Source organism: Camarhynchus parvulus, chromosome 28 (assembly GCF_901933205.1).
Source record: "Camarhynchus parvulus chromosome 28, STF_HiC, whole genome shotgun sequence".
NCBI lineage: Eukaryota > Metazoa > Chordata > Aves > Passeriformes > Thraupidae > Camarhynchus > Camarhynchus parvulus.
This window is the reverse complement of record NC_044598.1, coordinates 1,328,461-1,610,549: the sequence shown is the minus strand read 5'-3', so window position 1 is coordinate 1,610,549 and position 282,089 is coordinate 1,328,461. Positions and strand designations below refer to the sequence as shown.

The window sequence follows — 282,089 nt, the reverse complement described above, 5'->3', positions numbered from 1 at the left end:
GGGCAGAGCCCCACCGCCCTCACCACGTGTCCGGGTACCCCCAGGAGGGATGAGGATGAAGCTGCAGCCATCACCTTCGTGTCTCAGCACCATTTCAGCAGGCTGGCCTGTCTGCTGCCGTGAGCGGGGAGCACCAGTGGCGTTTCTGGCTCGTGGGCTGCAGTGCTGATGGTCCTGTGAGGGGTTCAGGTGAGGCTGCTGCATTCTGCGAAAAGACCACAGGCCTGCTGTGCTTTCAGCGCTGCTCCCAGGCAGCGGGATGACGGCTCCCATGCTCTTTGCAGCAAAGCAGCTGCCCCAGAGGTGCGGAGAGCAGGAGCTTCCCTTGGCTCTCCTCCCGGCGGGGGTGGCACCCATCCGGCAGCGCTGGGATGTGCTGCTCTAAAAATAACTGAAATAACTGTCAGGTTGCTTTGAGAGGAGGAAACGAGGGGAGGTGGGAGGAACTGAGGTGTTTCTGAGGAGTAAGAGAGAAAGGTGAATGAAATCCTTGGTGGCTCTCAGCTCCTCATCCCGGAGCACGCCAGGAGTGGGGGCTCACATGGGTGCCTTGGGCTTCTGGTGGGGCAGGGAGCTGGATTTGGGGCTGGCTGAGCAGTGATGAGGAAGGGGTGAAGAGCACACGTGCAGTTTTCATGCTGGAGGTGCATTTCCAGCTGGCAGGGTCTTCCTGTCCCTGTGGGGGGGTTGTCCCCATGTCCTAACCCTAATCCTAACCCTAACCCTGTCCCCTCCTGTCAGGGATGGGTGACGTGGCTCTGCTCCGTGTCCGGGGTGCTGGGGGCAGCCCTGGTGCAGCGGGGGGACAGGAGGTTCTGTGTGTGCTGGCTTGGGGTGCCCCCAGGCAGGGAGAGCTCCCGGGTGAGCTGGGCACGTAGCAGGGGCAGGGAAGGGAAAGGGGAGAAGCTCCTGCCTTTCCTGCCAGGCGAGGGCTGTCCCCGAGGGCTCTGTGCCCCAGAGCCACTGTCCCCAGCCAGGTCAGCTCATGGAGCACATGGGCTTGGATTTCTCCCTTCCAGCCCACAGAGGCAGGCTGTAATTAGCTGTGTTGTCTGTAACCCGATCTCCCATCCCAGTGCTTCGTTCTTGACTTACCCTTGGCGTTTCCCAGTGTCTCTGGGCGAGCTGTATCCCTTATCCATGGCCCATTCTGCCTCCTGCAGACAGACAGAGGCTCTCGAGGCAGGGCAGTGCCCTGGGCAGCGTGTTCCCTGAGAGCCTTGTTCTCCTCCAGGCCCTCTGAACCTTCTCATGAGGAGCATTTAGGGGCGCCTCAATTGCAAGTTTTTCTAGGAAGTATCAGAGGAGCTTGTGGTCCTCACATCAGGGCCCTGGAACACTCTGCAGAGAGCTTTAATCTCAAAATAAAATCAAAGCAAGGCTTTCAACTTGGATTTTCTTTGGAAGTCACTTTATTTTAAACCCTTTTTTTTTCCTGAGTAGTCCTTTAGGAGTGAAAAAGCCCCACATCATGAAATCTTGCCTATGTAAATAATTTTTGGGCTTGGGCTTTTTGAAGTCACAAGAAGGGTGTGCTGCTCAGTGCCCTCTGCCAAGCTGGCATCACTTGGAGTCCTGTCTGTCCATCCCCTTCCATCTGTATGTGCATCTCTGCTCATAGCCACAGCCTCAGGGTGTGGATGAGGGCAGTGCAGGGCAGAGGTGCCTCTGTCGGGGCTGGGATCTGGCACCATCCCGAGCTGAAAGGGATCTCAGAGCCTTTGGAATCACACAGGGGAGGGAGCCAGGAGAGCCCACGGGCTGGGGAAGGCCTGGGGAAGCTTTGGGCAGGTGGGCTGGGGAGGATGGAGCAGCAGACGTGCGTGGGACGGACACAGTGCCAGGAGGAGGTGGCAGCAGGGACAGGGACAGCCCGTGCTGCAGGGCACACGTGGCCCTGCTCAGCTCGGTGCCGGCTGCTCCAGGGCCAGCCCCTGCAGGGGGAGCTGCCCTCGAGCTGCCCGGCAGAGCCCAGGCTCCCTGGTGTCCCCAGGCAATGCCCCCGAGGACGCTGTGGCGGTGGCGCAGGCTGTGCGGCCATGCCGAGCCAGCCCTGGCCCCAGCTCTGCCCCCAGCTCCTGCTCGGCCTCACCCCCGGGCTGTAGCTCTGTGTCCCCAGCAGTGACTTCACCTGCCAGGGAGGACTCGGGTGCCTGAGGGCTGGAGGGGTGCCCAGGAGCCCCAGCCCGCCTCCCTGCCCCATCCTGGCCTCGCCTCCCACTCTGCCGCTGTGCCCCGCGTTTTCCCTGGGTGTTGTGGGGGATCCCTTTGGCTCTGTCAGTTCAAGCTCAGGGAAATGGGTGCTCCCAGCTGTGGTGGGGGGAGTTTGGGGTCAAGGAAAGCCCGAGAGGTTCGTTTGCACTCAGGAGTGGGTGATCGTGTCTGGCACTGGGCATCAGCATCCCCTGTCACAGACATCTTTTATGAAAAATCCTTTCCTTAGGATTTTTTTCCTCCTGAGAAGCTGAGAGGCCTCAGGAACAAAATGCAAACAATGATTATCTGCTGCTGTGGAATGCAACAGGTGCATCTGTGATTGGTCTCATGTGGATGTTTCTAATTAATGGCCAATCACAGCCCAGTTGGCTCGGACAGGGAGCCGAGACACAAGCCTTTGTTATCATTCCTTCTTTTTCTATTCTTAGCCAGCCTTCTGAGGAAATCCTTTCTTCTATTCTTTTAGTATAGTTTTAATATAATATATCTCATAAAATAATAAATCAGCCTTCTGAAACACGGAGTCGGGTCTCGTCTCTTCCCTCATCCTGAGACCCCTGTGAACACCACCACACACCCCCTGTGCTCTGCTGGGAGCCCTGGGCTGTGTGTGGGCTGGTGGCCCTGTCCCCAGCAATCACAGTGGCCCTGTCTGCCCTGTTCCCTTCAGACTGAGCAGAGGGGACTCTTGGAGAGCTTCTCCCGACCTTTCCAGCTCTGTGCCCTCAGCTGCCACCAAGTGACACGGTGACATTTCCAGTCTTGAACGTCTGAGCAATTCTATGAAAAATTAAAAAAAAACAGCAGAAATGAAATGCTTTGGCTTTTTGTCTGTGACAAATTGGATTTGTTAACCTGAAGCTTCATCTGTCAGCTGGCAGGGCCCCTCTGCAGCTGGCAGCCTTTGGGATGGTGGGAAGAGGAGTGGAAGTGTGCCTGGGACAGGAGGGAGAGGGAGGGGTGGTACCTGCAGTGGGATATTTGCTGCATTTTCAGCAGTGCATTTCTGGAGGCCCTTTTGGAAGAGATGGGGCAACGTCAGTCATGGAGCCACAGATGGGTCGGGTTGGGAGGGGCCTTGAAGTTCATCCAGTGCCACCCCTGTCATGGCAGGGACACCTTCCACTGCTCCAAGCCTGGCCCTGGGCGCTGCCTGGGATCCAGGGGCAGCCACAGCTGCTCTGGGCACCTGTGCCAGGGCTGCCCACTTCACAGGGAGGAATTCCTGCCCAACATCCCATCCCATCCCATCCCTGCCCAACATCCCATCCAGCCCTGCCCAACATCCCATCCATCCCTGCCTGACATCCCCTCTATCCCTTCCCAACATCCCATCCATCCCTGCCTGACATCCCATCCCATCCCTGCCCAACATCCCATCCAGCCCTGCCCGACATCCCATCCATCCCTGCCTGACATCCCCTTTATCCCTTCCCAACATCCCATCCATCCCTGCCTGACATCCCATCCATCCCTGCCTGACATCCCATCCCATCCCTGCCTGACATCCCATCCATCCCTTCCCAACATCCCATCCATCCCTGCCCAACATCCCATCCCATCCCTGCCCAACATCTCATCCCATTCCTGCCCTCTGGCAGTGGGAAACCATCCCCCTGGGTCCCTCCCCAGCTCTCCTGCAGCCCTGGTAGGTTCTGGAAGGTTCTCTCAGGTCTCCCTGCAGGCCCACAGCAGGCCGTGCTGGGGCAGGGCAGGGCTGGGAGCCTGCAGGGCACAGTCCCGGTGTCTGCACAGAGCGGGGGCAGGAGCAGCCTGTGCCCCTGCCCTGCAGGGCAGCCCAGGGCAGTGCCAGGTGAGTGTGTATGTACCTGGTGGTGGTTATGGTGTGTGCCTGGTGTCATGGGTGCAGAGGCAGCAGAAGATGCACCCCAGGTCCCCGCTGTGCCTGCAGAAGGATTCCTGCTGCTGCCAGGCTCTGCTGGAGAGCCCTGCTCAGAGCTGGGCCAGTTTAACTCTGCGCTGGAGGAGCCCTGGGTGCCTGGACCCTGGCTCCTGCTGGATGCCAGTGATGGATCCGATCCTCAGCCTTGTGCTGTGCATGTCTGCGTCTCAGGGTGTGAGGCTGGATTGTTCCAACAGAGCCTCTGGGCTGTGCTGGAGCCCCCAGTTGCCCCCATCCCACCAGGCAGGGCCCTCAGCACCAGCTCCTGATAACCTCGTGTGGCAGCCACTGCCAGCAGCCCAGCCCTTCTCTGGCACAGAAAGGACAAATTAAATAAACATGCTTGATTGCTTAAACATTTGTTTTTTAAATTAGCAGCAGCTTTTTTGTATTAAAGTCTGTGGATATGCTGCTGGGGAACTCTTCAGCAAGTTGTTTTTTTCTTCCTGGTGCTACTTTTCCAGAGTGGTTCGTGATTTAGAAACCAAATGCAAAATGCAGGCCAAGTTTGAGGTTTAATCCAGCAGAAGATGTGGATGGGAAGGAGCTGCACTGCTTGGAGCTGTGGGGCCCTGTTTGGATGCTTGATGGGACGGGCCTGGAAGGCAGCAGCATTTGTAAATTGTGCTGGGGAGAAGTGTCTGAATTATGGAATCCCAGAACGGTTTGGGTTGGTCGGAAGGAACCTTAAAGATTGTGTTTTTCCAACCCCCAACACCTTCCACTGGCCCAGGTTGCTCCAAGCCCCATCCAGCCTGGCCTTGGACACTCAGGAATGGCTCCAGGTGCTCCACGATTGTCCCCAGCTCCTTGCAGAACCTGTGTGCCCCTGGATGCTGCTCTGAGAGAGCCAGCACTGCTGATTGGTAGCTCTGGAAGGCAGAATGCAGCCAGTGAGCAGCTGATGCTGCAGCTGACCTTGCTTGGAGCATGTGGGGCTTGGCTGCTCCCACAGCCTTGCTCTCAGTGTCCTGGAACAGCATCTGTGCAGGGGGATAACCCAAAATCCAGGTGTGGATCCCCTGGGTACCTGCAGGAGCCCCATCCCTGCTGGGGCTGGGGGCAGTGCACAGAATAAATCGAGTTCCACACTCCCACTGCTTTTTGTGCCATCCCTCTGGGTTATTCTGAGCTCAGGGACCAGCCTGGCTTCGGGGAGCCCACGGGCTGGTGCTGCTCATTTTCCCTTTGCACAGACTCCAGGGCACATCCTTAATTTTTTAATTAGTGGCTGCATCCCCCATGAGCACAGCTCCAGCTCAGCTGAGTGTCCATGCATGGATGGAGGAGTGCCTCCATCCAAGCCCGGGGCGACAAGCAGGCTTTTATTGTTGTTTTGTTTTTTACCTATTAAAGGTTTAATAAATGGAATTAAATACTGTGAAACTTAAGGTAATTAAATGTGGAAGCTGAAGGAAAAGAATTGTGAAGCATCCTCTCCAGGAAACTAATAGGCTCCATGCCTCCTTATCTTAATGATTTTCATAATTTAGCTGAATGCAGAGATAATGGATCTGATGAACCTTTCTGGAGCTGATCTGAGATTTAATGGGCACCTTGCTGGGGAGGTGCAATCAGTGTGCCTGGGCAGGGAGATAAGAGCAGGAGGGGCTGGGACGGAGGCTTCCCACCCATCCACCCATCCACGCAGGCTGAGTGCTCCCCCCTTGCCACCTGGAATTACCTGGGGACATTCTCCAGCCCTGCGCTGCCTGTGCCAGCGGGCTCGGCCTCCCTGCAGCACCTCTGACCTCCGGGCCCAGGGAGCTGCAAAGCCGGGATCATCTCTGCTAATCTGGTCTCGCTGAGGCAGGATCAGTGAAACCACCTCGCAGATCCACTGTATTATGGAGCAGATTGAGGGACTTAGAGAGCAAATTTAATAAATATCATTTCGATATTACTTGGCGGGGAAAAAATAAAAAAAAAATCCTCTGAGCGGCTGAAGCTGGAGAGCCCTGGGAAGGAGCTTGGTGGGGATGTGGGCAGTGTGGAGCTGGGCAGAGGGGATGGGACATCCCTGGAGGTTGGCACGGTGTGCTGGGGATGGGAGGGCAGAGAGGATGTCCCTCGGGGCTGGTGACAGCAGCAGAGCAGAGGGGAGTGGGGCTGGTGTGCCTGGGGAGGGTGGCAGTGCTTGGGGAGGGTGGCAGTGGCTTGGGGAAGGGGACAGTGGCTGGGGAAGGTGGCAGGGGGAGGTTGGGGTCTCTCAGGTGCAGCTGTGAGTCTCCTCCTCCTGCCTGGCTCTGCTGGCAGTGGGCAGAGTGCTCCAGCAGCTGCAGGGTGTTGATGCTGCAGCTGAGCCTGGTCCCAAACAGCTTTGCTGGGGCACTCTGGGCAATGTGGGCACTCTGGGTCCCTGGGGGTCACTCTGGGTCACTGTGTGTCACCGTGGGCACTGTGTCAGTGCAGTGCAGGCGATGCAGACCCAGCCCAGGTGCTGTTTGCAGTTGGGTCTCCTGCCCATCCCTGAGGACAGCGGCAGAGCCAAGCAAAATCCTGCCAGGAGGAAAGGCCCTGCCCGCAGGGGAAGGCGGGAAAGGGATTACAATGGCAAATCCCACACTCTGCAATGGCAAATCCCACACTCTGCAGGGCTGGCTGTGGTGAGGGAGGTTTGGGCAGTGCCAGGTCGAGGGGTGGGCACTGCTGCCCGCTGCCTGTCTGTCTGTCTGTCTGTCTGTCTGTCCCTGGATGGAGCCCTGGGCAGAGCTCACAGCCAGCACAGCCCGAGGGGCTGCTCCTCTTTGTCCCCAGCAGGACCCCCTGCCTGCTGCAAAAACACTCGGGTTAGGAGAAATGTGTGACCTCGTGCTAACCCTCTTCCCTTTCCCCTCTCGCTCTGCAAGACGGTAAAAAGGAGGGGGGGAAAAAAGGGGGAAAAAAAAAAGAAAAAAAACCCCCACGCTGGGGCCAATCCAAGGAGGGTGAAAGCCGGGGACCATATCATTAAAATGCTAAAAATGAGCGTGCTGAAAACAGACACAATTGGGTATTTAAAGCTCTGAATGAAAAGAGTGTGTGTTAGCCGGCTTGGGGAGAGCTGGTCTCCCAGAGCCCCTGGAAAATATGTGGTCAAGCCCACACCATTAACTTTTTGTTTCTGGTTTGTAAAGTAGCTGTGAAATCTTGGGGGGACAGGGACCCCAGGTCCCTGCCAGGCCCGTGGGACACCCGTGCTCTGGTGGAGGGACAGCTGTGCCAGTGCCACGGGCTGTGCTGGGCAGGGCTTTGTGCACACCAAGCCTTTTGCAGTGATTTTTATCCCAAAATGGGGTAAAACCCCCCCTCATCGCACAGACTCGTGTGTCCATTGCATCCCCAGGGACTCCTCTGCTGGGATCTGCAGCACCAGTCCCTGTGCCACTGAGGAAGGGCGTGTGGCTGGAGTGGGGAGCGGGAGCTGTGACCCCGAGTGTGACCCACTCCTCCAGCCCTGCCTCAGGCCAGCCACAAACTGACTCCTGCATGAATCACTGCTAAGCCGCTCTGGGGCTGTTGTAGCGTTTGTGTGCAGCTTGGAACCGTGGAATTTTTGAGGTTGGAAAAGCCCTCTCAGATCAGCGAGTCCATCCCTTCCCCTGGCACTGCCAAGGCCACTGCTGCCCCATGTCCCCAAGTGCCACACAGGGCTTTTAAATCCTTCAGGGATGGGGGCTCCCCCCCTGCCCTGGGCAGCTGTGCCAGTGCCTGACCACCCTTAGATGGAACAACCTAAGCCTCCCCTGGTACAATTGGAGGCCATTTCCCCCTCCTGTCCCTGTTCCCTGGAGCACAGCCCGACCCCCCCGGCTGTCCCCTGGCTGTCCCCTCCTGGCAGGAGCTGTGCAGAGCCACCAGGGCCCCCTGAGCCTCCTTTGCTCCAGGCTGAGCCCCTTCCCAGCTCCTCAGGGATTCTGCAGCCCCTTTCCCAGCTCCTCAGGGATTCTGCAGCCCCTTCCCAGCTCCTTTCCTTTCTCTGAACACGCTCCAGCACCTTCATGTCCTTAGTCCTGGACTCTTTAAACCTGCACATGCTGCTGGCCGCCAGCTCAGGTGCCCAGGGCTGTGCCAAGAGTCCTCCAACATTTTATGGTGCCTTTTTACATGGAAGTGTGCCTCTCTGCAGCCCCACTCCAGCATGTTTCCCGCATCCCAGGTCACCCCTGGGTGGAGGTTGCGGCCTGTGTGCCCTGTGAGGTTATTTCTGTGCACAGACATGGGTTTCCCTTTTGAGCACACGCAGAGGGATCCGCAGCGGTGCAAAATGCCCCTAAAATGTCTCCCAGGGCAAGTATTAACTGCCAGGCTGGGCTGGGCTCCAGCAGGCAGGAACAGATGAATCAGACACTTCATGGTAAAATCGAGCCCCTCAAAGTACAAAAAACAACCCAGCTCCATCAGGCTCCTCTCTGCTGACCCCAGAGCCCCAGCCGAGCAGGAACGAGGAGGGATTTCAAACCAAACTGGGGTTTTTTGGGGCCCCCCCCCCCCCATATCTCTTGGCTGCCAGCCTCTCTGAAGGGAAGTTTCACCCCGCCTCCCGCGGTCTCGGATGTCAGGTTGGCAAGAAAAATCCCATCTGTTTTCAATCTGGATCCTCACTTCCATCCACCCAGCCTCGGCTCCCCCGCTCCCAGCCCCCAGAGCTGGCGTGTGCGCCAGGCAGGCCTCGCTGACGCTTTTTTTTTTTTTTTTTTCTTTTTTCCTCCTGGTTTTTATTTTTTCTTCTAAAAATGTATGTGGCCTCTTTTGCCCCCCCCTCAGCCTCCCCCTTCTCCCAGCACATGCTTCAGCACAGCCCTCTCCACGCTGGGGCCTGCCAAGAACCTCTCTGTGCTCAGCCCCGCTACGGCCGCTGGCTCCAAGAATTCCCAAGTGACCCAGGATTTTCAACCCAGAGCTTTAAAAAAAAAAAACCTCAGAAAAATATCTCTCTGTGTGGAAAAGGAAAAAAAAAATCAGGCAAAATTGAGAGGGGAGCAGAGGGAAGAAGGAATTTTGTTGTTGTTGTGATTTTTTGGGGTTTTTTTTCTGGTTGGTTCCAACTTTTTGGTGTGATTTGGAAAAGAGCAAGTACAGAGTGTTTTGTTCCTGCCTGGAGATAACAGAGCTGCTCTGAAATCCCATATAGAGTCAATGCAAAGGCGTATACGTTGCAATCATGATATCCTAATCTCCCTCTGAAGAAAGCCTTTGTTGCACACCCCCTCTCGCCGCTCCCTTCGCTGTCCTCTCACGCTGCGTTTATATCTTATTTAAACTCTAAAGTCCTTAGGCTAGGAATTACCTTCTCCCTTTACAGATGGCTGCAAGAGCTCAGCGTGGCTGTGCAGCTCCATGAAAAATAAATGAAGAAGGTTGTGGCTTTTGTTGATGGTTTTACTTCCTTTTTTTTTTCTATTTTTTTTTTGGTGTTTTTAGAGGTGAGAGTTTATCTCATCACAGACGAGTGGTGCCGGGCTTTGCACGGCCACGAATCGCAAGGCAAGGGTTCTCCCAGCCCCGTGCCTCAGTTTCCCCTTCGGGCTGCCCTGGTGAACGGGGTGCGGGGGGCGCAGCGAGGGGATCCCCCCGCGATTGCGGGGGGCAGCTTTGTGGAACGGGGGGGATGTCTGAGAGGGTCCCAAGGGTCCGGCACGGGGGGAGAGAGCAGCTTTGTGAAACAGGGGATGTCGGAAGGCGGCACGGGGTAGAGCAGTTGGGTGTTGGAACGGGGGGGCCAGGGGAAGAGCAGTTTGTGGAACGGGGGATGTCGAGAAGGCGACGGGGGAAGTTGTGGAACAGGGGATGTCGGAGAGGGTCCGGCACGGGGGGATAGAGCAGCTTTGTGGAACGGGGGGATGTCGGAGAGGGTCCGGCACGGGGGAGAGCAGCTTTGTGGAACAGGGGGATGTCGGAGAGGGTCCGGCACGGGGGACAGAGCCCCGCGGGCCCGGCGGAGCCCCAGGGCGGGCTCGGGGGCACGCTGAGTGAGCGGGCTGTGGCGGAGCCCCCGGCTTTGCTCTCGGGGTCCCCCCGGCCGGGCCCCTCCGCCCCCGGCCCGCCCCGGCCCCGCCCCGGCCCCGCCCAGCCCGGCCGGGCCGCCGTGGGCTCCGCCGAGGGTCGGGGGTCCCTCCCTGCGCCGAGGGCCGGGGGTCCCGGGCCGCCCTCGCCCCGGAGCCTCCGCACGCCGCCAGCGCCGGGACGAGTCGGAGACGGTCGGTTTGATTTAAAAATGTAACTATCGAAGGGATTTTTTTTTTTAACAAGGGAAAGCTGTTTGCCCCCAGGCGCGCACGCCCGGGGAGCGGGCGGGGGTCTCGGGAGGGCGGAGGGGCCTCGGGGTGGGCGATGGGCGGCGGGGATGGCAGCGGGAACGGCAGGGGGGCTGCGGGGCGGCGCTGGGGAGGGAATTCCGCTCCTTTTTCCTCTCCCCGTCCCTCTCCCCCTCCCCTGGCTCTGCCCATCCCTCTCCCACTTCCTCTCCCCTCTCCCCCTTTCCCCCAGCCGAGGGCTCGCAGGGGCGCTTTGCTGCGGAACGAGAAAATGTGCGAGCCGCATCCCGCGTGGCCGCACAAAGGAGCGGCTCTGCAGCTCGCCCTCTTGCCCAAATTACCCCTCTTACTACGCTTCCTTTCCGTGCTGGAAATGCCTTTTATTTTTAATGAGTTCGAGGCAGCCCGAGATGCTCTCGGGGCAGGACACGGGCCGCAGCTTTGAGTAACGGGCAGAGTTTATTCACTGTAAACATTGCACAACTCCTGTGCTCCGTTCCCAGGATTAAATACAACTCATTTTCTCGGCTTTACATGGCTTGTTTGCTAGTGCTATTAGGCTACTGCTCCAGCTCAAGATGCAGATTTGCCTAAAATGTGTAATTTTAGAAAAGTAATAGATGGGGAAAAAACCTCCATTTGGCTGCGGGAACTGTGTAGCTGGAGCTTTCATGAGAAATAACCACATGTCATCCCTTTATTATTCTTTTCTCACTTTGGCAAAAGCAACGAACTTTTCTGTTGCAGGTAACTCAGGTAACTTTTATGTCAAGGCTCTGACTTGAATTCACAGCAGTTGGTCTGACTGGAGGCAGTTATAGCAACAGTTGAAATTAAATTTGAATTTATATTGTTCATTGGTGAACTCTCCTGCAGCTAAGGAAAGAAGTGTAAAGATTAAGCTGATCATTGCTATATATGAAAAGTGGTTTCTAACATTAACATTATGGTTCTTCTCAAAAAAAAAAAAAAAAGAAAAGAAAAAAAGAGGCAAGAGAGAGAATTCTCTAGCCTGTACAGCTCTATCTTTCTATAGCTGCATCTTGTTATCCTTTAATTTCCCTTTTCCTGAAAACGTCACTTAGCGGAGGAAAAATCACAAATTCAAGCGCACTGGGATTGCCACACATGGTACAGGGGAACATCTGCTGGAAAGAGACTCTGAGAATAACAAACCACCTGCACTGAGACGCTTTTCTGCTCTGGAGCCAGCGCGGTGTTTGTTGGTGTGGGGCTCAGCCAGCCCTGCCATTTTCGGGGCTAACGCTGCTGCTTGGGGTTTATTGAGGGGTAAAAAGGAAGGGGTGAGAAATCTGCCTCGGAGTGAATCAGGGCTGTTTTAGCACTTCTCGGTGATTTGCGTAAGGAGCCTTCGGGAGGGTTGGTGCCTTCCGCCGCCCCCTCGCTGCGCTGGCTGGGGCTGGGGGCGGTGGGACGGGGCTGGAGGAGGGGGCTTCACTCCCCTGCATCCCCTGCATCCCCTGCATCCCCTCCATCCCCTGCATCCCCGCCATCCCCTCCATCCCCTGCATCCCCGCCATCCCCTCCTCCGTCCATCCCCGGATTGCAGCCGAGCTCCTTCCTTCGCGCTCCTGCTCCGAAAGCGGCTGGGAGAGGGGCGGGGAAGGGATCGCTGCCTTTTATCCCCGCGGGAGAGAGTCCTTGGTCCCTAGAAGCAAGAGGGACAGCATCTCCCGGAGAATAATTCCAAATCTTCCTGCCGGGTCCGAGTGAGGAGTGAGGCAGTGCCGGGGCTCCTGCTCTGCCGCCTCCTCCTGCAGCCAAAGCAGGGATTCATCAAAGGCATTGAAACCAGAGAAGGCCCAATTTTACTTTTGACTTGGGAGAGATGTGCATCGGTTTGGTTTTTTGGTTTTTTTGGGAGGTGGAGGTTCCAAAATAAACCGGCTGAAGATTCAGTGTGCAGAGAGAGAGTGAATTTAGTGTTAAGTACTAAATTCCTGCGAAGGTGACAGTTGCGGCAGATACATCAGGAAATCCCTCATTACCCTGAAGAGCTGGAAAAGCAGGATACGGTGTTTTATTATGTTTCTTAACCTTGATCACAGCAAGTTTCAAACACCTTCTTTACCCTGGCTGTTGAGTGCCCTGTGGGTACAGATTCTTGTAAGGCAAAGCTATTTCACTAGATTTAATCTCTAAGGAGCGTGCCAGAAAAACAGCCTTTGGGGGAATGGCAATCTGCTGGCTTCCTTGTCTGCAGAATGGGAATGGCAACGCGCAGCTCCTTGCTGGGAAGAGCTCTGGGGTCCGGCGGTGACAAGAGCTGAAGTGCCGCGGCTGAATCATCCGGCCCAAAGCGAGGAGAGGCGAGGCGCGGCTCGCCCCGCTCCCGGCGGGCGGCGATGCCAGGAATAGATGCAGGAGCTCCGGTTCCTGCTCCTGCTCCGTGTGGGCACCGGCCAGGAGCAGCAGCGGCGCCGCTGGCACCGGCTCCGTGCGCAGCCGAGGGCAGAGGTTGCAGCACCCCATCCCCCGTGCTTTTCTGGGGGCTGCCCCGCCGTGCCCGGTGCAGGAGCTGTCTGACACTCAGCCGAGAGCTGGAGTGGAGCCACTGCTCCTCATTTCGTGCGGCCCTCGTGTAGTAACAGCTTGGTGAGGCTGCTCACCTGGGCTGAGGTGTAAGGCTCACCTGGAGATGAAAGGCACTGCATCCCATTACCACTCCCCCCAGCCATCCTCTGCCCTCTGCTTGAAGAGATTTTGAACCCTGGCTGTATTTTGTTCCTTTGCTGTCGGAGTAGGCAGAGTTTGCAGCACGTCTCATGGCACCAGGGAAGTGCAATCTTGTTACATATGAATTTATTTCATGCTGCGTTTGCGGGTGCGAAGAATGGACTAGTAAAATTAGGGGCTGTGGAAGGTGTGAGACACCGAGTTTGTTCAAGTGCTGATGGTGGGAAAACATCTGTTGGAAGCTCTCTTTGAAGGAGTAGCTGCCCTTCCAGAACTCTTTTGTAGAACTAATAACTGTTGTGGTAGGTGAAACTTCCTGAATCAGGAGGCACCTGGGAGCCGTGAACGTGCACAGGCTGAGGCAGGGATGGAGACCTCAGGTCTGTGAAACTCACATCTCTGCAAGAACTCTACAAGACCTTGATTTTTCTCGTCTGTCTTATGCCACTTCTGAAGTGACTTCTACCTTAATTTTGCATGATCTCGTGTGCACTTGGGTGAGTTTGGATTCTTAAAGAAGCTGTTCTGCCCTTCCTTGCTATTTTCAGGTAACTTTTATGGGGTGGTAAGGGTGTGTTTCCATTTCTCCATGTACTGATTAGTGCTCTCATTAGCACTTAGTAAGTGCATTGCAAAAATTCTGTATTAAATCTGTGCGGAGGTAGATTTTATTTGTGTGATGAAGCCACAGAGTGCTCAGTTGCAGCACCAGCTCCCAAATCACAGGATGACTTACCTGCTAATTTTGACTCGCTATCTATTTCTGAGCAGGCAGGAAGCAGCAGAGGGAATTGAGGCAAGGCCCCTGGTTATGGTAATCCTTAAGTAGTTCATTTGGGTGTAATGCCTTTTTTTACAGTTGCTTCCCTATTACAAACAGATTTTCTGATAATGGCACCTGTGCCATTCAGATGGGATCATTATTATAATAGCAGCAAGTATTGTTGGGGAATCGGGACGTGGAATTTATGTAGGATCGTTACAACGGCAGAAGCAATACCATAAATAAAATGATGCTGTAGCAGCAGCACTAAGCCTGGGTGTAAGAGGCAAAATGACAGTTCAAATTTCCCCCGGATTTGTGGCAGAGGAGGAGGAGGAGGAGGAGGGAGCGTGGGTGGCGGGGGCCGTCCCTGCGGCCGGGGATGGATGCGTGGCAGGGAGGAGGGATGGCGGGGAGGAGGATGCTCACCCTGCAGGAGGGATGCTCACCCTGCACAGAAACCATCAGCTGGAATCCTTTCAGAAGCCAGCCAGGAAGATTGCTGCAATTAATTAGCTGTAGAAACCGGGTGTTGTTCCTCTCCTGGGTGTTGTTCCTGGCTCCTTTAACACAGATTTTTGGGGGTGGGTTTCAGGCAAGGCTTTGGCATGCCCAGCTTGTCCCTCCTGCATGGCTGGGACAGGCTGTGCCTGCCCACACGTCTCTTCTTCTCCGAGGGAAATGTGGAAAAGCTCAAAATTGCATTTGTGAAATGATGATGGAGGTTGGGAGAGTGAACAGCCCAGCAGGACTTGACAGAGGAGGCTGATGTAGTAACTGGAAGCAATAGTACTAAACTGAAGGGCAAGGAAGAAAAGGTAAAAAATTCTGCATTTGAAAGGTTACTGAGGGTGTGGAGTGGCAATTACCCTGCCCTGCACCTCTCCCTGTGAGCAGATCCCTGGAGATGGGTGTGCTGTCTCCAAGGCCGGGCTGGCAGTCAGGTTTAGCTAAACCAGATAATCCAGATGGCCAATCCGGAGCTTTGGTTTGGCCAGCAAAGCCCTGGCAGGGCGCAGAGGGTGCCGGGAGCAGAGCAGTGCTCTTCAAACAAAGTCCTTGCTAATGCAGCTTCAGCCTCGTGTGGACAGAGCACAGATGTCTTGCTCAGGGTTTGATTATTTTTTTTTTAATGAAATCCCTTTTGTTTTCTATCAGTGACCCCTGGTTTAAATCCCTGATGCCAGAGGGGAGCTGTAACCCTTCGGTGGGCTCAGAGGGGGTTGGAGTTTTGTCCCCGTGTCCCCGGAGAGGGCGGTGGTCCCTCCTGCGAGGGGTGGGAGTGGCGGAAAGATGCTGGGATGCTGCTCTGCTCCTTGGGCTTTGAACTCTGCTTTTTTTGCCCGGGGCCCCGTCGGGACAGGGGTGATGGGCAATTGCTTTTTGATGCTTGGCTCTGCCTTTGTCAGTGGACATCTGGTGCCAGGATTGCTGCTGCCGGGCTGGGGGTGGGCTGCAAGGCCGGGGAATTTGATGGATTAGTGTGGTTGGAGGGCTGGGGGAGGGGACGGGTTGGGTTTCAGCTCTCCCCGCAGGTAGAGAGAGAATTTGGGGATTAGGGGCAAGCTGCAGAGGGGGAGGATTCAGAGGGGCTGGACGGGTTGGGAAGCAAATATTCTTTCCAGTTTTCCCGAAGAGGTGACATTTGTTTGCTCTGGGAGGCAGCACAAGGGAAATGTGTGTGTGTGTGTCCTGAGCAGGGGATGAAAAAAATCCACAGCAAATCTGGTGCTGGTCTGTCCCCCCAGCTTTGTCACCCCTGGGAACCCTGCTTTGCTCGTGCCTGGCTTCAGGGTCACTCAGTTCATTCCCTGCTGCTTCCTATGGATTCAATAACCTTCTTCTCTCCCCAGAGATCAGCTTAAATTAAAACTTTATCCTTTACTTAAGGAAGCAAGCAGCAGCCTCTCCCCCTGCTCTGTGACAGGACCTGGGTACTTTGCATGGCCGGTCCGTCTCTGTCCCTGAGGTCACCAGATGGGCTGCCCTGGGGACTGGCAGCTCTGGAGGGGCACTTGGGGCATCTTCTGCTGCTGATCTCCTTGAGGGAAGGAGTAGGAAAGAAAAACTTGCTTTCTAAAAGCTGCCCTGAGGGCAAATAATTTGATATGCCCTGGCCTGGGAAGGGGAAGCGAGCTGGTGTTGCTGGTGTGGGAGCAGTGTCCTGCTGCTGTCACTGGGATGATCCTCCGCCAGGTCACTGTGCCAGCCCTGCCCATGGAAATGCCACCTGGCTGCCTGCAGGAGCAGCAGCGTTTCCAGAGCCATGAAGGCCACCAGGGGCTGGCCAGAACGGGGACCTCGAGGAACAGCCCCAGTGAAATCCAATCCTGGGCAGGAGCTGTGTTCCAGCATCAAACCCACGTGCAAATCTGCCCAGAAGGGTCGGTGCCTGTGGCTCTGCCTCCTGGAAATGCTGTAGGAGGGAGGGCCCCTCTCAGGGGCGCAGTCAGGCCTTGCATTTGTGCACTGGGGCTGGGTCTTGTGGGAGCTGGTTCTTCTGGGGGCTGGGTTTTTTTGGGAGCAGGGAGGAGCAGGAAATTCGTGTGCAATGGAGGGAACGTTGGGATGGGATGAGATGAGGATGGTATTGCAGAAGATGAAATGAGGAGTGTTGAGACTCTGGGGTCTTTGGTCCTTCCTTGTGTTGAACAATGCCAAGGTGCTGAACTGCCTTGTGAATTTTGGTTTCTTCTCTGTGCTGAACAAAGTGGTGGCCAAGGGCCATGACAGTGCAGCAAACCTGGTGTGTGCAAGGTTTTTGAGGACACAAAACTTTTAAATATTGGTCTGAAGAAGACAGGGGAATGAAAAATAAGGGATGAAGTTACAACTCCCATCCTGAAAATGTGTTTATTTAACTTTAGCAGCAAAGGGCAGAAAAATTTGGGGGAGAGGGGAAGGAGGGAAGAAGTGACTATAAAAATGCGTGCAGGGAAGTGAACAGCTGTGTCCTGTGAAATGGGAGCTGCTGGGATTCAGAGGATTATGTCACTGACCAAGACCTGGTGTTTGCTCTGGAGCTGAAGGCTGGAGCCCCAAGCATGCAGGCAGGAGGGAAAGTCAGAGTCACACAATGGCTGGGGCTGGAAAGGACCTGCAGAGGTCCAGGCTGCTCCAGGCTGCCCAGGTGGGTCCTGTCTTGCTGGAGAAGGGCTCCAGCAGCCAGGAAGGCTCTGGTTTTGCAGTGTCTGGTGGGTCCTGTTCTGGAGTGCTCTGGTGCCATCCACACCTTGTTCCTGGAGCACTGATTATGTGTGGAGGAGAGAAAATGGGTTATTTCTAGAATCTAGGAATTCTCCAGCATTTCTAGATTTGGTGTTTGAATGCCACAGCAAGCCGTGGGCACGTTCTCCTCTGTGCCAGCTCTGTGCCAGCTCTGTGCCAGCTCTGTGCTCCTCTGGGCTTCTCTGTGCTCCCCTGGGCCAGCTCTGTGCCAAGCAGTGCTGGCTTGGAACTAGGAAGAGCTCCACCCGGACAGGTAATTCCTCTGAAGCTCTGCTTTTGGGTGCTGCAGGACTAGATGAATCACCAGCGCCTGCAGCCTGACGTGTTTGATGGCAGCAGGGCTGTGCCTGCAGGGAAGGAATTGCAGTCCCGTTAGCACGAGTCCGTTTCTGTGCCGAGGGCGCAGCGCGGTTCCCGCTCGTGGGCCATGAAACACCTGTGACAGCAGCTCCAGAGCAATATCCCCCGTGAGTGATGGCCCCAAGCTTGCTTTATGCACTGCCCTGAGAGGTGGGGATGTGTAAATCCCATCCTCTGAGTGATTTAGCCCCAGGTGCTGTTGTGATTCAGAATGAATTTCTGTCCTCGCTTCTCCCCCCGTAACAATTCCTTGTAAACCACGAGGAAGTTGCAGCAGCCCCTGTGCCAGGAGGATGTGGCTGTCCCTCCGTGTCCCCAGCACAGGTGGGTTTGGTGTCAATCCCAGTCTGTCTGGGATGGAGAGATCCAAATCCATTCCCATCCCTGAGCAGGAGCCATGGCACACCTTCCATTGGGCTGAACAGGGAAGATGCTAAAAGTGGCTTTAGGTTTTATGCAGAGCCAGTGATGCTTTAGACAGGTGGGGGATTTTAGGGTTTTCAGCAAGTTTTGTTGGGCAGAGAATTCCTTTGGAAAGTGTCTCAGGTCCAGTGTGAAATTTTGGTGGATTCAAGGTGATGGGAGTGGGTGACTTGTGCTTCACACCTCGCTGCCACTCTGGGGAGTTGATTTCCTTCCCTCCTGCTTTGGGGAAGAAAATGTCAAAGTCAGGAGAAAGGCACATTTTCTTTGTGGCAAGGAATAACCATTAATATTAAAACTTCTGGGGATTTTTTTTTTTAAGATTAGTTTTGCTTCTTGGCTGTACTCTGGTTTAGATCTGGAATCGCTCTGGAAATGCAGGTTTAGGCAAACACAGAGCAAAGGTGAAGTGTGGACTCCACTGTGCTGTTTTCCTCATGATTTGCAGAACTCTTCTAGTGCTTCACCATTCTCCTTGCTCTGCTTGATGTCCAGGACTTGGCTGTTCCTGAAAATGTAAAAGGTCAGGGGTACTGAAAAGAGATGAACCCCAAAACCCTCAGTCCCTGTTTGAGGCTTTGGCTCTCCTAAGACAGACATGGTGTGGGTGCCTTCTTACAAATTCCTAAATCTACCTGTATTCGTTTCACTGTTTCAAAGTGAAGGAATTTTTTGAGAAAAATCTGCATTTGCTGTTCCTTGCCTGTAACCAAGCGTGGTTTGTGGATAACCAAATAAAATTCTCAGTTCAAAGTGTTTCAGCAATGTGTTAAAGTTTATGGAGCATTTAACAAACTTTTTTAGTGTGCAATAGTTTATAGTGCCAGCAAACAGCCAAGTGTCACATCAAAGTTGTAGTCTTCTCTCACTTAATGGCTCAATGTTTAGTGCTTTTTCAGTTTATCTTGGGTGGCTTTTCAGCCCACAGCTCACAATGGCTTTTTCTTTCCTTTTTTTTCTCCCCCAAAAACTCTAAAAGTCAGATTATGGATACTGATTTAGGGCCTACAATTCAAGCCAAGTGCTTGGATTTATTTTTATCTTTAAAGAAAGAAAACCACCAAAGGCAAATAATCCCAGTGACTTGAGTGGAGTTCTGCCTGGGCAGTTCCCTGCTGGGCTGGGAGAGCAGAGGAGCAAATGAAATCTGCTTCCATTGGAGGCAGGGATAGTTTTGCCATCACCTCTTGCAAATCCTGAATTATTTTCTCTTCCCCAGGAGCTGGGATGTGTTTGCAGCTGAGCCTGAGCCCACTGACACCAGTGGGGCTCCATGTTTGCTGCTTTTTGCCCAGATTTTGGGAATTGCTCCTGTTCTGGACTGGAGAGGATGGGCTCGAGGGAGCTCTGTAAGGGCTTTCCTCTGCCCAGGTCCTGCAGGAGAGGGATAAGGAGGGAATGTTCAGGAATCTGAGCCTCCAGAGCAGCTGCTGCCATTGGGAGTGTCCTGGAGCTGGGGGCTGTCACTTCTACGAAACTCAAACCAAATAGGTGTAAAAACTCAGCAACAGTTCCTAGATAATGCACCATAGACCATCTGATTTCCTTTATTGTGGATTTAATGATGATAATGCACACACACATAATCATGTCTGTGCACAAGAGGGTTTATATAATGTTATAAATAATGAAACCTGAGCTGTGGCAAGAGCTCCCTGTAGCATCCTTCATCGTGCCCTGCAAGTGGGAAGTCTCCTTTTCCACTCGAGTGACACAGGGCTGGGTTTTGCTGCGGTTCAGCCATTTCCAGGGGGCTGGGCTGTGCTGCCAGGGGTGTGATTTTCGTCACAGCCTGCGTTTCACTCTGAGCTTGCTTTGGAAATTTCCTGTGGAGTGGAGGACGGCGTAAAATGTCTGATTAATGCTGATGGGATCTGGCTTTGGCATACCCAGTGAATTGGGGTATGAGAGGCATGTAAACAAATTTGAAAACCAAAATAATCTGCGTGTGCATTATTAAAAAGCAAGCCAATGTGCAGCAATAGAATGTGAGGAAATGCCATTTTGGGTTTCACACGACAAAACTCCTGCACGTTCCTGCCGTGATTTATATAATTGCCAAATGGCTTTGATGGCTTGATGGAATTACAGCTCTGCATCACACGATGGATAATGAATCAAAATAAACGGTGTTTACCCCTCTGCTGCAGCGTGTGTGTGAAACAGACACATCTGAGTGGGAACTCTCCTTCAACGCTGGCATTGGTGCTCAGTTTCGGGTGTGATTTTGGGATCTGATATCTCTGCAAACCTGACCTCACCTTGTAGGCTTCAAACTCCTGCTGCCTTCAGCAGGGGCTGTAGCAACTTGCTTTTTCAATGGTGCATGTAGGAACACTTCTGCCTAAATATGCAGTGGGCTTGTTTGTTTAAATATCTCAGAAAATCAAACCACAGCGAGGAGGCAGAAGGTGCCAACACCTGAGCTCTCTGTCAGGGCTGGGTGAAGCTTGTGGGTGAAATTCTGCCTTTCTAGGCAGGCTGGGAGCTGGGCTTGGCTGATATTAAATGGGCTGTTCTCTGCCTCATTTGCTGCACAAGTTATTGGAGTTTTAGTGCCTGGCTTTAGAAGAATTTCTTACCCTATTTACCAGATGTGCTGTTGTGGAATGTGAAAACCATTTTCTGCAGGGTTTCTGGAGTAAAAATTAAACCCAGTCTTTGCAGGCAGCAGTGCTGGGATAGTGTATGGGTGGTTGATGTTTGTGTTTCAAGAGGTGGCTTTGCAGGAGATGCTGCTGTTTGTTACTGCAGAGCACAATCCTATCCCCCCAGTGGCTCTTTCCCTCTTGCCTACCCCTGTTTTCAGTCTGTTTCCCTGGCTCGGGGGTTTTGTGATCTCAGTGTGGCTTTGAGAGGTTTCCCCATCGCTGCAGAGCTGTGCAGGGCAGCCCTTGGCTCGGAGCCTGGCAGATGCTGAGGAGAGGAGATGGAATGGAGGGGCTGGCCTTGTTTGTTTAAATATCTTGTATCAATATCACAGCCCCCCAGCACTGCCCCTTCCTCCCTGCAGCCAGGGAGGGGATTTTTGGGTTTTTGGCCTCTCTCCATCGCTGTCCCCAGAGGATCCCCTCTCCTCTCCCTCCTCGCCTCGCTGTAAGGGGATCACAGCTGCTGAGTAAATGTTAAGATAATGGTGTTATTACGGAGTAATTATACTGCAAGTTATTGAATTAAAAGTGATGAGGCTGAGTGGGGAGAGGAGGGAGAGCTGGGTGGGAGAGCAGGGAAGGTGGAGAGGGAGAAAACCTAATAAATTTCCTCTTGTCGAGAGCCCCTCGCTGCCGGGACTGGGGCTGAGGATGAATGAAAGGGAAGCTCAAAGAGCTAATAAATAAACCATTTCCCTGAGAATAGAGGGTATAATTAGAAACCGTGGCCCTGTGGTTTTGTGTCTGCCCTGGGGTGGAATCTGCTCAGCGCTGTGCTGTGGTGATAAAACAGGGAGACAATGTGGAGATGATGTCGCACAGTTGTTAACTTTTGAGGATGGAGATGCTTTGTTCCTCTCTTTTTCTAGGAAAAAAAAAATAATAATAATAAATAATTTAGGCTTTATGTTGCAAAACTTCAATAACTGACTATACCCTGGGGCCTCTCCATCAGCAACTCTGGCTGATCCTGCATTTTTCTTTCTGTGTATTTTCTTGGAGGGGAGGGTGGTTTTCACTGCAGACCTTAGAAAACTTTACTTTGTTTCATTTTCTTTTTTTTTTTTTTTTTTTTCCTCTCAAGAGAGCCGGACCTGTTTGTTTGTTGGGTTTTTTCCTATCTCTAGCTGAGATTTATCTGCAGATTGAACAACCCCCACTCCTGTCCAGCCACAGCATTGGTGTGGCTCTGCTGCCGGAGCTCCACGAGTGTTTGGACACATCCCAGGGATGCCCAGGGTGGGATTGCTGGGGCTGAGCAGGGCCAGGGCTTGGACTGGGTGGTCTCTGTGGGTCCCTCCCAGCTCAGGGAATATTGCATGGTTCCATTTTGCATTTTTGGGATGGTGATAACGAGTGCTGTGGCCTCCCCAGGGGATGCAGCAGGAGCACCAGGGCCGAGAGGATGGCAGACAGTGGGAGCATCACCTGGCAGTGCCAGGGAGCAGGAGGAGGGCATGGGCCCCGTGCTCTCTGTGGGTCTGGACAGGCTTTAACACCCCCAGGCTTTCTGTGGTTTAGAAGATAAATAACTTGCTGTGTCCTTGCCCTGCCAGCAAGGTGTACCCTGTGTGCTGCTCCTGTTGTGGGCAGGAGAGGAGGCAAAAACTGAGGGAAGAACCAGCCTCCTGCTGCCCTGCAGCCTCCCATGATCCTGGGTGAAAAGGGGATTTGGCATGAAAAGGGGATGATGCTCAGGGCTGGTCCCCCCACACGGGTGTTTGTGAAGATTTAAGTGATTCTCTCTCAGAAGCTCTTTGGTAGGTGTTAGAGAAATGTGGAGTGTTTACCTTGCTTTACAGTTTAAAAAGCCCTAATAAAATACACAACAGGAGTATTAACAATGAAACTATTTTGAGGATTATTAAGCTATTATAAAAGAATGGAAGGAAATCTGCCTGGCATTATGTTCTATGCCACTAGATATTTAAATTAATGCCTTCCTATAGCAGCTCCTTCAGAAATCTTTAAGGCACTTAATCATCTTCAGTGAATTAGATACTTGGTGGTGTTAAAAAGCTCTTCAGCATCCTCTATTCCCTGAGCACGGGAGGAAACTGAGGCACAGTGATTTGGGCAGCTCATTCACCATGGGAAGGGCAGAGTGGGAATTTGATTCTCATGGGTTGGCACGGTGTGTGATGGAAATGCCCTTGTCCAGCAGTGCTTCCTGGCAGTGCAGGGTCCTGCTCCTTCCCCCTCGCCCTGCAGGTGGGGAGCAGAGCTGTGCTGCTGGCACCAGGAATTCCTCATGGATTTGCCCTTTGCCTGCTGCCTGCTGTGGCAGTGTTTCCAGCTCTGCCTGTGCCCATCTCAGGGAGGCCCATAAACCCTGATATAATGGCATTTCCTGGTAAAAGGCAATTTGTACAGAGCCGTCTGTGGCCTGCTGTCACCATATCCACGGGATTTATTTCCAGTTTATTTACGGTTTGTGCTCATGTATATGCAGCTCTTCTTTCCCATCATAATCCAAAACCTGATTGTCCCTTGGACTTGGCTGTCACTTGCAGGTCCCTGGGCTGCCTCTGTCGTGCAGGTTGGTTTTTCATTTGGTTTTCTGTTTAGAAGGATGGAGAGCGATGTCTGTAGGCATTGCATCAACCTCGGCCCTGGGGTGTGCCCGAGGGAGCTGCAGTGCCAGGCTGCTCTGAGCAGGGCACAGCCTCAGCCTGGGGCAGACCCCTGCCCCACAAAGGCTGTGAAATTCATGGCTGAGATTCAGGCTAATAAATGATTTCCCGACTTTGATAGTGCATAAATACTTCGGTTTAGGAGTGGCTGATTTGAGGGGTGATCTCTCCCTGGTCTCTGCAATGTTTGTGATGGGATCTGGGGACTCTTTTCTTTACCTCTTCTTACAAGTCCTGAGTGTAGGAGGTCAATACCTGGAAGTGCTCGTTTAAAAATAAGGTTATGGCATCCAGCAAAGGGCTGCAATGCTTTAAATCCCTTCAGCTGCCAAAATTTGGCAGCGTGTGCTCAAGGTTCCTGCTTGCTTTCGCTCCTAATGATCCCAGCTAAGAGGGGCTCAGCTCTCCTCCATGCTTGGGGGAAGTCAGGGCTCTGCCTTGGGGGGAGCAGCCACTGCAGGGCTGAGCTGGGGCTGGCTCCAGCCCTGCAGCATCGAGGTGCAGCCCCTGAGCCCTGAGCAAAGCTTGAAACACATCCCAGCAACCCCCAGTCCTGCGAGAGCTGCACAGCTGCTGCGCCAGGGCTGCTCTCTCCAAGGGGCAGCTCAGAAAAGGGACCTGGGCTGCTGGATTCCTTTGGTACCTGGAGGAGCACGCTGTAGATATTCTGAGAAAACCAAAATCAAATGGAGGAGCAGGTACTGGAGCTCTTTGAAAGTTGTTCAAAGAGACTCTGTCAATGTGAAACTCCTATTTATGGTTTTTTTTTTCCCTGCCTCCTCTTTTCTTTTGTTGATACAATCTTGGAAGTGGGAGGAGGATTTACAAAAATGCTTGTGTTTATAAGCTGCTGCTTCAGACACCTTTTTTCCCTTGTAAATATTGCGTAAGAAGCCAAAAAGAAAAACACAGAGACCAAACACAGGAAAGTCCTCATCTGAGCATTCCTCTAATCACTTCAGAACCTGAAAATCAGCTTTGTCCTGGGCTGTTCTGCACATGTGTCCCCACAGATGCACCAAGGACAGACCTGTAAAACCCAGCCCAGCCTTTACAGCACACCACTGACTGCTCTGAAGGTCTGCTGGGACAGAGCAGGCGCTCAGCACCACCAGGGCACCTCCAGACTCCCTTGGTCCTTCCTCAGGTGGATTCATCACTCTCTGGCTGGCAAGGATTGCACTGGGGTATTGAAGGGCACATAAAAGAGCCTGAGAGTCAAGGGAAGAGGAGCATCTAGCCTGAGCTGTGCTGGATCCCATCAGGACATCGCCAGGCCAGCAGGGGAAGGCAGCCAACACTTCAAGCAATAAAAGTGAGTTTTTAGGAAGTTTTCTGCTGCTGGTTTCAGCAGCAGCAGCAGCACTGGGGTGGCATGAATGTCCAGACCTGGCACAGGCAGCCAAGGGGAGCTGAGGAAGGTGTGGATTTACTGAAATAAGCATCAGGAGCTTTGTGGATGCTGCTTTTGTTTCCTCCTTCAGGTGCTCCCTGGTTACTTGGAGGCTCTGTATGGGCTGAGCAGCCTCAGGAGAAAGTTACATCAAAGCAGACTTAAATTTTCCTGTAAAGTAGCAAGGGAGGGCAGAACTTGTGGGGTCCCTTGGCTTTTCCTTCCCTGCCTGGCTCGTGGGAGCTCCATCTGTGCTTTGGCTGCTGGGCAATGCCCAAACAAGCTCAGGCTAAAGCTGTGCCAGCCCTGGGCTTGCGAGGAGCAGGGCTCTAAAATAATGTTTTTCTTGGGCATTTGCTTGGGTTTGGCTGAACCGTTTGCAAAGGTGCAAGGGAAAAGGGAAGAGGGAACGGGCCAGCTGTGCCCCGTGGATCTGTGCTGCCAGGGAAGGGTTTAATTACAGCGAAGGATGTGGAAACTGGTGTGCAGGGTTTGCCCCAGGATGAGGGGTGATGGAGCTGGGCTGGAGCTCACGGTTCAGCTGCAGCTCTGGTTCTTGTGCTGGATCACAGTGCCCAGGCTGCTGCTCCTGCTGGGGAGTGGATTTGGTGTCCATTGCCAGTACCTTCACCTTGGTTTTTCTGGCTGTCAGAAAATCTGTAAAGGCTGGGGGACCTGAGCTCAGCTGCTCTGGATGTGTCTCCCTGGAAGCTATGGAAAGCAGTGCTTGCAGTCCTGTTTGAACTTGCTAGTTGACAAGTTAAAAGGTTGTTTTGACCCTTCGGGATATATATTTAAAAAAAAAATATTTCTTTCACCTTCCTTCTTCCAGCTTTATGAGAGGGCCAAGGCAGGAGCTTTGTACCCAGCAGTAGGAGTGTAATTACAGCAAGTCTGGGCGAGTGGCTCTCCCCCAGGGCTGTTTCAGAGTTGGGTTTTGCTTCTCTTTTTTTCTCTCTCCCTGCTCCATGTTATTGTTCTTGCCCCTCCACCTCCTTTTCTGGGGAAAACTCTTTGGGTTCTGATATTCCCTTGTGCAAGTTTCCATTTCCCTGTGCCTTTCCATCTCATCTGGAAGCTGGGTTTGTCTGGAATGAACCGGGTGCAACTCCAGATTGGTTCTGCTGGGAGAGCAGAGCTCATCAAAGTCCCTTAATTCCCAATTAGTCTGTCTACCCAAGGCTTTAAAATTGGTTAGATAAAGCACATTAGAATTAAATCTGAATTAACCTTTCCTGGCCCAGGTGACCCCTGGGGAGCCCCAGGGGCAGCAGAGCTGGTTCCCAGGGGGGCAGCCCCTTCCTGGGCCATTTGGGGACATCTGGGGGCATTGCCCTGGTGGGACACCCAGCCCTGCAGGGCTCTGAGCTGGCCCTGGCACGGGGCTGCTGTGCTGGGGAATTTTTAGAGAAGATGAGAGTGGTGGCAGGAGAGAGGTCTCCATCCCGAGGCACTCGGACTCTTTAATTATGTTTTTGGTCTGGAAGATTATATGGTTCCTAAGCATAACTAGAGAGCCCAGGGGAGGTAATTGCACCTCTGGGTGCAGATGGGTGGTGGCAGGGGCTTTGTGGGGGCAGGATCAGTGGGAGGAGCTGCAGGAGAGGCAGAAATGGCTCCTTGGAGCTGCTGGAATTAACACTGCACCCCGGGTTCCTGACACCCCGTCCTCTCCACGGTGCTCCTGGGGGACCCTCAGCCCCAGAAAGGCAGGAACCATCCTGTGAGCCACCCCACTGCCGTGAATCCCTGCATTCTGGGGCAAACCAGCCCCTGGGCCCTCCCTGAGTCATCCACCAACATCGTGGTCATGGTCTGCCCCTGCCAGAATTACCCTTTACCCACTTGGAGCTGATTTCAGCACAATTGCTGACTTGGCTTTATTAATTTCTTCATTATCTTTGGAGTCCTGCCAGATGTCCTTGTGGCCTGTAAATTCTGCATTCTTTGCATCCATTATCAGTGGTACATCCTTCTTTCCAAGCTTTGTTAACCTCGCTCTAGCTCTGAGATCATGAGGAGCATGTCCAGCCCTAAACTTTAACAAGGCACTTCTACCAACAAGTAATTTGTTTTTCTAACACCTGGATATCACTTCGAGCTTGTTTGTTACTCTGTTTCATGGATTAAATCTCCCTTTTTTGCTGATTAGGCTTGAAAGCATACAAAGACCAAACATCAAAGAACATTCTTACTTAGGAAAATTTTACATATTCCACATTTTGCAACACCTGGGTGCAATAGCCAGCGCAGGTTTTCTGGAGGTGGTGGAGATGTGCCCCTGCCTTTGGCTGGGGTGTGCCCTGACCTGCGCTTGGCTCCAAGGGAGGAAAGACATTTAAAGAGTGTTTCCACGTTTGTACCTTCCACCCTGCTCGTGAGTGGAGAACCTGCAGGGACAGCCTCAGCTTTCTCTGCATTTCCTTTTCCTTCAGGGCAGCCTTGATTTCCAGCTGTAATCCTCATGCATGTCTTGCCTCTGTGTGCTGCCCAAAATGATGTTTTTGTTCTGCAGCAGAAAGGGGGAAGCGGGACCATTCTCTTTTCAGTGCCTTATTTTAATACAGACAAGCTCAAATATTTGGGATGTGCTTTTCTTTTAAAGTATTTAATTAAAACCCCCGAAGCCCTGCGTTGGCAGTTTTGTGCGTGTCCCCACATTTGCATGGCTCCTGTGATTGCACAAGGAGGCTCCTCCAGGTGGGACCTCATTTTCCAAGCACTTCCCGCCCCATCCCTGGAGCCCTGATGTTCTTGGGATCTGCAGCCTTGGACTTGGGGTGAGTCCAGCAAACTCTGTGCTTGGGAGGGAAACCAAAGGTCCTGGTGATGGGAGGGAGCCTGACAGCTGGAGCTGGGGGGTAGGAGAGGAACTCTGGAGAAAACAGCTGGGATTGGATGAGGAAATTTGGGCTTCAAACCCATCTCCAGCTGCAGCTTGTGGAGCAGTTTTGCAGAGCCTTCCCCCTCTGGTTTAACCCTTCACATGGCCCAGTGCTGGAGATGGGATCCTCCCCCTCCTCCTTCCTCCCTGTTCCCAGTGTGAACCCCCGGAGCAGAGCCGCCAGCTCTGTTTATTGAACACAAATAGGAGATAAAATAGTGGAAAACTCATTTTTTCATGCTCATTGGTGGGAAAGATTAAAATTATGCAAATCCTCGGCAGCGAGCTTGGTGCAGAGATAAGGGGATGTTCAAGTCAGCTGGCTGCCTGCTAATTCACTCATTGAAAACGAAATGAGCAGGAAAGCTGCGAGCTGGGGTTCCTGTGCTGGGAGGGAGCAAACAAAGAAAAACCCTTTTGTGGAGGCGTGCAGGATCCATGCTGAGATGCTCAGGCCAGAGTCACATGTGTGCCCAGTGCCTGGGGAGCTCTGGGATGCAGCACCTCCATCCTGGCCAGGTGTATCTCCAGCCAGTGTCTCATTCCCATCCCATCCCATCCCCATCCCCATCCCATCCCATCCCATCCCATCCCATCCCATCCCATCCCATCCCCATCCCCCCTCCCATCCCATCCCATCCCCATCCCCACCCCACCCATCCCACCCACCCCCCCCCATCCCCCACCCACCCCATCCCATCCCATCCCATCCCCATCCCCATCCCATCCCATCCCATCCCATCCCATCCCATCCCCATCCCCATCCCCAATCCCATCCCCATCCCCATCCCCAATCCCATCCCCATCCCCCATCCCATCCCATCCCATCCCATCCCATCCCCATCCCCATCCCCATCCCCAATCCCATCCCATCCCATCCCATCCCATCCCATCCCCATCCCATCCCCATCCCATCCCATCCCCATCCCATCCCATCCCCATCCCCATCCCCATCCCCAATCCCATCCCCATCCCATCCCATCCCATCCCATCCCATCCCATCCCATCCCCATCCCATCCCCATCCCCATCCCATCCCCATCCCATCCCCATCCCCATCCCATCCCATCCCATCCCATCCCATCCCATCCCATCCCATCCCATCCCATCCCATCCCATCCCCATCCCCATCCCCATCCCCAATCCCATCCCCATCCCCCATCCCATCCCATCCCCAATCCACCCATCCCCATCCCCATCCCCATCCCCATCCCCATCCCCATCCCCATCCCATCCCCATCCCCATCCCCATCCCATCCCATCCCATCCCATCCCATCCCCACTGAGACACTGGCTGCAGATACACCCTGGCCAGGATGGAGGTGCTGCATCCCAGAGCTCCCCAGGCACTGGGCACACATGTGACTCTGGCCTGAGCATCTCAGCATGGATCCTGCACGCCTCCACAAAAGGGTTTTTCTTTGTTTTCTCCCTCCCAGCACAGAAAGCCCAGCACCGTGAGGGGCCTCAGGTCTCAATGACCTGAGATCCCCTGATGTGGTGGTCCTGGGGGTGAACCAGGTGAAATCTGCCACCTTGGTCCCTCAGCTGGATTCCATAAGCAGAGCAAGGCTGGCAATTGAGTGGGAAACCCCCAAATATGAGCAGGGCTGCTCTTGGTGCTTCCTGCTGCACCTCTGTGCCTCTGGGGGGCTGCAGGAGGCAAAGTGGGTTCAGCAGGACGTTCACCAAGGTGCTCCAAGGGGTTCTGCAAGGCAGGGCAGGGGCAGCTCCCTGGGTCTGGGCCTCCCCCAGCGCCCCAGTGCTGCCATGGAGGAACCAGTGCCCATCTCTCCCACCCATCTCCCAGCCAGCCTGCTTTGTAGTGGGAGCCAGGAGCCGAAATTCCCTGCACGGGCACGTTCATTAACCCCTGCAGAGCAGCAGGGCTCTGGGGGTTTTCCAGGATGAAAGGGCCCTGTGCATGTCTGGGGAGGATCAGGGAGTGTGCAGATGTGTTTGTGGTCAGGAAGAAGCGAGGGAAGGAGCAAACCCTGGCCCTCTGACTCTGGCTCTGACTCAGCCCTGAGCTTTGGCTGAAGGGAGCCTAACTCAACTCCTTCTGCCTAACTCCTTTAGACCAAACTGAGCCTGTAGTGCTGGAGAGAATTAAGGGCCACCCCAAGAGAGGAACTGGGGTGAATATTGGGGATTTTTGCTCACTGTGCTGCTCGCTTTGCCCAGCACTGGCTCCCCAGGCTGTGCATTTATTTCTGGGCATCTCTCAAGGTGTTCCAGGCACAGGGGAGACCAAAAACCCCCACAACCCAAAACCTTGCAGGGCAGCTGAAGCTGCCAACCGTGCAAAGGCACCCAGGAAATGATGAGGACTGCTCATTGTGCTGGGAGAGGGACCCAGTGCCAGAGAGTGTTTTTGGAAGGGTTTGTCTCACTTCCTGTCAAATCAATATTTATTCACAAATCTATTTGTTTGCTTTTGTCATTGAAAACTCTTGTGGGCTTTTTTTTTGTGTGTGTGTGCGTTGTTTTGTTCCCCTTGTGTATTTTTGGCTGTGCAGTGCTGGCGACAGGGGCTGCCACAGCCTTTCCTGGCTCCTCTCCTTCCAGCTGCTTTTCCCAGCCCAAAAGAGGTTTTGAGCCTCTTTTGTAAGGTGGGACCTGCCTGGCAGCTCTCCCCTGCCTGGGCACAGCTTCCTCCCCATTCCCCCTCGTGCCCTTGGGCTGGAGGGATGAGGGATAGAAGGGGCTGACCTCAGTGAACACGAGCAGTGATTTTCCATTTCTGTGCTATGGATCACAGGGGAGCAGGGGTGTGGAACAGATCAACCACCCCCAAAATCATAGGATCACAGAGTGGTTTGGCTTGGCAGGACCTTAAAGCCCATCGCATTCCACCCCCTGCCATGGGCAGGGACCCTTTCCACTGCCCCAGGCTGCTCCAAGCCCATCCAGCCTGGCCTTGGGCACTGCCAGGGACCCAGGGCAGCCCCAGCTTTGGTCCTGCTTGAGTTTTACCATGCCCACCAACCTTCCCCTTCATTTCTGCTCCATTTTACTGTGAATGGGATGGGGATGGGGATGGGATGGGATGGCATGGCATGGGATGGCATGGCATGGGATGGCATGGGATGGCATGGCATGGGATGGCATGGGGATGGGATGGGGATGGGTTTTCATGCCTCCATCCCTCCCTCCCTGGCCCTTTGCACCTGCCCAGAGCTGCAGGATGGGGACGGTGCCTGACAGAGCTGCAGGTGGAACAAACCAGGGATTTTTGGAGCAAGCTGAGGACCTGCTATGCCCCAGGGTGTGGGGAGGGCTTTGCCTCCTCCTGGGTTTGTCTGCTGAGCCCCAAAGCTGGAATATTATTTATCTGCCCCCAGCCAAATCACGCAAAGCTAAATTGAGCTGTGGCAGGCGAAAGTGTGAAGCGTATTATTAGGAACAGGGAGCTCTTGTTCCACAGCTGCTGCTGCTGCTGCCGTTGGTAATTAATGTTTGAGGAATTGCAGATCTTCATTAGGAGAACAATTAGATTAACGAGAGAGCTCGAGCCGAGGCTGTAGTGGGAAAGGGCTGGGGGGAGGCTTTAAAAACAAACTCCAGTCCCTCCCTGGCAGCCTGCCTCGCTGCTCCAGAGCTGTGCTGGTGCCCCTGGAGGCCCTGGGAGGAGACTGGTCTGCGACAGGCACGCAGGGAGCGTGTGGGGGCTTCATTAGGGGCAGGAAAGAAGCAATCCTTGATTGCCATAAATATTTCAGGCAGCCCAGCACCCGTGGCTCGGCCCCAGCCCGGGGTTATTAGCAGAGAGAGCTCTGGGCAGAGGCTGCTCAGGGCTCTGCAAGGTCCTGGGCTTGCATCATTAAAAGCTTTAATTGGTGTCCTTGTTGCTGGAATCACTGACCCCTTCCAGGCAAGAGCACCCTGGCCACGAGGTATCACCTGCAGGGCCTGGGCTTAATTCAGGCCAGTGAACAGCCCTGAAGTTGAGGGATTTAAGATGCTTCTCATTAATATTCTTTCAGCAAGAGCTGTTTGGGGTCCTCCCCACCCCCTGCTTTCTTCCTTGTGCCCTGCCCTGTGCCGGGTCCATCCATGAACCTGCAGCAGCTTTGCCCTCACACAGGCGAGGTGCTCACAGCTGGCTGGTGAGCAGGATGCAGCAGGAATTCACTCAGGATAAATGAACCATTTAGAGAGGTTGTAAAACCACAGAAAGTAACGACAGAAGGGAGGTTGGAAGGTCAATTAGTCCCTCTGGCTGGCCCAAGTGTGTTTGGAAGTCATTGGAGGCAGATGCATGCCTGGTCTCCCTAAAACCCTGCAGTGCTGGTGCTCCCATGCCTGGGCTGTGCCCATCCCTGGCTGTGCCCATCCCTGGCTGTGGCCCCAGTGCTGGCTCAGCCCCACACAGCCTCCCCCATGGGGCACCAGCAGTTCTCTCCCACTGGAGATGCTCCCAGCACCCTCTGGATCAGCCACACCGTGCCCAGCCTCTGGTCAAAGGGGTGCCGTGGAGGTTTTTCATCTCTTCTGGTTTTAGGAAATTTAACCACGGGAATCCCTTGCTCTCCAGCAAGGTGGGAGCCCCAGAGTGCTGCCAACAGTCTGAGCTGGGGCGGTTCCACCTTCTGGTGGAGCCGTGGCAGGAGATGGGAGCAAGGGGATCTTTAGGGTCCCTTCCAAGCCAAACCACTCTGGGATTCTGAGGGGAGGCTGTGGGTCAGCTCCCAAAAGCAGAGAGGGTTGGGTACAGGGTGTTATAAATCCCAGAGGTGCTGGAGGGGGGCTCAGCTCCCAAGCCAGCCCCAGGAGAAAGCTGGAAGTTCTGCCTTTCAGGGGACAGCAGATTTCTCCCTTTGCTAATTGATGGGGACAAAAAAAGTTGCATTTCCTGGCGACTCCAGATGGTGCAGTGACAATGAAGCCATTTTCTGCAATATGGTGGCTTCTGCCTGTCCAAGGAGAGATTTGTTGTTGGAGCAGCTCCTGCTTGGCTCAGTGCCCCAAAGGTGGACGAGTCACTCCGAGCCCTGGCTGAGGGTCAGGGCCCTGGGCAGCTCCTGCAGCCCTGATGAGCAAGAGGGAAGGAGTCTGCTGTTGTGAGGCAGTGCCCTGCTGGAGATGGGGGACACACATCCCCGTGGCCTGGGGATGCTCCTCGCCTGCCCAGGAAATATTATTGCATGTTTAATTCATGGCCCTGCAGAAACATCACTCAGCCAGCCTCCTCCTGCTGATCCTTCTGGTGATTGACTGCCACAAAGACCCCGAGATGATCTCAGCAGCTTGTCAGAAGGAGCCCTTCTGTTGGTTTGAAGTGAAATCCAAACCGACGTGCCGAGCAGGTGGAGGCTTTCTGAACGCTGGGTAATGGCAGTGTTCTCCCAGGGTGCTCTCACAAGCTCCTTTCCTACAGCAGGGATGTTACCAACCTCCAAATGCTTATGAATGTTTTAAGGCACCTCTGATGCATGGCTGGGCTGTGCAGGGGCTGCTGGAGGCCAGGCAGTGGGAGCAGCCACGGCTGGGCTGGGCTGGGCTGGGCTCTACAGCTGCTGGGAGCAGAAGGGGAGGGACACACATTCAGCAGCAGCAAACCAGCCGGGTGAGATCAGGCTGTCAGGCAGGAGCTGGAGTACTCTGGGGATGGTGTTACTCCCAGTTGCTGCCTAGTTAGCAGCCTCTTAGTTTTGCATCTTGTACGGGAGATGGAATGGCAGCGGAGCCCTGCCTGGCTGAGCTGCTCGCCGTGGGAGCGCCCCTGGCTCGTGCCATCCGAGGTTGCTGCACGTTGGTGTGATTTGTGGGCCTGCCATCAATGCACGAGGGCGATTTCTGGAGGCACCTGCTGCAGCTGGGGCTCTCTGCAAGGATGTGACAAGAGCCAGAGGCTTCCCCAGACAGACAGCCCAGAATTAAATCAGAGGGAAGGCAAGCACAGAACGTGGCTTCCTGACCCTGCTGCTGACCTTGAGCAGTGCAGCCTAAGACTCTGTCCAGTCTCTTCTGGTGTCCAGTGGTCTGCAGGGCTCCACCAGCCCAAGCAGTGACCCAGCATCCTCCCAGCTTAGCTCTTAAATTCAGATGAGATCACAACAGCAAGTGATGGATGGGTTTTTTCTTTCTCTCCTCCTTTCTTAATCTCCCCTGGCTGGTGGGTCTGAGACACAGGATTCCTGCCAGAGCAAGGGAAGGGATTTGCTCATCTTCTGTCTTGCAAGCTCAGAACCAAATCCTCTTTATGGAATTTAGCCCCCTGTGTTGGCTGGCAGGGCTGGAGCGCCTGGCACATGGGGAGGGGATGAGTGCTGAAGGAGAGGGCAGGGTGAGCTCCAGAGGGGAGGCCCAGGAGAGACATCTCAGTGCCCAGGGGGCACTCTGAGTGGGGCTTGCTGGCAGCACTGTTGGTCCTGGCGTGGACAAAAGGCATTGCTGGGCCTGTGGCTGTGGAGCCGCCCTGCCCGAGCCCTCCGGAGCAAAACCCAGGGAAGGGAACACTTGCTAATCACCTTGATTAGCTTTCCTTGCTGGTCACTAATCAGCAAGATGGTGATGAAGGCAGCTCTGTGCCAGAACAAAGAAAGACAAGGCTCTTTATCCTCCTTGCTGCAGCTCAGCAGCCCCTCCTGGCCTGCAGGGGGATTTGCTGGGGGGTTTGTGGCTGCTCCTCTGTCCCCTCCTCGCTGGAGCACGGCTCTGCCTCTTCCACGGCGTGTGAGGAGGGCAAGCAGCTCTTCAGCTCTGCTGTTGCCACAAGGATTTTCATTTACCATCAAACAGCAATTAGGAGAAACTTGGCGTGTTTGCTGCGCTACTTTTATTTCCTGTCGTGTGTTTCTCACTGATGAGCAGAGTGCACTGCAGCAATCCCGTGGCATCCCCCAGCCTGCTGCCCAGGGATGTGCAGACAAGGGTGGCCATAAGGTCTGCAGGCCTTAAAAAGGAAATTTATTTCTTTTCTTTTGTGTTCACCAAGGCTCTTGGCTTGCCTGTATGTGGGCTAGGGATGTTCCTGGGCTGGAATTCATGAGAAAGGGAGCCCTAATGATAAGCAATTAACTTTTCCTCTGTCTTACTGTAAATCCAGACCAACATCCTCCATGGAAGCCTCTCTGGGTTCAGTGGGCTGGGAGGGAGAAGGTTCCTTGCCTGTGGCTGGTTAAATCTTCCAGGTTGTTGCATTTAGAGAGAGTTTTGTAATTTGCTTTTGGTGTCAGGTGTGTGCCTGCATGCAGTTTGGGTATTTTTGGGGTTATTTCACTCATAACTCATATTGCTGGGGACTGCTTCTACTTGGGGGCCAAAATGAGTCTGTTTGTGTGTAAAAGCTGTGCAAAATCTGGATGCAGCTGGGGCTGTTGGTGCTGCCCTCGCTGGGCGATGCCCTGCTGGGAGAGCAGGAGGGTGCCCCAGGTGGCTCTGCCCAGGTGGCCCTGCCCTGGTGGCCCTGCCCAGGTGGCCCTGCCCAGGTGGCCCTGCCCTGCTGCCCTGGTGTGCTCAGAGGAGCAGCAGGAGCTGATGGAGACGCCAGAAGGAGGCGATTGATCGGCGATCGATCGGCGATCCCGGTAATGAGGAGGTCGTTCTTGGCAGGGGCTGGTGACATCCTACACCCACCCAGCACTCACAGCCGGAGCTGATAAAGCACCCTTGTGTTCCTAATTAACTTTCTTGAATGGTTTTTTCCTTCGTTTCGATTTTTCATCTCTTTTTTCCTTCTGCTCGGGCTGGGACTGGTGGGAGATGCTCTGCTGGGCCGCCAGGAGGAGAGGAGCAGCTTGCCACCCTCTGCACACCACAGCAGGGATCTCTGTGGTCAGGGACTGGCCTCCCGTTCTCCTGGCCTGGCTGTGGGGCTGGGAACCCACTGCTTGTCCTCAGGGGACGGTTTGCACGAGACTTTTTGGTAAGAGCCACCTGTTTTGTGGGAAACCAGAGGGCTGCAGAAGAGTTGAGGAGCTGGAGGAAGGCCAGGCAGGTGTCTGTCAGCAGGTGAGCTCCCATCAGGGAGGGGCAGCAGTGCCAGCCCCAGGAATGGGCTTTGCCCCGCTCCTTTGGGGTGGAGGAGGGGGCTGTCATTCCCTGCTGCTGAGCACAAAGGGGGTCCCTGTGCAGACCTGGCAGAGCCCTTTGGAGGCTGGAGAAGGTCACAAGATGCAGCAGCATCCAGATTTCTGTGTGAAGGGAGCAGAAAGCCAAGGCTGGAGGGATTAGCCTGGTCAGAGGCACTGATGCCATCTGGATGGGCTCTTCCTGGTCCAGGTCATCGTCGTGCCATGCTGCAAGCCAGGAAAGCAGCAGCTCCTCATTGCTGAGTGGTTCTCTCATGTGTTCTTAGTTGGACTCGCGGAGATGTGAGGCCAGGCAGCCTTTCCTCTCCAGGAATGTGGAGCTGATTTGAGCCTGCACTTGATCTCAGAAAAAGGCTTTTCCTCAGCTTGGACTCCAGACATGAGCAAGGCTGTGTGCTTTTGCTGGTGTGGGCAGCAAAAGCAGCTCTTCGGGCTCTTGGTTGAGATTTTCTCTTTTGTCCTTCTGCTGTGTGCAGTAACCCAGTGTCACCCATCAGCCCAGGTGCCAGGCTTGGGGAGCAGGAGCTTTGGGAGGGGGTGTTGGTGGTTTAGCCGTGGTTGGTGGTTCAGCAGTGCTCGGTGTCACAGGGTGGTGTTGGTGGCCCTGGCAGGGGGATGCTGGTGGTTCAGCAGTGCTCGGTGTCACAGGGTGATGTTGGTGGCCCTGGCAGGGCAATGCTGGTGGTTCAGCAGTGCTCGGTGTCACAGGGTGGTGTTGGTGGCCCTGGCGGGCGTGTGTCAGCAGTGCTCGGTTACAGTATTGGTGCCCTGGCGTCTGTGTTCGCGTGCTCGGTTACGGGTGGTGTTGGTGGCCCTGGCAGGGCGATGCTGGTGGTTCAGCAGTGCTCGGTGTCACAGGGTGGTGTTGGTGGCCCTGGCAGAGCTGCAGGGTGGGCTGGGATGCGGTTCCTTCCCGGCACTGTTGGTGCCAGCACAGAGGCACGGGGATGCAGTCTGTGCCCTGAGGAGCTCCCAGTCTGTCAGGCAGCTGAGCTGGGCCTAATGATGAATGACTTCCTAAATAAATAAATAAAGCTCAGAGGCAGGGAAAAAGAAACGTGAAGCATTACCCTGAGCCACAAGGCAATTTAGCTGACGGTTTGTGCTGCCGAGGGACGCTCGGCAGAGATTGGGGTGGTTTGCTGGGAAATGCTGAAGGATGGGGAGAGTTTGTGTGGAAGGGGAGGGGAATGGGGCCCTGGGTCAGATCCTTCCCTTTGTGCATCCTGGAGGAGAGCCCAGCCCTGCAGAGAGCCACATCTCCTGCTCTGCGCCGGTCCAGGAGGATGCTCCTGCGATTTCTGGTGGTTCTGGGGTTGCCTCTGTCCGGGATCCTCCCTGGGCTGTGGCCACAGTGCCCAGGGCTCCCTCAGCAGGGTGCAGCCAGGCCAGGGGAGCTGTGCTTCCCCCCCCTCCTCCTCCTCCTCGGGCTGGCGCTGCCCCTGTGCCCTGTCCGTGCTGGGCTGCACCTGCTGAACGCTCCTGACGCATCCCTGCCTGTCACAGCTGTCACTGCAGGGGGAATTAATTCCTCCTGAGCAGCCCGGCCCAGCCCCGAGCTCTCCCTCTGCTTTGTCCTGCAGTGAGCACAGCTCAGCCCTTGCGGTGCCATCACACCCGGGCAGGGAGCAGCGAATCTTGGAGCGCCCACACAGCTGTGCCCCAAAATGCCCCTTGTGCCCCTTGCCTGGGGACACTGCTGGGCACTTCACACACATGGGAGGAGCAGAAATGCCACAGGGGAAAAAACGGAGGGAGAGAGAGGCTCTGTGTGTGCGTGTGTGTATGTGCAAACACAGCGAGCTGTCTTGGTGTGCAGTTTCCTCTGGTTTCCCACATTGTAAAAAGGGATAATGCTGTCATATTAAAGCACTTGGAGATCTGGGGATGAAAAGCAGCGAATAGGACCGAGACAGTCCTGATCAAAGCTCTTTTTTTTCCTCCATCTGTGTTTGTTTCCCCGTGGAAGATAATGCTCTGCCTCTTTCTTGTAAATATTTTTTTAAGATCTAAGTAACTCCGTGATAGATAAACAGCCATGCTTCACTCTGAAGGATCTCTGCTGCCTGCTCTAATTGTGTTTGCCAAACCCCTGGCCTGCCTTCAGGAGTGCCTTGGGGAGCTGCATTCAAGCCCAGAGGAGAAACTGTGTCCAGCAGTTTCGGGGTGCAAAGGTGAAATGCTCCATCACCTCCTTTTTTGTGGGCAGGATCAGGCCTGTTCTGAGATCTGCACAGCTGGTGGAGATGGCACCTGAAGTACCCAGAGTGTGGCTGCCCCATCCCTGGCAGTGCTGCAGGCCAGGCTGGGAGGGGCCCTGGGTACCCCAGGGATGCCCTGAGTGCCATCCCTGCCTTTGGGGGAACGAGGGCATCTCTGGGGCCCTGGGTACCCCTATCCCTGAGTGCCATCCCTGCCTTTGGGGGAATGAGGGCATCTCTGGGGCCCTGGGTACCCCAGGGATGCCCTGAGTGCCATCCCTGCCTTTGGGGGAACGAGGGCATCTCTGGGGCCCTGGGTACCCTGACCCCTGAGTGCCATCCCTGCCTTTGGGGGAACAGGGCATCTCTGGGGTCCTGGGTACCCCTATCCCTGAGTGCCATCCCTGCCTTTGGGGGAACAGGGCATCTCTGGGGCCTGGGTACCCCTACCCTGAGTGCCATCCCTGCCTTTGGGGGAATGAGGGCATCTCTGGGGCCCTGGGTACCCCAGGGATGCCCTGAGTGCCATCCCTGCCTTTGGGGGAACGAGGGCATCTCTGGGGCCCTGGGTACCCTGACCCCTGAGTGCCATCCCTGCCTTTGGGGGAACAGGGCATCTCTGGGGTCCTGGGTACCCTGACCCCTGAGTGCCATCCCTGCCTTTGGGGGAACGAGGGCATCTCTGGGGCCCTGGGTACCCCTGACCCCTGAGTGCCATCCCTGCCTTTGGGGGAACGAGGGCATCTCTGGGGCCCTGGGTACCCCTATCCCTGAGTGCCATCCCTGCCTTTGGGGGAACAAGGGCATCTCTGGGGTCCTGGGTACCCTGACCCCTGAGTGCCATCCCTGCCTTTGGGGGAACGAGGGCATCTCTGGGGTCCTGGGTACCCTGACCCCTGAGTGCCATCCCTGCCTTTGGGGGAACGAGGGCATCTCTGGGGTCCTGTCCAGCCCAGTCCATCCCGTACCTCCTGGGGTGGGCTGTGCAGGGCTCCAGAGCCAGCTCTGGCCCTTGGCACCTCCTCATTCCCCAGCAGAGCCCAGGGGGGCTCCTGGGCCAGGTCCCTGTCCCAGGCCTGGCCAGGCTGGGCTTGCCAAGGCCAGAGGAGCAAGCTGGAGCTGTGGGGCAGTGAATTCAAATTTCATCTCTGCCCTCCCCAGGGGAGGTGACAAATGAGCTGGTGGTTGTGCTAAAAGCTTTTCTTTCTCTCTTTAAAGAGGTTGCTGGGAGGAAATGAAGTGACCCACTGACCTCTGTTAATGTGCAGCACAAACGAAGCTGCTGCTGCTGCAAGGAGGAGCCCCCAGTGCAGCCCTCTGCCTGCAAGGTGTTTGCTTCCATTGATGTGTCTAATGGGAGCAATTCTCCCACAGCAGCTGCTGGAAATGAAGATATTTAATCATCTCCTAGATCCTAGTGGAACTTTTTGCAGAGAATTTCTTTAAAATCGCCCTTCTCCTTCTCACAGGCAGGTGAAACACAAATGAAGCCCAAGTGCTTTTTTTTTTTTTTTTGGTGATTTATTTCTCCAAGTTGTCATATTGTAATGAACCTGAAATGAATGCACGGTTCCTCCCTCTGTCATATTGTAATGAACCTGAAATGAATGCATGGTTCCTCCCTCCTGGATTTTTTTCAAACACAGAGCAAATGTTTCAATTACCAGCTCCGTGGGGGCTGAGAACAGGTAACATATGGCGAAATGTTGCCCAGAGAGGCTGTGGATGCCCCATCCCTGGGACTGTTCAAGGCCATCTCTGAGCAGCCTGGTCTAAGGAAGGTGTCCCTGTCTCCAGCATGATCTTTAATGTCCCTTGCAGCATTCTGTGTTCCTGTGGAAAGCCTTGCACAGTTCTGCCCCATCCCAGTGTCTGTCACTGTGCAGATATTGGCTTTTAGCAGCATTTCCCTCTCTGAGCAGTGAGGACCAAGGCACCCAAACCCCTCCTCCTGTATCCCCGCCATTCCCAAAGTAGCTTAAGGGAGTTAGGTGTCCAGCACCCTCTGAAACAGGACTTGCTGGGGGGAAAATCTTCAAAAGCATCTTAGCAGCTTAGGTTAAGTCCCTTTGACTCCCAGGGGAACTTAAGCTCTTAAGAAATGTGGGTGCTTCAGAGCATTTCACCCTCTGTGCCTCGCTCCCCTGGGTCCTGGCTCAGTCCCAGGAGCTGCCCTGGGAGCTGCTCCTCGCAAACACTCCTCAGTTTTATTATTTTTAATAATGCTCGGTGCTTACAGGCTGCACACATGGCCTTGCTTAGAGCTGGAGATTAGGCAGCACACAAGAATGGATGTCTTACAGGAGCTCTTTTACTGTAAGAATTAATCTTATTCCTGAAATGTGACCGTATCTAGCACAAATCTGACCCCACTGGGGGCCATGGCTTCACTTAATTGCATTCTTTAGCAAGGATTGAGGTCTATTAGGTGGTTTGCTTGTGTTGCAGGGGATCCTGTGCCAGGGAATTTAGTGAATTTTGCAGGTCTGTGGAGCAGCACAGGAAAAGTGCCATTATGTTGGCTTGGCTGGTGCCAGGAGCTTGGCTGGGGGCTCAGAGACAGGCAGGGGTGAGCAAACCTGCTCCAGAGAGAACAAGGTGAGCCCTGAGGAGGGGTGGCAGAGCCCTCGGGATTGGAGCTTTCATCAGGACAATTCCCGCTGGGTTTCAGCCTCCTTGGGCGGCAGCAGGGTGATCTGCACTGGGGGCAGGAATTGTGTCTGTTCCTATTGCCAGGGCCCTGCCAAGGAAGCGGAGCAAGCTCTGCCCCAGCCTGTGCTCCCCGTCCTCAGGGGAGCCAGGTGGGTGCACATCCTGCTGTCCTGACAATGCCTCATCCAGGGGGACAGCAGGGATGGAGCTGCTCTGAAGGATGAGCTGCTGCATTGAAGCTGACATGCCCTAATATCTCTGCCAGCACTTTCTGTCTCCGTCAGGGGCTGGGGAAGCACATTAGCACTGGAGTGGAAGTGTCACCCTCTGGCATCTCCTCCTCTCATCTTGGAGCTATTCTGGATCCCCTTTTCCAGACCTTCTCCTTCAGAGCCCATTACAGGGCAGGAAAAGCCGTGCTGGGTGTGGGAGGGTGGCGCTGCCAGGCTCCTCTCTCTGGGGGAGGCAGAACATTTCCCTGGCATTCAGCTCCATCCTGGGGGGACTCTGGGGATGTGCTGCTTCTCTTGGCTGCCCTCAGCTGTGGTTCTCATTGGTGCCGTGTTTGGGGAGCACACGAGGCTCAAGGAGGAGTTTGGTGGCATTTTTGGCACTGGTGGGGGTGGATATGCTGCTCTGATAAAGGAAAACAGGAGTTTCTGAAATGGTGGCTGAGCCAGCGTGGTTTGTTGGGTTTTATTTTAATACAGGCACCTAAAATAGTCGGGTGCATTCTTGCTCTCTGCAACGCCAGCCTCGCTGGTGGGAACGGGAGCTGCGTGACTGAAGGAGGGAGAAGGGAGAGCCAGGGAGCTGCAGCACAGCTCTGTGTGCTGTGCTGGCACCGCTGCCACATCCCCAGTTTAATTAACAGTTCCCATCACAGCCATTCACGCTGTTCCCACTCTCTGCTCACCCCTGACAGCCACAAAAGAAGCCCCAACGTGCTGTTCTGTGCCCTGGAACCCTGTGAACCCCGAGCCAGGGCTGGCTGGAGCCTCTCTGTGTTTCTCTGAGTGTGTCTAGAACAAACATTTGAAGAGATTCCCAGTGATAGGATTGGGGCTTTTTTCCCTTTTTTGTTCCAGTATTTGTGCTCGTTTGTCGCTGAAGCGCGGAGGATCTGGGCTAGCACAGAGCTCACAGCAGAGCTTTGTAATCCTCAAAGTCCAAAGCTTCTCTCTGAAAAGTTGTTCTTTAGGGCTGAGTACGTACGGGGACGTCTTGTTTATCCTGGCTTTTCTTTTAATTCTGCACAGTTCAGCCTTGGAGAGTTAATGGGACAGAAAAAGATGAAAATGCCCCTTCACACGGCCTGTCCCGACAGTCTCCCAGCCCGATGTGTGTCAGAAAGCTTCAACAGCCTCACTATCCCCTTAGTCCTCTCAAAGCCTTTGATCATTGTACAATATCTCCTACCTGGCTTTCCTCCAAAAGGTGATAAACCCCGGGTTTGATTTCTAATTGGAGCGACGATAGCGGGAAGGAGTCTGTCAGATCTGAGAGATCCTTGCCCAGCTCTGGCCATTATCCCGTGCTCAATGGAAACCTCTGAGCTGCCGACCCTGGGAGGAGGTTGTGGCTGCAGCTTCCACTCTATTTTCAGCCCTTCTGGGGCAGATCCCACCTGTGTGAGCGAGGGAAGCGTTTCGCAGTGTTGACACGCAGCGCTGGGGTGGTGGCTGAGAACACACAGCCGCCTTAATGCCACTCCAGCTTTGCACAGGGATCAGGATAAAGCTGTGGGCAGGGAGCTCCCTTTGGAGGCAGCAGTTGTCTCCATGGAAATGTGCCGGCAGGGTGAGGGGAGCAGGCTGCTGCTGAGCTGGATCTGCCCTGCCACAGCCCCGCTGATCTGCTGCTTCTGTCCTGCTGCCACATTCTGCCGCGTCCAGGGCAGAACTGCTCAGGAGAAAATCTCCCTCACCTCCTGTGGAGGCTGCATGGGCTTGATCCACCAGGATCAGCTGTGGCCCACCCTGCCCCAGGTATTCTCTCTTCCAGTTTTGTGTGGCTCAGTAACACGGTTCCTCTGTGTGCTGCAAGTGGGGAAACTGAGGCACTGAGTGGGTGGAGGCTTTCAGAAGTGCAGAGTGGCTGCTGCAACCCCAGCCTTGCTGGAGCCTTTCCAGTGTGTGTTTGCTGTGCAAGAGGGGCTCTGGGACACCCCCCTGACACCTGGCTTGGGGTCAGGGCTGCTGTGGTGGGGGAGCACAGCCTGCCTGGGCAGGAGCATCTCTCTTGGGGGGATTTGTTGCCTTCCTTGCTGGGTTTTTCATGTGTGAGGTTTCGGCTTTGCTTCCTCACCCTGTGCTTTTGTGGAAAAATTTCCCTTTCAGAGGGTCCTTGTGTCCTGTGCTGGGGAGGGAGAGAACCTGATGGGTTAAACTCCAAACGTGGGCTGGGATCTGCCCATGGGGCTGGGCTCATCTTGTGGAGCTGGGCTCACCCCATGGGGCTGGGCTCACCCCATAGAGCTGCGCTTAACCCATGGAACTGGGCTTAACCCATAGAACTGGGCTCATCCCATGGAGCTCAGCTTAACCCATAGAACTGGGCTCACCCCATGGAGCTCAGCTTAACCCATGGAGCTGGGCTCACCCCATGGAGCCGGGTGGGTGCCCAGTGCCACCCCTCAGTGCCACCCCTCAGTGCCCCCCTGGGGAAGGGAAGGTGCCCCGTGTCCCTGCAGGCACCGTGCGCTGCCGTGGCCGCTCGGGCTCTGCCCAGCCCCTGCCCAGCCCCTGCCCTCAGAGCTGTCCCTTTGTGCCCCACAGGTGCTGACCAGGCTGGGGAGACGCCACAGTTGCCGCTGAGCCGGAGCCTTCCCGGCTGGGGCCCAGGGCCTGTGCAGAGGATGAGGATCCTTCCCAGCCCTGGAATGTCTTCGCTGCTCTCCCTCGTGAACGTCCTCTCGGTGCTGCTGATGGACTGCCTTGCTGAAAGTGAGTGCCTCTGCTGGCCCCTGCTCCTTTCTTCACCCTCCTCCATAGCTGATGGAGTGTTTCATTTCCCAACATCCTTAACTCTCCACCAGTGCCTTCCCTTTGTTCCCAGCCCCACCTCGGAGGCACTCAGGGCAGCTGGGTCCTCACAGCCTGAGTTTCAGGTTGCCCCCAAGGCTGCCAAAGAGCTGGAGAGAAGGGGGGAAGCTGCCTGAGAGCCTTCCCCCACCTTCTCCCAGCCCCATCTTGCCCATATTGTCCCCTCCTGCTCCTGCCTTTCAGCATCTGTCAGACACTGGTGACCGTTGTCAGGTTCCTTTCTGGGGCTGGATTCCAAACAGCATTTCAAGAAAGAGCATTATGTTTCTCCTTCCCCTGAGTGAACCAGTTCCAGTTCAACACAGTTTTTATCTTTGCTGCCTTTCAATTCCTGCTTTAAAAAATGAAAAGGGGAAGGAAAAAAAAAAGAAGTGAAAATCTTCAGCGACTTGAGTGTAATGTTCCTTTGACAGGAAGGCTGATCACTTGGGATCAGTGGGGAATAGACTTTTCCAAGCTGATTGAATTATGAGTTTTTTTTCCTCCCCAGCAAAGCTGCTTGAAGCTGGTGAGAGGGCTGCTCTGGTCAGCGCAGCCCTTGACAGCTTTTCACGTAATCACTTGGTATCAGGGTTTATTAGGATGACGGGGATTGAATGGATCCGCGACCTTTTGTTGCTGGGAGATGTTTTTGGAAGGGTCCTTTCCATCCTCTCTGCAGCAGGCAAGTGGGGATGTGTTTGCCCTTGCCTCTCTCTGAGTTTTGCTGGGTTCATGCTTAATCCCTCTTTGCTGAGAGGAACACTCACATGCAGACAGATAATGTTGTATTTTATTCTTTTTTCATTTCATAAGCCTGGCAAGTGAGCTGGGCTCTGGGAGGTTCACGGTGGGGTGAAGTGTTGGCTGGGGGTCAGTCTGCACCTCAGATGGTGTCCAGAAAGAGACCCACAGCTCCAGCTGAGCTGTCTGGAGCGGCAGCAGCACTGCAGAGTGTGGCAGGGAAATGCCACGAGCCTTTTGCCCAAGGGTATTTATCCTACATTGGTGTTGGAGCTGATGCTATGCTCTTTATGAGCACCCAGAGTCAGCGGGTGCTGCTCTGTGGGCTCGGGGTGGCTTTGTTGGCTTTGTTGTGAAAGTGGGCACTGGGATTCTCCATTCCTGGCTCTTGGTGCAGTGGAGTCAGGAGTGGGGAATCAGTGGAAATCTGGAGTCAGGGCTCCAGGGTCTTGTTCCTACCGCTGGTTTCCTGTAACAACACCTGGCAAAATCAGTTTGGAAAGCAAACTGCAGCTCTGCAGGCGTGGATGGAGAGCTCAGGTGTGCTGCAGCTCTGCAGCCTCTCTGTGCAAGGAGAGCCCCAGCTGACACCTGAGTGCCTGTGAAATTGGGGTCCATTTGAATTTTGAGTGCACAGGAGTCCTGTGTGCTCAGTGCTGAGAGGGACACGGCAGAATCCAGGCTTCTCCAAACCATGGCTGAGTGACCTCAGTTCTCTCGTGGTTTTCATTTTCCTGGGAAGGAGCAAACATCTTGTCTGTCCCTCCTCTTTGGGGTGAGGTTTGCTCAGGGATTCCAGCAGAGTTGGGAGATCCCTCGTGCTGCCTGACTGCTACAAAGCCCTTTTTGGGGGAAATGTGCCCCGAGGAAGGGCTGGTGCTGGTCAGACACAGAATGCACCAGCGGTGTGGCCTGAGCCCTGCTGAAATCTGGCACTGCTCTGCAGACACCTTGCTGCTTGCAGCCAAGTTTCTCTCTCCTGTAGTTCTGCAGTGTCCTTGGATCCTGAACTGTGAGTGTTTGTGCTGTTTTCCCTCTGGCTGCTCACAGATGTCCGCGCAGGAGCTTTGCAGGTTGCTGGGACGGGGCTGCTCTTACCTGCTTGCTGTGCAGATGTTGGGCCAGATGTTGTGTCTCCTCTGGACCTGCTGCATGCCAGCACCTCCCTGCCCTGTGCCCTGGGGAAGCTGCCTGGTTCCAGCTGTCAGTCTCTCGGGACTGTTGCTCCCAGCCCGCTGAGGATGGGTGGGCAGTGAGCTGACGATGGTTCCTGCCTTTGGAGGGGCTCCTGGGCGATCCCGTTTCAGCCAGGCTGCTCTGTGCTGCTCCCCACTGAGCTGCAAACAGCAAACAGCTTTGTCTGTCACAGCTGCAGAGCCTGTGAGAGGAGCTGTCCCTGCTCTGACAATGTCCCCTCCCATCAGATGGCCCCGGGCTCTGTCACATTCCTGTAATCCCTTGGCCAGCTTCCATTTGGCCGTAGCACTGACCCCATTTCTGCCCTGATTCACCCCAGGCCCTGCAGCCCCTGGGCACACGGTGCTGGTGCCCCTCCTGTGCTGGGAAGAGAGATGGGAAACCCCTGGGATGGTGGATTTTGGAGGGCATCGCCTCCCAGCCTGGCAGGGAGCAGATCCCAGAGCAGAGCCTGGGCTGAGCTGGGGCTCTCCTCTCCCAGTGCAGCTCTGGAGGAGCTGTGGCCTCTGCAATCAAAGGACCATTAAAATACTTCCCTTCTTTCCGAGGCTAATTGATCTCAGTCAGTGATTTAAATCTTTCTGTGGCAGGAGCATTCTATTTAAAGGAAACTGCCATTTAAATTAAAAATCCAAAGCACCACACTACTTTCTGCCCGCTGTTCCTCCTTGGGAAGCGAAGAGAACAATAATTGAAAGATGTGACACAGGCATGTTCTTTCTCTTTTCTCTTTGGTTGAATATGGACATTTCTTTGTTTCTTCCATATGGTCAAAGGCAGCCATGGAACTGGAAATTACTAATTCCATGATTATTTTCAGAGGTGTCATTAAATGGAAGGTGTTATCCTTTTCTTGAGAGTTCTGCTGTTTGTGTGAGTACCATGAATTGGCATGGCTGCAGGAAGTTAGGGAGGCCTCCCCAGGAGCTGCACAGCCAAATGTGCCCCTTGGAGCTGTGAGAAACCAAGAGCCAGAGACAGATGAGGCCTGGAGATGAGTCTGGGGAGAGGAATTGCTCCCAAATTGCTGATGGACCCGGGCACAGCACCAAGCCTTGCTGTTTCCTGTTCACCCACCCAGAGCCATAAAGCCTCCATGGTGAGCATCCTAAACCCTTTTATTCTGTGTGTGCAGAATGAGTGAGCGCCTAAAACCTCATTCTGTGTGTGCAGAATGAGTGAGCACCCTAAAACATCGTTCTGTGTGTGCAGAATGAGTGAGCACCCTAAAACCTCTCATTCTGTGTGTGCAGAATAACTGAGAACCCTAAAACCTCTCACTCTGTGTGTCCCTGGTGTGGCTGGGCAGGAGCTGCTCCTGCCCAGATGTGCAGGGCACAGCTGCTTTTGGCCAAGGGCAGTGTGTGCCACCCGAAGGAACCACGTGCCCCCTCCAAGTGCTCCTCAGTTGCACATAAAAAGCCATTTAGTGCATGGAAATGTGGCCATTTCTCTGACTGGAATCAGCATGCTCGCTGTTTTCAAGTGGATTTTTCTCATTGATTAAACCTTTGTGTTTTACAATAGCACTTTGCTAATTGGCACTTTGCATACACAGAAGGCTGGTGCATGGCTCTCTCCACCCCAGCAAAGATTTAAGGGCAGGGAACATTACTTATTACTTACATTTCCTTCCTTTTATAAATCACCGTATAGAAGCCTTACTAGCACACTCTGAAGTATTACCATAAATAATTAAATCTAAATTGCAATTGACAAAATAAAAGAATAAAGCCCCTTTTATGATGCATTACCCTGGCTTTCTTCCCTTTTAATTGCCCTTGCTCCATCATTAATTTGCAGAACACAGTAATTCATGGGAGGTGCATGTGAGGGGGGCTCTGTGAGCATCCCTGGGGCCAGCAGAGGCAGCAGCCAGGTTTGCAGCACGTGGGGCTCACAGAGGTGGTGGAAAGGCTGTGATGGGATGGCACTGGGGCCCCTCCAGGTCCATATGGAAAAGCTGTGATGGGATGGCACTGGGGCCCCTCCAGGTCCACGTTCAGGCTGTGATGGGATGGCACTGGGGCCCCTCCAGGTCCCTGTGGAAAGGCTGTGATGGGATGGCACTGGGGCCCCTCCAGGTCCCTGTGGAAAGGCTGTGATGGGATGGCACTGGGGCCCCTCCAGGTCCACGTTCAGGCTGTGATGGGATGGCACTGGGGCCCCTCCAGGTCCACGTTCAGGCTGTGATGGGATGGCACTGGGGCCCCTCCAGGTCCCTGTGGAGAAGCTGTGATGGGATGGCACTGGGGCCCCTCCAGGTCCACGTTCAGGCTGTGATGGGATGGCACTGGGGCCCCTCAGGTCCCTGTGGAGAAGCTGTGATGGGATGGCACTGGAGCCCCTCCAGGTCCACGTTCAGGCTGTGTTTGGGAGCTGGTGCCTTGTTGAAGGTGTGTGGCGTGGAAGGGCTGTGCTCTGTGCCAGCAGGACCAGGAGCTGGTGGTTGGCAGCACAGCTTGGCTCGCTGGGATGCAGATCCCACCCCTTCCAGGTGTATCTGCCTCCTGCCCTGAGCAGCCCCTCCCAGCAGGATGAGCCCCTGCTGCACAGCTCGCAGCTTTCAGCTCTGGAGGCCCAGGCTTGGATCTGCTGCTGCCAGGTAGGATGGGAGCAGAAAGCCAGGAGGTTCCATCTCGGGACTTGATAGACAGGTTAAGCTAACGTCAGTGGGAAGGAAATCCCTGCATGGTGGGGAAGCTGCTCCAGTTGGAAGTGCTGGAGGTGGATCCAGGACAGCCCAGCAGAGCTGCCCCAAGGGAGGGCAGGTGTCACAGGTGCTGAGGCTGAGCTGTCCCACGGGCTGGGCACAGACCCTGATTGTTGTGGACCCCCAAAAGCACAGGGAACCTGCAGGGCTGAGGAGCCAGGGGATGCTGCAGAAAGGCTTTTCCCCCTTGCGGGTGGGCTGGAGAGGGAGCAGAATTTATGAATTTAAAGTGGGAGCACAGAGGAGGTTTTGTGGTCGGTTGGAGCGTGGTGGAGTTTTCCCTTGGAGTTGCACATTGTCCCTGCAGTGTGTGGGGTCTGAGAGAGGAGACAGCAGCTGAATCCTGGACAGGCAGAGATCACTGCTGCCCTGCCCAGATCCACCTGCTGCTCCTGCTCCTCATGCACCAGTTGCCTCTGCAGGCAGGGAACATCTCCCTGTCCTTGCGTGCACTGCCCTTCCCATTGCTGCCTTCTCCATGTGCCGGCTGTGATCTTGCTGAGGGCTCTGGACTGGTTGTTGTCTCACTCAAGGACACTGAATTAAGCTTCTGTGTCACCTTGTTTAAGTGCCTGATTAAATTAAACCTTCCCTGACTGGATCAAGTGATGAATCTCTTTTTTTTTTTTTTTTTTTAAGATAACTCAAATTGGAAAGTTTGTGTCTCCTGTAGGATCCAGAGAGGAAATAAATCATGTGTTGAAAGAGCTTCCTTGGGGGCAGAGGGGGCTGTCACTTGCCAGGTCTCAGCTGTGCCCCACGCTGGGAATGCTCACTAGATTAATCTCTGCTGAGGAGCACCTGGGGACAGCAGCAGCCACGGTGTTTGGGACCCAGCCATGGGTGTCTCCTGCTGAAGGATCTTTTCCCAGCCAGAGGCTCTTTCTGCTCAGCTTCATTAGATGGTTAAGTTAGGGGAAAAGAGCATCTGTTTGTTGTGTAAACAAGTGGCTTGTGCGAAAATGTCACCTGTAGAGGATTGGGATGGAGGAAATGTCTGTCTTCATACCTGGATGCCAAAACTGGGGCTCTTCCTCTGTGTCAGGCTTTGCCAAGAAGCCAAGACTTCTTTCTTTATGACTTCCCCTTGGTTGTCGTTTTCACACCAGCACTTCTTGCCCTTGCTGCCAGGAAGGACGAGACCTTTCCGGAGCCTCACGTTGGCTTTTCCCCTGTCTGGCAGGGTCTCGGTGCTTGTGCCTTCTCAAGACCAACTCAGTACAAATCTCCTGGGTCACTGAAGGGAATCTGTGAGGGATTCCTCCCTTTTGTGGCCTGGCAAGCCCAGTGTTATTCTTAGAAGGCAGGCAGAGTGTTTTTCAAGGACGCCCGACCAGAGGAATGTCATTCCTCCATGCGTGGGATGGAATCTGGGCTCGAGCTGGCCTGTGAGACACAATCTCCCAAGAACAGTTTTATTTACTCCCTGCCACTCTTCCCCTCCAGTCAAGGATGTTCTCTTGCGACATAATTGGTCCCAGTTCCCACCTTAGAAAGCTGTGATGTTCTGTGCGCTGCAGCTGCCTTTCATTTTTGGGGGATTGTTAAAGTTCATGAAAACAGTCACGTTTTACACCATCTGCTGTGTGCAAGGAGGTAACCAGGGTACAGGCTGCAGGCCAGGGAGTGGGGAGCATCCTCCCTCTGTGACTGCAGCTTCCCAATGCTCCTTTGCCTTGCCTCCATTGGCTTTTTTGAGCAAGGGCTTCCCTTGCTGTGTTGTCCAGTGTGATGAGCCCCAGGTTTGGGTCCAGCAGCCCCTGAGCAGCGTGGGGGTCTCTGATGAGCCCCAGGTTTGGGTCCAGCAGCCTGGGCTCTCCTCCTGCAGCCCCTGTGGGGTTTAGCAGCAGAGCCCAGGGACAGAGAGAGCTGTGGGATGTGGCTCGCCCAGACCCGAGGAGAGAGCAGCATAAATACATTTTGGATGTCTGCTGCTCTGGCTTTGAAAGGGGATATTGGGATGAATGATTTAAGGCACTGGCAGGAGGGACTCTGGGCTGACCTGTTTTCCCAGAATCGCGCACACAGAGCCCTGAGCATGTCCCACCCTGGTGGGTGCAGACATGAAACGTTCCACGAGCGTGGTGGAACCAGCGCCGCTCGTTTCATCTGCAGCGCATGGAGTCATTGCTGCTTCCTTTTGAGGCTGAGAGGAAAAGCAAAGCTTTAAAGAAGGGGAAAAAAATAGAAGGAGCTGCAACTGGTTTAGCATTCTACAAAGTTTCTCCGAGTCCTCCAAATCTTTAATTGACTCAGGAGCATAAAATTGAGAAGGGGAGAGAGTGAGAGAGCGTGCGAGTGGCGCGAGTGATTTGAATAATTTATTGTGCTTTGAAGTTGCAAGAGAAATTTCAGCTGCCTTGGGGAGTAATTTCTCCCCATTCTGAAAGGGTTTCTCCTTATTTTAAACTCATTCAGAGGATGATAGTTTTGCATTTTCTGCATAATTAATGAGCATAGTTCCCCCCACTCTCACGCAACCTCTGAAGAGTGGTGGGTGATGAAACTTGGTGGTTTTTTTAATTAATAAAGTCAAATTAATTTGACTGTGTCCTCATCCTCCCTCACTTCCATTGGAATCTATGGATTTATTTATAAATTAGCCTGAGCATGCTGCTAGGAGTGCCGACAGATCTTACAAATCTTTAGCCTGGACTTTGATTTGTTTGGATGAATTTCTGAAAAGATGGTGTAAGGGTTTTTTCAGTTGAGCTCTTAAAGATCACCTTGAGACTGGCTCCAGTGATGTCCCAGGGAGCCAGGAAGATCCTCCAGCTCTCATTTCCCTTTATCTGTCTGTCTGGGGAGGATCTGCTTGCTTTTGAGGGCGTTTGTGGGTTTTTTTCTCTATGACTACTATGATACACCCCTTTTCTTCTAGGATCTGCTAATTGTGATTAATTCCAGTAGCTGCCCCTTGAGGCAATGAAAGGGAGAGGGATCTTCTTCCTGGTGCCTGGAAGGGCTGCAGGACAAGCCATCCCTTGACAGGTGTCAAACATGAGCAGGAACTGTCCTCCCCCAGAAAAGCTCACCTTCCTCAATTGCTGTCTTTGATAGAAGAATTTAAGGCATCGCTGCTGCTTTTCCACATTTCCATTTCTCTCTCATTCACATCTTGCACTGTTTTCCTGGCTCACTGGGTCTCTAGTGTCCCAAAGCTGAATCCATCACATCCTCACTGCTGTCAGTTCTCAGCACTGTTGTTGAAATCTCCTTTTTTTTTTTTTTGGATTCTTTTGTGTTGATGCTCCCACTACAAACCTGAATGATGAGTAGTGTGGTTCAGAGGCAGAAATCGTAATGACTCGTGTGGTAAGAGCCCAAGTTCGCCACTGTTAGAGGTTGTGCTCATCCTTTAGTCATGGCTTTATTAGGTCTTGGTTTCTCATTTTTGAGATCTCCTATCCCAAGCTCCTCGACATCCCAGTTTCAACAAGCAGTGCAGGCTCACGGGACTGTTTAGACCCAGGTATTTCAAGCTTGTATATCCACAACCTCCTTTGTTCCATGAAAAATATGGGCTGCAGTCTGTCACCAGAGGTTGGACAGGAATGGTGTAATGATCTTTTGAAAACACCCCAAGTTCTTGCCTCTAGGAATTGCACCTCACCCCGTTCCTGCCGACTCCTTCTCTTGCCTGAAGGAAAGAAGCAGTATGTGGAAGTAATACAGCTTTTATTTACAGAGTGAGAGAGCACAGCTTTATCGGACATATTTTATTTGCCTGGTGTGCCTTTCATGCCCAGAAGATCCCCATGTGCCCCTGTGAGCTGCCCCATCCTGGCTGGGGTCACCCTTTTGTGCATGCAGAGCTGCAGGGCAGGATTTCCAAATCCCAGGATTTCCAAACCCAGGATTTCCAAACCCAGGATTTCCCTGGTGTTTGCAGGTGCAGGGCAGGATTTCCAAGCCCAGGATTTCCCTGGTGTTTGCAGGCGCAGAGCTCTGGGTGCTCTCACTGACCAGGGCTGATCTCCCCGACCTCATCCTCGGCAGGACCCCGAGCTGCAGGGGCTTGCAGCCGTTTGTTTTGCCCTTGCTGCTGACTCTGCTGTCACTTTGCAGTGCACAGGAGCACGGCTGGGCTGGATTGAGATGCCATTGCCCCCTGGGAGCTGGCTTGGGGCTCGTTAAGCTTTTGCTCCTCGCAGGCTTGTCCCGTAGGAAATGTTTTTCCATGTTCTGGTATCCCCCGTGGACTCTGGTTCTTTAGTGACTCAAACAGAGCAGTGGAGGTTGAGCAAAGAGCCAAATCCTTTTCAGCTGGGTCTTTCCTAGGTGGGTGGTGAATCAGGCTGCTGCAGGATGCCAGTATCAATGACATGGCTGGAGGAGAAGCTGTCTGAGCGATATGGCAAGGGCAGGCAGAGCTCCCTGCCTCGAGCTGCTGCTTGCTAACAACCCGGGATTGCTGTCATTGATGGACAAGGGGCCCTCATTAAGTTGCCAGGACAGCTCCTTGGGTCTCTGGCTCTGCTCTGGGTTGTTATGCCTTGTTATGGGACGTGTGGACAGATCTGGGATGAGATGCTGATGGAGAGCGCCCGGGTACCCCCAGGGTCCTGGCTGGCCACGCTCCTGTGCTTGCTGGAGCTTCCTCATCAAGGGAAATATAGGCTGGATATCAGGAAAAAGTTTTCTACAGAAAAAGTTATAAAGTTCTGGAATGTTCTGCCCGAGGAGGAGGTGCAGTGCCCATCCCTGGGTGTGTTTAACAAAGCCTGGATTGGCACTGGGTGCCAGGGCTCAGCTGAGCTGTTGGGGCTGGGTTGGATTTGATGACCTTTAGGGTCTCTTCCAACCTGGTCGTTCTGTGAATTCTGTGAATCCCAGGCTGCCATCCTCCATTGCAGCAGTGCTCATCTCCTTCAGCCCCTGCTGCTCACCAGCAGCAGCCTTCTCCTGGTAGTGCCAGCAGGTGAAGGAGGATCCTGGCCAGAGCTCCACCTGCATGCCCACCTGGTTACTCCTTGGCTGGTGGGTGCCAGGAGAGGGCGGGAGCACAGATCAGCAGCTGGGGCACCTGCTGTGCTGCCCATGATGGCTGAGGGAAGGGAAGCTGAGCCGTGGGAGGAGGATCTTTGTGGAATGGCCACACAACTCCCTGTCCTGTCCCACCCAGCAGTTTGCATCCCCTGTGTATCACCACACAGGCCCTGACCCTTGCAGAAATCCCAGCTGGAGGAATGTTCTCCTGGGCTGTATCAGGGTGCCAGTCACTGGAGCTGGGACTCATCCTGTTTGCCACGGAGAGAGGTGGATCCTTTCCATGCATGGGGATGTGCAGTGGCAGCCTGGAGGAGTCCTGGCGTCATCCCAGCTGCTGCTCCCAGGTGATAAGGAGCAGCCCCATCCCTGAAAACCAGCAGTTTAAACAGACCAGGAGCAAGGATTATGCTTCCCCTCCAGCAGGCAGGATAAGGTGGTTTTTCTCACCTTGGAAGTCAGAACTAGGAGCAGATTTTTGGTAGCCTCAGTCTCCTCCTGCCTCAGTGCTGCAGGCTCGTCCCTCCCTCCCTCCCAAAGGTCTGGATCCCAGGGCACTGCAGACAGGAGCTTGTGTGGATGTGCCAGATCCCCAAATCACCATCCTCATGTGAGAACAGCTTGGCACGTGCTGCCTCAGGCCAGCCAAGGGGAGAGGGGGGAGCTGGCACAGGGTTGGGGCTGTTGGACTTGTGCAGTGAAGGTGTACTAAACGAGTTCTTCATCTTCCTCACCATTTTCTGTGCGTGTTAACTCCTGTGCTGCTGCCATCCTTCACTGCTGTCCTTGCTCCTCTGGGCCTTGCAGGAAGGAGAGGGGCTCATCCTCCACGTGACATTCCCCCTGCCCACAGGGAACAGGCTGCATCCTGTGGTAACCCAGCTTTTCCGAGGCAGGTAAGGGCTTTGGTGGCTCAGCAGCAGGGGAATAGCCAGGTGGAAGCATTTCACTTCTAAAAAAACATCCTCAGTCTTTTTTTACCCTCCTCTGCCCAACCTTGCCAGTGCCATCTCCCTGAAGGGAGCCAAGAGCTGCTGACAGTGAGAGGAAGTCTCCATCTGAAGCCTATAATTATCCTGTCTGCCTTCCCAGAAAAGGCCAGTTGGGGAGCAGGCGTGCTCCTGTTCCCTGGGCCAGCCCTGCCCTCCCCTGCCTCCCCAATTACTGCCTAATGGACTTTTTATGATGATAAGACTGGGTTGGGGCGAAGTTATTGACGGGGAAATGGAATATAATTCACTCCCTGTTTGTTTGTTCTGTCAGAAAACCCTCATTTTAATTTTATTTGTGAGGCACTGAGAAACAGCCCTCAGAAAGAAAAAGTGCAAAATCTGTCAGTAAAACCCTGGATTTTGTGAGGTCCAGAGTGTCTGCAGGACCTGTCCAAGGGGTGTCCTCAATCCTGTGGAGTGCATCCACAGACACTCCTCCCCAGTCCTTCTCCCTCACCTGTCCTGAAGGAAAATGTGAATTCTGGAGCTTTCTCACTTGTCCTGAAGGAAAATGTGAATTCTGGAGCTTTCTCACTTGTCCTGAAGGAAAATGTGAATTCGGGATGGCTTTCTCACTTGTCCTGAAGGAAAATGTGAATTCTGGAGTTTTCTCACTTGTCCTGAAGGAAATGTGAATTCTGGAGCTTTCTCTTCACTTGTCCTGAAGGAAAATGTGAATTCTGGAGCTGTGTTCCTGTAGCCCTGTGTGCAGCTCCCCAGCGCTGCTGCTGTGGAGCACAGACCCATTCCAAACAGCCCATCCCTGCTCCCCACTCTCCATCTGTCTCAAATTTGGCTGCTCTCTCCTGTTTTCATCTGCTCTGTGGTTTGTCTCCTCCATCTAATCCTCACTTCCTTGCTCTGGCTCTGAGCACCTCCCTCCTCTCCAGCCTGCTCCACTTCTCCTCACTTGGAAGGGCCCACGAGGATCATCAAAGTCCAACTCCTGGCCCAGGAATCAGCCCCAGGAATCCCACTCTGTGCCATTTCCCTGCTGATGTCTCCTCATTCCCACTGGTTCTGCCATCCTTCCTGCCTTCTGCTCCCCATTCTATCTCCCTGTCCCCTGGGCTGACAGAGCTGCTCCTCTGGCTGTCCCCAGTTCAGGGCAGGGGTCCCCATGTACAGGCAGAGCGCAGCAGCAGCTCTGGGTAAAACTGATCCCTGGGAGCAGCAGGAGAGAAACCCTGGGAGAGGCAGAGAAACCCTCGGAGCATGGCTGGACCCCAACCTCACCTTCCTGGACAGGAATTCAAAGCACAGCTGCCCAGGGCTGGGCTTGTGGAGCACCTTGGGCTCGTTCTGCAGCTGGGAGCCCACCAGCAGCGGTGGAAAAGGGAGATGGAGTTCCACTAGAGCAGCAGGAAGCTCCAGCCCAGAAACCAAAGGGAAGAGGGAGGAGGAAGAGGAGGAGAAGGGGGGGTTTAATCCTCTGCACAGCAGTGGGAAGGACATCAAATTTGCTCCAGGTTGCTCTGGAAATTAGCAGGAGGTGAGAAATAACAGGGAGAGATGTCTCATTCCAGCTGACACGGCTTGGTTATTGGGAAATTCCGGAAGAATTTCAATTTTTATCTTCTTCCCCCAAGAAGCACCTCCTGGGGAAGGTCTCTGAGCTCTCTCTGGCGAGGTCTTTGTGGTTATTTTGTTTTTCTCTCTGCCTTCCAAGGCTGCAGCTGTGCTCGGTGCCGCCTGGGGTGCCGAGCGTGGAGCAGGTCTGTTCCCTGCTCCGAGCTGCGTGTGGTGTCTGGAGCAGGACAGACAGACAGGTGTGAGAGATGAGGGTTGTCACCTCCCTGCCTCGTGTGACAGCTGGGGGTGCAGCAAGGGCGAGCCCAAGGTCAGCTGGGCCTGCACCAGAGCCAGAATCCCAATTATGGGAACGCTCTGGAGCCCAGAACAGCTCGCTGGGTTGTGCAACTCAAAGCAAAATAACCTCAGCCATGAGTGGCTCCCTGGTCTCCTCTTTTACCTTTGCTCTCAGAGGTGGAGCTGCACGTCCGTGTCTGTGTGTGCGCACAAAGTGGTGAATTTCCTTCTGCTGGGTGCTTTTGGGCGAGGGTGGAAGCTGTCTGTGCCTCTCCTGCAGCAGGGACACGCTCCCAAGTGGGTTCTCCATGGGGATTTGGGGCTCAGAGCACGGGGCCGTTTGCTGGAGGTGGAACGGAAATGATGAGCACGAGGTGTGGGTCACCAGGACGGGTGTGTGGGCTTCCACAGAGCTGCCAGCAGGCCCCAAAATTGGGAACAAAACCCTCTAAAATGCGTGTTTTGTGGCTGCCTTTCCTTTGTCTCGGTGGATTGCTGCTGCTGTGGGCGAGGGCCCTTTCAGGCAGGCTCCTGCTGCTCTGTGCCGCGGCCAGCTGGAAACAAGAGGGTTGGCCTTTGTTGAGGGGCTCTCCTGGGGCTGGCAGGGGCTGGCAGGGGGTGTGCAGCGCACGGGGGAGGTTTGTCACCTGCAGCCAGCACCAGGCCCCCGCCGTGGGGCTGGAGGGGACAGGGCTGGAATGGGCTCAGGGGGATGCTGAGGCAGCTCTGCAGAGGGACAGTGTCACCCACCCTGGGGCCGGGGACATCCTCCAGCCTGTTGCTTGGCACCTTTGGGGCCGGGAGGAGACAGAGTGGAGGGGACACGTGCCCATCCCTGTGGGAGCAGCCCCAAAGCTGCTCAGGGGGAGCTCAGGAGGGAGCAGCAGCTCTGGGCTGCTGTGGGGAGAGCTGCTGCTGCGCTGTGGTGTGTCGGGGAGCCCCAGCTCCTGCCCAGGCTCTCTCCATATCCCCCCCATGGTGCTGCAGGAGCTCTGCCCAGGCGTGGGGAGGGCAGGGCAGGGACGTGGTGCCCGTCCATAACCGGCTCTTCCTCTTCTCCCCCTGCTGCCATCAGCTGTCAGCTCGGATATGTGAAGCTCATTTGTTCTCCTGCCTGCCTCCCACCCCTCAAAGCACCTCTGGGTTCCCCATGCCTCTCCCTGGCTGTGGATTTTGACGTTTCAGACAGGCATATGGCGGCCGGGCTGTCTCCCTCGCTGCTCGTCCATCACCGCCCATCCAGCGTGGCAGCCCCTCCTGAGGGGCTCTGGTGTGAAGGCTGAGCTGTCCCCTCCTTCTCCCCACTCCTACACGCCCCCAGCCTCCCTGCTGCAGAGCTCTCAGCCTGGTGTGTCATCCTCACACGGCGATGCTGGCTGCTTTTTACATGACTGTGTCCCAGTAACTTTTCCAGCCTTGGTGTCGCGTGGAAGGGGGAAGGAGGAGAGGGGAGAGGAGGCAGCAGCGTCTTTGTGCTTGCTGAGGAACTGCCCGGGTGTGCAGCCCTCCCCCGTGGGCTGGGGGAGGAGGAGGAGACCCCAACCCTTCTCACCTGAGCCCCAAAATCCTGTGGAGCTCAGGGCACAGGAACCAGGGGGGATCTCTCTGTTCCCCATGTGCCAGTGGAGCTCAGGGCATGGGAACCAGGGGGGATCTCTCTCTGTCCACAGGCACCAGGAGGGATCCCCCTCTCTCTGTCCCCACAGCCCGTGGCAGCTCTCCAGCGTGGTGCTCGTTGTTTTTCTGGAAGTGTGTGGGCAGGAGGGAGAGCTGGGCTGTGACTCGATGGCTTTGCACTGAGCTGTGGAGCAGGATCACAGGTACACAGCAGCCAGCCAGTCCTCCCAGCCTTCCCTCTGGAGACCCAGGCCCTGCAGGAAGCCTCTTGTAGTAGGAAAATTCTTTTAAGCTCCAGATTGTTCCGTTCCTATTTCGATACTGCACAGAGAGTGGGCTTTTCTACTTTGCAAGCAGAGAAAGGGGGAAAATTATCTCTGTGACTGCTGGACTGCTGGAACTCAGACTCAGCCTCTCCAAACCCGGCTTGTTCTCAGCTATCCGTGTGGGAAGGCTGGTGAAGTGATATAAAACCCCCTGGACTGTCAGTATGCTGTCTGGAAAATGTGTTTCTTTGGTTTTCAGTTATTTCTTCAAAGCCGTGGTCCTGCAGTCTTGGCAGACGAGGGCAAACGCCTCTGAGTGGGCTGATGGGGTTCAATGGCACCCTGTCCCTGCCTGGGGGGGCTCCCAGAGCCCTTTGCAGAGCTCCCACCTTGTGTTCCCCTTTGAGCTGGGCCTGGCCCGGCAGAGCTGAGGCTGCCCCACAGCACGGCGGGGCTGGCCCCAGCTTTGGATCTCCAACAGCACCTTGGGTCACCAGCGCCTTGGATCTCCAGCATCCTGGGTCACCAGCCCCTGGCTCCGGGGGTCCTTGGTGTTTTGGCCATCTCCAAGGGGCTGGGAAGTGCAACTCACTGTCTCTAAGTGTTGTTTTCAGCTCTACCAGCTTCTGGGGATGCTCATTAGATGGCTTTTGCAAGGGCAGTTTCCCCTGTACAAAACAATTTAAAAGTCCACTTTTCAGGAGTAAAAGAGGTTTTGCAACATTGAGATCTCTTTGTAGGATCAGGCATCCTAATCACAGCCCCTGGGTCGCCATCCCCTGGGTCACAGACACCTTGGATCACCAGCCCCATGCCTGGGGTGGCCCTGGCTCTCTCCTCCCCAGGGGCTGCTCAGTGCTCAGCGTGGGCTGCAGACAAACGCTGCAGTGACTGGGGCTGCAGGGCTGGAGAGCACGGGGAGGGAGGAATGAGATCTGCAGCTCAGAGGCTTGGGCAGTTTTCAAGCCAACAGTTTAGCTCTGGTTCTCACCCATTTTCCAAGTGAGCAGTAAAATCCAGTGGGTTGGGTGGGGGGGATTTCTGTTTGGCTCCTTGTGTGTAACGGCGAGTCCCCTGTAGGCAGCTGGGAGTTGCAGGAGCTCAGGAAAAGCCCCATGCACAGACAGCTCAGCCCACCCTGACCCCACAAAGGGGTGCTGAGCCATGGCTCCAAATTCAGTGGGTTTTGGAGCACCATCCCGTTCTCAGGACAGAAATAGAACCTTGTTTTTCCCCTCGTCTCAGCTCTCATCAGGCAGCCTGCACCCATTTAAATGTATACGTGACATTAAGGTTTATTAGGGGCTTTTATTTTAGGAAATGAACTTGCATCAATAAAGTGTTCTTAAAAGCCCTGGATGTTTTTAGCTGTACCTTCAGAATTGACTTCTGCCAACCCTTCAGCTATCGAGCGGAGGTGAGGGCAGGAAGGAAGTCAGGGGCAGAGTGAGCATTTATATCTTAGCCTGGAGCAAAGTTTGGGTTTTACCTTTCTCAGATGCAAGACAGATCCCCCAGTGCCAGTTCCTCCAGTGGGACCTGCCTGATAACCTTTAGCTGTAACATTGCAAAGAAGGCTCTGACCTCTAAATATAGATTTGGGTATTTATAAATGCACTGCTTTGTACACACGGCGTTCGGTGGGACGTAAACAGCTCCAGCAAATTGTATTTACCTCCAGCATGGAAACAAATGCTTGATTGCATCACATGAGCTTGCTCAGTGCCTTTTATTTATATACTGCTGGCCACGGCAGGCAGGGAAGGGGAGAAGGTTTCCTTTTGTCTTTTGACCCCTAAAGGACCCTGGAGATTTCTCCCCAGCTCCCCTTTGCCCCCACTGGGGAAAGCTGTTTGCATGTTATTTTATAGCCCCCCGAGTATGAACAGATACATACACACAGTTCAGAGTCACATGCTCTGCTTTTCTCAAGAAAACAGACGGCAACTTTATGATCTGAGTGATTTTATTTGAAGACAGCTGTTGGCCTTGTGATTTAAATATTTCAATAAATTCTAAACTAACTAGATGAGAGGAAAGCGTTCAAGGAAGACAGGTTAGAGCACGGAAGGAGGGTTCCCGGGGATGGGGGCAATGTGGGCTCTGCACAAACGCTGCTAGCCTTGGCTTCCTCTGGTGAGCACCTCAGAGAGCCCGTGCCAGGCTCTGCCATCCCTGCAGAGCTGCTCTGCGGGCAGGGGCGCGTTGATGGGAGCAGGGAGGGGCTGAGGGAGGGGTGCTCAGGGCTCAGGTGTTGTTCTTTGCCCTGCTGCTGGCTCAGGGGAGGTTGGAGGAGACCCTGGCTCTCTCCTGGAGCAGCAGGAATCCCATGGGAGCCTTTCCTGGGAGTCTCGTGCTGGGCAGGAGCAGGCTGGGCCCTGCTCCTGGCTCTGACAGCTGCCCTGGTGGTTCTGACCTGGTCACAGCTCTGTGTCCCATCAAATTGCCCCCTCTGAGGGGTCACTGTGTAAATGGACCTGGGAGGGCCACAGAAGGGCTTGCAGGTGAAAGCAGAGGTGCCACAACCAAAGGGATTTCACATCCTAAAGCCACTGGCAGCAGCCTCTTTGACACCATTGTCCTCAGGATCTCTGTGTGCCAAGCCCTGCCCCATCTATTTCAGGGTCCTTCTCCCACCTTCTCCCCTTCCCTGGCTGTGTTCCTGTAAATCTCCCCTGTTCTTGGTGTTTTGGCCATCTCCAAGGGGCTGGGAAGTGCAATTCACTGTTTCCAAGTGTTGTTTTCAGCTCTACCAGCTCCTGGGGATGCTCATTAGATGGCTTTTGCAAGGGCAATTTCCCCTGTACAAAACAATTTAAAAGTCCACTTTTCAGGAGTAAAAGAGGTTTTACAACAGTGAGATCTCTTTGTAGGATCAGGCCCTTAATCATTTTCTGCTGGAGCTACTTCCTATGTAGAGTGGAGGTAAAGGCTGCTCTGAAAAAGGCCAAGAGGTTTAATTTCAGCTGGGATCATTAAGAACAGCAGCAACAACACTATTATTAATTACAAACCGTGTTTGTTCGGGTTTGTCTTTGTGAGTGCCGCTGATGATGTTTCCTTTTTGTCCCCAAGGTCCCCCCGTGTTCATTAAAAAGCCTGTGGACCAAATTGGTGTGTCAGGAGGGGTGGCCTCCTTCGTGTGCCAAGCCACTGGAGACCCAAAGCCAAGGGTCACCTGGAACAAGAAAGGGAAGAAAGTGAACTCTCAGAGGTTTGAGGTAAGAGATGCCCTTGAAATCTGGTGTCTCTGGGAAGAGAGACTGACACAAAGCAGCCCCTGCTCCTCTTTGGCTACCCCGGACCTGATAATAAAGGGAAATTTGGAAGGGGAGGAGTTTTAACAGCAGGAGGAGAGAAATGCAAGCTCTTGGCCATGTCAACAGCTGGGTTTGTTCCAAAGCAAGAGAGAACTTGGCTCAATTATGTTATTGAAGATTTTTATTTTGTTTTGTTGGGTTTTTCCCCTTCCTGGGATATAATATAACTTCCTGCTTTCCTAAGAAACCCCAGCTAAGCTGGTGGTAAATGTACCTTTCATACCCATCTGTGGCTCAGCATTTTAATCCTGGGACAGTCTGGAGTAAACACTGCAGTTGCTGGCATCCAGACCCAAGCAATTGGCATTGTTTAGATAGAAATGAGAGCAGAGGAGCAAGGACTGGGAGGCCATCCTGTGGAATTTGCTGTGGGACTCAGCCCTGCCAGGCAGCTGTGTGCTCAGAGGAGCTTTGTGCTGGCAGATGGAGGAACGAGGCAGGGCTCCATTTTTATTTTGTTTTCCTTTGGTCTGTTTCATCCTCCTGCACCCCAGTTGTGCTGTGAACACCCCAGCCCATCACCAGGTTCTTTCAGAGCCTTTGAGATGCACCCTGGGGGTTTGGTAGGTCAGTGGTCCCTGGCAGGGTTTGCTGGGACACTGGTCCTGTGTGTGCCTGGTGTCTCTGGGAAGCAGCAGCCCAGGGCCCTGATGATGTGTGTGTGTCTCTGTCCCCAGACCATTGAGTTTGATGAGAGTGCAGGAGCTGTTCTGAGGATCCAGCCCCTGAGGACCCCCCGGGATGAGAACATTTACGAGTGTGTTGCTCAGAACCCCCACGGGGAGGTCACTGTCCACGCCAAGCTCACCGTGCTGCGAGGTAAGAACCTGCCCCAGCTGCCTGCGAGGGCTCTCAAAACCCATGGCTGAGGTACAAAATCCTCCTTGTTTGGAGGTTTGTTGGGTTGGGTTGCGTTTGTTGGGTTGGGTTTGTTGGGTTTGGTTTGGTTTGTTCTGACCCATCAGATCTGTTTGCTGTTCTTACCTCAGAGAGGCATAAAAGTGCTGTGTGGAAACAGAGCTAAGCCTCACTTCAGGGGGTTTGACTGATGATGTGCTGGGGTTCCTTCCACCCTGAATTATCCCATGACTCTTATGATCTCCCTCCCCTCCAAAAATGCCTTCCCCAGATTCAGGAGCAGCAGCAGGAGCTCCCCATTACACACACAGAAATGCAGCTCCAGGAAAACCCTCACTGAGGAATCCCTTAGTGGGCTGGGGTTAAGGTCATTATTATGGATCTGCATGGGCTTTCACACATTTGGTAGCAGTACAAACATTTTTCCTAGTGCAGGGTACCTATTGTGCCTTTCTGGGCTTCTCCCCTCTTCCCAGAGCTCCTTGGCTCTGTGCACTCTCCAAGGAAACAATTCCCTTCTCCATTTTGTTCTGGTTCTTTTTCCCACTTGTCCCCGTTGGAGAGGATGTTTACATGGATGCCTCCCTCGTGTCATCTGTTTGAAATATGCTCCCTGAACTGGATGTGGGGGAGGGAACAATATGCTGTTGCTCTGGATGCCTCTGGATGTTTGCTGTTATTGCCCTGGAGATCCCCAAAATCACTGTGGGAAGTGCTGGGCGAGGCTGGGGGCTAAAACTGACCCATCTGAGGGCTTGGAGCACCCACCAGAGATGTTCTCTGTTCCAAGCACAGGGCAGTGCAGGTGATCCTGGCAGGAATGGGGTGATGGATTGGAGCCTGAGAGCTCCCAAGGGGAATTTAGCTTGGCTGTGGATGAAGCCATGGGTGTTGGAGCAGCAGCAGCAGTAAAAGCCATTCTCTCTGCAGTGAACAAGACTAACAACAATCCCAGGAGCTGCAGGCAGGAGCCCTACAGGGCCAAGGGGTAGCTCTGCCTATGGGCCAGCCAGAAATTTCAGTGTTCCCTCCAGGAGCAGCTCAAATCCTTTTGGATATTTAAGTTTGAAGGCAGTGAGCACATCCTTCATAGTGCAGAGCAGAATTGGTGTGTGACTCCCCAAAGTGCAGCAGGGAATTCACACCAGACACGAGGGGCACAAGGCAAAGCCCCCAACCTCCCTTTTCAGCTGGGAACATCCCTGCCTGGGCTCTGTGCTGTCAGGATTTTGGCTGCCTGGGAGCGTGGGGGGCTGTGGTCCAGTCATGCCTGACAGATTTGTGTAGGTGCCTTAGATGTGTGTGCAGCTCCTGTGCCTGGCATGGCATTTAACCTTCTGTTGGAGGGAGGTGGTGGGATGGAGCTGTCAGGAGCTTGGAACGGTGCAGTGTGACAGGAGTGTGTCTAACTGTGGTTATCCCAGAGGGTGGGAGCCTTATTCTTCACACTTATTCCCATGGATTCCTTTGGAGCTGTGACAGCCTGGGAGAAGGGCCCCTGCAGTGACATTCAGAGCTTGTACCCCTTGAATTCAGCTACAAGCCTCCCTGGGCAGCCCCTGCCAAGGCCTGAGCACCCCTTCCATGGGGAAATTCCTGCTGGTGTCCAACCTGAGCCTGCCCTGAGCCATCTCTTGCTCCTGTCTCTGGCTGCCTGGGAGCAGAGCCCGATCCCACCTGGCCACAGCCTCCTGTCAGGGACTTGTGGAGGCTGAACCAGGGCTGAACTGAGCCCAGGGACCATCCTGAGGGGCCAGGGCTCTTTGTACGTGTCCTTGTGCAGCTCTTCCTTCTGGGATCAGCACCATCCACGTCAGGCAGAGACAGTGAGAGCTCAGGGCTGCCTCTGCCCACTGCTGACTAATGCCACCCTCTGCTGAGCCCACCAGAGCAGTCTGGCTGTGGCTGTGCTCCCACAGCTCCCTGCTCTGCTGGTCTGATGTCAGGGGCCTGGTTTGGGGTCTCCTGGAGCGCTGGGGGTGCCTGTTCATGGAACCTGAGGGAGCAGGGATCACCTGCAGGGTGGGCCAGTGCTGAAGAGCGTCAGAGAAGCAGGTTTGGTATTATATCCGCCCTTCTCTCTCAGCTGGAGTTGCTCCATCCTCCATCACTCCTCAGCTCTCACACAGCAGAGTTTGTCTCCTCTTTATCTGCGTTTTCAAGTGCTGGGGAAGTGAAAAGCACCGAGCCAAAGGCACTGATCTGCACAATGACAAAGTGAGCATGTTGGCATCTACTCCTCTCCTGTTCCTCCCCTCTCTGCACTCACCCACTCTCCTGTTTGTCTTTTCTCTCCCTGCTCAGCCTCCTCCTCTGTGTCTCAGCTCTCACTTGCAGAGCTGGTGCTGAGCAGGGAGAGGGGGCTGCTCCACAGCCTGGAGATGGATGGGAGCTGTCATTTGCAGAACCTGTTACCTTGGCACACTCTGGAGAGTGGAAACCTGAGCCCAGCTGCTGCAAACTGCTCGGGGGGCCCTGGGGCAGCTGTGCAGCCTGTGCTGCTGTGATCCCACACATACCTGGGGGTACCTGCCTGCATTTCCAGCACTGCAGCATTTCCTCACCACCAGTGCAGTCTCCTAACAGCAAATAACACAGAAAATATCTCCTCTTTACAGAAAAGAAAACAATACATCCTTCCCTACTGAAGGGATTGAGCACAAGCCCCTCTTGCTTGTGCCCATGATTACTCCTGGATCAGACCCTGGTAGAAACCCACATGCCTTCACTTGAGAACAGGAAACTGCAGGAGAGGAAGCCTTGGGGAGCCTCTGAGCAGCAGAGCTGTGATGGACACTGTTCAACTCACACACTCCCTTCCCACCAGCTCTGCTGGCTCGCTTGTCCTTCCTGCTCTGCTTCTCCAGGGATCCCAGTTTGGGAGGGCTCTGGAGACCGGCTGTGCTTCCCACAGCTGGCCAGACACAGTGCCTGCAAACCTGGCTCCTGCAGGGCTCAGAGAAAAGGAAAGAAAGTGGACTTGGGAAGCATTTTTCGGTTGTTTTTGACTCCAGCTGCTGTTGTTTTTTGTTGTAACTCAGGCAGGAAGGAGGGTTGTTGGCACAGGCACCCCAGCCCCCCAGCTGGTGGAGATTCTGTAAGCTGCCCACTGCCGAGAAGGATGTTTCTATTTCTATTTCTATTTCTATTTCTATTTCTATTTCTATTTCTATTTCTATTTCTATTTCTATTTCTATTTCTATTTCTACTTTATATTTATATTTTATATTTATATTTATATTTATATTTATATTTATATTTATATTTATATTTATATTTATATTTATATTTATATTTATATTTATATTTATATTTATATTTATACTTATATTTATCTGCATCTCTTGGGATAGATACAGACTGAGAGGCTGTGGACTCCCCATCCCTGGGGGTGTCCAGAGCCAGGCTGGACAGGGCCTGGAGCAGCTGGGACAGTGCAAGGTGTCTCTGCCATTGCAGGGTGGGATGAGATGGGCTCTAAGGTCCCCTCTGTCCCAAACCCCCCTGGGATTCCATCTGTGGCCACATTGATATCTCTCTCATCTCTGTCTGTGTTATGATGATTATTATTACTTCCTGTATGCAGATTGTCCTTCCCCTCGCTGTCTTTAGTAGCCTGAGGAGGCTGTGGAGGCTTTCCTGTGCTGTCAGAGCTCAGTGGGCTCAGGGGACAGGGACCCTGCTCGGCAGTGGAGGCACAGGCTGGGTTTCAAACAGGGACCAGGCTGGCTCAGCTCTTTGCTCTGTGGAAGCTGATGGAGTTGTGTGGGGGTTCCTCCTGTGAGCCATTGGCGAATGCAGCACAGAAAGCAGCGATGAGTCCAGATCAGTGTAAGGGAGCAGAGTTTGGTGCGCCCTGGGCCACCCCTCGCTGCATCCTGGGCAGTGCTGGCTGTTCCTGAGCTCCAGAGCGGGGGAGAAGGGGCTGTGGGGCACTCGGGGCTCTGGGACTCCCTCCTGGGCTCTCACTGGGGCTGCTATGGACAGACTTTCACAGCTTCTCCTGTTTCCCTCTTGGGTTCCTTTCCTGAAGTGTTCAGGCATTTCTTTAACAATTCCAGCCTGAAATCTCCCCACACATTCCCTCCTCCAAGAGCACATCTGGTGTGGGAATGTGTAAAGTTCTAGCAAGATCCCTGTGGTTTGTTGGACTTGGTTTTTTTAATTGTTGGCTTTAAATCACAAAAGGTAAACAAGAAGCAGCTCTGGATGCTCAGCAGAGAGTCCCATGGGAAAGGGAAGCTGCCCCCTCCAAAATGTTACCTTGCCATTTGGAAAATTCCTGGCAGTCTTTCTTCAAACTTGACTTGTTTTGCTTTTCTTGTAGTGACCTGAAAATTGGGTGACATTGACAGCAGATTAATTCTGTAGCTCCTGAATAACATCAAAGTAATTCTACCAGAGATGCCTGTAGAAGGAGGGTACCTGGGGACACGTTAGTGGAGGGAACACAGGCACTGCCTGCTCTGCTTTGGGGTGCAGCACACATATCTAAAGGTGCATTTATTGCCTGTGAGCCCACAAATTTTAATAACATTGTTAGGCTATTACTGCTTTCACAGTGGAACTTGCAGCTCCAAAGAAATGCAATCAACAGACAGAGCACATTACTGAGACTCCTCCCTGCATTAAAATTGTCTTTGGCTGGGCAGCAACAGAGAACTGCGACTCAGGCACAGACACATGGGTGGAAATAACTTGTTGATGTAATTTCACAAGGCACATAGTGCCAGGATACCTGGGGACAGGGCAGCTCTAGTGCTCATAAACATAATGAAAGGAACAGGGACAGGTTTGAGAGTGCTGGATCTGGATTTTGATCCTGATTGAAACTTGTGTCACTCGAGCTGCTCCATCCCTGTATTCCTGCTTCTTCCACCCTGAATGAGGACAGTTGACTGTAGAGACCAGCCAGCATCCATATCTCCAGAGGAGAGTGAAAAATTCCTCCTCCTCTCCCCTTCAGAGCATCTCATGGCTTTCTGCACCGACTGCATGGCACGTCTGCTCACGCTCACACCCTCCTCCTCTAAATTATTAAACAACTGTGTACACCCTGCGGGGAAAAGAGCACAGCAACACCCTCTTTATCTTCCTTAATCATCCTCATTTCCAGCACAGCTAATTAGCTACACCCAGAGTGACAGGGGGCCAGAGCAGCCCCGTCCCCTGGCTGGGGCTGGGGACCCTGGCTGTGTGTGCAGCCCGAGCTGGCTCCAGGCACAGAACGTGTCCCCAGGCGGGATTTATTGTAAATGACAGCTGAAGTGCTCCTCTCTCTTCCCCTGCCTCTCTGCATCCCTCCTCCCCTGTTCTTCCTCACCCTCCCTTGCTCAGTGAGGCATTGAGGTGTCTCACCAGCTCAGGGGGGCTGTGAGAGCTGGGTCTGAGTCAGGGATGAACAAAGGTGTGGGGCTGCTCCTCCCCATGGCATGACCAAGGTGTGGGGCTGCTCCTCCCCATGGCATGACCAAGGTGTGGGGCTGCTCCTCCCCATGGCATGACCAAGGTGTGGGGCTGCTCCTCCCCATGGCAGCTGCACCTCAGGAAAGCTCTGCCTGCAGGAGCCAGCACGGCTCCAGCAGCAGCAGCAGCAGCTGCCCAGATGTGCCCTTGAAGCATCTCCAGCTTGTGCCTGCTTCTTTTGTTCCTGCAGTTGCCTGAGCTGCTTTCAGGAGGGGATTTCACAACCAGAACCGTTCCTTGTTTATTCAGGGACAGCTCTGGGGGTGTTTGGGGATGGGTGGGGAGGGTGGCAGGGCACGTGTGTGCATGTCCTGGGGGATTGCAATGAGGCTGTAACTGCATTGTTACAGGGAACCCAGCTGGTAGGGATGGAGCAGTTCCACTTCCCTGGGAGGAAGGAAATGTGAGCCCTTGAATGGGAGCAGCCTGTGATGTTCAGAGATGCTTCCCCTGCTCATCTGATCCTCAAATCTGATCACGCCTCCAGTCGCAGTTGTTTTAATTAAACTCAGAGGAATTCTGCACATTGTGCTGCGAGATGAACGTTTTTGTTTAATTAGAAGCACTCGGTAATGATGGTTGTACGGGCCTCCCCCAGCGCACACACACACACACACACACACACACCCCACCAGGGCTGCTCCCCCTGTGCCCGAGCTGGCTCCTGGCACGAAGGGGCAGGGGCTGCAGGCAGGTGGAGCAGCATCACCGGGGAGCAGGAGGAGAGCAGGAGGAAAGCAGGAGGAAAGCAGGAGGAAAGCAGGGATCAATAGTGATGTCATCTGCAGCCAATGCGGCTCTGGCTCCTCACCCTCCCACGGCTGCCGGGGGAGAGCAGGGGAGGGAGGGCCATTAAAGCCTGCCTGAGAGCTGTGCACAGGCACAGCAACTCCCAGAGCCCCTCTGCCGGCCTGACAGCGCTCTGGGGGCTGGGGGCTGCAGGAACACTCGGTCTGGGGGGGTCCTGCAGGGCCCCAGCACAGCCCAGGAGCTCAGAGGGCTGGGTCAGTCCCTGGTTAGAGATGTGTGGGAACAGCCCCAGTTTATGATTCAAAATTCTGGTTTAGAGGTGCTTCAGATGCACCAAAACAGCTTTAAACTGGAAGAGTGATGGTTCAGATTAGATACAGGAAGGAATTCCTCCCTGGGACGGTGGGCAGGCCCTGGCACAGGGTGCCCACAGCAGCACCAGGATCCCTGGAATGTCCAAGGCCAGGCTGGACAGGGCTTGGAGCACCTGGCACAGGGGAAGGAGTCCCTGCCATGGCAGGGGTGGCACTGGGTGGGTTCTGAGGTCCCTTCCAGGCTAAACCACTCTGGGGTTCCATGAAAAGGCACCCACCGCTGGGTTTCTCCCTTGTCCTGCTGTCTCTGGGCTGTGCCATTTGTATTTGGCTCCATTCCTCCTGATCCATCATGTGCCAGCCCTAGGAAAGAAGCTCTGGGTGTGTTTGCAGTTGGCAGGATTGTTCCCAGCCAAGGCCAGCCCCATCTCAGTGCCACTGTGAGAGCTCCCATCGGTGTCACTGGGGGGCTGGTTGTGATGGATGTTCATTTTTTAGGAATCCCACCTTTTTTTAATTCCCTGCATTATTTCCCTTCAGTTCCCTCACCTGTTTTGGGATGGATTCCATGCCACAGACTCCCAGGGCTGTGATTCCCTGACACGGCTCATTGGAGATGACAGAGGATCCCTCCCAAACCTCACCCTGCTGCTGGCATCCTCCTGCCAAGCTGCCCTCCCCCAAACGTGTTCTGGGGGAAAAAATGCACTTTGGTGAGATGAAACACATCCCGGGAGTGAGGGGCTGGGTCGGGTATTGCTGGGGAAGCACTGGGGTTTCATAGGAGCTACCACAAATTAGTCAGCATTGCTGGGATTGCCCTCCTCACCCTCATTAGTGAAGGCAAGAGCAGCACTGAGAGGAGCAGGAAGCTCAGCTGAAGCTCAGTTGAGCCTCTCTGCTGGGCGCTGGTGCCACTGTTCTTGGAGGGCAGCAGCACTCAGAATTAATAATCCAAAAATCACACCCTGGCTGACAGCACTTGGCATGCTGCTGTTGTGTGTGTCCCCTCTGGTCGCTGCAGCTGAAGGAGGAGATTTTCCTCTCCTTTCTCTGCCAGTCCCACTGTCTTTGACAGCCTTTTCCACGTGGGTTCTTCCAGTATTTCTCTTGTGCTGGGGGGTTTGGAGGAGAAGGCTCCTGTTACCTGTGGCTGCTCCGAGCTGTGGGCAGTGCAGGGATCAGAGCTCAGGGGTTGTGGGCAGTGCAGGGATCAGAGCTCAGAGCTGTGGGCAGTGCAGGGATGCCCACACAGCCTCAGCTCTGCCCAGCCAGTGCCAGCCCTGCCCTGGCAGAGCTTCCTGGCAGCACCTGCAGAAACTCTGGCACGGTGACTCGAGCACAAATCCTGTGAGGAGCAGGAGAGGGAGCTGGGAGGGCTCAGCCTGGAGGAAAGGGACCCCAGGAAGGACCTTCTCACTCCCTGCAGCTCCCTCACAAGAGGTGTGGGGTTCTCTGTGTTCCCAGGTAACGAGTGATAGCACAAGGGGAAATGGCCTCAAGTTGCTCCAAATTGTTCAGGTTGGGTATCAGGAAACATTTATTCACTGAGAAAGGGAATAAACATAGAACATAGATATGAATAAACATAGAACAGGCTGCCTGGTGGAGTCACCATCCTTGGATGTGTTCAAAAAATGAGTTGACGTGGCACTTGAGGACATGGTAGACCTGGGGATCTGGGAGGCCTTTCCCAACCTTAATGGCTCTCTAATTCTATTCTGCTATTCCCCAAAGGGTTTTAAAAGGTTTCACTTAAATGTAGAATCCCGTGGGACACTGAAATAACCCCCCAAAATGCACAAGCTGGTAAATCTCACCGTGCCACGCGTTTGCCGTCCTGGAGCACTCGGTGTTTGAGCTTTCAGTGCACGGGGCAGTGCCGCTTTCCTTGGGCTGTTCCACTGCACCCTGGCCCCTGTTGAAGCCCTTCCCTTTGCTCTCCATCCCCCAGAGGACCAGCTGCCCCCTGGCTTCCCCAACATCGACATGGGGCCGCAGCTGAAGGTGGTGGAGCGCACGCGGACGGCCACGATGCTGTGTGCAGCCAGCGGCAACCCCGACCCCGAGATCACCTGGTTCAAGGACTTCCTGCCCGTGGACCCCAGCGCCAGCAACGGCAGGATAAAGCAGCTGAGATCAGGTAAGGGTCACCCTGCACGAGGTGAGAGCTGATACAGACCTGAGGGGACTTGTGGTGGTGTTCACGGGGGTCTTAGGATGAGGGAAGAGACAAGAATGTTGTTTTATTATTTGCTTGATTTATCATTTTATGATACATATTATGTTAAAACTATATTACAGAATAGAAGAGAGGATTTCATCAGAAGGCTAGCTAAGAATAGAAAAAGAATGATAACAAAGGCTTGTGGCTGACCGAGACAGTCCAGACAGCTGGACTGTGATTGGCCATTAATTAGCAACAACCACATGAGACCAATCACAGATGCACCTGTTGCATCCCACAGCAGCAGATGACCATTGTTTGCATTTTGTTCCTGAGGCCTCTCAGCTTCTCAGGAGAAAAAATCCTAAGGAAAGGATTTTTCAGAAAATATCATGGCTTCAGAGGGTCCTGAAGCAGAAGGGAGGGCTGAGAGATGCAGGCCCCACTGCTGTGGATTGGGCAGTTTGAGTTTTTTGGTTTTTACACCAAGAGGGGTTGGAGTTTCCACTTTGAGCCCTCCTGGTCTTCTCTGCTGCCCAGCTGGCGTGAGGGGAATGACAGCAGGGCTGCCCATCCACATGTGCTCCCTGGATCACAATACTCAGTGGAAGCTGGGGCCTGCCTGGGCGGGGGGTTTGCTCCTCAGAGCAAGAACTGCCAGAGGAGCACAGAACCACCCTGGCAGACACGGCTTTTTAGGCCACACACACCTGGTGTAGGGGCTCAGGCAGCCTCTGGCTGTCCAGCACGATGGTGTGAGCAGAGCCCCTCAGAGCTGGTGGTGAAGAACAGCTCCTGCAGGATGTCCCCAGCGTCGCCTGGAGAGCTCTTGGGAATGTTCTGGAGTGACCCCTCGGTGCCTCTGCCCGTGGAGTCCATCTCCAGCAACAGATGTACCCCAGCTCTGTGGCTCTTGTCAGTTTTCCATCTTTCCCCATCTGCTTGTCCATCTGTCTCTCTTGTTTGTTTTCTGTTTGCTGTTTTGTGTGTGTGGCAACGTGACATCTCTTAATATTCACGTTTCAGGAGCTGTTTTTGTACTTGTTAAATCTGCCAGTTCTCTGTGTGAGAGTGTGTGCAAGCAGGGCATAGGTGGACTTATTTTTGAGTACTACTGATAAAACTCTTCCATTGATCGCTGCAAAAATGAAACAAGTTTTGCAAGTTCTACCTTTTGACAAAAACTAACCCAAGAAATAATCCTTTTCACAAACTGCTGGGGCTGACTGCTTTGACCCAGCCTAGAGGAAAGGTGTCCCTGGTTCATTTTTAAGGATTCTTTGGCAAAAAAAAGGCATTGTTGTAGGCAGAGGGAAGGCTTTGGTGAGGCAGCTGGAGTTGGTTTGTTCATGTTAGACCTTTCACAGTTTCTTCAGTAAAGTGATAACCACCTGCTCCTGCCCAGGTCTCTGCTGGCCCTGGAGAAATCAGTTCTGATTCCTGCTGGATCTGCCCAGCAAGGCATGGAAACACCTGGCTTTTCTCTTGCCCTGTCTGGCAAAGATTCTACGCAAAGTTCTATGAGCCACTGGTTGAAAAGGTTCAGCATAGCTCCAGTTTAATGTAGCTTTTACACACCTGCATAAATGCCTCCTTGTTCAGTGAAGCAAAGTCACAAGCAGATCCTTAAACTGCTTTGTTGAATTAGAATGGCTTGTTGAATCCCACGAACGCAGATGAGATTGACCTCCCTGTTTTATCATAACAGCTGAGGCAAATGCAAATAAAAAAAATCACTCAGCATAAATAATGAGAGGTAAACTAGAATTATATTATGCTCTGTGACCATGATCTGAAGTGTGAGTAATGCACAGGCAGATTATTTTTAATACATTCATCATCTTGCTAGAATGCCTTTACTCTTTAGCTGGGTTTGATCTGGTGTTTTCCTTGAAGCCACCTGAGTGCTGCCTTTTTATTCCAGTGAATTTATTAACCTCAGAGTGAACCCTTGACCCCTCTGATAAATAGAAGATACCTGCTGAGATTTAATCTCATTTACAGCTGCTTTAAATTAGTAAACTGGTAAAGCCCTGAAGCATCCCTGTAGTCTCCAGGGCACAAACCTGTTGCCTGTATGTCAGGGAGTGCAGATCCTTGGGCAGCCAGGGCTTCCCAGCTCTCCAATTCCATCTGCTTTCATGGCCTTCCAAACCTTGTGTGTTCTGCAGAGAAAGGCCTGCAGAAGTGCAGAGTATCGACTTTAGGGCCGTTCATGTGCACTTTGTCAGCACTTGTGTCTGTGTGAGGGAGTCAGGGCAGATTTGAGGCTGGGATTAGAGGGAGGCGAGGCTGCTTGAGCTGCGAAGGTCAGATCTTCATTTTAATACATTCATCTTTCCAGAAAACAAACTCTGGCACCAGAAGGGAGGCACCAGCACACATCAGGGCACTGGGGGTGCTCCAGGACACTGCTGATGGCACCAGGGTCTGTCCCCCACCAGTGGGACTCTGGCCAAGGGCCTTGGGGTGGCACCCAGGGCAGGCTGTCTGGCAGAGCTCTGTGAGCAGGGAGCAGCAGCTCTGCAGATAAATCACAACTGCTAACACACCTCCTGCTAGCAGGTTTAGGAGGATCCAGGGAGAGGTTCTCCCTGTGAGGGCGGGCAGGCCCTGGCACAGGGTGCCCAGAGCAGCTGTGGATCTCTGGAATGTCCAAGGGCAGGTTGGACACTGGGGCTGGGAGCAGCCTGGGACACTGGGGGGTGTCCCTGCCATGGCAGGGGATGGAATTGGATGGGTTTAAGGTTCCTTCCAACCCAAACCAGGCTGGGACACTGGGGCTGGGAGCAGCCTGGGACACTGGGAGGTGTCCCTGCCATGGCAGGGCTGGCACTGGATGGGCTTTAATCCAATCCAACCCAAACCAGGCTGGGATTTAGTGACTGTTCCCTCTGAGGAATGAGCTGTGTGTGGCTGGGACAGGACAGACAGACACCCAGATTCCCCCTGGCCATGAAGCCACCAGGATAACAGCCGTGCTGCTGGAGGACAGGGGGTGTGAAGAGCTGGGTTTTTATCAATTATGAGTTAGTGGCAGATACACAAATGAGCTCATTAAAAGGAACAAGTGAAATGTCAGACAAGGAGATTGTGGGATGGGGTTTGGTTCTCATTGGTGTTAAATCTGAATGTTTGGCTGGCAATACAGACAGACCTCTGAGGCCATGGTCATTACAGTGCCGCCATCCCTGGAACCCCTGTGGGATGTGGATCTTCGCTCTAATCAGGGCAGGGGTGACACATCATTAACCACAGGGGCTTTTCTCTAGTGGATGTTTCTGCTTCCCCTTTCCATCGCCAGATAAAATTGCCAAGCAGTGGGAAATCTTTTCATGCCTGGGGGCTTGGGCTGAGCGCAAGGCTCAGTTGTCAGCCAGAGGAGAATGGGAAGAAGCTCTGGCTGGGCTCCTGCTTCTCTTAGACATCATGGACATCTCAGCCTTAGAGATCCAGCTTGGACAAGAGTCTAAGTGGCCTTGGAAAATGGATATTTCTGCTTATCTTGGGATGTTTAAAGCAGAAGGCAAAGGCAATGTCCTCTGCTCAGCTGCCATCTAGGGGGGACACGGGAGGCAGCCTTCAGCACCTTCCTCAGAACTCAAACACTAAAACCTTTTGTGTCTTGTGTGTGTCTTCTGTTTGCTAAATAACTGGCTATAACAAGCTTTTCTTTTCTTTTTTTTCACTTTTTATTTAACATTCAGAGACTTTTGGTAAGTTTGTTCAATTAAAAAAAATTTTAAATCAAACCAAAAACCCCAAACCTGCTAATGTGCAGATCTGTAACCCTTGCCCTTTAAACTAATTCCTTTGTAACAGCTTCTTGAGAGGCATGCTCTGCATTTCTTCTACTAACTCTTTCAGTAGGGATGTTCTGCCCTCTAAATTAATTTCTGCAGGGGTATTGCAGGCTACAAAAAAAAAAAAGAATAGCAATAATAATTCTAATTAATTTATCTGTATAAGGAGATAACAGCTAAATATGAGCCTCCTAACATTGGATAGATTTTTTTTTTGGTATCTTAGCAACAGTTGTCCTGGAATTCCCCAATTACACAATAGCTTGTACCCTGGAACTGTGATAATTGTGTTCACACCTGCAGGAGGTCCTGGAGTTTCACATCTAACGGGGTTATTGGCATTCTGAGGAGGGAGAATAGGGGGTGCAGTGTGACCGTGTTCACAGGGGTCCCAGGTTGAGGGAAGAGACGAGGATCTGACTCCGTGTTTCAGAAGGCTTGATTTATTATTTTATGATATATATTATATTAAAACTATACTAAAAGAATAGAAGAAAGTATTTCCTCAGAAGGCTGGCTAAGAATAGAATAAGAAGGAATGATAACAAAGGCTTGTGGCTCGGGCTCTCTGTCCGAGTCAGCTGGCCTGTGATCGGCCATTAATTAGAAACAACCACATGAGACCAATCACAGATGCACCTGTTGCATTCCACAGCAGCAGACAACCATTGGTTACATTTTGTTCCTGAGGCCTCTCAGCTTCTCAGGAGGAAAAATCCTAAGGAAAGGATTTTTCATAAGAGATGTCTGTGACGGTGCAGCATTTCCAAAGTGAAGCTGTAAATGACAGGCCAGAGGGGAAGGGTTGAGGAAGGGAAGAGCCCCCTGGGCAGCCCCAGCAGGCAGGACCTGCCCCAGCGCTCGTGTCCCTGCCAAGTCCCCTTTGCTCCCCTTGGTGCCCGGGATGTGGGGCTGCAGCTGCAGAGCTGCAGGGACCCTGCTTGTGTGGAGCAGAGCGATGCTGCAGCCCTGGGGAGAGCAGCCCAGCACACACATGTTCCCACACGTGGCTGACAGAAGGTGGGGATGTGTTTTTCTGCCATTGCCATGGCAATGGTGCCTGTCCTCCTCTCCTCTCCTGTTCCCCAGGCTCAGGGAAGCCGTGGGCAGCTCAGCATGTGGGAGAGCAGGGGAGGGGTGGTGGGAGAGCAGACCCCAGCCTCAGTGACAGAGGGGGACACCTGCACAGGGAGTTCTGCCTGGCACCATCTTGGGCCTTTGGAATCCAGAGCCTTTTGCCTCGGCTGCTAAACCCTGGGCTGGCCATCTGGGCTCATGCAGCCTCAAAATTTGCCCTAGATAGGCAGATCTGGAGATCCAGGGAGGCTGTGCAAGGCAGTGTGAAAAGCCTGCAGGGAGCATCTCAAAACCAGCTTTTCACTCCAAAAGTCAGCGTCCAGTGGGAGCTCTTCCCCTGTAGTTGTCCTGCAAAGCCCTCACTGTGCCCCAGAGCCTGGCAGCCTCGTGCAGGTGCTGCTGCCCTGTACAGGACACCAGGGAAGCCAGGTATGGACTGCCTCCCCTGCACCCCCACAGCAAACCCTCCAGGGCCCCTCAGAGTCCCTCAGAATAATTAATCCAGTGCACATCCTCTTCCAGCACCCTCCCGCTGCCCCTGTGTTGAACGTGGAGCTGGTTAGATGTGAAACTCCAGCAGTGAAAATCTCCCATCTGTGTCTGCACCCCGCCCAAAGTGCTGCTCGAGCCCATTTCACTCCAGTTCTGGTGTGGGGCTCATCCCAGAGCTGTCCTGCCCCTCCCCAAGTGCCAGGTTAGAGCTGGGGAGCCCTGCCTGCCCTCCCAGAGCCTGTCCCCAGGCCAGGCTGTCCCCAGAGCTCTGCCAGCCCCTTCCCAGGGGCTCAGGGAGTGACAGCCTGCGGTGACACAAGGGGAAATGCTGATCTTGTGCCTGGGCTTGCACAGCTCTAACTCCCAGCATGTTTCTGCTGTCAATTAGAGTGAATTTTTGCAGGAAACTGCCAGGCTTAGCCAAGGCCAGAGAAGCTTTTGAGCCATGGGTGATGTTGGGATCTCTTCCCCTTCTCTACCCTCTCCCCATTAGCCTTGTTCCATACTGGTGCCACAGATGGCAGATTTTCACTCCAATTTCGAGACAGAAGGATGTATCAGAGGCTGTTTTTATTTCCACTGAATTGATCTATAACCTTTTTCTGCTTTCTCTCTCTCTCTTGCTTTTTGAACCTTCCTGCCACCTCCTGGGTGGGGGTCTGCCCAAGGCCATGCTCCCCCACCTCTTCCAAGCGCTGTCTCTCCAACCTTTGTCCTGAGAGCTAACAACCTGCTTCATTAACCTTAGCTAGTTCCTAACCCTAACTAGATGCTAACTTTTCTCTAGCTAATAACCTAACCTCATAACTAGAAGCTAACTAGAGTCTAATCCCTAACACTATAATGCCTCTGTTCCCTTAGCTCCTTTGAAAAATAAAGGTGAACTCTACTTAGTATCTGTATATTTTTACCTTCTATCCTGAGAATGGAGGATTGAACTGCAGCAGAAGGATGAGCAGGGCTGAAGGATAAGGAGGGAAGGGGTTTTTGGTGATTAAGGCAGAAGATTGGCACGGGGGAGGCTTTGACTCCTGTTCTTGCCTCTGCCAGTCTTCCCTCCGTGACCTTGGGCAAGTTGCTTCACCTCTACCTCAGTTTTCCCCGTGTGTAAATCAGGATCACAAGTCTGCTGTTCCTCCCCAGGGGAGAGGAGAGGTGAGAGGCTGGTGTTTGTCACTGAAGGGGCTCCACAGCCCTGGCTGGGAGTGCTGCAGGGCGGCAGCAGTGTCACCACTGCAGAGGAGCTCGTGCATCCCTCCCTGGCGAGAGGCAGAGCTTGGCCCTGCGGGATCTGCCCTGTTCTCAGGATGGGGGTAAAAACCCACCAACTAAACCCCCTTCTCTGATAAGTTCTGAATGCCGCTGTGAGCAAAAGGACCTGCCGTGTTTTCAAAGGAAGATGGTTTGGTTGCCAGCCCAGGAGGTCAGGGGGGGACAGGGGTTTTACCCTGACTGTCACTCCCTCCCACCTGGGAGCCCTGCCCGGGGCTGGGCACTGACAGACAGCAGGAGGGGCTGGAATGAAATAACCCGGGGAGAGGCAGCCAGCAGGCAAGTGCAGCAGGGCTCTTCTCTGCACACAGCCCCTCCTCACTGGCAGCAGGATGGCTCCAGAGCCACTGCAGGAGGTTCCAGGTAGCCCTGTGACCTCTGGAGTGCCCAGAGCTGCCTCAGTCGCTGGGCAGAGCCCTCAGGGATGGCCAGAGGCCCTGAGAGGACATGCACTGAGCTCACACATCTGGGCCAAGAGCCAAAGTTTGGAGCTAGCCAAGGTGGGACCAAACCTGCGGCGTAATGTGGTGCAAGGCGCCCACGTGTCCCTGTCCCTGCCGCAGCCCTGGTGTCCCCAGGGGTGGGGAAGGTAAATGTCTTCAGTGAGTAGCAGACAGGGATGTTAGCTGAGCCTGAGGGGTTTCTTTACATTCCTACACCAAAATGGAGCCAGTCTCAAGCCTTTTGAAGCCAAGAGCCACGGGAGGCTCTGCAAACAGCCAGCTGGATTGGGCTGCTGGAAAGGACGCCCCACTAAAGTATCCCAAGCCCTCTTCAGTGTCCTGTAATTTGAGTCAGACCAAGAAGTTTCCTACTGGGAACTGTCTTCCTTGCCTCAGGTCCTTTTCCCACGGGCAGTGCAGGTGTTTGGGGTTTTGCAGTCATTTCACTCATTTTCTTTGTTTTCTTTGCAGAAGGTACACCGATCCGAGGTAAGACACCCCCAGCTCACTCACTCACCCACTCTCCAAACACTTCTCTCCACACAGATCCCGTTTCATTGCCCTCTGCTCAATACAGATCCGTGTTGTTGTTACGTTTCCTTGTCCTGCTTCACCTCTGGATATTTCTTTTTTATACCTGTCTTTATTTTATCTATGGTTATAATGTCCTTTTTTGTTTGCTGGGTGCACAGTAATACTGATACTGTTATTCTAATAACGTCTCCGGCTGCGCTGCCTCCGATTTATGGCAGAGTTTTAAGAGCTAATCTCTCCAGGACTATGAAGGACTGAAGTTTATCTCGAGCATTAAATGCTCTCAGAGCTTGGTAAATACTTAGGACTTTCTCTTGGTTGGTGCAAAGTGCTCCTGAGCTGCTGATGGTGATGGGAGTTTTCCAGTCCTTTGCTCAGGCAGATCTTCAGCACTTACCATCTCAGCCTACTCATTTGTTTGGCTCCAGAGCCTCTTTCCACTTCCTCCCCACTCTCTTACCCTTAGGTTTCTCTGGGAAAGATCCATGGTAAGTAGCTTCTGCACTGTCTCTTTAATGGAGTCAAAAATTGACCCCCAGCTGAAAGGCAGGAGGAATTGGGTGTGCACCCCTTGGAAGACCCTGCTTTGGTTTTATCTCCACTGGCGCATTTAGAATTCCGTAATTCTCTGCTGGTAAAAGCAAGAGGAGGTGCTGTAGGTGAGATTTACGTTTTCACACATCATGTCTGTTGGCTCCTGACAAGTGCTGAACACTCCTCACTCTCTCTGCAGCCTCATTTCTGCCATTGCCTTGACCAGCAGGGGTGAGGAGTGGGCAGGGAGGGCGGGGTGAGTCCCTGTTCCCCAGGGAAAGCTGCTCACTGCAGTCCTTGGTTCCCTTCCTGCTCTGGAGTGAGGCTTCATCTCCCCTGGGTACTCTCAGACCAGTGATGCTCATGAGCAGCACAGAAAATGGATCTGGATCCAATGGAAACAACCCACAGATTTGTCCAAATTAACAGAAATTTCTGGGAAAACTCACCAGCAGCTTTCCACCCAAGTGGAGCTCTCCAACAGCAGAGCTGGAGCTGTAATTCCATATGAAGAATGCTCAGCTGTGTGCTCAGTGGGAAGCTCCAGCCAGTCTGGGTTTTAACTCCTGTTGTGCTGAAATACCCGCAGATTCTTTTGGAATGGATTTTGTTTGGTTTGCTGGTCTGGGTGGGGTTTTGGGGGGTTTAATTCCCTCTGTTCTGCCTTTGGGGGCTCCCAGGCACAGGGGATGCTGTGGGGAATTGCACTCACGCCCCAGCCCTGTCCCAAATCCTCTCCCAGCCCCACGTCCCCCCACCAGCATCGTTCCCACCCACGCACACGCAGAGGAACGTGAGCTCGGTGTCCTCCTCTGTGAACACACTGCTTTTTCCTTCCTGAAAAGGCTCTATCTGCAACCAACAATGATCTCATTTGCACTCCTCTCACTTAAGATTTTATCAATACTATTACACTGAGCTGGAATTGTTTGGTTTTCATATTTAGGTGGGTTTTTTTTCCAGTGATGGGAGTTAAGAGTCTTACCACATGTGAGCTCTGTCCATATCTGTAGTATAATCATGTACTCCTAATACATAAAACATTTGAGAGCCTGTTGAATTATTTATGTGGTATGTATTTTAACTGGAGTTTTGCAGGGATGAAGCCTTCTGAGGTAAATGAGGCAATTTTCTTCCATGTAGCTCCATGCTGCATCTCTCTGCATATTTGCTGACAGGAATCTTTAGTTTGGGCTCTGGGTATATTCTTGTAGCCTGCAATAATATACAAGTTTAAGAAAAGCCTTAATCCTTTTGGCCCAGATGATGTAAACCATGCAGGCAATTTTGAAGTTCCAATGCAGTATTTACAGGGTTTTCCCTGGGGAATATTTACTATCAGTAAGGTGCTTTTCACAGGGGCTCTTATCTCCCGTAGGCTTCCTGAGGAGCAGGTATTGGGCACAAAACAAAGGCAGCAGCGATAGAAATTCCCCAGGCAGTGGGTGACAAAGCCTTTCTCTTTTATGGTCACTGCTTCAAATTGAGCAAGGGAAAGTCAACTGCCTGCTGATGGATTTCTGGGGATCACAGTAATATGGATTATTGAGGCTGATTTCGGGAGTTCTGGTGCAGAACGCCTGCATTGCAGAAGCCACAAAAACTTGGTGCCTTTGCTGATGAGCTCAGGACAAAGAGCAACACTCACTACAGAGGGGGAATTACATTTTCTCACCGTGTCGGGTCCGCGGGGGCTCCGTGCTCCTGCCCCGGTGTGCGTGAGCCCGGGGGGAGGAAAGAGCCCGAGCAGAGGCTGATGATGTGTCTGTGCTGCCGTGTCTTGTCCCCTCACAGGTGGGCTGCAGATCGAGAGCAGCGAGGAGACGGACCAGGGCAAGTACGAGTGCGTGGCCAGCAACAGCGCCGGGGTGCGCTACTCGTCCCCCGCTAACCTTTACGTGAGAGGTAGGGAGCACAGCGGCTCACCGGCACTCAGCCTCCTCCTCCTCCTCCTCCTCCCGGCCCATCCCACCCCTCCCCAGCTCGGGGGGTCCCCGCTGCCCCCGCATCCCTGCAGGGCTGGCTCACCCACGGCCGAGTCAAAAGCGCGCCCCAAAATGTGCCAGGTCAGCCCGCAGAGAATCCCTCCGGCCCCAGAGAATTGCCCTTCCTGCCAAAGGATCCCTGCTCTCAGTCCTGCTGCTGTGGCTGTGAGAGGAGGGCAGGACCCCTCTGTGTCCCTGGATGCCCCCAGAGTGCAGCAGGAGGGTGCATTGGCACTGCTGCCCTCAGTCCCAGCTGCTTTTCACTCTGCCAGCAGTAATTTGTGCCTGGTTCCTTGGGCACAGAGCTGGGGACACCAGCAGCCGTCCCTGAGCCCCCTTCACCCCGCAGCAGGGGAACAGATGACAGGGGATTGGCTTCTGCTCCATGTCCCCTCGATGTTCTCCCACCCCCTGGGCCAACAGCCTCTCCACTTTCTCTTATTTTAATCTCTCTGACCTGTAATATCTTGTGTGTACCTTCGGTTTAACATCTTTCCACAGCGAAAGCCCTTTTGGTAATGAGAGAGCAGGGCTGGTCCTTCTCAATTTAAAAAAATAAAAATAAAAAAAAAAAGAAAAATGCCGTTGGGAGGAAAAAAGAAAAGTTACATCCCAGCAAACTGTTCCCATTTCCATCCCATCGACAGAGGAGGCGCCTCCCACCTACACTCACGTTAATCTGCAGTCCAATGCAGAGCCATGCTCCTGTGTGCACTCCTTTCTCTCTCTCTTTCTCTCTCTCTCGTGTCTCACGCTCACTAAATCACATGCACATGGAGAGAAGGCTTTTAATAATTTAATGTTTCCAAGCTAAATTTTTAAATAGCCTTTTGTGGCCAGCTGGAAAATTGCGTTTGAAATTTGCCCTGTCGCCTGGGCCCCGAAACTCTGCTTTTGGGAGTGTCAGTCTGGTTCCAATACTAATTCAGGGCTGAATCCATTGCAGACAGCTTAGCTGGAATGGTTTGGGTTCTTTTCTTAAAAAAAAAAAAAAGAACAAACTAAAAAGAAAAGAAACAGGAAAAATGTGGGGATTTTTCATGATTGTTTTGTTTATAAATTTCCTCTACTTTTCTGGCCACTCGGAAACTACCCAGGAGACAAAGGTTGTAACACGGTGTTGTCTCCACACCTGGATGAGAGGGCTCCAGGTGATAGCCCTGTTCCTACCCCAGTTAGGCCGTGTGTACCTGGGCCAGCCTGCAAACCAGCACTAACCTGCCGAGAGAGTGCAGAACACAGCGTGTGCCAGCTCGGCCTGTGGTTTGGGTGTTTTTCATGCTGTTTAATTCCTTGTTTCTTGTGTGTTAATATCGTGGAAAGGTAACAAATTTCTGAAATGGATTTGCTTTGGTGGGAGGGAGAGTTCATGCACATTTTTCTTCCCGTTTTTTTTGTTTTAAAAGAGTCTCGAGCACTCTTGTGTTTCCAATTGACTTGTTTCTCCCATAACATGCTTGTCTCTATAGACCACCTGGGATAGGAGTTGTAAGTTTGAACATTGCAAGGAAATGGTTTGGTTTGGTTTTTTGCTTTTCTTTTTCCTTCTTCTAATTATTTCTGTTTTCCTTATTCAGTCCCATGGTGGAGGCAGAGTGAGCAGGGCTGGGTGTGGGGCCGGGGGGCTGCTCTGCTCTCCGAGGAGCAGAGGGGCTGCAGGGAGGGAGAATCCTGCCTGGGCTCAGCACCCCTGTGGGGCTGACTCTGAGCTAGGATTGCTCCCAGCCCGGCCTCCCTGCGGAGCTTGGTTGGGCTTAAAGGGATGGGAGGGGGAGCGTTAGGAAGGCAGGAAAGAGGGTCGTTACTATCTTCATTTTTTTTCCTTTCTTTTTATTTTGGTTAAGAGAAAAAAAAAAATCAATCAATTTGCAGCTGACAGCCTTGAGAAGGCCTTTTTTTACTCTCTCTGTGTTTCCCCTATTTTTCTCTTCTCCTCATGTCATTGTGTTCCGCATCAAACCCCCTTAACATCCCTCAGAGCTACGAGAAGGTTGGTGTGGTTTTTTTCTTTTTTACTTTCTTTACCCACATTTTTACATTCGTAAGAGAAAAAAAAAAATGAAAAAAAAAATTTAAAAAATGAAAAGAGAAAAAGCAAGAAATCTTTAAGATGAGCGAGACCCGCGCATTCCCGGGTCTCACGGAGATGAGTTGAGTTGCATTGTGGGCCTCTCTATGCATCCTTTGGTAATGTTGCTGAGTTCTTGCACTTTTTTGTCGTCATGGTTACCTTGCCGTTTGGACATTGGGCCTGATGCATGATAGGAGAATGTAACAATCTTCTTTGCATGCCACTTTTTAAATTAATTATGAATTATTTTTTCGATATAGAAATATGTATCGTTTCTTTTCGTTATACAATTCTGGTTTCTTTGAAGTGGATTTACTCTTACTTTCCAAATTTTTGGTTCTGTTGGGTTTTTTGCTTTCTCTTGATTTCCTGTTTCTGTTTTGATTGGTTATGCTGTGCTGTAGTTTATTCCAAACGCATTGTGAGAAGCCAGTGTTCCTGCCCACCCGGTGGTAACTGAACTCCTCAATCCCTGCAGGAAGAAAGGAGTCACACAGCTCTAACGCCTGTCCATGGAAGCCCTGCTATTTGGGACAAGCCTTTGTTTTGGGGGAGGGAGGGATCTGGGAAGTGGAAAAGATGGTGAGAACCCAGGGGGTCATTCCAAGAGTTAGAGCACACCCTGGGTCACGTTATTGCTTATTTATTTCTTGAGGTGTGGCTCTTGTTCCACCTCCTGCACACAAAGAAAAGCCCTGACCCCGCTCCTGGGGCTCCCCCAGCCGTGGGAGCTTGCTCACTGGTCACTGCCCAGTTCCCTCCAGTAACACCAGGAGCAGCCAGCCCAGTGTGGCACTGACAGAGAGCTCCTGCTGATCCCAGATCGCTCTCTGTTCTCTCCTGGAGCACCCTCGAGTGCCAGGCAGAGCCCCAGCCCCAGGCAGAATCCCGTGGAGGAGGTGACACCTCGTCCTGGGAGGGCTGGGAGGGAAGGGCAGCTGCCTCCTGGCTCTGCCTCTCCCCATGTCCTGCTCCCTTCTGGGATTTACCCACTGCTGCCTGCTGCAGGCACCTCAAAACCCAGCCAGGCACAGCGAAGGCAGAGCCTCCTTCCTAAAGGAGCATGGGAGGAGAAGTGCAGCTGTGCAGGCACTGCAACAGTGCTGGGGCACATCTGGCAGCTGCAGCTATTGCAAACAGCAACCAGCAATCTGGCCAGTGACATTGGAGCTGAAAATGCCTCTTTTCCCTCTTCTCATCTCCCTGTTTATCCCCAAGAAGCTCCTGTTGTCTCCCATGTGTGCATCCCGAGCGGGTGAGGCACATGGAGAGTGAACAGGGGGTTTGCAGTGTGTCAGTGGTACCAGTGGTGCTTGGTGCTTCCCCTGTGCAGAATGCCAGCCCTTTCCCTGGCTATGCCTTTCCCTCTCCTGCCAGTCCCCACCTCTCAATCAGCTACCAAAGGAGTGGCTTTCCTAGGGCACAGGTATTAAAGCTGTGTGATTTTTGAGAAATCCAGTGCAGTATTGACACAGTATCTGTCTCTCTCTTTCTCTCTCTCTCTCTTTCTCTCTGTCTGTCCTTCTCTTTTTTCTTAAAATGCTGAGATTTCAGTGCTCGGACCCTCAGTGCTGGTATTCTCCCCTCCCCTTCCGAGTCTCCTCCCTCCCCGTAGGTACCAGGGTACCACTCCCAAATGCTGCTCTCTTGAGAATGCTCTGGGAAGAGGCTCTTCTGACTTGGATGCCAACAATAGCCAAAAAACATCCCTCAGTCCCAAGTCTCTTTCTAAAAAAAAAAAAAAAAAAAAAAAAAAAAAGGAAAAAAATGCTTGTTCTATTAAAAAAAAAGAAAAAGAAATAGCATTTGAAATAAGGTTTTCCCACCCCACCTCCCTCCTGCGTAGGACTAAAAGGTGATAATCACTCCTAAGTACAGGATTTTCCTTCATGACTAGGAGTTTGAGTTTCAGGATTTAGGGTGCAATTAAAAAGGGATTTATACACCATTATTTTTTATTTGTTTATTTTCTCTTTTATAAAGTATTTCTAACATGGCCAAACTGCACTGCTGCTGCTAAGAATCTCTTGTGATCTGAGAAGGCTTGAAGATTAAATTCTTCCTTAAGAGCCAATAAAAATAAAAGTAATGATAATAACAACAATAAACTAAAGCTAAATGGGATGTAATCATGATGGGCTGGAATGACACCGGGTGAGGAAATAGAGACTTGATACCTGGCTAGAAGAGTTGTGTGGTTTGCTGAAGTTATGGTCTCTGAGCAGCCTGGTCTAGTGGAAGGTGTCCTGGGAGAACAGGATGGGCTTTAAGGTCCTTCCAACCCAAACCATGGGCAGGGTCTGCCTCGTGTGTTACTGCAGCTCAGATCATGCCGTGGTCCAAAGTAACAGAGTGCTGGCAGGGGATGCCTGAGGGCAGAGGCAGAAGCATTTTATGGAGACCACAAAAGCAGGTCAGAAGCAGGTGAGGTGATCTCTGCCAGCAGCCCAGGCGTGTGGCAGTTCAGGCTGAGCCACCTGCGCAGGGTTCACCTGTGGCTGGTGAAAAGATGGGCGCAGTTCTAGGGGCAAGCCAGCACCTCGGTGGGAATCCTGCTTTTTATGGGCTCACCTGGCTTTCAAAAGTCTCCTTGGATGCTTCTCTGTATCCCCAGGGACACGAGTGCCATCAGACTTGTGGCCCATAGTGATTGCAGGAAAGGATGGATTCAAAATCCTTCAAGTGAAGAGCTGTCTGCCCATGGTGGTGTTTGAGAGGCTGCCCCTGGGTCCCTGGCAGTGCCCAGGGCCAGGCTGGATGGGGCTTGGAGCAGCCTGGGACAGTGGGAGGTGTCCCTGCCATGGCAGGGGTGGCACTGGGTGGGCTCTGAGGTCCCTTTGAGCCCAAAGCACTCTGTGGTGTTTTTGTTTGTATTTAGGGACCACATGGGGGGCTCAGCCATTACCCCAGTGCGGGCACGTGTCCCCTCAGCCTGGACCTGTGGCCAGAGCTGCTTTGCCCCTTGGAAATGGAGCATTTTGGAGCTGTCCTCTTAATTTGGGAAGCTGCAGGTGGCCACCTCGATGGCTCTGGTTTGATGCCAGAATCCAGCTGCTGGCTGGGATGGAGCCCTGTGTGTGAGGACCTCGTGTCGCTGTGCTCCTCCATGTCCCAGAGGAAGGAGGGATGAGCTGTGGGGGCTGAATTTCAGATCCCCAGAGTGTGCAGAGCTGTTGCTGCTGGTACAGGATGTTGTTTTGGTTGAATTTAGCAGAATGAAGAATTTTCCCCCTTTTCACGCAGTGGGCCCCTGTCAGGAGGTACAAAAGGCAGCAGTTGGGATGCTGCAGGGATAATCCTTCCTGCTCTGTGCTCCAGCTTCTTGTGGCTCTGCTGTTTTCCAGCCCAGGGAGCTGTGAATGGCTCAGCAGGCATTTAAAGCAGCCCAGTGCCCGCTCAGGCCCTGCCTTTGCTGCTTGTCACCATCAGCACGAGCTTTGTCACCCCGAGCCAGGTTCTGCAGCCCAGGCCCTGCTGAGAACATTCCCAAGGCTCTCTGGAAAACCTCAGCTCATTGAGAGACCAAAGATGAAACCAGGCCAGGGCAAAACATGTAAGAGCTGAACTAGTGGAAATCAATTAAAATAAAACCCACAGAAAGGGCAGGGATAGTGTGCCGAGCACCTCAGGAAATAAAGCTTCAAAATAGATTAAAATGTGACTAATTTAAGCAATAATTTAGCCTGTAGCCTGGCTTAAGTTTGGCACATGAGTAATTTGACCATCAGACCAGAGCTGCTGGTTGGTTCCAGGTGGAACCATTGCTGAGCTTTTCCCTTTCAGTCCCATTTAGAGGTTGAAGGAAATAATTCCACGTGCACTAGAGATTTAACAAATAGCCACAAGGTCAAAACAGTCATTGGTATTTTAAACTGTAGGAATTTTAATACCTTTTTAGAGTAGATTAATAAATTCTTTAATGGAGAAGGAGGGAGGCAGAACCACCACTGGGTTGTACAGCTGCCTCTGCAATGCCCAGTTTCCAGGTGCTGAAATTGAGGGATGGAGAGTTCTGGGATGATTTTAAAGGATTATTTTAGCATTTCTGTGGGTGGGGGAGCGCCCTGTCCGTGTTTGGGGTGTCCTCAGCTCTGAAATTCTAGTTCCAAACCAAACAAAGCAAACAAAAACTTCACTGTGTTTCTGCAGAAGGATTTCTCAAGGGTATCAGGAAATGGAAATGGATACAAAAAGCCACCCCCCAAAAAAAACCAATCAAAAAAAATCCAAACTGTATATATATCTATGTATATACATGACTATCTCTCTATAGAGGGCACTTTGCAGGAACACTGTGCTGTACTGATCTCGAAATCTCTGCCTGCCTGTGTCTCTTACACCTTTTGCATCGCTGTTCTCTTTGTTTTAGGGGAAAAAATTAGATTACACCTTGTCAAATTAAAATAACAAAAACTAAACCAGTCAAGTCTGTGTTTAAAATTACAGAGCTGCGTGAAAAACAATTGGATTCTGATTATTTTCTGTTCAATCCTGTAAAAAAACAACAGGAAAAAAAAAAAGAATTGCAAAAGACCAGAGATGTTCAGCCAGCCTGTCGCTCAGCTAATGTGGTTTTTTAAGTGAAAAGTAACAATTATTGGGAAGGTAATGGATTTCCTCCAGACCAAATCCAAGCCTTGGTCTCATTCTTTATTTATCTACCTATTTGCGTATTTATTTTCTTTGCTGTGAAGGAAATGAGGAAGGAGATGGGCAGGAGGAGGGAAGCTTCTCGTCCTGTGGAGGGGCAGAGGTCGGAAATCCATAGCCCAAAAGGTCTCACCCCAGGAGAATGAGCCTGGATTCGGGACAGGGAGAGGCAGAGGCGGCTGCACGGACACGCAGGGGCAGGGCCAGACCACATTTGGGAGGGGAGGACAGGTGTAATCTAAGCTTCACTAATAATGTAGAGGCTGCACATTATTTTGGCACCCTTTCCCCTACCCCTCCTCATTTTGGAGCAAGACGGAATGACTCCTGTCTCCCCAAAATGGCCAATAATGTCCGCCTTCTCACCTCATTTGGAGCAGCAGCTTGCTGAGTGTCAAAATGTTTAATACCATTTGGTTTTGTTTGGTGCTTTCAACCAGTCACTTCACTTTCTTTTGTTTCCTTTTTCGATTGATTTCTTCTTTAAGGTATAAGATGCATTTCTCTTTGAGTTGGTTTAATGTGAATCGGGGTTTGAAGTGACAGGTTCTTGTCCAGGACATTCTCCTTTCCCCACCTCGCTCCTCCTCCAACATTTTTTCTCTCTGAGGGAATCTGGAAGGGGCTTTAAAAGAGCAGCTGGTGGGGTTCCTCAGCACAAACTGGTTGGTCCTCAGGTTTCTCTCATTAGCAGCATCATGGGAACACATTTTAAGGATGGCTTCTGGTGTTGCAAAAGTCAACCCTGGACCTCCCAGTGTCTCTTCCAATCAGGTCTGTAAATCTTGCAAAAACACCTCTCACCTTGTGGACCCTGAGTGGTGGTGGGGAACCTGAGCCGTGCTGATTGGGACCAAAAAAGCCAAAAATGCCACTCACAGAACACAAACTGGGTCAACCTCTGCCTCCGTGAGCAGCAACAAAACCAATTGGCTTCCCAAGGGTGTGAAAAGTTATGGATCTGTTCTGTTCCTAAAGAAGAGCATAATTTGGGGTGCAGTTTGCAGTGTGAAATGCTTATCCAACAATTAAACACTCATAACTAACTGCACTTGAGAAATTTTCCTGTGCCTCTGAAATGGCTTGTCTGCATTGAAATAATTTAATTGCATCCCAAACATCCAGCTCCAGTCCTGGAATCTGGTCCTATGCATAACAAGCTGTATCCTTGTTTGAAAAAAAGCTCCTGAGAGTTTTTTGGCCATGGACAATGTCTGTTTGTGTGTGCCTGCCTGTGTGTGTCTGTCGGGAGCTGTTGCACATGGAGCATGCACATCCGTGTACGCATGCGGGGTCTGCCAAAGCTGGCCTGGAAACCAAACGCCCCTGGAACTCAGGGAAGGTCCTTCTTGCACCAGAAACTGGGAAAAGTGTTATTAGGCAAGTGTTTATAAAGCAGAGCCCTGACTGCCCCATCCCAATGTTTCCTTTCCAGAGAGGGCAGTTCTGTTCTTCCCGATCCTTTGACACTGCTGCATAGCAAAATGGAAGGGATCTCTTCACCTGACTTTTTCTTGTGAAATTCCCCTCCTTCAGCTGGTGTGGAGCTGGACCCAGAGCTGAAATTGGTCTTGATTCCATTTCCAGCTTCCTTTCCACCATGGCTCTCCTCCTCCTGAGCCTTGACCTAAAGGCTGACCCAGAGATTCTCAGCTTGACAAATTCCCTGTCTCCAGCCAAATGCAAATGTTACAGCAATTAAAATAAGCAGCAGCCTGATGGCTCTGGGTAGCCAGAGATGAACCCGGTGCCTTATTGTGGTTGTCACAGCCCTGAGCCATTGCAGGGCTGTATCCAGGGGACTCTCTGAGGTCCCCAACATTTAACTGGAGTTCTTTTCCCATCCTAGATCAGTGTGTGGATGCTGGTATATCTGTGCACACAGGAGAGTTTAGTTTTTTTTAAACTAGGATGCACCAAGGAAGTGCTGCTGCCTGTTTTGGGCTCGTATCAGCCCTAATCCAAATTCTCTCTCCTTGTGGAAGGGGTGGTGCTGAGGGCTGGCATCCAGAGGTGCTGGGTGCTTCCCTTGGAGGGTGACAAACGCCACTAAACCAACCCAAAGTAAGGATCCCTGAGACCCCAGGGCTGACCTGCACCCTGGGAGCTGTCAGGAGGAGGGCAGAGCTGCTCTGCAGCTTTTTGGGAACGTGCTCTGTGTGCAGCCCCTGAGCTTGTGTTTTGTGAGTGGATTTCTCCTTCCCTGCCCAAAACCACAGGCAGGAACAGTGGGTTCCCTTCAGACTCCGATTCTCAGCACTCCGCCCTACATCAGATGATGCTTTTCAGTTATTAAATTCTGGTTTGTTCTTTCTTTTCCTTTTCTTGGTTTTTTGGTTTTGTTGTTTTTTTTTTTTTAATTATTATTTTTTCCCTTTCTTTTTCAGTTGGGTTTCATTTCGTTGCGATTAGCTTCGGTTTGGATTAATTGTCTTGTTCTGTTCCCATGACAACTCAGTGTTTGCATCCCACCTGCCGTTGTTTGTTGCTGTTGATGCTGTTTGCTGCCCGGATCCTGTCCGGACGTGTCTCCCCATTCCTCCTCACCTTTCCCACCTTGCCTCCCCTCTCCAGAAGGTCACCTACCAGCCCCCCCTCAGAAAAGTCATCCCCACCCCAGATCTGTCTGCATGTTGACCCCACTTGTTTCTTTCCGAGTTCTCTCCATCTTGTCTCAGACTGTGACAGGCGTGGTTTCCACCTGGCTCCATTTTCTGAAGTGTGGAACTTCTGGGAGCAGTGGGAAGCAGGATGGAGTGGGAAACAGGGATGCACCCTCGAGGCTAGGGCTGAGTGTTCTCCCTCGTGGCAGGAGGGAGCAAGGAGCAGCTTGCCTGATCCTTTGAGCCAGAGCTGGTGCCTGAGGTGGAACAAACACCATGGTACCCCCCTATACCTTTCTGCAGGTAGAAAATCATCTTCTAGTGTCAGTGGCCAGGTGAGCTTGCAGCCCCTCCCTCCACATCCCCATCCTTCTCCCAGGTGAGGGCATGCCCCCGTTCTCTCTGCAAATCCCTGCATGCAGGAATTCCCCTGTGCCCCCTCTGAGCTCCTAATGCCACCGCTCTGGAAGTCTTCTCTTGCTTGCCTCCCAGAGCTGGTTCCTGGCTACTGGTTCTCACAGAAGAGGGTCTGACAGCCCAATGGGGAGAGCAGACCTTGCTGTGACAATGTCCCTTGTCACCTTGCAGGGGCTGCAGGTGGCTTTTGTTTGCCAAAGCCCCACCAAACAGCAAACAGCCTCTCCTGGCAGTGCCCTTCCCCTTGGAAAAGATCCACAAAGCTGCAAGATAAACACTAGCAAGCCCCAAGACAGTTCCAGGGGACATCTGAAGGCACTGGGAGGGACAATGGCAGGCTCAGCCCTGCTGTCCTTTGCTTTGCTGTGGCATGAGGCAAAGCCAGCAAGCTTTGGAGAGGTTGTGCAGAGGTTACCAGGGAACAGACAGCAGGAACAGGGAGTTCTCAGCCCCCCAGACCCTCCTGCCCCTCGCCCACCCTGCCTGTGGCAGTTCCTGCATGGCTGTCCCTGCAGCTGGAGGAATCCTGCACCCCTGCTCCCCTCCAGCTGCTGCAGTTCCTGCATTTTCCCTGGGTCCTGTATCCTTTTGTCTTTCTTGTGGGAGGACACCCTGCCCTCCGCCCCCTCCCTAGGCCCTCTCTGATCCACACACGTTCTCCTTTGTCCATTCCCCTGCTTCCCCCCCAAGGAAGGGCACCCAGCATCCTTCCAGCCAGCCCAGGCAGCTCAGAAAATGGAGCCAAGGAAACCACAGCCTCCCCTTTGCGTCCATGTTCTTCCTGTGTAAGGTCTGGAAGCTGCATCCACCTCTCTGCTAAGGAGATGCACAGAACATGTCACTGTTTTCTCAACGTTAAAAGTTTCATTACCTTGTTTTTCTTATTAATTCTATTCTATTTATTATTCCGCCAGGGCTGAGATGTGACAATGTGAGCCACCACATTGAGTCACATCAGCTAGAAAAAGTATGCAGCATTAAAGTGGGTTTCCCCCTCCCCTCCCTCTCTCTCTCTCTTCTTTCTCCCTTCCCCTCTTGTTCTCCTTCTCCTGGTCTTCCTTCCTTTCTCTGTCGCTCACTTTCTATCCAGTATCCATGTGGGCATTTGCTACCGCCCAGAAATTATATTTCTCTGCATTTTCCTCTCTCTTTCTCTCTTTCTCTCTCTCTCTTTTTTACCTATTTTGCATGATGTTTGTGACTCTGAGAGCTGCATCTATCGATGGAACCGTGTCAGATCTTAAAGAGGCTTCGTTAGGGTTTCTATACCCGAAAACCACAAAAATTTCATTAGAGTTTCTCATCTTTTCCACACTCTCTCTCGCTCCAGGGGGGCTGTGTTCCCCTGGACGCTTCTCACACGCAGACACCAACCAAATTCTGTCCCGCTCCGGGGACTCCCTCTCCTCCCTCGTTTATCCTTTTGCCTTTCACTTCTCAAGTGGCGCGTCTGGAATCTGGGGATGTGATACTTCTCTCTTTGTTGAATTCTCTGGGTCCAACAAGGCAAAACGTTGAGAAGTTTCCATCTCCATCCCAACCTTCTCCTGGCCCCCCACCCCTCGTCTGCAGCAGCCCCGGGTGGGAGAGGGCCCCTCTCCGGAGGGGGCACCTGGACCACGCGGGTGCTGGTGGAGGGGCTGTTCCTCGGGAGAAGGGGGCCCAGGACTCCAACCCCACGGGGAGAGAGAGGGAGGAGCAGGCTCCCGGGGTGTGGAGCGGGGAGCTGGGGGCCCCAGAGGCCACGGAGGAGAAGTTTGGGCTCTCGCCATGCCAGCTCTTGCCAGTAAAGATGAGAAATTGCTAATAAATTTTTGTGTATTTATCTGTGCTGTGATGGGTCTAATCTTGATCAATGGAACCCTGTTGCTATGAAATATCGCTTTTATGTCTATATTCTATATATTGTTTGTGAAGTACGAATTTATTTGGAGTTTATTTTTTTGGTTTTCGGTTTTTGATTTTTTAATTTCTTTGGTTTTTTGTTTTGTTTTTAATGAAGGAAGAAAATAAACTGTGACAAACCCCATCTATATTTAAATTATCTTTTACTCTTTTTTCTTTTTCTCCTTTCTTTTCTTTCCTTTCCTTTCCTTTTTTTTTTTTTAATTTTTTTTCCTCTTCGTTTTCTGTTCGTTCGTTTGTTTTGGTTTTGCTTTTCCGTTTTGTTTTTTTGTTACCTCTGTGCGTCTCGTCCACAGTTCGCCGTGTGGCCCCTCGCTTCTCCATCCTCCCTGTCAGCCATGAAATCATGCCCGGGGGCAACGTCAACATCACCTGCGTGGCCGTGGGGTCGCCCATGCCCTACGTGAAGTGGATGCAGGGAGCAGAGGACCTGACGCCCGAGGATGACATGCCCGTGGGCAGGAACGTCCTGGAGCTCACGGACGTCAAGGACTCTGCCAACTACACCTGCGTGGCCATGTCCAGCCTGGGAGTCATAGAAGCCGTGGCCCAGATCACGGTGAAATGTAAGGGAGTGGGAGCAGGGTCCTGAGTGCACGTGTGGGAGTGGGCACGGCCGGAGCTGAGTGTCCGCGCATGAGCGCAGGGGATGCCTGGGCACGTGTCCTGCTCGCGCATGGCAGCCTTGGTGGGGCCTGTGGCAGAGTGGGAATGTGCCATGGCTTGTGCCTGTGTCATCATGTGCCTGCATGGGGAGAGCCTGTGACTGCCTGACGTGCACAGGGGACACGGTCCTGCATGGCCAGGTGTCCTGCACAAGTGGGATGTGTGTGCATGGACAGGGACAGTCCTGCATGAATGGGGTGTTTGCGTGCATGGACAGGGACAGTCCTGCATGTCCGGGTGCTCCTGCACAAGTGGGATGTGTGTGCATGGACAGGGACAGTCCTGCATGTCCGGGTGCTCCTGCACAAGTGGGATGTGTGTGCATGGACAGGGACAGTCCTGCATGTCCGGGTGCTCCTGCACAAGTGGGATGTGTGTCCATGGATAGGGACAGTTCTGCATGGCCACGTGTCCTGCATGAATGGGATATATGTGTCCATGGATAGGGACACAGTTCTGCATGGCCAGGTGTCCTGCATGAGTGGGGTATGTGTGTCCATGGCTAGGGACAGTCCTGCATGGCCAGGCGCTCCTGCACAAATGGGATGTGTGTGCATGAGCAGGGACACCATGGCTGTATCGTGGGCACCTGGCTGCAGGAGTGTCAGTCCCTGTCCTTACCTGTGTGTACACGTGGAGCTCTGTGAGCACGAGCAGCAGGACAGACCTGTGCGCCATGAGTGCCCCTTGCTGGCACCTGTGCATATCCTCGGGGATCCCCCACACAGGGAAACCCACAGTGGAGGGGAAGCTGGTGGCTGGAGACCTTCCCTGGCTTTAGGACACCTGAGCTGCTTGTTATGAAGAAAACTGGCTCAAATCCCTGCATGCTGTGTCTGTCCTGACAAATGAGGCTGGCTGGGCACTGTGCAAGGAGCCTTGGATGGCTTGGAGCCTGCATGCCATCCTGTTCCAAGGCCTGAGATTCAGCCAAGGCCCTGAGGATCTCTGGCATGTGCACCCTTGCAGTAGAGCTTAGTTCCAGCATCTTAGTGGCCGTTGTTGCCTCAGCAAGATGGGGAATAAGCCCAGCTTCCAGCTAGTGATTCCCAGGAGGAGCACGGGTGCCATCTTCAATGTATTCTGTCCTCAGCAGGGGAGTATTAAACCCAAGCAGGAACCCCTGAGGTTGGGTGAGTGTAGAGCTCTGTGTGAGCTGCTGTCTGCTCCAAGTACTGGTGTTGCCCATGAGGGATCTGGGAGAGGAGGGGTGGGAAAGGATCCAAGGGTGGGGGAGAGGAGAAACACTTGGGAGAAAGGGAGGGATAAGGAAAAACAATCCTGTTGTATCAGTGATCTGTCTGAGGAAGGTCTGTCAGGAGAAATGAGTAGGGGCTAGAGAATCTTGGCATGACACCCATTCTGAGCTGCTGCACAGGCAGTGGGGCTCTCGTGCCAGCAGAAGGATGCCTGGGGCTGGACTCAGGTGCTCTTTATTTTCCTGAGTATTTCCTTCCTTTCTTTTTTTCTCTGTCTTACCCCCTCAATCTAAAAAGCTGCTGCGTAGGGCAGATTGCTTCTGCTTCCAACTCTCCCATCTCCTCATGTGGGGAATCTCACCCTGCTGGTACCGTCTGTCTTTTGTAATTTTGTTTGGATCCTGTTCCCTGCACTGTTCTTGTGTGTGAGCTCTCTTGGGCAGAAGGTGAAAGAAGTTTGAGCTTTACTGTGACCAGGTCTAGAGAAGTTAAGCTCCAGGGCCAGGTTGGAAGGGGCTTGGAGCCACCTGGGCCAGTGGAAGGCGTCTCTGCCCATGGCAGGGGTTCCACTGGATGGGCTTGAAGGCCCCTTTCAACCCAAAACACTCTGGGATTCCATGATAAGAAGAAGTTGAAAAGGGTCTGAGGTGTGCAGTGAGGACTGCACATGAAGCTTGAGAACAGGTGAGGTGAGAACAGGTATCAGGTGCAATTAAAGTGCTGAGCAGTCCCCAGCAGGCTCAGGGGGGCTCCCTGGCTGAAGGAGAGGGGAGATGGGGATTAACACAGCTTGTGCCTTGAGAGGAAGCCCTCCCAGTGTTTCTGGAGAGCACAGCCTGCCCTGTGCCATTCCTTGCCCGTGGAGGCTCAGCAGAGAGATGTGAGCACGTGTTGGGAAGGAGCTGAGGAGCTGCTCTCCCTCCCTGCCCCGGGAGGGTGGATGTGCAGCTGAAGCCTGTGCTAATGATTCCAGATGTTGAGCTGAACACTTTGCCTTTGATGGAGCAGTTTAAGGAGGATAATAGAGTGGATAACTAGGTTCCTTATGTTCCAGCAGCACTTTCCTGAGCTGCTGGGATTGGTGCTGTGCCTCCGGCTCCTGCAGCCCTAACCAGACCAATTAGGTGCCATTTCAGCATCTGTGGTTTTTTTTAAATGCCTGTTCTTCCTGATTCTCAGCACTTCCCAAGGCTCCTGGGACGCCAGTGGTGACAGAGACAACAGCAACGAGTATCACCATCACCTGGGACTCTGGCAACCCAGACCCCGTGTCCTACTATGTCATTGAGTACAAGTCCAAGAGCCAGGATGGACCCTACCAGATCAAGGAGGACATCACCACCACGCGCTACAGCATCGGGGGGCTCAGCCCCAACTCCGAATACGAGATCTGGGTCTCTGCAGTGAACAGCATCGGGCAGGGCCCCCCCAGTGAGTCGGTGGTCACCCGCACGGGGGAGCAGGCCCCTGCCAGTGCCCCCCGCAACGTGCAGGGCCGCATGCTGAGCAGCACCACCATGATCATCCAGTGGGAGGAACCGGTGGAGCCCAACGGGCAGATCCGCGGCTACCGGGTCTATTACACCATGGAGCCCGAGCAGCCCGTCAGCAACTGGCAGAAGCACAACGTGGATGACAGCCTGCTGACCACCGTGGGCAGCCTCCTGGAGGATGAGACCTACACCGTGAGAGTGCTGGCCTTCACCTCCGTGGGGGACGGGCCCCTGTCCGACCCCATCCAGGTTAAGACACAGCAAGGAGGTGAGCACCTGTGTGGCTGAGCTGGGCTGTGGGAAGGAGAGCTGCAGTTGGATTTGGAGGTTTAGATGTGATGTTGGGAAGGAGTTATTTACTCGGAGGGTGGGAAGGACCTGGCACAGGTTGCCCAGAGAAGCTGTGGCTGCCCCATGATCCCTGGAAGTGTCCAAGGACAGGTTGGACAGGGCTTGCAGCAACCTGGGATAGTGGGAGGTGTCCCTGCCCAAGGAACTGGATGAGCGTTATGGTCTCTTCCAATCCAAACCATTCCATGATTCTAAATGTTTTTAACAGATGTAAAACTGCCCAGGTAGTGGTCACACTTTAACTCTCCCTAAAGTACCCAGGAACTACTTTGTCAGAGATGAGTGGGGAATGAGCCTTATGTGTTGAGCTGCAAACACAAGGTGTTTTATCATGGACTGTCACCCAGCACATTTTTGGCTTGGGTTATGGGAGGAAACTGTGTCCCCAATGGGCTGCTCATGGGCTTCCTACTTCCAGAATCTTGTAATACTGGGATTGGTGGGAAGGGTTGTATTCTGCACTGCTGAGAAAGAGGCATATGATCCACTGGGATTCTTCCATCTCCAGCAGCTCTGCTCACACTGGAGTCCTGCAGTGGGATGTAACTGCACAGCTTTAGAGGCAGGACCTGCCCACGCTGCAGTGTGGCATTTTGCTGCTGACGTGCTCTTCCCATACAGGCTTTGAAGAAAACAGGGCATGAGCCTCCTAATTAGCCAAGTTAATGTGGTTTCTCCTGTTTCTCACCTTGCCTCCTGTGCCCCGTCGGCTCCCTCTCTGTGCCAGTTCCTGGGCAGCCCATGAACTTCCGAGCAGAAGCCAAGACCGAGACGAGCATTGTGCTGTCGTGGAGCCCCCCACGCCAGGAGATCATAGTGAAGTACGAGCTCCTCTACAAGGAGGGAGACCACAGCAAGGAGGTGAGCCCAAAGTGCAGCAGGGTTGGGGCCAAGGAGCTCCCCGGCCCCGCCGTGGAGCGAGGGGAGCAGGGCAGTGTCTCTGGGCAGGCCTCACCTCTGCTGCCTGTTGTTTGGGTTTATTTTTCTCTTCCCCCCTCGCCCATTCCCAGGTGCTGAAGAACTTCGAGCCCACGACCTCGTTCACGGTGGAAGGCCTGAAGCCCAACACTGAGTATGTCTTCCGGCTGGCCGCCCGCTCGGCCCTGGGGCTGGGGGCCTTCACCCCGGAGGTCCGAGAGCGCACCTTGCAGTCTAGTAGGTGTCTCTCCTTTCCCACCCTTCTCTGAGGGGACCACGGTCAGGGAGCCAGAGATGGTGGGCACAGGGGGACAGGGCTGGGGGCTCCGTTTCACTCCAGGCAGGGGGGGCACCTTTGGGAGCTGCTCCCCTCTCCCCTCACCGCTCCAGCTAGCTGAGACGTGAGCCAGGAGCAGAGCTGGGCTCTGGGATGCCGGGGCTGGGCAGCACCGTCCTCTCGGGGGTGGCAGCAGTGAGGGTTCGTGGTGGCCATGCTGGCCGTGGTGCTGAGCATGCTCAGGGGATGGCAGGGATGGCAGCCACAGCCAGGCCGTCCCACACAGGCCCAGCTGCTGCCAGGAAGGGGAAGAGCGGGGGAGAGGAGCAGGGAAGGTGATTGTTCACAGGCCCAGCCTTCCCCAGCCTCTGGGGAAGCAGTCCCCATGCTCCTGTCCATGAGCACCTCCACAGCCAAGGGGAGGAAGGCCTGGAGCTCTGGAATGGCCCCGTTTGGGCTCCAGCAGAGCGGGAGAGAGGAGCCCTGTGGCGGCTGGGAGGGGGATGCTGATGACACCAGGATGGAGTGTATGCAACTCAAAACGTGCTGGTTTTAGTTTAATGGATTGTCTCCCTTCGCTGTTGCCCTGGGGACAATAACCCTGGATGGCAATATTTCAACCTGGGCTTTTCACAGATCTTTGCTTTTAAATGAGGTGTTTTTTCACTGCATGAGTGGCTGTGGCAGCTGTTCTTTGTGTTTTCTGTCTCCTCTCATCTCTACTAAATCACTCCGCTGCAGTTTGGAGTAGCCGGGAGCAGAACTAACTCAGAAGTGGCTCTGGTCACCAGTGTGAGGAGGGAGAGCCCTGCTCCCATCCCTCAGAGTCCCTAACAAGGGGGAGCAGCAGGCTCTCGGCTGGGCTTTTTAATTGTCACATCCTGCTGTCTCTCCCTTTCCCTGTCTCCTTCTCTTTCTGTCCCCTGAGGAGTGGGAAGAAAGGGGAGTCTGTTTCTGCATAGACAGAATTCCTTACTGGGGCTTTCTCAGGCCTCCACTCCATTCAAAGATTTTTTGGTTTTTCTTTCCTTCAAATGTTTTTCCCCTTTTTTCTTTCTTTTCTTTTTCTCCATACTCTCTCTACGTTTCATAGGAAAATCCTTTCCTGACTCTGCTGCACATCTGCTGGTTCTGATCCCAGTGTGGTACTGTCAGAGGGAGCATCTCTGTGGGGTGGGGGAAATGAACTGAAAGGACCTGAAAAATAAGTGTTAAACTTACACTCTGCTTCTGTTTTCCAAGGGGTTTCTCTCCTTGAGACCTGTGGGGATGGGAGGCAAAGATGGTCTGGGATCTGTGCTTTCTGGTTCAATAAAACAAGCTGGAAGAGGGGTGTGGGAGCTGGTGGCAGTAGGCCTCAGTGAAAATTTGTCCCTTAAGGGTGAGGAAAAGGGGATCTGGGAAAAGGGAAGGCTTTGGGGCTTTTTCTAACTTGGCATCTGCCCAGAACACGGACGGGTTTCTCTCTCTGTAGCTCAGCTGTCATAGGGAGAGTCTCATTAATTTAATGCTCTTAAGAACATCAGCTGGGAGCTGTCAGTGTCCTGTAACACGGTGAAACATTTTTTCCTGGCTGGCTGTTGGAGGAACGAGTCAATTCTCCCTGCTCCGGGTGACATCCTTCGGCTCACAGACCTTCTGGCTCAGGACAGGCTTTTGTGTCTTCCCTCCTCAGCTCCTTTTCCGTTCAGCTCCTCCTTGGCCTGCTCCATGCCTCTTCTTTCTTCTCTCTCTGCTCTCTGCTTGCCTGCCTGCATGCCCTGCACCCGATGAGCCAGCTCCCTGCTGTCCCTGACCCTGGCTGGGCCATGTCACACCACGATGGCATCTTGTCCCTGGAGTGACAGAGCCTCTCCCTGCTCTCCCCTCTGCTCCTGCTGTCCCCTCCCAGCACCCACCCGCATGTGGCAGCCCCTCCCTGCACCTCCCTGCCAGGGTGGCTCCTCCTGAGCATCATAACCCAAGTAAAATCCATTAAACTAAAGGTAAAGTATCTTTTTCTTCTTGAAGTAGCTGGGTTTTAACTCTTCAAGTACCAGAGACATAGCTTGTAAAACAAAACAGACTCTCATGGCTGGGAGAAGCTGGTTTGCCCTTTCTGGTTAGCCATGACCTTCCCAGGCTCCCTGGCAACTCCCACTGGGAAATTCCAGAGGGCAAAGCGTGCTCAGCAGGCAGGGGTGGCAGGGTGGGTGCTGTGAGGCTGCACGTGCAGGTGTAGAGGAACAATGGGGCTTTCTCACCCTCTGTTCCTGCCCAAGGAAGGATTTCCCCCCACGTAGCTCCGCTCTCCCTCCTGTCCCCCTCCTCACAGTACACGAAGTGAATGAAATACCCAAAGTCTATGGTACCTAAAGGGTTAAAAAACATGATATTGTGCAAGGTCAGTAAGGGTCATTCTTGTGGCTTGGACAGTCAACTTTAAAGCATGTAAAAGGTGCAGCTCAGGTGAGTACTGGCTGGTCTCAAGCAGATTCACAAATACAGTCCACCCTGTGGCTGCAGGCTCACCACTGGTGGCTCTGCAGACACTCCCGCACGTCCTGGAGCCCTGGGAGGGTGGGGAGGGGTCCCAAAAGGCTGGTGGAGCCAGCCAGCAGGCCAAGGCAGAGCTCTCCTGCCTGGGGGCTCCTGGCTGAGCCCAGGGAGGGGCTGTTGCAGAGCTGAGCTCGCAGCCCCGCTGGGGTTGGTGGCACTGGGCTCCTGGCGCTGTCCCCAGCGTCCCCAGGGTCACACAGGTTGGGCTGGATTGTGAAGGGAACAGGGCCATGAGCTCCCAGAGGCGTGTCCAGCGCGGCCAGCCAGCACCCCTGGCTGTTCTCCTCCGACGGGGAGGGGGCCGGGCAGCACCTGGGCCTTCTCCCCCATCACTCACCCCCAACCCTGCCTTTTTGAGCAGAGAAAGTGCAAAACCATCCCAAAAGGAGGCCTCACGCCAGGGCCTCTCAGTAGGTCCCTGTGTTGGAGCGTAGAGGGTGAGTGAGCGAGCGTGGCAGCGCAGACAGTGACCCCAGTGCCAGCTGGAGCTGAGCTCTGCTTCTGGGGCTTTCAGAATGAGGTGCAGGATGAAGGGTAGGTCAGGTCAGACCCTCTCTGCAGTGGGTTTCTCAGCTGTGGTGGCTTTGGCTGGAACTAAGCAGGAAAGGTGGATTTTAATATGCCCAGCCTCTGATGAGGGAAAAAGAAGGGAACGGCACCATGGCAGCAATGGGAGAGGGCTGAGTTTGTCCCTCCATGCCTTGAAACCGTCCTTGAGCTGGTTCTGGGACATGGGATAAGCGCTGCACCTCTGTCCTGGAGAGGTGCAGCAATCACAGCAGATGGAGAGAGCCAGAGGGAAAGAGATCTGTCACTGGGAACGTGCTGTCCTCTCTTTGTGCTGACAGTTTAGCAAAAGAGAACAGATTGGGGTCCAAAATTGCCATTTCTGCAATAGTAGCTGGGGTTCTGCTGGTGGGGGACGACTTGGGGGGATCATCATGAGCAGAGTGGCATTTTAAAAGCCAGTCATGTGCAGAAACCCACCAGGAGCTTGGTCTGGCCTCGTAGCTCAGTTCCTCTTGTTCTCTTGTAAGAAAGTCTTATAAGTTAGCAGTTGAAGCTTGGAAGGTAGGTAAACAGACTGGGAATGTTCTGGAAGGAGTCACTTTTTATATCAGTATTATTTCATTATTATGATTTCCTTTCTGGTGTTTCTTTTTTCTTTTTGTTTCAAATTATTGGCTTGATTTACATTTTATTTTCCAGTCTGTTCTTTTTGGTTTGGTTCATTTGACATCTTCTGTATTGTTTTGCGTGGCCAGCCATGGCCAGGGCTTGTCGGCCTCCTCACTGGGAGTGCTGGGGAGAAGGGGGCCATTCTGCCAGGTTGAAGACAGCAATAGTGCATAAAAATAGAAGGAAAACACCCAAAATGTCCCACTGGTCAGGGTGCTTAAACAGCAGTGGAGGGATTATCTCTCCGCTTTTTGGAAAGCCACTTCCCTCTGTCTCCTGGAGGCTCCTGGAAAGTGTGTGGCTCTCACTCCAGTGCCAGCTGGGCTAAGTGTGACTGGATTTGGCAGAGTCCTCGAGGCAAACTGGGCCTAAACATCTGGGTTTGACTCAAGGATGGGAGTAAGAGGCCTGAAAACAGTCATTCCTCATTAGAAGAGCTTTTTGTTGATTAAAAAGCATCAGGAGGAATGAGAAGCAGTGACCAGCACTGACCTACTGCTTCTTGCAGGTGATACTTGGGAGGCTTGTGAGTCCACCCCAGTTTCCTGCTCTGTCTGCAGAGACTTAAAAGCTCTTTATTGCAGTTGGGTGATATTGGATTTATTGATTTGCCCTGAGAATATATCACACTCTGCTTCCCTGGGCTTATCAGTTGTCCTCAGTGACAGGCAGAAGTGTGCTCTAGTTCCTGGAAGTGTTCAGGGCCAGGAAGGAGCCCCCTGGACGGTGGCAGCTGTTCCTGCCCAGGGCAGGGGATGGAAGAGAGGAGCTTTAAGGGAGAGCTGTGGGTTCCACCTTCCCCACCTCCTGGTCACCCTCCTGCTGCCACCCTGAGAAGGTGCCTGGGTAGGGACACAGTTCCCAAGGTTTTCTCCCAGAAACACCCTGGTGTAGTTCAGGCAGAGAGTGCAGTGGGAATTAGACCTGCTGCTGCTTTGGAAAATCCCCTGGATACCCAAATACCTCACCAAACCCACTGCCTCCCTCCTTCTGCAAGTGCTTTCTCAAAACCCTCCTCTCTAAACCATGGCTTGGCAGTGTCTTGGGCATTCCCACTGTGGGATTTGGCCTCCTCCAGTCTGGGGACAACTAATCACTTCCATCTGGAGGTACAGACTCTTAAATTTAAGCCTCCTGGCAAAAGATTTGCTTTTCTTACTTAATTTTCACAGATCCCTTCAAAGAAATTCAAGATCCCAGAGACTGAGGTTGGAAAGTGCTTTCCCAGCCAGAGCAGGATTTGCCAGGCTGCTGTAAAACAGGGAGCCAAAGGAAAGGGCTTTTATAGGGTGCAGCTGGGTGTGTAGCTGGTGCCAGCTTAGTGGAAGCAGCAGGACCCCTCTTGGCTGGCCCGCTTGCTGGTTTAGTCCTTTGCTTTACACCATTTCAGTTTTGATGCCCCATTTAATTTCTGTTGGCTTTTTTTTTTAAAAAAAAAACTCTTCATTTCGGAAAAAAAAAAAAGACAACAACAAAAAAGCTCTCTTCTCTTTTAATTTTATCTTCCTAAACCAAACTTTCGTACGTTTTATTTTAGATTTTTTTGTTATCATTTTCCTTTTTTTTTTCTTTTATCTTTCCCATCTTTTGTTTTTTTTCCTCCCCTTCTTTCCCTTTTTCCCTGCTCCTGAATTTTCCCCCCCTCGTAGAACCGTCTGCCCCCCCTCAAGATGTAAAATGTGTCAGCACCCGCTCCACCGCCATTCTGGTAAGTTGGCGGCCGCCGCCGGCCGAGAGCCAGAACGGCGTCCTGGCCGGCTACAGCGTCCACTATCGAGCGCTGGACTCGGAGGACACGGAGCTAAAGGAGGTGAATGATATCCCCCCAACCACCAGTCAGATCCTGCTGGAGTCCCTGGAGAAGTGGACCGAGTACCGCGTCACCGTGGTGGCTCACACGGAGGTGGGGCCGGGCCCGGAGAGCTCGCCGGTCATCGCTGCGCACGGATGAAGATGGTGAGTGAGAGGGTTTGGGTTCTGCTGGGGGGGCTCCTGTCCCTGCAGGGGGTTGCTCCCATCGGCAATCCCACAGCCAGGCCCTTCCCGTGGCTCTTGAGTGGTGCCAGGCACAGCTGGAGTGGGATCTGAGTTGTGTGGCATCTTCTGGTGCCATCACCCAACATCCTCAGGTGCCATCTGAGCACTGGGGTCTGTAGGGTTCTCCTCCCCTGGAGTTATGGGGTCTCTCTTAATATCTCTGAGTGACTGCACCACTCGCCCTGCACAGATGCTCTCACTGAGCCAGGAGCAGCCAAGGCACTAAAAACCTTTGCTCTGAGGAAAACCTTTGCTGCCAGAACTTGAATCATTGTATATCCTGAGTTGGATGGGACCCACAAGGATCAGCCAAGTCCAGCTCCTGGTCCTGCATGGGACAGCCCCAGGAATCCCACCCTGTGCCTGAGAGCACATGTTTTAAAGTATTAAAGAGTTCTTCCCACACATTCCTTGTTACTGCATTCCTTGTTACTACCTCCTCCTTAAGTCAGAGCGTTTGTCAGTCATAGAAAGGAGGAATCTGTTAAAGTTTCAAAAATCTTGAGTGACAACAGTTCAGATCAAGTCTCCACTCAGAGACTTGAAGTTTCCTGGTATTTCTACAGTAAAATAAAACCAGGGAAAAGCATGAATGGGTGCATGAAGGGAGAGGAGCACCCTCAGTGTGAGGGTAGGACCTCAAATAATATTGGGAGAATTTAGGGAGCTGGAGATAAACAATGATAGCTTATTATTAAAAACAACCCACAGGTGTTGTTTTCCTAATAACTGTTTTCTTGTTATTCTCATAAGATTGTTTAAAAATGGGCATCTTGTTAATTAGCCAGTCAGGTGAAATGTATTGATTAATGACCAGTCAGGTCTACCTGTATCAGAACAATGTATAAAAGGAGCAGTCTGAAGTAAAGACGTGTGCTTTATGCCACTCAGCCCTCTGATGGCTCTGTGTCATTTCTTACTGAACAGTGACCCCATCCCTGTGTCCAGGTTGTGCAGATCAGGTCCCACAGACCTTCACAATCCCCCAGAACTGGGAGGGCCATGCCAGGTGATGGGATACTCAGGTGCTCAGCTCTCCCCCCAGAGCTCAGACCCAGGGTATGCATGGCCCAGAGGAGCAGGGACGGGCTCCCAGCAGACACCCAATGACCAGAGCCCCTGGCTTGCCTCCCTCCCTGCAGTGCCCAGCGCTCCACCACGGAAGGTGGAGGTGGAGGTGCTCAACTCCTCGGCCATCCAGGTGTTCTGGCGCTCGCCGGTGCCCAGCCGGCAGCACGGCCAGATCCGCGGCTACCAGGTGCACTACGTGCGCATGGAGAACGGCGAGGCCAGGGGGCTGCCCCACATCAAGGACATCATGCTGGCTGATGCCCAGGTAAGGGCTCGCCTGGGCCAGCCCCGGGAGGCTGGGGTGGGGGATGTGGCTGCGCTGGGCAGTGTGACTCTGCAGAAGGGGATATGTGACAAGGTGTGGCTGTGTCTCTGCCACACCTCTGTCTCTCGTTTGTGCTCCCACACAATGTTGCTGTGGAAGAGTATGAGCTGCTGTCCCAGCACTGAGATAGATAAATATCCATCCATCCATTCATCCTTGCTGTGTCTGGGAAGTCTTTTAATTCAGGCCAAGGCCACAGTGGACTCTACTAATTTCTCCCACTCTACTTCTTCCCTCATGCTTGCCTGGTAACTTCTGACCTTGTGTGGCTGCTTGCTCAGGGACTCCTTCCTCATGCTGTGTCTCTGTCTTTCCCTTCTTTCCCCTCTTGTATTCTCACGTGCCAAACCTCTCTTGTTCTCTGCCCAGTGGGAAACAGATGACACTGCTGAATACGTAAGTAAAAACATCAAAATCGTCCCATGCTGGTTCTGCCTCTTCCCTTCTCCCACTTCCTGTTGTGGTGTAATATTTATATTTTCCTTTTCCTTTTTTTTTTTTTTTTTTTTGTTTTTTGCAGTGCAAGTGTGCCTGTTTTAGAGCCTGTTTTTGGTGTTCCCATGCATTGTCCCCTCCCTGTCACTGCTCTGTGCCCCTCTGTGATCGTGTCGTTTGTCAGCACGCAGCAATCCCACAGGGTTTTCCCTTTGGCTCTGAAGGAAAGATGGGTCTGCTGCTCCTCCACAGGGAAGCAGATGGCATATTGAATTTGGGACTGCTTTGAACAGATGAGAATCCTAAAATAGTTTGGATTGGAAGGGACCTCAAAGGCCATCTTGTTCCACTCCCAGCCAGGAGCAGGGACACCTTCCACCAGACCAGGGAGCTCAGATGGGCTCTGTGTCTGGAAAAAATAGCCTGGGAAGCACTGGGAGCACAGAATCCATGAGTCCTGAGCTACCACGGCATGAACAAATGCTTTGTACTCTCAAAGAGCCAAGATTCTTAGAAACTCATTGATGCAAAGCACTGAATCATTATTGGTGCTTTTCCTTTTGAAGTACCTTAAAACCAGCTTGCCTATTTGGCATTTGCTATTTCTGCTAAAATGATAAATGTTTTCCAAAATCCTACAGCTACCAAGAAGTAGGAGAAAGCATTTTCTTCTTGGAATGGCAGGGTTCTGAGATAACACACAACTAAACTGATGGGGTTTGTGTCTCCTGGGCATAGCCAAGTGCCCTGCATAAGTGAGGGGCCTCCCTCTGAGGGATGGAGAATGAGCCTCAGGGAGGCAAAGCCCCTTTCCTAAAATCTTCATAAAGCTCAGTGGCAGCTGCGAGAGTAGAACAATTTTCTTGACTTCCAAAGCCAGACCTGACCCTGCAGCTGGTGGCCTCCAAAGTCACTGATCAAAATCCCACTGTTCCAAAGTTCTGCTGTTCCACTCCCAGCTCACCATCAGGGGAAATAGTTATTTTCAGGACTAACAAATGCCTCCCAAGTGCTGCCCTGAGATTTAATATTGAATGCACAGAGGGGTGAGGAGAGGGGAAAGCCATAAAACATGCACAACGTTCCCATCTCCCTCCTTTCTGGGGCCTTGGGGAAAACCCTGCTGCATGTGCTGTCATCCTGTTTGATTTAGCACGGGTGTTCCTTTTCCAACACAGCCCTTTGAAAGGCTGCATCCCTCCTGGGGAAGGGCTGTTCTTGAGGCCAGTGTTCCAACAAAAGCTCCTGGGAGCCAGGTGTGGGGAGGCTGATAGAGGATGGGAAGGAGGGGGTGGGATTTAGCAGGGAGCTTTAGCGTGAGCAGAATGTGTCGTCTTGCACTTTGCATTCAAGCAATCCCTTTAATATTATGAAAACATTAAAAATATCTCTTGAGGAGAGAAGAGAGGGGTAATGGTGAAAAAAAATGTAATCTCCCTGAAACCTCTGAGCCTCCTCTGAGGCCGCACAGTCGAGAGGAAAGCTTTGAAGGGAGCGACAGCATTTGGATGCTGAAGTGGTTTGTGTGAAGACAGGGAATGTGTGAGAGGCAGATCTGGAGGAGGCTGCCTTGCACAGGGCCCTGCAGAGCCAGGCTGTGTTTGCAGAGCTGTGAGTGCCTCGCCAGGGGAACGGGGCTCTCCCCCTCTGCCACTTCCCACAGAAGCCCCAGAGTGTCTCGTGCCCTTGGATTTGGTGTTCCTGCATGCTGGAAAAGGAGAGAGCTGCTCTTGGGTGTGGGCCTGAATATTGACACGATTTCCCTTTGGCATCTGGCAAACAGGAAATGATCATTGCTGGGCTCCAGCCCGAGACTGCCTATTCCATCACCGTGGCCGCCTACACCATGAAGGGAGATGGTGCCCGCAGCAAACCCAAAGTGGTCACCACCAAGGGTGCAGGTGAGAGCCTTCTCCTCAGCCAGTGGGATTCCCCCCTCCCTAAAGCCAAGGGGCTTCTCCAGACTCACCTTCTTTCGTCCCATTCCCTTCTCAAAGGACAGACTTGCAGCAAGAGCCAGACTGCCCCAAAGGCACAATTAGATTTAGGGAGGCAGAAACCCCTTCATTCCTCACGTGCACCAAATGCCAGTTTTCTGTCCAGTGCTTCAGAAAGCCCGGGCACACCCAGAAACAAAACAGAGGATGAATTTGTCCCTTGTAATCTCTTGGGCTGTAAATTCCAGTGCATCAGAAGGAAAGTGACTGGAGAGACTGCAGCTTTGCAGGTGGCCCACGCAGGTACACTGGGGACAGCGCAGGTCTGCTCTCAGGGTGGTGACTTGCAAAGACCTGAGGAGCAGCAGGCAGACAGTGATGCTTGTCCTGCCCACTCTTCTCTTCTGGTACCATGTCTGGTGTACATCCCCTGTGTTCAGGGCTGCTGGAGGGAGAAACTCTGACAGTATTGACCTTTCCTGGCTCCCATTTCTGGGATCTGGGCTCTGCCTGCACATACCAGCCAAAGCCTTTTCCTTCACTCACCCTCTTCTCCTTCCCCTGCAGTTCTGCCCATGTTTCTCTTCACTAACCCCCTGCTTCTCAGCTTTCCTTCTTCCTGAGGCTCTCCACCCTTTCTGTTTTCCTCTCCTGGAGCCCTTCTCTCTGCCTGGCTCTCTTGTCACTCTGCCTTGTCACCCTCCCTCATCTCTTCCATTAGGATTTGCAGTGCAGGTGATCAGTCACAGAGGGATGTTTTCTCCAGCACAGCAGCTATTACCCAAAACTCAATTTCCCCTGACTTGAAATAGCTATTTTAAAAAAAATCTTTCAAATGGCTCTGTAACATTCTTACCTTCTTTGCAGTATTGAGTCAATACACCTTCTGAGAGGAGAGATTTCTTTCTTTATCATTCAGGGCTGGGGGCTGAATTTAAATACAGTAATACATCTAATTTTCTCCTTTACTGTCCAAACCAATTGCAAAATAAAACACTTCCCCCTCTCTGAACTTTCTTCTCACCTTTATTCCAAACAATATTTGTTGTGCAGATGTAATACTTTCAAGCTCAGCTGATTACAGTAACGTTTGTGATAAAAACTGAAACATAAAGGTAATGGCACTCTTTTTCTCTTTGATGTGTTCCTTAGGCATTCCCAGGGGAGGAGGCTGGCTCTCCCTGCCATTCTTTGGCAGTTTGGAAGGAATGCAGCATTTGTTTCAGAGACAGCCCCTGATCCCCACCGAGGTGTCAGTGGAGGCAGCAGGCAGAGGTCCCCAGTGTGACCCTTTCAGATCCTGCCCTGCTCCCTCAGCATTCCAGCCCTCACCCCTTGGTCAGGCTCCTGCTGTGGGACATCTCCCAGCTCCATCTTCTCTCCTCCTGTCCAACCAGGAGAAACACCAAGGCGGAGAGAAGGAAATTAGATCTCTAATAGTGGAGCTGAGTGTCAATGACGCGTGAGCTGCTGGAATTAATGCTCTGCTTTCTCTGGCTTCGGGGATCTCTGGGCCTGCACGTGTCATTTAACTGTGGCTGTGGGCTTGCTTAGCAGTCAGCCAGTGCCAGGGCTCATTAGGCAGAGACATGGCGCTGCTGAGCTCCCCAGAAGCCCCAGACGTGGGGGAGCTCACTGAAAATGCACCAGCACTGTGAGTTCCCTTCCTCCAGAGGAGAGGAGCAGCACAGAGTGAGCAGCAGCTCTCCCTGCCCTCTGCCTCACACACATTTTGGGCTCTGGCTCCTCTGCCTGTGCTTCCTTCTGTACCCAAGTGGGTGATGAGCTGCCTGCCAGCCGTGTGAGCTGGCCCTGTGCCTGCTGCTCAGGACCTGGGGCTGCCCAGACTTCCTTCCATCCTTCATTGCTTCACCCTCAGCTGCTCTGGACTCCCCAGCCTGGGCCAATCTGTTCCAGGCTCTTTCTGCATGAGTTGGGCTGTGTAATGGAGAGAAGGAGGGAGGTTGGGACTTTGGAGACTCCAGGTTTGTTTTTCCCTGCCCTGGGAAGCAGCTGGGACAGGAGGCTGGGAGTCTGACTCCTGAGTCTGTTCTTCCCAGTGGAGGGAGGGTGAGTGGTCCAGGGACAGAGGAGGAGCTGTGCACATCGTTCCATCCTGAACAAAGGGAAGGAAATAAATTTAGGAATGTGTCAGCAGCTCACGGCTGACATGTTGGCAGTGCTCTTCATTTCCCAAACTGCTTAGGGCCCATCCACCTGTGCAGGGTGGCAGGCGTTGGGGTTCCATGGAGCCCAGCTGGAACATTGCTGCAGCTGAGGAGTCCCTGCAGCTCCTGTGTCTCTCTTCTCTCCCAGTCCCAGGAAAGCCCATCCTGTCTGTGCACCAGACAGAGGACAACACTCTGCTGGTGAAGTGGGAGCCCCCCCTGGGCGCCGAGGGCCAGGTGCTGGGCTACCGGCTGCAGTTTGGCCGCAAGGACGTGGCCCCTCTGGCCACGCTGGAGTTCTCAGCTCTGGAGGATAAGTACATCGCCAGCAGCATCCACAAGGGCGCCACCTACGTCTTCAAGCTGGCCGTGAAAAGCCGGGCTGGCTTCGGGGAGGAAGCCGTGCAGGAACTCAGCACGCCCGAGGACATCCCCAAGGGGTACCCCCAGATCCTGGAGGCCAGCAATGTCACATCCATGTCGGTGCAGTTCGGCTGGCTGCCCCCCGTGCTGGCCGAGAGGAACGGCGCCATCATCAAATACACCGTGGCCTACCGGGAAGCCGGTTCTCCCGGGAACCTGCTGGAAAAAGAGCTACCCCCCTCCCCAGAGAACTCGTACACCCTCAACGGCCTCAAACCCAACACCGCCTATGACGTTAAAATCCGTGCTCACACCAGTAAAGGCCCCGGGCCCTACAGCCCGACCGTCCAGTATCGGACGTTCCAGCTGGACCAAGGTAGGACTCACCGGTTTCTCCTCCCTCTGTCCCCTTGTATCCGGGGCTGGTGCCGGGAGGCAAGAGAGCTGGAGAGGTCAGGCCGGGCTCAGCCAGGCTCGTGAGTAAATGCAGAGCACTCTGGTGTCACTCTCAGTCCCTCCGCTCCTCTCTGCCTTGGGCCAGGTAAGTCCCTTTTACCGCTTTCTTCTAAGTTAAGTCCGGACACCTCCTGTCACTGGCACCTGAAGGGGGGGGCCAGTCACTCTACAGGTGGGAAGAGCATTTTCTTCAGTTTTTGCAAACAGCCAAAAGAAAACAGCAAAAATTAAAAAAAAAAAAAGAAAAAACAAACCCTCAAGCCGTGACCTGGGATGGGTTTTTCTTCACCTGAGCATGCTCAGCCAGGCAGCACCTCGTTCCTGCAGCAGCCACCCAGGCCCAGAATGTGGGGGCAAAGCCACATGCCCTGCTGGGGTTAGGCATGGGGACAGGGAGCACTGGGAGATGGACCTTGGCAAAACTCAAGCACAGTGGAGGAGGGAGCAATCCCTTCAGTTCCTGCAGCCACAGCCAGACCCAGCCTGGCAGGCCCCTCTTCCAGCATTTGACATTCTTTTCCTTCTCTTTCCTGCTCTCCTTCCCTCTGCTGCCTTTTCTTCTCCTTTCTCCCCTTCCTCCTCACTTTTTTCTCTGCAGTTTTACCCAAAAACTTCAAGGTGAAGATGGTGACCAAGACATCTGTCCTTCTGAGCTGGGAGTTCCCTGAGAATTACAACTCTCCTACCCCATACAAGGCAAGTGGAGTGCAGGGGTTTCTCCCTCGTGTGTGGCCCAGCTCTGCAGGGCAGGGTGCTCCGTGTTCCCTGCACATGGAAGGGATGGGGAGGAAGGAGCTGGAGCAGCACCAGCCTTGCTCAGGGAAGAACCTCCTCCCCTCCCACAGATCCAGTACAACGGGCTGCACGTCGACGTGGACGGCCGGACCACCAAGAAACTCATCACGCACCTGAGGCCCCGCACCTTCTACAACTTCGTGCTGATGAACCAGGGCAACAGCATGGGGGGGCTGCAGCAGAACGTCGCAGCCTGGACTGCTGCTGACATGTTGTCCAAGAAGCCAGAGGTGACCCACAAGCCTGATGCTGATGGCAACGTGGTGGTGATTCTCCCTGATGTGAAGAGCTCTGTGCCTGTCCAGTAGGTTTCTGTTTAACTGCAGGCGTGGGGGGCTCACTTTGTGTTTTGGGGGTCAGCCCTGATGGCTGGAGACCACCACAAAGCCCCAGGGGCAATACCAGGAGGGTGATTCCTGCATTTCCAGCCTTCCTGACTGTTGCCTTTTGGAGGCACTTCCACAACTAGCAGGGAAAGCCAAAGAAGTGTGCAGGGAGTGCACAAGGAGCCATGGGGCTGCCACTGAATGCAGCTTTTTCCAGGAACAACAGCTGTACTGAGTGCAGAATAAGGGGCTTGAGCCAGTGGGGCAGTTTGGGCAAACTCACATCAGTGTGTGTTCTCCCTTCTTCCATGGCTGATTCCTTCTGCTTCTTCTTGTCATTCCCAACACTTAGAGCCTTCTACATTGTGGTGGTGCCTCTGAGGAAGTCCCGGGGAGGACAGTTCCTCAACCCCCTGGGCAGCCCTGAGGAGATGGACCTGGAGGAGGTGAGTGTGGCTGAAGCTGGACTCAGCTCAGGGGGAGACAGAACAGCGGGAATGGGATGGGGACCTGAGGGCTGGGAGGGTGTTTGGGGTACCTGTGCTCCTCATTCAGGGCAGCCAGGGAGCAGCCAGGCTGGGAGGGGGGTTTGGCTCTCCCTGCTGCCCTGTGCAGGCTCTCAGGTGCTCTGTGCCCCTGCAGCTGGTGCAGGACATCGCGCGGCTGCGGCGCCGGAGCCTGCGGCACTCGCGGCAGCTGGACTTCCCCCGGCCCTACATCGCCGCCCGGTTCCGCTCCCTGCCCTCCCACTTCATCCTGGGGGACATGAAACACTACGACAACTTTGAGAACAGAGCCCTGGAGCCAGGCCAGAAATACGTGCTCTTCATCCTGGCCGTGCTGCAGGAACCCGAGGCTGTAAGTGCTGCCTGCTTCCCCCGGCCCTTCTGCTCCCTGGGATGGAGCACGGAGCTGCCACAGCCCTGCCGCCCTCCTGGCATCCTGGAGGGGATTTTTCTTCCAGCTGTGGCTCTTGTGCCTGATGAGCTGCTTGTGCTTGTGCCTGCATTTGTCTCTTCCAAGCACCAAGGACAAGAGGAGCTGTGATTGTCCCAGTCTTTGTGGGCAGACCTTGTACACTTGTGGCTCCAGACTGGAGTCCAGAATGGGGAGGAACAGTGAGCTGTCCCCTCAGGACAGCACAAGAGTTCAGAGAGCCCTGGGTCAAACCCCTTTTTGAACAGTAATTTCCTTTAAAGGCTGTTCTTTAACTCCTCAGAGCAATGACCCCAGACATCCTGCTCCTAGAGCATGTCACACTCTGGGCATTGCTAAGTTCCTCTTCAAGCACAGAGGTTTCCATTTTTTTTATGGAAAAGTACAAGTTCTCTCTACCAATTCAGCATCTCTGCTGTTTTCACTGGGGCTGTACCTGGCTTTATGAAAACAACTATTTTAATATTTACCTGCCTCCTCCCTCACACACAATAGGAAACAGCCTAATACTTTGTTGTTTTTAAATCCCCCTATGGAATTGTAGCAGGGAGCTATTGGAAATTAAGGGTTTTCAGAGGTTTTTTTCCCCAATAAATATTTACTTGTGTATTTGATATTAAAGGATTAGGCTGACACGCTCCTGAATGGGTTTCTCAATCGGATTACTGCAGCTTGAGGTAATTTCTGCTTTAGAACAAGGTGCTGCAGACTCACTCCCAGTGGCCTGGATCCACAGCAGCTCCTGAGTGTGGAGCAGCATTCCAGCCTGCTCAGAGCTGATGGAGTTCAAGGACCCAGAGCCCTGTTCTTGTCCTGTCCCTGGCTGCTCTCCCAAAGCAGGCCATGCCAGTTCTCTGTGCTGTTCAGTTCCTGGGTGGGATGGGAATTCATCCTTTGTCAGGACTCTGAAGGGTTTGGATGTGCTCTGATCCTCCTCAAGAACCAGCTCAGCGCAGAGGCAGCAGAGGACACACACAGTGTTTTACTACTTTGTATTTATTTGTCAGGGCTGGTTTTTTTCAGTCACCAGACCAAGCGTTAATTCTTGTTTTAATCCCTTCCCTCTTGCTCTGTAATCCCCTCTGACTGTCAAAATCCAGATGGTTACGTGAGAGCTTGGGGAAAGTGTTTGTGTGTTTGTGGCAGGGGTGAGGGCTCAGGGCTGTGCTGGAACAGAAGCAGCAGGAATGACAGACACAGGGCAGGCTGCAGCCTCACAGGAGTGTGATCTTTCCATGCACTGTCTCACTGGAGCATTGGAAGATACCCCTGATGTGGATGCCCAGGAACAGGGCATTTTCTCTGGGCTGAAGAGGGCATTTTCCCTGTCAGCACTTGGGCTGTGCTGCAGAGAGCTCATACCCTCTCCAGCAGCTCCTCCTGTGCAATAGCCTGTGCTTGGCCCCTCTTCAGTCCCATCCCACCTCTGAGCTGTGTTCCACCCTGTTCCCTGTCTTGCAGACCTATGCTGCCAGTCCCTTCTCTGACCCCATCCAGCTGGACAACCCTGACCCCCAGCCCATCATTGATGGTGAGGAGGGGCTCATCTGGGTCATTGGGCCTGTCCTGGCCGTGGTCTTCATCATCTGCATCGTCATCGCCATCCTGCTCTACAAAAAGTAAGAGCTGCTCCCACCTCAGATGGTTCTGAGTGTCCCCAGGGCCCTAAAGGGGATTTCTGTCCTGCTCATGAGGGGAAATCCTTCCCTGGGCACTGGAGAGAGGAGCCCTGAGGCACAAACGCTGGGATGGGAGAGTCTGCCCAGCACAGGAGGGATTAGCAGGGATTTGCTGCTCCCATGGCCCTCCCAGGAAGGCTGTGCTTGTCCCACAGACACTGCCTTGGGCACTGAGTGTGTCAGGACTCAGCCTTGCTGCTCCCTGTGGGCACTGGGGGATGCAGGGGAGGCACCCCTGAGCTGGGGGGCAGCAGAGACCTCTGCTGCTCTCAGACTGGTTTTCTGCTGGAGCTGGGAGACAGGAGCAGGCTGTGAGTCTTCAGGAGAGAAGGGAAAACCCCTTTTTGTCTCCCTTTCCCTTGGCCTTCTGAGCAGCTCATGGGGTGTGGATGAGAGCTGGGGGTCCCTGAGCACACACAGGGCAAGGGAAGGGGCCAGGAGGGGCTGAGCAAAGTAAACAAAGGTGGCAATGGCCAGCAGAGGGGTCCTGAGCTGGACAGCTCGTTCCCAGGGTGGGGGGAGCTCTCCCAGCCCTGCTCCATCTCTGACCTGTGTGTTCCCTCATGCACAGGAGAGTGCCCTCTGCATCCCAGCAGGTGAGGCTGCTCTGGGCAGGGCTCAGGGCTCTGCCTGGTGTCCCTGTGGCTGGGTGATCCTTGCTGCTCCCAGGGTTAGAGCTGGGTAAATGCTTCCCCCTAGCTCTGCAAGTCCTTTCTAACCTGAGCATTTGTCTTGTCTTCTCTCCACTTACTGCTTTCCTGGACAGCAAACCAGACAGGTAAGAGCACCAGATTTGCCATTTATTCAGGTTCTTGCGTGCTGTGTGTTAAGCAGTGTTTGCTGTGTGGTGTTGGGGCTTTGTTGGTGCAGTTCCCACCTCTAGATCTGTCCTCACAAAAACCCCATGTCAGACTAGCTGGGACCATGTTTGAATTGGGGCAGAAAAAGCAAAGCAAGCCCAGCTTTCTCCTGTTTGTCCATTCCTAAATGAAACGGCCCTTCCTCAGGTTGGGCAGCAGTGACAGTAAATGGCTCATAAAGTGCTGGGTTAATGGAGCAGAGCAGCTCTCATTTGTGTGGCACTCAGAGGTGCAAGTGGGTTTCTGCATGTCTGGCTGCTCCACACGGGCTGTCCCTGAGCCACGGGCACAGTGCAAGCAGCATTCTCACAGCTGGGCTGGCCTGGTCCTGTGGCAGGAGCTGCTCCTGCCCCTCAGCCAAGGGCTTCTGACAGAGTCTGTTTATGACTGCAGAAATGAGACTTTTCCCCAGCCATTTCCAAGACTGGAAGAGCTTTCAATGGAAGTAACTGATGGGTTCAGTCCATGAACTGTTAACAGCAGCTTCAGAACTGCAGCAAAAATAAACCCAAACTGCAAAGTGGTGTCATTCCAAAATGCTGCCCCATGCAGGGCTGGCAGGGCTCAGACCTCTTCTGGCTATTAATGACATCAGGAGACAGCTAAAAATGTCCTGGATAACCTCCTGTCTGCCTAAGTGATTGCCATTGCTGCTGCAGGCAGATGATGGAGGCTTGAACAGGAGAGGTGAGGAGCTCCACAGCCCCTTGCTGCAAGGGCTGGGACCACCTTTCCCACCTTGGGGTCGGGGCCACATTTTCTGCTCTCTGCAGAGCTTCAGCTCCCAGCAGCTCATCACTGCTGCTCTGCAAGAAGTTATCACATCTTTAGGTCAGCACTGGGCTTTGCTTCTAAATTCTCTTCAAGGAGAATGAGCCAGGTCAGCAAAGACTTTTTCAGCTGCCTAAGCTAACCTAGCCCATTTGGAGGGAAATATATTAGGAAGCACTTCCATGTGCAGCTCAGCTGGCGGGTTGGAGCAGGCTCTGGTGCCTGGCAGGGAGAGGTGGATCTCAGCAGGCACAGCTGTGCTGGGAGAGGATGTGTCTACACTGTTTGTTGAACCCACATTTTTAGGGTTCTGCAGTTCAAAAAAGATTGAAAACTGCTGCTCTGACTTCTCTGTCTGCAGCAGGGCAGCTCTGAGAGCTCCTGAACAAGCCAACAGCAATATCAGAGCTCAAAACCCAAGGTCATGGCCAGGAGATTCTGTACTTTTCCAAACGATTCTGCTGGCTCTGGTGCTCTCAGGCTGGAAATGGCTTGGCCAGATTGGAACATTTTTTGCTCTGCAGAGTTCAGTGGAGGCTGCTCTGAGCAGGGAGGGTGAGGTATGAGTTCACAGCACCTCAGCTGCTCCTGCCTGCCAGTCTGTGCTGCTGCTGGGAGAAGGGGGGAGCTACCAGACTTACCTGAAAGCTGCTGAGGGGCTCCCAGGCCATTGTCAATCCCTAAAACGTAGCACTGGCAAGCCTTCCAAACCTCATCCCTTTTCTGATGTGTTTTATACACTTACACCCTTGGCTGCACCTTTGCTTTTCTGTGGGAGCTTTGCTCGTGCCTGAACATGAGTAGCTGAGAAGTAGCTGAGACCACAAGGCCCAGAAGCTAAGCTGCTTTTTCTTTCTGGTCTCTTTTGTTTCTTTTTTGGCTTTGTTGTGAAGCAAACGGAAAGATTCAGAGCCACGGACCAAGTGCCTCCTGAACAACGCTGAGATTGCCCCCCACCACCCCAAGGACCCCGTGGAGATGAGGAGAATCAACTTCCAGACTCCAGGTAACCTGCTGCTGACCAGCCTGTCCTGCTGGGGAGGCAGGAGGGGGCACCTGGCCCTTCCCTGAGCCCTCCCTGCCTGCCTGCAGCTGCTGAGGCACAGCCTGGAGAGCCAGAGCTGCCCTTGGGCACAGCCTGGAGAGCCAGAGCTGCCCTTGGGCACAGCCAGGGAGCCCCAGCCCTGTCTGTGCTCAGTGGGGATGCTGAGAGCCACCTTTGCTGGCATCCTCAAGGACCTTGCACAGGCTGTGCCCAGTGCTGGCATGGCAGAAGAAGGGTTCTTCTGGATTTCCAGAGAAATTGGTGCCTTCTGGGCTGAGCTGCAAGTGCTGTGGCTGTGCCAGACACGCCAGAGCACCAGTGCTGCCCTGTGCCCCAGCTGGGAGCTCCTGGGTGGGGAGATGCAGTGTGGCAGGCTGCCCCGTGCTCCAGCCACACCTGGAACTGGTGCTTTCTGGTGCCAAACCACTCCTGCTGGCAGCCAGGCCTGCCCCTGGGCTGTGCAAGGGGAAAGGAGCTGGTTGGTGCCGGTGAGGCAGAATCTCCTCACTTGGTGCAGATGCTGTGATGGAATCCCAGGCTGGTTTGGGTTGGGAGCACCTTAACGGCCGCTCAGTTCCACCCCAGGCTGCTCCAAGCTTTGTCCAGCCTGGCCCTGGGCACTGCCAGGGCTGGGCCAGCCTGTGTCACAGTGCTGAGCCCTGTGCACCTCCCTCCTGCACACACGTGTCCCCATGTCCATGCATGTCCCACTGCCTGCATGGCACCTCTGCAGCACCACTGACACGTCCTCACCCAGATGGACACGTGGCCATGCTGACCCAGTGCCTGTCCACACCTCTGCCTCCAAGTTCCTGGTGCTCGAGGCTTTGGAAGGGAATTTATTGTGCTTTTTGGGGGCTGGCTGTTGTTTTCAGTTTGTTTGTATTTTTTTTTTGCTGTTTGTGCTCGTTGGTAATGTTTCTGTAGCTCCTGTTTCCCCTTCCCATCCCAGTCCTGTGCTTAGCATTGTCCAGTTTCCTTAGGGTGGGGCTGGCAGGAGGGACAGAGAGCAGGGGAGGCACAAAGGCAGGGCTGAGCTGGGGGGCTCTTACCAAAATGAGATAGGAAGCACTGTTGGGATCAGCCCAGGCTCAGGAGCAATGCTGAGCTGAGGGATGGCAGCAGGTTCACTGCAGGGACAGCAGTCCAGCACAGGTAGGTCCCTAAATCAGCTCTTAGTGCTGCTCTTGCAGGAGAGTCTGGGGGTGTTGGAGATCTGAGTGCTCCCAGCTGCAGCTCAGCAGTTTGGCTGGGTTTCTGGGTTTGGCTGGGTTTTTTGCCCTTGTCTGGTGCTTCCTTTGGCAGCATTCTTTGGGTGCTCCAGGTGGAGGGAGGTGGGAGACCCAAGAGCAGGAGCTGCACTCCCTCAGATGAAAAGACTGTGCTGAGATAAAAATAAAAAGCTGTGGCCTTCCAGCTTGGTGCCAAGAAGCGGCTGGAAGTGCTGGTTCATGTGTTTCCCTGGGTGGGGGTTTCTCTGTGTGCCACAGGACAGCACAGTCGGCTGAGGGCGCTTCCAGCAGGTAATGGGATGGATGCAGGCAGTCTCGTGTTGACCCCACTGCTTTGGACATGCTGTACCTCTGAATTCTGGCTCTGGGAGGTTTATAAGGGGTACCTGAGACACCCAGACCTGCATGAAGGCTCTGCAGATCCCAAAAGACACTACCTGTGTCCAGTCTGCCTGTAGGAGATGCTTTCCTTACCAAGTCTGTCTGGCCACAGCTGACCTACCTGATGTTACTGTGCTCTGTCATTTGTTAGGCACTAAAAGGTTTTAAAGGATTTGGGAGAGTTGGTCACCTGCCTCCCACAGAATTTTGGAAACACTGGGTGAAAATGGGAATGGATGGGAAAATGAGCTTGGAGTGTGTTGGTGGTCGTGGTGCAGTTTGCAGGGGAAGAGTCCACGGGTGCTCTCTGAGTTAAAGGCATTTAAATTCAATATATTGTGGTTCAGAAGGGGCCTGTAGGCTCTTCTCCAGACAGGGGACCCCAGGTAGAATCTCCATCGTGTCCCCAGCAGTGGAACAGAGGACGGACATGGGAATGGGAGTGTGCAGCTCAGAGAGGGGAAAGCATAGCATACCTTAGAGATCCTGTCCTAATCAGCACAAAAGTACCTTTCTTTTCCTCTTTAGATTTATGTTGGTTTTTGATTTTTTTTATTAGCATGAAATTTTTACAAAAGTGTATCTTTTATTTATTTATTTTTTGCTGTTTTCTGCAGATTCTGGTCTGAGCAGCCCTCTCAGTGACCCTGAGTTTGACTTGGAAAGTTAGTTCCTGTGTGTTTTTGTTCCTGTTGGTTTCATTTTTCCCCCCATTATTATTTTCCTCTTCTCTCACTTTCCTTTCCAATTCTTGTTCTGTTCCAGTTACTATTTTTTGATTTTCTGCCGAATTCTCCGTGTTCCTGCGGTGTTTGCCCATCTCATCCCTTTCTGTGCCATCTGTGTGTCTGAACTGTGCTTTCAGTTTTACAGTTCCCCCTTAGAGCCCTTTGGAGGACACGGGGAGCAGCTGGGGTCCCGTCCAGCCCTCGCTGTCCCAGGAGGATCCAGGGCTGCCTTTCCCCCTGTGGCAGATGTTCCGTGGCTCCTGCTTGGCTCAGTGTCCTCAGTGTCCCCTGGTTTTGTGCCCTGGTGTCACCGGGGGGTTGTGCTTTGGTGTTTGCAATGCAGGGAGAGAGAAACTGGAGCTGCAGCTGCTGATGCCCCTCTGAAAGAGCCACGCAGGCACCTTTTCATTCAGGGGGGAAAGGGCATTTCCCAGCTGTGGCAGGTGCCTGCTCCTTGGCACTGAGCTGTTCCAGGAGCACGGGGAGCAGAGGCTGCCCCAGATCTCACAGGAGTGCCTCCAGCCACGGTGACTTTGCAGGATAAATGGGCTCTGGCCACAGAGCAGATGTTAGGGTGACGTTTCTGGAGACTTGGCTGGTGCACAGAGAATCAAGTCTTCTGTGATAAGATTAGAGAGATTCAAGTGATTGAAATGTTAGATGAGACTGGCTCGAAAAGATTTCATCCCATTAGGAGCCAAGATCCCAGCCTTGCTGGGTGGTGTGGGCTTGGATTGTTTTTAATTCTGGGCAGGGAAGGATGTGAGGTTTCAGCTGACAAACGTGAAGAATCACAGATGCTGCTTGTGCTGGGAGATGCAAGGGCTGGGAAATTTCCCTGAATAGTTACACCCAAATATTGGTTTCTTTGGTATGGAATGTGTCACAATTGTCCCCTCATTGTAACAGAGGAGTTGTGGGTATTTTCCTGGCTGAACTCAGCCCCTCACACCCCAGATGAGTTCCTGAATTAGAGGGGAGAAGAGCTGAGGCCACTCCTGCCTCGTTCCATGGCCAGCTCCTGGGTCCTACTGCAAACCCCATGCTCTTGGCACTTGGACCAGGGCAGTGTTTATTGCTGGAGAGGTTCTTTTATTCCAAAGAGCCCTAAAAAAGAATCCCATGAGGAGTTTCTGTCCTTAACAGCAGCAGAACGAGGCGAGTTCCCATGTGCTCCCAGCCAGGCTCTGTGCAGGCAGGGTTGGAGGGGAAGCAGGATGATCCCAGCAAAGGGCAGAGCTGCTGGGGTCACACTCTGGGCTTTTCCTGGAGTTTTATGAAGGAAAAATTCTGTGAAATTTCTTCCAAGGGAAGGTGAGTCCTCATTCCAGATTGGCACAGTGGGCTTTTCCCATGCAGCCCACAGCTCAGAGGTTCTTGCTCATGTTGCTCCATGCCTTCTAACCAAGGAGGATCTGGGGTTTTTCTTGCTTGTTATTACTGGGGTTTCAAGTTGTTTATTTTCTCCTTTCAACATACATGTCCACTGAGTGTTGGTGGTGTTAAACTGGTCTGGTCTGATCTGGAACATCCCAGCCAGGGTGACCTCCCCATCCCACACTGGGAGAGGACCAGCTCCTCCCACCACCCCAGCCTGCAGCTGGTGCTGGCGTGGATGGCAGCCCCCTCCATCCAGGTGGAGCAACAGCCCTCCTCCAGGTGTGGTGGGACGGGACAACAAGAGACTAAATGGGAGTTTTTCCTCCATGAGCCCAGAGAGGTTTGTGCCCTGATCCCAGCTGGCTGGAATGGAGCCAGCACAGCCCCCAGGATAGTTCAGGGTTATTTTTGTGAGCTTTTTTGGTATATTTCCCCTCTTCATCTATTTTCAGCCCTGTTTCCTTGTGCTGAAAATAGATGTGTGGTGAGCTTAGGAGAAACCTGTCCAGGTTTGGCAGACTCATCCCGTGCCCAGGCCTGGGGGAAGCAGCACCTCCCCAAGTCACTGTAAAACTGAGGATGTCATGCTTGCTTTGCCATCTCTGTGCTGAGTTTTCAGAGTATCTGACCATGCTGCTGCCACGCCGCTGCTTTGTCACCCACCAACACCCACGGGGCTCGAAATTCTCCCTGGCTTCCATCTCTTCTCCACCCCTGTCCTTCTCATCGGGGGCACTGCCCAGGGCTTCTCACAATGCTGCTCTCCAGGCCTCTGGGGAGGCTGGCAGACAGCATGGGAAGCCTTTGGAAAAACATAATCTCATGCAGATGAGCAAAGCACGGAGAGCTTTTCCTGCTGGGTTTGCAGCAAAGCCTTTGAGGGACTGTGGGCAGGGAAGGGTCTCTGCCCTTCCCAGAGCTCCAGCAGCCCCTTTCAGAGCAGAATGTGCAAATCCCAGGCTGAGAAGTGAGTCAGCCACAGCTGAGATGTGCCCCAGTTGGACCAGTCCGACCCAGTATGGCTCCAGTGAGTTCCCTGGCAGCTCTGGCTGCCTCAACACCAGCACACCAAAGTGCTGGGGGCATGGCAGGGGCAGCAGCTGAACCAGCTCAGGAGCCTCAGGCCCCAGAAGGTGCCTGGATGGGGCTGCACAGCCCAGCCCACAGCAGTGGGAGGGAGGGAGGGCTGTGCTGCACAAGGAGCATCCCCCACCAGCCAGGAGAGGGAACAGGAGCCTGCTGGGTGCTTCCAGGCCTGGCTGCACTCTGGGAATGGTGCAGGTCAGAGCTCAGTGCCATGAGCAGGCCAAGAACTTCCAGAGGCAGCACTGCAAAAAACAGCCCAGAGCATCCCTGAGGTCAGAAAAGACCTTAAAGATCACCAAGTGCAGTTCCTGGAAAGCCTCCCCTGCTTCCCCCCATCTGCATATTCCCATCTCCTGCCCACATCTCCATGGTTGGCTGGATCTGCCCCTGCCTCCCTTTCTGTTGGAGCTGGTTCCTGATCCTGGCGGGTGCTGTGCCATTTGCTGCGTGGGTTCCTCTGGCAGCGTTTGCTCATTCCAAGTCCACTTTGGAATCGCTAACACGCATCTGCTCTTCGGATTTTCCTTTTTGTTTTTGCTCTGATTTCCACATTGAAAATGGGGCCATCACGGGAACACTCTCATTTTACTGTTGTTTTTTTTTATTTCCTTGATTTTTATTTTTTTACTTCCAAGGACACAATTTCGAGCCCTGAATTCTTCTCTTCTAACCTCCCTACTTTCATTGCAGATCTTACATTGTAATTTATTTTCTTTTCTTGTTCCTTCTTTCTTATAAAATGCGTAACGGTTGTGAATTTTAGTCATTATTAAATGAGCTCCTTTTCCTGCTGTCTTGTCTTTTAGGTATGCTCAGCCACCCACCCATCCCCGTTTCCGAGCTGGCTGAACACACAGAGCATCTCAAAGCTAATGATAACCTGAAATTATCCCAAGAGTATGAGGTATGAGCAAGAGTGAGTGTTGTGCATGGGTTTGCAGAGCCAGGAATTAGGGAATTCAGACAGGCCTTCATCCAAATGAACAGCTTCGTTTTAAAGACCTGGTTAGCTGAAATTTAAAAGCTATTTATGTATTGAAAATTAAGTACTTGCTGAGAGCTTTGCTGGGTTCAATTCTAGCTCATAAAAAGAAAGAGGTTGGTCTGTGAGCCGCTCCTGTTGGGTCAGCAGAGGCTGAGCTCTCTCAGAGAAGGGATGCAGTCCTGGAAGGGCTGCTGGATGGGATGGAGCTGTCCTTGGGGTACCATGACTTGCTGCTGGACACAGGAGACCAAGTGAAGGACTGTGACACCCAGTTTTTACAGCTGAGCTTGGGTGAGATGAGCAGGGAGTGCTCCACAGCTGATGCCATCAGCAGCCACGGAGCTGAAGATGGGAAAACAGGATGATTTGTGCTTCTTGTCATGTCTGAGGGGTTTGTGCACATTTTCCCTATCCTGGTAGTGTTTGGTTGCCCAATCCCAGACTGGTCTGGGTTGGAAGCACTTTAAAGCCCATCCAGTGCCTCCCCTGCCATCATCAGGGACCTTCCCCTGCCCCAGGGTGCCCCAAGCCCTGTCCAGCCTGGCCTTGGGCACTGCCAGGGGTCCAGGGGCAGCCACAGCTGCTCTGGGCCTCCCCACCTCACAGGCAGAAATTTTTTCCTAATATCCGACCTAAAACCTGTCAGTTTAAAGCCCCTTGTCCTATCATTCCATGCCCGTGTAAAAAGCCTCTCTCTGCTCCTGGTTTTGCTGTTGAAAAACATCAAATGCCCTGGCATTTTTAGCCTAATGGTGAGTCTGGACTGCCTGTGTCTGTTTGCAGGCAGGGAGCGAGGGGATGTTTTCCAAAGCAAGGGATGCTTCTCCCTGCCCTGACTCCCTGATCCCCGGGCACCTGGAGCAGGGTCAGGCCTTGGAGAAGGCACTTTCTGCTCTGCCTGGGTCTCTCCTCCCACGCTGGGTCTCGGGGGCAGCAGCAGCTCGTTCTGTGATCCATCCAGATTCCAGAGGCTGATCTGCATAATGCCACATCCCGAGTGCCCTGGCTCTGAGCCAGCCCAGCCTCCTCCAGAGGGAGAGCCAGAGCTGAACAAACATCGCTAATGAAGTGAAGGCGAGCCATGATTAGAGGGATGGAGAGCAAACAGACACATTACAATAGTATAAATACCCATTAGTAGGAATTCTCCACAGCCAGAGCGAGCTCTGTGCTGGTTTTGTGGATGGTTTTGTACCAGCTGTGCCCGGCGGGGTGGGCACAGCCAGGGAGGGCAGCGGGCTGGCTCAGAGGGGTGGATCTGGCATCTGGGACCCCGTCCCCAGAGGGTGGCAGTCAGAGGGAGAGCAAGCAGCAGCAAACACAGCTCTGCACGTTCCTGCCAAGCCTCCAATTGAGGCAAACCCCAAGGGCTCTGCAAAATGATGAAGGAATTAAGCCCTTGTTTTATTTAATTCTCTGGCTGAGGATTTAGAGGTAAACGTAATTAACCTAATTTCCATATCTGGGACAGCTGGACTTTAGAGAGGGAAAAAAACCGACCACCAAACCTGGCATAAATCACTAGGACAGGCAGAGGGGATTTTTCTCTCCAGTGCATTTCATTGTTTATTCCTTCATCCCTTCTAGGAAAAATCCGTGTTGATGGAGTGTCCTAGGGCTGGGGTCCCTACCCCTGCTTTGTGCTGGGAGATGCACTCTTGTCCCTGCCAGGCTCCCATGGGGCTTCCTCCCCATTTGCACTGGAAACCTTTGGTGCTGAGTCCAGAGGGGGAGTGACCTCAGATATTCCACCTGGAGCCAAGGGAGATGGGACCAAGGGGCTGAGGTTTTCCCACAGCAAAGCTGGGTTCTTGCAAACAGTGATTGCAGCGCTCCTGCAGAGCCACGTGGAACAAGAGCTCAGAACTGCATTTGCTGCTTTTCTCCTCACTGACTCTCCCATTTCCTCTCCCAATCCCTCCAGTCCATCGACCCTGGCCAGCAGTTCACCTGGGAGCACTCCAACCTGGAGGTGAACAAGCCCAAGAACCGCTACGCCAACGTGATCGCCTACGACCACTCGCGGGTCATCCTGCTGCCCATCGAAGGTAGGGAGGGAGCAGGGCTGGATTCCTGCAGCCCAGGAACACACTGCACACGCTCTCCTCTCATCTCTATTTATATTCTTCTCTTTACGTCTCCCTGGGAGTTTGGCCAGCAGGAGATACCTCTGTAAACCAGGCATTTGTTAAATTCTGGTGACTGACATATTCCCCTGGAGCTGCAATCCCTCATTTCAAGGGCTGGTTTATCAAGAAACTGCCTTCCCTTTGCTTGGAGATGCCTGTTTGATACATCTCTGACTAACAGGAAGCATTCAGACCACATAGTGCTTTAGAGGGAGCAGAGCAGGGTGGTGGGAACGCAGAGTGGGGCTGCTCAGGGAGGAGTGGAAACAAGCCCAGGGCTGATTGTACAAACGTGAGAGGCAGCAGCAGAGATGTGGCCACTGAGTTGTACAGGCACAAAGATCACTTGACATGCAGCCCCTGCTGCAGCCCTGGCCCCTAAAAGGGGGATAAGAAGGGGTTAGAGCAAGCCTGGCGGGTCATAAATTGTTTCCTGAGCTGCTTATGTGAGCGATGGTGCAGTCAGAAAATTTACATTAAATTTCACAACTCGTGGCTCTTGACAGAGCTGCTCCAGTGCACGCCAGGATAAGAGGGGCTTGAGATGGAGTTGAACAGGGCACCTGCTTGGGTTGCTGCTGCCAAGATAATGCTGGAGTTTCATGGGCTCAGGATGTGGCTGTTCTAGGTGGATAAAGTCTTCAAGGCCAGTCTTGCGTTGCCAAGAGCTGATCATCAGAGCAGAGAGGATGTGGGATGTCCTGGTAACTGCCTGGTGAATGGATAGGTTAATTCCAAAGCCTTTGAGACCAGGGAATTGCTAAAATAATCTCCCTGTGCCACAGTAGCTCCGAGGGGCACGGGGAAGGGGGAGAGCTGAGGCAGCAGCAGAGCACATTGATTTGCCAAAAAACTGCACAAATCTGGATTGCTCTGGTCTGCTATTAGAGGGCTTTAAATGTTTCTCCTTGTGAAGCTGACTGTGTTCTGCCTTGGTTTAATTCTGAGATTAATATTGTATGAGCCAAGGAAAGCAGAGGCTTTAAAAAGTTGCTTTGTCATTCAAGGGAGGGCAGAAGAGCACGAGTGAGGGAGTGAAGGACACTTGGGCTGGTCTTGGATCTGGGGCTGGATGCAGGCAGCAGTTCCAGCTCTGCCCAGGGCTCTGTGAGGGACCAACAGTGCAAGGATGATGGGCCAAGGTTGAATTTTCAAGCATGTGAGAGGTTCTGACATGTCTTGGCTGCTGCGCTCCTTCCTACCGGGCTCTATTTTATGCTCAAGGCTGGAAGATGAAAGGAGCTGGAGGAATTAGTTTTGTTGCTTTTTCTTTGTTTGAAATCTGGATTTGTCGAGGATGCAGACTGCCACTGCCTGCTTGGTCAGGAAGAAGCAGTGGCTTTAATTCTGTGACTTCTCTGAAGCTGGGGCTGTCACAGTGAAACCTTGCAGGAGCTCATGCCACCATTTCAAATGACAGAATGGACCCCAGGGGGCTGGGGAGGAAATTCATTCTGGAAGTTCAGCCCTAAACACGCTCCTGCCATGGCAGCCACCTTCTCTCCCTCCTGAAATTTCAGACTGGGAGGGAGCAAGGGTAGGGAACCCTGCAGAAATTGAATCAGAAGCCATTTCTCAGCAGCTGAAGTTCCCGAGTGCCCTTGAGGACAGGGAGGCTGCTCTGGGCTCTCCCCTCACCAGCAGCAGCAGCAGCAGCAGCCCCATTGCTGCAGCCCAATCCCCCCGGTGCTGCTCCCCAGCCTTGGCTCCCCTGCAGACAGGAGTGAAGGGCTCTGCACCGAGTTAATCATGGGTTTGCAGATCCTGCCAGCCCTGCCAGGCACTCGCTGTGCTCGGGAGCAGCCAAACCAGCCCCGAGTGCTCCGTGCCAGGCGCCGGCTCTGGAGCTGAACCTGGGCAGCGCCGCCTGCCAGGGGCGGTTTAACTTCAGAGCAGCTTTCTCCTGCCATGTCCCAATCAACCTCTTCACTCTGGCAGTGCCTCCTGCTCATCCTAAACCCTCAAGCAGGGACCCAGGCAAGCAGCTGGAGCTCAATAGCCTGTAACTCATGTGAGTAGGAAAAAAAAACACTCTTAAAAATGACAGCGGGCAATTTACAGCAAGTCAAAGCCTGTAATTTCAAAGGCTTCATTGGCTAAATCAAGCCTGGCTTTATTCTTTACTCTGTCCAGCTGTAGCTCAATGCCTGGCATTAGACTATGGAGCACACAGTCATTGACCAGGTGCATTTGCTGCCTGAGCTTGGGGCAGGCTGGGACAAGGACTCGGGTTTGTCCTACAGACACTGATGCAGCAGGAGCCCTGCTCCAGGACTTTGCTCCTGTTAAGCACATGAGTAAAAACAGCACGGTTTCAAGGCCTGATATTTGGTCTCTTTAATACCTTTTGCAAGGAGTTACTGTCTCTCTGCAATGCAGGATCTTGAGCTGGGAAAACCTTGCCAGAAGCCTGGGTCATCCCGACCCACCAAGGCTCTGGTGTTTCTGCAGGGAGCTTCTCTCTACCAGCATCCCTGCAAAAATCTCCTCGTGCTTCCAGCTGTGTGAAGTCCTTGCAGATGCCTGATTTTTGCTGATTTGACACAGGAATTGTGGGCAGTGATTACATCAATGCCAACTACATCGACGGGTACCGGAAGCAGAACGCCTACATTGCCACCCAGGGGCCCCTGCCAGAGACCTTTGGGGACTTCTGGAGGATGGTGTGGGAGCAGCGCTCAGCCACCATTGTCATGATGACTAAGCTGGAGGAGAAATCACGGGTAAGATGCATGAGAGGGATGACTGGTTAGTCATAATCCAGGGGGATTGGAGGGGAGAGCTGGGGGAACAGCAAATCCCTTTGATGTGCAGCCAGGGGGGGATTTCGGCCTGCTCTGCCAGCACCCTGAAAGTTCAGTGATTCGTTGCTTTTAAAAAAACAAACCATTCACCCTGGAAAGCTGCAGCCTCCTTGGCAACTCCAGGAGAAGGGGCTGCTGGATCCCACTGCATGTCTGTCTTGGAGTTAATCATGTGGCAAGTTTCACATTCAGTTCTTTTGTTTAACAAGCCCCAGTACATTCCCTCTAATCTTCAGGATCATTCCAGCCTGTTGTCGGTGGGATTGATGTAGCATCAAAGTCTGTGCTTAGTCAGTAGGAGCTTTTTCTGGTGGGTTTGTCCCTGTCCTGCTGCTGTGCAGAGACACTTCTTGCACCTCCCCTTGCCTTTGCCACCGGCCCAGCTTCCCCTGTAACAGGGCAGTTTGGGAATGAGCGTCCCCCCAGTTTGGGTTTGCCCAGCACTGAGCCATCCCTCCTGCCTTGCAGATAAAGTGTGACCAGTACTGGCCAGGCCGAGGCACAGACACCTACGGAATGATCCAGGTGACCTTGCTGGACACCATTGAACTGGCCACCTTCTGCGTCAGGACCTTCTCCCTGCACAAGGTGAGCTGGCTCCTGCTCCTCTTTTCCCTGGAGAGGGGCTGGAACACTCCTGGTGAACTGCAGGAATACTCAAGGGTTTCTCTTAAGGGAAAAACTCAGAACAGTGGATGGAAAGGGGTCACATAACCTGAACTATTTACACCTGCAGGCTCCAGTTACAAAGGGGTCTCAGGCTGCAACATTCCAAAAGATCAATAACTATCTGATGTGACCACTTTGGCTCATGGCAGTTCCAAACCTTCATTCCCACCCCCAAGAGCTCTGAATTTCCCTCCTAACAGTCCCTCTGCATGGCAGGGGTGGCACTGGGTGAGCTTTAATGTCCCCTTCACCACAAACCATCCCGTGACTCAACTTTACTAAAATTAAAATAACGATAAGCATGACAGACATTATTAATAAGCAGGGTCCTTCTGAAGCAGCTCCTGCCCTTCCCTGTATGCAGTGGGGGAGCACAGATGGGGCTGTGGCCCAGGGCACACCCAGCCCAGGCTGTCCCTGACCTGTGCCGTGCTGTGCTGCTGTCCCTGACCTGTGCTGTGCTGCTGTCCCTGACCTGTGCCGTGCTGTGCTGTCCTGACCGTGCGGCTGCGTCCGACCGTGCCGTGCTGTGCGTGCTGCAGAACAGTTCCAGTTCAGCGCGGCAGTTCCAGTTCACGGCCTGGCCCGACCACGGCGTGCCCGAGTACCCCACCCCCTTCCTGGCCTTCCTCAGACGGGTCAAAACCTGCAACCCCCCGGACGCCGGGCCCATCGTGGTGCACTGCAGGTACTGCTCCCCTCCCCTGGCACGGGGCCTCTGTGAGGGAGGCATTCGGGAGGGGTGGGTTTACCTGGGGACAGAGCTCTGGGCCACAGGTGCATTCCCAGGCAGCATCTGAGAAGGGAACCTGGGGATTCCATTGAGCTCAGCGTGTCCTGAGATGATGAGGGATGTAATTTGGGCCAAATCACTTGGATTGAGTGCTCCAGGCCAGGCGGGACAGGGCTTGGGGTAACCTGCTCTAGTGGAAGGTGTCCCTGCCCATGGCAGGGGGTGGCACTGGATGAGCTTTAGGGTCCCTCTGGAACCAAACCATTCTGGGATTTGATGATCCGGTTAAGCAATGGGAAGTGCCTGGTGCTGTACCAGTGTCTGGTTCTGTGTGGTGGGGCTATCTCTGAGAAAGGAGGAGGAGGATCAGGTGTGACCTCAGAGGGTGTTGGAGGTGTTTGGGAGGCAGAGCTGCCTCAGCTGCCCAAGGCAGGGCTGACAGTGATTGACAGAGGGTTTTTGAGTGCTGCAGCCTTCCTGATAATGCCAGGCTGAAGGCAGGTAACATTCCCTAATTCAATTTAGAACCCAGTGAGGAATCCTTGAGGCCTCAATGCAGATAAATCCCTGTGATCCTCAGGAGGGTGTGGAGGAGCCTGCAGGTTCCCGGGCACTGGGGGAAGATCTGAATTGTGCAGGCTGCTGGGGAAGCTAATCCTGCCTCTGCTGGAGGATGCCATTTAAACAGTCTTTGTGAGTGGGCAACTTATCACTACCCTTGCAGATGGCAATTATTGTGTACCTCAGAAAATGAATAAAGAGCTGTCAGCTCACAACCAGCTCCCAGATCAGCTGCTAAATTCTTGCCAAAGCTCCAGTCACCTGCTTGGTTCAGGTGTTAGGCAGTCTAATTAACAGAGATCAAGGGGGCTCCAGGAAAAAAGGGACAGCACTAGAATGGTAAAAGGAAACCCTTTATTAGCAGTGGCACAAGAGAGCACAGAGCCCTGCTGAGGCACGAATGCTGTTACACACAGGTCTGATGTTACCTGATGCACAAAAACATTGAGGGAGAGAGGTGACGCATGTTACTCATTACAACATCAGAGCTTTTTCAGCTGCAGAGATCTGAGAGATTAAACAGGGGGTTTTAGATCCTGCCAGCCCCCTGTTGGAGCCTCAGGGGGGCTGCTACAGCTGTGCCTGGCCCAGAGTGTCACAGCGGAGGGGACATAGGACAGAGAGGTGTGCAGGGGAGACAGGGCAGCGTGCAGGGGACACAGAGCAGCATGGAGGGGACACAGAGCAGCATGGAGGGGACACAGAGCGGCGTGCAGGGGCAGCAGACACTGCCCAGTGAAGGCCACTCCATCACTCCCTGTGCCCTGTCCCCAGCGCGGGCGTGGGACGCACCGGCTGCTTCATCGTGATCGACGCCATGCTGGAGAGGATCAAGCACGAGAAGACCGTGGACATCTACGGGCACGTCACCCTCATGAGGTCCCAGCGCAACTACATGGTGCAGACAGAGGACCAGTACAGCTTCATCCACGATGCCTTGCTGGAGGCCGTGGCCTGCGGCAACACCGAGGTCCCGGCTCGGAACCTCTACAGCTACATCCAGAAACTGGCACAGATCGAGGCCAGGGAGCACGTCACGGGCATGGAGCTGGAGTTCAAGGTGAGGCTGGGCCTGCCCAGGGCTGGCTGGTCACAGGGAGCCTTCGTCAGGCTGGCGGCACCTTGCTGCTTCCATGTGGGAGGTGCTTACATTGCTGGGTATGCAGTTCCCTGGGAAAGCCTGCCTGGTACCACAGGCTGCTTCCCTGGTCATTCCAGATCCAGAATGAATTTGCTCCCTCTTAAATTGGAGGGGTTTTTAACATTTTGAGTAGTAGTACTATTTTCTGAAAGTTTTGCTTAGGGAAAGGCCTCACCCCCAAAAACAAACCCCGGGAGGGCGCCCAGAGGGGTAGGCCAGGTTAAGGGGCTGGCAGGGGGTCAGGAGCAGCCTCCAGCTGAGTGTCCCCTGCCCGCAGCGCCTGGCCAACTCCAAGGCCCACACCTCGCGCTTCATCAGCGCCAACCTGCCCTGCAACAAGTTCAAGAACCGCCTGGTGAACATCATGCCCTACGAGACCACGCGGGTGTGCCTGCAGCCCATCCGCGGCGTCGAGGGCTCCGACTACATCAACGCCAGCTTCATCGACGGCTACAGGTACGGCCCTGCCCCGCCCCGAGCCCGGGCTGCCTCGCCGGGCAGCCCCTGCTGGCCACCACCTGTGCTGGCCATCACCTGTGCTAGCCCCATCACCTGTGCTGGCCATCACCTGTGCTGGCCATCACCTGTGCTAGCCCCATCACCTGTGCTGGCCACCACCTGTGCTGGCCATCACCTGTGCTAGCCCCATCACCTGTGCTGGCCATCACCTGTGCTGGCCATCACCTGTGCTAGCCCCATCACCTGTGCTGGCCATCACCTGTGCTGGCCATCACCTGCCCCATCACCTGCACGGGCAGCCCCTGCTGGCCACCACCTGCCCCATCACAGCGGCCAGGGGTAAATCCCACCCCACACCCAAATCCAGCCTGCTGAGGAGATTTTCCCTTGTGGTGGTCTTAAATTGCCTCTCTAATAGCTAAATTATTAAATGATTAAATTATTATTAAATGATCCTCTAAAGCAGTGCAGCCCCTCCTCAGCTGCAGGTCCTGAGCACAGAGGGTCAGCCCAAGGTGGGTTTGGCTGTTGGGAGGTTTCTAAGTATGGATTGGGCTTTTTGTTACCTCTGTGATTTGGGGGCATTGCGATCCCCAAAGCTTCCCCCAGGAAACTCCAGCCCTGGGAGCTGCAGCCCTCCATGGGTGGGTTTGGAGGGAACAAAGCAACTCCATGTGCAGCTTTTGCTCCTGTCCAGGACCAGCAGCGCTGGCCACAGCTGTGGCACTGGGATTAGGGCAGCTTCATGCCTGGAGGTTGGATTTACACCTTGGAAATTATATTTAAGGAGAGCTTTTCACCATTGGCTCTTTTTTTTTGACCACTGTCACCAAAGACATCCCAACCCCTTTACACCCATGCAGTTCTAGTCCTTCCCCAGCATTTCCATGTGCTCTCCTCCAGCTTTTCCCTGCATTCCCCAAAGCTGCTGCCCATGCAGTGCTCCCCCCCACTGACCCCTCCTTGCTTTGGGCTCCCCAGGCAGCAGAGAGCCTACATAGCCACGCAGGGGCCGCTGGCAGAGACCACCGAGGACTTCTGGAGGATGCTCTGGGAAAACAACTCCACCATCGTGGTGATGCTGACCAAGCTGCGCGAGATGGGGCGGGTGAGTGGGGCTGGGAGGGGATCCTGGAGGGCAGGAGAGGGGCTGGGAAGGGATCCTGGAGGGCAGGGGCAGGGGCTGACAGGACCTGTTTGCCCTGGCAGGAGAAGTGCCATCAGTACTGGCCTGCAGAGCGCTCAGCACGGTACCAGTACTTCGTGGTGGACCCCATGGCTGAGTACAACATGCCCCAGTACATCCTGAGGGAGTTCAAGGTCACAGATGCCAGGGTAGGTGCTGGTGTGGGGCAGTTCAGACTGGGAGGAAAGGGGCTGGCAGAAGGGTTTGGTGGGCTTGGCTGAGGTGTCCACTCTTTCTCTGGGATTGTCAATGGAGTGTCCTGGTAGGAAGGGACCCACAAGGATCATCGAGTCCAACCCTGCACAAAATAAGGTGCTCTGCTCACAGGACAAGACAAAACAGCCTCAAGCTGTGCCAGGGGAGGTTCAGGTTGGACATCAGCAGGAATTTCTTCATGGAAAGTGTGGTCAGGTAGTGGAAGGGGCTGCCCAGGGAGGTTTGGAGTCCATGTGCCCAAGAGCTCAGTTGTGATGAGGAACAGCACACACACACACAGATTGGGCTGGAATATTTGTTCTTACAAATTGAAAGTAGTTTCGAACCTCTCTCACTGCCTTAAGTTGCTTTGTTAGAGAGGTGCCTGGCTTTGAGTTTAGCTGCAGCTTATTTGAGGCAAAAGCAGAAAGCATTTGCCCACAAAAGCTGATAAAAATCTTGCAAAGGTTTCTCTGCACCCTTCAGAAAATGAGCACTTCTACGGCTTGGAGAGGAGCCACTGTCAGTCATGTTCAAAGGGACAAATTCACTCCAATAATCTTCGATTCAATGTCAGGTTTCTCATCTGAAGGAACATTTCAATACCTTCTCAAATTTCTGTAGCAAACATAACCCTCCCTCTCACAGCACAGCTTTTGAGGTTGCCAAAGTATTCCAGAACCTGATAATTCAATTTGCAAGGTTGAGGAGGAGGATGCCTCATCAGTCCTCATAGAACAAGATTTATCTTCCTGTCAGCTGTAATTCTGACACTGTGGCAATTCTTTGTGAAGATTGATTAGAGGGGCCAACACCTCACCTTGAACGTTCCTTTGCTGAAGACTCCATCTGTGCTGTCTGCAGTGGTCAGAGCTTTCAGCACCTGCCAGGATATGGATCTGTGCTGACAGCCTGACTCCAGGAATGTCAGCTGCAACACAAGCAGCTTCATCACACTGGGGCTGGAGAATAAATACGTGTGCACTTGACTACAGCACAGAGCTGCCTCAACTTCTCATGCCCTTTAACAAACTAGCAGCAAAAAGAGGGGGGGTTTTGCCTTTTGTGTGTGTTGTCACAAACACAGGTGTTGAACTATTCCTGTTTTGTCCTGCAGGATGGTCAGTCACGAACTGTTCGTCAGTTCCAGTTCACTGACTGGCCAGAACAAGGTGTGCCAAAATCAGGAGAAGGTTTCATCGACTTCATTGGGCAAGTGCACAAGACCAAGGAGCAGTTTGGCCAGGATGGCCCCATCTCTGTCCACTGCAGGTAGGCACCTGGACACACCTCACCCAGATGGGATGTGGGAGAGCAGAGGGAATTGAAATCCAGATATCCCCCTTTCCACCCCATCCTTGCAGGGAGATTTCTTGGGGTGTTGGTGCCAAACATTTGCCTCTGCCAGCCAAACTCATCTCCCTTCAGCCCTGGCACTGCCCACAAGGCTTTTGACTCTTTATATTTAGAGAGATGAAATATCTCTGAAGGAGATGGGAGCCACAGTGTGACGTACAGCATATCTATAGAATAGCTATAACATTTGACCTGCAGAATTAGAAGTATTTTTTACCAGTCTCAGCCCAATTTACAGCTCCAGCACTGCTGGGCTGTTTGCTGCTAGCAAGAATTGTACCTCCTTACCCACAGGCAGGAGAGGATGATCCATTCTTATTAAAATTATTCATTTTCAAAAGCCCAATATTACATATTATGAATAATTTTCCCACTGAATGCTGTTTACCACTACCCAAAGCTTTTAAACTCTTAAATTTCCCTTCCTCAAGCATTTTTTGGGCCACGCTGTGGCACTTGGGTTATTTCTGGGTGTCTGTACTGGAGGACTGACCCAGGCTCTCCACTTCCAGCACGTTCACAGGGCACAGCTCAGCCCCACCCCAAGCAGCATTTATAGGAACATTTGGACATTGTAGCACACAATTCCCTGATGATTTCCTCCCCTTCCTGCAGTGCTGGCGTGGGCAGGACCGGAGTGTTCATCACCCTGAGCATCGTCCTGGAGCGGATGCGCTACGAGGGGGTTGTAGATATTTTCCAGACAGTGAAGATGCTGCGAACACAACGACCTGCAATGGTGCAAACAGAGGTGAGGGGGGCCCCTCCTGTCCCAGGGATCATGAAATGGGGTGGGTTGGTTTGGGAGAGACCTCCAGCCCCTCTCGTTTCACTCCCTTCACTGGCCCAGGCTGCTCCAAGCCCTCTCCCTTTCTGACCATTACCAAACCCTCACCTGAGCTCACTCAGCAAGCCCAGGCTGCACTGCTGACTTCACCTAAGACATACAAAATTAATTTTAAACCAAATATTCCTATTGTTAGAAAGTCCCTTAAAGATTCCATCCCAGTCTGGAGGCTCTATTCTTAGCCAAGCACACGAATCTGGCTGTGGGGCCGACAGGAGAGGTGGAGTGTTCAGTACCTGAGAGGCACAGGCATAAAGGGAGAGCTGGAACTTCCCTCTCCCAGGAGTTCTCGGCTCTTTGAGAATCACAGAGGTTCCTGCTCAGCTTTGTGCTGTGTGGAAAGCAGGACAGGGATCCTGAGGAGCCATTCCCACCCCTGAGGCTGCTTCTCTTTGCTGTTGGCAGGATGAGTACCAGTTCTGTTACCAGGCAGCTCTGGAGTATCTGGGAAGTTTTGATCACTATGCAACATAAAAAGCCATCGTTGTGCAGACTCTACCAACCACTTCAGTCCTGGAAGGCCTCTTCTGACCCAGGAGGAGCGCTTGAACTTACAAAACTGACTCAGAAGAAGAACCTTTTCATCTGGACAGTGCATCGGGAGCAGGGGGGAGGATTGGAAGGAACACCCCTCGGGCATCTCCACCTTGTGACCTGGCCCTCGCAGGGGCAGCCCAGGAGGGCTGCTCAGACCTGCTCTGGAACCTCAGGAGGTGTTCCCTGGGGAGGATGGATGGATGGATGGATGGATGGATGGATGGATGGACATGGGGAAACTGATCCAAAAGCTACAACACACCTTGGGAACCGTTTCTGCTGGAGAAGGGAAGGAAAAACCAACTTTGGTTACATCATTAGAGTTCAGTTTATTTACTAATGTAGTTGGCAGTCTTTAAAGGAAGTCACTTGCAGAATTGAAGGTGTTCTGTGAAAGAAAAGGAGCTAAATCTCAACACTTAGGCAGACTTAGGGTCAGGAGTTCTTCTAGCTGGAGTCTTAATAACCTCAGTATCAGCATTGGGATGATTCTGGGCTTGCAGGCACCTTGCAAACATTCACGGGATGCCCCTGCCATGCCAGAGGTTTTACAGCTCACATTTTGAATACTTAGAACATTCCTCATTTCTTCTAATTCCAAAATTTATTTTTTAGGATATTTAAAAGGATAAAAGAGCGAGTTACAACCCCCAGAGCTGGCTGTGGGGGGTAACCCCTCCCTTCCTTGGGCTGGGGTCTCTGGCTGCTGGGTCTGGGCCCCCTCCCAGCACATCAGGCTTTCCTTGGAGCAGGGTGGGATGAAGGCAGCCCCTTGCCCAGGCTCTTTGCACACCCACAGCCCACTGCTGCCCTGAGCGGCTGTGTCCCCCTGCTCCTGCCAGCAGCATCTCCCTGCAGGAGCCCCAGAAACACCTGCAGAAACTGATCTCCCAAATCCAGCTGGTTCCTGGTGCCAGCCCCTCGCCTCTGAACTCAGCAGCTCTCGGGAGCTCCTCTCAGGACTGGCCCAGCACCAGGCACTCCTTGCACATCTCCCACTGTCCCCAACATGCCCCAGCTGTAAAAGAACTGGGAAAGATCCAGGAAGGTGCATCCAATGGCAAATACTGTGAGTGGCTTTCTTTAAAGTATCGATGTAACTGTAACAAGTGACATTACCTTTTTTTTAAATAGTGTATTTTTTCCTTTTTTTTTTAAAGACAAAGAATATCAGTCAATGAATTTAAAAGAAAAATTTGCTTATTTGTTCATATTATGTTCAAAGACAGTCTATTTTTTCACTGTAGAAATGTTACGTGTAATGGCTGTGATATATAAAAATGCAGTGCAAATTGCTACTTCTACATATTGCTTTTCTACCATTTAAAAGGTTTAACTTGCTCATGTAAGAACAAAATGTCCTTTCTAGATTTTTTTTTTTATTATTAGTAATTTTTTTTTGGGTTCTCTTGTTTTCAATCACAGACATATCCCAGGTCCCTGGAAGGGGGGGAGCAGCAGGTGCAGGGGTGGTGGCAGTGCCAATTCCCCTTTAGCTGTGGCCATGGAGGGCCAGGGCTGAACTGGGACATTCAGCACCACCAGTGGCTTTTGCTGACTGGAGACAGAGGAGTGATTTTGGAGCCTTGAGGCCCATCAGGTGTTTTACCATCCCAGGTGTGTTGCAGACCCAGCCTGGCCTGGCTCTGTGCTGCTTGTGGCTCCAGGAGTGCCCAGGAGTTTCCCTGCAGCTGCACACAGAGCTCAGGATACCTGAGAAAAGCCACCCTGCCCCAAACTCTGCTCACCTCTGCCCTCTCCTTTTTTTTTATTTTTCTAGAAGGGGTAATCATGGCCATCAAGTGCTACCCAGAACCCCCCACACAACCCATTTCCTGTCTTTAACTGCAAAAAATGAAAAAGAAAAAAAAAAAGAACCGACTGAAAGGCTTCTTCGAGATTTTACTTATTTGTGTGAAAGTTGCCCAAATTTCTAAGTATGTTGCAGCAAAATCTTACTGGACAAGTTGGGGGGAGGGGGGAGGTTTTTTTCTTTGTATGAGAGCAAAGTGCTGTTGCTTTCACACTGTTATTTCAAACTGAAACAGTAAGTGGTTTTCATACCACGGTGTATGTAGATATATTGACTTTGTATTAAAGGAAGATTGTCTGAACGCGCTGCAGCCCTGTGTGTGTGGGAGGGTGCAGCAGGGCGTGCCTGGCTGACAAGGGTCCGGCTCCGAGCAGCGCTGCTGCAGTCTGAGGGGCACCCGGCTCGGGGGCAGAGCCTAAGGAGAGCCCCCACACTATAGCAGAGAGCCCCCACGTTATAGCAGGGAGCCCCCACGTTAGAGGGGAGCCCCCACACTATAGCAGAGAGCCCCCACACTATAGTAGAGAGCCCCCACGTTATAGCAGGGAGCCCCCACATTAGAGAGGAGCCCTCATGTTAGAGCAGAGAGCCCCCACACTATAGCAGAGAGCCCCCATGTTAGAGCGGAGAGCCCCCACGTTAGAGGGGAGCCCCCACACTATAGCAGAGAGCCCCCACGTTATAGCAGAGAGCCCCCACGCTATAGCAGAGAGCCCCCACACTATAGCAGAGAGCCCCCACACTATAGCAGAGAGCCCCCACATTAGAGCAGAGAGCCCCACGCTACAGCAGGGAGCCCCCACGTTATAGGGAGAGCCCCACGTTAGAGCGGAGAGCCCCCACGTTAGAGGGGAGCCCCCACATTAGAGCGGAGAGCCCCCACGTTAGCAGCAGAGAGCCCCCACGTCAGAGGGGAGCCCCCACGTTAGAGGGGAGCCCCCACGTTAGAGCAGGAGCCCCCACGTTAGAGCAGGGAGCCCCACGTTAGCAGGGAGCCCCCACGTTATAGAGAGAGCCCCCACGTTAGAGAGAGAGCCCCCACGTTAGAGCAGAGAGCCCCCACGTTAGAGCGGAGAGCCCCCACGTTAGAGCAGGGAGCCCCCACGTTAGAGGGGAGCCCCCACGTTAGAGGGGAGCCCCCACGTTAGAGCAGGAGCCCCCACGTTATAGCAGAGAGCCCCCACGTTAGAGCAGAGAGCCCCCACGTTATAGCAGAGAGCCCCCACGTTAGAGCAGGGAGCCCCCACGTTATAGCAGGGAGCCCCCACGTTATAGCAGAGAGCCCCCACGTTAGAGCAGGGAGCCCCCACGCTATAGCAGAGAGCCCCCACATTAGAGCAGGGAGCCCCCACGTTAGAGCACAGAGCCCCCACGTTATAGCAGGGAGCCCCCACGTTATAGCAGGGAGCCCCCACGTTATAGCAGAGCCCCCACGCTATAGCAGGGAGCCCCCACGTTAGAGCGGAGCCGTCTCCTCGGGACAGGCCTGGAGTCCGCTGCGGCCAACAAGAATAACAAGCGTCCCTCAATCTGCAGTGAAATCCTGGTTTATTGCAATCCAACGGGGCGCAACAGAAAAAGGGCCCCGAGGCGCGGTGCAGGGGGGTTATAAAGGGGCAGGGGAAGCACCCGTCCTCAAGGACAAATCAAATCACAGGTACATATGAATGACATAAAGGGAAAAGCAACAGAAACTAAGCGAGGGAAGGAACCCAGCCTCTGAACCAATCACTTCCACCCTAAGGAGAAGGTTCCAGAGAGAAATGCGGGGTTAGAAAGTGACTGGCAGGGCACCGGGGGGAGAAAACCAATGAAGTGTGATGGAAAGCGGGGCGGGGTGCAGGGAGAACCAAGGGGAACCAATTAATTGTCACAGTAACCGAACATCTGACAGGTACTGACCGTTGGAAAGCGCAGGAAGGAGAACCTGGGCAGAACTATTAACAGAACATGAAAAAGGGGAATTGGAACAAACCATTGAACACTGGACGCACCACAACAGGAGGGCCTCCCAAACCCATCCTGCTGCTCAACAGGGCCACAGAACAGTTCCTCTCCCTCTGCTCCTGCTGAAAATAGGCACCTGTACAAGCCAAACGTGGCTGCAAAGAGGGAAATTGCTTGTCTGGGGAGCTCTGGGAAGGTGTCCCTGCCATGGCAGGGGTGGCGCTGATGGAAGAGCTGATCTGGGATCCTTCCTTCCCTTCCACAGCTCCCCCTCTCGCTCCTTACACTGACACCACCAGCAGCAGCTTGACTCCAGCTTAAAGAAATGAACAAAAAATTAATTAGCATGTTCAGAGAGGCCCATGATCAGCATCGGGTGAGCTGAGATCCCAGGGAATGGCACCACCTCCCAAATGCTGTTACTCCATGTGAGAGATGGAGCGGAGGGAGCCAAGCACACATCAAACAGCAGCAGCCCAATGGCACAGGGAAAAGGAGACAGGAATAAAACCCAGAAATCTCCTGGTTTATACCCAGACTCATGTGCCTGTGTCGCTCCAGGCAGCCTGGGAATAGCAACGAGTTTTGCCTTCATGATCTGGACTCAAAGGGAATTTGTAGCACGAGCGGCTCCAGAGCTCAGCCAGGAGACCCAGGACAGGCGCCTCAGCAGCCTCTCATCAGGGAGGGCGTTTTGATGCTCACTTTGTTGTCATTGAAGAGCAGGAAGGAAAAACTGATTCTTCTTCTGAGCTCTGTTTCTCAGCCTCCCCCTGCCCCCCTGCACTCCCAGCTCTGCTATTCCCGTCTCTCTGTGCCAATAACCATCCCCACCACTGCTCTCCAGGCTCTCATTTTGCTTCCATCCTTTTCTGAGCTGGCACGTCCGTCCCCCAGGCTGAAATGCAAACCCCTCACAGAACTGAAATAAATTCCACAAGGAGCACAGGAAGGTGAGCGGCAAAGAGAATTGGAACAGCAGCTGGGAGCTAAGTAAATATTTCAAAAAATCCCAACCAGCTCCACAGGAAGCCAGTTAGGGAGGCAAATACAGGACGAAATCTTTTCACAGAATCATGGAATATCTTGAACTGGAAGGGACACACGGGGATCATGAGTGCAGCCCCTGTCCCTGCACAGCCCCAACAATCCCAGCCTGGGCACCCCTGGGAGCTCCTGGGGCTCTGGCAGCCTTGGCACCATTGCCTGGGATCCTGGCAGTGCCCAGCAGGAGTGAGGCTCCCGGGGAGCAGTCCCAGGAGCAGCTGCTGGAATTAAATCCCAGTCTCAGTTTTTGAATGTGCAGCCTGATGGGGGGATTAATAAATGGTAAAAAAAAAAGATAAAATTAATGATAACAGAAACGATTCCAGGCTCTGAGATTGCACCCTGGTGCCCATCCCAGGTGCAAAGGGCAAATGAAAGAGGAATTCTTGCTCTGAGCTCAGTCTCTCTGGGTTTGCTGTGCCAGACCTGGCACGGGGCTGTCTTTGGTTTTAATTAAACTCTAAGTGATGGCCCATTAATGCCCGTTTGCAGCACGGAGGGAGGGAGGGCTCTTACTCCTTATTGATCCCAGGATTTTTCCCTCTATCTGTCTCTCTCTCACGAGCTCCAAATGACAGCTTTGACAGCGAGATGTGAGCAGGGGGGAAGGAATAAATCGTTCACAGAGCAGGGGCTGTGTCACGCAGAGTCCCCATCCCAGTGCTGCCCACAAAGCTCAGAGCAGCCAAGCCCTTCCCAGGGCTGCTCCCAGCTCCCATTCACACCCTGGGCAGAGCAGGCTGGGCCTCAGCTGGACTTTGCAGCAGCCAGGATGCCAAATCCCTGAGGGATTGATTTGCAGAAGCCCCCAGGCCCCTGCACAGCCCTGAACCGAGAGCCCCCAGCCCCCTGCAGCAGAACAAAGGCTTTAAAGAAGCTGTAGCTGTAATTTACATTCCAGAGGAAAAGGAAAAGCTTTTCTTGGTTTACAGAATTACCCAAGTGGCAGAGCAGTTCCCAGGCCAGGAGAAATTCCTCACGTTGCAATATGCTTTAATTATACCGAGAGCAGCAGTAACAGAGCGAGAAATCAATTCCTTCTCCTAAATAAGATGGCTGCAAATTCCAAGTCGGTGTGTGAACAGATGTAGAACTGAAATGGAAAAAGTAAATACCCTCAGAGGTGCTGAGAAAATTGTCTCACTATTGCTACAAGTTCATCCTCTGGGAAGGGGATACAGGGAGCCTGCTCCCACGTTTCCCAGGGAGGAAACCACGAGTTCAGTCACTGCAGCATCATCACAGCTGTGACAATTCCTGGCTGGCAGGCTGGGCAGGCCTGGCACAGGTGCCCAGAGCAGCTGGGGCTGCCCCTGGGTCCCTGGCAGTGCCCAAGGCCAGGCTGGATGGGGCTGGGAGCAGCCTGGGACAGTGGGAGGTGTCCCTGTCCCAATTCCTGTCCCTGTCCCAATCCCTGTCCCTGTCCCAATTCCTGTCCCAGTTCCTGCCAGTCCCAGTTCGGTGGGGTGCCCTGTGGCTGAAGCAGAGCAGCAGTGACCCTGCTGTGTGATAAAGTGTGATAAAGTGTGATTATAATGTGTGATAAAGTGGGATAACCACGCCCTCTCCAAACATTTGATGCCTCCACCCTTTAACCTGCCTGGTTTCCCACTGTGCGCTGACCCCCCCAGGATCCCTCTGCAATCTGCCCAGGGACCAAAGCCCCAAATCCCAGGCCCAGCGTTCCTTTATCTCCTCAAACCCCAAATCCCAGCTCCTTCCAGCCGTGGGGGCAGAAATTCGGGTTCAGGAGCTGGGGCTGCCCTGTGCCCAGCGGGGGCACACGGGGTGCAGATGGCAGCCCCAGATTAATGGGTTACACAAGGGCTTTAGCCCGGGCTTACTGAGGATAATAAACCCCCCAGGGAAAAAAATTGTGTCCAAATGATTAAAAAAAAATCTATTTAAATGTATAACGCTGTGCCTGAGCTGTGTAAGGTGTTGTTCAGGAAATTGCTGAGCACCAGTGAGTCAGGATCCACTCCCATCCCAGGCTGGGAGAGCCAAACACGTCCCAGGGCGAGAACCAGCAGGATGGCAGGGAGAGATTTTTATTTTTATATTTAGTATTTTTAGTATAATTGTATTTTTATATTTATGCACTTATTAATACATAGATGTATTTTTATATTTAGTATTTTATTATATTTGTATTTTTATATTTTTACACCTATTAATACATAGATGTATTTTTGTATTTTTTAGGACAGCAAACACCCTGCTAAGGCTCAGACTGATGGGGCTCCAAGTGTCTGCCCATGGCAGGGGGTTGGGATGAGTTTAAGGTTCTTTCCAACCCAAACCATCCTGGAATCCTGTGAGGTGTGCTGAGGCTCAGGAGAGGGATGGGGCAGCCCAAAATGTGTGAGAACCACATCCACCTCCACTCCTCCAGAGCACAGCAGGGAGACGTGCAAACCCTTCCCCCAGCCAGAAATACAATGAAAACCACCAAAAAAATAAAAAAATAAAATCAAATAAAATCAATAAAAATAAATAAAATAAAATAAAAAATAAAAATAAAAATAAAAATAAAATAAAATAAAATAAAATAAAATAAAATAAAATAAAATAAAATAAAATAAAATAAAATAAAATAAAATAAAATAAAATAAAATAATAAAATAAAATAAACCCACCGTGGGCCCTGCAAGTTTTGGCCACGGGATATTTTCAGAGGCTGGAGGTGCCCTCAGAGCTCTTGGACTTGCAGGAGGGGTCTTATTTTAGGGTATCCCCTTTTAGGTCCAAATAATTTTTTTAGGTTGAAACCTAAAGATAAATCAAACCAAATTACTATTCCTTCAGGGAAAGCAGATTCAAATTACTGCACATTTTTTTATCTAAATAATGTTTAAATTTTAAAAGGGGGGAGAAAAAACTAATTACATCTTTGTGTGGAAGATCATAAATCACATAATTACAATGGGAACCTCTGCATCTTTCCAACACACCAAAAGCAGACTACACAAGTTCTTATCTCATTGCTGTTTAATTAAGAATTATGTTTGAGCATCTTCTTTTTAATTATCACAGAGCACAGATGACTTCTAATCTCCTTTTTACCCAAAATGAGAGAAGGTGCAGTCCAAAACGGGCCCTAATGAATTTACAATTTGCTCTTTGGGGAACTTTAATAAAATTTACTCCGCACAGAAGATGAACAGTGATAAAGTGAACTTCCAAAGAGAACATTTGGTTCCCTTCAGTTGGCACCACAGGAGCGGCAGAGGGGGTGCAGAGGGGTCACTTGCTGGGGGGTTTCACACGTGGTTCTGTAGCTGCACCTGCACCCCAAAATAAAATATGTCCCTGCTCTGAACATGAGCAGAAACTTTTCCCCACCTGAAGCTTTTCCCTCTGTGTCCTGCTGACCCTGTGACCCCAGGTGACAACACACACACACACACACACACAGAGATATTATTTATAAATGTGTGAGGGGTTGTTTAAGCCCAGCACACAGCAAATACCTTTTAATTCAATTGGCTGAATCGACACAGGGAGATTATTAGTTTTCAGTAAGATTTGATTCAATTAATTAGCCTGAAAATATCAGCACAGCCAGGCGAGCAAAGAAAAACAGAGATAAATCCCTGCCATGGCACTGCTTCATCTTTTAAAGGCAATTAACTCTTAGTTATTAGCTTTTAATTAGGGAATAATAATGACACCATTAATACAGTTTATTATACTTGTCAGCAGACAGCTGTTCCAAGCAGGCTCTGTTATCAGATCTTGGCTCTTGGCTGCTCCTTGCAGGGAGGGGCAGAGCTGGGGGGTCCCTGGTGGAGCCCTGGGCTGGTTCCCCCTCCCAGCCTGCCCAGGGAGGGATGGAGCAGGGCAGGGCAGGATGGAGCAGAGCAGGATGGAGCAGAGCAGGATGGAGCAGGGCAGGATGGAGCAGAGCAGGATGGAGCAGAGCAGAGCAGAGCAGGGCAGGATGGAGCAGAGCAGGATGGAACAGGGCAGGATGGAGCAGGGCAGGATGGAGCAGGGCAGGATGGAGCAGAGCAGGGCAGGATGGAGCAGAGCGGGATGGAGCGGAGCAGAGCAGAGCAGGGCAGGATGGAGCAGAGCAGGATGGAACAGGGCAGGATGGAGCAGGGCAGGATGGAGCAGGGCAGGATGGAGCAGAGCAGGGCAGGATGGAGCAGGGCAGGATGGAGCAGGGCAGGATGGAGCAGAGCAGGATGGAGCAGGGCAGGATGGAGCAGGGCAGGATGGAGCAGAGCAGAGCAGAGCAGGATGGAGCAGGGCAGGATGGAGCAGAGCAGGGCAGGATGGAGCAGGGCAGAGCAGAGCAGAGCAGGATGGAGCAGAGCAGAGCAGGGCAGGATGGAGCAGGGCAGAGCAGAGCAGAGCAGGATGGAGCAGAGCAGAGCAGAGCAGAGCAGGATGGAGCAGAGCAGAGCAGGGCAGGATGGAGCAGAGCAGGGCAGGATGGAACAGGGCAGGATGGAACGGGGCAGGATGGAGCAGGGCAGGGCAGGATGGAGCAGAGCAGGATGGAGCAGAGCAGGATGGAGCAGAGCAGGGCAGGATGGAGCAGGGCAGGATGGAGCAGAGCAGAGCAGAGCAGAGCAGGATGAAGCAGGGCAGAGCAGAGCAGAGCAGGACAGAGCAGAGCTTCCCTCCCTGCCAGGCTCCAGAGGAGCCCCAGGGCAGCTCTCAGTGCTCCTCCCTCTCCTGCAGCCCTGGCTCTGCCTCTGCCTCTGTCCTGGAGCCCCCTGAGCCTTTCCTGGGGAGGGGGGACACTGGAGCAGGGCCAAAGGTGCTTCCACAGCTCACAACACCTGAGATGGATCCCAAAACAATCCCCTGGTTTATTTTAATGTCCCTCTTTGGATGTGCTGAGCAGAGCATGGCAGAGCTGACTTGGAAACAAATAATCACCTTAAAGAAATTCAGCACTTGGAATAAATCATTCTGCCCATTCCCAATCTCATGCCAGGCCCATGTCCCTGTGTGCAGGCAGCTGCCAAGGGTGCCAGGAACACCTTGGAATTCTCTTTCTTTTTGCCCCAAGTTTATTGTGGAACTTCAAATCCTGCTGTAAGAGCAACAACCACGACCTTGGCAGTGGCCAAATGCCTCAAGTTTTCATTTCTGTGTCTGCTGAGTCACCAAAATAAAATCTCCAGAGGCCAGTGATTACACAGCAAACCACATTTCCCATTATTTTTCCCATTATCTTGTTTCACTGTGTTCTAGCAAAGACTGGAAACCATTTCCAGGGTACAAGCCTAACTTCACTGTGGTTTTTTATTCCTTTATCACACAGGAATTAATCTGACCCCAAATTATGCACACAGGATGCTCCAACAACACAAAAACACAATGCCATAAATTTCTCCAATCCACTCTGGAGTTAATGAATCACCAAAATAAATGTAAAATATTCTGGTGGGTTCCACCACCTTGGTTTTAATTTGTTTTCCTTGCTCTGGACTGGAGGCAGCCCCAAGGGAAACGCCAGGAGCTCCTTGAACTGGCAGCCTGCTCGTGGAAGGAATTTTCTTAATTTTCTTGCTCCTCTCCCAACACAAATCCTGAGGAAAGAAAGGAACAGGGAGTGGGAAAAAAGCAGCCGGGAGAGCCTATTTGCAATTTTCTGCAGGAAAGCAGAGCTGTTACATTGAAAGCAAAGCTGTACAAAAGGGAAAACTTCCCCCACTGAGCACTGACATGAAAACAAGGAGGAGGATGGCAGGGGAATAACCAGATTATAACCACGGACCTGGGAAGGGTGGCACAGAGTGGGTGCACTGCAGGGAAAGGAAAAGGGAACAGGGAAAGGGAAAGGGGAAAAGGGAACAGGGAAAAGAGAACAGGGAACAGGGAAAGGGGGAAAGGGAAAAGGGAAAAGGGAACAGGGAAAAGGGAAAGGGGGAAAGGGAAAAGGGAAAAGGGAACAGGGAAAAGGGGAAAAGGGAAAATGGATAAGGGGAAAGAGAACAGGAAAAAGGGAACAGGGGAAAGAGAACAGGAAAAAGGGAAAAGGGAAAAGGGAAAAGGGAAAAGGGGAAAAGGGAACAGGGAAAAAGGGAAAATGGAAAATGGAAAAGGGAAAAGAGAAAAGGAAAAAGGGGAAAAGGGAAAAGGGAAAAGGGAAAAGGGAAAGGGGAAAGGGAAAAGGGAACAGGGAGAAGGGAAAGGGGACCTTCCCCTGTCCCAGGTGCTCCCAGCACAATGTCCAGCCTGGCCTTGGGCATTCCAGGGATGCAGGGGCAGCCCCAGCTGCTCTGGGCACCTGTGCCAGGGCTGCCACTGCTGCTGCTCAGGGCAGAGCCCCACCAGGTCCCTGTCACCTGCAGGTGCTTCACCACTCGGGTCCGAGCACAAACACCTGAAGGCAGGAAAAACCTGAGGACATCTCTCACTTCTGAGAAACACTGCAGGGAAATTTATGTGGACAAAATGGACCAAGCCCTTGATTTGGGAGTGTCACAGAAGTGAGAGAAACTGCAGCATTTAACAAGCAGCCAATTGTCTCTAAGCTGAATTAGTGAAAAATGTGATGATAAATTGCTCCTGGAGCCCAGACCCATCCCTGAGCTGGGGGATCTCACACTGTTGTGCTCAGGCAGATTTTTCACTTCGTGCTGACAAAAATCTCACACTAATCACCCAAGCCAGGCCACAAAGCTCCTGGATTGCAGTGTTAATTCCATGTTTCAGCCGAATCCCAGATTAACCAGGCACACCACAGCTCCAAGAGGCTCTGAGCTGTTCAGGTGACAGAGAGAAGGAAACCTCAGCTCTAAGCAGAGCCACGAGCAAATCACACTTGCACCAGAGCCCTTCTCCCACCTCGTGGCTTCTCCACAGAGGAAACTGCCCAGGGACCTCCTGCACCTGAATCAGCCCAAATTCCTCTCTTTGGCCAGGCAGATGAATCCCTGCAGCACCTTGGCCTGGAGCAGGGGAACTGACCATTCACTCCTGATCAAAGACAATTTGCTGCATTTTCCAGAGATGGCTCTGTTAAATGAAGCAGATGAGCAGAGGATCTGGCCATTTCTTTATTTTTAAACCCTGATCTGGGGCACAGGGGAGGGGATCACTCCTGTTTCAGAGACAGGCTGGCTCGTTTGCTAGGGGATATTAGCAGCTGGCATCTGAAATGGCAAGGCTGGGTGGAGAGGTGAGCCAAAGTGAACTGTGCTGAAACAGAGCCAAAATCCTGTTTGTTCCACAGGAAAAGTGGTTAAACTGTGGTCACTGTGCAATTCCAAACAGTATTTGCACAGTGACCTTTACATTTCCCCCGTTGGAAACCAAAAATTTAATTGTTTTGCTGCTTTCATGCGGAATAAATAACTCCCAGTGATTTTCTATTGGTGAGCAAGTAACCCAAGGACTTCTTCTGCTACCAAAGCTGCCAAATAATTCTGTGTCAACAGCTCCAGCTCATTTGAGTCCCAGGATTGTGCCAAAACTGCCTTTTTTTTTGTGTACTGTGCCAGCACAGACGTTCTTGGGAACAAGAGATGACCTGAAAGCTCTGGATGGGAAATTAAAGGTGTTTAAATGGAGTTTCAGGGAGATGCTGTTTGAGAAGGTTCAACGACCTTCTGCTGCACAAGACTTCAAACTTAGAAATGAAGAGACTTCAACCCCCCAAAAAGTGTCATTCTGAAATGCTCAACAGCTTTTAATTCATTTTGAACCTAGAGGCAGAGAAAAAAAAGAGGCAAAAAACACATCACAGCCTTAATCTAGGGGGAGAAAGGAAAAAAAATCATTATTTTTATAGCACATAATCAGATACAAATATATTTCACTGGAGGAAGGGGTAGGAATGTGCATTGCCTATTTCCTTTTCAACAGGCCGATGCCCAGGGGCCATCCGTATGGCCACTACCCTGAATCTGCACAAGTCATTCCTAAACCAAAATGAGGGATTTAAAAATCAACAAAAAGAGAGAAAAGCCTTGCACCAAGGAAGGGCATTCGACAGTTCCAGGTTCATGTTTCAACATAACTGAGCATCTGAATATGGGGTGAGGGAACACACTTGTGTTTTTACAATATAAATAGCATTTGGGAAAGGTACTACACATGGACACAGCTACTGCAGGACTCGAGCATGCAGAGGAAATTCCCCGTCGCTCACAACCACTCATCCCATCCCACCCTTCCCTCCCACCTCCAAAAAAATTCCTCTGCTGGTTAAATTCCTCTTTCAATTGTTTTAAATATTTCTTTCGTGGCCTGGCAACATTCTTAGTCTTTTATACAGCAAGTTTTCTATTTAATCACATTTCACCCGACAGGAGACAGCTCTGTGGGAGGAACAACCCAGGCTCGGGAGAACCTTGCCAATTTTTTAAACTTTTATTAGTCTCAGTTTGGTTTTATTCGTGGAGACATCTACTGAAAAGGTCAGAAACTCGGAAATAAAAGAACCCAAAAGCAGAACCCTGTTTGCAGGGCCTCACAACCACGCAGGCGCAGCCAGGCACAGGAAAAGGACCCGTAGCAGAGGCAGGAGAAAGGATGGCACCTCCAATCCTCAAGGCAGAACAAAACCAAAGTAAAAAAGGAATTAAATTGCTTTATTCTATCTCCACTCTTTCACTAGGACAGTTTAATACCCATGGAGTCTCTTAAGATGCTAATCTACCATCTGCTAGCCCACAAATCCTTCCCACTTATTCCCTTAAAGATCCAGCCAGAGCTTTGCGTAACAGCCTCTCCCCAGAACAACGACCACCTTGCAAAGGGGCTTAAAAATAATAATCAAAACAAGAATATTGTCTCTCTCCATCCAGTATTTTCAGGGAATTAAGTGGAAGAGATTGCAGTGCAGCATTCCAGGTTGCTGGCTGGCCAGGCTGGGCTGTGGAGCAGGGGAGGCTCTGGGTGCCCTCTGCTCTGCTCTCCCCCTGCACCTGAACCTTCCCAGCTCTGCCACGGCCCCTCCAGCTCGGCACCAGCACTGCCTCCTTCTCTCCTCTGAACTGACTGAGCTCCTCCAAAGAGAGGGGAAGACTTTCCAGTGGCTCCAGCAGGGTTTGGACCAGGCTCTGTGCCAAGCACTGCTCCACATCAGCTCTTCAGCCCCAGGGGATTTGCAAAGGTCCAGGTGGGAGCTGCCCCCTCAACACTCCAGGGCTGGGCTCTGCCTTTAATGCTCCTTCAATCCTCAGGGAGCTGAGTCCAGTCAAGGCAGGGCTTGCACTCCTCTTCCCCAGGAGGAACTCACAGGCTCAGTCCTTGCTTAAGGAAAGGATGTCACGACAATCAGATGTTTGAGGAATTTCTTCTTTAATAGGATAAAAGAAAAACATACAAACACCTCCCAAGCTTCTGTCATGGAATGATTCTCACACTGTAAGGAGCACAACTCAAAAAAAAAAAATTAAAAAATAAAGAGACAAAGGAAAGAGAAAGGAGAAGTGCTAAGGGAGAAGTGCTGCCGGGGAGCCTCTGGCTCGTGGGGAGCTAACACAAGCAGCAACAGAACACTTGCCAAACCAGGGCGGCACGCTGGAACTCAAAGCCATGCTGATCCTGAACTAGAAAGCAACTGTGATGGCAAAGATGGGGAAGGAAGGTGAGAGGAATGACCCAAACCTGGCCATTTCTTCCCTAAGCCCCTCCCTGGGGATGTGGCAGCGATGCCAACATCCATCCCAGGGCGTGCAGAGAGCCAATGGCAGAAACATCCCAGCATGAACATTGCTTCCCCACCTTCCCCAGCTTACAAAGATAGTGTTTCTTACAAAAGAAGAACCCAGAACATTCCAGGACATCTGCTCTTGCTCTCCCTCTCCCCGCTGTAACATCAGTCACAATTCGTTTGGGGGTGAGGGGGGAGGATTTAATTTATTTTCTGTTTTAAAGCCATAATCTAGAAAAATGTTTTGTGGAAACTTTCATTTTCCTATTTTTGCTTGCTTTTTTTTTTTAATAATGCTCATTCATAGAAAACTTCACAAAGGTGACGTCTATGTACAGAAAACACGATTCCAAAGGCTGCTTCAGTAGTCAATGTAATAGCACCTTGAAAGACAAAAGTTTGACAGATTTGAAAAAGTCATTTTGTTAAATTTTAACCCTTTCCTCATAAAAAAGAACCAGTCACAAAGCTCCATCTGTAGAAACTCTTCCAAAGTCTCCATGTGAAAAGCTGAAGGGTTTCCAAGCTCCCCAGCTCTTGGTCAGCAACTCCTGGCAAGGTCGAGGTAGCAGCCAGACAGGGATTTCCTGCAGTCCAAACCAAGAGGAGATGAAAGAAATTCACAGCAGGCTATTGCACAGGGCTGGTCTTCCATTCCACAGTTTCCTATTTATTTTTCCACTAACTCAAAAAGGGTTAATTGAATATTTTGGATGAATCCTGGTTAAAACATGTTGCTCTGAGTCCCAGGCTGGTACTGTGTCTGCAACAGGCTCTCCATGAAGGCCAGGTAATCTGGGGTTTGTCCATATTCCTCAGGATTCCTGGGATTCCCCAGCCGGGGACGCTTGGCTGCTCTCACTTCATCTCCTGAAAACACATCTTCCTGAGGGGCCCCAGTGCTGAGGGACTGCAGGAGACACAAAACAACCTTTAGGGGCACAGCAGGAGCACAGGGAGAGACCCACAGTCCCCCTGGGCTGGGAACACTCTCCAGCCCCATCACCTGGTTCAATGAAATGGCTTTACAGGGTCTGAAAACACCCAGCAAGTCTGGAATCAAAAAAAGCTATGAAATAAATCCCTCATCTTTTCTAGGCTCAGTAATTCCACTGTACGCACTTAAAGACAGCCTGATCTTGTAGATTAAGAGATTTACAGGTAAGAGCCACACTCTAAATCTCCAGTTTGGTGAGAAAAGGGGGTTTGGTCCCACGGAGATAATCAGTTCTCCAGAAAGCCCTGAGCTGCAGCCCAGCTCACCTCACCCTTGGACAGGATGACTCCATATAACTGAATTCATAAGGTGTAAAATGATCTGAACATAATCTTTTAACCAGTGTAAAATGATCTGAACATAATCTTTTAACCAGAGAAAATAAAACTCTGAGCTGAACACATGCAAGGGGAAATCATTTCTGTGCCTCTCAAGCATCCATGGCCAGGATTCCACTCTGTGTATTTTGGGAATGAAAAGCAGTTTTACAGCCACAGAAACTGGAGGCTGCATTCACCTAATGTCTAAAAAATACATGAAGAAAACGTGAAGGGGTTCTGCAAGCTGCAGCTGGTTTATTGTTTGCTATTTTGGTACCCACCAGGCGAGACTTGACTCTCTTGGGAAGCTCTTCCTCCAAGGTATAAATATCCCCACGCTTCACCATTAGCTGAGAGCCATCTTCAAACTCCACCTGCAGGGAGGCAGAAGGTGAACAGCCCATTCCCAGCCTGTGGCACAGCTGGGCCCCCCAGGCACACCCAGGAAGCATCAGGGGCCAGTTCCGTGGGTGTCTCTGTGGAATGAGCACTCCCAAGCTCTGGGGAGGATGCTGAGCCCAAAAAGTGCTGCTGTCAGTGCTGTTCAGGCACCTCTGTCTTATCCAAGTGGATTCATTCAGTGCTCCATGGATCCCAAAATATCTGTACTCCAGCTGGCCCAGCACCTCACATTTCTACTGATTTTTGATTCATATCCTGCAAAAAGCAGCTTTTCACTTATGATAAAAGCAGCCCTCTATTCAGGCCAATATGGTAATAAGAATTTCTTTCATCTTAAACAAAGCATTTCTACAGGTCACAAGGAAACAACTCCAGCTACTAAAGTACATTTGTATTTCAAACAGCAGAAATAGTCAGCCAGGTACAAAAAACTCCTCCCATGAAACCCTTTTTGCTAAGCACTGATTATATCATGAATTATGCATCAGATGTTCCAGGGATGTTTATTCATGGAAACGTGCACAGCAAAATGTTAAAACTATTAAAAGTTTTTAAGGGATTCTTATTTCCTTTGCCCAAGACTTTAATACACTTTTCTGCATAAAGCAGAAGGACACAGAGCACAGTTTAATAGGGGTGTCAAGTTCAGGCTGGACAAACTCAGAAGGAATAAATCATCTGCTCCCAAATCCTCCTCCTGCTCTGCCCAGCTCCAGCAGCCCATCCCTGGTGCAGGCTCAGCTCTCCCATCCTGGAGCACACCCCAGGGATCTCTCTGCCACTCACCTGGTAAATCTGACTGATCTGGGCTGCAATGAACTTGGCCTTGTAGATGATCCCGTCCGTCCACTGCAGCTGCACCAGCTCCCCCTCCGGAGGGGGCCCCATCTGGATGCAGTCCCTGCTCTGAGGACAGAGAGAGAGGGGTCAGAGACACAGCTCCAGCAGAGCTCAGGAGCCAGAGGTGTGCTAAAATCACATGGTAATGAGCAATAGGATACATTTCTGCACTTGTGATTAATTGTGGGCATCTCAAACAAAACCAGCCTGAGAGAGCAGCAATTGACTCTGGCAGCTCCTTCTGCTGCCAGCACCCAGTTCATGGACATTTCTCATTACAAATCCCACAGTATCACATCTCCAGTATCTCAAAAACAAGCAGGGCAACTCAGTGAATCAGTGGCACAATCAGGAAGGCAATGCATGAGCTGACAAATCAGCCTCTTCTAGACATTCCCTCTATTAAGTGAATTCCCTGTTTTGAACCAGAAGTGCTTACGAACAATCTGCTTCCCCCATGAATCACACTTGTCAGTTGAAAAATAAGATTATTCAACCACAAAACAAATAGGATGAAATTTAGAACAAACACTGCTTTCTGTGAAGTCATCAGCATTCAGCAAGATCACATCTTTGTAAAGCAACCAAAAAATAAATGAGATAATGTCAGAAACAAGATCTGTCATGAAGAGCAGGATGAGATTTTCTAGGCAAGCAGCAACTTAAAAATTAAAATGAAAAAGTTAAGTTTTGCTCTGCTGTTCCAGCCCAAGGCACAGCTCAGTTTGTAGTGCCTGTGCCACAGCAGTGTCCCAGAGCTGCCTTACAATGATGCTCTCGGGGTAAACGTTGTCGCTGTAGGAGCCGTCGTCGAAGTTGACCTCGTAGAAGGTCTGGGTGCTGGTGCCGATGACCCTGCAGCGATAGTAGAGCCCGTTCCTGTTCTTGGTGATCACTGTCTGCCCCAGGGCCACCTCCCTGCGGAACGGGACCTGCAGGGACACAGGAACAGCTGCCAGACACAGCTCCAAAGCTGGGTCCAAAATTCCATGGAATCATGGAATGGTTTGGGTGGGAAGGACCTTAAATCCCACCCAGTGCCACCCCTGCCATGGCAGGGACACCTCCCACATTCCCAGGGCGTTCCCAGCCCTGTCCAGCCTGGCTTTGGGCATTGCCAGGGATCCAGGGGCAGCCCCAGCTGCTCTGGGCACCTGTGCTACTGTTCTATCCTCTCCACAGCCAGGAATTCCTTCCCAATACCCCATCCAAACCAGCCCTCTTGCAGATTAAAGCCATCCCCAACAATGACTTCCTGGACAATCCTTCTGCATTAAAAACACAAAACATATTGAGCCAACACAGGCGGGGAGAAGCTATTTTAAAAAACCCCAGAAACCAAACAACCCAACAAAACCCCAAATCCCCCAGTCCAACCCCCCAGCCCAGCCCAAAACCTACGTTCTGGTTTGCTGCTTTGTGCTTGAAGCAGGTGATGGACACCACGTAGGGCCAGTCGTCGGGCTCCATGGGCACGCCGGCCGCGTGCGCGCACGTCACGTGGAAGGACGTGGAGCAGTGCTCGTAGGAGCACTGCACACAGGCCCCAGACACCTTCTTCATCCTCTTCCTGCAGTACACACACCTCTGCAAGGGAACACAGCTGGGGTCAGAGCCAGCTCTGCAAGGGAACACAGCTGGGGTCACCTCTGCAAGGGAACGCAAATGGAGTTACACCCAGCTCTGCAAGGGAACACACCCAGAGCTCAGACCTCTCAAGGAGCAGAGCCTGGAGCCCTGCAGAGACCCCACAGCCCCCACAGGAGGTGGCACATGGCTCAGAGCCTGCGGCTGCAGTGCCACAGCCCAAGTGATGCTCTGTGCCAAGGGGTCAAGCCCACATGGCCAGTACTGTCTCTCCACTCAGGATCTCTCCAAGCCAATATCCAGCAGACATTGCCATTCCCTGCCTCACCACTCCCATGGCCATGCCAGCACCTCCAGTCACTCAGCCCTGCAGAGCCACACTGGGCCCAGACAGACTGGACCCCAGTTTGGACTGGGCAAACACCCACCAGCGGCACCAGGGCACTGCTGCACCCTCATCCTCCTCACATAAACAGTGCACCTACACTTCATTAACTCCAACAGCAGCTGGATGCTCACAGGTGCGCTGCTGGAAAATAACATTTCCATTTTTCTGAAGGAACAGAACACAGTAACTGGGTGGCAATTTGCTCGATTATATTTAATGGGACATTGTATTGATCAGATCTCATGGAATATAAAATCATATAATGGAACAAAAATACTGTGTGTTTATTTTAGATGCATAAGCGTATCAACCATAAATATTTTATTGGCATCCATGTCAGATGAGCCACTGTAGATAATTCAGTCAGTTTTGCAAACAAAAGAAATAAAAACATTGTACGAAAAAACCCCAGAATTATCAGGGAAAAGGTCTGAAATCTCAGAGACATTTTCACACTCATTTTCTGCAAAGCAGATCCAGTTATGAGGTAAATCGATGTAAGATGTGGGACTGCTTTAAAAAGAAATTACATTTTCTCAAAGCTAAAAATCCTGAGCCTGATGGCACTGACAGTGAGCAGGAGCTATAGTGGGAACAAGACAAATTTCCTCACTCCCTATAACAGCACCAATTCTTGTTTCCAGTCTCTCAGAAATACAGAAAAGGAGATTTTGGGAATCCCAGTCTAAAGAACGGATTCTTGCATAATGTTTCCAGGGATCCATTTGGAAACACCACTCAGTTTTTAACATTTCCAGGAATCTGTCACTGATCAGCAAATCCCAGAATGGTTTGGGCTGGAAGGACCTTAAAGCTCATCCCAATCATCCAGTCCATCCACTGGCCTTGGACACTTCCAGGGGTGGGGCAGCTTCTTTACCTTATCTGAGGCCGGCACAAGGCAAATCAGGGCAAAATTAATACCAAACACAGGAGACAAATGTGCTTTTCATGATTAAAATGAACAAAAGGTGTCCCTGACCATGGCAGGGGGTGGAACTCCAAAACCTTCAAGGTCCATCCAACCCAAACCATTCTGGAATTCTGGGATTCCTTCTCCAGGAACACTTCTCTTCCTTGAAAGCAAAAGATGCAAAAGAACAGGAGATTTGTTCTTCCTTATTCCTGTGCAACATCCCCTCCCTGGCTGGGCTCTGCCCCACATTTCTATGAAGTAAGTCCCATGAATTAACTGAAGGCAGTTTGTTTACACCAAAGATTAATTTGGCCTTTTTACACAAACGAACAAAAGCCAGGAAATTCAAAGCCAGAGCCTGAGTGCTGCCAGAACGTGGGTTTAGCCTTTAATAAGCTGAGCCTTTATCACTCTGCAAACCATGTTCCAGAGCTGATAAGCAGCAGGAAAGTGCACAGCAGGACTGAGGGGAGCCAATGGCACTGATGCCATTATTAACCTGTCAATATCCCCCTGTCCCAGCAGCTGCTGACACACAGGGGGCTCAGGGAGCATTAACCCTGCCAGGGCAGGAATCTGCCCCTCCTGATGCCAACAGGGCTCTGCCAAGCCAGGAATAGCACACACCCAGTGCCACCCTGTGCCCACACAAACTCCCTGTGACAGGCACAAGAGCTGCAGCGAAGGGATGTTCAGAGTAAATATGATCAAAAGATAAATGTGAGTGACAGTGAGCCTGATGTGCAAGGAGTGATGGAGGAAGTGACAGTTCTTGGCTGTGAGGGTGGTGAAACACTGGCACAGGGTGCCCAGGGAAGCTGTGGCTGCTCCATCCCTGGGACTGTCCAGGGCCGGGCTGGACAGGACTGGGAGCAGCCTGGAACAGTGAAGGGGTCCCTGCCCGTGGCAGGGGTGGCTCTGGGTGGGATTTGAGGCCCCTTCCAACCCAAACCAGTCTGGGATCTATGAAAATACAGATCTGGAAGTGTGGGAGATGGGATGGACAGAAACACCAGTGCCAAGCGCTGTGGGAAAGCTGCACAAGGAGATTTAAAAGCATTTTCTGTGGGAGGGGAAAGAGTCCAAAGCACAGGAGAGAAATCTTCGGAATAAATGCACACCAGAGTCAGGTCACTGCTGAGAGTAAGAAATGGGCTGTCTGCTGCATGATGAACACTGCAATTCATTTACTCCACTGAGGAATGACAGCTAATTATTCCAAATTTCCACGTCATAAATAATTTACGTGCACAGGCCTGTAATGTGCCATCAATCTGGGAGCAGGAAACTGCAGTTCTGAAAATGGTGCCATACCCACAGATGTACTGAAAAGTCTGTGCTTGCACAAGGAGACCTGGTCCATGCTCAGAGAACAGGATATACCTTTCACCAGATCACTGCCACTCCTTGGCACCTCAGCCCTCATCACAGCAACTTAAAACAATAAAAAAATATTAAAAAATCAAATTATAACCATGGATAACCCCTACCCCCTCTCTCCTCCACTACCCTCATCTATTTACATCAACTGTCCTCACATCATTCCTTCTCTCCTTTTCCAGCTTTTCCAGGCACAAAGGTCATCTCCCCAGTTGTATCAAGTACTGCACCAAGTCCATCATTGCCAAAGTCAGGAGCTCCAATGCCATCACCTTTTAGTCTCCCTCAGTTTATCTTCCTAACTGCAGCTGCTCACCTCCAAAGCACAGACAGCCCCCAGCTCCTCCAGTGACTCCCCACATGCTCCAGGAATTACCTGCAAATTCCCATGAAGAATCCTAAACCTCCCCACCATGGCTCATGAGTCTCTGCACACAATCTTATCCAATTTACACTCCCTTTGTACCCCACAGCACCACTGCCTCTGTATTCTGCCATCCAAATTAATTGTTTAATCCTCACCTAATTGAAAACTCTAAAACTTTCCAAGTGAAGGGCTTAAAGCCAGGCTTTGACATTTGAGCTACAAGCCAGGCTCTGGCTAACAGCAGCATAAGGAATATGTGCCTGTAAATTCCAACACTGGCCTGTGTAAGTCAAGGCACTTCATGTAAAAAATCTCCAGGTTCTCTGAGAAAGGAAGAAAACACGAGGTGCAAATGGAATACAACAGAAGAAATCAAACAAAATTTCTTTCCAGAGCTCCAGCAGCATTTGGACAACACTCTCAGGGTGGAATTGTTGGGGTGTCTGTGCAGGGCCAGGAGCTGGACTGATGGCCTTTGGGGACCCTCCCAGCTCAGGATATTCTGAGATTCTATGAAACTTTGCAGTTTAACTTGAGGAATGAGTGAGAAATGGGTGCAGTGGGTCCGTGCAGAGGCTCTGGCAGGCACAGGCTCTGCTTTGGAGCAGAGCAAAGCAGCGGAGTCAGACACACACAGACACTGCCCTGGCTCTGCAGCACTGCCAGGCAGCCAAGGAAGGGTTAAAGAATTAAGTCATGTTTCCTTGTGAGGCTCCATTAAGCAATACAAGTGAGTGTTGTGTAAAAGGATTTTAAGTTCAGCGTTACAAGTGCTGGTAATGAAGAGGATGCACGTTGGAAGTGTCAGCTGATCCATAAAGAGCCACGGCTGCAAGATTTATCACCCTGGCACTGCGCTGCCCCATCACTCCTGCTGAATAATGAATGCTTTTTACATTCACATTTGTGTACAAAACCCATTTGCACAACAGAGAAATAACTCTGGAAGCAGGGATAGGTTCCTCCTAATCTCTCACCCGGGCTGGCTGCACTAAGTAGCAGCTCTGTTAACGAATCCATCAGCACTAACCCATCTATCACTGCTCCAGCACCTTCCCCATCCCACACTGTGTCACCCAGCTGACTTCTGTACCAAAAAAAGCAGCAAAAGCACAATTTATTTTGCAATAACACACTATAGTGATGGAGCATTAACTAACATTAAGATAAATTGCTCTGAGCTAATGAATCGTCCATTACTAATCCCTCGGATGAGGCCACACAGCTAAATAACAACTTGGAGCTGGGCTTGTATTAAAATCCTTGCAGTCTTGCCTTGCAGTCAGGGTCACAGAAATATTTATTCATTTCTACAAGAGATTTCTTGATAGAAAGAGAGAAATGTTGTAAGGAAAGGTGAATTACAGATAACAATTCAGCTTCTCTCTAGTCACCATGTCCCTCTGCAATCCTGCTGTGCAGTACTTGGAGTAAATGGAGCTGTTAGGCACTTTACACCTGACTGCAGGTGGGAAGGAGTCCCAGGCTCTGCCCAGGGTACAGCACACTCCCAGAGAGTAAAGGCACATCTGGAAATCTGAGCTGCTTGTGTGTCAAAGCACTGACAGGGCTCAGCAGACACAAACGACGCAGCTTTTGTTTGGAAATGAGAGCGAGATCACCTCCAATCTCAGCTGCTTCACGAACCCACACAATGATTTTCTGTCTGGTTAAGCTTTTCCCTTTGGCTCCTGTTCCCAACCACTGTCCCCAGGAAAAGACACCCACCAGTTTCCACCTCTGCTCGGGGATGGCGCTGATGTCCACAGGATGACGCTCTATGACATTGAGGAAACGCGCCTCGGGGACAGCGATAGCACAGATCACATGGACCCACCTGGGGAGTCAAAGTGAAGACACAAATCAGGGCCTGCCATCATCTGAATGAAATGCTCAGGAGGGCAGTTAACATTTCCCTGCCTCCCTCAGCATCGAGGCACATTTCCAGGGGTTGGCAGCTGTGGCAATGTTCCCAATTGACTGTTAATCAGGGTGGCACAAGGTAAATGTCTCTGGAACAACAGAGATCAACCTTCCCCTACACCTGATATTGCACAATGCTAAACATTCTCTGAGACTTTTCTCTGCGAAACAACCACATTCAGCAGGAGTTCAGAAGCTCTGCTGTCAAGCAGCCTGGTGCAGTGTAGGGCAGCACAGTCCCTTAGGCTCATGCTGCCAAGTCAACGAGGAGCAGTTCCCTTCAGAACCCCAAAACTTGCTGCTACACTGAGCATTAAGATCAAATTCACAAGACAAGGAGATCAGGTGCAGCATGGAAGGAAAACACCCTCAGAACCAGCACTCACCGGCCATCAGTGGTCATCTGGAGAGCTCCTCCCCTGAGATTGCACAGGCAACATTCCTGCGGGAACACAACTCCTTCAGAACGGGACCAAAAACTCTGCCAGGCTCTTCATCCTCCCCAGAAAGTGACCACACCCCACCTGGGATGCCAAAGGCAGTGTGAATCCTCCCCCCTGTGTGTGTGGGGCAGTGAGTGGGTGCTGTGCCAGTCCTTACCACTGCCCATCTCCCACCTGGGATGTCAAAGCAATGTGAATCCTCCCTGTGTGTGGGGCAGTTCCAGGGGTGCTGTGCCAGTCTCCTTACCACTGCCCATCTCCCACCTGGGATGTCAAAGCAATGTGAATCCTCCCCCCTGTGTGTGTGGGGCAGTGAGTGGGTGCTGTGCCAGTCCTTACCGCTGCCCATCTCCCACCTGGGATGCCAAAGGCAGTGTGAATCCTCCCCCCTGTGTGTGTGGGGCAGTGAGTGGGTGCTGTGCCAGTCTCCTTACCACTGCCCATCTCCCACCTGGGATGCCAAAGGCAGTGTGAATCCTCCCCCCTGTGTGTGTGGGGCAGTGCCAGGGGTGCTGTGCCAGTCCTTACCGCTGCCCAGGCGCCGGCCGAGCACCGCGAGCACGACCAGCCCTCGTTCACCAGCTCCGGGCGTATCCCGTAACAGCCTGCAACACACAGAGCCACAGCCTGTCAGGGCAGCCCTTCCTCAGCACCTCTCAGTTCCACCCCATGACTTTTCCGTTCAGAAGCAACTCTGAGAGCATTTGAGGAACTGTATTCCAACAAAATCGGAATTGGGACCAGCAGATCTGAAAATAAACAAACCCTTAAACCCCCTCACAGGTAACCCTCACGTTTGTTTTTCCCTTTTCTAAGGACTGCAATAGCAACACTTTGTTTCTTTAGGCAGGAGCTGGGCTCCAAGGTGATGCCACCACTGCTGGAGTGCACTCACACATGGAAACAGGGAAGGGCACTGAATTTTGGCAAGGTTGAAGCAGTTACTTTTGCTGAGTGGTGTTATGAGGAAGGACAAGGCCAATAATACTGCAAGGAAATTAAATATCTGCATTCCACGTGGTTAGCAGTATTTAATTTATGGTTACAGGAAGTGTGAAAACCATCTCATTCTACAGAGCATCAATTACTGTAACATGCAAACACCAAATCCTCCTACAACACCACCAAAATAGTAAAGTGGTATTATGCCTATTATAAAGACAGGGAAATAAGAACAAAAAAAGTCTTTAAAATTCTATAAAAGGCACTGAGGTTTGTCACTGAAAACAATGGGGAAAAGACATAAATACAGTTTTGGAAAAGTAGATCTATGTGATTCCTGCAAGCTTGTAAAGTGAGTGGAAAACTGAAGATAAGCATCTCAACTAACACACAGCTCATTCCACCCAGCCTCTATCCCTCCTAACAGAATCTCATTCAGCCTTCACCTATCCTAACAAACTAAGAGAAAATTTCAGCTGGGAAAAACAATCTCAAATTACTGAATTAAACTTAAAAGAAGACATTCAGAAAGCACTGGGATTGCCACCACAGCCTGATTTATAAATATCATCCACTTAACCAGATAAACAGCATGTCAAAAAAAGTCAATACTATGGATCTGCAGCTGCTTTCCACATCCGAGGTCTCTTTTCATCATATGGCAAATCAGGGCAGCAAATTCCACCCAGGCCTAGAACAGGGACAGGGGTGTTCAGGGCAAAACTGAGCTGAGGGAGAGCCAGACCCTGAGCACAGCCTCAAGCTGCACCAGGGGAGGTTTAGATTGAAAATTAGGAAAAATATCTTCATGGAAAGGGTTGGAACAGCCTGCCCAGGGCAGAGGTGGAATCACCATCTCTGGAAGTGTTAAAAACATCCATGGATGTGGCACCTGAGGACATGGCTAGTGGTGGGCAGGGTGGTGGTGCTGGGCTGACGTTTGGACTTGATGGACTTCAAGGTCTTTTCCAACTTCAGTGATTCTGTGAGGGCAGAACAGTCCCATTTACTGAACCCCAGGTTGTCCCATAGGGATCATCCAAGAAAAATATGCTCTTTTAATGGATTTTGTGAGTGCCTCAAAAGACCAGAAACCTTCCCAAACCTTCCCCTCTCCGTAGGGCCTGGCTGCTGGAACCCAGCACAGTTTGAGAGGGCACTTCCCAAGAACACACAGGCTGCCAGCTGCTTTTACAGTCAGCCAAAATACACCTCACCACTGCAATCCTGCAATAAAAGCAAATGGATCCTCTGCAGCAAAGTCAAAGGGATGTCACAGAACACAGGGAAACAACCAGGCACTGGAGCCTCCATCAGATTTAACACCTGTCCTGTCCTACCCTCAAGGGGAGAGTACAGCCAAAATATAAAGCTGAGTTTCTCTAAAAAAAGATGGATCTCAGGTCTGAGCCTGCAGATTAACATCACCTTGCCCACAGCCCTCTGTCCTTAAATAGAATTTGGCCACAGAAACCATTCTGATAGACTGGACTATTGCAGGTCTAAGGATGGACAAGATGCAGGAGCCCTGAATTGTGGAGGGAGAAATCTTCCTCCTCACATCCACTCTGCATCCCATGGCCTGATTAGCCAGAAATGACCATAATCAGGGATTCAGCATAGAAACAAAAGTTTCTTCCAGTTCCCCAGCCCTGCTGAGCTGCACGGGGACCTGCAGACTCTAAAATTGGAACAACAAAAGTAATTCCAGCTGATGCAAGTCAAATAAGATTCCCCATCTGTCAAGATCAAACAGCTGAACAGTAATTCGTCACAAATGTTAACTGGATGCTGTACAATCTCCACTGAAGGTACACTCCACCAGGATTAATCAGATCTTCTTTTAGACATAACTATCAGGGAAGCAAACAGACATATGTTCCCGTTTGTAATCAAGTGCCATTACTACAAACACTATCACAGACACTAATAAAATATATCTCAAACTACTCCATAATCTCTGTTGCATGCAGGAACAATATAGCCTCCCCCAGCAGAACAATACTGGAACAAAATATGTGAGAGAAAAGAGTGCAATAAAGCCTTTGAGTTCTGCTTTATTACAAAAAATGAAAGGTATCAAAAGAAAGAATCTTTTCTGTGAGACAGAGAAGAATCAGCCAACAAAATAAGCAGTAAAAAGAATATTGGTGTGTATTTTTAAGATCAGTGGCTGCCAAGATGGACTTGAATACACAGATGTGCTTTGAGAGAAAGGTTCCCTGCCCATGGCAGGGGATGGGAACTGGATGAGCTTTAAGCTCCTTCCAACCCAAACCTTTCTGGGATTCCTGATATCCTTGTACCAAGAAAGATAAAAATGGGAGTGACAGGATACAAACCTGCCAAAAGGAACTCAAATACAGCAACACACAAACTCCTGATTTCTGGGGACCCAAAGGCCCTGGGGAAGGTGAAACACTCACTAGCATGAACCTGCAGGCAGCATTTGGCACAGGATATCAAGGGACTGGTTCCATCCTCTCCAATGTAGGAATTTGAAGGAAGGGGCTCGGTGTTCTCTCCACTTGAGGTAAAGCACATCTCTGGGATCAGGGGCTTGGTCTTCTGCCCACACTTGGAAAGGTGCACGAACGAGGACGGCTCCCCCGTGGAGGCTGGGGCAGCTTCCTTCTCCACCTGTGAGGACTGCAGAGAAAAACCCCATCACTGGAACCTCCTCTGCCTGGCCATGGTGCTCACTTTCCACTCTGAGCACTCCCCTAGCAAAAAGGTCACCCAACACCTGACACCAAGCAGCCCACAAACAGCCTAAAATCCTGATTCCCCCCTTGCTTCTCCCCTCTCTTCCTCAGGCATCGACTGGGATCTGTAATTTGTTGTGGAAGCTCAAAGAAGAATTAGAATAATGAGCAGCTTTTCCTGGTTTTCTTCTGCAAAAAATTCCTAAATTGCAGCTGAAAACACCAAGGAAAAATAAAAAGGAAAATATTACTAAAAGCAAGGCCTTCCCTCTCTCTCTCCCATCCCCTTGGCATCCTTCCCTACTTTTCCTGCAAGAAGTTCTCCTGAAGGACATTTCAAGGTTTCTGGTAGCTGACAGAGTTAATAGCAGTGGATAAAACCAGCTCAGCTGCACCCAGTTTTCCTCACAACAGCCAGCAATCAGAACAGATATTTTATTTTCAGTCTGTATAATAAATCAAGAGATTTTATTGAAGGGGGAGGTGGGTTCTGCTTTCCTCGGGAAAAGCTTCCAACACAGCTACAAGTATCTAAGGCACAAATTCCTGGTGGGCACACAAAGCCAGATTTGGCTCTATGTGAGAACAAATCAATGCACAACTGCACAAATAACTAATTCATCTGATGAATTTTGCCTTTCTGCTTATAACATCTCCCAAAGCATATTGGTAGTTTCCAAAAAAAGGTGATGGATGTGCTTACTCAGTAAATTTTTATTTTGTGGCTTGTTTGCATAAATTCAGCAACTCGGGCCTGTATGGAAACAGGAGCCTGGTGTGACTTTTCTCTGCATGGAACAGTGTTTGCAAAGCTCTTTCAGTGTGATTTCAAAATGAACACTGAGCAAGCCAGAGAAGCCAGGAAAGATAACAAAAAAGGCTCCAGCCACTGCCAAATCCAAACACATTTCTTTGGTGTGCAAATTTGTGTGGGTTTGTCTGTACCAGAAATGTCTGCATCCTAACTCAGCCATGTGAGCAGTGGCAGAGGTTTAGATGAGATATTAGGGGAAATCTCTTCATGGAAGGTGTGGTCAGGCAATGGCACAGGCTGCCCAGAGAACTGGGGTCAAAATCCCAAAACACACGTGGATATAAAACCCATGGATACAGAGGGGGGACGTGGCTTTAGGGTGAACACAGTGCTGGGGGATTGACAGCTGGACTTGATCCTAGAGGCCTTTTCCAACCTTAATGATTCCCTGACTCTGTGATGAGGAATTACCTGGTTATAGGGGTAGAAGAGGGTGCAGACAGCACAGTATGGCTCACTCAGGGCAGCAGCTGCATTGAACTTCCTTTCAGCTGGGAAATTAAGTGCTTTGTTCTTCCACTGGAAGGAAAGTAAAGATTTCAAAGCCTCTGGATCACTCATATCTTCCTCTCCAGAAAATGGAAACATTTCTAGAATGAAAAGGGAAAAAAGAAATCCCAAAACAATGAGCAGTAAGTAAAGGCAAAAGAGTTTATGGTTAGAAGAGGCAGAAGGAGCAAGGGTGAGTTAAACAGCTCAGGTCTCAACAACACAAGAAGTGCAATAAACAAAAACATTCAACTCCTCCATGGTCTCCCATATGCCTATGCCCCAAACACTTCCTTAAATGGACAGGGTATCCCCTCTGGGGATAGGATACAAGACAGGAGCAGCAGTGACCCGAAGGAACTGGCCACGAGGAAGGAGAGAATGGAGATTTATTACCTTTGTAACTCCCTCCCCTTCCCAGCTGTGAAACCTCCACCATCCTTTTCATGAAGATTTCATTTGAACTTTGTTAAGTTGCCAGTGCAAGGAAATGCCCCTTTCCTGTCCCTCCTGTCCCCAGCAGGGAGCTGTGTGCTCTGGGGATGCAGCTGGTGCTGCTGGGCCAGGCCAGCTCCCAGCTCCCACCCCAGGCTGACCCAGCTCTCCCAAGGTGCATCCCAGAGCTGCCCTGCACATCCCGACCCTGCCTGGGGATAGCTGGGGTCAGTGCTCTGTACAGCCATTGCCACAGCACTGAACCTCCCACTGCACTCCCCACCATCCAGAGCTCTGCCACAGCTCTGCCAGCGACTGCTCCTGCTAATTAGTTTGCTAATTCTTTATTTTATAAACCTTTCAAAGGTCCTTGGCATTTCACGATTAAACCACTGCTGAATCCATCTGTGGCAGTCTGGGGGTCTGAGTTCCTTACACTTCCTTACGAAGGAGCTTTGAGTCACTGTAAGTGTTAAAGACATTTTCCACACAAGGCTGAGCGTAAATCACTGCCTGCATTACCAATCTGCAAAGTTTCCAAAAGAACAGGGAACTCAACAACATCTTGGAAGAACATTATCCCCAGAGCTCAGCACATTAAACCAAATTGTTCACTGCTTCACTGTTAATTACTGGAAATAAGCAGTTTATGTTCTGCTCTACAAGTCTAAGTCTCCTCCCCAGTTCTCCCACCCTTTGAAGATTTTCTGACTCTTGGGTTACCTGAAAGGATAAAAGGAACTTGGAGTAAAATGTTAATGGCTGAGTTTACATCTCAGATTTTAAATGTTGCCCATAACATATTTGTCAGACAACGTGGAAATTTTATTGTGTTTGATGAATCTCTTTTTTGAGGTGATGAGTCCTGGGCGTGTGGCTCTGTCACATTTCATATGAGGGTTACCCTCTAAAAAGTGTTTATTTGTAAGACATGAATCAAAACCCACATTTCTCCAAATTTCAGTCGAGGCACATCAGGTGACAGAGCAGGATTTATGACACCAGTGAAATCAGTGAAAGCAGCAGCCTAATCCAGAGTGACAGAGGGAGAGAAGAAAGGGAATGGCTGTCGTGCGCTGTCACCTTGGCTCCTCCCAGGATGGATCCAGGGGGACACAAGGCATTCAGGATGGCTCCCACATTGCAAACAACTTGTCTGGGCTGAATCTTTGTGTAAAATGTGCATTCCCTTAATTTACATGCTCACTGTTCCTGCTGCAGCCTGCAGCTCATCCTGCACATCATTCCCTGAAAAAGCCTGGGGTGCAGAGCTGCCTCTATTCCCTGGTGGGGAGGGAAGAATCTGTTTGATCAGATTCTGCCCAGCAGAGCTGTAAATCAGTCCCCAAGAAATGCCAGCTTCCACAAGAGCTGCTCCTGCTCCACCAGCCAAGTCCCCAAACAGCATCCAACAAGTCAAAGCAGTGAGAAGAATCTGCCTAATGAGGATCCTCCAGCTCTGAGCTGGTTCCAAGGTCTCACACCAAAACAAGATAACAAGTCTCAGCTGCCTCTGCACACTTCAGTCCATGTTACACACTTGGAAGGCATCAAATGCATCCTCCTTGGTGAGGAAAGGAGCTCTGTGAGCTCAAGAGAAGCCTTTCCTGCAGAAGGAAAGGCAAGAAAAGGCTCTAAAATCAATGGCTGCACTCCTGAAGGAGGGTGAATGGGAAAGATTATGTCCTTTGGAATGAGGAGCTGTGAGCAGGGACTGCCAGCTACACCCACGTGCCTGATCTAGCACACAAAAGGCTCCTTACTGGGGCATTGTCCATATTCTGAGTAATGAGGAAAAGGCCTCAGAGTGGGAAATTACACCACAGAACAGTGAGAGGTAAGAATCTTTTCTTTCCCCTTGGTCCAGACTGCTGGGGAGTGGAATGTGGGGAAAGAAGAATCAGTGATGTACAGTTAAACACCAAAAAACATTTTACTTCTCATTTCTACATCTGACAAGGAAAGTTGGACCCCAACACTAATGTGAATTAGGAGGCAAGCAAAAGGTTAGTACTGACTTTCCTCACACACATAAGAGGAGATCTGACCTCCACTGCCTCCAAGGAGACCAGCTCTCATCCCACTGCAATACCCAAGGCAGAGCTTTACCTTTAAGATATTATTTTCTGCAGACTCTTTTTTTACCTTTGCCCAAAATGCTGCCTCATTCTGCAGCCAGCAAAATATTTTTCTTGAGTGAAAAAAGGGTGGGAGGCGAGAAGTGACACCTCCCACAGAGGAGTTTTGTTTCCAGCTGGGTTATCAAAACGGGAACACGCTGCATTTCCTACCAGCTACGTGTAACACAGAGTTTCAGGCCACCCAGTTTTGTCAGAGGCTGCAGCAATTCCCTGGCTCAGACAGGACCTGCCCAGGTCCCTGGTGCTGCTCACTCACCCTCGTCACTCGAGGTCTCCTGTTTGACCACGGACAGCGGCGAGCGCGTCGGGGGCTTGCCCAGCGGGTGCCGGCGGCTCTTCTTGATCTCCATCTTCATCTTGGAGAAGGCAGAAGCAGCCTGGAAGGAAGCACAACAAGCTGGATGGGCACCCAAAGAAGGCAACAGGACAAGAGAGGCAGAGCCCATCAAAGAGAGTTCTTGGATTCACACAGAAAACTTTTCTCTGCCTTTTGGCTGAACCACTGAAGCCTTCCAAACCAATTCCTGGAGCAGATAAAAGCCAACACCAACCCTTAAGAAGTTGGGTAATCTAGAGTTTTCTTCAAATCAGGACAGCCTCAGAACATCTGCAAGCTGCCAATTCCATCAGCTCGTGAAAAGTCTGCTCAACCATATACACAGCTGGGAACTCCACGGAAATTGTGACTCATGGAATCCCAGACTGGTTTGGGTTGGCAGGGACCCGAAACACCATCCAGTTCCAACCCTGCCACAGGGCTGTAGACCCCTAGACCAGGTGGTGCTTGCACCCAGCGTGGCCTTGGAGCTGTCCTCACACCGGCCACCACAGCCTGCGAGCCACTGACTGTCACAGTCACGTTTTCTGGAAAAATCCCTTCGCCCAGGATTTCTCTAGTGGGAAGCTGAGAAGCCTCCAAGAAAAAGGAAAACAGTCATTATCTCATTGCTTCTCCTGTGTTTTGCTGCTTTGGAATGTGTTTGGAGACTGTTTACCAACAGGTGATTGTTTCATTGGTTTCATGTGAATTGTTTTGACTCTTGGCCGATCACAGCCAAACTGTGTTGGGGCTCTGGAAGGGTCAAGAGTTTTCATTATTATCTTGTTAGCATTGTGTAAGTATCCTTTCTGTATTCTTTAGTATAGTATTCTTTACTATAATATAGTATCATAAAATAATAAATTAGCCTTCAAGAACATGGAGTCAGACTGATCATTCCCTCCTGCCACAAGAACTGACCTCGGCGGCGAGCTCGGCGCGTTCGGCCTCAGCGCCGTCCTGCTCCTTGCCGGGGCCCTGCTGGCGCCAGCCCAGCCCCTTCTGCGTGGCAAACTGCTCGAAGGCCTGCTGGCAGGACATGTGCTCCTTGTCAAACACCACCTTCTTGCTGCGGGGCACCACGTACAGCATGGGGATGATGGGCCGCGGCCTGAAGTCGTCCTCCTCGGCCGGCGCCTCCGAGGGCTGCACCACGTTCAGGGGGGCCGTGGGCCGGGCCTGCTCCGGGCCCGGGGCTGGGAGGGTCCCGGGGGCCGTGCTGGGCCCGGCCCAGCCTCGGGGGGCAGCTGGGGGGCTGGAATGGGCCCTGGGACAGGCCCCGGGGGCTGAGGGGGGAACAGCTGCTTCTTCTTGCGCTCGCCCTTGGCCTTCGGGGGCCGCGCCTTGGCCTTGCACTCCCCTGTGGAGAGAAAGGCAACACTGAGCCCCCAAATTCTGGGATGCAGCACTGAGCCAGAGCTCCATTCTGGGCTAGCACTTTACACCATGGAATTCAGCATTTCCCTCCCTTCCCAGAGTTCTATTCTGGGCTAGCACATTCCACCGTGGAATTACTGCTTTCCAACGGGTGCTCTGAAAGCTGCACGCACTCAGCTGTGCCTCAGCACTGACCTAGAGAAGCCACTTCAGAAAGAAAATACTTGTGTCATTTCTATGGACTATTAAATTCCTGACTGGAACACAAAGGCTGCTAAAAGCAACATTTCCTGGAGGGAAAATATCTAAATCCCTAGGAAGCTGGACAGTGTGCCAAAAAACCTGTAATATGTCACATTGGCCATGACTCTGTGCTTCAGGTTTTTTGTCCTCCAAAGTTAGGGGCACAAAACCATCCACTGGGGTGAAGGAATGAAATTTTTTTGTACCATTAATAAAATAAATATTTAAACAGTATTTTTTTATCTTTATGCCTTCCTTTTCTAATCTCTGGTTTTGTGTATATTCACATTAGCACAGAAATACACGTGTACATGTGTATTCCTGTGCTATATATGAATAAATACAAATAAAGACATACATCAGGAGGTGTGCTCAGATTTTTTTTTTTGCTGATAAGGAGGTGCAATCAAAAGAGTTTGGAAACCCCCATTCTGTATCAGTAGTTTGCTGCTCCCTGTGTTTGCAAGCACAGCTCTTATCTGGTATTACTGTGTGTCAATGCACCCAACAGCCCCAGGAAATGAAGAACTGAAAAAAGATACCTGAATCATTACTACCCAAAGATTTCTGCTATCAAGCTCTTTTAAAAATGCTTTTAAAGCATAAATCAGGTGCAGCACAGAGCTCAGCTGGATCCTGAGATATCCTTTACTCACACCCATGTCCTTGTTTCTCCCAGCTCACTGTCACTCAGTTTATCTGCACAGCCCTCATGGATGTGACAACACTTCTTGAGCAGATAAACATCTCAGCATTGTCACCAGAGGCAGAACTGCCCTGGAAAAGTCTTCCCCACCTCTCTTCCCCATGAAGGGATTCACACACTCTCATTTTACAGCAGGGATTAAAATTCCTGCTCTCCACTGAGGGGGAGTCTCCAGGCTGGGATAATCAGGGACAGCCTGCTCACCCCAGGGAAGAAGTTTCACCAACCCCAACCCACCCAGACCCCTCCACTTCAGGCTACACCAAACCTGACCAGCCCAACTCATGAATGGAAAATCAGAATAACCATCACACAATAGAGGTTTCTGCATGAAGAAGGGTGAATAATCCCACAATAGGATAAAGTGCCAAAATCCCTGCTGAAATCCCCTAGGGATCACCTTAACCCCAGCATTCCACAGAAGTCTGATCACTTTATTTACAATTTACACTAACTTATAAAAATGGGAACAAGTCCAGCTCAAATAATTATAGTTGTACTCATGTAGGCAGTCCCTCCGATAAACTGGTTTGTTCTATCACAGAGAAAGGAATATTGAATTTCCTTAGAGAAACAAACATATTGAATGAAAGGCAAATTGGATTTCTCCCCAGTTGCACAAAACCAGATCATATTTACTCTCTATACACTCCAAGAATTCTCTCCCCAACAGCACCACAAATGCCATTCACCAGCTTTATTGACTTCTAAAGGGTAATTTGACAGCAGCTGGCACTGAGAACTGTGCTTGAAAGTTTTTGCATCAAGATGAACAAACGAGTTTGCAAGTCAATCTACAGAATCAGAAGCCAGGAAAAAGGGATGAAAAATTCCAAGAGCCTATCTGGCTCTCCTGAACACCTCCAGGAAGGAAAAGGATCTGAAGGCACACATGCACAGGTGGGTTAAGACAGGAATGTCTTTCCTGTCCTTCCACTGCAGGAGGATGGCAGATGTGGGTGGGACACAAGGAACTGCAGGTGACACCAGGTGACACAAGGAACACGAGTGGCAGAGCTGTGCTGCCTGCCCAAGGACAATCTGAATCCTCAACAGAGCTCAGGAAACTGAGGAGCAGCTGAGGGAGCTGGGAAGGGGCTCAGCCTGGAGCAAAGGAGGCTCAGGGGGCCCTGGTGGCTCTGCACAGCTCCTGCCAGGAGGGGACAGCCAGGGGACAGCAGGCTCTGCTCCCAGGGACAGCAGGACAAGAGGGAACAGCCTCACACTGCACCAGGGAAGGGTCAGGCTGGACACCTGCAGGAATTCCTCCCTGCAAAGGGTGGGGAGGGCTTGGAAGGGGCTGCCAGGGAGGTGTGGAGCCCCCAGCCCTGGAGGTGGCACTCAGGTTTGCAGTTCCCCTGCCGATTCACAGGGGGATTTCTGCTGCTCAGCACCCCCAGACAAAGGCAAAGCCTCAACACTCTCCTTTCCTAACGTCCCAAGACAACCTGCTAAAATTCTAAATATATTAATAGCAACATAATAAATTATGAATATAAAGCTGAGTCATAAAAACCAAAAGTAAACACCATAAGGGATCTGGGTCAGAAATCCTGAAAACCTTGAGTTATAAATACTCAGCTTGTCCAAATAACCAACACAAAGCACAAGACCTACTTTGGAACCATGACTACTTGGAAATCTCATTCTTTCTCCTTCTCAAGGTCATGTCTTCTGGTGTAATAGAAAATGAAGTCAAATTAAAACCAGGGAAATAAAGGAAGTGCAGGAGGGGGTGGGAGCAGAATTACCACAAGCAGGGCCATCCAAACAGATGCTGTTTTCTTCTTCAAGATGAAACCCTAAGACACTGGTGAGAGGCAATGCAGACAGCAGGATGTGGAAAACTAGAGAAACCATTGGGATTTAATTGCTATATTGCAGTAGGAAAGCTGAACATTTGCAAGCAGCCACACCAAGCTGGAGTTTGCTCCAGTGGCACTTCTGCAATGGTGCTGAAAATAAGCTTTTCCCTCCTGAGCCAACAGTTACAGAGCTCTTCAGAAGTAGTGGAAGTGTATGATTTGGAAGCCATTCAGCTAGAACAGAGTTTTTATTATTCCTTGGCCATTCTAATGATCTCAGATCTGTCCTTGTCACTTATCTCTCGTCTCTGAAGAAAAATCAGCATTTTCGGGCCATTTATTACAAGCATCAAGTGTTAAACTTGTACAAGAGCTAAGAGCAGACAATTTAACACACTGCTGATGCTCTCAAGCTTAGGGCAATAGAAATTAAGTATCTGCACTGTGCAACAATGGTTTTCCAACTCCTTATTTCCCATGAAAAGAGAAAATACACTGTCTAGCTGAGAGACTGAACAAAGCCCTCAGTCCTCTTCCCAGAGCTTCCACAGATTTCCTTTATGATCATTATCGAGGTTCTCTAAACAGTTTGCAGCATCAGTTTCTCCAAATGCTAAACAAATAATGGATATATACAATAGATGTAAATTAATTCCCTGTAAGCAGTGCTGGAGAAGCCTCGAAGAGGGAGTGAGTGTGTCACAGACACAAAAACCATTTCTCCACACATCAGGGGGGGAAAAGCAGCATTTTCCCAGCAAGAACTCCAACCTTTTCTACACAGCCAAGAAAAAGGTGCCACAGAAAGAGCCCCCTGCACAAAGGATATGTTCAGGCCTGGGGACTGGATGTGCAGAAGGAATCCCAAAGGACTTGGAGTTGTCATGGCCTGGTTTTATTTTCAGCAAAGGTTTTATATTTCATGCAGAGGAAGCTGAAAAGCTTCCCTGCCCCAGCTAAACTTGAAGAAACCCAAGTGGGACTCGTGCAGCAGCTGTGGATCCCACCCAAACTGAGCTCTCTGGATTCAGTCTCTGAAAAATGGGAACAAAGGGAGGGGAAGAGGAAAGATGAATTGCACAAGGCACTGCACAAATCATTCTTTTTCAGAGCAGGACATAAAAATACATCTATTTGTTTCTCTATGAAATAATTTAAAATATTCCTCACATAATATATATTTTTTACAATCCTGTAATAGTTTGAGCCTATAGAATTTTCAAGCCCTGCCAAAAAAGCTATTTGGATTGAATCCTTAAAGGGAGGGAAAAATCAATTGCTGCTGTGAATGATGACATATTTCAGTGAGTTTTTAATATTGGGGAAAACTCTGCTGATATTTCAACAGAAATCAACAGCAGCAGACAAGTTATTCACAGAGGTGTTTTAGAGCTCGCCCCAGCTCCTCACTGCTCTGGCCTCACCTTCTCCCTCCATCCCTTTGCTTCTCTCCTCTTCCTCCAGATCTGGCCCCCTTTTCAGCTCCTCTTTTACTTTCACATCTTCCAAGGCAGTTTCAATAGCCATGACATCCCCAAGAGACTTCTGATCCTCTGTTTTGTGTCTTCTGGGTTGACTCCTTTTTCTGTGAGACCTGAAAGTACAGAAGTGTGATTTGACATAAAAGAACAGCCTTCAAAATAGAAAACCATCAGTGACTTAAAAAGTTGAATAAAAAACAAAAGGATCTTCTTTGGAGAGAAAACACAAGGTAGCTGAAATAGCTACAGGGCAAAAGAGATATCTGAAAGGGAGCAGATGAACCTTGCATAACACAACATTTAAGATCCATTCACAGCAGCCATTAATTGTCTGGGTTTCCTGAAGAGCTTTTTCCTACCATTACTAATGTAAGCTCACAAGCTGCAGTTAAAGTGATTTTAATTGTGTTTTCAATCTATTTTGCTTGTATTTCAAAATACAGATGAAAACTTGTTTAAATCTCTCTTTCATCTTCTGCCTCCATTCCATTATTTCTTTTCATTCTGTCCGTGCCTCCCTTTGGCAAACTGCTGGAAGTCTGCAAAACATCGTCTTCCAGCTCTGAGACATTACCCAGCACTGCCAGTTCCCAAAAACACACTATAATGAATGCTCACAGTACAATCAATAGGCAGCCTATGATTTTTCAGCAGTAAATTCAGAAGGTCCAAGGCCTTGAAGAAATCTAACTAAAAAATATGCATATTAATAAGAACAGACAAATACTAACGAGGCAATAGCAACGCTGTTCATTCTTTTTCAAGTCAATGCCACTAAGGCAAAGATTACAGGAGCCACAATGCAAAGAGAAATGGAAATTCAGAAGCCAGGACAAGATTTTGGGCTGGGAACTGTACCCTGACAGACACTCCCCACTGCTCAAGAGGGACAGGGAGGGAAAATTGGAAGAACAAGAGCCAGAAACTTAAAAGTCAAGACAAATGCAGTTTAATAGGTGAAGGAAAGAATTACGAAGGAAAGAATTAAGAAAGAAAGAATTAAGAAAGAAAGAAAGAAGCCCAGGAAACCCACTCACCACCTCCCCAGGCAGAGCAATGCCCAGCCAGTCCCCAAAAAAGGCACCTCAGAAGCCAAACCCCTCCTTCCTCCTCTCCCCCAGTTTTTATTGCTCCCCATAAGATTTTATGGCACAGAATTTCCCCTTGGCCACTCGGGACCAGCTGAGTCCCCTCCCCAGCTCTCAGCCACCCCCAGGGTCCCACTGGGACAGAGGGGGACAAGATAAAGCCTTGACACTGTGAAGCAACAGCCAAAACTTCAGAGCCTTATGAGCACTGGTGCAGCCCCAAATCCCAGCCAGCCCCAGCACAGGGCTTTACAGAATCTGCAGAACTTCTCCTTGGGTTCCAGGTTTAAATCTAACAAGCTCTCCCTTTCCAAAAGGACTGATTCAGAAACTTGTGATTTTTCCCCATTTTCAGCATGTAGGCACTTCTTCTTTAGTTGAAAGCTGCATTTTCCTTATGGCCTCACATCCATCATCGTGTGACAAAGACTAAAACACACTTTACTCATCAGTCCCAAAGTCTAGAAAAGCTAAAAAGCATCTCCTCATCCTCAGAGCCCGGAAAATTCAGCTGCTAATTACATTTGGAGCACAACAGAGTTAAGAGCCCTTAATCAGCCTTTAAACTGACAAAGAAGGGAGAAAAAAATTCCACCTGATCTGAATGATGAATAGAAAAGCAAGTTGATCCATATGCACAGGGACCTCTAATTGCCAGACTCTGAGCAGATGGTGGCCCTCCAAGAGGAGCTGGTGCCTTCACACCTGCAGGACAGCCACCAGCAGGAACAGGGCTGAGCCCACAAGGATCAGCTCTGCTCTTCACCCATATTCCAAGAACACACCACCTTCCCTGGGAGGGGAGTGCAGGGTGGGAGGTGAAGATAAAGCTGTAAGACTTTGCCACTGCAGCTGGAACGTTCTGTAGCTGAAGGAGGAGTTGAGTCAAGTGTTACAGGCTGGTTTTAGCAAAGTGTGTTTTACTCCTGTGGTGTGGAAGTGCCAGGCAAAAATTACAGCACAGAGCTTTACGCTCACAGGAGAGAAAAAAAGCTCTGTTTTGCAGTGCTCTTCTCACTCAGGGGTTGTGGGGGAGAGAGGCAGAAAGCTCAGCATTTAAAGAAAGTGCTTCCAGAACTACAGGCTGAAGGCTGAGCACTTCCAGAAGTGAAGCTGTTCTGTGTCTGGCAGAATTCACACACCAGAAATGAAATGGGGACTGGACTAAAACAGTCTCTTGCTGAAGCCATAAAGTAAACAAAGTTGGGTTTTTTAAGGTAACCAAGTCTGACTGACCTTAGAGAAAAAATAACACCTCTCTGCAGAGTTTAAAAGCTCCATTTTCCAAGAGAGCTGACAAAAAAAGCAGCGTTTGTACTCTTTGAAGAACAGAACCACAAAGTGACTTAAATTAAGTAGCTACAGCTGTGAAGGTTTGGGCAGAGGTGAATCCCATCCCTCCATCCTGCTGAGAAAAGTCAGGCTTCAAGTAAAACCATGTCTTGGAAAGACATAAGCACAGGAGAAAGTACAGCTAAGGAGCATTGAACAGCTTCAAAACTGCTTCAGGATAATGCTGGAATAATCCAGGAAACACTGAACAGATAAGCAAAAAAAGCATCTGGATCTTTTGCAATAGGCTCAGGCTGAGACAGAGGCTTCTCTGCTGGGTAATAGGCTCAGGGAGGGAAAATAATCCTTGGTGTTCATACAGTACCTTCCAGTGTGCACACCAGCTACATCAGGAACCTGAACAGACACAAAACTGCAGCAGCACTTCCATCAGTGAGCAGTTCCCTTTCCCCAGCCCAGTGACACCATACATCCCTGCCAGCCCAGGAGAGCAGCTCAAGAGGGAAAACCAGAGGAGCCATGAGACAGTTGAGGTTCTCCAGTGATGGAGATCGCAGAAATCCAAACCAAGGTGAAACCTGAGGAACCTCAAGGCCTGAAGATTTCCTGGAGGCTTTCACAAAAAACTCAGTGACTGAGGAAAGGAGTCCCAGAGCTGCTATTTAAGGAATTGCCAGGAAAAAGAATGAAGGGGTGGACGTTGCTGAGGGAAGCCACATACCGGTGTTTGTTGTCCTCTTCCTCATCTCCTATCCTATAAAGCAAGATTCCAACAGGAAAAGGTTAGCATGCAAATTTTCAATTCAAGCATGCTGTAACACACAAAAATCACAGACTTGTAGAAAATTAATACAAAGATCAAAGGAAGCACAGAAAGGCATGCATAAAATCCCCTTTGCAACTGATGGGCTTTTTTAAACTCCTGCTTTCTGATCAGTGAAGCTCTAAATGTTCACTATAGATTTTTTTTGTCTTCCAGGATAAGAGATGAGATGTGAGGAAGCACAAAGTGTCCCACTTTGAAAAGCATGTGCTTTTATAACATGGGAAGGAAACAGGACCACGAGGGACACATTACCCCAGACAAATGGCACGAGGAGCTGTATGAAAAGAACAAAGGCAGAAAATAAAAGAGTTCGAACCATCTCCAGTGGAGAAGTGCGGCATTTACAAGCCGAGCAGTTGAACTCCAGGCAGGGCTCAGCCCCTCTCTGGCTTTACCTGCGCAGCAGCTTTGCCTTCAGCTCTGCCTTGGTCTCGTTCCAGGCGTCGAGCTCGGGGCTGCTCAGGGCCGTGGGCTTCATGTGGTCCAGCACTGCACTGTCCTTGCCCTGCTTCCAGAGCTCGTAGCGTTCTGGCTGCAGCACCCTGACAAACACGTCCATGGAGATCTTCACCATGTCCTTGCGGCACGTGCACTGCAAGAGAGCCCACACGGTCACAGGAAACGGCATTGGCCTGAGGAAAACCAGCTCTCCCACACTGCCCGCTCCTGGAACTGCAGCTGCCACTCCAACGCTCTCCAAGGCTAGTGGAGAACTCCTCCCCAAGGATTTTGTTCTCCCTCCAAGCTCCCCAACAAGCCAAAGGATCCTGGGACTGGCACTGCTCAAGTCCCATGCTGCAGGCATTAAACACAATTACTCTGTCTGGTCCAGCCCAGGCCAGAGTCTGCCCTCAAGCCCATTTCCCTCCATCAGCCCCTCTCTGGCAGAGTTCTCCAGGCTGAAAAGATATTATTGGTACCACTTCATAACTCAGAAAAGCCTTACAGGATCCAAAGCCTGACCTAGAGCACAGGGAAGTTAAACTTCATAATGATACATTCTGACATGGCACAGCAATCCTGCACAAAAGGGAAGAAATAAAAACCCTGCAGTGACTATAACCTGCATCCAAAGCATGAAGTGGGAGAAAATGCGCTTTATTCATTTCAACTGGCATATGCTCATTAAAACTAACCTGGAGTTACACCCCTGCCATTGCACAGAGAGCACTCACAGGTGGTTTTCCTTTGCTGTGATGGATCAACAGACTGACTGCAGCAAGGGGATTTCACCCTGGGCACTGATGTCAGTCTCAAAGACTCAGCCTTTATAAACTCCATCAGAAGAAGGCAGAGGATGGAAAAGGACCCAGGAACCCCCAGGTGCCTCTGGGGGCTGCAGCCACAGCTCTCTTGGGGGTTCTGCTCTATGGCACAAAGCTTTGCTTGCACTAAATTACTTTTCAACTCCAGGCTGAGGCTGAGGTAATTGGAGCCACTTTGCAGGATTGGTTTGGGGTTTGTTTCCACCTTTCCTTCATACCTTTTCAAAACCATTCTATCCATTCTTTTGGCAGAAGTGCCTGAAATTAAACCTGCTTCCCCCTTTTCTCCCTTCCCTCTTCACCACCATCACTAAATAATTTATGGCCATAGTTGAGAATTCACTGAGAGAGGGAGAGAGAAGAGTCCTTCTGTACAGTTCTCCACCATCCCACATCCTCCAGCTCCTGTTTCTCACTGTGCAGGGGCTGGGGCAGTGCTGGTAAGCCCAGTGTGCTGAGTGGGAAGGAGCATTTATGGACAGGCACTTTCAGGAAAACTCCATTTAATGAAAAACAGCTGAGGCCAGAAAGGCTGGAAATGCAATTTGGCCACAGCATGGCAGGAACGCAGATGGCACCCAGGCTTCCAACCCCAGGCCAGGCAGGAGCTTCCCACAGCACCTCCATCCGTGCTGGCCTGAGGGACTGAGCAGATTTCCCTTAAGGAAGTTTAAAAGCACCTGTGCAGAGCTAAAAGAGGAACATAGAAGAGCATCCCCAGCACAGCTCTGGGGACTGACCTCCTCAGAGGCTGACAAATGGCTTCAAGGGGAGCTCTGCCTGTGGTGACCCTGAGCTGGACCCAAGGGGTGCAGCACAGACCCCCCCACACCTTCAATCTGCAGCACAGCCCGAGGCACTCAGGGCCAGGGTCTGCAGAGCAGTTTCCAGCCCCCAGCAGCCCCAGAGGCTCCCCCAGCCCCTGCAGCCCCTGGGCTGGACTCAGCACTGGCACTGTGGCCTCCACACCCCGCAGCAGCCAAGCTCCTTTCTGTCCACAAATCTACCATGATGGATGTTTATATTTCAATTTTAATTTAATTCTATTGCTTTCACAGCAGCCAGCATGAATAATTTACAAAGCCCCTTTCCTCTGGGGCTCCTTCTGGAGCGCGCAGTGCTGTTTCCTCAGCTGCTGCAGTTGTGTCACAGCCACATCCCCAGCACGGCCAGGACACTGTTCCATACCCTTCCCTCAGACAGCACTGGGATCCTGCTGATGCTTCCAACACAGCTGGAAAAGGGAATGTTCTTGTGTGTGAGAGTTGGACAGGGAGAATGGGGCAGCCCAGAAGGGTGAGGAATTGCCTTTGCAGTCACTTCCCTGCTCTGCTCCGTTCCAGCAGGACAAAAGCAGCAAGGCTGTTTCCTGGCAATGATCTCCAGTCCCACAGCCTGCCTTCCCCCTTCCACACACACACAGCTGTATTTCTTTCAAAGTGTTTCACTGTGGTCATAAACACATGTATTTCCTAAAAGACATTATGCCTACTCCCCCATCTCTGTCCCTCCCTACCCCAATTTCTGCAGAATATATCCTCCCAAATTCCCTCCAAATCTAACACTTTTCTATTCCACTATTATTAAACTTCATAGGAAAAAAAAAATGAACATGTCAACACTAAAACACCACCAGTAAGGAGAGATCTGAAACCTCATTTCCTTCACATGAGACAAAACTGAACCACAAAAAGCTCCAGTCTGGGAATTCACAGAATTCCTATGGGTCAATAGCCCTGAGAAGGATTTCAGGGTGATGTGATCACCCAAAGCACAGGACTGAATGGCAGCACAAATGTCCTGTCCAGATGGCAGGTGAGAAATTCAAGGAACCCTGAGATCCCATCCTGCACCTTCCCCTCTCCCCTCCATCACTCCCAGACCCCAGCCCTGGGCAGAGCCACAGGTCAAACAAAGGAATAAACAACAGAATATTCATAACTGCCATCTCCAAGGACCCACTGCAAGCCCTGAAAATGGGAATGGAAAAACCCAAACAAAAATCAACAGCTTTAGGGTCACTTCTGTGCCCTTGGTTACAGGACAGCTGAGACCCAAAAGAGCAACAAGAGAGGAGTTTCCATATTCACCAAATCTGCAGGAACTTCACTCATTCCATTCTCTGAAAGCTTTTCCCAGCCTCACATCTCCTTTTCCCTAAGTTAATGGCTTTATTAACTATAAGCACGTGGAAAAATATTGTAAGGACATGCACAATTAAACCTTTTTCCAGCCTAAAACCTCAACATTCTTCCTTTCCTCATTATTTTATTATCTGAAACTCTAATTTGGAGCCTGTGGTAAAATATGTGACCACACCAGGAGCCCTGTCCCATCAATTCTAACTCCAAGACTGATAGGGGGGAATTTGTGGCTATGCAATGTACAACCATTATCTTATTTGCAATATTTTTAAACATAAAAACACAAATAAGTCTCTATAAAATAGCAGTCAAATAAAATGGCTGTCTCCTTGAAGTCATAAAATCAAATGATTTATGGAAAAGTGCAGACTCATTCAACTTCAACCTTCAGCAACAGTTTTGTGAGGATATTTCCCTCAATTCCCAACTATTAACACTGAACTGAACCTGAGCAGCTCCACCACACAGGAAAGGTTAATGGAAAATAAGCCTCTTCCTTATGCAGAAATAGTCACCAAAATTACATATTTTAAGTGGCACCACTGGTTTTCATGGACAAAACCCTTCATATTCAGATGAAAGCAGTTGGTAAGACTCAGCTGAGCCTCCCACTTTGCCTTAATGGAAATTCATCCATCACAAAACCCAACGTGCTCGAAATTGAAGCTCTTTCAGCTTAGAAATGCCAGACCAAAATCTTTCCTTAAAGCCTTTCTACCTGCTTTTCAATAAAAACGAAGCCTAAAAGCAAGTTCCTGGGAAGGAGGGGTGGTTCTGGGAAAAGGCAGCAGAGGAACACAGACAACACCTCCCAGCTCCTCCCTGGGCACTCCCAGCACAGAACTTCAGCTGTTGGGAGAAACAAGCCCCCAGTATCACCAGGGCTTCCACAATCCAGTTTGTTCCCATATCACAGGTGCGCTGCTGGGATCCAACAGGACAGGAAAAACCAGTCTGGGGCTCCAGGTTCCTTCTCCTTGCCCTCAGCCAGCCCAAGAGGGCTCCTGAAAGATGAATGGCGGCGATTCTGTGAGTGAATGAGGATTCAGCTTGGAGGAGGAGGAGGAGGAAAAGCCCAAAGTGCACAGTTTGTGTGTTTAATGTTGGTGGTTGGAAGCTGGTGGGAAGGAAGATGAGCCCTGACCCCCCGTTTGCAGAGTAATTAGCGGCATCAACAACAACCCAGCTCATTAGCAAACCCACTGGAAACCCTTCCAGAGCCTCACAAACAAAACCATTAGGAAAGATTGCCATGAACCCCCCCTGTCCTGGCTGCAGGGCACCGTTCCTGCCTGCCTGCTTCCCTGCCTGCCCCACAGCTCCCTGAGCCTCCCTGGGGAGCAGGAGTGGGGCTGGGGGCAGACACAGCATCTGTGGGGCACAGAAATGCTCTGGGAGCATTATCCCAGAGCTGGGATAAAAAATAAAGTAAACCAATAAAATAAAAAAATATTATCATATTAAATATATAAAGTAATAAATAATAAATTAAAAACCATTATCCCAGAGCTGGGATAAACCATAAAATAAATCAATAAATAACCCATGCCAACACCCAGAAGGAGCTGGTGGCACTGAGCCCCCCAGGGACATTCAGCCACCCCACCCAGCACTGCAACCCTGGAAATCCCAGCAAATCCACGATTGGTTCTGCTCACAGAACCCCACTTTGGCTTTTCCATTAACAAACATCATGCCCAGAACCTCCCAGCCAGAACTGCAGGAGAGGAGCTCGGAAAAGAGCTGATCAAACAAAGCTTCCAGACAGTTTCCAAAAAATAACCATCCCCTTTCCACCTCAGCACAAAAAAACTGTAAAAGTTCCTTTTTCTTGCACGGGATCAAGAGCATTAGGGGTGTTTACAAATAATACAAGAAAATAAGTATGAAGAAAGGTGGAGGAATTTGTACAAGAGCAATTTTGAATCTGTCTGATGGAAATAAACCATGAAAATGTTATTCCATAATAGATTTCTTTAATGTATTCTAAGCTTAAAAGGTCTAATTAGAGTAAAAGAGCAATTTTGAATGTCTGACAAAAATAAACTATGGAAATGCTATTTCATAATAGATTTTTTATGTGTTCTAAGCTTAAAAGGTCTAATTAGAGTCAGTTGAGGCATAGACACAAAGTAATGCAAAAATACAGCTCTGATTTGCCTTATTTTGGGGACCAATTTTGCAGTATTACCAAACAGGCTTCTGCAAAAACCTCACAAGTTTTATTTTCTTGGGAAATACAGACATACTGAAGGGAAAAAAATCTACCAAAATGTGAATAGTAAGAAGAAAGCTTCAATTTTAGCTGGAAAATTATATGCTAGACAGCATTAAATCACAGATATTCCAAGTGTAAATTTGAGATGATTTCTATATTACATATACAGTGCAGAAAAAAAGAGTGAGCAGAAGGTTTAGAAGCAACAAGCCATGTAAAGGATCCTGGGATGAGGTGAAAGCTGTTTATTTGGAGCCCAAAATGCCTGACCTGGGCAGGAGGGGCAGCCTGACCCTGGTTTATGTTGAGAGAGAGAATTCCAGCAGTTTTTCTGGAGTGAACAGGAGATAAAGGAAGGTGTGAAAGTGGCAGCCAGCAGGAACCCAGACCTTCTCCAGGAGTGGCTGCACTTAATTGAAAGGAAAGCGCAGAGATTGTTCCACTCCCATCCATTTATTTTCAGTCCAGTTTGCCAAAGAAATAGAAAAGCTGAGCTGGGATTTGAATTTTTGCTAAAACTCTGAAAGGGTCTCTGAATAGCAGGAGGCTCACAGGCCACTGTGACTACAGGGAGGGCACTTTCCTGAAGCCCCTGCTTTAAAAGGGTTGTTTGGGCAAAGACACAGCTGTTAAAAATCTCTGCTGGTGCTATCCAAGGGTTTTCAGAAACAAAAAGCCAGGCAGGAACTGCAGGCTCATGGTGCAAAATAAAAAGAAATTTAATAAAAAATATAGTAAGGAATGAAAATTATAATTTCCTGCCTTTCACTCACCAGCTTTTTTCAACAACCAAACAGAAAAAAAATATGACAAATGGAAGACAAATGGCTGAGGAACTGCAACTACAGAGAACAAAGGGAAATATTTCTCCCTAATTCCTAAACTCTGCCTATGCAGGCAAACATTAACTGTAGTATATACAAATAAACCCATTCCTCCTCAGCTGAATCAGGAATGCTGAAGTCCAAAGCAAATATTTGGATTACAGCTGACTCTGAAACGTTGTGCCAGGATCTCCAGGGCTGTGAAAACCCCTCTGAACTCCCTTCTCCTGTCTCTTTTTGCTGCAGTGTGACAGTGACACCACATCACCAAACAGGACTGCAGCTCCCAGGAGCATTCCCTGCCAGAGCTCTGCAAGGTCTGGAATGGGATGAGCCCACAGCAGGCCCCTGGGAAGGGCTGCTGGCAGCACATGGGACCAGCCCTGGCAGCCCCAGGATCACTGGGGGTCTCTCCATCCCTGAACAAGGATCTGCTGCTCAGCTTTAGCCCAGGATCACTGCAGGTCTCTCCATCCCTGAACAAGGATCTGCTGCTCAGCTTTAGCCCAGGATCACTGCAGGTCTCTCCATCCCTGAACAAGGATCTGCTGCTCAGCTTTAGCCCAGGATCACTGCAGGTCTCTCTGCTGCTCAGCTTTAGCCCAGGATCACTGCAGGTCTCTCCATCCCTGATCAAGGATCTGCTGCTCAGCTTTAGCCCAGGATCAGGTGCAGGAGGAAAGCTGAGCTTGGCCTCAGAGTCACCTTGGTTGGGAGGGACTCAGCTGCAGCACCAGGCTCCTCCAGGGCAGATGGAGACATTTCCATCAACAGCTAAGAGCTGTTATTTCTTCTGGGCCCTGTCCAGCTGGATGGGGTCACCCACCTCCCACTGGGGCACCCTCAAGGCTGTGAAGGATCCAGACCCTTCCTCTGGACCTGACACTGGCTGAGAGCACAGAGAACCAGTCCTGAAGACTTCTGCACATCACAAAAGACAATTTGTGGAATTTGTCTGTCACAAACCACTCTCAGCACTGAGGCTGGAGGAGCAATTAGCAGGAGGATCAGCAAATCAGACCCAAGTGGCAAAAGCACCTGTTCCAACTAAAATCCCAAGGAGAGAAAGACTCCACATTCTCAAAAACCTTTGAAGCAAACAGGACAGCTCAGATTATTCACTTGGTATTCACCAAACCAATTTCCACTGGAATTTCTGAGGATCTGCCCATCCTGGTTACTCATTTACAGATACAAGTGGATTTACCCACTGTTAGTTTCCCACACTACTCTGCAGCCATTGCTATTTTTTTTTTGCTAATCCTGACACTTGTTCTACAATTAGAGCAGGACCAGTGTCTCAGCAGCTGATCTTTACATCCAGGCTGGTTATTCTGTATTTTTTACAGGTTCTCTGTGGGATGCAGAACATTGCACCCATCTGGCAGGCAATTAGCACAGCTCTGCTCTCTGAGGTGAACCATTACCTGCCTCCCCTGCACTGCACCACTGCCACAGAGCTCTCAGCAGAGCACAACCCAAATCTGCTCCCCAGGATAATGTCCAGGAGAACAGTACAACTGGCTAATTATGAACCTGGCCTTGACCCCATTCTCCTGAGGGCAGGCAGGACTAGAGAGCTGTGCTGGCAGCCCAAGGAAAGGAGGGAATCACCACCTGGGTCACTGCAGGAACAGCAGAGCTGGTCAGCCTGCAGAGCTCTGCCCAGCTCAGACTTCCCAAGAACTTCTATAAATGAGTATATGGTAAGAAAAAAACCCGAAAGCTGCCAGCATGTGAGCAAGGACAATCTAATTGTGCCTGGGAGCGTATAAATCAATGAGGCCATTTCTGAAATAGAGGAAAGCTGTCGTAGTTAACTAAAAATCACATACTCAGGAATGGTGTGGGTTGGGAGGGACCTTAAATCCCATCTCATCCCACCCCTGCCATGGCAGGCACTCCCTCCACTGTCCTGGAATGTCCAGCCTGGCCCTGGGCACTGCCAGGGATCCAGGGGCAGCCCCAGCTGCTCTGGGCACCCTGTGCCAGGGCTGCCCACCCTCCCAGCAGGAATTTCCTCTGATGTCTCTCCAGGAATTCTCTCCCCACAGAGGTGCAGGCAGCTCCAGTGCACACCCTCAGCTGATCAATCCTTAGGCCCCTGCTTAACCTCAAATGAGATTTAAACACAGCTTTGCCCCACAGTGTAACAGACTCGTCCCTCAGCTGGGACCCCCAGCCAGGCACCCCAAGTTAATTAACACTGGGTTGGAGCAGTATTAAGCAGGAAGCTCAGAACAGACAAGTGCCACAGAGTGCAATGGGAATAAATTGGGCATCTCCTTCCACACTTCCACTTTGTGTCCCCAGATCTGCTCCTGCCCTGCTGCTGCTTGTTCAGTAATTTCACGCTACGCTGCCTAACAATGTAAGCATGGAGGCTCCATCTAAAACTGCACTTCCCAAATGTCACTTGTTTGTGAACACATGGCTGAACCCAAAATTGCTTTTAATATTCGAGTGGTGCCTGCTGGCTCTGTTGTAGTTAAGGGTCTGTCTGAATTTCCATGATAAACCCCATTTTCTGGGGTGTAATACCATGACCACTCACTACACAGAAACCTGCTTTACAAGGTCACAGCAGACAAACACCATTTTTTACATTTTTAAACCAAGACTGCTTGGTTTTTTTTGAGTTTCAGACACCTGACACTGATTTGAGGTCTCTTCCAGTTTAAGGTTTTTCTTACCATCCCTTTAACTCCAGAACAAATCCAAATGTCTGACCCATCCATGGAAGTGTCCAAGGCCAGGCTGGACAGGGCTTGGAGCAACCTGGGATAGTGGAAGGGGTCCCTGCCCAGGGCAAAACTTCCCATATTCTACTGGGAATGAGCTTTGCTGGTCAGTTATTCTGCAAACTTCAAACCAGGAGAGCTGTCACAAACCAAAGTACACCAGGAACCTGCCCTAATGAGAAACAACCACACAAACATAACTCTCCAAACTTAACTGAGTGCACAGATTAGAGGAATTCAGGTATTTTCAGTGTTATTACCATAGTGTTATTAAAGCTTAAAAGTATTTCCAGCTTATTCCTTCCCCTCCAGTGTGTACCTAATGAGTTGTGCTCAGTTACATCAGTCACCTTATTCACTGTGAAACGCAGTTTGGATGCACCAGAAAACTAATTCCACCCTACCAATCCCAAAACAACCTGTTCAGAACCTGAATGCAGCACTTGAGAAAGCCATTCCTACACCCTCAGAATAAAATGGAGCTGGGGGTGCTCGGCCTGGAAAAAAGGGGTGACCTCATCACTGTGTACACCCCCCCTGAAAGGTGCTTGTGCTCAGGTGGGGTTGGGCTCTTCCTCCAGGAACTGACAGAGCCAGAGGACGCAGCCTTGAGCTGCAGCAAGGGAAATGCAGGTTGGATATTGGGAAAATGTGTTTTACAGGATGGGTGATAAAGTACTGGAATGGTTTTCCTGGGGAGGTGGTGGAGTCCCCATCCCTGGGTGTGTTTAACAAAGCCTGGATGTGGCACTGGGTGCCAGGGCTCATTTGAGGTGTTGGGGCTGGGTTGGACTCCATGATCTTTCAGGTCTCTTCCAACCCAGTGATTCTGTGAATTCTGGGAATTCTGTGAATTCCGTGAAAACAAATTACCGTGAGGCAAAACCAGCAACGTGGGACAGTGAGAGAGCACATCCCAAAGCAGAGGCAGTTTCTGTGCTCTCCTCAGGAATGAGGACAAACAGGGGGCATGGCTGTGGGTGCCAGACGTGCCCCAGCCCCTCCCAGCTGCCCACCTGTGTTGCCATCTTGCCGTAGTCGATCCAGCGCAGGGTGGCGAAGTTGGTGGACTCGGCGCAGTTGAAGCCGTGATTGAAGCCAGCGTGGTACCCATAGGGAAATGTGATCATGAACTCCCCAGCTTCCTGGGTGATCTGCAAAGCAAAGGAAAAAGGAGGAGACACCCCACAGGTCACTTAATGCAGCAGCTTGAGAACAGAGACCCATTAAAAAGCCCCGCTGATGAAATCTCTTCCCACTGGAGGCTCAGCAGAGCAGCTCCTGGCTGAGCCTGGAACTCTCCTGGTGAACTGCAGGAATACTCAAGGGTTTCTCTTAAGGGAAAAACTCAGAACAGTGGATGGAAAGGGGTCACATGACCTGAACTATTTACACCTGCAGGCTCCAGTTACAAAGGGGTCTCAGGCTGCAACATTCCAAAAGATCAATGCAGCACCTCCCCTCCATGGGGTATGGAAGAGGCAAGCTTGACCTTCCCTGTCCTTCCAACCAGCAGTGCTGACAGAGCTCTCACAGCTGTCACAGGCCAAGAACTCTGCTTGGATTCCTTCCCACAGCCACAGCCCACACCCCAGCAGCTCTGAGCCCACAGAGACTCCAGGGGACTGCACGTCCCAACACAAGGATGGGCCAAATGCAAAATGGAAACACACAGAAGTTCAAACACTTCCCCCTCGGCTGGGCCAACATCTGAACTTGCAGATGGCATTGACATGAGAAGAATAATTCAAGAAAGAGGGAATAAAGGCTGCTGTGATACACAAGAAGCTCCTGCAGGATTTCAGGAGGAGGTGCTGAAGTCCAGCCTGCATCCATCCCCTCCACAAACCCCAGCAGTGCCACTCTGCTGGCTCCAGGAGATGGACAGATGATGTTCCTGTCAGTGAATGCACATCCTGATGTCTCCATTTCAAGCCCACATCATCCATGGCACTGCTGTCAACATTATCCCACAATAAATTAGAAAACACTCCAGATGATGGATAGGCCATGCAGAAAAGTAATAACTATTGAAGGAAAGCCAGCACAAACTGCCACTCACGAAGAAAGCCCCAAATTTACAGACTTCTGCAAGCTCTTGAGAAATAAATGGAGAAATCAATAGGAGATTACAGAAATACACATTTTTAATTATTAAAAAGCCCTAGTATTGATCTGTTTCTTTTTTTCCAGAACAGCATTATAGAGATTTATAAATGCTGCCTATTTCAACTTCATTGAAATCTGCCAAGGATTTGTATGAAGGGATACTATCTCTGTTCCTCAGGAAAAATGGCACTTGTGCCCTGTTTGGGAATAACAGCCTCCACTGTTTCAGGACAGGGCTTGGAGTTTGGGACAGTGGAAGGTGTCCCTGCTCATGACTGGGATTTAAGGTCCCTTCCCACTCCATGATTCCATGAAACCAGTTTGGAGCAGGCCTCTGTGACACTTCCCCCATCCACAGGCAGCTCTGGCTCCGTGTGCTGCAACAGCCAGCAGCAGCAGCAGCTTGAGTGATTCTGCACAGATACAAATCCCTGTAACCACCCCTGGCTGAGGAGATTTACTTCTTGCCACAAGACTTTAAGAATAAGCACATTAAAACGATCATACCAAATAAACATGACCCCTCTTTTCAAATCAGGGCTTAAGAGCTGCAGGGATCCTTCCAGGCTTAGAGCAGCATGAACACTTACACAACAGGGAACCAGCACAGCCAGCTCCACTTTGGGTCACACTGGATCCACGAGAAAATCAAAAAGAGATTCTGAATCACCAGTGGGGTTTTGCTGCCCCTTGATGAGCCAGACCATCCTTATCAGCTCGTCCCTCTCTACATGAGAGGCTCCCTCACTGCCAGAGTTTGTTCAGTGACAGCTTTTCCTCTCTTCAGTGTCTCAGCCAAAGCCCAAACCCTCCTTTTTGCAGCAGAGCTGGTCTGAACCCCTGGCTGCACTCAGCACAACAATGCCCTTGGAAATGAAGCCAATTCCCTGGTGGCTCTGCTGGGCTGACTCCTCACAGAGAGGAGCTGTGCAGGGACAGCCTGCAGGGACCTACCCTGTCAAAGGGAATCCCATATTTCTTCAGGATGGAGGGAGAAATGAGGGTCATCTTGTGACGGAGGAAAGCATCACATCCCTGAGAGCTTCCTGGGAAGAATCCTGTGGAGACATTCAAAGGAGGAGCATCACTAAGGACTGTCCTTGGGAAAACAACACAACCTGCTAGATTCCACATCAACCTGCCCTACATACCACTACCTAAAGGGAAAAATGTTAATATTCAGGGAAGGGAAAGGCTCCATCCCAGGCAGTGGCACAAGGGACACGTTCACAGTGGTCACCAACAAGTGGCAGAGGCAGCAGGAGCTGACCCAGTCATCACCTCAACACCCCCAAGTGTTAAATTCTGCCACTGAGTTATTAAAACTAATCACAAATAATTAATTAGTAAACACTGCCCAAACCCCTTAATAGCAGCTCAGCTAAAGTAACCCAATTTTCCTCAAGATCATGTCCTTCCCTCCAAGTGGCTGATTCCATAACAAATTGTGTGCTTGTAGGGACTCAAACCCATCACAGTCTAGGAAAACAAATAACCCAAGCTCTGGAACCAGAACTAATTGATGAGACATAATGGAAGGGGTTTCAGAAAGTCAAAAGGATTACTGGATTCCAGGTTTACTTATATTTTTGTACTAAAAGCATTTCAATTCAAATTATGACTGTCTGCTACCCAGTCTGTCGTCTCTCTCTGCAGTTCCTCTTTTTAATGCACAGTTTAAGTGGCTCTCATTAAAGCCACTAATAAAGAAGCACATTTTAAGTGATTAGCACCAATAACATGGCAACACATTAACATTCTCTCCATGGGCTCCATGGCTCTCCCAGTGAGCCCATTTACAGCTCAGCTATTCATTTTCCATATTAATTGCACACTCATTTCTCCATAGTAAACTTCTCCCCACTGATGCACAGGACAGGGGAATGGCCAGGTAGCAATTTTGGCTCTTTGCAGAGTTAAATCATCACCCACCCAGCTTCCAGAGACAGGAAATGAAAATAAAGACCAGATCATTGATAATTTGCTCCTGGTTTTACAGCACAAACCATCTCCGTGCCTCAAAATTGATCACCCGTAAAAATTAGTTACAAACAGCAAGAAACTTATTATTGCTTCTGTCAGACTTGGAGTGGTATTTCAGAGTCTGCAGAACACAAGTCATCTGATTGATTGACTTCTTATAAAAATTACTTTTTTCATCTATTAAAACCTGGCAAATTACTGAGCTGTAGCTTTGAAATGCAACGTTTTTGAGCAGCCATTTCCAGTGTTATTTGTATTTAGGGATCAGGGAGCTCAGTGCCCAGGAGAACAGCACCAAGCCCCAGGACACTCATCCCAGTTATTCTGCATTTACCCCACACAATCAGCTGCCCCCTGGACACCCTGGAGTGTGCTCAGCAGGAAAAGGCAGTACAGGAATTTGTCTGTTTTCTGGGAAATCAGCATTAGAACTTCTTTTCTTTTGCATCAGGGTGGAACCTTCCAGATTTCCCTGCCTGCTCCTACCTTCATCATCAGGTTAAAACCACCCCACTTGCCTCGCTGGAGATGAACCACAGAGATTTGGAGTTAATTATTCTGGGCCAGCAGCTTTTTTTTAGCTGGGCAGCTCCTTGAACATTTGCAAGTGAACAAAAATAGAAACAACACTAACAAATTAAAACACATCCACTTCTGCAGCCAGACATCTTCCCTGAAGCTTGAGAGGTGGGAGTTTGCCACAGCTCTAAAGTAACTCTCCCTTCCCCCCACTTCCATTTTCCTTTTCTTTTTCCCTCCCTTTCATTTTTTCTTCCTTTTTAATATGAACTTTATGGCACTGAAAAATAAAGGAGGATGAGGCTAAATAAAAGGAAAACCACCAAATAGAGAATGTATTTATAGGGTGAAGGAGCAATGGCTATAAAGTGGAAGAGGGGAAATTTAGGTTCAATATCAGCCAGGAAATATCTGCTGTGGTGTGGTGAGACATTGGAACAGGCTGTGGCTGTCCCATCCCTGGGATAGAAGGTGGCCCTGCCCATGGCAGGGTGCAATGAAAGGATTTTAGGGTCCTTTCCAACCCAAACCCTTGTGGATTAAACCCACTGCCCAGACATGGGAGGGTTTGGCCTCAATGCCTCAAAATCCAAGGGGTTTTTAAAGAATTTTCGTTCAGGTCAGGTTTAGTTTAGTTTAGTTTAGTTTAGTTTAGTTTAGTTTAGTTTAGCTCAGGTCAACCCATGCCAGGAGACCGAGGCTTGGAGGGAAGAGCTGGAAGGAAAATTAAAATTCCCTGTCAAGTTCTCTGGCTCTGAAGCTGCTCCCCCAGCTCAGCAGGTTCCTCAAGCAGCCCCTGAAGTGCCCAGCAGGCTCAGTTAGTACCAGCCCTTGCTGAACCCAGCCTTAAGCCAGGCTCACCTTTTGCCAGGCGTTCCAGCCTCTTGCCGTGCTCCGGGGGAATGGCATACCTGGGAGGAGGGAACAGAACAGACAGAAACCAAAACATCATTATATATGATGAAACCAATACATCTTTAATGTAAAAACAGGAAAAGGCCAGGAACAAGTGGGGCAATAACCCTCAGCACAGCACACAATGGCTGGCAATAAAACCAAAATTCTGTATGTCTGAAAGGCATCAGTAACACACAATCCATGGAAAAAACAGCATTTAATAAATGTCCTCAGACATGTTACATGAAATGTGCATTTTCCTGGCACCTTCTCAAACAGCATCACAAGATTTCACAAGGTAGAAGGAAAATGGAGAAGACAAAGTGATGATGCAGCACTGGAAACCCCAGGAATAACTGAGTGCAGGGAACAGCAGGTGTGTTCTCCATGGGGAAAATATCTGCAAAATAAAACTGTGCTAAATATTAATAAGCAAGGAACAGATGGGCTGGAAAGGTGTGAAGGAGGGTCTGTGTGCTTTGGAAAAGAATAAACCTTTCTCTGTGCAAATAGCTTTCATTTTATTCAGAAAAGCAAATATTCTTCAGCACAGCTCAAGCAGTCATGGCTAAATCCTTATGTCCCTGCTGGATTTTACTGTCTGATGTGAAATAATGGAATTCAAGTATTCAATAATTTTCTTGATGAGGCGACCCTGAAAATGCAGGGTCTGCTGATGACAATATCATTAAAGGGTGTAGGGAACAACTTCTACACTTCCTAAGGACATTTTTCTTAGATTTGGAGTCAGTAAAGTGCAAAAGAATTGGACTGGAATTTTTTTGGAGTGCAAATTATTGAACATAATTCTGGAAAAACAATCAACTGTCCCTCAGGTCCCAGGCACAGGGCTGGGTGTGCCCAGCACGTACAAACACCAGGGAAGTTTCAAATGGCTTTTTCTTCCCAAAAGCTGTTAGTTCTCTTAGTGCTTTGAGGTTCACAACATCCTCAGGAGCAAAGCCCAGGTGACAGAGATTTATGTGTTCAGGTTATAAGAAGGGAGCTGAATACCAGGACACATTTCAACGTGTTTAACATGATGACACACAATAATATTGCCAATGGAAATTTGTAAATCGTTGGTTACATTCTGCAGCAAATTAAATATGGCTCTCCCTGCTTTTTGTGACAGAGAATTCTCAGAATTTACATTTGTGGGAATGGCATTTATTGCCAGCTATAACTTCTCTTCAAAGTGAATAATAAAAAATGCATTATTTTTGCTATTTCCAATAAAGATGTCAAACCCATCCTTGTCATTATCCCTCATTGGGATCAGGAAATTGCAGGAGGGGACTCAGCAACAGGTGCCTAGCACTGCCTGTCCTGGGCTGGGGGCTCAGAATGCACCTGAATTTGGGGGTTTCAGCCAGACAAATTCTGCATTTTCCAGTGTAAAACCACGACTGGGAGAAGCAGCTCGAGGCCCAACCTGTGCCAGGAAATCAAACACACCTGGGCTGGCCTGGCAGGGGGATGACAGCACACAAATCCCACACAGGGCCCTGCAGGGTTTAGGCACTAAGCTGATTTGAACTGATGGCTTGAGAAAAATTTAAGGTAAAACACTATGCAGCACCTAATCTTGTAAAATAATAAATGCAGCAATGGACTCCCAACATTCCCTGACCAAAGTTTGACAGTGCCTTAAATTGCATAATTATCAAACAATTCAATTTCATTTGTCTGGGACAAAGCTAGTGGCTTTTATTTTACAAAGACCATTCATCACTTACATAAATGTGATAAAACTAATCCCGATCCAAAGCTCCTTTGTGGGATTAATGTCCCTTAAAACAGGGAAATGAGACATTCCATTCCTTCTGGGAAAAATGCTGAAGGATTGGGAAAGAACTAATTTATGGCTACAAGGCTGCTGATGATTAATGTAATATCCCCAGTCTACAATGCAACCTTCACTTAATTAGTGCCTGTAATTGGGAGTTGTAAAGATAAGATTAATTGAATCTTGAGGATGTTAAAAGTTTAATACATTGGAACACGGTTATTGTGTTATCTGAAACTGCAGCCTGCAAAAAGCCAAGCAAGGCTTCAGAGGAACAGCCCATGGAGAGACAAAGAAAAAAGACTTGCTTGGATAGAAACCAGCCAGAGAGGAGGAATTTCCAGCTTATAAAAAAGAACTATATGTAATAATATACAAATCAAAATACCCCAGCACAGAATGGTAATAGCTGACTCCAATTTTAGAAATTAACTTTTTTCTTTGGGCCAGTCTTTAGGAAGCAGAGCCTACACATCCCTCTGCACTTATTCTTAGGAATTCAAAATATTAACTGCAGAAGAGAATTAAAAGTAGGTCAAATTCTGCTTTAAGTTATGCTCACAAATCTGACTGATTTACATAGAGATAGGCAATAAAGACAGAATTTGGGCTGCTATTTAAAACCAGGAAGAGAAACAGAAGGCTCCTGCATGTATGGCACAGATTGAGCTGCATCTACACACAAAATGATTGAATATGAGGCAGAACAACAATGGAAAGATTAAAAACTGCTGCAATCCAAGGGGTGCAGTCCCTGAGCCATGAGCACCCAGCAGGGCTGGCTCTGGGTGCCACTGATGGCCCCTGCTCTCTGTGAGAGCCAGCACTCCTGTGTCCCTCAGCACAGCTTGTCACCGTCCCCACAGCTCAGCTCAGCTCAGCTGTAAAACCTCAATTCCACAGGCAACCACAGGTAAAAACAGCCAGTAATTTCCTTTCCTACAGGCATGACTTCAGGAGCCCCCAATGCTGGGAACACTGGCCTGGATGTGCCCCTCTGGCTCAGCTGGCCCCAGGACAAGGGACACTGATGGCCACAGAGCCAAAGCAGCAGCTGGGTGCAGATAAATCAAACCTCCAGCCCAATTCCAAGGGCCAGCCTTGCACAGGGTGACCAAGACAAAGGGCCAGGCTTCACCCAAAACCCTGACACTCAGCACTTTGAGGATTAGAGCAGGAAAAATGTGCTGCTGCTCTGCCAGGGAGCAGGAGATTTACACAATGGGGAAAGAAAAAGCAGCTTGAGATAAAAAAAGTTATAGTTCTGTGACTCAAATGTCATCTTACCCCCAAGTCAACAACCTGAAAGTAATATACTGAGCCTTTTAAATTACCTTTTTCTACTTTCCACCAAAACAACAGAAAATCCCTGAAGTGGATCAAGTACCACTTGTACACATCTAGAACTTGCTGTTCTCTGGGAAAGACTCTCAGCTCCCAAACTTATTTCATGAAACCTAATTCCAGCATTTCTGAACTCTACTTCCATGCAATTTTCTGAGCCCTTGAGTCAGAATCACAGGTCCAAAAGGCTTTGCCCCAAAGCTATAAATGAGTTAGAAAATTATCTTCCTGGAGTGGTGGCTTGCTTTTGTTAATATGGAATCCCAAAATAGTTTGGGTTGGAAGATATCTTAAATATCCATTTCCACCCCTGCCATGGCAGGGACTCCTTCCACTGTCCCAGGCTGCTCACAGCCCTGTCCAGCCTGGCCTTGGGCATTCCAGAGATCCTGGTGCTGCTCTGGGCACTCTGTGCCAGGGCCTGCCCACCCTCCCAGCGTGGAATTCCTTCCCAACATGAGTTGAACTGGACAGTCCCCTCTCTCTCCTTATCACAAAAGAGAGGTCTGTCCTATTTGCCATCATAGGATATCATTAATAGAGTAATTTTCTTGGTGTTTTGTTTATTCCCCTGGAATGGGGCTTGATGGATGTGGATAATTATCAGACTATAAAAGCCAGCAAATGTGCTATTTTCTATCGCTCTAAATCATCAAACAAATAAAGTGTGAAACAGCATTTCTGAATACAATTTTCCCCTCTAATGGTTTAGAATTATTATCAAGAACAATGAGAATAAATAAGCAAATGTCTTGTGAATTAAGAATTAAACAAGTGTGTCAGTAAAAAGGAGCATTCAGGCCATCCTGGGATGCAGGGACGCCTTTGGGGGCCACCAAGGAATGATGTAAAAGGGAATTCACTTGGGCAGCTTCCAGCACCAGGTGCTGCTCAGGGACCTCCCAGTCCCAGGTTCTCCCCTCCCTGCTGCTTCCTCAAAGGGAGCCCAGCTCAGCTTTGGCTTCCAGTGGCCAAACCCTACAACTCCATCCATAGCAAAGGCCTGCTCATAGCTGTTCTCTGCTTGTTTAGGAGGAATTTTTCTCACCTGAAGCCATCCCTGCCTCTGACAGAGGACCAGACCATCCTGTCCCTTCACCCAAAGCTTCCAAGACCTCTTCCCACTCCAGCTGTCACCCCCAGAGTCTTTGCCAGTTACACCTTGTTCCACACCTCACTTACACTCTCTTGCACCAACACAGAGCAATTAAGCAGTGATTAGTTCACCAAATCCCACACCCCACTCTCTGGGAGTCTGGGCTCCATGGGCAGGGGGAGGTTCAACCACAAGACCCTGGAAATGTCACTTCAGTGCCATTCCTGGGAGAAGGTAAGAAACTCAATTTCACAGTGTCTGCACAAGGTCTGCCCAAGCAGGCCCCACACAGTTTAACACACCATAATTATGGAACAAGGAACACAAACAGAATAGGAGCAGCACATTTAAAATGTCCAGGCCAATGCGTCAAGCTGGGGTGAGTTATCTGTCTTCAAAGCAGATTTAATTGTGCCAAGAACAGTGACCCTTTAAGATTCAAATGCCAACCTGCTCTCAGCCACGACAGGCAGAATGAAAAGCTGCTATTTCAGCCCCTGTAAGGCAAAGGGTGCCCATAAACCCAGAATCTGAACCCTGACCTTCAACACCTTTAGCCCCCACGACAGCAGCAAAGCCTCCAAAGAAAACCCCCTGGTCTATCAGGAATATTTATCACCCAACAGAAGCATTAAGAACCAGCATTAGCACAGGGTGGTCCCTCCCTACAAAGTTCAGATCCTGCTCCTGAGGCCTCATTTTTCTACAAGGTAAAACATTAAACAACATCTCCTCACTGTGCCAGAGCAAAGCTCAGGGTAGAAGTGGGGATTTCCATGCTAGAATCTCCCAGAATATCCTGAGCTGGAAGGGACCCACAGGGATCCTGCTGTGCAACACTATTTTTAAGCTGTTTTGCCTGTATGAGAAAAGAAAAAAAGGTATTTCTACAAGAACAGGTTGTTCCTTTGTTGGTAGCACTGTCACCTCCCTTCTACGTCACCTTTTTTTTCCTCACCTTTGCCCTCCTCCATAATTAACCTCCCTTCATCCCTCTCTCCCAACGATTTGTTAAAATACTGAAATCAACTCCCTTTCTTCTTCTCCTCAGCAAATCTGAGGTTGGCCCATGCTGAATGGGCTGGAAATCTCCCATTTCCCTTCTCAAGATCCTGGTTAGGAAAGGAGAATCCCTGGCCTCCCTCCCCTCTCCTTCTGTGGAGGCTCCTTCCATCAGCAATGCAAACCCTGCCTGGAGATAAGATCACACAGGGACCAGAGAGCTCCCTGTTCTAGGACAGAGCCTTTATCAAGTGCCTGCAGTTTTATCTTGAATGGATCACTTCACAGGACAATGGATGATGGAATTCAGCATCTTTAACCAGCAGTGTCAGTGATTTCAAATAATGACATTTTTATTGAAATACACCCAGAGTGAGAGATAAACACAGAGGCTGGGGAGTATCAACTCCAAAAGCCATAATTAGGAGTAAATAGGTAATGACAGGACCAAATCACAGCTCCAGAACACACCAAACCCACCTGCCTCCCACAGCTGCTCAGTGCAACCCTTGGGCAAGCAGCTCAGGGGGAAAATCAGGGCAAACCTGCTCAGGAAGGGCCTGGGCACCACTAAACACACCCAGCCCTCACCCACAGGGCCCATTTCACTGCAGACAATCCCTTTCACACACAGAACTTGCTCATTACCCACAATGTGGAGAAATGGCAGCGATTTTTCTGCCAACAGAGCAGCAGGATGAAAATCTTCCTCCTTGCCCAAAGAAACTGAAGTTGTGACTGCAAAGTCTCCATTTGTTTTCCAGAAGGATGGGCAGAATATCTCAGGTTACTCTGAAGCTGGGATCAAATCCCTGGAGATTGAGCATTGGAAGATTAGAGTCAAGCCTAACTTGTGCCAATCATGTACTTCTGAAAGACTCTCCAACCCTTAGAGTTGCCTTGAGCTAGAAATAGGATTAAAGAGCCATTAGTTTCAAGAAGTGACATTAGACAGGAGCTTTTTAAAATTCTGATTTTAAAGCAATATGAATTTTCAAGAGGTACAACTGAGCTCCAAGATTAGCACAATGGGCTACTTTCAGTGTGATTCACTCACCCCCGACTCAAGGAACACAAAGAGGAGATTTTTCCAGAACTCCAAATGCAATTTTCAAATACATTTTTTTTAAAAGCAGAGAATTTAATGTGAACAACCATCTGCTCTTGGAAGGACTCTCAGTGCCCCAGTCCAGTCAGCTCCACAGCACAAGTGCCAGGCACAAAGCACAAAATTGCAGAGCACATTGGAGTCTCTCCCTCCACATGTAAAAATAACCCAGAGCCTGCCTCTGCCTGCAGTGAATGAGCAGCATGAAGGAGCCATTTTACTAAGAAAAGGTGTTTGGGGAAAAACATTATGAAGTCATTTACTCATTCAGTTTAGCCAAGAAGATAATTAGTACACAATTCAACAGAGATGAATGACTATAATATTCATCCCCTTGCCATTCCCCATTATTTGTTTGGAAGAACCTGTTCACATCAGATTTATTTCCCTAAACTGGCAATCAGATTATTAATTACTGGTTGTTTTTGTAGTGGATACCATACAAATAGAAAGAAAAGCAAAGATTATGCTTCAAAGAGCCTGTATTCTAAAATAATAGCTCATTTCAGCCCCAGGAACAAGGAGAAAAAAGGTAACCAGGGGAGATCAGAGCTATCTGTGCCTTGTACTAGTGACCTGTGCGAGCTGCCTCCCTCACCGGGCACAGCAACACGAATTCCTGAAAAAAACAGGATAATTGCCTCCAGCAGAACAAAAGAAATTTGCTCCTGAGTAATGAACGATATTCTTAGATTAGGAAACCCCTTGTGCTAGAGGTGCAATGCCTCTACACACACACACACACACACACACACTTTTCTTTTCTGAGGAGAAAAAAATCCAGCATTCCAAAGGTTTAATGCTCTTCATCCATCAAACTGCACCGTTCCCAACTACAACCGCTTTGAAGTGAGAGCTGTGTTCTTGTCAGCATCAAAGCCACAAGTGTTGTAGCTGAGATTTGATAAAGATCACTGACACAGTTTGTAAAGTTTCCTTTATTTCTCCTGTTTGATCCCCTTTGTGTGGCTGATTGGGCAGCTGGAAATGAAGTGGATGCAAACCCAGCACATTTATTCCTTGGAACACTAAGGGGTTAACGAGTGCTCAGCTCTCAGACAGCACCGAGTGCTATTTAAGTGCTGTCATTACTACAGGCTCCTCTTATTTTAAACCTCACTTGTGCTGCACTTGGCATCACCCCTCGACAATTTTCCCTGCTGAGTAAAGAAAAAAAAAATCCCCGCTGATTTCTGCCAACGTGTTAACAAAATGTGAATAAAGACAAAGCTCTGCAGCAGCACTCCTGCTCCCTCCCAGCCCTCCCAAGCCCTGCTTCCAGCTCTGTGCCAAGCTGGAATCTGCAAGCTCATTGTCCCACGGGGAGCCAGATCAGGCTGAAGGAGTGAGATGGAGCATGGAAGCACATCTCCCTCCCCTCCAGCCCCAGTGCTCTGCTCAAAAGCCTCTGTTATTAAACCAATCTGTGATCCTGTCAGACTTCCATAGATCTTCATTTCAAACCAGGCCTGAGCTCTGAGCAGACACTTTCAGAAGGCAGGAATGGTTAGAGCAAGAGCCTTCCTGGATCAAAGAGCTGGTTCTCTCAGTCCAGCTGGGGCTCCTGGGCTGCAGCCACAGCAGGGACCACCCCAGGATGCTGCTGTGACCCCAGATCAGCACCTCCTCCTGCTATTCTGGAAAGTGCCAAGAAGAAGCACAGGTGGGAAGGGTCTCCTCTTTGCTGGGTCAGGTACCACAGATGAACCTCAACCTCTAAGATTTCTAATTTCAACCAACAGAACAGGCTCAGTAGAGACGGACATAAAATGCAGGGACTGAAAAGTGAAATGGCAGCAAAGCACAAAATAATTCCATGCCTTTTGCAGTGGGTTTGGGTGAGAATAAAAACCAATGCTCTGGAGGGGAAGCACAAACAGCAGGGAGCTGAGTGAAAGGGGTGCTGAGGCTGGATCAATCCATCTGTGCCTCCTCAGACAAGTCCCACAGCTGATTCCATCAATCCCCAGTCTGGCTTGACCTTCATTTTCTGGCATTTTCTCTCCGTTAGATGAGGGTGAATGAAGGAAGGCAATACTTGAGTCTTAACTCCCCAAATCCTGTGCCTCCTCTCCAGCAGAAAAATGACCTTTTAATAAGCTGTCTACAACAGCCTAATGAAAGACCACAAAAACCCGAGTCTATTAAAAAGAGAAATCTCCACTATTCCAGTTGCAGCACCTGATTGGGAAGATAATCCAAGGCAGAGCTCATTCAGGTGCTGCACTACATGGTGACCCCATGGATTCTGAAAGCAAACCAGCAGTGAGCACTGTCCCCTTGCTGAGGGACCCTTCATCCTTCTCCCACAGCACCACCTCCAGGAAGAAGGGCTGGGGAGAGGGCTGGGAGTGCTTTGTGCTGATTAACTAATGACTGCAGCTTGCAGGGCTGGATTAATGACTCCCTGCTCTCAGTTATCAGGGAATTACAGGGGGATACAGCTCTGCATCCCAACACATCCCTCCTCCCATGCATCTCCAGCAAACCCACATGCACACGGATTCTCAGGGCAGAAAGCCCATTCCAAAGCAGATTTCACCTTCATTTTAGAAAAGTCAGGAGAGTGAAAAGCTGTTCTGCCTGGCCATACTTTATCTCACTTTCCTTTTATCCCTTTTAATGAATATCCCTGTTCCTTTCTCTCTCCCTTTTATCAACAGAAAAGGGTCTTGCTCTGCCAAATCTGCCTGAGAGCAAATGGTGTTGCAGTTAATCTATAAATCAACCATCACCATAAATTCTGCTCTTTCTCCATCCAAAACAGCAGAGCTGTAAAACAGATTACATGGGACAGCAGAGGCAGGAAGGAAATGTGGGAGCTGTGAGGAGCTGCCATCACAGCCAAATGGACTTCCCTGCTTCTCCTTTCTCCCCACTCCACCCAAAAAGCCTCCAAACCTCTGCTGCCAGGCCTGCAACACTTTCAGGAGCAAGGACACCTCACACACTTCCCATGGAAGATGATGCAGACCTTGGGGATTGAGGGAATAAAGGGAATTCAGGAGAAGATTCTGCAGCCTAACACCAAGAAACAGGAAAAGCAAAACTCAGAAAAACAAAAATTCTCATGTGGAGCATCAGCTGTGAATCCCAGCTGTGATTCCAGCTACTGCAGCCTAAGGAACCTCAGCATCTCCAGGGTGCACAGGCTGCTGAGAGCCCAACAGGCAGCACTGGCAGGGACACCTGACCCTGCAGGGATCCCAGCAGCCTGGGCAGAGCCCCCTGACGGGAGGGGAGGGAATGGTGGGAGGCAAGAAATGATGGAGCCACACAGGTCTGTGCCAAACACGAAAGCAGCTGCCTGCAATGGGGTCACCCCGAGCCCATGGAACATCTGGGGTGTCAGAGCAGGGGCAGGGCAGCACAGGGATGGTGACAGGGTGAGGGGCAGCACCCTGCAAGTGAGCAGAGAGGCTGCCAGAGCTAAGCTCCATGACTGCTTTAGGTCATTTCCCTCCTCCAAGGCAGTTTTCCAGGGATTAACATTTCCTGTCCTGAGGGGAGGACAGGACAAGAGTGCAGCAAACAAAGCTGCAGCTCTTGCAGACCAGAGTGAGAAATAAAACCGGGGAGATGCTGAGCAGCTCAGATCTGCTGCTGCTCCAGGAGGGGCTCTCAGCCAGGGCCACAGAGGGCTCCTTTGAGAACCCCTCCCTAGGGAACAGCCACTCCTGGCTGGAATCTCCCCTCACGGGCCTGTGGGAAGGTGAGCTTTCCCTGCTGACAGCAGCACTACCGGATATACAAATGCATTAAACTGTGGGTGTTACAAGAGAGCCACGCAACCCCTGACTGGTTTGGGTTTGAAGGGACCTTAAATCCCACCCAGTGCCAGCCCTGCCATGGCAGGGACACCTCCCACTGCCCCAGGCTGCTCCAAGCCCCGTCCAGCCTGGCTCTGGGCACTGCCAGGGACCCAGGGGCAGCCACAAGGAGGATTTGCCCTCCCTGACAGGATTTGCCCCATGCAGGGAGCCTCACTGGGCACCTGGAGGGAAGAAAGCAGAAATGCTAAAATATTTTAACCAACAAAGGCTTGGGGTAACTCCATGGACTCTCAAGTTTGCAGTCCTTTCACAAGACAGAATTCCAGAAGTGTTTCTGGAATGCAATTGTATCTGTGACCAGTGCTTCCAACTAATCATATTATTTTAAAGTTCCTTTGGTAATTTGTCCTTAATTCCACACAAACTGCTGCTCTGGCATAAAGTGTACTTTGTGATATCAAAGTCAAACAGATTAGGCATGATCCACTTCCAGCGAGGGAGTGTTTTGGAGAGGAGATGATATAACTTAAAAGCTAAAGCTGGCTCCCTGTTTTAATTAAAGGGGATTAAACATCCATCATGATAAGGGAAAACGGACATTTTATAAAAATCAATTACCTTCCTCAGTGTCAGACTGGTTTAACACCTGCGGTTTCTGGGAGAAGGGAGAGTGTAACACCCCCCCAGCAGCCAGGGAAGGTAAATTAAATACTGTTACTGTACAGCAAGACCACAAAATATCCAGGAAAAATAACTGTATCACCCAAACAGGTGCTACTGACAAAACAAGATGTTACACTCCTAAAGTGTATCAGGCAAATTCACAAGACTCAGATTCAAAGTTTCCTGCAGCACTTCCCCAGCCAGGAAGCCTCCAGGTAGGGACTGCACATCTTTATGGAGATAAAAGTGCTGGTGGAACACCTCAGCATCTAAAAATATTCTTTTGGAATTGCAAAGGCTGAGCCACATCCATTCCTCAATAAAATGCCATAATAACCATGAAGAATGAGGCCTGGCACTCAGCTTTGTTGCTTCTGTCATTATAAAATCAGTTTCTGCTCGCACCGTTTGACAATATGCTCAATTTTAGATCTCACACAGGAGTGTATGAGGTAATTATACACAATATGTATAATTGATACAGCAAAAATTCCCACCACCAGAGGTTTAACATGGGGCTGCAGAATTAAATACATTTCAGTTATTTCAAAAGTTTGAGACGATGAAAAGGTGGCAATTAAATCCCTAATGCGAGAGGGACATTTTAGTGTAATTTGAGAAAAAAGCAAGTGAAAGGCTGGATCTGGCAGCTCCTGCCTGAGGGGCTTCACATGAGGTTACACAACTGCTCCCAAGCCCAGGGGTGCTGCATGGCAGTGCCCACACCTCCCCTGCCTCCTGCTCCAGCTGTCAGACTGAATTCCCAGCTGCAGCAGCAGCACTGTGAGAAGGTGAGGAGCAGAGCCTGTGCCTGGGAACAGCACATCCACAGGGAAAATCCCCCTGGAAAGGAGGGTGTGAGGGAAGCAGCTCCTTTCTCCCCTTCCCTTCAGAAGGCAGCAGGGCTGGTGGCTCCTCACCCTTCCCACAGCCCCAGATAATTTATGGGAGGCACAAAGAAAGAGTTACGGTTTGTAACGAGCAATTTTGAAGCAGATACTACCAATATACAGAGTCCTTGGTTCCACTGAATAAATATCTCTGACAGCCAAACAATAACTCTGCCTCTTATTTTAGAGCTCAACCCCAAACTGGTAGACTTTGTAACTCTCCACACTGCTGCTATTCCCTGAGGTGCTTCCAAGATGATCACTGTCAGAGCCACGGAGTCTATAAAAAGGACGAAGGAAGCTGGGAAATTTCCACAGAGGTGGTGCCAGCAAAACAGAAGGAACATTTCAGCCATCCCCGAGCAAAGCCAGGCTGCAGCACTGCAATTCCAGCAGTGCAGTCCAAGAGCTCCCCCAGCTGAGCTCTGGGACAGCTGCAGTCACTCCCAGCACACCTCAGGTACCTGGAAAGTTCCAGATCTGCTCCAAGGGGATTCACATTTACTCTCTGCAGCCAGTGCTTGTTCAGAGAAGAGCTGGAGAACTCTTGAGAGCAGCTGTCATGGTGCAGAACAAGGAGTGGCTTGGGAAGTGGCAAACTCCTGCCTGATGCTCAAGGGAAGGGCAGGGAGGCCCTGCCAAACCAGCAGTGGCATCTTGTCACAATCCATCCCAGTCTGTGTCACACACTGTCACCTACCCATGAAAACTGCACTGAAAGGGAAAAGCTCCTGCTCCAAACATGGCCTGTCCTCAAAACTCTCACCTTCCCCAGCTGGGGCAGCTGCAGGGGAGTGACTCTCAAACACAGGATGGCTGGAGAAAGGATGGAACAGTCCAGCCCAAAGCTCAGGCCAGCTGCTGCCACCCCTCCTGGAACAGCCCAGTCCTGCTGGGACTGTGCTGGTGGCCCTGAGCTCCAGGGCCAAAGGGGATGAGGAGCTTCCCATGGGCTGTGGCACCATCTGCTGGAGATGGCACCAGGAAAATGGGTTGGAATTAAGGGATTCTGGAGGAAGAATTGACAGGATCCCAACTGAATCATATTCTGAGCTGGAAACCCACAGGATCATCTGTCCAACCCCTGGCCCTGGCAGACACCCAGCAATCCCAGCCTGTCCCAGAGCAGTGCCCAAACACTCCTGGAGCTCTGGCAGCCTTGGGGCTGGGACCATTCCCTGGGCAGTGCCCCAGCAGCCTCTGGGGGAAGAACCTTTCCCTGGGATCAGTCACATCCCAGCCATAACCCAGAACCACATTTCTGGAGCTCCACTTGTTTAACAGAGGTATCACAAGAGATTCTGCAAAATCCTCCTGCAGCTGCCTTGGACAGCGAGCCCAAGGACCAGGAATGTTGGGAAACAGACTTCATGACGTGTTGGAAGGGTTTTAAAAAACTCCCATTGATGTTCCAGAGAGTCAGCCCCTCCCTTCATCCCTCCCAGGCCTGGAAAAGAGCACTGGAGCCATTCATTTACAGCCTCCTGGCTCCTGGGGGCTTTTATGTGCCACAGGCACCAAGACCCAGAGCCCCCAGGGAGCCATAGCCCCGAGAGGTGGGAGGATGCTGCTGCCACTGCCAGGGCACAGTGACAGCACAGCCTCCCTGTGACATTTCTGCTCTCATTTGCACGCAAATGTCAATATTTATTAGTCACAGCGAGATCTTCAGCAAAGCTCCCCTGGGTTGCTGAGTCTCTGCACTTATACTTTTAAATTGCTTTAAAAAGAAGCATATTGGCTCTTGGTAACTTATTCCAGACTTCCTACATTCTTTATTTTGTCCTTAACTATCTACTGCTTTTGTGGGAAGTTATTTCCAACCAGTCTATGCATCAACAGTGTTGAAAAATGCTTTACCATCACGCCAAAAAATGACCATGGAAAAGTAACCTTTTCACTTAACTTGTCCCTGGAGCTGTGAACATATTTATGTATTTAAATAATGGAAATCTGAAAGTAACAGATGTTTCCTGCCTAGAGCACAGTGCAAGAACAACAGTGCTTCACTATTGCAGTGCCTCTGAAGCATCCACACATTCCCATCCCCATTTGCTCTCCTGTGCATTAGTTTGCAAAAATCCCCAAGTGCTGAAATCTGGTTTTAATCGTGATGTCAACAAGTCTCCCTAATCCTGCTGAAAGTCAGGAATTAGGCCTCTGAGCAAGCCAGCATGAAAGAAAGTGAAATTGCTTTTAAATGTAAAGTAGGAGGGAAGAGGAGAGAAACAGTGGGAATTGAGAGATTAAGTAAACCTGATGGAATTTGGTAGAGCTGTGGAAAGGATATTTTGGTGGTGCCCAAGAGCCCTCACTTACCAGGATTTGGGCTCCCCAAAATGCAAGTAGTTGATGCTGTAGAGATCCATGTCCTCTGTATGCCAAGCAAAAGTTGTCTTCCACATGCCAAAGTAGAGGTAGGGAGTGTTCACCCCCTCGATGATGATGCCACACTCGTGCTCCACCATGTCCAGGAGGGTGTTCAGGTTGCCAATGTTCCACTCATCCACGTCCTGGAAGCCAACAGAAATGGTTTGTACTGGGAATGGCAGGAGCAGGCACAGCCCTCAGCTCCCTGCAGGGCCTCAGGGGCTGCTGCTGGTGCCACCTGCATTAACTGAACCCCCTCTGCCTCCAGCAAGGTTTCTTTGCTGCTCCAGCACTCTGAAGAGGCTCTTGCACAGTGCAATACCCCAGCAGTAATTAACTGTTCTGGTGATGAACACAGCACACACTCAGGGTAAAACACACTCCTCTCAGATGGTTTTCTCCTGGTCACAAACACCCCAGTGTGGCCAAAGGGGCAGAACCTTCTACCTCAGCCCAGAGCTTCAGGAGAAACCAGGAAACCACCTGAGAAAGCTGTGCTGGTGCCTGGTTGTGTCCCACACTCCCACCCAAGCACCAAATCCCCTGCACCCCTGCGATGTGCATGGCTCTGAGCACCTCAGATACCTCTGCTTATTCTAATTAATCCCATATTAAACCACGCTGATAATAAAAAGACACTCATACATTCACACACAATCAGACAACACTCCAAAGAAAGCCACTTCCCACTCAAAAGAAAACTACAGAGGAAGAGATTTAAATTATCTGCCTAAAAAGAGTAAGAAGAGAGAAACCTTTATCATTTACAGAATTACTTGAAGCAGAGGATGAAATTTCACCATGGAAAAGCTTAAACAATTTGAATTGTAAAATAATTCAGTGTGCAGGTGCATTGTATCCTAATGGAGCTGCCTACAAGGAAAAGATCCAAATGCAAATAATTTAAAATCCAAATGTAAATAATTTAAAATCCAAATGCAAATTATTTATGTTAAGACTCAAAAATATTTTTGATGTAGCACCATTTTCTTGAAATGCTGGTTTTCTCTGGCTTTCTAAGGAGCTTCAGCAGAAATCTCCATTTTATTCCCTTAAAAAAGAAACAAAACCAAAGGTATAGACATTTTTTTGCCACAGTCTGCAAAAGAATTTGTTTAAATCACACTTTTCCTCATTTTTCTACTAAAAGTCAGCTTTTCACAGCTTCCACTATTGTCCTGAATCTCAGGGGAAGTTTAGTCCCACTTTTGTAACGAGGGGAAAAACACAAAGGTATTGGGGTTTTTTTAGGGTGGTTACATCAATGAAATTCTGAATTACTGCTCCTCAATGAGAAAAGTGCAATAAGGAAGTCAGTGTCTGAAATAAATGAAGGAGAAGCACTGCACTTACTGCATCATACAGGGAGCCACTGATGTCAGCCCCATAGATGGGGGACACAAAGGTGAGGTTCTTCCAGTACTTGCGCTCCAGGTCCTCAAAATCCTGGTGCCGAGGGGTGCAGTACCTGCCAGGGAGCACAGGGATGGGAGAAGTCCTGAGAGCAGCCAGCACAGCAGCTCTGAGGTGTATTTCACCTTTAATTCACAGAACTGCTGCCTTTTCCACCTCTGCACAAACCCTCTGGGGCAGGCTGGACGTACAGCACCACATCCCCATCCCATGGGGACCTGAGGTGAGGTTATCCCACAGCTCTCAGGGGCCAGGAAAACTCCAAAGCTGAATGTCCTGGAATGGTTTGGCTTGGAAGGGAACTTAAATCCCACTCGGTGCCACCCCTGCCATGGCAGGGACACCTCCCACTGTCCCAGGTGCTCCCAGCCCTGTCCAGCCTGGCCTTGGGCACTGCCAGGGATCCAGGGGCAGCCCCAGCTGCTCTGGGCACCTGTGCCAGGCCTGCCCACCCTCACAGCCAGGAATTCCTTCCCAATATCCCATCTCAATCCACCCTCCTTCAGCTTAAAGCCATGGCTGCATAATCTCAGTCCCGATTAAAACCCAGGGTCCTCCAGAGCTCTGGAGCACTCCAGACTCTGGAACCAGGCTGAGACTGCAGTTGGCACATCCCAACTGATGAAGTGCCCTGCAGAGTCCCCAGGCACTCTGGAAGACACTTGTGTCACCAGTCTCAGCCCAAGCACCCCAAGGTATTTGGATTTCTACCCCAGCCATGGAACACCTTTTCCAGAAGAGCCAAGAGATCCCTTTTTGGTCCCAAGCCATTCTTTTCAGAAAGATTCTCAACCAAATGCTGACCCTGAACAATCCTTCTACACCAACTCTCAGAAAAAGCTCTGAGATGCACCAAAGCCCACCAAGTCACAAACTGGCTTGAGACTCAACAAAAGCAGTTTCCCCTCAAATGCTCCACATTTAACATGGCTGCACTTTCTCATCAGCTAGTTTTGGGCAAGAAAAGCTTCCCAGGAGCTGCCCCATGCCCACGTGAACCCCTTGCAGGCACGCACTTCTCGCTGTTGGCCAGGCGCCGGTACTCGCCCACGGTCATGGGCTTCTTCTGGATGTTGTACTGGGTGAAGAGCCCTGACTGGCCTGTGACCACCTGCTGGATGGGAGCTGGGATCACCATGTCATCAATGTCATCGTAGGTGCGCCGTGGCTTCCACTCCTTGGGGGGGATCACCTGAACAGGGGACAGAAACATGGAACTGTCACAGACACTGCGGGGAACAAAACCATGGAACTGTCACAGACACTGCAGCTGTGGGGATCACCTGAACAGGGACCAAAACCATGGAATATCACAGACACTGCGGGGAACAAAACCATGGAACTGTCACAGACACTGTGGGGAACAAAACCATGGAACTGTCACAGACAATGCAGCTGTGGGGATCACCTGAACAGGGACCAAAACCATGGAATATCACAGACACTGCAGGGAACAAAACCATGGAACTGTCACAAACACTGCAGCCCTGGGTTTGGGGGGCACCAGGGGCTCCACTTCCCCTACAGAGCTCAAAACTGACCTGGAATGCTCAGATTAATCCTACAAGTAAAGTCATTTCTTTACAATATCTGGAAGTCACCAACAAGCTCTATTAAAATAATCTCCCTAGCAGAGTCCTGGAAGGTAATTGCTTGTACACTTGAGTGGACAAGGAAACATTCCACGGAGAGCTCTTCATCAATAGCCAGCTCTCTTTAGAGCAGCAATAAACCCAGTAATTGACCTGTGTTTTAGAAGAAATAAGAATTATTCCATGCCTAACAGCTTTATTTCTCCACTGTGCTTTATTACGGCCAGCTAAACACCACTCCTAACAAGTCCTTGTCAGAGCAAATGATCTCATCAGCCTGTGCTGACATGGCCACAGAAACACCCTTTCTAATCACTGAGTCCTGGGGTTTTCCAAGCAGTTCCGTGTCAGGTACTGGAATTCAGAATCTTCACATGAAGAGTTCTCATAACTAGAGGGTGCTGGGCACTGCCCAGGCTCCCCAAGAAATGGTCCCAGCCCTGAGGCTGCCCTCAGGGATGCCCAGGGTGGGATTGTTGGGGTGTCTGTGCAGGGCCAGGGGCTGCACTGGATGTTCCTGTGCGTGCCTCCCAGCTCAGGACACTCCATGGCTCTACAAAACCCCTGTAGCTCCTCTCCTTTCCTGTCTCCATAACCAAACCAGAGATTCCAGGTACAGTGTTCCAAAACACACACCGTGTTCAGCTCCATGAACACAAACAAGACCTCAGGCCCTTGGAAGGCAGCTCCACCTCCCAGGCAGCCCTCACCTGGGCCAGCTCCTGCCTTTGGCCAGCCCCTCACCCTGGCCAGCCCCTCACCTGGGCCAGCTCCTGCCTTTGGCCAGCCCCTCACCTTGGCCAGCTCCTGCCTTTGGCCAGCCCCTCACCCTGGCCAGCCCCTCACCCTGGCCAGCCCCTCACCTGGGCCAGCTCCTGCCTTTGGCCAGCCCCTCACCTTGGCCAGCCCCTCACCTTGGCCAGCCCCTCACCCTGGCCAGCCCCTCACCCTGGCCAGCCCCTCACCCTGGCCAGCCCCTCACCTGGGCCAGCTCCTGCCTTTGGCCAGCCCCTCACCTTGGCCAGCCCCTCACCTTGGCCAGCCCCTCACCCTGGCCAGCCCCTCACCTGGGCCAGCTCCTGCCTTTGGCCAGCCCCTCACCTTGGCCAGCCCCTCACCCTGGCCAGCCCCTCACCCTGGCCCAGCCCTCAGCCATCCCCTCACCTTGGCCAGGCCTGCCCTGTGGGCTCCCTGGGACTCCATGAAGGCGATGAACCTCCCGAAGTCGCGGAACTCCTCCAGCGAGGGCCGGAAGGTCATGATCTTACAGCCAGGGTTCTGCGGGCTGGGGTTTTCCGACCCCATAGCTCCAGTCCTGCACAGGGGACACACAGGGACACCAGGAGGAAAAAATACTGGTTAAACCTTTGGTTTCTACCTGCCATCTCTAAGGAGCCCCACAGAAAGCCTGCAGAGATTTTTCATTTCCTCCCGCGACTCCCACAAGGGGGGTTTGTAAGAACGACCCTCTGACATGGACACGAGGAGCTCCCAACCAAAAATCCACTTAGACAGGAACTCCTGACACGAGGATCACCCGAGAGCCCGGCCGGGGCTAAATATAAACCACATCTGCCCCCAGTTCAGCACAGAAAGTGGTGCCTCCTCAGGATGGTGCCACAAAAATAACAACTCCTCACCACCTTCGGCTTTGTCACTATGCACAACTTGCCACCCCGCAAGTTTTCCACCAAAATGCTTCACCATTTTCTGTTTAGGTTCAAACCCAACAGCTTTCCCAAATTTGGGGTTTTTTCATGTGCTAAACTACGCTAAAACTTATAAAATTAAGGGGTTTCTTTTTTTAATGTAGCTTCATTACACTTTGTCTTTGCAATGTACATAAACAGAACAAAGTGTCAGGCAAGTCTTACCAGAAATACAGACACACAATTCCAAACATTCAAAACAAACTATCAAACCGTTCAGGATAAAATCACGATTTTTAAAATAGACATTTTTAAGGTTATGCTGGAAATGTGTAAGGGAAACAAAAGGTTTTAGTGGCGTTTCAGCTGCGAATATCCCCAGGAAGGAGTTCTCCATGAGGAGGAGCTGCAGCAGCTCCACACCCCGAGCACTCACGAGATGGCAGTGCTGGGCTGCGGAGGATGAGCTGCAGGGAAACAGCTCCTGCCAGGCTTTCACATGGAAAACAAGCATTTAAAGTGTGTTTAAACTGATTTCAAAGCAGCCAAGAAGTATTGCAGATGCTCCTGGAAGCACTGGTAGTGTTAGGAAAACACAAAACGAAGCAGGGAGTACTCCCAGCTCTGTGTTTGAATGGGTGAGTGCGGCACAGAACTCGCCCCAGAGACAGCCAGTGCTCCCAGCTCCTGGAATTAAAACCAGCTTCACACTAAAGTGGGCAGACTCCACACCCAGGGCACCAAGGTTCCATTTTAACTGGGTAAAACTTTTTATTTCAAAGGCACATGAACAGTTTTGAGTGAAATTTTAGAAGCCAGAAAACATTAGAATTTTACACAGTAACTTTTATGCAAGTTTGTTTCAAAACAAGGATCTGCAAGTCTTATGTCCTTCCCCAAGGAGTCTTTAAAGGAATTTTATGCATAAAATCACAGCTCCTCACAGCAGAAAAGCCCTTCCCAAGCCAGGAGCCAGAGATGCAGAACCCAGCCCAGAATAAAATCAAATTACGAATCCCAGTATTGCAGGAAATCCCAGAGCAAAACCAACTGAAGGAGAAAAATACCATTTCACCCCCTTCACCCCAAGATACGTCTCACCTCCAACAGGAATTGTTGCAGCTTGGAAACAAAAGGGCCATTTAAGCAACCCCTCCATCTTCAGGGTGGCCCTGCCCAAGGAGATTGCCAACCTTGCCAAACAAGGAACAAAAACTGCCTTTTGAGAACAAAACCTGCTGTTTCAGGGTCAGCACTGGAGGAGAAGCAGCAGATTGATCCCTGCCCACGGGGAGGCTTTCCTGCACAAATGTTTTGCAGGAACACAAGAAGGAAATCCCTGGGATGAGCCAGGGGAGCTGGGGACCCATCTGCCAGGGCTTTGCTCAAATCCCCCAGCAAAACGGGGCTGAGCTGCAGGGAAAGGGGCTGCAGGGGAGTGGGACAGGACAGAAACCATCCCAAAGCCTGCCACAAGCTTCTGGGAACACTGGGGCTATTTTTGGGCAGGGTCTGGAAATGGCAGGGGCCGAGGGGAGCGGGGAGCCCCGGCAGGAGCTGGCTCAGGAGTGAATTCCATCCTGAGCAGGAGCCCTGCCAGCGCCATCTGCTCCAGAGAGGCTTCCCAGGGTCTGCAGCTTTACCCACAGCCAGGGCAAAACAAACAGCCAAAGCCAGGCTTTATCCCATCCCTCCCTCAAGATTCTCTCACAAAATTCCAATTTTTAGTCAATAAACTCAGAGCAAAGAGTGAAAATACGTGTTCCTGTAAGAAAGGGAGATCAAAAACTACTGCATGCAAAGCTTAATCAACTAATTAAAGGATAAAACTGCTTCCTGCAAAGCTTAATTAATTAATTAAAAGGTCTACTGCCTCAATACAAGCAGCATCACCTGGCACTCTGGAATTCTTTAGTCCAGACACAGCGAAACACAAGGTTTTTCCATGTGCAGTCCCATCTAAAGAACATTTCAACACCCACCCTAGATAATGTACATTTAGCTAACCAAACCAATTAAGCTATTGCAATAAAATGGCCACAGAGCTCATGGGAAGGGGGGAATCAGGTCCATGAGCTCAGTGAGATGTGGGAGCTTTCCCCACCAGCCCCAAGGAGCTGGGAACACCCAGGCCCAGGGAAAGCTTGGGGAGAGGAGAATTTCTGTCCCAAGTGCTTCCCACACGGAATCGTTTTGGGAAAGCAGTGCCAGGACTTGTGGCCAGCTCTGTCCCAGCTCCTGGGATCACACAGGACACACAGCAGGACAGAGCTGCAGCTTCATCTGGGATTTCCAGGAGATGGCCCCAATGAGGCAGCGCCCTAACGAGCTGCCAGCAGCCCTGGAAGGTTCCAGAGCAGAATCTGACTGTTGTGAGAGCTCCTTCCAGCCCCAGCAGGGCTGCAGGTGAGGGCCAGGTGGGAACAAACCCTTCTCTCAATACTGAGAAGGAGGATTCGGCACTCAGAGTCCCCAGCAGCTCCTGAAAAGAAGAGTGAAGGTATTTGTCTCAGCTGGATACATTCTGTTTCTTTGTCAGAGAGTAACAACCCGAAATATTATGAAAACCTTCTCATTTTCAACCATTGTGAGGAAGCACAAAAACTTGTCTCCAGAGGGACGATCTCAGTGCACACAAAGAATTGAGTTTTAATTTCAATGACTTTTACATGAGACGTTTCCCTTCCAAAAGTGATGTGAACCAAGGCACTTTTGTGACTGAAATCCTGCACCTGTTGACTGAAACCTTTGTAGAGCACAGAAAAAGTCCAGGACACCCAGCTGAGATCAAGGACTGGAGCTTGCTGCAGGACTGACAGACTGGGAATCCTTTCTCCAGAAAAAGGGCTGGGATTTCTGAGCAGCTCCTGCTGCTGCCCCACTGCTGATCTCCTTCCCTTCTATTCCCAAGAATCAGATTCCAGCACTTCGACAAACAAATTGTAAATTTTTAAATGTGAAGTTTGCTGTTGCTCAGCTCAGTGTTAAACAACTGTGCAATCACAGCAAGGATTTAAACTAACACCCTTCCCTCCAAAATATTTATAGATTTGATTCATCACATTTTTAACATTTCAATTGCTTTGAGTTCTGGATATCCTCCACAAAGGCTAAGTAAACACAACAGAGGAAATATTTGGGAAAGAGGAACAGAGGCAACATTCCCACCCAGCACAGGGATGAAGATCTACAGTGCTTGGGATTTGACAAATTGAGAGTTATTTTCTATTAAATTTTACACTCCACAAGACTCCCCCACAATTCCAGATCCTCCTGTACTTGAAATCAAGCAGCATATGTAGCTCATTAAGGGAAAATAAAATTTTCCCCCAAAATACCCTCTTTGCTGTAGAAGTGCACAGTTACTCACACACTTCTCTAACAACAAAATTATTTAGTCACAAACAGTATTTAAAAAGGGAAAAAAAAGTGGTTACATTTAAGAGCAATAAATCTGGATTACTTTAAAACAGTTTATTATTGCCTGAGGCAGGGTAGTTAACATGTAATGGTTATTTCTGACTAAATCCAGATCAGAACCTCAAAAACTCACAAAGTTTGACTGAACAGACAAGATAAAGTCACCCTAAAACCACACAAATCAGTTCACTAAGCAGCGCTGAGGCCCAGCCTTCCCAAGGACTGCGGGAGGCTCCGTTTGCTGCATGGCACCAGTTATCTCTGCTGCATTTCTTATCTCACTGCAAGGCTTCAGGAAAACAAACAAGTATTAGAAAAGGCACTTCACATGGACTGAGCCGTGGAATCTGAGCAGGAGTTCCAAGTTTTAAGCCATGGCGCCTCAATCCAAGGCAGCAGCACTGCAAATGTTCAAATCAAGTATCCCACAGCCTTTATTCCTACAAGAAAGGACATCAGAACCTTGCAAAGCAAGCAGGAACCTCAACTACTGCAGAGCTTTGCCCAAAAGGTGATTCCTGCATCAGGTAACACCTTAAGGACTAATTCCCAGTATTCCTTCCACAACCCTACCAGAACAGAAAGCCTGGAGCCCTCAGCAACTTCTCTAAGCTCCTTTAGATTTTTATAACAAAAGCCCTCAACAAATGGGGCTGTCAGAGGCGTTTTTAACCACCCTGCCCATACAAAAGGAAGCCCTGGGCTGGTTTTGTGCCCGAGGCAATGCCCGGGCTGGGTGTGACACACTGACCCACTTCCAGCTGCCAGCACATCCCGGGAATGCTCCCGGAGCTCGGGCACAGGAGCAGCGAGCCTGGCACGGCCCTGCAGAACTGCGGCTCACCTGGACAGGTACCCCAGGTACCCCAGGTACCCCAGCCCCTGCCCAGCTCACCTGCCCAGGTACCCCCGGGTACCCCCAGAAACCTCACTCCCCCCCCAGGCTTCTCCCAGCTCGCACCCATTTCACACCTTTCAGCCAAACCTGCAGCTCCAGGAGTGACAATTTAAAGCCTAAATTAACCCCAGGGCTTCGAGGTGAAATGAGACAATTTGGATCTCTCCCAGCTCTGTTTTACTCAGGTCTCTCTGGAAGCTGCAGCTCCAAACTTGACCCACCCCACCTAGGCAATGCTGTGCTGCTTGTTCTGCCAACAGAACTGAGATCAAATATGGGAAACTCCATAAAAACTTCTTATCTGCACCAAAACCTCACCAAAGGCCTCTCCACTGCCCTGGGCTGTAGCCAAAATTGTGAAAGAATATCAGAAAACCTCAGAAATCACCTCAGCCCCCCACCAACCTCCAATATTCACTTCTTGGGCCGTATTCAAAAGCAGGATTTCTAGGAGATTTAGGAACAAAAGGACAATCCTGTATTCTCTAAGGATCTGGGAACTGTGGCTTGCTCATGAGCCTTATAAAACACAAAAATAATGAAGCTTCAGGTCACTTCTGCCACGAGTGAGGCACACCCAGACCAAGGAAGGGCAGAACACAAACGTGTCCTCCTGTGTAACCCAGGGAGAGCATGACTGAGGAGCTGCCTCATTTATAAAGGAGAGTGACTGACCCTATGAAAATATAAATGAAAATAAGCACCTTAATTAAGCCATGGTAGCAAATGGCTCTATCCCTAAGTTGTGACAAGACAGAACATATTTGGTCAGAACAAAGGTTAAAAAGAGAAAATCTTATTAAGCAACAATCAGTGCAGTGGAGAACACTGAAAAGGGAGAAACACCTTTCTCATATCCCACAGTGATAAGTCATTAATATCCCCCAGCCTGTGGGAAATGACAGGATTTCTGCCAACATTCTGCAGCATCCAGGGTTTCAGCTGCTACTGCAAACGGACAAACCCCCTTGAATTCTTCAGCAGATGACAAATAATTCCTTCCAGCAGCGCCCGTGCAGCCGGAGGATCCCAGTGGCATCCAAAGCCATTAAGCAAATCCCTCACTCGTGTGACACATTTAGCTGTCATCCATCTTTGCTATTAACAGATGCTCCAGTGAAGGAACGTGGGGCAGCACAGGCTCTGCAAACCCTTCCCCACAGCACACCCCGAGCCCTGGAGGGGTCAGGAAGGGAAATCCACCAGTCCCGAGCCCTGCTGACTGCCCAGAATTCATTGAGGAACCAAGTTTCTCCTGACTGCCAAGAGCTCTCCCTCCCTCACTGCCTGGGCGGCTCAGCCTGCAGCTCACCACGATCTTTTCTGCTCTCAGGTGGATTGCCTGCTCTCAAAAATGAGATTTAAACCTGCAAGGTGAATCAGAGCCTCCTAATGCTGACACTGTTTGCTGGACATCCCAGGAGGAAATAAAACACAACCCTGCATAAATGTGAAATCCTCACAGAGCCCTTCCAGCAGGTCTGGCCAAACTGGTTCTCCCAACTCACATCAAATTTCTTACGACCTTTTATATGGAAATAGCTGCGAGTTTTCAGAAGCTGTCTGTATTTTGGGTGATCTAAAACACCTGCAGAGCTGTGGAACTCCCACTTTGTCTGCTGAATCTCTCCCTGGTGCATGGCAGGAGTTGAGAACAGCTCCAGTGAGAGCAGCAGTGTCCCCACAGCTCAGGGGAACAGGTGAGCACTTCCCATGACCAACGGCCAGGATTATCTACAGCAAACGGGCGGGATTCTCCCTGAAAGTGAATTTTGCTCCTGACTTCCCATCAAAAGCTGGTGAAACCTCTCATTTATTTTTATTTATAAAAGCCCACGTTCATCCTAAAGCCAAACTTGGAACGTGACACCCGTGTTTGTTGGGTCTTTACCAAAGTGTTCTGACTTACTGACAAAACTGACTCCTTCTATATATTTTATATATATATATATTTATGTCCTTTTGCATATATATTAATATATTACATATTTAATACATCATGTTTATATATATAATATATAATATATAATATATAATATATAATATATAATATATAATATATAATATATAATATATAATATATGATATATATTATATATGAGATATTTAATATATATGATATATTATATATATTATATATATTATATATAATATATAATATATTATATATTATATATATTATATATATTATATATATTATATATATTATATATATTATATATATTATATATATTATATATTCTGGTCCCACTGGGCCAGTCAAGGGAATTATCTCTTTCCAATCCACCACGGAGGGTTAGACAGAATTTTCCTGTCAAAAGATGCTTCAGTGAATGTTTCATCCGTGAACACCAGCTCTGGAACAAGGAATCACTTTATATCCACCTACATCTCCTTTGCATGGGAGGAACTCCTGCCTCTCATGAGGCAGGAACAGCCGTGGATTCCTTCAGGATTCCTTCAGGATTCCTTCAGGATCCTCTGGCACTGCAGGAGTTGGTCAGCCCGCCCCAACTTCCTTCTCTTGTTACAGGGAAGCCCAAGAACTGGGAACTTGCTGTCACTGAGCAATTACTGGGTGCTCCGACAGTTACTTGATGTAATTGCTGAAATGTAACTGTAAGTTCGAGATTCTAGGCTTAAGACTCTGTGAATTTCAGTGAAACAGGAAAAGGAAAGTGACGAGAAAAAAGCAAATGTTCCCAGGAAATAAGCAATGTTGTGGGCGAAATGCTATCAGGTTTCAGATGGACAGAGCTCCTTAAAATTGACTCTTTTTGGTTAAAGGAACCTTAGTTTTGGGAGGGTCATGCTTGCTCTAACAGCGATTTCCACTGGCCCAGCACAAACGAGTTACAGAGCACAGATCCAGCGTCCTAGGGCAGAGCAGCAGCTCCATCCCAACGCAGAGGGAGCAGGGATGAAACCGAACCTGGTGCCTTCATCCCCCACTACACAGAGGCCCAAAGCTGCCTCTCTGCAACACCCCTGGCTCCTCAACACCTTCAAAAGCACGAGCCCCAGGAAAGCCAAGAACACCTTTGGGGGAATCCCAGAACGTCCCGACCCGGGAGGGACCCACAGGAGAATCCAGGGCAGCCCCCGGCCCCGCACAGACCCCAACAATCCCACCCTGGGCCCCCTGACAGGGCCGGGACCATTCCCTGGGGAGCCGGGCAGTGCCCAGCACCTTGGGCAGTGCCCAGCACCTTCCCCTGAGCTCCATGCCAAGCCCTGGCACCGCTCCAGCCCTTCCCGGGCTCCTGTCCCCGCTGCAGAGCCCAAGGAAGGCTTTCCCGAAGGGTTCCCCCTCCATCCCGTGTCCTGCGCACACAGGAGCCCCTGGGGCCGGGGCAGTCACACAAACCCCGCGGCTCCCGAGGGTCCCGGGCTGTGCCCGCTCCGCCGGCCCGGGGACAGCGCGGCTGTGCGGGGTCACACCGCGCACACGCACGAGGAATTGACAGAGAATTTACAGGAACGGCAGAGAAGCGCCGCGGCTGGGCCCAGACTCTGACAGTGCCGGAGGAGGGGAGCACCGACAGACCAGCCCGGCCCCGGCCGCTGTCACCTTCCTGCCCCCGGTTTTCCCAGCACCGAATCACGGAGCCAGCGGCAGCCCCTGCTCGCCCCCAGCCCCCGGCCCCGAGCCGGGCCCCGGGATCGCCATTGATCCCCGTTTGTGTCCCGAACGCCGCGGGCGGTGAATCCCCGTGGGCAGCCCCGGCTCGGGGCACCGGGACGCCGGGGCTGCCGCTGCCCAGGAGTGCCACCCACACAAAGCGCGGCGGGGCCGGTGCGGGCCCGTCCGGGCCGGCCTGCGGGGGAGGCCGCGCGGGGCCGCGGGCCCGGAAGGGAGCGGCAGCGCCGGGGCCGCGCCGGGAGCGGCGGGGCCGGGGCCGGGAGCGGCAGCGGGCCCGACGCGGCGGGGGGCGCAGCGCGGGTCGCGGGCCCGGCGGGGCCGCTCGGGCCGGTGCCGGTGGCGGTGCCGGTGGCGGGGCGGGGGCGCGGTCCGGCCGTACCTGCGCGCGGGGCCCTCGGCGGCGCGGGGGGCGCAGCGAAGGGGGGCGCCCAGGCGAGCGCAGCGCCCCGCGGCCACCACCTGCGCCCGCCTCCCCGCCGCGCCCATTGGCCGGGCGCGGCACCGCCCTCACGCCCATTGGCCGCGCCGCCAAGGACGGACGGCGGGTCCAGCCAGTGGCGAGCCCGATCGCCGAATAACAAGGCAAGACTGGGCGCTGATTGGCCGGCGGCGCGGAGAGACGGTCCGCCCACCGACAGGCGGGGCAGCGGGGAGCGCTCCCGTCGCTCAGGCGCTTTCCGCCAATCGCACGCCGCCTTCTGCTGGCGGCGGCCCGCCCCCAGCGGCTATTGGACGAGGCGGGCGCCGGGCGGGCGCTGATAGGCGGCGCGCGGTGCCCGTCAGGCGCGGGGCGGGGCAGTGAGGACGTGAGGAGCCGCACAGCGCGGGGCGGGGGCGCTGCGGCCGCGCTGCGCCAATGGGGGAGCGGCGAGCGCGCGCGCCCCCGCGCGGCCGGGCGGGGAACGGCGGGGACCGGGGGGACAGAGGGGACCGGCAGCGACCGAGGAACGGATCCCAGAACAGGAGCCGGTCCTTGGTTGGGTTTTTGCTGCTGTCACTCCCCTCCCCAGGAAACTTTGTTCCCCTCCCGCTCCCATCTCGGGGATTTGGCCCAGAAATGGAGCCGGGTGGGAGTGGGAGGTGAAACATGAGCCCAGCACATCAGCCCCAGCACGGAATCCCTTGTACCCACAGGCAAACCCGCTCGCTGAGCAGCACGGGCATTGCCCTGGTAGGGCTTTGTAATTTGGGACAGATAATTGTGGCACATCTCACCAGAAAGTGTCCAATTTGCAGAGGAATTGTAATTGTTGCTTAAAAAAGCCACGAACAGAACAGTACATTGGCACCTATGGAGGAAACAAAGTTTGTTTTTCAAGTCCCAAATAACAGCAAAACCAATAAACGAAGGAAGTCATTGCAGTTATTGCAATTTAAGTGCAGAAACACTTCCTCACTTTCAGTCACTCACGTCCAATTCTTCCCATCACAACACAGAATAAAAAGCACAAGGACATTTTCAATGATATCTAAATATCTGAAAATGTTTCATGCTACCAATGACCTTAAAATAAACTTATTTTAAAGAGGGCAGATGGTGCTAGTGCTGCTTAATTTCACAGATTTTGTTTTTACCACCTTAATGGTGCTTTATTTCCTTCATCTGCCTTTGTGAAAACCTCAGTGGCTGAAGTTGTTCCTCTGGTTTGTGGAGAAGCTCACACTTGCTCCTGTAACACCTCAAATATGATGCAGGACTTGGCACTTGCAACAGCTTTGGAGTTTATTCATTAAATGGACAAAATTCCAACTGCCAGTTGGTGTTTGTGGTTCTGGAGCAGTGGAAATCTAATGTAAGGTAAAAGTAAAGTTTGAAGAATCTTGAACATAGCACATGCCCTCACTAGTGCCTAGAAGCAATTATGCTGAAGATCAGCAAATAAGGATTCTCCAAACTTGCAGTGAAAAATCATAATGGAAATCATAACCCTTAGAAAAATAAAAGGCTTGGCTTAATGGGACATAAATTCAAATTCCTGCACAAGGAACTGGGTCTGGAAACCTACTTTGGATCAAAAGAATTGAAGGAGAACAGTCAACAATTAATCTGAAAAGATATTTATTTTGAGAACATCAACTTGCACATTATACAAAAAATTGACAAATTAATCAAAAAATGTATAAAATGTTGCGGGGTCTTTTTCCCTAACATATTAACATAACCACTTTGCAAAGGGTAAGAATTGAGGAAACCAATAATAGGCACATTTGTTCCAGTCTGTCTGCAGAAAAGTGTGATTAAAAATATCCCTGTCTTGCTGAGGTATCAAACTGCAAACTTTGGTAATGTTAGAGGGAGACCAAGGGAGCCTTCTCCAGGCATGGCCAATACAAAACGGTTCAGAGAAAAGCCAGAATTGGTTATTTTTCATTTCCAGGTAGAAATGCAGTGAAACAAAGGAAAAAACTCCCCAATACACCTATAATTAGGAAACCTGATCCTCTGCAAATCCCCACTAATCACACACAGCTACAGTGATCCACGCTCCCAAAGAATCCGGCTGGCAAGTCCCAACAATTCAGTGCTTTTGAAAAAAAGGAGACCTTGATAGTGATTCAGAGCCCAGTCTTCCAGCAAAGGACAAAAGGCACTTAACAATGGCTTTAGGATATTCCACAATGGCATTTCGGGACAGGGGACAGCACCCAGCTGAACAAATCCTTCTCTAAGAGAAGTCCAGTGAGGTAGTACTTCATATTGCTCCAACCACTTGGCTCTAAGCAAGCAGCCTTCTGGTTCTGAGATACAAAATTAGCGGGAAATGGCTTTTTGTCAAGTGTATAAAACCCAGTTCTTACAAAAAAAACAGTAAAAACCCACTTGTGGTACAAAGCCAGGAACCATCTTGTACAAAATGAGTATCAAAATGCTGCCAAGGTGATGCACGAGTCTACCTTGATGGCCAAATCCCCAGACAGTGAAGATTGTTCTAGCAACCAAGCCATTTTTGGAATAAAAAATAAAAATAAAGGGGGCACGGGGGCACTCTGAGAACTTCCCTCATCATTAGCAGCCTCACCGGAAGCACTTTCAGTCCATTAGAAACAGATAATTCTGTGCTGATGAATGGCAGGTTTGAGGGGATGAAAAACAAAAATAAAAATGCAAAGTTCAACATAGAGAACAAAAACAAAAGCCACGAATTTACAAAAGGATCACCCTTGGAGTTTACAGATTTGTTTTCAAAACGAGGAAGACTTCAAACCATTTTTTTGAGGGGCAGGGGCGGGAGAAAACAGAGACTAACCTTTTTTTTTTGTGTTAAATTAAGCCCAGGCTGGGTGTGGCAGGCAGGGAGGGAGGGAGGGAGGGAGAAGTGCTCTGCGGGATCACCGGCCGCTGCCGTAGCCGGGGAAGAGCTGGGCCAGGACGCTCTGCAGGGCCTCGTTCACCTCCATGCTGTAGCTGCGGCCCAGCTCGTAGCGGCACGCGGGGCAGCTGAACACCGAGGCCTTGAAGGACCTGTCCAGGCAGTCCTGGGGACAGAAGCCAGCAGGGTCAGGGACAGGGAGCCGGGCTCCTTGGGCACAGCCCTGACACAGCGAGCCAGCCCCGAGATTCCTGGGGAGGGACCAGAGAGAGCAGGGGCACTGCGCTCCCAGCTGAGAGCGCTGCTGCTGCTGGACACAGCACAGAGCAGGGAACTCCAGCCTGGCTGGGATGGAGAGACCTTAAATCCCACCCCAGTGCTGCTGGACACAGCACAGAGCAGGGAACTCCAGCCTGGCTGGGATGGAGAGACCTTAAATCCCACCCCAGTGCTGCTGGACACAGCACAGGGAACTCCAGCTGGCTGGGATGAGAGACCTTAAATCCCACCCCAGTGCTGCTGGACACAGCACAGAGCAGGGAACTCCAGCCTGGCTGGGATGGAGGGACCTTAAATCCCACCCCAGTGCTGCTGGACACAGCACAGAGCAGGGAACTGATCTCTCCCAGCCTGGCTGGGATGGAGGGACCTTAAATCCCATCCAGTGCCAGCCCTGCCATGGCAGGGACACCTCCCACTGCCCCAGGCTGCTCCAAGCCCTGTCCAACCTGGCCTTGGGCACTGCCAGGGATGCAGGGGCAGCCACAGCTGCTCTGGGAATGCCATCCCAGGGCCTCCCCACCCTCACAGGGAACGATTTCTCCCCAGCCCAGCAGAGCCCAGCCCACCTTGCAGACGTTGTGCTGGCACACGGTGGTGACTGGCCTGAACACGACCTCCTGACAGCAAATACACAGAAAAGCCTCCTCCACTTTATTCAGAAATTTCTGCAAAGAGAACATTTGAATCAACTTAGTGCTGAAAGATAAATTAACCCAAACCCCCACCATTAAATGCAAGGGATTACTTTGATCATGGAAAGATTCTCAACAAGTCTTAATATGCAAAACCTGTCCCATTAAACCTGCTGGGGTGTTTACACTAAAATAAACCATTTTAGGTCCGAGGCTGTTCTTTAACTCAGCCAAGGGTTTGTGTCTGGGGGCAGCACAACTACAGCTGGGGGGAAAGCCCAACGTACCGGTCCATCTTTGAGAGCCTCTAGGACTTCATTCCACAGTTTTTCATTGGCTTCATCACTTTTTATAAGAGATTTCTGCTGGGATGTCAGCTTGTATGGCTCAACTTTAGTTTTCTTTGGAGTCCCTGCTGGAGAGGTGATGGGTGTTTCCTCCCCACCTGAAAAAAAACCACAAAGATTTTTTTAAAAACCAAAAAACCACCAGAAAAGAGTAACCAAGTAAAATGCACAAAAACCTCCAAGGTTTTCTATATCCACTTGCCTACTCCACAAACCTGCTGATTTCCTTTTCCTCTTCCCTTTCCCTGGGGTATCAAACTCATCATCCCCGTTATTTTCTTTTTCCTTGTCTTTGTTTGCAACAGCTTCCAAATATCCTTCAGGATACTGCAGGGAAACAAAACAAAGAGCACTCAATGCCAACACACCAGGTCAGACTTGCAGACCAAGACAGGCCCAAGAGTGACCTCTGGAGACCAGCTCCAGGGGCACTTCTGATCTATTTTAAGCAACAGATTCCTGCTATAGGGAAGCACTTCACAGCCTATAGAAATCCCATACCAGAAATAAAGTGAGTTTTGTCCTTTTAGCCTCTTGATGTATAAAAGCAAACAACCCAGCAGAATGGAAGCATTTATTAGTCTCAATTTTTAGCTAAGGATCATCCTCAGTAAGAGCACGGAACAGAAAATTCCCTGCTCTCTATCAAGCTGAGAGTCCTGCTGATGTCCCAGGGCAGTACCTGCATTGTCAGGCCAAGCTTTTTCATCCTGTCCTTCCCCTCTTTGGTCCAAGGAGCAGGTTCCTCATCGTCCCTCCTCAGCAGGTAACGCCACACCAGGAACCCAGATTTCCCTGTCTCAGGCCAGTATTTCACAACCTGAAAAAGTCCCAGCAAGTCCATCACCCTGTGTACAAGCCCCCTGGCCATGAGCAGATGCTCTTTTCCCAGCTCAGCCCTTCTCACCTTGTAGATGCCATCGTATCTGTTGCCCTCCAGAGGAGCATACTTGCTGTGCTTGCCTCCCTTGACGTTCCTGACCACCCTGACCGGCTTCCCCGCCCGCCAGTCCTTGGCCTCAGCCCCATGCTTGTCGTTGATGGGGGCACTGCAGTTCAGAGCCAGGGCCCTGCAGGAGAGGCCAGAGTTCAGTGTGCTACTGCCATGGAACCCCTGTGTGTGACACTGACACCTCTGCACTCAGGGACCCTCCTGATGGGGGCACGTGTTAGACAGCTGATTATTCATGGCATGACCCTAATGCAGCAGCCCAGAGCACCTCCTCCACTCAAGTCCAGGCTTATCTGTGAGAGTAACAGTTCAGAATTACAAATGGTCTGGTCTCCTGAGGTAACCAGTGGCTGCAAAGGTCTCCAGGAGAGAGCAGAAGTCCTAGACCAATTCATTGCTCTGTTCCTTAAGTGTCAGCCAGTATTGCAGGTGACACCAACCCCACCCACAGTTCTGTCCCCTTACAGTGCACTCAAAGGAGCATTCCCATCCTGCAACTGATCTGCAGCCTAAACCACAGCCCAGATCCAATTCTGGCTCTTGTTCCAAAGCTTAAACAGCCCCAACAGCCCCTGTGCTGACAGACTGCCAGGTGCTGAGGCCAGAACAGAGCACAGACGTTGCCAACCTGTTCATGTTGGTGAGTTTCTGATCACAGGACTGCTCTGCCGTGCGCTTGTTCCCGGAGAGGTCTCGGCCCCCGCTGCCCGTGTAGGTGAAGGAATTCCCATGATCCTGAAATGAACACAGATGGCTTTCACAGTCACACAAAGAATTCAACAAAAGCAGGAGAGTCTTTCAACCAGGTAGGTTTAGCAGGGCATTCTCAAAGAGGAAAGATGCTTCCTGTATATTTAAGCTCCCAGGCTGGGCCAGTCTCTGGCTGTCCCTCAGGCTGCCAGGAGATGAGGCCAGGTGACAATGGTGACAATGGTGACAATGTTGTCTTGTCACACCCCTGAGCAGCCCAGGTTCACACAGGATCTGCTGCAAGGGAACAGCTGGCAGCACAGCCCACGAGACTGTTCCAATGTGGGTGTAAGGCAGACCTTGAAAAGTCAGAACTCTGGGATCAAAAGCTGACAGAGAGATATCAAACTGGGTTGGGATGATCCTGTGGCTCAGGCTGGCACAGATCAGTTTTTCCTTGCCTCGTTTGCTTCTGAAGGAAATGGGGGAAGCTGGGCAAGTGTTTGGTGTGGAGTTTTAACAAGCTCGTTTGGTTCTGTGCATAAATAATCAGAATCCACTCACAATGTCATCTTCATATCCTCCTGCCAGCACCAAAGAGTAGGCCCCATCGTTGCTCCTGCCGTGGATCCCTGCCACGTGGGGCCTGTGCACCCCAGACTCGCTCACCTGGGAGACAAAACCAGCTTTGGAGGCACCTGCCCTCAACAGGCCCCACCCAGCACTGGGCCTGGAGCTGAACCAACTGTGCTACTTCACATTTGCTTTCCATGTATCACAGGGGGAAGCTGCTCTCCCCATCATCCTCCAAAAAGCTCCAGGCAGAAGAAAGAAAAATAAAAATGCTTCTAAAAAGTAAGACACTGACTGTATCAGTAAACTGAACACACAGATAATGTTTGTGTGCAAATCTAACTACTTGGATATTTCTTACTGAAATTGCTTATTAAAAGGCTCCAGGTACTTAAGAATAATACAGATATTAAATATCTGTATAAAGTTTTGAAAGAGTTGCAATAGCAACCTTCCCTCAACACCTGAAAGCAAGATCTGGATAGGCCAGTGCTTTTTTCTGCCCCAGCTTTCTAACAGGATGAGAAACCTGTTTCATGTATGTGGATATTTGAGACACCCTTGCCAGGGCACACTACACACCTCCAGGACAAACTACTGGGAACAAATCTGCTTGCTTTGGGGTTTTTGAGTTACCAAAAAGAGCACTACAACAAAATAAACCAGCACTTGATGGTCCAACAATGCAGCATTAGTTATGGAACACTTGACCCAGACAAAGCCAGAATTCTTTTCCTCCTGCACTTCCATATATCCAGTGACACACACATTTCCACATTAACTGTTTCAGTTTCTTGTAGGAGCTGGATCACTCCCTTTTCTCCCCACAGTAGGTCAGGCCAGGATTCAGCTTCATACCTGAACTCTGAATTTCCACATGGTGCCAACAGGGATGCCAGGGATTGGTCCATAGTGGTTGGAAGGGACAATGGTGCATTCCTTGGTGCGCCCCACACATGCCATGCCCTGGGCAGAGAGCAGCATCAGCCAAGAGCCCAAAGGAACAAACACAACTCCAAGTAAAACAGCTTTGGACTGACCTTGCCCCAGTCTCTCCGGGAGGAGGAATTAGCAGATGCCATCTTTTGTTTCTTTTTACTTTCTTTTAATTTCTCTCCTGCTAAAACCACCTCACTTGCATCATTTCGACATTCAGGGCAATACCTAAAGTCAGTGAAAATTAACAAGTAGCAAAGCCTTCAGTTAGGAGCATTTCCTCCAAACACAGTGAGTTATGTTACAATTTCCTCATGTGAAACCAGACAGGACATGGAAACACTTCCCATACTGGAATTTAACCTACAACAGCTCCTGTCCTTGCACCAGCCATGCAGATGTGTCAGAAAACAGCTGGGCCATAAAATCACTGTATACAGTACTGAAACACTGAGAGAATAAACCAGTGCATTTCACTAACTCTGTATCTATTGAAAGATGTATTTCACTACCCACCACTCTCACTGTACATATCTCATGCACAAACGTGCCTGATCTGATGATGGGGCCTGCCTGCAGTGACCCATAAAAGCCACTGCACTGCTGAAGCCTCCCAGCATCAAGCTCTCATTTGGTCCTCTTTGGATCCCAGACTGGTTTGGGCTGGAAGGACCTTAAAGCTCATCTCATTCCCAAGCCCTGCCATGGCAGGGACACCCTCCTGTATCCCAGCCTGCTCCAAGCCCTGGCCTTAGGCAGGTACACAAAAAAGGCATCTAGATCCCTAAACTAGGAAAAGGAGTGTGCAAGCCATGGGCTTAAAACCTAATCTCATTAAGCTCAAGAAAAGCGATGAAGTTTTACCAAAAAAAAAAACCAAACCCAAAACACCCACATCCCTGTTCCTAATTAGATGTAACTGTGACACCCCACACACCTCCTCAGAACCTACCAGTCCTCATCATCTGGGATTCTGATGAGGGGAGGGTTGAGGCAGTAGATGTGGAAGGCCATGTCACACTCGTCACACATGAGCTGCTTATCTGGATCCTGCTTCCCCCCACAGATGTGACAAGCACACACCCTGCAGGTCTTGTTTGGGTTGTCCTTGCAGGCTTTACACACGGGTCCACTCTGTCCTGTGGGCAAACACAAACCACACTCAGCAAGTGCCAAGATCCACTGGAAATGGTCAAAGGAGGCACAACTGAACGTGTCTTGGACCCTTAAACCTCTGACCCTCACAGAGACAACTGGCAGGACATCACAAGGTAAGACAGACATGCAAGAACTCCACATCAGACTCACGTTTTGGGGTTCCAGAACTGATGGGAGAAGCAGTGCCTGGCTCTTCAATTTTATAGATTTCATCCACTAATATAATTGTGCAGTCATTCAAGGAATCGCCAGCTTCCCTAGAAGAAGTTGAGGAAAGATCAGAGTTTGGAAGTATCCCACAGCTCGAGTTCACAGATGCCAGCAGAGCCACTCAGACCTCAGAAAGCTGAAGCAGAGCAGGAAAATTCCATTTATTCCACATGAACAGCTTACCCAAGTAATATCTTTGCATTGAGCTCCCTGGTCATTTTTGTTTCCCTTTTCTGCAGGATCTCAGCATCGTACCAGAAGCCCCTCTCCTTGGGTTCATCAGGGTTGTAGTTGACCATCACCACCTGCCCCACCTCCAGCTGGTGCCACTTGAGGATGGTCCGCGCCCGAGCCCGCACGTTGCCCGAGCTCATCTGCACCACCCCGTTCTCCGGATAACTTGAAGGGAGGGACACAACAGAAATCAGATTCAACATCAGCTCTGGGGAGGAACAGGTGTTATGCTGACAGGTTGATTTTGCTGTGCAACACAAGAATACCATCAAGGATAAAATCTCCTCCCACACAGACACAGCCAGAACCAACCAGTCTGACTTTGATATTATTGCCTCCCTTCAACACTTGGACACCAGCATTTCCTGTAAATGTTGCTATCCATAAAAACATGATTCCAGCCCCCTGGAATTCCAACTGCAAAACAACCTTACAGTTGCCAGGGCCCAATGACATAATAACTATGTCACTGTCCAGTTCTGTTTTTATTTGTGCAATATCTGCAATAAAATTTCCCATTAACATCACGACCCGAATGACTTTATTGGCCAAGAAGGCAACAAAACAAAACTCACTCATCATATTTCACATGATAAATTACATCCTCTTCAGGGACAGCTGTGGGCTGGTCAGGATCTGGGCAGCTCTCAGCTGATCCACTGGTGGGTTTTTTCCTGGTTACATTCACAACTGTGGCTTCAAACCACGCTCCCATGTCCGTGTCCCGAGCATCCACCAGGTCATTGATCTGTACAGAGCCAAGAGCACAGCTCACCAAAAGGGATCTGCAAATTAGGCATTCATTTCCAATCTACTTAAAGATTTAACTACCTCAAGAACTGCACCATTATCACGACATTTAACTGATCACCTTAAAAATTAATATTTCCTCTGCTCTCCTGGTCCTGTTGTGCAGTCCTACAGTCTGCTTAGGTTGAATTTATAAGGTTATAAATCCATTCTACACCAGCACATGTAAACCCAGCCTTGTTAGCAAGCCCAAACCATCACTGGTTAGTCTGTAATAGAGTTTCAAAGTGTCTTGCTCGTAACCTGGCAAAAACATCACTAGATCTGTAATAAAACCCATTGAAACAGAGAAATAAAATTATTCTGAACAGCTGCTCGAGATTTTCTTTTGTTCATTCAAGAAAATTTCAGCTTTGACAAATGTAGTCTCTCCAAGCAAAAATATTGGGAAAATTTGTAAAAAAAAAATCAAACCAGACACTCTGAATACTTTTTTTAAAAAAAATAATGTCCTGTAGCTTTAGTTCAAAGGACAAAATGAAAAATTAAGTTGTTTGACCTACAGCATGTTGCATTGAATTGGTTTGTGGGTTGGTTGGTATTTCTGTCTTTGTTGTCGGAGGGCTTGAGAGGAAGAAAGGGACTGCCCACACAATTGGAGTGCGAAAGATTTTCAGCGATTCTCCAGCACAGAGAACAATTCCCCTGGCCAGGCGCAGGCTGAGGGCTCCCAGCGTGTGAGCACCCACCTTGTAGAGCCCGAAGCAGGGGTCTGTCCAGTCGGGCTGGGCGGCCGTGCCGGGCTGTCCCTCCAGCTCCAGCGCAGCCTCCCCGTTGTGGGAGCTCTTGTCGGACTCGCTGGGGCCGGAGCCGCAGCCGGAGTCGCTGTCCGAGAGCGTTCGGGGTCCTTGTCCTTGCTGCCAGCAGGCAGCACGGCCGGGCTTTGTCTGACCAGCAGCTGCACGATGTCGTTCAGCCCCACGCTGTAATCGAACAGGGAGTGCCCATCTTCCATCTGCAGGGAAAGCACGGAACCGCTCACGGAACCGCTCACCGCCTGCGCCGGGCTGGCTCCAGCCTCCCATCGAGCTCAGAGCCCGCCAACATCCACCACGTGGCTTGGGAACCATTATCAGCCAGATCTGGGCCCTTCTTCCCTCTCAGCCCTCATATTTAAATGCTCTTTTTTCAATCTGCCAGAGCAAGGCTTCCATGCTGCTCTGGACTTCTACCCAGCCTCTAGGAGATCTGGAAAAGTTTGCAGCACGTTCCCTAGAAACATCAATTAAACAACTACAGACCCCTCCAGATTTCCCTTAGGATTCAAAGATAATTCCACATTACCTACCAAACACAAAGGGAAATTATTTCTTCCTCAACTCAGACACATCCCAAATGCTAATGCAGATTGTCTTTATATTTTAATTGTGATCCAGATTATTGTTACACCATCTCCATTATTCGTAGCATTAAGCAGAAGCCAGAGTTAATCACACACTTTTCTCCCAGCAAACACACATTTTTTCCATTGAAAGTAAAATCAAAAAAGAGTCAATTCAACTTGAAACTACTCGATCGCTCTTTAGCATAGTCTGGCATGTCCTAATTTCACACTCCCTCTAATTCTAAGAGTTTATCTGGCAAGTCTGGCACAGTTTGTAGTCAAATCAAGACCCTGCCCCTGCAAAAAGAGAAGTGCAGAGGCAGAAAGGGGCCCCTCAATAACCTCTCAAGAGCTCTAAGGAGCACAACCATTTTAGAGTTAACATGTGAGGCTGGAGCCCACGGAGCAGTCAGAAGTTCAGACAAGCTTCCCCACATATTTAAGGTCTGACTAAGAAATTATACAGGAAATGATCATCCCTTTCCAGCCTAAACCACCAGAAAAAGCAATCCCTGGAGCTTTGTTCTCTATCAGGGGGAAGCAGAGCAAAACCACAAAAATTTACACTTCACAGGAATCACTATGATAATTCAATTCTGATTTATGGCATCAAATGGCTGTGGAACAATCCCTGGAAATCTGACTGCACAGGAAGAGGTCTGAGCTTTTTGCTGGTTCAGAGATGAAAACTCCTCGAGGTGCATAAGAACACACCAGAAATGGGCTGTTTCTTCTCAGCCAGGACACGGTGTCACCAACATGGGAACAGCAGCAGCAGCAGAGGACACGAGTGACAACAGGTGCAAAGTGAAATGGAAGAGCACAGGAACAGGACAGGAAACCACAGGAGCTCAAAGCATAGCCAGAAAGAAGAGCCCAGCACTGAGGACAAACCTCAAACAAAGGAGGCAGGTTTGAACTCACAGCTAATTTCCTAACCCCACTGCCAAACTCTCACAAGTAAGAAATGGAACATTTGCAGGGGTTCCAACAGCCAGACAAAGCACAATGGGAACAAGGCCTGAGAGAGGCTGGGCCACGTTCCTGCCTGAGCCAGGGAACACTGGAGCTGCAGGAGGAGGGGTTCCCTTTGTAGGGCAAGGGCACACTGACTGAAAGTCACCACTTCTGAAAACCTGCTCCAGCCCAGCTGCCTGCACTGACCTCAGGGACAGGCTGACAGGTGGCACCTGTCCTGAACCAACCTCCCTTATCACTTGATTTACAACACAAATGGGTCAGTAATGCATCCAAATCTACACCAACCCAACAGAAAGGTGATGTTACCATCCTACAGGCCTCTTCTATGCTAGAACTGGTACCTGAGCTTAGACTGAGGCTAGTCCAGGGGTATTTCCATGTTCTACAGCCACACTTGCTAATTACAGAGTACAGTTAGCTCAAGACTGCCTAAAACAGAAAGAAAAGCAACTAGAAAAAATTGTCCATCTGCAGCCAGCTGAGCATCCCGCTGCTTTTCCTGAAACTAATCCTGTGATCAACCAAACAGGAGCTCAGGAATTTCTGTAGCACAAAAGTTTAGCAGCACAGGACTAAGCAGAATACACCAACTGTATTTTTAAATGGTTTTGATTGACTTCACTGCTAATTTAGTTACATTATTAACTCACAGGAAACAAAACAGCTGTGCAACAGCAATTGTAAACGCATTATTGAGAACATAATACAGCACTGAGCCACTCAAGTGTTCTGCACCTAGTGAGAATTTGATATCAGACCTGAAGAACTTCAAAATCATGAGATGCTTTTCCCAGTTTACAAAGGAAAAATAGATCTTTACGGCTTTCAGAGCGGTGAAACACACAAGGCTCAAAAACATTAAGCACTTTAAAGATCATAAAATAACTGGCAATTTCCAGGCACTTCATAAAGGCGATGTCAGGGCAGAAGAGCAACACCTTAGATAGAAAACAGTAAAGAAAAGTAAGAATAAAGGCAGCGGGCTCCTCTCCTGGCAAACCCACGGACGCGGGAGGGAGCGAGGATCACTAGATGGCAGCAAAACCCCTTATTTCCACGCAATTAAAAATAAATAAATTAAAACATCCGTCCTCAGCTGGAGGGGAGCAGGGCCCGGGTGGGAGTGTCCGGCACCGCGCTGCTGCCGCTCCCCGGCTGTCAATGCCCGCGCCGCGCCGGTACCTGCTTGCCGCGGTAGAAGAGCCGCTGCCGGTGGGGCTCCACGCCGAACACCTCGTGTATCCGCAGGCGCAGCCCCTCCACCTTGGTGAGCTTGGAGAGGGAGTCCACGCGGTGCGTCTGGCTGCCGTCCATGGTGCGCACCTGGATCCACATGGCGCCGGCGCTGCCCCGGGAATGGGCCCGCGCTCAGCCGCGGCACCGGCGGGGCGGGCCCGCACCCGCGGCCGCGCCCCCCTCACGAGCCCGCCGCGCGCCACTGGCCGGCGGCCCGGCCGGCTCGGCCGCTGATTGGCTGCGGCGCGCCGGCCCTGCCCCCACGCGGGAGCCTAACGGCTCCCCTCTCGCCGGCCGTATCTCGCGCCACAATTGAAACCCGCCCGCCGCGCCCACGCGCCAAGTCTCGCGCGACCATGCAAATGAGAGGGGATAAAGGGGGGGTAGGGGGCGAAGCGCGTGGTCTTAAAGGGGCCGTCACCGGCACAGCGCGGCCCGCGGCCCCCGGCCGCACACCCGCCCGGGACAGGCGGGTGAACCGCGGGCGTCAGCGACCCCCGCCCTGCCCGGACCCGCCCCAGCCCGGCCGCGTCATCCCCGCGCAGCCCCCGGGGCGATGCCACTCCCCGGGCCCGCAGGGCACCGGTGCCGCCGGCACCGCCCCTGACGGCCACACCCCCTCCCGCGGGCCCGTTCGGGGGCGGGGGTCGCTCCCGCTGTCGCAGCCCCGAGCGACGCGACCCCTCCGGGGCACCAGACCCAGCTGTCACCGCCCGGGCATGGCGGAGCGCTCTCGCTGCTTCCCGCACCGCCCGGGCAGGGCGGGGAAACCCCCGCGCCCCTCGCTGTCCTCCCGCTCCCGGTGCCACCGGCCGCTCCCCGGCCCGCGGCGGCATCGCGATGGGCGGCGGTGCCGGGGTTGGGGGTCCCGGCGGACTCACCGGGAGCGGTGCCGGGGTTGGGGGTCCCGGCGGACTCACCGGGTGCGGTGCCGGTGCCGGTGCCGGAGCCGGTGCCGCGCGCGCTTTCCGCGGGCTTTGGAGTTTGGCGCGGAAAAGCCCCGCGCGCGTCCCGTGCGCGCCCATTGGCCGCCGCTGGCGGGAACGCGCGGGCGGGGCGGGGCCACCGCCACCGCCTCCCGGGGCCGGGGGGGCCCTGAGGGGGAAACGGGACCGGGAAAACACCCCCGGGAACCGGGGGCGACAGCGGGGATCCCCCGCCAGTGACCCGGCCCGGCGCCCCCCGCTCCGCTGCGATACCGAGGGCAAATCCGCCCGAATCCCCAAGGGCTCCATCAGCCCTGAACCCCGGGGCCGCGGGCACGGTACCGGTTAGTGTCCTAAAACCCGGTGAGCCCCAGGGAGAGGAGACTCCAATGACCCCTCTATGATAGCCACCCTTCCCCAGGGGTCCTGTTCCCCCAAGGGGGCTCAAGGAGGGCTCTTGTCCCCCTGGGGGCCTCCAGGCCCTACCCTGATGCGAATAAACCGAATAATCCGAATAACCGAATAATCCGAATAACCGAATTCGAATAAACAGAGCAATCCGAATAAACCAAATAATCTGCAAAAGGGCTCTAACTCCCCAGGCCGTTAGCTCCAGGGGCACTCATGGCACTGTGCAGGGCCCCCCTGGTGACAGCGTGGCCTGGGTGACACGGCAGGGCCGTGGCGTGGCCGCGTGAGCCGACAGAACGGGCAGATCCAGCGGGATGTTTACCCCCAAACCCACCGATGCGGTGAGGAAATTTAAAATGATATTTGCTTTTAAAACAACCGTTGGATGGGGGAAAGTGTGGCCAAGAGGCCCCTGAGAGAAGCCTGCTCCAAGAGAAGGATGAGAGGCCGAGGGTTGGCGCTTGTGGGGAGAGAGGCCGGGCTGGGGCCGCGCGGATGGCGCGGCCTGGGCTGGAACAAAGGAGCACGAGGCGCGGGAGGCCCGGCCCAGCACAGCACAGCACAGCACACCCCGCTTCCGTGCTCCCCTCCCCGCCCCCACGGCCTCCCCTCGGCACCAGAGCACAGCCAGCAGCGGGATGTGGTGCCCTCCTGCCCTGGTGTGCTGTAGGGGACATGTAGGGGACAGCAGGACAGGTCCCATCCTTCCTTGGAGCTGCCCAGGGGTGGAGGCTCTGCCTTGACACAAAGTCATTGCTTGCCCTTGCAGATGTCCTGGAGGATGAACCTGAAGCCACTTCCTGCAGCTTGGGGGGGTTCTGGGATACTGGGCAGGAATTCCTCCCTGCCAGAGGTGCCCAACAGAGTCGTGCACCACCCCTGGCCCAGCTCGTCCCGCTGCAGGGACAGACAGGTCCCAGCACCCTGGTTTCTGCACTGGCAGGATGTTCTGTGGAGCAGAACATCCCTCTGGCCTCTCCTGGCCATGCTCCCACCCAGCTCCTTGTGCCCCTGCTCGCTGGCAGAGCCTGGGAAACTGAACAATCCTTGATTTGGAGTAGGCACAACTCAGCCACAACCACAGTATCGGTTGTTGTCAACATTATTCCCATGCTAAATCCAAAACACAGCCCTGGACCAGCTACTAGGAAGAAAATGAACACTATCCCAGCCAAAACCAGGACACAGACCCTGGCATTTATGCTCTTATGTGCATAAATAGCTCTTCTTGCATAGCTGTTCCCGTGGACATGTGATGATTGAGGCCTGTCACACACAGCACAGCCAGAAACCTGCCCCAGGTGAGCCAGGGGGAGCAGTGCAGGGCTGTGGGGTGATCCAGTCATGCTGCACCCAGGAACCCTCTGGATCCCATGTTCCCCTCCCTCCATGCAAAGCTCTGAACAAGCAGCATTTACAGGGTAAAGCTGGCCAAAGCCCAGGGCTGGGGAGTGCAAAGGAGGCCTGTGGCCCTGGGGAAGCAGGACTGGGGTCTCAGCCACAGCTGAGCATGGAGGGGACACATTCAGCAGACCCAGGGGATATCCCCTCTCCCATCTACCAAAACCAAGCAGCACTGCACTACCCCAGCTCACCTCTACCTCAGGCAAGAGAGCAGCAGCAGAGGGAGGAGCAGCCAGGCACGTAGGAAACCATCCTGCAGCCTGAAAAAGCAGCAGAAAGGTGAACTGGAATAGTGGGAGAGCAGCCAGGAACCATCAGGCTGTTCCTGCTGTGAGAGCGAAGAGGCTGGAAGGGGAGCAGGAACCTGCCACCACCTGTCCTTCTGGGAGGTCCTTCTGGAAGGGGACCTGGAGAGGGAACAGGATGGGGAGCCCAGGTGAGTGCTGGAAGGGCAGCAGGACCTGGACAGGGAACAGGGGCTGGTGAGTGCTGGAAGGGGAGCAGGACCTGGACAGGGAACAGGGGCTGGTGAGTGCTGGAAGGGGAGCAGGAGAGGGAACAGGATGGGGAGTGCTGGAAGGGGAGCTGGAGTGCCTCACCTCGAGCAGGCACAGGAGACAGGAGGGTCCTGCTGGGCTGATGCAGAGGGAGGGCAGCAGAGACCTGCAGCAGGTCCTGACCCAGGAGAGTGCTCTGAAGGCCTGGGGGCACCAGGAAGGTTGGTGGGCTTTGCACAGCAGTGAATGACAATGACCCAGAGCTGTCCCCTCCCTGGGCCCTGCAGAGCTGCCCAGGCAGCTCTGGGAGCCCAAGGGCTTTGCTGACCTGAGGAACAGAACCAGAGCTCCACATGCCCCAGCCCTGAATCATCATTCTCATCCCTTCTCGTGCCTGTGCCTGCCCCAGGGGAGGTGACAAGGGGAAGGTGACCATGGCATGGTGGCAGGTTACTCATGCACTGGGAGAGCAGCAGGATGATTTCCGCTGCAGCAGGTGAACACTTGCAGTGGGAACTCCAGTGTCACATGTGGCCTCTGGGCCCCAGAGGGACAATGCTGAGCTGTGACACACCTCAGAGCAGGGAAAGGAATGGCTCCCAACACAGGGGTCTGACCCTCCAAATCCCCCACACACCTGCAGGTTTGCACTCAACAGAAACCCCACCAGGACGGGACAAGTGAGAAGCTCAAGGCTGAAGCCTCATCCCCAGGCAGAGCCAGGAGGCAGCTGAAGGAGCAGGGCTGAAGGACAGGGGCTCCTGGCTCCCACAGAAGCAGCAGCTGGGGTTCACACCTGAAGGATCCTGCCCTAGGTCTGGATGCTGCAGCCTTGCTCAGGGCTGCACGGGGCTCCCAACCAACACAGCTCCTCTCCCTTCCCCAAACGTGTTTCTCCACTTCCTCCCACGCCCTTCCCACCCCACCAAACATCTTATGATGATTTTATCTCGGATTTAAATCTGTGTCTTTCATACAGCACCAAGGGTCACAGAAGCAAATTGTGCAAACCTTTGCTCTGACACTGCAATCTCCCAAATCCAGTGTCCTGACCCTGCAGGCAGTTCTGCCACCCACCAGGAAATCCCAGCACTGACATTTTACCCTAATATCAAAGCCACTCATTAGATGTTAAACATTGCCTGGTTAATTTTAATCACTGGTTATTCACTTCTCCCATTCCCCTGTGCCCCACCACAGCCACATGAGGTGCATCATGCAGACAGTGCTGTTTCACTCACTTAGGGGATGAAATAAAACCTGTCCCATGAGACTTTCACCATCCCCACAGCACTGACCCACTGGGGCACTTCACACCCAGGAACACCTGGCAGCTGGATCACTGACACCTTACCTGAGGATGCAGCACTGGCCATGGCAGGCCAACACTCCAAAATGCACAGGACTCATTTCTTGATTCCCTGTTCCTGTAAAAAATCCTTCATTTCATCAATTCTTCACAGGACAGACAAGAAAAAATTTTATTTCCCTTACAAACATCACAATTGTTAAAAGCTGGCTTCAGTTTTAGTACAAGATATCAAACACTTCAGAACTGCATCAAAAATTTAAGGTCCTTCCCACCCAGGCCATTCTGGATCCTGTGACTGTGACAGGTTCCCAGGTGATGATGGAATATGGAGTTCATGTCACACAGACAAACGCACAAGGACAGTTTCCAGCAGTGCAGGTGATCAAACGAGAGGCCAAAGCCACAGTCTGTAGCTGGAGAGGCTCAGAGTGGACACTGGGAGCAGTTTCTCCATTAATGCAACATCCAGCCCCAGTGGGTCCAGCAGCCACAGAGGCTGTGGGAGATCTCCATCCCTGGGAGGACCCCAGACTCAGCCAGGTCCCAGCTCCCAGGGCTGCCTGAGCTCCAGAGGCCTTTCCAGCCAGCACTCCCAGCTAAGCCAGCCTCAGGATGAGGATTCCTTCCAGCCCCAAAGCTCAGGAGTGACAATTCTCTACATTTTTGTCAGCTTAGCAGCACATTTTTTAAAAACCACTGGCACCCCCCCCCCGCCTGAATGGCAATACAGAAACAGAGCCAAGATCTGCATCCAGAGGCCCAAAACAAGGTGACTCAATCACTGTAATAGTGTTAGAAGACTTCAGATAATTTTTACCTGTGCCTCAGTTTCCTCCCCCGCCGATCTTGACAACAGACAACAGGAAGCTTAATTGGTGTTTTCAAACCAGTTTTTGAGAGCTGAAGATGAAAAGGCACAAATAGAAAAGAAAAGCATTAACTGAAGTTTTCAGTATTTGTTATAGCTGTTAAAAAGCCCTGAGCTCCCTGGAGTCCTGCACTGCTGGGCCCTCTGCAGGGATAGAAACATAAATCAACTCCTACCCTGAAAATCCCAGCAAACAGGAAAAGCAGAAAGTTTCATCATCAGGTGCCTGCAGGGCCTGGCATGGGCTGAGGTGGGACAGCATTTCTGACTCCTTGGGGAGGCACAGCAGCCCCCACGTGGGGAGGGAGTGCTTTGCCAAGAAAACATCAGGATGATGATGATGATGATGGTTCACACCACAAACAGCATGTCCTACTTCCCTGGGACTTGGTGACAACATCTGTGACCCCTGCAAGGAGCAGCCCCAGGGCTGGGGGACAGACAGGGGCTCACTCCTGTCCCAGCACCCTGTGCCCAAGCAGCTCCAGTGCTTGGCCCCCATGAGCAGCTCCTTGCAGGAACAGCTCCCGGGCACGGGGGCATTGTTGGGGTGGCTGTGCAGGGCCAGGGGGTCCCAGCTCAGGGTATTCCATGATCCCATGGCCCCAAGGCCAAAGCACCAGGGGATGGGACACCCTCTGACAGATCCCCTGCACACCCTGCCAGGTCTGTCCGTCCTGGTGGGACAAACAGCAGCTCCCAACACCCACCATGGCCCCGAGGGGACCCCAGCCCCTCACCTGCAGCCCCACCCCACTGAGCTCCCCTGCCATTGGCCAGGCCAGCTCCTGATTCCATCAGCCCCGTGCTGCCAATCACCCTGCGGGGTATTTAACTGGGGCGGTGCCCCGCGCTCCCAGTCTCACCAGTGCTCCCAGTCTCAGCGGTGCCGGGCGCAGAGGAGGCAGGTAAGGCTCGGCTGGGGGGTGGGCAAGGTGTGGGAGCTGGGTGCTGTGTCCCTGTGCATGGGGGGGCTTTGCTCTCGGAGGCCAAAGGTGACATTTTCTGGTGTCATGATGTGTCTGCCTTGGGTAACAGCTGAGAGGCTTGGGGGGTGGAACTAGGTGATCTTTAAGGTCCTTTCCAACCTAAACCATTCCCTAAGGCCCCTTCCCAGCACTGAGATGACTCCTTGGTAACTCTGTGGATCTCTGACCTGTGACTGAGCAGTTTGGGGTTTAAAAGCTCTGTCCTGCTTCTTGTTTGCTGAGGGTCCCAGCTGGGGGGTCCACAGGAGGGGACTCCCAGCAGTCACCTGCTCCTGCACAGCGTTGTGTTTGGGGCTGGTGGGGACAAGGTGGATGCTCCAGGGGCAGGTGACCAGCCTGGGGACAGGAGGTGCAGGTGACCAGCCCGGCATTCCCTTCCTGTGACAGCGCTGCCAGCCCTGCCCGGGGCTGTTTCTCATGATCCTTTGGTGGAGGCACGAGAGCTGAGTGACGAGAGAACTCCTGCTCAGGAGCACCCTGTCCCTGCAGGGCTCTGCCAGCCCCCAGAGGGAGCTTTGGCAAACTGGATTAGTGTTTCTCAAGACTAACAAGGCTTTAAATGTGGTCATGGCTACCCTGAGCTGTGGGTGGCTGGGAAGGATTTCAGCTTCTGTAGCTGGTTCTGCTGAAAGTTCCAGATGGGAATGTGCTGAGCTGCTTGCTCTGCAAGTTACAGCTTCCAGATGAAACCAAGAACTCTGTCCTCATGGAAAGATTGGGAAGCACTGAGAAGCTGTTTCAGTTAAAACTACCTCTCCTCTTTCCTAAAACATCTCTGTTCCAGGCAGTTACTGACCCAGTGGTGGCCATGGGCTGGTGTTTAATTTCTGCTGGAGGTGTGTGTGGGAAGCCCTGCATCCATCAGCAAGGGTGGCCTTTGATCTTTGAGGTTTTCTAGCGCTGCTGGTTTATCCAGAAAGGTGAGATGGGCACCTCTGCCAGCCCTGGAAACTACTGTCCTCAGGTCAAAGCTGGGAATCATTTGATCTTCCTCCTAAAACTAATTGTCCTCAGAGCATTTGCAGCCCATTCCCCACAGTCATCCCATGACCCAGTTCTGCATTTTTAGGAACTGGATATCAGTGGCAAATCTCGAAAAGAATGTAAATAGGTGCTTTAGCCACAATTGAATTCCTGTGCCCTGATTAGCCCTCCCTGCTCACATCTGAAGCACTAAACTGAGTTTGTTTTCCTCAGTGGTCATTAAGGAATTGCCAGTTAAGCCACTGAACCAGCCATGCTGGCTGTGGCTCAGTTTATCTCCCAAGGTGAAATCCCTTGGAAGGGGGAGAAGCTCCCCGAACATGACGATGCTACAGGAGCCCACACCAGCCGCCTGTTCTCATGGAGCTGAGCTGCTTCCCACAGAGAAACCTTCCAGCCAAGGGGAGTAAAGAACCAGTTTTACATGAACTGGTCACTGCCAGTGCCAGAAGTCAGGGAGCCAGCCCTTGGTCCTTCACTGACTCCAACTGGGCAACGATCAGGAGTTCAGCTCCTGATCCCAGAACATCTCTTGACCTTGATGCTAGAAAAGAGCACTGAAGTTTCATCGTTCTGAAACCACCTGTTTCAAGAGCTTTCTCCAGCAGCGACCTAATATTTCAGATGTAGCAATGGTGTGAAGTCATCTGATCATCACTTTCATATGAAGGAAGCCACAACCAAAACAAAGTGCTGCTGTTTCTGTTCCTCTGCCCACTGGGATTTCCACTCCCAGCCATCCTGGCTTGGCTGTGGCTTCTCCAAAGGATTCAGAACCACCTGACCAGAGTTGCCAAGCACTGGGCTTTCCTGCAACCTCTGAAGCAAAGAAGGGCTGCTCAGCACTTCTGCAGGGAAAAACAAAAGAAAACCATGCTGTGGAGATCTGCCCACACTGCAAATCTGGGTGTTGCAAAACATGGATTTCTCCTCCACAGTGGAGAACAAACCTCGTTCCAACATGACTCTGCTGAAGGACTGTCCCTGGCAGGCTGCATCCATAATTAACACGGGATCCCTGTACTTCAGAGGCTGATCTAACCTTACAGCAGTTTTTACATCAGCCAAGAAGTTATTCCTCAATTGTTCTAACCAGAATCCTCCCCTCTTCCTTTTGCTGCTGTCTCTGAGCTGGCCCTGACACCAAGGCCACCACAGTGTCAAGCTCCACAGTTTGAGCTTTTTCCACCTGCCCAAAAGTAAAATAACTGAGCAAGGGGTTGTTTGTGATGGTGTTGAAAGAGCTGTGCTTTGCCCCTAAGTCAGCCCTGCAAGGCTCCAAAGAAATAACAAACCTGCCCTGAGGCAGAGCAGGAGGGGCAGCCACTGACAGCAACCTGTGGACTTTGGGACTCAGATTTGATATTCAGCCTTGCTTTCTTTGGAGCAGCTTTTTACAACTTCTCCCAGCCTGGTGAGGATTCATTGGTGATATTGCTGTGCAGATAAATGGGGAGGGCTCCCAGAGGAGTGCTGGCTCCCAGCTTCTCACTGGAGAGGCTGGAGGTGACAACTTGTGTGACACTTTTGCTATAGGCATGTGGCACTCGGCATCCCTGCCCTGCTCAAGTCTCACTGAATTCTGACTAACTCAGTGGTTAATGCAGCAATATTTGGTGTTTTGCCAAGTCACCTCCTGAGATGTCCCTGGCCAGTGGCAGAGCCCAATCCAGGGCTCACAAATGCCGGTTTCACTGCTTCTCTCCATCTCTCTGTTCCTGTTTCTCAGCAAAATCAAAACCTTGCACGAGGCAAAGAACACAAGAAACAAGACAATGGGCTCCACCACAACTCAGATGGAAAGCTTTTTTGGGAAGAGTCTGCCAGTGAGCCTGGAGCAGTGCACGGCTTGGAAATCCACTTTGGGAGGAATCTTGGTTTGAGGGTTTTCCACTGGAAAATGTCATAGCAAATCTAAGAATAGGAGTTAACTGGCAAAGGAGAGAAAAGCAGACTCTGTCCCAAAGAACAAATGTGCTGAAATCCCTGCTGTGCCTGGCTAAGGCTCAGGGTAATCCTGGGTTTATTACCAATACAGGAGTGTCCAGATACCGTAGGAGATCTGTGCTGGGGGACCAATACCCGTCCAGATTATTGCAACATTTTATACTTCTTCAATCCCATTATGTCATGAGAATGTCTCTGAGCCTTGGTTTCACAGGAAGTGAGATTTCCTGCCTTGCTGCTCAGTAGGATGTGAAAGCAAGTCTCCAGGTAGCCATGGAATGCTGCAGCTGGGAATCCTGGCTCACCCTCCAGGGAAAACTCCACAGGATTTTCATGTCCTTCCCAGACTGGCTATATTGTTATATTTTCTCTCCTCTGCCCAGCTGAGGAGGGGGGTGATGGAGTTGTTTTAGTGGGTACCTGGTCATCCCATCCCACAGAGAAAACACAAGACAGATAAAACAGTTCTCACCTATTTCTAACCTGAACCTTCCTGGGAGCAGCTGAATGATGGATCCCAGCTTTGTTGCCCTCTGATTTCCCCCTGTTCTGGCAGGATTTTATTTCTTTGGGAGGCAATGAAGTTGTGCTCATGATAGTCTTGTTTTTCCTTCCAGCTGCAGCTGAAGTCAGTATGGCCTCAGGAAAGACCCCAACTCCAGACCTGCTGAAGGCTGAGGAGCAGCAGACTGTGGTAGGTGCCAGGACAACCACAGCAGTTAAATCACCCACTAACATGTACTGGCAAACCTCTGCCAGCACCCCAAAACCAGGCTGGGGGGGACAGAAAGATTAGCCCTATAAAGCTGTGGCCAAATCAAAACCCCCTCAGTACAGAAGGTAATTGTTTTGCTCCAGAGACATCTTCAGGGCTGGCCAAATGATGCAAGTATTTTTGAAACAGGAGCTGTTACAGGTCCTACTTCCACACCTGGTTTGGTGCTGAAACCAGTGTGACTCAGAATTCACTAGCACAGAGTTCACAGTTCTTAACCCTGGCTTGTTGGAGGCCTGTAGATGAGTTGGAGGATGAGGAGATGGATTTGCTGGGACCCTTCTGGACAGACACATGGCTGTGTTCACCACCAGCTCAGGCTAGGCTCTAATGTCAGGGTTTCTCTTGGGTTTAGAGCGCTGTCAATCGAGTCACCAGCCTGCCCTTGCTCAATTCTGCCTTCAACCTGGTCTCCTCTGCCTACAACCAGACCAAGGAGTCCCACCCCTGCCTCAGCGGTGTCTGCAGTGTGGCCGAGACCGTGGCTGCCGTGGCTGTGGGCAGTGTGGTCGGAGGGGCACAGCCCATCCTGAGCCAGCTCGAGCCGCAGAGTAAGTGCAGGGCTGGGGAACCCCTGGGACAGGAGGGGAGGGGAGGTTCAGGTGCCTGCAGGGTGATCCCACCTCCCACAGCACCTTCTCCTCTTGCACTGGGCCTCCCACCCAGCAGCTCCTGGACACTGAACTGCCTGGGAATGAAACGGTGTCCAGCAGAAGCAGAGTTTGATCTCTTGAGGTTACTGAGCAGTAACTCCCTGCTCACTGGCTCTCACTGCAAGTTCTGACCATCCCAGGCAGGAGCTGTGTCAGTCTGGAACAGAGCTCAGTCTGGCCTATCCCAACACTTTTCAACCCTTTAAACCCAATGTCCTACCCACCAAGGGCAGGTGCTACAGTGCAATTGGATTAAAGTCTGCTGTTAGAAAGCTGGGAAGGCAAAATGGAGATTATTTGAACCTGCTGAATTTCAGGTTTTGTTCACTTTTAACAAGATGCCCACACACATGCCACCCTAGAATGGGGATTTCTTTTTCTGGGGCTTGTTTTCATGAGTGTATCCTGAACTGGCCATTGTAGGGTCAAAAACCCATCCCCAAATGTAAAAATAAACTGGTGCCTGTTGTTTCTTCCAGTTGCTCTTGTGAATGAATATGCCTGTAAAGGTCTGGATCAGCTGGAGGAGAACTTGCCCTTCCTGCAGCAGCCAGCAGACAAGGTAAGGAAAGGCTTTTCCTGGGGAAGCCATGGCTTGGTGGAACTGTTATGGGTACAGAAGAATATGGGGAAATAAATAAAGCTCAGCAGCAGGGAAAGCTAGAGAGGTGCCCTCAGCATGCAGGAGTGAACATGTCCATGTCAGTACAGGTGTGCTCACCTCCCTGGCCCTCCCACACACTGCAAGCACAACTAACCCAAGTGGAAAAGCTTTTTCAGGGAAGGAAAACATATTTTGGGACAACAACAACAAATCTTTCTCTGCCTCTCCCTGGTGCAGGTGATCTCAGATACCAAGCAGCTGGTGGCCACCAAAGTGACATCTGCTATGGACGCTGCCTGCGAGGCCAAGGAAGCAGTGGCTGACAAAGTCACTGAAGCTGTGGACCTCACTAAAAACGTTGTTGGGGACAGTTTCAAGCTGACCAGGTCTGTGGTCACCTCCACTGTCAGCAGTGCTGTGGAGGCTGCCCAGGGAGCCAAGGAGCTGGTGACCAGCAAGGTGACAGAAGCTGTGGATGTCACCAAGCACATGGTGGGGGACAGTGTTGACAGGACCAAGTCTGCAGTCGCCTCTACGATTGTCAATGCAGTGGAGGCTGCCCAGGGAGCCAAGGAGCTGGTGACCAGCAAGGTGACAGAGGCTGTGGACCTCAGTAAGCACCTTGTGGAGGACAGTGTTGACAGAACCAAGTCTGCTGTGACTTCCACCATCACTGCAGCTGTAGGGGCTGCCCAGGGTGCCAAGGAGCTGGTGACCAACAAGGTGACAGATGCTGTGGACAACGTCACCAAAGCCGTGGATGTCACCAAGCACATGGTGGAGGACAGTGTTGACCTGACCAAGTCTGCAGTTGCTTCCACGATTGTCAGTGCTGTGGAGGCTGCTCAAGGGGCCAAGGAGCTGGTGACAGACAAGGTGACCAAGGCAGTGGACCTCAGTAAACACATCATAGAAGACAGTGTTGACCTGACCAAGTCTGCAGTTGCCTCTACAATTGTCAATGCAGTGGAGGCTGCCCAGGGGGCCAAGGAGCTGGTGACCAACAAGGTGACCGAAGCTGTGGATGTCACCAAGCACACGGTGGAGGACAGCATTGACAGGACCAAGTCTGCTGTTGCTTCCACCATCACTGCAGCTGTGGGGGCTGCCCAGGGGGCCAAGGACCTGGTGGCCAACAAGGTGACCGAAGCAGTGGACCTGACCAAAGGGGCTGTTCAAGACAGCGTTGAGAAGACCAAATCTGTGGTCACCTCTACGGTCAGTACAGCTCTGGATGCTGCCTACGGCACCATCACCAGCAAGATCAACACAGCCCTGGAGCAGGGCAGGGAGGTTCTCCAGGAGGGTGTGGAGATGACCAACTCAGTGGTGACCAACAGCATAAGCAAAGCCAAGGCAGTGAGCCAGGCAGTGGCTGGAGGTGTGGAATCTGTCCTGGGAATGTCAGAAGGTCTGGTGGATCATTACCTCCCAATGACCGAGGAGGAGCTAGGTAAGAAAATATGTACCTGGCGCTTGTAGATGCAAGTCCTCTCCCATGTGAGTAGAGAGCACCTGACACAGCAGGACTCAGCTTCTGAAGCAGACAGGTAGCTCTGAATTTGTCACCAAGTTGCTGGCTGTCAACACCAAATTGCCACATGGCATGGGATAGAGTTCAAGCATTTGCTGGCTGGTCCTTGTCCAGCAGCCTCAAAGTAAAAAAATACATGGGTTCATGCTTCAACCCCTCCATCAAGTCTGCTTACCTGAAGATTGAGCGGGGACTAACCTGCCTTTAGCACATGAGCAACTACAAACCTCCTGCTCCCACAGCAAGCTTCAGCCTTCAATGTGTGATCCAACCTTTTCCACCCCTCAGCTGGCAGTGAGCCTGGCTGCACTGTGTTCTTGTTTCCTCCAGGTAAACTGGCCACCACGGTGCAGGGCTTTGGCGTGGCCTCCGTGGAGGAGCAGAAGAGGCAGCGGAGTTACTTTGTGCGCCTGGGCTCGCTGTCGGGCCGGGTGCGGCACCGAGCCTACCAGCACTCCCTGGCCAAGCTGCAGGGCTTCAGGCACCGCACCCAGGACCCCCTGTCACGGCTGCAGCTGGCAATACAACTGGTACCGACACGCTTTGCCCTCCTTCCTCCTGTCTGTAGCCTTTCCTGCCCTGCTATCCAGCTGGAAGCTCTTCCTCCATCCCCCACCAGCTCTGTGTCACCATGGATCCTTTTCTGGCAGGGAAGAGCTTGTGCCTCTCTGTGTGTGCTTGCAGTACAACCTTTCCTCTCGTTTTTCCCATCAGATTGAATCTGTGAAGCAGGAGGTCGGCCAGAAGCTGCTGGAGGGGCAGCAGAAGCTCCATCAGCTGTGGGTGGACTGGAGCCTGACGCAGCCCAAAGGAAACCAAGTCAGAACCGCGTGCCAGGCAGAGGTACCCGGCAGTGCACGGAGCAGCCCCGCGGGGCCGGGCCCTCCCGAGCCGGCCCTGAGCTCTTCTCTCCCGGCAGGTGGAGCCGCGCACTCTGGCCATGCTGAGGATCATCACCCAGCAGCTGCAGCCCGCCTACCACCGCCTCAAGCTCAGCATCCACGGCCTCCCCAGCAGCATCCAGGAAGCCGTGTCTCGGGCCACTCGACACATCCACAAGCTCCACAGCTCTTTCTCCAGGGCCGTGTCCTTCCAGGACCTCTCCAGAACCACCCTGGCCCGGAGCCAGGATCGCGTGGCAGAGGCCCGCAGGTCCCTGGATGTCCTCTTTGAGTATGTCACTCACAACACCCCTCTGAACTGGATTGTGGGGCCCTTCAGGGCCATGGCCAAGGTGGCACAGGACAGCAGAAGGCACAAGAAGGAAGAGATGAGGAGTGATAGAAAATTACCCAAGTTGGAAAAGGCTCCACTATCACAGGAGGTGACAAAGGTACCTGAAGAGCCAAAGGGAACCAACAGGCTCTCAGAGAAATGGTGTGAAGTGCTAGAGAAGCTGGAGGAGAAGGCAGGGAAGGACACAGAGGTGGCCCTGGCTGCAAAGGAGATAAAAACCAGTGCAGCAAAGGAAGACCTCTGATAAATCCCAGCTCTTCTGGCCAAGGCTACTTGGCTAGAACAGCACTGGATCTTCTAATTGTGTGCCCACTTGTGCCATGAGTGCCTCGGCTGTCTGAATTTAGAGTCAGATGTAAGGAGGTTTGATAACCAAGGTGGGGAGATTCTGAATCTTGATTTACTGTTTTTAAATCAAACTGCTGTGCTGAAAGGGGAGATGGGACCTGCACTGCAGCTTTTTAACTCAGCCCAGCTGTAGCTGTGAGTGCCTAAGTCTTGCTGAGACAAGTTGTGGGAGAGAAGTGGTCTCAACTTATTTTTAATGCTGGATTTGTTTTTAATTTGCCCAAGCTGTGGAACTCTTGAGAAGATGCTATGCTTGACCTTTGATACCATCTCCCACCTTCTCCACATTTAAAAATACAAGTTCCAGACACAACTTCCTTTGTGCCTCTTGTGCTTCTGGGGAGGCTCGGCCCTGCAGCACATCTGGCACAGCTGGGGGCAAGGAGCTCAAGAAGAGATTTCTCTTCATGGATCAGCCAAACTCTTCTTCCTTCATGGAGAAGCACTCAGCAGTGTGGGGTTTTCTTTAATCATCTTTTCCTATTTCTGTGAATGACTTCAGGGATTATCTGTGAGTAACTCCATGTGTGAAACACTTCACAGCCATTAAATGAAGCAGCTTTTCCCAGGAGTTACTCTGCCATGGGATTAGGATATCCTGTTATTAAAATAGGGGGGATTTTAATCCACGTGCTGGTTCTTTCCCAGAAAATGCTACTTTGTAATAATTTCGAATGTAACTTATTTTGGTAACTGTTCCTGGCATTGTCCCTGTGCCAGGACTGGTGAGCAGACACTGGAATAAAGCGTGACCTGTGTTCCAAGACCATGTGGGTTTGTGTTTACCTAAAGCTGCAGGGTTGTGTTCTCCCCTTACCTGAGCTGTGATGAAGCCTTGCCTTTACCAAATCTTGTCCCTGGCCAGCTGGTCTGTTCCCTGCTCTTGCTGAAGGGGAAAAAACTAAGTGCCTTTAGCAGGTCCCCTGCTTTCTTAACCAGAAAAATGCCTTAATCGTTTTGTTTCCCTGACTTCCGTACTCGTGAAGCTCAGGTACGTCTGTCCATGCCCCACTGTTCCTCCTCAGCCCTGGATCCTGGGCTTTGCATTGCCCGTCCCTATTCCAGCAGTGCCCGCAGGGAAAGGCCGGTCCCTGCCTGTCCCCAGCGCTGTGTGTCACCTCCGGCTGCCCATGCGGGGGACAGCGGGCCGGGCTGCGGAAGGTGGGGGTGGCTCATCCGGCCAGGGCCCTCGTGCCGCGGTTCCCGAGGCGGCCCGGTGCCCTCCCGGGGCTCTCCCGGTGCCCGGTTCCTGCTCCGCCCCGCTCTGCCCCGCCCGCGCTCATCGGCCCGCGCCGCTTCCGCCTGTCCGGGGCACCGGCAGCAGGTAGGCTGCTCCCCTCCTTCCCTTCCATTCCCGGCTGACCCCTTCCTTCCCTTCCATCCCTTCTCTTCCCGACTCTTCCCCTCCCGGCTGACCCCTTCCCTCCCTCCCGGGGCACGGGGCTCGCCCCGAGCGCTGCCCCGGCTCCAACTTCCTGCAGCCCGGCCGTGCCACCCCCGTGCCCATCGGGGGACACAGGGCAGGGCTGGCCCGGCCCCGGGAGGGAGGGCAATTGGGCAATTGCAGGCTTTTCATGAGACAGGAAAACAAAACTGAAATTGGAAAGTTTCTCTCTAGCTGAGAGTTATTTCGGGGCGTTTGCTGGAGCTGCCTTTAAATAGGGAAAGCTTCTGCAGCAGGCTCAGGCAGCGCCTGGAGCAGTGTCCCAGCGGGACCCCACTCCTCCCCTCCAGACACTCCTGTTGGTTAATTAAAATCCCATCAGAGGCCTGGGTGAGTGCAGGGGCTCAGGGATCACCTGTGGATGGGGATATAAAGTGTCCCAATGAAAGAAGGACGTGGAGCTGCTGGGACAGAGTCCAGAGGAGGCCCCGGAGCTGCTCCGAGGGCTGGAGCCCCTCTGGAGCCAGGATGGGAGAGCTGAGGGTGCTCACCTGGAGAGGAGAAGGCTCCAGGGAGAGCTCAGAGCCCCTGGCAGGGCCTGAAGGGATCCAGGAGAACTGGAGAGGGACTGGGGACAAGGGATGGCGTACAGGGAATGGCTCCCACTGCCAGAGGGCAGGGCTGGATGGGATATTGGGAAGGAATTCTTCCCTGTGAATCTTCCCTGATAACACAGGTTATCGGCTGGAAAGAGTTTCCTCTACACCTGTTTCATTCCTCAACTGCCATCACAAGGAGCCTGCAAGACCCCTGGAACCAGCTGCCTGGAGGAGACACTTGGATTTACCTAAATATAGCATTATTTCATCAATTATCTTAAACCAGTTGTAATTAATGTGAAATGAATGCAAAGAATGTGCTCTCTTTGCTTAATCACAGAGTTGGAATAATGCACAGAGCACTGGCACAGCTGCAAGCACGGGAACAGATGCAAAAACATTTGGGAGGTGTGAGAGAGAGCCTGTCAGCTCCAGAGCATCCCCCAGTGCCCACAGCACCCCTCTGAATGCTGTTCTCTGTTCTCCTCACAGACTGCCAGCACTGAGAGGCCCCAGCTCTGAGCAGAGTCCCCAGGCATTGAAGGTTTGTGTGGTACAAGGAGTACAACTGGGGCACCCCCAGCCCCACAGGCTACCAACCCTCTGCCAGAAGATGCTTTTCCCATCCCTGCTCCAGTCCATGGTCCGGGCCAGCAGCTGCTGAGATGGCACAGAGCGCTGAGCTGCAGCCCAGCTTCGAGGACGTGTTCAACATCCTGTCCCAGGCCCCAGCAGAGAAACTGCTGAGCCTCAAACTCAAACTGAAGCACCTGGTACCTGGGCCCTGCAGCAAGTTACTGCAAGCCATGGTCCTGCTCACTCTGGGGCAAGAAACAGATGCAAGAATTTGTCTGGATGCCTTGAGGGACAACCGGGCAGCCCAGTATGTCCAGCAGATCAAACTGGGCGCTGCAGGAGTGCAGGAAGATGGGGAGGATTTGCAGCCTCCCCAGCTGGATGCAGGTGCTGTGGCACTGCTGGCACAGGTGTACACAGTGCTGGCACAGGAACAGCTGTGCAGTCCTGAGGCCAGGGCCAAAGCCTGCCACGCCAGCAAGGACACTCAGTGGGGGACATTGAACAACCTCCCACTCAAGGAACAGGACAAACGGGGCTCTGCAGCCAGCGGGGGCTCAGGGGACAGGTTTGGGACACTGAGATCCCACGAGGACGCAGGATTTCCCCACACAGCCAGCTCCCACTGCATGCTGAGGAGCTCACCAGTGGAGATCAGAGGCAACTCAGACCTTTCAGGCCCACACACCCTGTGCTCTGTGGGGAGTTCCTCCCTGTCCAGCTGTTTGGAGATCAGTGCATCACCAACAGTTGCTTTTCACACCCAGCCCTCTGTCCCTGCGTGTGTCCCCTGGCCCAGCTGTGCTGGACACCCCAATGGGGACACACAGAGCCACGACCCACAGGAATCCAGCTGGGCCAGCACACCCAGCTCTGCCCCTGGGCAGGGCACAGCTGCTCAAGGGCCCCGGCCAGAGAAGGTTCTGCAGGTCAGTCCCTGTCACCCCACCCCTCTCCCCGTTCCCGAGACACCGCTGCCCTCGGAGCCTGCCCAAAGCAGTGACATGTCCAGCACAGTGACAGAGCCTCACACCCCAAGGGAAAAGCAGGATGAAAAGCAGGATGTAAAGCAATTATCTGCTGATGTCCCTGACTCAAGGGCTGCAGCGGATGCTGCTCCTGCCCTTGTGTCCATACAGGACTCCTACATTCCAGCAGGCATTCCCTGTAACTCTGCTTCTATTTCAACCTGTTCCCTTCCTCCTCCAACTTATTCCTTCTCCTCAACTCTTCCTCCTCTTCAGGAATCTCCCTTCAAACTATCATATCCCCCTCCCCTGCATTCATCCCCCTCTCCAGCCAGGCCTCCTGCTCCCCCAGCCATGGATCCTGCAGAGCCAGATGGTGCCAAGTTCTTCACGTTTGTTGTCCTGCATGCCAGTGAAGATGAGCTTGTGGCCCACCAGGTCAAGGACCTGCTGGAGAGCATGGGGGTGTCCAACGGTGCCACACTCAGTGAGGATTTCTTCATCGCTGGGCGCAGCCACATGACCTGCTTCCAGGAGGCCATGGAAAACTCTGCCTTCATCATCCTCCTGCTGACCAAGAACTTTCCCTGCAAGCTGTGCCTGTACCAGACAGACACTGCTCTGATGCAGTCCATCCTGGACCCCTCCAAGCAAGACTCAGTCATCCCATTTCTACCCAAGGCAAACGCCCTGGAGTGCAGCCAGATCCCCAGGATGCTCAGTGTGCTCGTCACCCTGAATGAGAGCTCTCCTCTCTTCCCCAAGAATGTGCAGAAGACGTTTAACCCCAAGAAGATCGGGGAGAAGAAAGCCATGTGGGAGCTGCTGCAGAGAAGGAAGCTCCAGGCACGCTGGGAACAGCACCAAGCCCAGCAGAACTTGGCTGCCCTGAGCCTGGGCTCCCCTCCCTGGGTGCCTCCAGCAGCACCACAGCCATGGCCAGCAGGGCCATCAGCCCAACCCTGGTGTCCCCCTGCCCCCATGGACCCCCTCCTGCTCAGAGGGGTCCTCCCCCTTCCCAAGCACAGCTGCCCCCAGGCCACTACAGCCTCACAGCAGGCCAGGCAGGGATGCCCCCCCTCATCATCCAACACGCCCGCATGGTTCAGATCGGGAACCACAACGTGATGCAGGTGGAAACTGCCCCACCTGGGCCAGGGCACAGCCAGGAGCAACCCAGGAACAACCTCTGACCCGGGGCAGCCAAGTCAGAGACAAAATCCATTTCAAATTCTGGATTACAGTGATTCTGCTGGGACTGGGATTGTTATTCTATGCATCAAGAGTGCCATTTTCCTGAAGCACAAAAGAAAATTCTTCAATTTTTGATGGATAAAAGATGTGGTGATCTCTTGAAACTGTTCTTCCTTGTGCTTATTTCAAGTAACTGAGAAAATTATTTTCCTGATTGTCTGGAACTACTTGAAGATTTTATAAATAAATTTTAATTAATTTATTTGTGTTCCTCTGGTTCTTTTCTGAAGAATTAGAAAAGGGGTAGTCACAGATATATGGAAAAGTATTCTGCATGTTGGCTGGAGGGGCTGGGAGATGGCACTGACCAAACAATTTGAGGGACAATCTGCAAGGGATGCTTTGGGAAGCTGCCTTTAAGGAAAAAGCACAATGAAAAACCAAAACCATTCAGCAGAATAGCGCAGACGGGTGGAGAAATCCAGGAATGGAGAGCAGGAGGGGTAATTCTGCAGGATCTGAGCAAGGGCTCTACCAGGGTGGCACCTACTGAGCTTTAACACCAGGAGGGCACCTGGAGCAAAGCCCTCGCTCCTCCTCCCCCGCTCCAGGCACAGCCATTTTCCTGATCGTCAGCAGAGGTCACCCCAAAGCCACCGAGAGACGGGAAATGGGGCAGTTCCCTCCGGAGCAGAGCCCGGAGCCAGCTCAGCCTGTGCCAGGAGCAGGGCAGAGCTCCGGGCTCCTCAGGAGCCACTCCCGGCAAACGTGGAGGCCCCTGGCATCAGTACAGGGGAGTGACCCCACTGCAGGTATCCCTGCAGGTCTGTGTGTGCTCCTGGCACTCCTTGGCTGTCCCAGCAGCTTCCAGGAGGATCCAAGCCCATCCCGGCCCTGTCAGGCCTCATTCCACACTGCTGCCTTGGTCCAAGAGCCCTCTGAGCCCCAAGCCAGGCCCTGAGTGAGACAGATGTTATTAAATCCTGGGAGGAGGCCCTGAGCTGCCCCCAGCTCTTGGCTTCCAGCTCTCAAAGACTGGATTTTAACCCTGCAGGACCCAGTGACAGTGGATTAACTCATCCACTCCTTCCAGAGCTGCTGGCACCCTCCAAGTGCTCGAATTCCTTTGATTTTCCTGGTTTCTCTCCTCCATAGCACCATTAAGAGTTGTTGTGCTACTGCAGTTCCTGTCCCCTGCCTTTGGTGCAGGACAGTCCCTCCCCCTGGGAGCACTCCCACACCCCTCCTTTCCCAGCTCCTCTCCTACTATAAATAATCATGCAAAATTAGTCAGCTGGAAGCTGCTCCAGCTTGTAAACAACCTCAGCACAGGCACATCCAGCGTGCTTGGATCACACACAGGGGAGGCACAGCTGTGTCTGGGCTACAGGAGGGTCTGCAGCCACCACAGTGGAGAAAAAGCTCCTCTCTGTCCAAGAATTAACAAAATAATCACTGAAACATTGCCCTGCTCCTCACAATTCTGTGTTCTGCCCACATGGAGCTGGCCCTGCAGTCAGTCAGGCCTGTTCAGTGTAATTACCCCTAAATCAAAGCAGTGATTTCTTGACCCTGTAATTACTATCAACATTTAATTGCTGGGCCCTCTATGTAATTATAGATTATTTATGTGTTTGAAAAAGTGAAGCCTTTTCCATCACACAGAATATTCTCCTCCTTGGGGCTCTTGCACCTGACTGGATCCCCCAGCTCCCTGCCCACAAGAGCCCAGCTCCAGAGCTGCTCCTGCCTGGATCAACCCCTTCCCTCCCACCTCTCTGGGTGCAGATGGAATTGCCCTGAGGCCTCCTGGCTCCTGGCACCTGCCTGGCAGCTGCTCTCCCACACCTGGAGATCACCTGCAGCACAGGAGGAACGTCTGGCTGGAGGAAGCAGGGCCCCAGGCTCTACAGACACTGCTTAAATGGCATTTTTGGCACAAGGGCACCCTCCTTCATCAAGAACTAAGGACGGAGCAATAAACACGACAAACATTCAAATATTTTATCCACCCACCCTCCCTGGGGAAGACCAAGCAGTTTTGGGATCCAGGTGTCTGTGTGGAAATAACTCCAGTACAATTCATTCCTCTGTTTTTGCAATCCCTGATGGATTTGGGGTTGGAAACCAAACTGAAGACAGGGTCCCTCGTTCTGCTTGCTGTGTCCACTGTCCCACGTGTGTAAGGCAGGTAATACCTGAATCAACACAGATCCTCTCACATTGATTTGCATCAAAATATAAGGCAAAACATGGAAGAAGAGGTGTCATTTCAGTGTCAGGGTTACTCTTTTCCAGGGGAAGTCTGCCAATGCAGCACAGATTGGTTTTTCACAGGAGTAACCATGAAATAAACCTATCACACCTGTTTAACTGCAAACAGCCCAGAATTCCATACCCACAGTGTCCCATCCCTGGGAAACAAACTGAAAATGAGGGAAAACACCTGAATACAGAGGATTATCAGGAAGAAGTCCACGGCACTTGCATTCTAGCAGCCATTTTTTGTTTTATTATTTAAAGTTAAGAGCGCTCATCAGCTCACAAAGGAACAAATCCCATTCCTGCAGTTTAGTTCAGGTTTCAGCCAAAAGGAAAAAAAAATAGAAGGCAGCTAAACTAACTCTGCACTTTACAGCTCAATTCAAGTTAAACCTCCTCACTTTATAAATAAATGTTATAGTTAACACTGCAAAATGTACTGGCAGATCTACAATATCTTGAAGGGGCAGAGAGCGTGGTTATTGAGGCTGATAAATACAAGCAGAGAAGCTTCAGTAGCACAGAGAGCAAGGGTGGGGCCAGGGGTCTGCTCTCCCAGGTGGACCTTTCCCAGAGCTCCAGGCAGCTGCTTCCCCCCTCAGCTGTGCTCCCCACCCTGCTCAGGGCCAGGGAAGGAGCCACAGGCTGCCCATCACCGCCTGCATGAGGACAAACTGCTGGAAACTCTTTTGTTTTCCACCACGGAGGGGTCTGCTCATAGAGGCAAACACCTGCCCTGAGACTACAGAGTTAAAAACAAGGTGTGTGCAGATCCTCATCAAAGGAAGGAGCTTGCCCAAACAGCAGCCAGGTGAGATTTCAAATTCCACCTTGGAAGTAGCACCATCCTCAGTGAAGTTACAAAAAAAAAATTTAAAAAAGGAAAAAAAAGAAGACTCAAAAGCCCAAACCAGCTGCTAAGAACCCACTAGATAAGGTTTCAGAATGGGGCAATAACAGAGCCCAAGCACATGATACTAAAACCTCAGAAGGACAAGGAGGCACCTTAAACTTTCATTTCTTGCTTCTTCCTTCAGCCCACCCCGGTGCAAACCCACCACAGACACTCACTTGCTTTCATAACCCCCTCCAAGCACCTCCACACTGCAGGTACCTCCTGGCCTAAAGGGCTTGCAAGAGCTCAGCTTTGAAAATAGCTCAAAATGTGCTGTTTTGGCTCCCAAACCATCCACATTCACCCTTCCAGCCCAATCCCTGCTGCCCTCTGGAGCCAAAGCACATTCATGCTGGGAATGGAGTAAATGGGCGTGCAATGGACAAGCCAAGGGCCTGAACACCACATCAGGATTTTGTTCTTAGTTTTTTCCTCCCCATTCATAAACTACAACTTCTATGGATGAAACTGTATAATCAGAACTGACCTTCCTCTATCTTACAGGATTGGAGAAGTCTTGCAGCATAGATAGGGCCTGGCTCTACGAGAGAAAAAACATCCCAGCTTTATGCACAATCATGGAAATCTCAGGCCTTTAACACCATTTGCTACTTGGCCAAACAAGAGAGAGACAAACCCCATCCTCAGCACACCCAGCCCTCTGCCATCTCTGGGCAGGAGCCCCTCGGCTGTTGGGCATGGGCTGTCCCAAACCTGACACGAGGGAGGGGAAGGGATTAACTGGAGGAATTTCATTCCTCACTCACTTTTCTATCTGTTGGGTGTGTGGGGTGGGAAGGGCCAGAGCACGTGGGGGATGTGTAGCTGCTCCAAAGCTGAACACTGAGTTAATCCAGCACTAATGGGAGAGGCAGCAGGTCCCAGGGAATCTCCATTTCCTTCCTCCTCAGTACACGATGGTGGCATGGGGAAGGGCAGGGGCTGTGGCCTCTGCGGACAGAGTGCACTGGAGAGAGCTGGTACCTGAAGGTGACAACGAGGGACAGCCATGAGCTCTGGGGTCTCCTCCTCCCCTGCCCCGACACGCCAGCTGGGTGGTGACAGATGGGGACAAAGCTCAGCACAGCAACAGCCCTGGGCACTTTGGCACAGCCAGCCCGAGCCCTCCAGCTGCACAACCTCAGCAGGGTGGGACAGGCTGGGGACCATCGTGTCATGCCCTAGTGCAGCTCAATGAAGGCTTCCAGCTCCTCGGGGATGAATCCCTTGTAGGGAATCTTGTGCTTGTCCAAGGCGCGAGCAGCAAGGCACTGGAGGGTGATGTAGTTGAAGGGCTGCATGGTGCTCTTGGTGAGCAGCTTCTCGTCCAGCAGCTCGTACGCCGTCTGCTTGAAGGCGTTGGTGGCGTCCATGTGCGCCCCGGCCTCCATCAGGGCGCTCATGATCAGCGGGCAGTTGTTGCGGGCGGCCACGTGCAGGGGGGTGTTGTTGTCATAGTCCCGGCTGTCCGGGTCCGCCCCACACTCCAGCAGCAAGTTCACCACGTGCAGGGATGGGAATTTGCCCACGGGGTACCGCCCCACCGTCGTGGTGTCTTTGTCCACGGCCATGTGCAGGAGGGTGAAGCCGTTCTTGGCGCGGGGGCTGCACTTGAGCAGGCGGTAAATGGTCTGGCGCTTCTGGTGCTCCTGCTCCGGGGTGCACTCCACCTTCTCCAGCAGGAAAACCAGGTGCAGGATGATGGCCAAGGTCTTGGTGAACTGCGCCGAGTCGGCCACGGGGTCCTTGCCGTGCACCAGGGCCCTCTCCACCTCCCGGACCCCCTTGCTCAGCACCCCGATGAGGTCGGAGAAGCCCAGGTGGGTGGCTAAAGTGCCTTTGGAACGGTCCTGGAGCACGTAGGAGTAAAGCTCGGCAAAGGAAAGGAAACTGCTGGCAGTCATGGGGCTGAGGGGCTCCAGGTTGCCTTGCTGCATGTCCAGGGCGTACTTCCACAGGTTAATGCAGCGCTCGAAGTTGCCTGAGTCGGCGTAGACGGCGCCGCGGTACCGGATGTAGTAGGAGGTGTCGGGGTGGGAAGGGCCCAGGATGCGCTCCCGGATCAGCAGCGCCTGCATGCGCATCTCGTCGGGGTCGGTGATCAGGGCTTCCAGCTCCTCCAGAGAGCTCACCTCCCGCGAGTAGTCGTAGGCCAGCACCAGCTGCCGGGGCTCGGGCTTAGGCAGGTACTTCCCGCCCTCGCAGCGCAGCTCCATCGCCCTGCGCCAGTACTTGTGGGCTCCCAACAGGTCTCGTTTCTTGTCCACAAACGTGGCACCCAGCAGCTCCAGCGCTTCCACGGCAGCCTCTCGAGTGCAGAACACATTCGGGACCTCGTCCTGACTGGAAGCCGAAGCACCGCAGCCCTCACAGCCCTCTTCACTGCAGCCCCTCTGATGGCTCCCACCTGAGGCGCAGCCCCCTGCAGCCTCGTCCTGCTGCAGCCCCCCCTGGATCAGGTACTCCACGATGTTGGTGTGGCCGGTGACGCTGGCGGCGAGCAGAGGGGTCATGCCATAGCCGTCCTTCTCCATGCGTGCCTTGGAGCGGAGCAGCAGCTGCAGGATCTCCAGGCTGCCCGACTCAGCGCAGTCGTGCAAGGCCGTGTTCCCCTTCACGCTGCGCCGGTTCACGTCGGCCCCTTTCTCCAGCAAGTACCGGGCGATCTCGCGGTGCCCTTTGTAGCAGGAAATCATCAAGCACGTGTGGCCGTGCCGGTTGGCCACCTCCAGGTCGGCCCCGCGTTCGCCCACCAGGTACCGCACGATCTCCAGGTGCCCATCGAAGCAGGCGGCCCGCAGCGGGGTGGAGTTGGTCAGCGTGGTCTGGTTCACCGAGGCGCCGTGGTCCAGCAGGCTCCGCACCACGCCCAGGTGCCCCGCAGCCGAGGCCGCCCACAGCGGCGGGGCCCCCTCGATGGTCTCACCGTCGAAGCTGACGGAGCCGCCCTCCTCCACGCGGGCCCCGCAGTGATCCAGCAGGTACTCTACCACCTCCAGGTGCCCGTGCCGGGCCGCGATCAGCAGCGGGGTGCTGCCGGCCCCGGGGCCGCCCCCGCCGCCGGGCCCCGCCGTCAGTGCCTCCAGCTCCTCCCGGCTGCGGCTGCCCAGCAGCTTCTGCAGCAGCTTCAGCTTCCCGTCGCGGGCCGCATTGTACACGGCCGTGCGCAGGTCCATGGCGCCAGCGGCCGCCTCCAGGCCATGGACCGGCGGCGGCGGCGGCGGCCCCAGCGCGGCGCGGGGCGGGCGGGGGTCGGCGGGACCCCCCTGCCCTCAGCGCGGCGGGACCTTCACCGCCCGGGCCCGGCCGCCATCTCAGGCTGCGCCGCAGAACAAAATGGCGCCGCGCGGGGTGGAGTGGGACGGGCGGTGAATGATGGGAATTGTAGTCCCGGGAGCCGCGCTGCTCGCCTGACGCCGCGCCGTGCGCACTCTGTGTCCCAGAAGGCAGAGCGGGTGGGGAAGAGGTGGGAAGGATGTGCACCCTTTCCTTGCGGGGCATGCTGGGCAGTGTAGTTTTCTCGGCCCGCTGCGGGTAGCGTTGCTAACGGGATTTTACCAGCGCCAGGACTACACTTCCCAGTGCGCCCCGCGCGGCCCAGGCGCTGTCCAGGTGTGTCGGTGACTCCCAGCGTGTACTGGTTTCATAGCGGTTTTATTTCTCTTAAATCCCTTGATGTTATGGCACTTCAAACACAGCGGCTGCACAGCATTAATCTGACGTGGTTTAATTGCAGGTTTTATGAAGCCATAAGGTCCTGAGCTGTAACGGAGCCGCAAGGATGACGCAGGCCAGTCCACGGCCCTGCACAGGTCTGGTGGTGCATTTTAAAGTACAAGTTTCCTGCCTTGGAGGTGGCAAAGCCTCGTCTCCAGCAGCGAACACAGATTTATTCGCTCCAGTTCCCCCCACGGGGCATTAGGTCCAGCTCACTCCATCCCTGAGCCACAATACCTGCCCAGACTGAGGGAAAACACTCAAGCAATAAATAGCTAGGCTTATGTGAGCAAAGCTTTACTCACCAGAGTCTATTTTTAGGGCATAAATTGAGTTTAGGTGTCCCTAATCTTTATACAGAGAACTGGCACAGGGTTTCTCCAATTGTATTTTATTTATAGCTGGGTTTTTCCTACCCAGGGAAATAAGCTTAGTCTCATTATTTCCATTATTATTCTCTCTGTCATGATTATTATTATTCAGTCCATCCACCCGTTTTAGGTCTTGTCTGGAATTACAGTGGATTATCCCACTGATGCCTGTTGCCTTCACACAGGATATCACTTTTGTTGCTAAGAAACTGCTTTTGCATAACAGGCAGCAGGAGCCCAATTTTCAGTCCAGCAGCTTCTGCAAGTCCCCGGGAGCAGCAGCAGCTGCTCCTGGAGCAGAGTGTCCGTGGCACAATTCCCACTCCAGGTCTGTGCCCAGGATTGTTCCCTGGGGGGCTGGGATGGCATTCCCAGAGCAGCTGGGGCTGCCCCTGGATCCCTGGAATGCCCAAGGCCAGGCTGGACATTGGGCTGGGAGCACCTGGGACAGTGGGAGGTGTCCCTGCCATGGCAGGGCTGGCACTGGAGGGGCTGTGAGGTCCCTCCAGCCCAAAACCTCCTGGAATTCTGTGGCACAGCGACTTTGTGTTTGGGAAGAAAAGGGGCAGAGGTCCCTTAAACACCTGCAGGGTGTCTGTGCTGTGCAAGGGCAGCTCCCTGCATGCCAGGGCACGAGGAACCAGGAACCCTTCAGCTTGGGAAAGCCCTCCAGGAGCACCAAGTCCAACCTCTCCCTCAGGGCTGTGGAAACACAACTCTGGGCACGAGTTCATCATGTTTTCACCCAGAAAAAGCCCCACGAGTTCCATCTGAACACTGTGAGCCCTCTGGGTGTGTCAGGGCATTGCCGGGCTGTGACTGTCCAGCCTGGGAGTGTCCCTGTCCCTGTCCCTGTGTGCACAGGCAGTGCCACCCCCAGCTGCCAGGCTGTTTGTGCTGCAGGTCAAGGCACAGACACGGTGACATTTCCTCTCCCCGCTGGCTCTCGTGTTGCCATGGTGACCAGATGCACTCGCTCTTTTATCTGAAGTATCTATTAACCAAAGCTTCCTATTAATTTCCCCTCCATAGAATCCATTAGGAATTCACCAGAGCACCACACAGGTTTTCAGGTCCCAAACCCAGCTCTGGGTGGGCGCAGAGACATCGTGGGGTAAAGTGCAGCTGATGGAAATGGGTTTTCCACTAATAAGAAATTTCTCAGTAATGAGGGAATAAAGAGCAGGAGGAGAAGTGTCACAGCAGCCTCTCCCTGCAGATCCCTGCGTGTAGAACGTGCTGGAGCCTCAGGAACTCACCCCAAACCTTTTATAGACCAGGGCTCCAAGCCCTGTCCAGCCTGGCCTTGGGCACTGCCAGGGATCCAGGGGCAGCCCCAGCTGCTCTGGGCACCTGTGCCGGGGCCTGCCCACCCTGCCAGCCAAGAATTCCTTCCCAAAATCCCATCCAGCCCTGCCCTCTGGCACTGGGAGCCATTCCCTGGGTCCTGTCCCTCCATCCTTTGTCCCAATTCTGTCTCCAGCTCTCCTGGAGCCCCTCCATGCCCTCTGGCTGCTCCCCTCTGATCTGTGCCATCCCCTGAGGGTGCCAGGGACGTGTGGCTGCTCCCAGGTGATCTGTGCCATCCCCTGAGGGTGCCAGGGACGTGTGGCTGCTCCCAGGTGCTCCTGCTGAGCTCCAGCTGCTGCTGCTCCTCCCAGGAGCTGCCGGGATCTCCCCAGCTCAGGAATTGGGTGAATCCCCACAGCTGGGGCAGGAACAGGGGGCTCTGAGCCCCCACATCCCTCCCCTGCAGACCCCACAGGGCACACCTGGGTAGGGTTTTTGGGATAGCACAGAAAAAGCCCCAGCCAGAGTTCTGGGAATAAGAGGGGAGTTAAATCCCCACGGGAGGAAGAGCAGATAAAAAATGAGACGTTGTGACAGGGCTGCCAGGCTGCGTGGCAGGAGGGTTAATTTTTTGTGAAACTGCCATTTCATATTCCCTTTCAGACAAGCAGAATTACACGGTGCTGGCTGCTGCAGGAGGAGCATAATTTCCTTCACAGAAATAATGACAGGGTACTTAAAGAGCAAGTGAATGGATGGCTGAAGGACTGGGCAGAGACTTCAGAAATCCAGGCTGAGCCCTCACCTTTACAGAAGGCTCCTTTGGTGACCTTGGGCCAGTCATTTAATCTTCCTGTGTCTCAATTCCCTGCCAATAGCACAGGAATAATAACTGTTCTCTGTCTGCCTGGCTTATTTGGGCTGCAAACTCGGAATTTACAGCTCACGTTTGCTGTGCTTTGAAGCCCGAGATCTTCAATCCATGCTGAGGTGTCTGGGACAGCCACGGTGTACAATGTGGAGAACAACAAAGGGCTGGGATGGATGGTTTGGAACGTCCTCAGTGTGGAAGGCTCCAGAATTCCTGATCCATTGCTCCCCATCTCTTCCCTCAAAATGTGGAGAAGTTTGGAGCTGTGCTAAGAGTTCCAAAAGCATCGAAATAATTTAGGAGCAGAGTCCATACTGAATTATTGAATCCCTGAGTTCCTTCTGAAGCAGAGAGTGGATAATTTAGAAACCTGCAGAAATTTCCTTTGTGCTCAGTCAGGGCTGCAGCAGCTCCTCAGGTTTTTCGGTGTAAATTGAGGTTCCTGTGTACCCAGGTTTTATCCATCTCCAGCTTTCAGCAGTTTGTGTGATTTCCTGAAGGCAGGAAAGATGGGTCCCTGCTCCCAGAGCCAGTGAACACCAGATTGTCTCTATAGTTAAGCAATTTGCTGTACAAAGGGAACAATTCTAAAAATAGGGAGAAATGGCACCCTGACATTAGCAGGAACGATGACCCAATCCCCACCTTGCTGCAGGGCCTTTGTCCTGTAACTGCCTCCATCAGCAGGGCTCTGATGACATTATTTTCTGTGCTTATGTGGGGCACAAGGCTGCAGGTACCTGGGAGGGAGGATTTTGATCAGCCTGCAGAGGATGAACACGCTGGGGAGGCTTCTGGGGGAACACTAAATCAAAGTTTCATTTACATCAGACACCAGCCTGGCCATTGCAGCTTTAATGGCTGCACTGGTGCCCTCAACATTTTGTGTGGATTCAATCTGTCAGTGGGGAAGTAAAAGACAGGGGGAGAGAGAGTCCTTGTGGTTTATGAAACCTGGATCTTTTCTTTCAGGCACTATCAAATGACAGCGATTTGTACAGGTTTAAAACTCTTCTGGCAACAGATTTATGGCTGCCCCTGGATCCCTGGAATGTCCAAGGCCAGGTTGGACATCGGGGCTTGGAGCAACCTGGGATAGGGGAAAGTGTCCCTGCCATGGCAGGGGTGGCACTGGGAGAGCTTTAAGGTCCTTCCAACCCAAACCATTCTGTGATTCCTAAATCACACCTGCCATAGTACCAGTGATGTGGACAATGGTAAGACTGGTGAGTTAAAAAAATAAAAAGGAAAAAGAGAAAAGTGCTCGACAGCACGAACAGCCCAAATTATTAAAGATATTTCAGTGCTTTTACCACTGGCCTCAGCAGGATTCAAGAGTTTCATTTTCACACCTAAATACCTTTGAGAATGGAGGCTCTGAGTGGTGTTGAAAATTTGTTCTTTTTATATTTTAAGGCCCTGTTGGAAGCAAAGGGCTCAGCTCTCCAAACAAGCCCTGCCAGGCACTGAAGTCCCAGCAGTGTCTGGGTGCCCTGACCCTGCTCTGGTGTGCTTGGGGGGGTTCCTTGGCTCCTGTGCTGCTTTCAGCTGCGGCAGAGTGAATTTCCTTCTCAGTGGCTGCTCTGGGGCTGTGTTTGGGTTTGTGCTGAGCACAGGGCTGATAACTCAGAGATGTTTTTGTTCTTGCTGAGCTCACTCAGAGCCAAGGCCTTTCCTGTCCTTGTCCAGCCACGCTGGGGAGGGGCTGGGGGTGCCTGGGACTGACCCAGGGGTGTTCCAGACCACAGGACTTCATGCTCAGAATATAAATGGGGCCAAAGAAGGAATTGGGGGACATTTGGACTGAGGAGCAGAATAAGCTCACAGGACAGGAGCTCCAGCACCCCAAAACACTTGCACACCTGGGCCGTGGCAGCCTGGGCTGTATGGCAGGCTATGATTTGTTGTCACCTTTACAAACACAACAACAAAATCACTAGTCTTCCACACAGAGCCAGGCCAGGAGAGCAGCCATTCCTCCTCAGGGACGTCTTCTCCCAGCATCCTTCCTCAGTTCTTCTCATCCTGTAATCCTTGTTCCTGTCACTCCTTCAGGGATGGATGCTGCCCTTTGCAGCGTTCCTCCTGAGACCACATCAAACCTCCCTGTAATCATCTCTCCAATTTGTGCTGTTCCCGTGAGTTTCTGCTCCATTTCCTCGCTCCAGAAGCTCTACAGGGACATCAGGGCTCAGCAGGGGCTCCTCTGTCTTACCCTGGGATAAACTTCTCCAGGAGTGCTCTGCCAACTGTCTGTCTCCAAGCTGTATTTGAGTCTGACTACAATAAGCAAATGCAATATATGCTGGGGAACACTGGAGAAAAGGACTCTGCAAAGAGAAACATAATGATAGTGCAGAGATTCCTGGAATCCCACTGAGAGGCTGATTTCAGCATGGAAAACAAACCCCTCTTGCTGTTCCCTTTCTCTGGATTTGTTGATGAGCAATCTTTGGTTCAGGCCCAGCTTTTCTTTCACTGCCCAGGTTTTCTCTGTTAATCCCCCACGTGGATGAGGTGTGGAAGGACAGTGCTGGCTCACACCCGTGGAAAGGATCTGACTTTATTCCTTGTCCAGCAGAGCTCTGCTCCCCTCAGCCACTGAAATCAGGCAGGGAACAGCCTCTTCCCATCTTCACCCAGCTGTTTTGGGTACTTTTGTAAGCAGGTGGGGGAAAAGGGAAAGAAATAAAACCATTCCTCAGCGGCCTTGGCTGCTCCTTCCATGGGAGGATGAAGAGTGTGCAGCAACAGAAGAGGGTTTGGGTTTGCTGCTGCTGGCAGGGGCTGTGCCCTGTGGGAGCTCATGGGGAGCAGTCCCATCCCTCCCTCTCCTTTTTTATAACATATGTGCTTTCTATGGACACTTTATTCTAACTCCAGATGGGTGTTTCAGTCTGGGGATTTGTGCTGCCCTGAGATAACAGCCCTTTGTGCTGGCCTAGGTAGCAGGAGTGTTTGTGATAGCTGGGGCTGATACCAGCAGATGTCCAGGTGGTCTTATTTAACAGGGAGCATTAGTGATACTGCCATTGTCCAGGAAATCAGATAAAAACGGGTCCAGGTGTTACCCAACACCCTGTTTGTGTAACGACTGAGCCAGCTGCTGAACACAGGGGGATGTGTTCCTGTACAAAACTGCTGTCACCCCAAACCTCCTGGGTAAAATTTAACCAGGAGCTGAACTTGGATGATCCTTGTGAGTCCCTTACAACTCAGGATATTCTGTGATTCTAATCTGAATATCAAGTGGAACAGTAGTGAGTATGCCGTGGAAACATCTGGGGAATGAGACAATACTTAGAAATAGAAATTCAGGACAATTCAGTCTTCAGCCCAAGATAACTGGAAGGGAGGATGAATTGTAAAGAAGAATGAATTTGAGAGAGAAGACAGTTTGGAAAGTGCTAAGCTGGACTGGAATTCCAGGTGACCAGGACACTTTCCAGTCCTTGTTCTGGGACACAGCTCCACAAAGGGATTTACCACAAATCATTGCCAGACAGTCAGGTAAAAATCAAGACAGAGACCTGTGAGCAAGAGCTCCTCTCTTGGTTTCACACCCAGCCATTCCCTGTTCAGAGTGAGGTAGGTGTTCAGTAGGAAACATAAATTGCAGGCACAGAGGCACGTGAGGTTTTTGTCTAGACTGTCTCAGTGGGGCTGTATTTCTCTGTGTGGTATTTGTCAGGAGGGGATCTGCCACTCCTGCTTTGTCCCAGAGATTTCAGGGACCTGGCTCCTTGTCCTGGTGGCAGCTGGACCTCACCCTCTCCCCTGCACTGGGAGGCTCCTCGGGAATTATTTCTAAGGATGGGAGCTAAACTTAGCTCCAGACCACGGGAAAAAGCCTGTCTGGAAAGAGTGGGGACTCTTGGCCCGCAGCTATTTGTGAGCAGGCTCATCACAGAGAGATCCCCAGCTGCACTTCCAGGCTGTAAATTAAACAAACAGAATTTCCTGCACACCAGACCACGGGGAGGGCAGAGAGAACAATGTGGCCTTATTGCTGTTATTTCCTTTGGTTTCAATCTCTGTCCTCTGCCCTCCACCTCCTCCCCAGCCCCGTGTCTCCCACTTTACCCGATTTGTCATTTATTACCATGCTTTAAAGAGAGGCAGGGGGAAAAATGCTCAGTGCAAATTATATTTTGAGCTGTTGTGCTTTGCCTCTTTGGCGGATAATAAATCTCTCTGGCAATGCTCCTCTGTATAGGATTTGTCATTAAATGCAATTAAACAAACCCTGCAGGTGTCCATGATCAGGCCTGCAGCAGCCCATTCACAACTGCAATGTTATTATCAGCCTGATAACAAAACACCAGATATTTCCTGAGCTCCTCTGATCGATGAGCTTGCCTGATTTGGAACTGGAGGGAGGAGAGAAGGGGGACCAGAGCGGTTCAAATGCTCTTTAGACTTATTGATGGAAAAGTCAAAAAGCTGCTCAGCAATCAGAGGGAAGGTGGAGAGAGAAAAGGGCTGAGGGACAGAAGGGCTAAAAGGGAAAAATGAGAGAGGAGTGTTTGGGAGTCAAAAGGCAGAAACAAGGCGAGTTATCACATGGTGCCCTTCCACCCAGTGAGCTGATTCATGCACAAGACTGGAGTTTAAGAGGCAAGGAGGGTATTTCAGGGATGATTCTATGGCACTTGAGCTTTCAGTGTTGTCATGCAGCCTCCCTGCCCAGCTGGCACAACAATTCCTCTCACCCTGGGACGGGACTTGACTGGCAGGTTATCCTGCTGTCCAAGGATGTCCGTCTGTCTCCAAACTGCAGCCCAGTGGTTGGATCAGACACCCAACTAATGTCAAACCCCACCTGGGACAGTCAATGGAACTGGATGGGGCTTGGAGTGACCTGGGATAGTGGAAGGTGTCCCTGGCCATGGCAGCAGTGGCACAGGATGGGCTTTGTGGTCCTTCCAGCCCAAACCATTTGGGATTCTGTGAAGTGCAAGTTCTTCCCTATCCACATTCTCACCCTGAAGCATGTCCTGGCACAGCTTTGGGAAGCTGCAGAGGTGCTGCTGACAGGACTTGTCCAAAGCAGATGCAACAACATTCACACCAGAGTTGCTGTGTGCTCTGACAATCAGGAACAGGAGAAAATCTCCTGTGGTTTCTGTGAGCCATCCCAGGCAGCCTGTGGAGTGTGAAGGTCAGGGATTCACAGGGGACTGGCTGCCATCAAGTCCAGTGAGAGAGAAGAATTTGCCAACACCAGTGGAATTCTTCTGCCTGACTCGTTTGCTCAGCTCAGCCTCGGGGTGCTCTCAGGATGAACCTCTGCCCCCCCTGTCCTCACCCCAGGAATCCTGGTTCAGCCCAGTTGATTCTGGGGCACACAGGGAATTGCAGTGACAAGGGACAAAGCCCACATTACTGTTCTGGTGCCACCTAAAACAATGGATTTTGGGCTTGGATAAGAGGAGTCAAGGGTATCAGTACTGCCTGTGTAGAGTGGAAGGGGTGATCATTTACTCCTACAATAAAAAGCTTTTGCAGGGGTCTTTGACTTAAGTTTTAGAGCCTCATCTGTAGGGCAAACAGCCTGGGACCCTGTTTGCTGCCATCCGAGGTCACACTGGGATTGTGGCAGCAGGAGCCAGGAGTTCTGTGATCAAGCCATGGGTCTCAGAATGAGAATTTCCCTGGAGCCTGCACGTCCCAGGGCCAGCCCGAGGAGCCGGGGGCTGCTGAGCGTCCCTGGGACCGGGCTGAGCGGCGTCACCGAGCCCGGCTGCCGTGAGCCCGCACGGACCCTGCGGAACGGCGGATTTCACCCCGGGAGCAGCGGGGCCGGGGCTGGGCCGGGGGGGAAACCCCCGGAGCTTCCATCAGTGGCTGCGAGAGCGGGCAGGGAGCAAATCTAGGGCAGGATGGAAATGCACAACTGATTGGATCGACTTCAACAAACACCTTTTCCCCCCTTCTCTGCACTTCTCTTCCTCCCCACCTCCAGCAGCTCCTCTCTCCGCGCTGCTCATCTCCCTTTGTGCACCTCTTACCCGCACTCTCCTCTCTAAACAGGTGCAGTTGCCACTCAATAGACTTTAATTACCACTTCAAGGGCTCTCACCGGGGTCTGCGGGAGGGTGGAGATGAATTTTCCCGAGGATTATGCGTGTGGCTGAGTTCTCTTCAGTCAGATGGTGATACTGCTGCCAGCCAGGATCCTTCGAGAGATCGGTTCTTCGGTTCTCTGTTCGTGTTAACAAAAAGGAAAACTGCTGCTGAAGGGAAAAAAAAACCAACCCAGCCATTACCTGGATTAATTAGCAGGACAGCAAATGGGTCTGGAGAAAAACATTACAGAAAATTTACAGCCCAGAGTCTCAGCTGGGCTTCCAAACTATTATTCCTTGCAAATCAGAAGTGGAGAGCTCAGCATCTCAGAAGATTTCTGTGGGAGACTGAGCTCTAAAAATACAAGTTGTTTTTAACCACTTTACCTTTTTTTTGCTCCGTGCTCTTCCCATCACGGCTCACTGGAGAGACGTGCTGCTAATGCATCCTGCTGGGACCCTGGGGATTCCTCCCAGGGAACGCGGGGGTTCATTCCTGCCTGCAGCACAGTTTGCCTGTGACGGAGGAATTATTCCCAGTGTTTAACTAGTAACATAGCATTACTTTTATTATTAAGATCCTCTTCAAAAGGCACTCCTGGAGAATGCAGAGCAGCTTATGCCTGTCAGGGCTGCCTGGAATTGTCTGCCCAGGGTGTGAGTGCACACTTGTGGGGATGCACACAGAAATTTGGGTATGTGCTCCTCTGAGCTGATACATGCAGAGAGGAGCTGGGAATACAACAGCATCTTTTGGGACAAGGGAGATTTCCAAACATTTAAAAAATCGTTTCTTTCACTCAACATTAACATTTCTAAATTTTTTTCATAAAATGAAATGTAGGAAGAAGATTTTTTTATAGCAAATTAAGCAACAATTTGTTCTGCTGCAATTAAGTTTGTTTTCCTAAACAAGAAATTCAGCAAAACTGGGGAAATCTTGCAGCCAGATGGGCTTTTGCAGATGTGTTTTCCATGAAGCATTTTGCCTAGCTCCAAAACAGCTGGGTATGTGCAACATCTGAGCTTCTGCTTGGCTTCTGTCCTGGGCTGGCAGCAGAGTCCATGTGGGCTCTGTGCTCACAATCCACCCGGGACAGCCAGGGCTGAGCTCATCCTCAAACTCAATGGCTCTGTGCAGTAACTCTGGAGAAAGAGCAGAGTGACCATGACACATGTCAGCCCTGAGGCAGCACCTCAGTCCCTGGGAGTGTTCTGTTCCCCTTTCCTCAGGCTCGGGATGGAGCTGTGCCCTGATAAGTGAAGAGGTGGAAGACCTGGCCTGAGATGGGAAAAGGAAGTCACAGGTTCCCAGTCACATTTCTCAGGTTCTCTCCTTCTCATGTAACTCATTCTTTCAGCTTCTATGATTTAAAATCCTTCTGGCTTCATCGCCCCTTCCTCCCACCCGTCCTTTCCTTGTGCATTTTGATTTCCAGGCCCATCTACCACAAGTTTTCCTGCCATTTCTGCAGGACTGGGATGAACATTGATCACAGCCATCTCAAGCCCATCTCTCATTTTTCCCAAAGAGCCGATGAAAATGTCACCCATGAGATAATAATCATGTTGCTTACATCCCTTAATTGCTCTCAAAGTACACGTCGAGGCTTCAGAGCCTCTTTGAAAGGCAGGTTCTGGCCTTTGGCACATTATTGACAGGCTGTTGATAAGCCCCTTTGTTGAGAAGCAATTTTGTCCTTTTTCCTGTACAATTTTTTGGTTTTTTTAAAGACAGCCCTTTGAGAGAGAGTAGATTTTTAAAATAGAGCTGAGCTTTGAATGAGCAGGCATCAGAGTTATTCCCAAAGAGCAGTGGCACACATGGGAGAGGAGAGCTACCAGCACACTTCATGCAGGACTCTGTACAGGAAATCAAACTGAGATGACAAATGGCTTCATCCTTGTTGCTTTTTAGGCCTTCCTCTCTCAGCCCTGATAATTAGATGTTTATTTGCAGTGTATTACTAAAGCATTGGACGTCTTGTGTGTTCCAGTGGATTGTTCCATGGTAAACAGGAGAAAGTGGACGTTTCAGCTGTGCAGTGACTCATTTGTATCTATTAATGATAGTTCTTAGGGGTTTTTAATACTTGCTGATAAAAGTGGACTGAGATTTCCTCATCACAACTGCCCCTCCTGGTCTCAAAGCTTTGCAGGTCTGGGGCAGGGACAGAGCAGAACCAGGCACACAGACAGAGCCTGCATCAGCAGAACAGAGCCTGTGGCTCATGCCTGAGCAATTCCCACCTCAGCTGCTGATTCCCAGAGGACACACAGGCTTTTAAGTCACCTTTTTAACAAAGATTTATTTTAATGTGCCCCTGAGGTGAGCCAGGGTCTCTCTGGGGCAGATGCTGTGGGTCCCTCTCAAGGTGACCCCACCACAGCCTCTGGCACAGCCAAGCTCCACACTCCACGCTCCACCACAGCTTCCAACACAACCTGGAGCAAAATCCCCAGGCTCTTTGCAACTCAACCCCAGTCCTGAGAGAAATTAAATTCTTTCCTTTCTGAAACAATGTCCCTTGGAATGATTTTGCCCTTAATGAGCCCCGACTGGGCTGCTGTGTTCTGGAGCCACTGGTGTGCATGTTAACGAGGAGCTCTCTCCGCGTGGAAGTGTGGAGATGGCTGGCCCTGTAATGGGAGTCTGTTCAGCATCCTAAGTCCCACATTAGGCTGTGCCTGTAGGAACCCTGGGATGTTCCATGGAGACTGCCTGAAGGTAATCATCTCTCCCAGCCTCCTGGCTGTCCCTAACCAAGTGCTCAGCTTGCAGCTATTCCAGGAACTGCTGCAGACATGATAAAGTTTATCCCCTAATGCATTCACCAGCAGCAAGGTGAGGAAAGTGCTCATTGATTTGGGATGAAAAGGGAAAGGCAAAGGGCTGTGGTATCCACAGAAACCTCCATCTCACTGGGATTTGGGTCTTGAACCCTGTGAGGGACTGGGAGCCCTGGAATTTCATTGTTTTCTCTGACTGGGTTTAAACCATGAGCAATACTCAAAAAACATCATCTGCCTCAAATTTATCTTTGAGTCCTGCTTGATTCAAATGATGCATCCCAGTACTTCCCATCTCAGAAACCAATTTCATACACCGCATCCACTTAAATACACATTGTATAACAGGTATATGTACACACACACACATATTTAAATTTGTGTGTTACATAAAATGAGTCCATTCTTTAAAAATTCTGAAAAAGGAGTTCTTCCAAACCCATTTCCTCATTGACAGCCCAGCAGAGAGATATAACACTGCTCTTCTAGAAAAATATACCAGCTCATTTATTTTTGAAAGTTGTGAACTCATTAGCTGGCAATTAATGTTCCACCCACCTGTGCAGCCCCTCGTGAGGTCACGTAAAACCTGCCCAGAGCTCCAAGCCCACCGTCAGCTCTGGGTGAGAACTGCTGAGATAAAATCTTGTCTGAATTAGATGGGGAGGATTAGAAAGGTGATAAAAGCTAAGCCAGGAGAAAATCAGACAATAAATAGGTCTGGCAAGATAGATGGATAATCTTCCTCCCAGGCCAAACCTGACAGGATAATCACCTTTTTCTGTTCTCTGGTTCCATTTGCTCTCAGATCACCAGAGCTTTACAGATATCACTGAATTTGGTTTTCTGGTACCCTGAAAATGGGGATCACTAGGTCTGTCTTTATGGACAAGGAATTTACGGTGCCTCATTTAGGAATGGCTTTAGGTTTCTGATGAGGATTGCAAAAATCAGTCAAAGCATTGCCTTTTCTTAGTTTGTTTCTCATCTCTCGCTGTGCCTCGGGCAGGGCTGAGGAGGAGCTGCTCAAAGCAGAGCTGCAGCCACCTTTTTCCCGGCTGAGCCAGAGTGGCAGTCAGTCTGTCCTGTCCCAGGCGTGTCCCTGTCCCTGTCACCAGAGCCAGGCACTGTGCAAGGGCACAGCTCTGCTGCTGCTCCCTGATCCTGGTGGGATCTGGATTCAGCCCTGCACTGTCCTCCTGTCCCCTCAGTTTCAGGCTACAGCTTTTCTCTGAACAGATCTAAACAACCCATTGGAGCAACTGAAAACTCTTCAAACATTCCCAGCTCTTTCCCACTTGGGAAAGGGTTTGTCTGAACTGGCCTTTGCTTTCCTTGCTCCTGAGAAATTCCCATTGCTCCTGATCCATGCAAGGTCTGAGCCTGCAGAGCACTGCCCTTTGCTGGAGCCTTTGTCCCCCAGATGGGGACTCCTTGTCTGAGGAGAGCAACTCAGGATAAGTTTTCCATCTCTCTGTGGCATTGATTTCTCCATGAACAATCGACTGGCAACACGGAGCAATGGAATATTTGATTAGCCAGAATTACAGACCACAACATTAATAATTTTGTGAGCTGAACTGAAAAGATTTGCACTTGTTCTCACTGGGAATAGTGCAATTTTCTCCTTTCTAAGAGAAACTTTGCTCTAATGGCAGGGTGCATTGTCATCCCACAGGAGCAGGTATTGACTGCTGCCTCTGAGTTTGGGGGGCTTGAATCCATGCAATTTTCACCTGGGCTGGAATCTTGTAGGTGGACTGTTCATCATGGCTCTGGATTTTCAAAAGAAGTTAGCAATTTTGGACACCTTATATTTGTGTTTGAGACACTCTGAAAGGGACCGATTACAAGAGGCAGGTGCTTAGAAGTCCCTGAAAATCAGGATTAATTGGACTATGTCATGCTGAGCACCTGAAAACAGTAAAATGCTTTGGAAAATCACAGGGGAGGGAGCTGTTTCTGAACATGACTTGGGAAGAATGTGCAGCCTTAAGTAACACAGGATAAAGAGATCTTTGCATAACATTATGGAAACATCCTTTAATCCTCAGTGCAGCCAAGTGCTTGACTTTAGTTTGATTCCTGAGGGAGTTCAGTGCTGAAGTTTGTGCATTTGTATTCTCCTGAAGTGGAGCCTGACATTGTGTAAGTTACTGTAGGTTTATGAAAAAATCTGAGTCTCTAAATTAAAATAAATCAAAAGACAAAGTTCTCTTCCCAAGGGCAGGGTTTGCTGGCTTGCTGCAGGTCCACGTGTTCACCTGCAGAGCCACAGACTGGGTGTGCCATGAAAGAGCTTTTCTTTGCCCTTCCTAAAGCCCTGAGCCAGAGTCCCAGGGTCCGAATCTTTAAGTGCTGAACACACATGGAACACAATTTCCATGTCCCAAGGAGCTTTAAGGTCCCTTCCAACCCAAACCATTCTGTGATTCTATGATGTGGGTGAGCAGAAAAGCTAAATCCTTTGCTCAGAGTCCCCTGAGATCCCACTCTGGCCGTGGACTGTGAAGCCTGCAGGAGTGGGGTGGGTTTGGTGGGGCAGGTGCTGTGTCCCCAGTGCAGTGTTTGAGAGAGGCTGGAGGTGAACCCCTGCAGGTGCCTGGGGCAGAACAAATCCCTGCCAAAGGCACAACAACCTCATCCTGTTTATCCAGGCTCAAAAGCTGTCGCAGACCTTGTGTCTGAAATCCACTCTCTTTTTCCTGCTGAGATTCCCAAGCACCTCCCAGTCTCCCAGCTACTACCAGATGCCACGATTGCAGTGGAGCGGCAGCGACACACAGACAAATATTTGTGCAAGGCACACAGAGCCAGGAGCCTGGAACATTGTCTGTGTGGTGGGAGGAGAGAGGCCAAGAAGGATCCTGCCTTTAACAGGCTTTATTTCTATTGAATTTTAAACAATAAAAATCTTGATGTCTGTATGGTGTTTATTTCTAGCAAAACTTCAAATACTTGTTTCCAGCAGGTGACATGGAACCCTCCTGCCAGATTCATTTCCAGATTACTCATTTTGAAGAATACTTAGAGGGTCAGGAATTAAATTGAATTAAGTTCAGACCTTACCCTGAGTCCCCTGTTCTTCAGAGACCTCTGGGTTGGATCCATCTATGAGATCTACAGAAAAAAAAAAAAAAAAAGTGACAAAATATGCCCTGAACAAATGGAAATAAAACTTTGATTAACCAAGACTGCACAATACAAAATTTAGTTAGCTTTGAGGATATGATATCATCTGTCCTACTATTTTTTATATTAAATATGAAATCTGATTAGGTAATTTCCCAGAATATGGAGATAAACCCATAAAAGCAGGAATAGGTATTTGGTACAATATCATTTTCTGGCTTCTTCTGCATGGCTTTTTGGGGCAGGAGGTGAAGAATATGGGATTTTCCCCCTTATTTTACAGCTGGACTTCAAGGAGAAAAGCCTGATATTGGTGTTGGCAGAGAGAAGGCACTGCCCAGACTGAACCTCAGCAGCTGTTGCATTCAGGACAGATCAGAGTCAGTGTGTGCACACAGAACTGATGGGAGATGTTAGCAGATTTACAGAGAGATAACAAAGATATCTCTCCCCTCCAGTTCCACAGGGAAACATTACCACCCTTACTTTGTTCAATTGCTATAAAATATGTCTAAAGGTTGTGTGGATAGTCAAGGCCTGAAAGGAAATAACTTTCTTTTCAAGTGTTCTTCTTCCAAAAATAATTAATTCTGAAGTAAAAAATAGGAGTTTTCTTAAAATGGAGAACAGCTTGTTTCCTTTTCCTCTGAGAGGCCAACATCACTCAGGAAAAATACAAGTGTAAGGACAGATGTGGCCAGGCTGAGCCTGGATTAAATCACCTTGAGCCTCTGTTCAGCAAAGTGTTTAAACACACATTTAATAGAGCTGGGGGAGAATTTCCAATGAACAGGGATTCATTCAGGGAATATCCCAGCTTCCAAAAATGGACACAAAACAAATACAGCAAATCACTTCAGCTGGCAACAGCTCTGTGAAATGCTTAATTTCCAAAGTGCTCAAACACTTGAACATATTATCTTTTTTATTTTCTAGATTAGATCCTTGGTTTAATAATCTAAAGAGAAAATAATGTTTTATTTTAGCGTGAGCCAGAGATAAATACTTTGTTGTTTTAATTTTGTCAAAATTAAAAACAAAACCCAACCACTTTTTTAAATTTGATCACACTCAATTTTAAATTTCTTTTCTCTGGGAAAAAATTCACTCTTTTAATCCACGATTTAGCCATCGAGCACTTCAAGATAACACAATCTGTCAATGGACCCAAAGTGTGCCACTACTGCAAGGCAGATTTTGAGTAGTCACATAGAATCAGCCATGGAGGAAAAATATTTTCAATTAACTGTTCATGAAGCATCATCTCCCAACAGTATCTTGGTGAAATGACCTGTTTCTCCTACAAACTAGGGAATTTTAAGAGCAACTTTACACATGAACTACCAGTCAGAGACATTTTCAAACCGAGAGTGTTGGGTTTTCCAGCATAAAGCTTTGATGTTGAGTAGATGTGAAGTGCAGGTTACATTTGGATTCATGCAGTCATACCGTGCTTCCCAAATGTTTTCATTCCCTGCCCTTCCCGAGGCTGTGAGCGTCTCTTACCTGAGGATGTTTGGAAAACGCCTCCATCCCACCGTCCCTTCCCGCCTCAGCCGGCCCTTGGCTCTCAGCCCGAGCCCGAGTCCCTCCCGAGTGGCTCCCGGCCCCTGGGTCCGTGTCGGGCAGGGCTGGATGGGGACGCGAGCCGGGCATCCCTGGCCGGTACCTGCGGGCAGGTGACCGGGCTGTGACGCTCCCTTCGCCGCTCTCCTGCCTCCCCTCTCCCGCAGAGACCCCTCCGGGCTGGACTCACCCGGCCCCGGCGAACAGCCAGCGCCGCCTCGGTGGCTCCGGGTGGGCGGTGATGTCCCGGGAGAGTCCTGCCCGCGCCCGCCGGTGCGCGGTGCCGCCGCCCGGTGCCGGGCTCGCGTCCCGGTCCAGCCCCGCCTGGGAGGCGCCGCCGGCCGCTGTCCGTGGTGCTGATCCGCGGCCCCGCCGCCGGGATCCGCTCGGGATCTCCCCGGATCGCCCCGGCCCGCCCGCCCCGGCTGCCCCCAGGGCCGGGGGAGAGCGGCCCCTTCCCCGAGCGCTCCCCGCACCCGCCGGGTCCCTGCGCCGGCCGAGCCGCCCGGCAGAGGCGGGAGCGGCTCCACAGGTGGCCGAGGGCCCCTCGCAGCGTCCCCGAGCCGCCTCCGCACCTACGGGGCTCACCTGTCCCTCGGTCACCTGAGCGGCGGAGGGGCCGGGGAGGCTGCCCTGCCTCTGCCTCGGGGCTTTTATGGCCCGCCGGGGGGGCGGCGGGCGGAGCGCCCGGGCGGGGACTCCGCGCCTCGGCCAACGGCAGCGGCCGCTCCGGGCAGCTGCGGCAGCATTACATCATGGGACCGCCTGCCTTCAGTGTAAGAGTCTCACCGGCTCTCGGCACCGGGGCCACGCGGCAACAGGTCCGTCCGGGGAGCAGCGAGCCCCGGGAACGGGGCAGCGCCGGCGGAGCGCGCTCCGAGCTCTCCTTGGGAGAGGGAATGGCAGGAACGGCCCGCAGGGACAGAGAGCCCACCTGGCTCCAGCGTGAGCACGGAAGCTTTGCTTTGTGCGGGTCACTCGCTCCGGATTCCCCAGGACCAGCCTGTCCTCTCCATCCTGCCGCAGCATCCCTCGGCCTGGGGGCTCGTACCCGCTGCTTCCCCACTCCAAAGGACAAGCCAAGCTTCAGCCCTTATCATCCTGTTTTCAGGGCTGGCACAAACCCCAACCCTCCATTTCTTCCCAGACACACCAAACTGAAAAGACAGCCCAGATCTGAGTAGCTGGAATCCATTTGGACCTCTCCTGTTTCCAGAGCAAGGAGGTCAGGAACTATTCCCGCAAGTGTGCCGAGGAGCACAGCATTCAGCACTGAGAACAAATTTATTTCCTAACCCTCACCTCCAGAAACACTCATGTTCCTGGGTTTGACTGGGGGTGTCAGCAGGGATGGGTTTGAGTTGCAACTCTAGGATGGAAAACACATGTTGCAGACAACAATCTTTCAAGACTGCCCTTAGTTATCCTAGATGGTCACCCTGTTGAGTAAAGCTTTGTCTTCTGGTATATCCTGTGCATGAGATGTGTTACAACATGATACCAAAGGAAAAATAATTAGTGGCAACATTAATTAGATAGAAATCAAAATGGTCCAGAGCTGAAGGCTTGGTCTGGGTAATACTTGAGATCTCTGGGTAATACTTGAGACCAACGTTCAGGTCTGATTTGGGAAATTTCTGCTACGAATGGATCCCTGTGGGTAAATATGGAGCTCTTAAGATCTGTAAGTAAGAGCAGATGACGTGAAGGAGCCCATTTTCAAGTGGCACTGGATGCTATTCAAATTACAGAGCAATTACCATAAAGCCAGGTGCTCTGTTTCCAACTCTTTCTGTTTGTTTGTTTGTCTTTCCCCACTACCACGGATCATGGACCAAAATCCTTTGCCTGGCTTATGCCAGCCCAGGCCCTGCCCAGCCACAGCAACAGCACTGTTTTGCCTGAGATAAAAGCTGGTTTGGGGCAGAATGTACCTGTGTGTGACACAAATCACAGCCTAGGAGACAAACCCTGCAGAAGAGCATGAGCCTGGCAGGACCTGATGACCTTGCCATGAATTAGTCACAGCACAAAGAATGTAGATTGGTGTTGGGGTAAGAGAAGATGTTACAGCCTTGCTGGTGCCTGACCTTGGACGTGCATCTGCAAGAGGTTTTCCTTCAGGAGACAGATCTGGAAGCCACTGCTCTCACTTGGTCCAGGCAAAGCAGAAGTTTAGGGGAAATATGGAAAGAATGAGAGCTGAAGCTGTAAACAACATCTTATGGAAAATGCTGAGGGGTGCCCAAGTCCTTGGATACCTAATTCCCTTAGAAGATCCTAGAAAGGAAACCCAGGGTAAAGGAACAAGCCCAATTCTCCCAGCCTGGCTCCAGAGCAGAGGGGCTCCAGGTCTCTGTATCTACAAAGAGCAGCCATTTTGCAGCAGTTCACAAGGGATGAGACATGCACAGGCACTGCCTCTTTTCCTGAGAGCTGCAGCCTCTTCTTTTAGGGCTGTTGGGCAGGACTTTGGACCCAAGTCCTTTCCCTGCATTCTAATTGGTGATCGTGGCCAGCAAATTCAGTTGAGGCTTCAGAAATATGATTTTCAAAGGGATCCAAGTGATGAACACAAGCTGTACCTGTCCAGCCCAAACTGTCTCAAGCATGATCTACTTATTCAAAGGATTCTTTTGCAATGTTGGGCTTATTTTGAGTAGAGAGCAGGGAACTCTCTGTGTCCATGGTACATTCATCCTCCCTGGCTTTTCCACCTGGGGAGACTCCTCTGCCTCATTCATTTGCATTCAAGATTTGTTTCAGTGGAAGAGGGGATCGGACAGATTTTTTTTCATGGAGAAATTCTGGGATGAACTTAGAATCCACAACAAGAAAGGTCACTGTTTGATTTAATTATTTTGAGTTGTTTTCCACCCCGTACTCGGAGCAGCCCTCACGGCTCAGTAATTAGCAGTGGAGTGGAGGGGGAGCGTGCTGGACTTTGGCCCCATCTGACCTGATCCATACAACATTTCTGATTAATGCACCTGGTCACATGGCAGCTGTCAGCGACTTGTTGCTGGGCATCCAGAGGTTTCCAAGGGAACCGCTCCCTCTCCTGCCGATGCTCCTCAACAAGTGAGGGAGAGCCGCGGTGCGGTCCCGAGGGCCTGACGCCAGCCGGACAGAAGACGGGAGCAAAGGTGTGCGGAGGAACACCCGAAACAGAAAGCACTCGCGTGGAATTCCGTGATGCTGCTGGCGGAGCGGCTCGGGCAGAGCCCTGCGGGGCGTGCTCGGCTCCGCCAGCCGTGAGCTGCCTTCGGCTCAGCCCGCCGGCCGCCGCTGCACGCCCATCCCAGCCCACGCACCCCGCACACGCCCAGCCGAGCAAACCGCACCACAAACTCAACAACAGCTCCAGAGCAGAGATGCTCCATGGGAGTTCTGCACAGAGGAGCTCGAGGACACGTTTGAGACCCCTTTCCTGAGATGTGTTCCAAAAGTCTCTTATAATCACAGAGGCCTCGGTGGAAGCTTTCTACCACTGCACGCGCAGATCCAGCCTACCTGCATCCTTTGCAGGCTGGCACAGAGCTCCCACGTAGACCAATCTCCTGTCCCTCCCCCAAATCCCTTTCCCTATACATGCAGCTGGAGCTCTGCCCACACACAGGCGTGGCAGCCTCCATGCACAGCAGCTCCTCGCACCTCCCTCCACAGTCCCTCCCTGTGGAGGTGCTACCTGCAGGCATCAGGCTCTGAGCACCCCGGAGTAATCCCTGCCTGTTTGCACACAGAGCAGAGAACCACACACAAGTTTAAATTGGAAAAAGCCCCTAATATCACTGAGTCCAACTGTTAACTCAGTACTGCCAAATCTACCTACAAACCTTCCAGTGCAAAGGGAAACTGAGGCACAGGCAGTCTCTGTAAAGCTCCCTGCAATGCAGAGTACAGCTGCTTTGAGCACAGCAGGAGAAGGCTGCAGGACAGAGGATCACAGAGGGGTTTGGATTGGAAGGGACCTTTAAGATCACCCAGTTCCATCCCCTGCCACAGGCAGGGACACCTTCCACTAAACCATTTACATGATGGGAAGGGAAAGATTCAGAGTCTGGTTCCTCTACCTGTTAACTTAGTCATACATCAGAACGTTTCATATAGGAGGTGTATCCGACTGAGGAGAAACGTTATTTGGACTAAGACCAAAGGATTTACAAGACGAGTGTCCTGGGTTTGGTTTGGGTAATGTTAATTTTCATTCTAGTAGCTGGAGGCACGATCAAAACTGCCTGTGAGACAGTGTTAAGTGAAGGATGCACCCGGAAAGTACAACTCCAGGAGGGGCAGAGAAGGCTACAAATGAACAGCAGCTCGTTAAGAGCCGAGGTCTGGACAGACTCAGACACGCTGCTGTGGGGCTGAGCTCTCCCTCCACACTCAGATTACGCCTGCGAAAGGACAAGGGGGTGTTTGTGTCGAATAACCCACTTTTAATGAGGTGTCTGCCAAAGGCACAATCAAGGAGCGGCAGAGTCGCTGACGCCCCGGGGGAGTGGGGATGTCTCTCCTGCCTTTATCTCGGCGCTGCATTGAACCCCGTGTGCCTGTGCTTGAACTGTGACATTGAGACCATCACAAACATAATGAGGAGGAAGAGGTCGCTCCGAGGCGTGTGCCTGTCCTTGGTGGGGTTTGTGCTCACAGCTCCCGCAAGAGACGCTCGGCTGCTGCAGCACTTAAAAGGAGAATGTTGTAAAAAATAAAGCCCATGCAAACAGAGTAAACAAGGAGCTTGAGAACTGGATCTGTCAGGGACTAGGATAGCTTGTAAAGAGAGGTTAAGGGAAAAAAATTAAATAAATAAAAACAAGCTGAAGAGCAAACAAGAGCACTGGAGGCAATATTTCCACAAGCATTAAAAGTAGAACCCATGCTCCATTTTCAGAAGTGCTTTTAACACATAGAAGTCATAATCACATGCCCTTCCAATAAAATCTGGGATTCTACTTCCCTCAGGTATTTTAGATGGTGTTTCTCACAACACAGGGAGTCAGTGCCCAGTGAAATTACCAGGCCAGTTTAAAACAAACAGAAAGAATTGCTTTTTCACACAGCACATAATTAAATCTTGGACTCGTTTGCCACAGGATATCTTGTAGCCTGAAAATATAAATAGGTTCAAAAGGTTTTAGACAAGATTATGGAGGTTTGGTCTATCAGTGATGATTAAACCTAATAGTTTGGATGCAACATCCAAGCAGACCCCACAGATTGCTGGAAGCTACAAAACTGCAGTTGGGAGAAGCCTTATTCTTTATACAGCCTTGTGACCTGTCCTGAGCATCTTCCTCTGGTTACATCCACGGTCAGCACATTGGGGTAAGGACGTGTCTCCTGTGGAGCAGTCAGACCATGTTTATGGTCCTCCCTGCACCCCACTCCAACTCAAACACCCAAGCCTTGTTTTGGTTGAAAATGATGGAAAATAAACCCCTTGTGAGGCGCTGCAGCGTGTGCTGTGCTAGAGAGCAGTCTTATTCATTAAGGGAATGGTCTTGTATGCATTTGGGCCTGTTATCAGTAACACTCCAAAGGGAAATGGACTACTTAAACCTATTATATCACTGCTTTATTCACCGTGTGCTGCCATTTACCTCCTACATGACGCTGGGCTCTAATAGCACCAGTTCTGAGAAACCCTGCACATTAGCCACAAGCAGCTCATTAATCCACTGTTTTCATTCTTGCAAAAAAATGGGCTCCAACCACATGAGAGCTTAGATGCCGAGTGCTCAGCCAGAACCAAAACAGCTCTGTTGTGCCAGCAGTTCTGAGGTAGCCCCAAACAGAACAGCACTTCCAGCTGATGGAGCACAAAGGGGGATCCTTGGCTTGGAGCAACGAGGGCTGTGCAACCAGGAAACGGGACGAAGCTGTCAGCCAGCAGCTGCTGTGGGGAGACTTGGAAAATCCAATTCCTGGAGGCTCCAAGTCAGGTCTGTGTGGTGTTCTCTGGGATGCAGCTCCATCCCAGGATATCAATTGTCCCAGACAGAAGGAAAAAAATGAAAGGCATGTCTTGAACTCCAGCACGGGGAGTCCATGAGCAGGCTGGGGACTGGCAGAATTAATTCTGAGCAGGTACAATGAGCTCTTCCTCGAGAGCCCTTGAGGAAAATGAAAGGCCCCATGTGCCAGCCCGAGGCACAGCCCAGGGAGTCCTTTGGCCGCTCTGCAAACACGCAGAGGTTGTGGCACAAAGCAGCTGCCACATCTGTTCCATCAGGGACAAGAGCCCTGTAAGGGTCTGGCCTTTCTCTCCCGAGCCTGCTCCTGTTCTGTGCTGAGGAGCCAAGCTGCTCCATCTCCTGGCTGCTGCATTCCCTGACCCAGCTCCTCTCCATCCCAGGGCAGAGCTCCTGCAGGACTGCGTGGGTGTCTCCAAACAGGATTATTGCTGCTGAAATCTCCAAGGCTAACAAATGAACCCTTAACTAGAAGATGGACAGGAGCTCACTTGAAAACAACTGCTCATCCATGTGGGAGTAATAGAACATCTGTGTTCACAAACGAGGCACAAACCAGGAACAAGGGGCAATACTTTTTCATGAATGAGACTTCAGGAATCTGAGTTCTGTTCTTCTGGTCTTCTTTTTCCTGTCTTATTTATCCTGTCAGCTCTGTCCCTGTCACAGATCTCTTCCAGAACCATCAGGGTGCACAAAATGTAGAATATCCTGAGTTGGAAGGGACCCACATGGATCATCAAGTCCAATTCCTGAAAGTGTTGCTTTATTTGAGCTGGCTTAGTGAAAAATGAAAGCAGGGAAATCAGACTTAGAGGTGAGCAGTTGAGTTTATTTCTGCTCTTGGGTGAGGACATGAGAAATGGGAGGCAAGGGGTAGAGGGCTGCTGGTGGTGCCAGAATTCCTACCTTGGTGGGCTCTTAGTCCTCTGGAGAACTGACAGCCCCACCATGCACACTGCCCAGGAAGACTGAGGTAGATAAAATCCCTCTTGCCAAAAGGAAATGTGATTCCAGGATCCTGCACCCTCCCTGCTCCAATGTGTCTGTGCAGAACAGCTCTCAATGAGCAGGGAGCTGAGAGGCACTTACAGAGGCATTTAGTCTCACACAAAACATTCTCCTGGGGCACGAGGGGGATGGAGCAAGGCCGGGCAGACTCCTCTCACCGAGCTCAGTTCCACTGAAATCAATACATGATTAGGCAGCGACTCCAGCCCTTAATATTCCACCTGTGCACAGTACCATGTTTGTGTTGAACAAGGAAGATTTAGGCTAGACATGGGGAAAAATTCTTTGCAGTGATGGGAATAATATACCCTGCAACAATCACTACCCAGCTGCACAACCTCCAGAGCTCTGACCAGCGTGGGTGCCAGGCCCCAGCTCCAGGCTGTCTCTGCCCCTTTCCAGCTGACGCTGCCATGCCAAGTGCCACGACAAACAAGCTGCAAACCCCTCTCCCCACCTCCTGCCTCTCCCTGCCCCACCTGAGGCCCTGTTTTCTCTCGTGATGCTTCTAATGAAACTAAGTGGCTGCAAGCAGAAAGTTTCCACTTCCTGCCTCGAGGCTGATTAGTGCGGAGCTGCCACCGGCAGCGTCCCGGCTGGACGGGAACCCTCGGGGGAGGGATGAAGCCGTGCTCCGTGCCCTCTGCTCAGCGAGCACCATTAGAGCACTGACTGCCTAACCTGGCAACTGAGAGAGCAGGAGCTCGCTGCTCTGGCTGCTGGGGCCGAGGTCTCTGGAAAACATGGGCTGGTGCATGGAAGGATGATATCCCCCAGTCCTTGACACAGAGTTGCAGCAGCAGAACCCAGAGAAGAAGTTCTTTTATCCGGCACGCTGCAACAATCTTGGCTGGTGCTGCTTAAGGAGAGCTGGTCTCACCTACTAATTTTGTGTGTGCTTAATGCTGTCAGGAGACACTTCCCTGCATCCCTGGTGGATGGAGACTCTGTGTCCTGAGAGGGTAAAAGGGGCAGGTGCCAGGTGCTGCTCCATCTCTCCATCGCTGAACAGTGACAGAGATCAGGGCTGGCCCATGCCACATGCCCTCTCTTGCTCTTGGGTTACACTCCCACACCTCGGAGTCCCTGGCAGTTCCTGGAAATCTGGGTTGAAACAGAAGGCTTGGGTTGCCCTGCGATCACCTTAGGGATGGGAGGGGAAAGTAAACAAGATTCTGCACAGCACTGCAGAGACCAACTGCTCCAGCGTTGCCTGGCAGATGGGGCCCAAGAGGGAGACCATCTGTTTGCGAGTGAAGCCCTAAACTTCTCCCTGTGAGATGCTGGGCTGAAGAGATCCAACAGAGTTCAGTGAGTGCAGAGGCACAGGGGAGCAGCCGTGACCTGGAGGGCTCCTTCAGTCCTTGGTGGGCAACTTCCAGAGCTGAGCCAGGGCTTGGACCTTCAGTCTGTGGGCTGTTGGATTCCTCAGCGTTCCTATTCTTTACATTCATTTTTTTCTCTCTCTCTACATCTCCACCCTCTTTTCCTCTTGGCAGTCCTTCCCATGCTTGTGCAGTGCTGTGGAACAGTCTGTGTTCCCTGCTGCAGAGCTGGGCAGGGGCTGTGTGCTTCACAGCTGCCACAGCTCTGCCCTCTGCCACTCTCCTTGTGCCACAGACCCCACCTGGCTGTGCCAAGGCCACCTGCCCAATCCGTGGCTGCTGACACTTCACCTGGCTCCTGCAGCACATCCCGGTGATACCAGCAGGGGTTAAAAAGCGGCACACTGGGGAGGTTGGAGAAATGCTGTTAGACCTAAGGGCAGGGGCTGGCATCTCAGAGAGAAGGGGATGGCATCCAGGGAAAGCTGGAGAAGGAAAGAGCAATTTGCTGATAGTCAGCATGTCTGGGAAGCTGGGAACATATTGCACTAAACTGATAATAACACCTTGAACAGCAGGGTGGTCGTTTCCATCTGGCCTCGTGCTGGGCTCGGGCTCTCTCATTTCTTCCCCCCTGCAGCCAGGGAATCTGAGGCACTGGGATGGCACAGGTCACCCAGCTAGGCTGCAGCTGGAAAGAGGAGAGCTGCCACAGCCTCTTGGCTCTCCTTCTGCCCCAACTCCATCCTCCTTCGGCTGGGGAGTGGGAAGGCACTGGAGCTCTTCGCTTAATTAGAAGTAACAGCTGAAGCACTTGAGAAACAAAAGCTCCTTTCTATCTCTGCCCCACTTTTACTTGGGAGCCAGGGGTGGGGAGCAAATTGCTTGGAAGGCAGAAAGCGCCCTGGATCTTGTCACCATGGCTGCACAGGCACAGCCTCCTGTTATCTCCAGAGGAACAAAACCCTCCTCCCACCCTCCCTTGTCTCAGCTGGAGCTGATAAAAGGAGAAGAAATAAACAAAACAAATAATAGTAGTAGTAAGAATAGAAAAATACCCCAGCCCAAACCAGCAAATAAATATTCAGCGAATGAACCGATCTTCTGCAGAACATATTATTTTCTGCAGTGGATTTTGGGTTGTTGGAGAGGACTCCAATGAGTATTTCAGGTTATAGAGGCCATCTCAGGAATACTGGGATTTACACAGCCACAACTCAGGAGCATCCCAGATGATGCCATTTGCTGGAGAATAACAATCTCTACCTATATCCACATTAATTGTATAGTTCTTATTTATTTTCATATACAGATGTCTGCACTAATAACATGATCAGATATAACTTTTATGTCTTCTTGTTTGGAACCCACAATGATCACACTCTTAAACTGTCAACA

General features: G+C 51.5%; 6 protein-coding genes and 1 long non-coding RNA gene across 7 annotated transcripts; 3 read left to right on the top strand and 4 right to left on the bottom strand.

Annotated features, from left to right (window-relative positions):
* The first annotated feature begins 43,053 nt into the window (after nt 1-43,053).
* PTPRS (protein tyrosine phosphatase receptor type S) lies at nt 43,054-136,635 on the top strand. Its single transcript, XM_030966548.1, is given in 35 exon segments — nt 43,054-43,221; nt 60,702-60,847; nt 61,624-61,765; nt 70,289-70,477; nt 80,451-80,561; nt 92,584-92,853; nt 95,332-95,913; nt 96,724-96,857; nt 97,007-97,151; nt 102,558-102,844; nt 102,846-102,864; nt 104,088-104,281; nt 104,711-104,737; nt 106,560-106,677; nt 109,030-109,620; nt 110,299-110,396; nt 110,546-110,799; nt 111,174-111,267; nt 111,464-111,679; nt 113,219-113,376; nt 114,203-114,214; nt 115,961-116,073; nt 118,343-118,390; nt 121,726-121,823; nt 123,829-123,952; nt 126,581-126,756; nt 127,306-127,425; nt 128,049-128,194; nt 129,575-129,860; nt 130,219-130,397; nt 131,382-131,508; nt 131,610-131,735; nt 132,899-133,053; nt 133,753-133,888; nt 134,390-136,635. Coding segments are annotated over 35 exon segments (5,778 nt in total). The 5' UTR covers nt 43,054-43,133; the 3' UTR covers nt 134,459-136,635.
* An 11,014-nt stretch (nt 136,636-147,649) lies between these two features.
* Nucleotides 147,650-217,000, bottom strand: KDM4B (lysine demethylase 4B). The gene is given in 24 exon segments (XM_030966500.1): nt 147,650-149,866; nt 150,555-150,647; nt 151,462-151,581; nt 152,283-152,447; nt 152,917-153,102; nt 157,882-157,990; nt 158,463-158,518; nt 159,048-159,124; nt 161,888-162,110; nt 163,392-163,570; nt 166,302-166,422; nt 167,286-167,563; nt 167,566-167,724; nt 171,920-172,089; nt 175,079-175,111; nt 175,579-175,775; nt 185,392-185,529; nt 187,439-187,542; nt 189,848-189,897; nt 203,868-204,061; nt 205,272-205,386; nt 206,348-206,523; nt 208,088-208,238; nt 216,913-217,000. Coding segments are annotated over 23 exon segments (3,270 nt in total). The 5' UTR covers nt 208,229-208,238; nt 216,913-217,000; the 3' UTR covers nt 147,650-149,680.
* A 1,575-nt stretch (nt 217,001-218,575) lies between these two features.
* Nucleotides 218,576-231,233, bottom strand: UHRF1 (ubiquitin like with PHD and ring finger domains 1). Its single transcript, XM_030966508.1, is given in 18 exon segments — nt 218,576-220,010; nt 220,693-220,791; nt 221,046-221,203; nt 221,321-221,432; nt 221,788-221,925; nt 222,013-222,175; nt 222,686-222,792; nt 223,312-223,416; nt 224,179-224,286; nt 224,361-224,484; nt 225,209-225,395; nt 225,565-225,671; nt 225,808-226,023; nt 226,434-226,606; nt 227,358-227,504; nt 227,507-227,623; nt 230,156-230,318; nt 231,091-231,233. Coding segments are annotated over 17 exon segments (2,361 nt in total). The 5' UTR covers nt 230,309-230,318; nt 231,091-231,233; the 3' UTR covers nt 218,576-219,863.
* Nucleotides 231,234-240,179: 8,946 nt separating this feature from the next.
* LOC115914163 (perilipin-1-like) lies at nt 240,180-243,061 on the top strand. The gene is made up of 4 exons (XM_030966521.1): nt 240,180-240,241; nt 240,678-240,873; nt 241,455-241,537; nt 241,817-243,061. The coding sequence occupies exons 1-4, from the start codon at nt 240,182-240,184 to the stop codon at nt 243,059-243,061; spliced, it is 1,584 nt and encodes a 527-aa protein (XP_030822381.1). The 5' UTR covers nt 240,180-240,181.
* A 2,832-nt stretch (nt 243,062-245,893) lies between these two features.
* On the top strand, nt 245,894-249,522 carry TICAM1 (toll like receptor adaptor molecule 1). Its single transcript, XM_030966511.1, is given in 3 exon segments — nt 245,894-246,021; nt 247,173-249,211; nt 249,214-249,522. Coding segments are annotated over 2 exon segments (2,070 nt in total). The 5' UTR covers nt 245,894-246,021; nt 247,173-247,345; the 3' UTR covers nt 249,418-249,522.
* Nucleotides 249,523-251,907: 2,385 nt separating this feature from the next.
* Nucleotides 251,908-255,824, bottom strand: FEM1A (fem-1 homolog A). Its single transcript, XM_030966512.1, has one exon. The coding sequence runs from the start codon at nt 255,749-255,751 to the stop codon at nt 253,757-253,759; it is 1,995 nt and encodes a 664-aa protein (XP_030822372.1). The 5' UTR covers nt 255,752-255,824; the 3' UTR covers nt 251,908-253,756.
* A 9,075-nt stretch (nt 255,825-264,899) lies between these two features.
* LOC115914180 lies at nt 264,900-270,777 on the bottom strand. The gene is made up of 3 exons (XR_004061417.1): nt 270,752-270,777; nt 265,280-265,408; nt 264,900-265,029 (listed from the first exon to the last, which is right to left on the bottom strand). It is a non-coding gene; the product is annotated as an uncharacterized LOC115914180 (long non-coding RNA).
* Nucleotides 270,778-282,089: the final 11,312 nt, after the last annotated feature.

What these genes read in the sequence shown, in the direction of transcription:
- LOC115914163 (XM_030966521.1), top strand. Translation starts at nt 240,182, where the DNA reads ATGGCCTCAGGAAAGACCCCAACTCCAGACCTGCTGAAGGCTGAGGAG. An exon ending in GAGCCAGCTCGAGCCGCAGA is followed by an intron (nt 240,874 to 241,454) that starts GTAAGTGCAGGG and finishes TGTTTCTTCCAG; the next exon opens with TTGCTCTTGTGAATGAATAT. An exon ending in TGCAGCAGCCAGCAGACAAG is followed by an intron (nt 241,538 to 241,816) that starts GTAAGGAAAGGC and finishes TCCCTGGTGCAG; the next exon opens with GTGATCTCAGATACCAAGCA.
- FEM1A (XM_030966512.1), bottom strand. Translation starts at nt 255,751, where the DNA reads ATGGACCTGCGCACGGCCGTGTACAATGCGGCCCGCGACGGGAAGCTG.